The 237,309-nt window shown below is 40.7% G+C and overlaps 1 protein-coding gene across 1 annotated transcript; it reads left to right on the top strand.

Annotated features, from left to right (window-relative positions):
* Positions 1–48,745: 48,745 nt before the first annotated feature.
* Positions 48,746–193,659, top strand: SPTLC3 (serine palmitoyltransferase long chain base subunit 3). The gene is made up of 12 exons (XM_080684793.1): positions 48,746–49,112; positions 75,400–75,585; positions 103,885–104,039; positions 104,672–104,820; positions 125,885–126,009; positions 127,953–128,046; positions 138,156–138,261; positions 148,137–148,356; positions 155,881–156,007; positions 180,265–180,400; positions 188,648–188,777; positions 189,848–193,659. Exons 1-12 carry the CDS (start codon positions 48,999–49,001, stop codon positions 189,959–189,961), a joined length of 1,656 nt encoding a protein of 551 aa, XP_080540919.1. The 5' UTR covers positions 48,746–48,998; the 3' UTR covers positions 189,962–193,659.
* The last annotated feature ends 43,650 nt before the right edge of the window (positions 193,660–237,309 follow it).

The raw sequence follows: 237,309 nt of genomic DNA on the forward strand, positions 1-237,309 counted from the left end.
TTATTTTTTGTTTATTTGGGTTCTCTCAAAAAAATTTTTTTGCTATTAAAAGCAACATTTTTGTGAACACTCATTTACATCACCTTGTGGACATGTACAAGAGTTTTTCTAGGGTAATATTTAATAACTAGAGGCCCAGTGCACAAATTTGGCCACCAGTGGATTCCCTCAGCCTGGCCTGCAGGATTGGGCCGAAACTGGCTCTCTGACATCCCCTGATGGGTCCTGAATTGCAATAAGGTGCAGGCCAAGCCAAGGGACCCCACTGGTGCACAATCGGGGCCAGAAGGGACATGGGAGGTTGGCCAGCCGGGGAGGGACCACAGCATATCCCGCCCATCTAGTTCAGTCCCAATCAGCCAGACCCCAGGAGCAGCCTAACCTACCAGTCAGAGCATCTGCCCCCTGGTGGTCAGAGCACATCATAGCAAGCAGTTGAGGGGCCTTAGCATATCATTAGCATATTGTGCTTTGATTGGTTGAATGGACAACCAGACACTTAGCATATTAGCCTTTTATTATCCTACTAGTAGCCCATTGCGCGATATCACACACAGTAGTCCGGGAACCGCAGCACGCTGCTGGGAGCCGCTCTGCTTCCATGGGAGCTGCACTGCTTCTACAGGAGCCGGGAGCCGGGCGGCTTCTGCAAGAGGCAGAAGCAAGCGTGGGCACCAGGAGAGAGCCGCACTGCTTCCGTGGGAGGCGGGCCCGCCATCTCCTCTCTAAGCCTGCGCTCGGCCATGGAGGCTGCAGGCCGGACCCCCTGTCCCCCAGAGGCCCTCTGCGGCCGGGGTGTCACCTCTGTGATGAAGTAAGCATTCCACCAGGCCACTCACACTGCCCACTCTCAGTGGCAGTCCCCCCAGGACTGGGGGACTCCAGCGAGGCTGAGGGGACTGGGCGCCGCCATCTTATAGCTATGGGCACCGCCATCTTTTGTGGTGGAGTGATGGTTAATTTGTATATTGCCCTTTTATTAGATAGGATATAATAAAAGGCTAATATGCAAATTGTCCCCTCAGGAGTTCAACCAACTGGGAGTTCGACTGCTCACTATAACGTGCACTAACCACCAGGGGGCGGTGAGAAATTAAAGGAAGGCCCTGGCCGGTGGCCAGCAGCCAAGGGAAGGAAGGTCTCAGCCGGCAGCCGGAAGGCCCTGATCAGCCCTAATTGCCGGCCAGGCCTAGGGACCCAACCTATGTACAAATCTCATGCACCAGGCCTCTAGTATAGGATAATAGCATTGATAATACCACTACTAAAAATCAAATCTGCAAATTAATAAAAGCTAAAAATGTAATTTCCAAGTATTGTACATACATTAAATTATTCTATGCTCACATCAACCCTAAGAAACAGATAACTATTATTTTTCTTTTATGGATACAGAAAAAGTAAGTGAGCAGTTAATGGGTCATATGATAGGCAAATTTTCTGTCTTACCAGGTATAGCAAATTCTTGTTAAAGTGTTATACCAATTTCCATTCCTGTTAAAGGTGCACACAAATTCTTATTGGTCTATATTATTGCAGACTTAATGTCAGACTTTCAAAATTGGGTTTCAAAATCTTCATAGACATAAATATATATTCATATATTATTTGTGTCAATAACTCAGATGAGAAAGAGAGAGATCAAAGTAAATTCTGTCTTAAGAGTGGGGTGAGTAAGGAGTCACAGAGGTTGGAAGTTGAGAACACAATAAAATGTCTTTTAGAGAGCTAAATATTACTGATCATCTGGCTCAAGCCTGTTCAAAGGGTGGAGCCATACACCATGGAAGTCTTTGTTTTCCAAATGCTCATGGCTTACTGGACACTAAAGGGAAAGTCTGAATGAAACACCAGAGTGTAGAAAAGTATCATCTGTAACTTTCAATTCTTTCCCAGCTTAGGCTCTGTAACTCTATAGTGAGGAATGTGTTCTAAACACTTCCACCTCTTCTTTTTATTTGTGAATGACTTCGGAAGCACAGAGGAAATGGTACATTTTTATAAACCTAAAATGTTCACTTTCCCCAGAACTGATTAGATTTTTTTACATCTCCTACTAAATGTGTATTATGGTGTTCAATAGAGAGATATACTTAAATTATGAACACAAGAAGATTAAGGATCTTTAAACTATGGAAAAAGATAAAACTTTTCAACTCATGGCAGTTTGGGAAATGTAATTTTCAACAAATACACTTCTCTTTACTCTTTAAGCACAGAGAGACCTTAAAATCCCACCAAATAGAAAACCCCCACTATGTGGGATGGGGGCTTCTCAGGGCAGGATTGCTGATTCCCTTGGCATCAAGGGCCCAATGGTGTTCTGTGGATTTTATTCCAGAAACTCCTGCATTTTTCTAAGGGAGCTATGCAAACACACTTGACTGATTAAAAGTGTAAGACTTGTTTGGCAAAGAAACAAAATTCAGGCCATAAAAAATTAGGATATGCTCACAGAAACAAAATAAACTATATTTTATTAGTCATATATCCTATGTCTTATGGTAAACTCTTCCTCACAAAAAGAGATTATCACCTCCATAAAATTCTAGCCCTCCTTCCCCTATCCTCAAAGAGAGCATTTCAGCCCAGTTGATGTGTCTCAGTGGTTGAAGGTCAACCGATGAACCAGGAGGACTCTTGGGAGAAAGGGAGTTGGGTGGGCACCAACAGTGTGAGCTACACAGTTTATATTCAGCAGGGTTGAATATGAAGAAAGGATTATCCTTCTCCTGGTTAGTAGCATACCACACAGACTTCCATGTGGCACAAGCTATTTTATTGACACATCACTTTGTGTAGCAGATTATTATGCAGCATTAATAAGTGACCAATTTAATTTTAACATTGCCAACACTGCTTGCTTTAGACCTTCTAGAAAGATACCAAAGTGCTGGAAATATGGAAACTCCCATGGGAATTATAGAGCATGGGCGTGTTCTGCCATTTCTCGAGACTGATCTGTAATCATTAAGAGGTATCGTATTGCCAAAACCGGTTTGGCTCAGTGGATAGAGCGTCGGCCTGCAGACTGAAAGGTCCCAGGTTCGATTCCGGTCAAGGGCATGTAACTTGGTTGCGGGCACATCCCCAGTAGGAGGTGTGCAGGAGGCAGCTGATCGATGTTTCTCTCTCATCAATGTCTCTGACTATCTATCACTCTTCCTTCCTCTCTGTAAAAAATCAATAAAATATATTAAAAAAAAAAAGAGGTATCGTATCCCGTGAATGCAGTTTGCAGAGAACTTAGATGTGCAACCCCTCCAGCATTCTCACAAGGCTGTGGGTGGTCAGATGCAAGGTTATCTTGCTGGTGAGGAAGCAGCCTGAGAGATTATGTAGTTCACCTTAGGACTGCTAAGAGGTATGGACTTAATGCATGTTCTTCTTTCTCTTTTCTCTTTCTGCTGTACCTTGCTGTATTACAAGGCTGCTGCCAATTTGGGGAAGATTTTAGTTCAAATTCACTTTACACCTCCAAGGACATTGAAACATATGTGATACTTCCAAAACCATATCAAAATAACAATAAAATATAAGAAATGAGTTGCAACTACAAATGTATCTCTCCGCTAGTATGATGATAGTATGAAGATAGGATGACTAAGGTCCTCTTTAATTTCTGTCACCTGAAGTTAATTATAGATAATTTACTGCTCTGGAAAGCAGCCTGACTTCTCCCTTCTGGCACCGCTGCCACTGTATTTAGGGCATCTTCCCGGTGTGCAGATTTTTGACCCACTTTCTTTAGCAAAAGCATACGAAGTGAATTCACACTTTTGCTCACACTGCACTCAAATGTATGAAGGGTGGCATCCTTATTTCTCTAGAAGTGACTTTTGCTTCTCACAAGTGCCACCTGCTGGGTTGTATGTGCATGTCCTTAGGAATGTGCATGGACGTTTGGAGGCATTCAAAGTTTCAAGCAAACTTTTTTGTTGAATAATAACATACATAACATATGTGCAAATATTTTAAGTGTACAGTTGCATGGGTTTTCACAAAGTATGCACACCTAGCACCAGATCAAAAACTAGAACATTATCAGCACCCCAGAACCACCCACTGCCACCCCCCTGCTACTAAACCTGGAGTGTGGGTAATGGGTAAATTTCAATCTGGTAACCTCAGTCTGATTAAATATTTTAAACTGTGCATATAATTGTTCCCTATGTAAAATGTTCAGTCTGTCAGATGGCACACCTTTTGCCCTGCCCTGCCCTGAGTACAGAGGGGATGGCATAGAGGTGTTCTCATGATTTGGAGGCAGGAGGGTCTCAGATCGATGTCTAGAGTCCTCACTGGTTCCGGGACAAAAGTCTATACTCACCCTGCTGTCCGCTGCTGTCCCCTGAAACCCTCAGGTAGTGCTGGCTGAGCAGTGCCCAGTTTCTGCCCCTGGTGACAGGGCTCCCATTAGCATCTCAGTTCTGGATGCTGTTCTGAATCCCTTTCATTATACAGTCATGATCCTGGCCCATACAGTTCCAGATGGCACTTTATTCTCTGCTATAATGACCATACTTCCAATTATCTCTCTTTCTTCCCCAAAGGGGCACGAGAGAGCACCTGGTTCCATTCTTGTAGCACAGGAACTGAGGACAGCTTGGGGGCACCCACTTTTAAGGCCTCTCCTGTGTCTAAGTACATTGCACAGCCTTTATCACTGTGAAGGCTTCCTTTCCCAGAGTCATGCATGGGAACAAGGTCTTGGAAGGGATGCTGATGGCCTGTGTCCCCTGCAGGAGCACCACGGCCTCATCATGTCGAAGGTGGCCAGCTGCAGGCTCTATCCAGTGTGCCCACGGAAGCAGACCACAGCCCAGCACCCTTGGGCTACCCAAGACCTATCAGTACGAACTTGAGAAAAGGCAGTCACCTTACTAGGAATAAGAAGTGCAGCAATTGTATGTTCCTGCCCCTGTATCCTTTTCCCTCCCTCTCCTTAAAGCAAACTTTGTTTTTTAATGCAATAATCTTCAGGCTTTGCTTTCTTCAAAATTACATGCTAGGAGAGTAACCCTCCACCTGGGCTGGTCTTTTCTCCACGGTACATCCACTTACCCCTTCCCTAGTGTCACAGATGGAAGGGATATGAAAGAACATCTATGATCGAGCCTCCAGATCCCACTCCTGATCCATTCTATGGAACCTAAAGGGATTTTAGGTGGTCCTTTCTCTCTTAATTAAGCCTGGCTCTCAAAACTCTTTTTCAGAAACAGTAGCAACAATTTTCCATTTCTTTTTGAATTTCTGCTATAATAATTCTTGTCTCTCCCCACCCTTCCAATCCCCCACGGCACCCATCTGCTCAAGGCCACTGGGTCCTTTAGGTTGACGAAGGCCATATATACAGAACATAAAATTGCATTTCCCCCCAATATCCCTAAATTAACACAGAATTAATGAAAGAACTCTAATTTACTAGCTCCAGAAACATTGCATTAAAAAGACTTGAAATAACACTGGACAGACATTGGTGTTCGTGTAATTCTTTATGGTTTATAAGACGCTTCCCCGTAAATTACCTCACTATCCTCAGTCAGTGCATCATGTATTGCCGTCCTCATCTGGAGGCCTAGGGAGTTAAACGCTTTGTCATCAGCCTATCGTGATGTGGTGGAAGACAAACAAACTTATTTTAAAATACATCTTTCATGTAGCTTTGAAGGTAAAAATTGAAATTAGGGGCCAGGATAGACACTCTCTTGATTTTGAGAAGAACCATCTTTCTGAGCCACTTTTGCCAGGAAATGTATCCATGACAGGGGCCCGTTATTCTCTGGGGAGCTCTGAACATGGCAACACTATTTCAATTCAAAAGCTTCACGATGTTCTCTTTAAAATGTGACCAGCACGGGGGCGGGCTCTTCACTGCACAATTATGATGGGGATTCAGGCTTTGCCTCCTCAGACAGAGGCAGGAGGACATTGAAACTTAAACTCTTCATGGTTCAAAGCACAGGCCCCCATTACATGGCATCATGCGAGGAACCATGGCCAGCAGAGAAGTTAAAGGGAAACAGCAGCTGATAAATTCCAGAAAAATAGAGTTGGGGGTGTATTTTGTTTCTCTTTGTGCAAGGCCGTTCCCTAATGTTACTCTCAAGTGTCAGGAGAGTCTGTTTAATTCAGTGGTCGGCAAACTGCGGCTCGCGGACCACATGCAGCTCTTTAGCCCCTTGAGTTTTTAGCAAAGGCCAGCTTAGGAGTACCCTAATTAAGTTAATAACAATACCTACCTATATAGTTTAAGTTTTAAAAATTTGGCTCTCAAAAGAAATTTCAATCGTTGTACTGTTGATATTTGGCTCTGTTGACTAATGAGTTTGCCGACCACTGGTTTAATTCATAGCCTCTTTATAAGGCCTGATTGGAGGGATCATCTTTATCTACATTCTTTGGCAAAACAGACCGGAGAGCCCTGGCTGGTTTGGCTCAGTGGATAGAGCATCGGCCTGCGGACACAGGGGTCCTGAGTTCGATTCCGGTCAAGGGCATGTACCTTGGTTGTGGGCACATCCCCTGTGGGGGGTGTGCAGGAGGCATCTGATTGATGTTTATCTTTCATCAATGTTTCTGGCTCTCTATCCCTCTCCCTTCCTCTCTGTAAAAAACCAATAAAATATATTTTTTAAAAAAAAAGATCGGAGAGAATAACTACAGCATGAAAAGGGGTCAGAGACCTGCAGGAGGAGAGAGAGGGAGGAGAGGAACTGACCCTGAGCTTGGAGCAGGAAGTGCTGAGGAGCACAGATGGGCTTGAGGGACATTCTAGCACTCCTCCGGGTCTCAGCACTTGACAGTATCCACAGGGCAATCAGATTATAGTAAAGGAAAGGGAACCTCTCATGTACTGGCAATTAATTGGACACAGAATTCGTCATATTTATGGATAACATTTACCTGTGAGATTTGCATTAGTCAACAATAAATTATTATAGTTAAATATTATCTTTCTCATAAATGCCATTTAAGTGCAATAAAAGATTATTATCATACAATCAAGACAATGAATTTATCTTTATTATTTTCTATTTTCAGGGCCATCTCTTTTCCCAGCCATTCGCCAGTCTGTGGGAATCATTTCGTAAGTGAAGCACCTATTTCACATCCAACCAGAAGATGTCAGCCCAAGCTCAGTCATCTTGGCACTTTCCTGGACCACAAAGTAACTTCTTTTTTCTCTCTCATCAGTGGGAAGTTTGAGATGCTTTCAACCCTCAGGGTCAGGTACAGTGACTACAGTGGCTCTTCATGGATGACCCATGGCCTCTGTGGCTCTGAGCAGATGAATAATCTTTGGATTGTGGGCACTAAATAAATAACAATTGATTGCCTGGAGCTCTAGTAACTTCAAAAGAGCCTCTGCTAACAACAGTTTGCACAGTCTCCGGAAGAGCCACCTTTCCTGCCCACAACAGTCCCTAAGCCTGGGAGGGAGGGACACGGGCATTTCCTGTACAAGAACAGGAAACAGGTGACCTGTCCCACACGGAGAGGACACCACGTACCTACATCCCATGAGGTGCATGAAGGCAACTCCAGGTCAGGCTCAGCAGCGTGGCGATGCCTCAGAGGATGAAAATGACTTTCTCCCTTGCAAATTGTCCTCCCCAGTGTGTCAGCAGAACTTCGTGGGTGTAAGATGCCTGTGGTGGCTCTAAGAATTACATTCTTGCCATAAAACAAAGAAGGCAAATGGGGTCGTGGGTTGCCTTTCTTTCCACGTGGATTTTTGTGAAAGCTGAACTAACCTACTCCAGACGCCTCCCAGCAGGTATAGCCTGTCCCTGAAAAGGTCACCAGGAAGAGCAGTGGGCATGCCATGACAGGTACAGATTGGTTGGACCCAACCCTTGGGGCATGACACTGCCCCGCACTTGAACAAAAAACGGGGTTCCGTTATCAAGGCTATTGGGGAGGCAGCTCACAGAATCTGCTTCACAGCATTAAAAACTGATTTAAAAAGGACCTTCCAAAAATCCATATAAGAATACAACTCATTCTTAGTAAATCAACATTAAACATATATGCTGTCTAGGTAACTTATCATAGTAAAACCTTTTAAGCTTTATGTAGCTCTATTGCCTACTTGCAAATATAATTTGTGAAAATTGTATTATTTTGAATGCCTTTATGGCAGTTTATTAAGTCTCAATAAAGGTTTTCTCTTTCTCCCACTATTACTTTCCTTGGAGCTCTGCTGGGCCTCCCCATCCTGTCCCTTAGGGACCTCTTGGTCAGATTTCATAACTCTCTAGTCACTTTCAATTGACAAGGTTCTATTCATTTCAAAATTTTAATCTAAATATCTATTTCAGTCTCATCTCTCCCCTTCTCCAAGCACAGGCTCCACCTTGAGAATGTTGAGAATGGTTGAGTTTGTGATCTACTCATTCCTTTCCTCTCCTCCAGCACTTGGAGGTTGGTCAATGGGAAGACATCATTCATCTTCTAGAGGCCCTCTTGGTGCTCTTTCTTCTAGCCTCCAAGTCCTCTGCAGTTGGGTGAAAATAAAGAGACCAGAGAAAATGGTCAAAAGCCTTTTTATTGGGCAAGTTTGTCATCATTTCTCTGTTGTGGTGGTTGCTTCTAAGTTACCACAGTCCACCAACACCCTCCAAGTGAAAGAGACATTCAAATGCTGGCTCTCTCCCAAGTTGCATGCACAAAATTTTTCAAAAGGCTTACTGGTGAAGTGGCTCACTTCAAACTATTTCTACTTCTCTGATCTCCCTTTCCTACAAACTTCTTCCTGGTAGGCAATCTTTACGTCCATGTTCAGTGGAGAACTGACAAGACGACACAAAATTGGTTCTTTTCAGTAATGCTGTGTACAACTCCGCATTACAGTCATGGGTGTGCAAACATCTCCACTGCTGGTCCTTGCTCTCTCCATCCTACCTTCTTGCCTTTTCTTACTCTCCTTATTTAGCCTGCTTGCCTAGGGATGTATCCATATTGGAAAGAGACCCAGCCTTTCCCTTCTCCAGGCACCATCAGTCTCTCTGAGAGAGTCTCTTAAAGATCCCATCACCTGGCTTTGGAGATGGGAAAGCATCTTCATCATGAATACTTACTTCACCAGGCTGACACCCACACTTCCTGTGAATCCCCCAATTCCCTCAATGTTTTTTCATAGGTTGGGAAGTGACACTGGCTGAACTTCATGGATAGTAGGGACAATGTGTCTCCTCTTGGTAAGCCTGGGACAGAGCCTGATCCCCGCACTTTGCAGCTCTTTTTAAAGGTGGTCATGTAATTCAATTTACCCTTAGGTTTAGTTCATTGCATTCATGGCAAATGTCCTCTTCAAATCTTTTAAAATTAATATAGAAAATAATTATTAAAAATAATTTAAAGTTTGATACGTAGATCGTTATGCTGTATTCAAGAGAAAAAGAAAACTATCATGTTTTCAATACTTTATTTCATATAATTCAAGACAATGAAATAATATCATCCTCACTTGATAAATGACTTATTTACAATCTTATAGCTGGTAAATGGGACAGAAACACAGGTCTGTCTGATTCTGAAGCCCAAATTTTATAATTATATTGCTTTTTATACAAATAGTACCTTTTAAGTGGGTGGGTCTGACAATCTCTCTGAATAACGAGTTTTAAATTACTGACACCAAAGGAAAATCCAATTAAAAAGGATTGGCCACCACCGGGCACTCACCATTTCCACTTAAGATGCTCTCAGTGAAGAGTTATCGAGAGTCCCCTGAACAGAAAAGAAATGGAATATAACCTCACCTTCAAACTAGCTTGCAACTAAGAAGGAGCCTAAAAGCACACAGGAAATGAACTATAATAAAAGGTGAAAGTCAATCATCCTAAAACAAAGGCAAAAATCAAATTTTAAAGGGACTTTGAAGTCCAGTCTCATGTTTTGGGGAGTGGATGTCCTATAAAGTTACAGTCTGAGCTGAGTTCCGGGAATGGGCAGGCTATAGAGATGAGTAATGCCAGGGAGAGACTGGAGGGCAGGGAACAGCAGGGAGGAAAGCAAAGAGGCAAGAAATCATCTAGCAGGTTAGGTTTGGGGAAGAGTCAGCTATAGCTAGTTTAGCTGGAATGTAAGTTGGATGGAATTTATAGATTAGAGATTGGGAGATAACATTAAAATTCAAGTAAAGGTCAGGTCACAGAGAGCTTTCAGGGTCAGGTTAAGGTAGTGCCTGGAACACCATTGGAAGTATTGGAGCTGAGTATTATTTCCCTAGAGTTGAGTCTTAGGACAGTAAGTCTGGAAACCCTATGTAGGATCAATTAAATGAGGAGAAACAGACAAAGTAAAACTAAAAGAACAGCCAGGAAACTATTATAGCTGTCCTGGGATGCATTATAAGAGTAAATACTGCCAATGATGTGGAAAAGGCGGAACCCTTGTACACTGCTGTTTGCAATATAAAGTGGAACAATCACTTTGCAAAGGTTGGCAATTATTTATAAAGTTAAATTTTATCTTATGACCCAGCAATTTTATTCCTAGGCACTACCCAAGATAAATGAAAGCACACATCCACAAAAAGAGTTGTATAAGAATATTTCCAACATCCTCACACAAAATATAGAAAAACTGGAAATAACTCAAATGCCCATCTGTAAAAAATTAGATAAACAAATTCAGTATATGCATATAATGGAATGCCATTTAAAAATAAAAAAGAATGAACTATTGACAATTTATGGCAATAGAAATCAAATGCTAGGTGCTGGGGGAAGGAAGTAAAGGGAAAGTGGACTAGATAGCTGTCTGAGGGAACTTCCTGGATGGTGCAAATGTTCTGCATATTATTTTTGGTAGTTACACATATAATTATCCAAAACTCATCAATCTGAGTATATGATGCTTCTGCATTTCATTTGATGTTAATTATATTTCAGTTAAAAAATATTCTAGGGTCCTGAAAATGTACCATCCATTCAACTTTCCTGCAAACAAAACCTAACAAATTAAAACACTCGAATACATTACCTGAGGAATCAATCTAAATAAAATGGCAGAAATAGTGGTTAAAAAAAAAAAAAAAAACCTAGAGGGGGAGCAATAAAACCAATAAAAACCTATAGTAAGAGGAAATTATATGCTTAGATTTTTAATTAATTTAATCATTTTGTAAGAAATAATGAATATTATCAAACTAATGCTTTAAAAATAGCTTATATCTCAAATGCTAAATTATGGCCAAAAATTCTGAGAATTCAGTTGGAAAAGATAAAACAGTGGAGTGTTTTTAAAAATCTGTAATTAAAAGGACTAAAATCCTGTTGCACAAAAAGCCAGTATTATGCTCAAATACCATATTTATACATTTAAAGGTATTCATTGTAAACTCTTACTAAGGAATATTTTTTCAATGAAATCATGATTCATGAAATTTTCTTTAGAATTAAAACTGATTTGCTGTATTCATTTCTCACACTGAGAAGTGATATAGTGCTTACTGAAGTGTGTCTTCTCTGTTGGGTAGATAGAGCTCATGTTGAAAAGGCAGCGTGTAGCTTTCTGTACTTAGCTTAGAAAGCAAATTTAAATTACTATTCATCTCTCACCCAGATAAGCTCTAAGAAGTGTATACTTAATGTTACCTGTTTGAAGAGTCAGAAATACATTTCCTGTTTAAAAGCAAGATAGAAATCTGTAGAACTGTCATTCTGGTGACTTGCTTGGGGAGCAAAAGTAAGTTAAACTGAAAGTCCATTTAAGAAGGAAAATATAGCCTTCACCATGTGAAACTCCTGTACCTCTCTCAAGAAGAAAAGATAAGCTGTTACCTAGAGATGAATTTTACATGACAAGCAGGTGATAGTTCTGTGTAGAAATCAGATATAGTGTAGAAAGTGATAAGCTGAATGCAAACTCTTGAAATACAGTTTGGTAATTTGGGTCTCCTCTGCTCCCCACTCTGGATACCTGTTAATTCTCTGACCTTCTACTACTCTAAGAGACTAGAACTAAAGGGAATGGTTCTTAGCGAGCAAGTGGTTGAATAAATAGTGGTAAATCTCTACAAGGAAATATTAGACTGTTTATAAGCAGAGTTAGTTGGATGCTTATTGACATTGCATGGTGTTAATATGTTAAATGAGAAAAAGCAAATTTCAGAATAATGTGTATTGTAAGTATTCATCCCATATAATAAAAGTCTAATATGCAAATCGACCAAATGGTGGGACAACCAACTGACAGCAGCAGTGGGGGTGGGGCCTGCCTGCGAGTGGGTGGCAGCAGGGGGAGGGGAGGCTGGTGAGCGGGCTGGTGCCATCCCCTGATTGCCTTGCAGGTCACCTCCAAGGCAGGTGCCAGTGGGGGCCCCCTAATTGCCCCACTGGTTGCCCCGCAGAGGGAGGCGACCAGCAGCGGCGGCAGAGGACGGGGCCAGCGAGCAGGCGGCGCCAGGCTGGCCAAGGCAGGTGCCAGCAGGGACCCCCCCCTATAGCCCCGGTGGTTACCCCACAGTTGGGCCCTGATTGCCAGCCACGCCTAGGGACCCCACCTGTGCACACATTTCATGCATCGGGCCTCTAGTTTTTGTATAAACAAATCACAAGGAACAATATACCAATAAAAGATATGAAAACAAGTCATCAGATCTGATCCTCAGAAAAATAGCTTAGGGCATCCTATATAATAAAATGGTAATATGCAAATTGACCATCACTCCAACACACAAAATGGTCGCCCCCATGTGGACACAAGATGGCTGCCACAAGATGGCTGGCAGGAGAGGGCAGTTGGGAGGAACAAGGCCTGAAGGGGAGGGCAGTTGGGGGCAACCAGGCCTGCAGGGGAGGGCAGTTAATGGCAATCAGGCCGGCAGGGGAGGGCAGTTAGGGGCGACCGGGCTGGCAAGAGAGGGAAGTTAAGGGTGATCAGGCCAGCAGGGGAGGGCAGTTAGGGGTGACCAGGTCTGCAGGGGAGGGCAGTTAGGGGTGACCAGGCCTGCAGGGGAGGGCAGTTAGGGGTGACCAGGCCTGCAGGGGAGGGCAGTTAGGGATGACCAGGCCTGCAGGGGAAGGCAGTTAGGGGCAAATAGGCCAGCAGGGGAGCAGTTAGGCATCAATCAGGCTGGCAGGGGAGTGGTTAGGGGGTGATCAGGCTGGCAGGCAGAAGCGGTTAGGGGCAAGCAGGTGAGCAGTTGAGAGCCAGAAGTCCTGGATTGTGAGAGTGATGTCCGACTGCCCATTTAGGCCCGATCCCAGTGGGCAGTCGGACATCCCTCGAGAGGTCCCAGATTGGAGAGGGTGCAGGCTGGGCTGAGGGACACCCCCACTCCATACACGAATTTCATGCACTGGGCCTCTAGTGTATAATAAAATGTATAGACTATTACAGAAATTTTAGAAAAGATGAGTTAACATGGATGGATGGATGGATGGATGGATGGATGGATGGATGGAGAAGAGAGAAGAACTGTAAAAGAAATAAAGAGAAATTATTTTTCTTTAGAAATCTGGGGTCATTTTTCCATTTTTTAATTTTTTTTTTTTTGTATCAAAAGATTCCAATGATGTTATGTTACCAAAGTGTCTCTTAATCTGACATCTCATAATCTGGATCTACATGCCAGTCTTTTCTATTCTCTTTCCCTTCAGATCTGAAAAGAATATCTTCATATTGCTCCTTAGGTCATTTAGACCTCTCTATTACCTCTATTTTATCTTTCTGGTACTATTACTGGCTAGCTGTTGAACCTCCTGCATAGATACTGTGTCTGTTACTATTTCTCTAAAATGGTTCATATTCTTTTTTTATTGCTCCACATTTTAAGAATTTTTTTTTCATTTTTCCAGTTTTAAATTAACAGGTTTCTTTTATATACTTTTTTCTTTTTCATAGTGTATGCTTTATGTCTCTCTTGCTTTATGGATACAATATATTCTTAAATTGGTATGTCTTTAAGTTCTCTCTTTTTTATATAAACTAGAGACCTGATGCACGAAATTTCATGCACTGGGGCAGGGGAGGGGGGGGTCCCTCAGCCCGGCCTGTGCTCTCTCGTAGTCCGGAATCCCTTGGAGGATGTCCTCCTGCTGGCTTAGGCCTACTCCCTGCCTAAGCCGGCAGCCAGACATCCCTCTCGCAGTCTGGTGCTCTCACAGTCCACGACCCCTTGCTCCTTACTTCCCACCTGCAGCGGAGTTGGGAGAGGCTCCCACCACTGCCATTGTGCTTGCCAGCCATGAGCCTGGTTTTTAGGGTTTTATTATATAGGATTGGCTAGCTCTTTATTTTTAAGCCTCACACAAGGATATATTTTCTGTTTTGTTTGTTTGTTTTTATTGATCTTAGAAAGAGAAGAAGGGAGAAAGAGAGAGAGAGGAGAAGAGAAAGAAATATCGATATAAGAGAGACACATCAATTGGTTGCCTCCAGTATGCACCAGACCAGAGATCAAATCCACAACCTGGTTGTGCCCTGACCAGGAATTGAACCAGAAACTTTTTGGTGTATGGGATGATGCTCTAAGCAACTGAGCCACATAGGGCTTTGAGTTCCCTGATTATCTCTAGGTTTCCTAGAATGTGTGTGTGGATGTGCATGTGCATGTGTGCACGTGTGCATGTGCGTGCGTGTGTGTGTGTGTGTGTGTGTGTGTGTGTGATATTGAATTATCCTAAAACAAAAGAATAGGTAGTGAGATTATGGTTAAAGGACTTATTTCTGGAAGGCAGAGAATATATTTAGGATTACTGATGTCTGAGAAGGGGCAAGGAAGAAAAGCTGCTGCTTAGAAGGCATGCTGAGGAATGTTTGTGGAAGAAGAAGCCAATGACCTGGTGGCAATGGGCTGCGATCTAGCATGGCCTCTTATTAGCTAATAATCCGAGGAATTTTACTAAATGAACAATTTTCAATATTATTTAATAGATCAAATTTACAAAGGGATATGAATGATATTTATATACATGTGATTTCATTACCCAATTTAAGACATTGTATTCTATACAGTATTCTAGTAGCACCCTCTGTGGCTCTTCCATATCACATTGGTCTCCCATTCCTGACCTTGAATTGTGTTAATCATTCTTTCAGTTTGTTTAAGTTTCATCATCAATGTTTGTATCTTTAATATTTATATTGGATATATGTCATTGATATATAATTATATATGTTTTACGTGTATATAAATTTGTTTTGCTTGGTTTTGAACTTATATAAATAGAATTGTGTTATAAATATTCTAAGACTTGCTTCTTTCATTCAACATTATGTTTTTGTGTCTCCCCCACATTAAGGTATGTAGCTGTCGTTTATTTATTTTCACTGCTAGACTATATTATAATTTACTGGTTCTATTTTGATAAAAATTAGGATGCCTTTAGTTTTTGGCTATTATGATTCATGATTCTCTGAACATTCTTATACATATACTAAAGGCCCAGTGCAGGAAATTCATGCACTGGGGGGAGGGGGGATATCCTTCAGCCCTACCTGCACCTTCTCTCAGTCCTAGACCCCTCAGGGGATGTCCGACTGCTGGCTTAGGCCTGATCCCTGGGGCCTAAGCCAGTAGTCGGACATCCCCCGAGGGGTCCTTAGAGCTGCCGCAGAGGCAGGAGAGGCTCCCACCACTGCCACTGCACTCGCCAGGCATGAGCCCGGCTTCTGGCTGAGCAGCACTCCCACTGTGGGAGTGCACTGACCACCAGGAGGCAGCTCCTGCATTGATCATCTGCCCCCTGGTGGTCAGTGCGTATCATAGCGACCGGTTGTTCTGCCATTTGGTTGATTTGCATATTAGGGTTTTATTATATAGGACTATATGTAAATTCATGCACTGGGGGGAGGTGTCCCTCAGCCCGACCTGCACCCTCTCCAATCTGGGACCCCTCAGGGGATGTCCGACTATCAGTTTGGGCCCAAACCAGTAGTCAGACATCCCTCTCACAATCCTGGACTGCTGGCTCCTAACCGCTCGACTGCCTGCCTGCCTGATTGCCCCTAATCACTTCTGCCTGCCACCCTGATCACCCCCTAACAGCTCCCCTGCAGGCCTGATTGATGCCTAACCGCTCCCTTGCCAGTCCAATCGCCCCCAACTGCCCTCCCCTGCTGGCCTGATGGCCCACAACTACCCTCCCCTGCCACGACCCTTCTCTTCCACCAGGACCCGCCTCCTCCGCGCTGCACGGAGCCATGGGACCCCCAGGCCTCATCACGCAGAGCGGCCACTGGGCCCCGCCTCCACTGTGCGGCCGTCTTTGTGATGGCCATCTTGTGACGATGTCACACTCAAGGGCCACCTAGGATTTTATTAGTATAGATTCTGTTACATGAGTGCACAATTGCCTCTTGAAGTGACTTATTGCATTGTGAAAGTGCATAGGTTCAATACCATGTTGTTGCTAAACTGATTTCCAAAGTTGTACCATAACACCAAAGTCAGCAGTGAATGAATATTCTAGTTCCTCTTTATCTTTTTTTTTAAATAAATCTTTATTCAGATTATTACAATTGTTTCTCCTTTTTCCCCCCATAGCTCCCCTCCACCTGGTTCCCACCCCACCTTCTGCCCTTACCTCCCCCCCACTGTCCTCATCCATAGGTGTAAGATTTTTGTCCAGTTATCTTTACTTTTTTCTTCTTCCTCTTCTTTAAGAATACCTTTCAGCATTTCATATAATACTGGTTTGGCGGTGATGAACTCCTTTAGCTTTTTCTTATCTGTGAAGCTCTTTATCTGCCCTTCAATTCTGAATGATAGCTTTGCTGGGTAGAGTAATCTTGGTTGTAGGTTCTTGCTATTCATCACTTTGAACATTTCTTGCCACTCCCATCTGGCCTGCATAGTTTCTGTTGAGAAATCAGCTGACAATCGTGTGCGTGCTCCCTTGTAGGTAATTAACTGTTTTTCTCTTGCTGCTTTTAAGATTCTCTCTTTGTCTTTTGCTCTTGGCATTTTAATTATGATGTGTCTTGGTGTGGTCCTCTTTGGATTCCTTTTGTTTGGGGTTCTGTGCGCTTCCTGGACTTGTAAGTCTATTTCTTTCACCAGGTGGGGGAAGTTTTCAGTCATTATTTCTTCCAATAGGTTTTCAGTATCTTGCTCTCTCTCTTCTTCTGGCACCCCCATAATTCTGATGTTGGTATGCTTGAAGTTGTCCCAGAGGCTTCTTACACTATCTTCAACTTTTTGGATTTTTTTTTCTTTTGCTTTTTCGGTTGAGTGTTTTTTGCTTATTTGTATTTCAATTCTTTGACTTGATTCTTGTGTTCCTCTAGTCTGTTGTTGGGTCTCTGTACAATATTTTTTATTTCAGTCAGTGTATGTTTAATTTCTAGTTGGTCCTTTTTCATATCTTCGAGGGTCTCGTTATATTTATCGGCCTTTTCTAGGATATTCTTGAAAAGCCTTATAACTGTGGTTTTGAATTCTATATCCAGTCGTTTGTTTTCCTCCATTTCTTTTGTTTGTGATCTGTTTCTTTGACGCCGCATTTTCACTGCTTCCCTGAGTTGGTAGGGTAGATTTGTGTGCTAGGTTTCCTATAAGGCCCAGTGGGTCGGCCTCTCCAGTTAACCTGAGGTGGACACTCTTGGTGCACCCCTTTGTGGACTGTGTGTACAGCCTTGTTGTAGTTAAGTCTTGATTGTTGTTGGTATCACTGGGAGGAATTGACCTCCAGGCCAGTTGGCTGTAAGGATCAGCTGCGTTTACGCTGGGAGAAGTTCGGTGCTGGAGACAGCCTCATAAGATTAGACTTGCCAAATTGCAATAGCCTCTGTGCTCAGCTTGGATGGGGTGGAGTCTGAGGGCGGAGCAGACAGCCTTGGCTTCCAGTCAGTTTTGTCCTTGTGCGCACGTGCCTTCAGACCTCTGCCTTCCCCGGCTCCCGAGTCTCTGCCAGAGAGTCCAGATTCCCCCACAAGAGCGTGGGTCCCCAGGGGCTCGCCTGGAACTAGGGTTCAGTGCAGTCAGAACTGGGGCTCAGTGCAGTCAGGAGCTTCGGACTCCCTTCCACTAGGGAAAGCCTGTGGCAACGTCCGCAGCCTTTGTGCGCACTGGCATGTGCACGCCTCCAGACCTCTGCCTTCCCCGGCTCCCGAGTCTCCACCCGAGAGTCCAGATTCCCCACCATAAGAGCATGGGTCCCCAGGGGCCCGCCTGGAACTGGGGTTCAGTGCAGTCAGAACTGGGGTTCAGTGCAGTCAGGAGCTTCCTACTCCCTTCTGCTAGGGAAAGCCTGTGGCAACCTCCGCAGCCTTTGTGCACACTGGCGTGCGCGCCTCCAGACACCTGTCCGCCGGGGCTCCCTCGGGTCTCGCCCGGGTCTCTCAGTCTCCGGGTGCCTTTCTCTCTACCTGACAGTCCAGACTCCCCCTGTATGAGCCTAGGTACACGGGGTTTCTCCCAGGACTGGGGTTCAGTGCAGTCAGAACTGGGGTTCATTGCGGTCGGGGGCTTCCTTCCCCCTTCCGCCAGAGAAAGTCAGCCAGGCTTTCAGCTGCCCTTCCCTCTGCGCGCACAAAGACCCTTTGCCATACCTCCAATTCTCTGTGAGCTTTTCTCTTTCCTTCTAGTTGTAGAATTTTCACTCAGCCAGCTTTCCTGTGGTTCTGGATGGTGTCCGTTCTGTCTTTTAGTTGTAGTTTTGAAATTGTTGTGCAAGGCAGCAGTTTAGGTGCTTACCTATGCCGCCATCTTGTTTTCTCCGTTTCTCTTTATCTTAATGATCATTTGATATTATCAAATATTTAAAATATTATCAAAATGGTAGTATGCAATGGTGTCTTTTGGCTTTAATTTTGTATGTATTCTTACAATGAATTTGAACATCATTTTCTTCTGTATTGTGATTTTTTTTTTACTGTGGGTGAAATTTTATCAGTGAAAGTTTCTTAATGTGTTTGAATTTGAGGTTTTGCAGAAAGGATATGCATTTTCATCTGCCAGGTGTCTAAGAGCATTATCAAAAAGATGTCAGTTAAATGATTTAATTTAAATTCTCCAGATGATAAAGGCAGTGTGGACTACAACCCATGTGAGAGCTGGCTTATGATTACATAATTTTAGGAGGGATTATTATTTTTTATTAAGTACCAAAGCCAAAAAAAGACCTGTTCTAGCTCTGGACAGGTGGCTCAGTTTATTGGGGCATCATCTGTATACTAAATGGTTGGGGTTCAGCCCTGGCCCCTGGTGCTCAGTGGTTAGAGTGTCAGCCTTGCAAAGAAGGGACACAAGTTCAATTTCAGGTCAAGGGCATATACCTGGGTTGCAGATTTGATCTCTAGCCTAAGTGGGGGTGCCTTGGGGAGGCAACCAATTGATGTGTCTCTCTCACATTGATGTTTCTCTCTCTCTCTCTCTCTCTCTCTCTCTCTCTCTCTCTCTCTCTCTCTCTCTCTCTCCCTCTTTCTCTTCTTTCCTCCTCCCCTCCCTTCCACTCTCTCTAAAAAAAAAAGTCAATGGAGAAAATATTCACCAATGAAGATTAACAACAATAAGAAAGATGCAGGTTTGATTCCCAGTCAGGGTTGGGGCATGAATGGGAGGCAACTTATCCATGTTTCTCTCTCAATACCTCTCTCTCTCTCTCTCTCTCTCTCTCTCTCTCTCTCTCTCTCTCCAATAAAAATATATCCTCAGATAGGGATTAAAAAACAAAAGACCTGTTCCATTAATGCCCCCTTCTTCAGGGTGAGATTTTTTTCCATAGTTCATTTTTTCTTCTAGGGATATAGCCCTTAAGAATCCCAGAATTATCAGGAGAGGTCTGAACAGATTTCTACTGTGGAGAGGCCTAAGATTTTCCTCCTGTGCCCTCTCCCTCATAAAACCAAATCAGGAGTTCAAGTTCCCCAAGTTTCTTTAAAAAATCCTAAAGAAGTTCCAGCTGTGGCATTAATCTAACTCATGGAGTTCTTGCTTTTACTTCATTTGGAGGCTGCAGGTTCCCAGATTGCCTTTTTTTTTTTTTTAAATACCAGCTCACTAAGGCACTTAAATTTTTTTAAAAAAATTCATTCACGCTGAAACCGGTTTGGCTCAGTGGATGGAGCGTCGGCCTGTGGACTGAAAGGTCCTGGGTTCGATTCCGGTCAAGGGCATGTACCTTGGTTGCGGGCACATCCCCAGTGGGAGGTGTGCAGGAGGCAGCTGATTGATGTTTCTCTCTCATCGATGTTTCTAACTCTCTATCTCTCTCCCTTCCTCTCTGTAAAAAATCAATAAAATATATTTTAAAAAAAAGTTCATTCACCATTTTTATTGTTTCAGCATATCGAATATAATCTAGCAAGTTACAAATCCCACTTCTTTTTTTTAATATATTTGTATTGATTTCAGAGAAGAAGGGAAAGGAAGAGAGAGCTAGAAGCATCAATGATGAGAGAGCATCATTGATCGGCTGCCCCCTGCACTCCCCTAACTGGGGATCAAGCCTGCAATCTGGGCATGTGCCCTGACTGGGAATCGAACCTTGACCTCCAGGTTCATAGGTCAGCACTCAACCATTGAGCAATACCGGTCAGGCCTCAATTCTCTAATCTTTACCAAATAAACCAGTGCTGTCCAATAGAACTTGCTGTGATTGTGGAAATAGTCCATATTTCCACTGGCCAATTTGGAAGCCACTAATCACATGTAGCTATTGAGAACTTGAAATGTGATTCATGTGATAAAAAAAAAAGTAAGTTTTTATTTTCACTTAATTGTAATTCTTTAAATTTTAAGTTTAGATAGCCACTTGTGAGTAGCAGCTATCATATCAGACAGTAGAGAAATAGACCATTACTCGCCCATACATAAGTGCTCTTATGAGATATAAGTATTATAATTATATATGAACCAGGAGATAGAATTTTTGGCTACATGATTGAGAATGCCATAGCCAAAGAAAAAAATAATATAAAAGGAAGTTATAAGGGTCAGTGGGGAAAAATGGGGTACATCTGTATAACATTCAACAATAAGGATACATTTTTGTAAGAAAAGAAAGTTTCAAAGAGAGCCAATCTTCCTTCTCAAAGTAAATTTCTGGCCTAATTTTTTTATCTGAAATTTTATCTGTTGAAGTTTCTTAATGTATTTTAATTTGAGGTTTTACAGAAAGGATATGCATTTTCATCTGCCATTTTCAAACCTACAACCCAGGTACGTGTCCTAAACTTCTGGTAGAATTTTGGATGTGTGGCATCCACCTGACTACGTCACAACTAAGAATTAGTGTAGTTTATGGGATTGCACAATTCAAAAATATAAACAGCACAGGAAATGGCAGGAGGCACTCCCCAAAGGTTTCATTAGGACAGATCTTATCTCAGCTGCAATGACCTGGCCTACCAGACCTAATGAGCTAGCTCTGACTCACACTGGCTTCTTGAATTCATGCCAAGGCCAGGGCATGGTCACAGCCAGGAGCTCACCATGCAGCTTCTTGTTTTTGTTATTTGTGGCACTGAACCTCTCCTTTCAACTTCAGAGAATCAGCACTAGGCCCATCCTAGAGGGACCACTCCCTATTTCTACTAGACACACAAAATTTACATTGCTTTGTAAAACTGTGGTGAATGTTTAAACCATTCTTCTCTACAGAATTACAAAGGATAGCCATAGTTCTCTGAGGAGCACTGAACTTGGGGTCAGGAGAAACGGATTCCTGCCCCAGCTCTGCTCTTAGTCAGCAGTGCTATTCCTGTGCAACCACACAACTGTTCTGGGCCTCAGTTTCTCCAGATGCAAAAGGAAATGGTTTAATATATCAAAATAAACTGATTCAATTTAGAACCATAGCCCAGATAATTGTGTAAACTTTCACATCCTGGAAAACCTTGAAAACAGCCATTCCTATTTTTGCTTGTTTTTTATTAAATACTAGAGGCCCAATGCATGAAATTCATGCACGGGGCTTGGCCCCCACTGACCCAGCAGCCGCCTCTGCCTCAGCCCCTGCCACAGCTTCATCTGGAAGGTTGTCCGGAAGGATATCCAGTCTAATTAGCATATTACACTTTTATTATTATAGATTTCACACACAAAAATCCCTTATCACAGTCTAATTGAAAAGGTTCAGTTACACAGGACTGACTCATGTGAACAGCTAGAAGATGGGACAAATTGAGGGCTCTGTTTCCATTGCTGCTGGAGCCTCATAATGGGTCATCTCAGTAGAAGGAAAACCAACCTGGTAACAGGTGTCTGGATGATGTTGGAGATTTGAGGACACAGCTCTGTGTCCAGATTGTATAATTTGTCACAATAAATCTTGAGACTCCTCAATGACACATAGAGAAATCCTGTGCATCTTTAGAGTTTCTGACAAAGTAGAAGTTATAGGATAAAGTTATTTTAAAGTAGGATGTTAGTTTTATTTTTAAATAATGTGCATTAATAAGTAATAATAGATTTATTAGTTGGAAAAATACAATAAATACACCATAGTGTCCAAAAGTCTGGAAACATAGAATAAAAAGTACATTATTCTAGTACACAATACATATGGGGAAACTGAGTCTCAGAAAGGCTGAGAGCTCAGTAAGCAGCAGATTCAGATCTAGAATTCAAATCCATAGTTCCCACCTCCAAAGCTGTGTGCTTGTCTCATATTAGGTATTAGTACTTCAAATCAGAACTAGCTCCCTGACACATTTGTATATATTTTCTCTTTGAAAACTTACAAATAACAGTCCAAGACACCAGCCAACCCACCTTGAAGGTAATTGGGTGGAATGATGAAGGTACTTTTAATATATGATGGAAGACTATAAATAAGCTTTGGTTACTTCAACACACACAAAAAATATCTTTTCATTATTTTTCTTTAAAATTTTTCTGAAAATGCCTGTATATTTTTCAAATGAACACTTTTTTTAACCCTGAAGCCTATTCTGTATATAACTTGGCTTCGTTTTATGACATTGAATATATGTGCACATCAGTATCCTCAGATTAAAATAGAGAACTAATTGCAGGGTGCTGTCAAGTCTAACCTGTTTATGCAGCATAGGGCACGGTACCCTAGCAGCTATGCTGAAATAGACTTAAAGAATCTTCAAATGTTTGGAATGGATGAAAGTTTATAATAGGCTACTTTTAACCTCCTCACGTTGCAGATGAAGAAACTGAGGCTTATTCATTCATTCAACACACCTTTGTTGAAAATTTATTGTGTGTCTTCCATGGGGTTACTAAGTGAAAAAAGAATCAGCTAAAAGAAGTCAAATGATTGCTCAAGGTCACTCACAGCTCCATGCCACAGCTGGAGTAAGGATAATTGGGGCAATGGGGATCAGAGAACACTTAAGATTTAAATGAGATCACTCAAGTCTGACATTATTTTTGAAGGTGTTAATGGTAAGAAGTTCAGTGTTTGCAACCTTATTGAGTATCAAGGCAAGGAAGTCTGGGGAATGTTTTTAAACATTAAGATCAGAGGACTTCAAACAAGTATTTTGAAACTTATATAGCAATGCTGCTTATATTGGAGGAACATGGCCTCACACATATAAACGAGAAACAGGGGAGTTTAGGTGTGAAATGTCACACCCTCTTGCTCTAATTCAAGACACCACACCAAGGGAGTTCCTAAGCCACGGAGGTTCAGGACCTTAGGTAGATAGAAAAAATTAACAACAGGTTAGTGTTCAGAAGTGTCATCCCTTTTTTCGTGTGCTATTGAGTAGGGGGGATTGCTTCTGGAACCCCCAGTCACCTTCATTCACAAGGTTAGGTCTAGGACAATTAGCTTAACCTCTCTGGATGCAATTTTATATTCATAAAATAAAATAAAAAATCTGCCATCTGCCTTTCTCTCCTTCATAGAATTGTTATATCATCACATAAAGTAGAAATTATAATACAGATCTACTTCTATTTGATTGCAATTAGTCTCATTTTTTAAAAAAAGAAATTGTCACTTAAAACGTACATGGGTTCTGGAATCATCCTGGTAAGTAACATCAGTAAGATGGCAGAATAAGAAGTCCCAGGCCTGATCATCCACAGAAACAAATTTCATAGTGATAAATAGCTTTATGAGAGGTCTAGCTCACATTGAGAGGTCACAGTACTCAAGATGAGCACACCTTTAGATGGTAATTAGAAAAAAAATTAAGATAATAAATGTTGGGAATACAGAGAAATTGGAACTCTAGTACACTGTTGGTAGGAATATAAAATAGTGAAACTGCTATAGAAAACAGTATGGGGCATCCTCAAAAATTTAAAAATGGAATTTTTGTATGACCCAACAATCTCACTTCTTCATAATTATTCAAAAGACAATGTACTTAGTACCCAAAGCAATCTATAGATTCAATGCAATCCCTATTAAAATACCAACAGCATATTTCACAGATCTAGAAAAATATTCCAAAAAAGTTATATGGAAATTAAAAAGACCCCAAATAACCATAGCAATCTTGAGAAAGAATAACAAAGTTGGAGGTATCAAAATATTGGATATCAAACTATACTGCAAAGCCATTGAAATCAAAACAGCCTGATACTGGCACAAGAACAGGTATATAGATCAATAAAAGAGAACAGAGAGCCCAGAAACTGGCCCACATCTTTATGTTCAATTAATATTTAACAAAGGAAGCTGGAGCATAAAATTGAGTAAAGACCATCTCTTCAACAAATGGTATTGGGAAAATTGGATAGGTACATGCAGAAAAAAATGAAACTAGGCCACCAACTTACACCATACACAAGCATTAACTCAAAATGAATAAAAGACTTAAATGGAGTGGCAAAACCATAAAAATCCTAGAAGAAATCATAGGCAGTAAAATCTCAGACATCGCATATAGCAGAATTTTCGCTGATACATCTCCTAGGACAGTGGTCAGCAAACTCATTAGTCAACAGAGCCAAATATTAACAGTAGAACGATTGAAATTTCTTTTGAGAGCCAAATTTTTTAAACTTAAACTTCTTCTAACACCACTTCTTCAAAATAGACTCACCCAGGCCATGGTATTTTATGGAAGAGCCACACTCAAGGGGCCAAAGAGCCACATGTGGCTCACGAGCCGCAGTTTGCCAACCACAGTCCTAGGACAAGAGAAACAAAGGAAAAACTAAACAAATGGGACTATATAAAAATAAAAAGCTTCTGCACAGCAAAAGAAACCATCATCAAAATTAAAGGAGAACATATTCATCAATGATGCATCTGATATTTTGCTTAATCTCCAAAATATATAAAGAACTTGTACAATTCAACACCAGGAAGACAAACAATTAAATTAAAAATGGGCAAAGGGCCTGAATAGACCCTTCCCCAAAGAGAACATATAGATGGCCAATAGACATATGAAAAAAATGCTCTATATTCTTACTACAATATAAAAAGGTAAGTAATGGGCCCTTTTAGGATAACACCATCTTGCAACCTAAAATATTGTAGTGCTGAATTCCAAAGTAAAGTTTGGAAACTAAGCCTAATCATTAGTTAAGGACAGTCTTTGTGGGATATTTAGCGGGACAGGAGATTTAGGTAAAAAGTTTCCTGAGATCTAAGGCAGAATCTTCTCCTTTCTGTAATTCAGGCACTTCATAACTCAACCTAACACAACAGAAATTTGAGCCTGTGGTTGGAAGATAAAGAGGCAGCAATCACATGTCAGAGTTTTCTCACCTGAATAGTAAATACTGGAAAAGAAATACAGATTAAGAAAAAAAAATTAACCAAGTTTGTGCCCATAGGTAATGATTTCTCTGGAGAATCAACAGCTTGGCTGCCTGCATAAGGTTCTTGATCAGACAATATTTTGGCAAGAGGAACATGTGAATCTTGGGACCATTGCCTACAATAAGCCCTGGGAATTAGATACCCAATTTCTATGCATCCAAGAAGTGTTTCCTCTGATATCTTTATGGCTCTGTCACTACTTGCTAGATAACTAAGAGCTCTTATCCCATCTGTCACCAGGAAGCAGCTCATTCCTGGGGACAAGGCTGATTTGGAGGACATGAACAGAGTTGAGAACTGTGGAACACCAGCAACTATAACTGGAAGGCGCTCAACTTTCTGAGTTTACCCATCCTATATAATAAAAGGCTAATATGCAAATTGATGGAACAGTGGAACGACTGGTCACTATGACTCATACTGACCACCAGGGAGCAGACTCTCAATGCAGGAGCTGCACCTGGTGGTCAGTGTCCTCCCACAGGGGGAGTGCCACTCAGCCAGAAGCTGAGCGGCTGGTGAACAGGAGGAGTCTCGGACGGCAAGAAGGTGCAGGCCAGGCTGAGGAACAGCCCCCAGTGCACAAATTTTGTGCACAGGGCCTCTAGTTAAAAATAAACAAAGGAAGGGGTGACAACACTTCCCCAACTAAATGTGAGGCTCAGATATTTATAGATGTCAGAAATCAAGAGTATATTCTCACTCTTTCACTTTATCCCACAAAATGTTCTTGGGGGATAAAATATTCAATAGAGTATTTTATTCAGTGAAAATGTTAAAGATGTTATGTCATTCTACTTTATTAAAAAAAAAAAAATTGCAAGTTAGCCTGGTCAGGGGTTGGTTGGAGTGTTGTCCCATACACCAAAATTTTGCAGGTTCAATTCCCAGTCAGGGCACATACCTAGGTGCACCCAGGAGGCAACTGATGGGTGTTTCCCTCTCACATTGATGTTTCTCTCCCTCTTTTCCTTCTTCTCTCTCTAATATCAATCAACATATCCTCAGGGGAGGCTAAAACATCACAAATTACAAAATCATTCTCATAAGCACACAAAATGAGTATTCTATAAAAACAGTATTTATAATTGTTTTTACTTTTATTTTAGAAGTGTTTGAATTCTCCATGAAACTGCAGAAAAGGAATCATTGGTAGATAATTTTATGCCAATTGGTATTAGATGAAATAGCCTCATAAGCAATAATTCTACACTTTGTTATATCAGAGAAGTTATTGATCAATATTCAACTGCAAGTGCTTTGGAAAAGTCATTGACTTTTAAAATATTTTTTATTAAATTCTTTTTCAGAAATCACACAAAAGTGCCCATTCAAACTCACTGATGTAAAAATACATTTTAAGAAGTTAATATTCATCCCTTTACTTCCCCAGGTAACCAAAGAATAATTTCATATATTTTTCTATGCCCCACAACTGTATAGGATACTTTATAAAGTTTTTACAAAACAAGTTTGTATTGCTCATATTAGTCTTTCTTTTTTTCTCATTTAGCAATCTTAGAGATAGATCCAAGAAATTCCTTCTCATAGCTGCAAAATGTTTCATTTATGGACATACCACAATTTGCGCAATCACTGCACAGCTAATGGACATCAGGTTGTGCCCAGGTTTGTTTATGTTTGCCTGTTTGTTTTTCTACTAAAAACAAGGCTGTGAGCAATTTTTTTTTATATTTGTACAGGTATCTTTGTGTCCTGGTGCTTTAATTTACATAGGATAGATTCCTAGATCTACCCTATGCAAGATTTTGGGGTCAAAGGGCACATGCATTTTTATTTCAGTAGTTAATGCCTGTTTGTTTTCCAAAGGTTGGGGCAATTTTACACCCACCATCAATGTATGCAGATGCTCATTTCCTTGAATCATTGGCAATATTGGAGGTTGCTGTGCTTGAATAATTTTTTCATTCTCATAGGTGTCAGTTGACTTATAGATAATATTTTAAAAACAGTTTGTAATGTTTTATTTCTTTGTCCTCTAAAAGTTCTGACTTTTCTGTCATAAGATGTTCATCCTATATAATAAAGATGTAATATGCAAATTGACCATCACTCCAACACACAAGATGGCCACCCCCATCTAGACACAAGATGGCTGCCACAAGATAGCTGGCAGGAGACAGCAGTTAGGGGTGACCAGGTCTGCATGGGAGGACAGTTAGGGGCAACCAGGCCAGCAGGGGAGGGCAGTTAGGGGTAACCAGGTCTGCATGGGAGGACAGTTGGGGGCAACCAGGCCAGCAGGGGAGGGCAGTTAGGGCCAACCAAGCCAGCAAGGGAGGGCAGTTAGGGGCAATCAGGCCGGCAGGGGAGCAGTTAGGCATTGATCAGGCTGGCAGGGGAGTGTTTAGGGGTGATCAGGCTGGCAGGCAGAAGCAGATAGGGGCAATTAGGCAGGTGAGCAGTTGGGAGCCAGCAGTCCTGGATTGTGAGAGAGATGTCCGACTGCCCGTTTAGGCCCCATCCTGGGCCTAAATGAGCAGTCGGACATCCCTCGAGGAGTCCCAGATTGGAGAGGGTGCAGTCTGGGCTGAGGGACACACCCCCCCTGTGCATGAATTTTGTGCACCAGGCCTCTAATTTTAAATAAAAAAGCTTACATGTTCTTATTTTACCCATCAGATTTTTATTACAGTAACAATTTTACAACATAACAGATATGGAAAGCAACCAACATCCCTCCATAAATATTTTCCAGCTCTTGTCCATATACATTTGAGTTTTATAAAGATATGGTTCTAGCAGAGTGCAATTTGGCACTTTTAACTTTTACTGGACATTTCAAGATAAATATTTTCCCTGTTGTTATGGAGTCTTCCCATTTTAACAGCTGCTTAATGTTTCATGGTTAGTATAGAAACTAATTCATGATTCATCTATTGTTAAATGTCTGAGTTACTTTGTAGTTTAATAATTACAGATAACTCTAAAATTATTCATAAATACAAAATCATCATATTTTAAGCAGATTTTCCTTGAAATTACCAGGAACAGAATGGAATAAATGTGTTGATGAATACTGAGACATATTGAAAAGTTATTTTCCAAAAGTGTGGAAAATAATTTATGCAGGCACAAGCAAAGGGTAATATTTCTGAATGACATTTAAAAATCTCTAAATAAAGACCCAGCAATCTTTATTTTTAATGAGTTGTTGAGGGTTTTGTTTGTTGGTTTATTTTAACATTTTAAACACATTCTATGATATTATAAACAATGGTAATCCTTGGGGAAGGTAATGACTAGAAGAGAGAGCAAGTGGAGTTCTGTGGTCCTGTATGTTCTGTTTCTTAATTTGGGAACTAATTAGTCTGATGAGATCGGTTTGTTAAAAACTAGGAGAGCAGGACACTTAGGATTTCAGCACTTTTTTCTATATGCTATGCATCAATAAATGTTCAAGAACTACATTTTGGGGATTTCATGAGAATGTCTGTCACATTGCAGAGAGACACATGAATAAGCTGTATCTTTTGCCAAGCAGCACTCTGGATTGGAATTGGATATCTGTATATGCTCATATATTCACTACAAACCATCAAAAATGTTTCAAAAACACCAAGGCTGTGGGTATTAGAAAATCACTTCAAGTCCCAGATGACGAAACATTCTTTGTCTTCTGAACTTTAGCAGCAGTCTGACTGTGGTGTCTTAAGAGAAAATTAGATATATCAATTTGGAGCTGTTTCTCAAAATAAACTTTGAGAAACTTACATGGTGAAAAAGCTCAGGGGGATTAAATGACTGGCCCGAGGCACTCAGCTAACTAACTAGTGGCAGAACTACAACCAAACCCAGGTCTCCAGTTTACAGTAACAGGTTTTTTTTCCATGGTAGCAGTTTGCTTTCTGTGTGAAACTAGCATTGGCCAAAATAGCTGTTGATTAAAGTCCTTCAGCAGATTCCCAGAGGGACTAATTTCCATTCCCTGATCCTGTTTTTAGTCCTCTCCTGATGTGTTCCTAGCCTTGATTTTCTGTTACCGCCCCACACATACTTTCATCCTGGGAAAAATATGTACTTTTATACTTTGCACCTGTTGCCTCCTTCACCTAAAAGATCCCCCTGTGTTCCGTTTTTTTATGTATATTGTCTCATTTAAAATATTCCACACTACAATCTCATAAAGTAGGTTTTACAAGTGTGCCCAAGAACACACAGATACTAAATGTGCACCCAGTTCTGTTAATTGCAAAGCCCATATCTGAACCACTCCTCCCGGCTGCCTCTGTTCCTGCATTCACAACTACCATCAGTCTGAACAGTCACATACCAGCTCACACAAGCAGTATCTCATTTGCCCTTCCTTACAACCCTGTGAGCTCAGAATTATTATTGTCCCCATTTACAGAAGAATAAACTGAAGCTCATAAACTGTGACCTGCCCAAGGTCACACCATGACTATAGTCCATACCATCTAATTTTGTCCCTGATTCTATATTTCTTTTAGTTAACTACATGAATATTTATTGAGGATTTAATTGAAGAACATTAAACTAGATACTCTGAGAAGTAAATAGGTTGTTTATAAATTACTTCCTGTGTTAGATATATATCTTGTACCTAGTTTATAATATCCTAAATAGAACAGAGCTCATCCTACTTATCAACTTCCCACACTGCTTAGATCAGCCTGGAGTCCAGAATCAGTAAGTATGTATGCATTACTAGACTGATTATCTTACTAGTAGGACAATGATTTTCCAACCCATGTGCTGCAAGATTTTTTAAAACATGCAATACCTGACTATTGAGTCAGGGGCACTGACCTATTTTTCCTTAGAATGTCAAATAAAAAAATTACAACAGCCAACATAACAGTAGCTATCTGGTGTGAATGGCCTGTCTTGAACCATAGATATATAGGTCATATAATAAAGTTGCATCATATTGGTCAAATCACATAATAAGCTTGCATATGATTGGTACCAGAAATCCTTATATACAAGTATAGGTACCTGATTTTTTTAAAAGTCACGTTGGAGTCAAAGGGTAGGTAATCACTGTTATTTTTTTGTAAATTGACCAAAATTACACCTATATTTTGTCAAATTAGCAAAAAATATATTTGTGATGTGCTGCAGAATTTTGGTAATTAGTTTATGTGTTCCATGAGGTGAAAACGGTTGAAAATTGCTGCCTTAGGATCTTCTCATCCTCGCTGCTAAGACAACCAGATGCCAATCAGCTACCAGGCATTCTCATCCCATGGTTGATTGCAGGGACATTCATCTCCTGGTCATACATATTTCTCTTGTTAGAAAAAAAAAAAGGTCCATTTAAGATTTTTTTTATTTAAATAAGCACTAGGTAACAAGTGAGAATTCCTACCTCCCCCAAACATACAGAAAATCATTGACTTGTTTGCCATTAGAAATCCTTCCCTAAAATTATGGTAAATATATCAAGTTTCAGGGAAAGATTACAATTAATTTTTAAGAATTAACAATTCAAAAATGCTTTAAAATCTTACTTAATAATAAGTGCAATGGCACCAAAAGGACAAGTGAAAAGGAAAAATAAATCAATCAAACCATCAAAATTAAAAAAACTTTCTGCTTCAGGAGAAACCAAGATGGTGGCATAGGTAAACACCTAAACTGCTGCCTCGCACAACAATTTCAAAACTACAACTAAAAGACAAAACAGAAATCATCCAGAACCACAGGAAGGCTGGCTGAGTGGAATTTCTACAAATAGAAGGAAAGAAAAAAGCACACTGAGACTCAGAGGAGCTGCAGGAGGCAGAGGTACTGAGATTCGGGTGTGCGGAGAGGACTGGCAACTGAGTGTGCAGCTGGCTTTCTCAAGAGGGAGGGAGACAAAAGCTCCCGACTGCACTGAACTCCAGTTCCGGGTGAGACTCTGGGGTCCCAGACTCATTCGGGAAGAAACTGGACTGTCTGGCAGTGGGCAGAATTCGAGGGCGGCTTTCTCTCAGAGGTGATTGCAGCAATTACCACAGGACACTGAGACACAGGGGCCTATTAGGGCAGGGCTGATGGGAAACCAATGCTGTCTGCTCCACCCTGAGACTCCGCCCCATCCAAGCTGAGCACAGAGGCTTTTGCAAGTCCTGTCTCATAAGGGTGTCTCCAGCACAGAAGTTCTCCCAGTATAGACACAGCTGATCCTCACAGCAAATTGGCCTGGAGGTCAGTTCCTCCCAGTGATACCAACAACAATCAAGACTTAACTACAACAAGACTGTGCACACAGCCCACAAAGGGGTGCACCAAGAGTGTCCACCTCAGGTAACTGGGGAGGCTGAGCCACTGGGCCCTATAGGACACCTAGCACACAAAGCCATTCTATCAACTCAGGGAAGGAGCTAAAATGCTGAGACAAAGAAACAGATCACAAATGAAAGAAATGGAGGAAAGCAAATGACTGGATATAGAGTTCAAAACCATGGTTATAAGGTTTTTCAAGAATTTTCTAGAAAAGGCTGATAAATTTAGCGAGACCCTCAAGGATATGAAAAAGGACCAACTAGAAATTAAGCATACACTGACTGAAATAAAGAATAATATATAGAGATCTAACAACAGACTAGAGGATCGCAAGAATCAAGTCAAAGATTTGAAATATAAAGAAGCAAAAAACACTCAACCGGAAAGGAAAAAGAAAAAATAATCCAAAAATATGAAGATAGTGTAAGGAGACTCTGGGACAACTTCAAGCGTACCAACATCAGAATTATGGGGGTGCCAGAAGAAGAGAGAGAGCAAGATACTGAAAACCTATTGGAAGAAATAATGACTGAAAACTTCCCCCACCTGGTGAAAGAAATAGACTTACAAGTCCAGGAAGCACACAGAACCCCAAACAAAAGGAATCCAAAGAGGACCACACCAAGACACATCATAATTAAAATGCCAAGAGCAAAAGACAAAGAGAGAATATTAAAAGCAGCAAGAGAAAAACAGTTAATTACCTGCAAGGGAGCACCCATACGACTGTCAGCTGATTTCTCAACAGAAACTATTCAGGCCAGACAGGAGTGGCAAGAAATATTCAAGGTGATGAATAGCAAGAACTTACAACCAAGATTACTCTACCCAGCAAAGCTATCATTCAGAATTGAAGGGCAGATAAAGAGCTTCACAGATAAGAAAAAGCTAAAGGAGTTCATCACCGCCAAACCAGTATTATATAAAATGCTGAAAGGTATTCTTTAAGAAGAGGAAGAAGAAGAAAAAGGTAAAGATAAAAATTATGAAGGACAAATACATATCTATCAACAAGTGAATCTAAAAATCAAGTGAATAAAAAAATCTGATGAACAGAATAAACTGGTGACTATAATAGAATCAGGGGCATAGAAAGGGAGTGGACTGACAATTCTTGGGGGAAAAGGGGTGTGGGGGGTGCAGGAAGAGATTGGAAAAAATTCATACACCTATGGATGAGGACAGTGGGGGGGAGTAAGGGCAGAGGGTGGGTTGGGAACCGGGTGGAGGGGAGCTATGGGGGGAAAAAAGAGGAACAATTGTAATAATCTGAACAATAAAGATTTATTAAATTAAAAAAAACAAACTTTGTGCTTCAAAGAATACCTCACCAAAGTAAAAAAACAAGAATGTAAAGTACAGCATAGGGAATATAGTCAATAATATTGTAATAACTATGTATGGTGCCAGAAGGGTATTAGATTTATCAGGGTGATCACTTAATGACTTGCATGATGTCAATCACTGGGTTGTACACTGGAAAGTAATATAATACTGTAGTCAACTGTAACTAGAAAAAGAAATCGCCCCCTCCCTACACACACACAAAGAAAGTAAAAAGACAACCTACAAAATGGGAGAAAATATTTGCAAATCATATATAAGACAATTGAATCTAGAATATAGATACTTGAATAAAGAATTCCTAAAACTTAACAATAAAAACACTGTACAATTTAAAAATGGGCAAAGGTTTTAAAAAAAAAAAATTCATGGACACAGACAACAGCATGGTGATTGCCGAAGGTTCAAAGGGAGGAGGAGTAGATAGAGGAGGGTGTGGGGAGGATAAATGGTGATGGACAGAGACTTGACTTAGGGTGATGAACACACAATACAGCATACAGATGATGTGTTGTAGAACTGTGCACCTGAAACTTGTATAATTTTATTAAACAGAGTCACCCAAGAAATTCAATAAAAAAGAAAAAAATGGAAAAAGAAGACCTAGATCTAATGAATAAGCACATGAAAAGGAAAGTTGTGCATTAGCCCTGGTCGGATGGCTCAGCTGGTTTGAGCATTGTCCCATGCACCAAAAGTTGCAGGTTTGATTCCCACTCAGGGCACATATCTGGGTATCTGGTTTGATCTTCATTTCAGGAAGCGTAAGGGAGGCAACTGATTAATGTTTCTCTCCCACATCAATGTTTTTTTCTCTCTCTCTCTCTTCCTCTCTAAAATCAATGAAACATACTCTTGGGTGAGGTGGAAGGAAGGAAGGAAGGAAGGAAGGAAGGAAGGAAGGAAGGAAGGAAGGAAGGAAGGGGGGGAGAAAGAAAGAAAGAAAAAGGAAGGAAGGAAGGAAGGAAGGAAGGAAGGAAGGAAGGAAGGAAGGAAGGAAGGAAGGAAGGGAGGGAGGGAGGGAGGGAGGGAGGGAGGGAGGGAGGGAGGGAGGGAGGGAGGGAGGGAGGAAGGGAGGAAGGAACAGAAGGTGCACAATATTATTTGCCATCAGGGAAATGCAAATTGAAACCATAATAAGATACTACTTCATACCTACCACAATAGCTATAGTCAAAACCACAGATAATTGAAGTTTTAATGAGGATATGCAAAAATTGGAGGCCTCATATATTGTTGTAAAATGATGCAGCCAACTTGGAAAACAGTCTGGTCGTTCTTCAAATGTTAAACATAAAGTTAACATATAGCCCAACAATTCTTATATACATATTTAAGGAAAAGAAACATGTATTTTCACATAAAAATCTGTACACAAATGTTCATAGATGCATTAGTCATAAAACCAAGAAGTGGGAACAATCTAGATATCCATCAACTGAGGAATGGATAAACAAAAATGTGGTATATCTGTACAATAGATATATTATTCAGCCATAAAAGGAAATATAGTGAAAGAGACCATTCACAAAAAGACACAGTGTGTGATTCCACTGATATAAAATGTCCAGCCCTAACTGGTTTGGCTCAGTGGAAAGAGCATCGGCCTGCAGACTCAAGGGTCCCAGGTTCAATTCTGGTCAAGGGCATGTACCTTGGTTGCGGGCACATTCCCAGTGGGGGGTGTGCAGGAGGCAGCTGATCAATGTTCCTCTCTCATCGATGTTTCTAACTCTCTCTCCCTCTCCCTTCCTGTCTGTAAAAAATCAATAAAATATAATTAAAAAAAATAAAAATAAATAAATAAAGTAAAATAAAGTGTCCAAAAAGTGTACAACGGTAAAATTGAAGAGAAAAAAAAATAGATTAGTAGTTATCTAGCTAGGGGCAAATTGGGGGAGGACAAACGGAGAAATTGAAAGAAAATAAGGAATGATTGCTAATGGGTATGTAGTTTCCTTTTAGGGTACTGAAATTTTCTAAAATTGATTTTGGTGATGGCTACACAATTCTGTGAGTGTAGTAAAAACTATTGAATTGCATTTAAATTACATATTAATAACTTAATTAAAAATAAGGATTAGTCTTGGAAATTTCAAAAGCAGAAGGAAATATTTGATGGCATACCCCTGAATTCAAAACAAGCTTAGTTGTAACTGACATATATCTTCCTTTTGGTCTGTTTCTGTGAAATTTCCCTAAGTTATTGTATATGTGCAATTGCTTCATGCTCATCATCATGCAAACATGGCAAGAACTAAAAACCAACTAATGGAAAATGAGGTAAGGAAACGTTGGCAGGTTCCCAGAACTGGAAAAACTGGTTAAATATAGATCTGGCATATCTCCAGCTGGTTTCCTGCACTAGTTCACTCACAGAAAGAAAAAACTCAGCCATTGGGAAGAGAAGACAATGTGATTAAATGTGTCAACCAATATCTTTGGAAGATTGAACACATTCTGGGCAACAAACACCATACTCAACAGTCAAAACCCAGTTAGTATGCAACCCTCCCTTCCCCACTTCTATTCAATGTAGACTGAATTCATCACAATGTGTGTGTGTGTGTGTGTGTGTGTGTGTGTGTGTGTCTGTGTATGCATGTCATAGAAAATTTCTGGGGAAAAATGAACTTAACTATGATACCAGTACTAACAATTTGGAGATTCTATGGATTGAATGTTATCCTATACTAGAGGCCCGGTGCACAAAATTCGTGCGGGGGGGGGGGGTGTCCCTCAGCACAGGTGGCACCCTCTCCAATCTGGGACCCTTCGATGGACGTTCAACTGCCCGTTTAGGCCCGATCCTGGTAGTATCGGGCCTAAATGGTTAGTCAGACATCCCTCTCACAATCCAGGACTGCTGGATCCCAACCACTCACTGCCTGCCTGTCTGATAGCCCCTAACCACTCCTCTGCCAGACTGATTGATGACTAACTGCTCCCCTGCCGGCCTGATTGCCCCTAACTGCCCTCCTCTGCAGGCCTGGTCCCCCCCAAATTCTCTCCCGTGCAGGCCTGGTCCCCCCCAACTGCCATGCCCTGCCAGCCTGGTCACCCCCAACTGCCTCCCCTGCTGGCCCGGTCACCCCTAACTGCCCTCCCTTACCAGTCTTGTTGCCCCCAACTGCCCTCCCCTGCAGGCCTGGTCCCCCCCAACTTCCCTACTCTGCAGGCCTGGGTCCCCCACAACTGCTCTCCCCTGCAGGCCTGGGTCTCTCCCAACTGTCCTCCCCTGCAGGTCTTGGTCCCCCCCAAATGCCTTGCCCTGCTGGCCCAGTTGCCCCTAACTGCCCTCCCCTGCAGGCCTGATCACCCACAACTGCCCTCCCATGCTGGCCATCTTGTGGTGGCCATATTGTGTTCACATGGGGTGGCCATCTTTGTGTGTTGGAGTGCGGTCAATTTACATATTACTCTTTTAATATATAGAGGTAATATGCAAATTGACTGTCACTCATTCAAAACACGTGTATTTTATAGAGTTGATATGCAAATTGACCATCACTCCAACACACAAAGATGGTTGCCCCCATGTGGTCAAAGATGGTCATCCCCATGTGGACACAAGATGGTCTCCACAACATGGCCGGCAGGGGAGGGCAGTTGTGGGCAATCAGGCCAGCAGGGGAGGGCAGTTGGGGGGGACCCAGACCTGTAGGGGAGGGCAGTTGGGGGGGACCAGGCCTGCCGGGGAGGGCAGTTGGGGGGACTAGGCCTATAGGGAAGGGCAGTTGGGGGTGACCAGGCCTGCAGGGGAGGGTAGTTGGGGGTGACCAGGCTGGCAGGGGAGGGCAGTTAGGGGCGACCAGGCTGGCAGGGGAGCAGTTAGGCATTGATCAGGCTGGCAAGAGAGTGGTTAGGGGGTGATCAGGCTGGCAGGCAGAAGCGGTTAGGGGCAATCAGGCAGGCAGGCAGGTGAGTGGTTGGGAGCCAGCAGTCCTGGATTGTGAGAGGAATTTCCCAGATTGGAGAGGGGACACCGCCCCCCTTCCCCTGTGCATGAATTTTGTACACCGGGCCTATAGTCTAGAAATAATAATACACTAATTGTAAATGCAAGCAAATGGCTCACAATCATAATGTTGAGCCAAAGAAGCCAGACACACTCAAAAACTGTATTCTACATGGTTCCATTGATATAAAGTGAAAAAGAGGCCAAGCTAATCAGTACTGTTAGAAGTCAAAATAATAGTTATTCTTGGGGAAGTCCTGACTGGAGGGAGCATGAGCTAGATTCTAGGGTGCTGATAATCTTCTGCTTCTTGTTTGAACAAAAGTTCCATATTTTCATTTTGTGCTGGATCTGCAAATTAGGTAACTAGTCCTGCTGTAGTTCTATTCATTTGACATACAGGGCAGGGCAAAAATATGTTTATGATTTCAAGTACATGAAGCACCAAGTTTATTCCTGTATTATTATTTATTAATTACTAGAGGCCCAGTGCACGAAATTCCTACAAGGGGCTCGGCCCTCACAGCCGTGGCAGCTTGCCTTGGCCCTTGCAGCCCCTGCTTTGTCCAGAAGGTGGTCCGGAAGGATGTCCGGTCTAATTAGCAAATTATGCTTGTATTATTATAAATTGTATTATTTTTCTATATGAACAACTGTAAAACTATTTTTGCCCTACCCTGTATTTTCTGCCTGCAAATTAAGGAAAAAATCTTCACATCTTTTTTACAAAATATCATAAATCGTGAGTTCAAGGCAGCAAAAGAAAATTGATGAAAAGGAGCCAGTCTGAAGAAAGTAAGAATTCTTATATACATTACAAGAAATGCCCTAGTACTGGTACCATTCAACTTTTAATCGTACTGTTCTTGTCTTTTTTGTGGTTTGCATGGGGAAGAAATATAAATATATTCAAGACTAGAGGCCCGGTGCATGAAAATTGGAGGGGGCGGGTTCCTCAGCCCAGCCTGCCCCCTCTCACAGTCTGGGAGCTCTCAGGGACGGGAGGCGACCCTGCGATCAGGGAAGGTGATGCCCCATCACACCTCTGCTGCTGCCACTGCCAGCAGTGCAAGCCTCAGCTGGCCCTGGCTACCTGCGCCTGGTGACCAGGCCTGCAGGGGACATCTGAGGCTTGCCTGTGCCTCGGACTGGCCCTGGGTGGCTGGGGGACTGAGGGTACTGGAGAACTCCAGAATCAGGCACAAGGAGCAGTGTGCGCCTGCCGCCCCAGCAGGGTTGAGAGGACTGGGCATTACCATCTTGTGGCTGTGGCCACCACCATCTTTGAGGGAGTAGCAGTCAATTAGCATATTCCCTCCTTATTGGCTGTGGGTGCCACCATCTTTGCAACTGCATGAGGGTCAATTAGCATATTCCCTCTTTATTAGATAGGATGGACCTAATGAACTTGACTAACAATATAAAACATTATTTTTATGCTTTTTTCCACAAAGAAGAATAATTCTTTTGATCACTAATTACTAATTAGTTGTGATGTCTCATTTATTTTTTTCTGAAAAATGTTACTTAGATTTTTGGGGGAATTTTTATTTTTTCTTTTTTTTATTAAATTTTTGGGGTGACATTGGTTAATATGATCAAATAGGTTTCAAGTGTGGGTTTCTGTTACCAGATCTGTATATTGCACAGTGTGTCCACCACCCAAAGTCAGATCTTCTCCTGTCACCATGTATTAGGACCCCCTTCTCTCCCACTCCCTTCCCTCTGGCAACCATCACACTGCTGTTTGTGTTCACGAGTTTCAGTTTTACATCTCACATATGAGTGAAATCGTATGTTTTGTAGCTTTTTCTGACTGACATTTCACTTAGCATAATATTCTCAAGGGTCATCCATGTTGTTGCAAATGGCAGTATTTCATCCTTTCTTATGGTTGAGTAGTATTCCAAACTTAGATTTTTAGCTTTATATATTTTTAAAATTTTTACAGCCTATGCTTTGCCTTCACAACTAGATTGTTGAATGTTAGTCACTTAAACAGCATATATTCCTTGATGCAAGTGACATCTATTATCCAATGTCCCTCAGGCCACCCTCTATAATGTGGGGATTCCACAGTTATCTGGCTTTCCGGTTTCTTACCAAATGCTGTTTTGAATTGAAGTTTCGGAAGTTCACAGTTTGCTTGTTCTTTTTTTTTTTTTTTAAATATATTTTATTGATATTTTACAGAGAGGAAGGGAGAGGGATAGAGAGTTAGAAACATCGATGAGAGAGAAACATCGATCAGCTGCCTCCTGCACACCTCCTACTGGGGATGTGCCCGCAACCAAGGTACGTGTCCTTGACCGGAATCGAACCCGGGACCTTTCAGTCCGCAGGCCGACGCTCTATCCACTGAGCCAAGCCGGTTTCGGCAGTTTGCTTGTTCTTAAAAAAGCTTAAAAGGAGGACCATCAGGTCTTCTAATACTTTTAATTTTACAGGAGGAAATGCAGTTCTGAGCAACTTGGGGCTTTAAAATAGCTCAGGGTAACACAGGGTAAAGGGTTTAAAACAAACTCAAAAATTATTGAAAACTCAGCTGTATTACAGAGTACTTTCTAACTATCTGGGCCCTACAATTAAACAAGTCATTCTTTGAGCCTCAAGTTTTAAATGTGTAAAATGGAAATTTTATTACCTATTATTGTGGTGGTTTTTGTGAAGACTAAATAAAATGTGGAAAAATCCTGAGAAACTATTTAGAATATTGCTGATGAGGCAAGAAGTGGATTAGAGTGACAGTTAAAATACAAACAAAACAGGTTATTCTACAAATCACTAAAGTATGATTTAAAAAAAATAAAAACCTTACCTTTCAGACAAATATAAAATAAATGCACCAAAGTTTTTATTCAACTTATTAATTAATCATTAGTAATATATTAAGACTTGGTCAAAAGAAAACTTGAAGAACAGACAAATATAGATAGATAAGATATATAAAGAGAGAGATAAAGGAATACAGAAATGAATTTTCTAATATACATATAACTAGACAGTGTCCATTAACGCAATGCACTATAATGTTTGGGGTTATCTTTTCAAATTGACAGAAAACAATTATATTTCTATCAGTCAAAATTAATTTACATTTCTACTACAAGAATCATTAGTATTGCTATTGGTTTTCTGCACATTAACTTCTATCCCAACAGAATTCTGAAATAGTCAACAGAAAACCAATCAAAAGGCACACACTCTTATCTATAAGATTCTAATCAGATGACCTCTGGAGATTTCACTAGACTATGTGCTGCCCTCCACTCAAAGGACACTTTGCAATTTCTCTTGTCCATTTCTAATTCTTGGACAAGTATTTCTTAGAAAAAGTATCAACAGTATAACTCAGTTTGTGTTTGAATAGAAACAATTTGAAGTTCCTTAACCCAGAGGTCGGCAAACTCATTAGTCAACAGAGCCACATGTGGCTCGCGAGCCGCAGTTTGCTGACCACTGCCTTAACCCATACATATTCATTTCGAATGCTATAGTGGGCCAATACATTTTTTTCTTTCTTTGTATTATGTGTGTAAATGTTGTAAGGATGGAAGTGAATTACTGCTGTAGAATGTTATGCACGAAATTTGTGCAAGAGTAGGCCTTCCTTCCCCCGGCTGCCCAGCTGCCTGCACCGGCTTCCCTCTGGCACCCAGGACCCGGGCTTCCCTCTGGCAGCCAGGACCCGGGCTTCCCTCTGGCAGCCAGCAGGCACTTGGGTCCTGGGCTTCCCTCGCAGCCCCAGCTTTGTCCGGAAGGTCGTCTGGAAGAATGTCCGGTCTAATTAGCATATTATGCTTTTATTATTATAGATAGTAACTGATGGGCATTATTAATCTCATCTGCACTCCTTATCCTTATTCTAGCTGTTAAACTGCTCTATTCTCATTGAGCCAAGTGGGAGAATATAAGACAAATAACTTTCTCTAGACTTTTGTGTTCCACAAATGAAGACCTCAGGGGAACACAGAGGACTCACATGAGTAACAGCCACAGGTGAGTGGAGAGAGGGATGTTCTTAGAGACCAGAAGAGAGATGCTTCCAGGTCGGGATGAAGAAAATCAAAAGGGGCCCTAGCTGATTTGGCTCAGTGGATAGAGCATTGGCCTGTAGACCGAAGGGTCCTGGGTTTGATTCCAGTCAAGGGCACCTATCTGGGTTACGAGTTTGATCCCCAGTAGGGGGCATACAGAAGGCAGCCAATCAATGATTCTCTTTCATCATTGATGTTTCTATCTCTTTCTCCCTCTCTAAAATCAATAAAAATATATTTTTTTTAAAAAAGGAAGAAAATCAGAAGGGAAATCATACTAGTAAGTGCAGAGGAACCGGTGGGTGGTGGCACCCCTTAGAGGATAGAAGTGTCTGGAGAGAGAACAGCCACAGAGATAGTCTTGGTGGATGAGGCCACAGGCAGACTTGTAGGGATCTCTGATTTCTAGACTGGCAGGGAGGGAGCAGAATATCTTTTTTTCTTTCCCAAATGGCACAAAGAAAGCAGAGAGAAATCCATTAGAGTAAGAAATCTACTAGGAAAAGGCCGAAAAGTATAATGTGAAGATACTCAGTAGCATATGTCAATGACCAAAAACATTGTCATTCTCCAAGCCCATTGTCCCATTAGCATCCTAATTCCATTAAGTTACTCATTAACTAGACCACCTGATGGAATGGGGTGGGGTTTCTTCAAAATTAAAATTAAGTTCTAAGAAAAAAGTTGTTTGTTTTGTTTTGTTTTGTTTTGCACAGCTGAGTTGTAGGCTGAGATTGATGTATGCTATATTTATAATTGCTATGCTTAGGGAGATTCAGCCCTCAGCAGACCCAATGCTTGTCATCTCCTGGAATCCACAATACTTAACCTCTTATTGTTATTGTCAAAAAGACTCATCCATCAGCTCCTTGGAAGCTTAGAAAATTTCTCCATCCCAAGGCACCAGAATCACTTTAGGACTTACCTCCAGGCTTAGGCCACTCCAAGGATGGATTTACCCTACAAATGTCTGGAATCAGATGGGCTTTATAAACCATACCATGCCCACCTAGCAGGGGTATACAATGATCCAGTCACACTTAGGAGCCCAAATGAACTGCCTAGCAAAGTGAGAGACAGTCCACACAAATGAATCAGTACTTCAACCTCACCGAGAGGTGAGTTAATGTATTTTCAGTTCTGGAAATATCAATAGGATGATGACAAAGAAAATCAAGCCCAGAGGACTTCCTGTCAAGATGCTGGAGTGTGCTGGTCTCCTTCCACAACCACATCAAAATGGCAACTAAATTATAGAACAACCACATGCTTGAGAACTACATGAAGACTAACTGAACAGAACTCCTATAAATAAAGATATAAAGAAGCCACAAGGCTGTTAAAAAACAAGACAAAAAATTAAGCCCCTAGTATTAATACTTACCTATCAAGTTTAGATGTAATCTATGTGTGCAAATGAGATGAAGAATCTATAATATTTAATATACTTTCACATAGCAGTCTTGTAATTTTAAGTATATGTAAGAAAATATTAACTAGTTTATAGACAATATTGAGATATCAGAGAAAATTTGATTTATCATATACATTTATTTAAATTTATTAAATATACATGGGTCAATTTTGTGCTTGACAATGTTTTGCTTATTAGGACTAGAAGTTCCCCCAGTAGCCATTTGAAGTGATTTTAAAAAATAAAATATATTCAAATGCTTTTATGTTTTACATTTTAAAGCCATTTAATTAACTAAGTTTTAAATGTTTTAAGGCAATGCATTAACTAAGTTTATAAATGGCACTGCTTTGTTTAAGGAGAATTTAGCCTACTCCATTTATGTTAATCAATTAACAATCACAAAAGTAGTTGTTCTTAGTTCACATAGAAATTATAACAAGATTTACAGATAGTACTTAACTAGGTTGTCTATTTGTAATTTAATATGCCAAATATTAATTTAAATTCCACCTAAGTAAATCACCATTGCTTTGAACAAATAACCCCCAAGGAAACAAATAAACTATTTTTTTATTTTGCAGAAATAACAGTGTGTGTGGTTTTTTTTAATTAACAAAGTCAGTTAGCTGCCCCAAAATATAGTGGCTTTGAGAATAGTAGGGTGACTACTTCTTAGAAGTACCCAGTTCTATGCACTGAGTGGCCAGATTATTATGATCTCTGAACACATAATAATCTGGCCACTCAGTGTGTGTGTATATATATATGAGGCCTGGTGCATGAATTCATGCATGGTGGGGTCCGGCCAGCCTGGCTAGGGGGCGAGGACATGGGCGGTTGGCAGGCCTGCCTACTGGTTGAACTCCTGGTCGAGGGGACAATTTGCATATTAGCCTTTTATTATATAGGATTAGCCTTTTATTATATAGGATATACACTGAATGGCCAGATTATTATGCATTCAGAGATCATAATAATCTGGCCACTCAGTGTATTTGAGTCTTGAATCCTGGACTTTAAAAAAAAAATGATGTTAAGTTTCATAAGCAAAGAGTTACAGTTAGGACATCCATAGGGAGGATGAAACACTGTTCTTTGCTTGGGTGCATTCTGAAGATAATTGCTACTATAAGGACTTGAGTGGACACTATTCCCTGGAAGAAAAGCAGAAATGTTACACTGTTGCTGACCTTGGGGTAGTAATCATTGACAACATGTTTTTTGTTCTGAAAGAAAGAAAAAACCTTGACATCTGACATCTGTAATGTTGGTATCGGGCCTTCCATGAGAATTTTCCAGACTGATTTTTAGAAAATTTAAGTACTTCCTTGTAGAGGGATCTCAGACTATTTAATCCCAGCAGATATTGAGATGTGGCTAGATCTTTGCCTCTTATTTAATAGATGACAGGATTTTAATGAATCAGGAAGGCAAAATAACTCGTTTTTATTTGTTATTTGACCAATTCAATGAAATATCCCAAATTGTAGCAGGTTCTGTTATGTTTCTTCTTTATTATGGTCTTAGGGAAAAGGGACTTGCTTTGGACTCAGAAATCCTAGCATTCATGGCCTACTTCTATCACACATTCTTGTGGCTTTGGAAAAGTCACTTAACTTGTTGGAACTTTAGTTTTTGCGTCATTATTACCTTCCATTATGTAAGTGAAGATTGATTCACCCAATAGATTTCTAGAGACTGTATAATTTTGACCTTTGATCTTGCTTATTTCCTCCCTTTTCTGTCAACTTTCTATCTCCCAGTGGTTCTCAAAGCTTTTTCAAAACACAGTACCAAGCCTCTGAGCTTCTCTTTCTTACCTACCCCTAGAAGCTGGCATCTGGACAAAAAGGTAGTACTTTCAGGGAATACAAGGCCATCGTTAACTAATTTGGTCTTTGTCCTTAATCCACTAAGGGACAGATTTATTTTTACCTTCCATAATGAGAGATCTTGGGAAGGAGAGATGCAGGTGCTGTGAACTTCTAGTTTTGTGAGGGTGAAGACTGCCTGTGTCTTGTTCATTGTTGTAATGAAGGGCCTAGCAAATAACCTAGTATATCATAGTTATTCAAACATTTGTTGAGTTTAATGGTTGATCTGAAATACATTTAGTTATTCAGAGACACAAAATCATACTCAATGTGTAGTCTGTGTTTTACTATTGATCAATGTCTTAGCTTATTCTGGTTCTAGAACAAAGTACCATAAACAGGATAGCTCATAAAGAACAAAATTTATTCCTCATAGTTCTGAAGACTGAAAAGCCCAAAATCAAGGTGAAATGGGAATTTTTAGGAGTGAAAAACACAGGTTTTAGGAAGTTTTAGAAATTAAGGGGACCATGGAAGCACAGGGCTGCAGAGCAGCAGATGGTATATTTCCATAGAAAAAGGAAGCTGAAAATCTGCAACAGGTACATTTCCATAGAATGAGGGAGCTGTGAACAGCAAAAGGTCTATATTTACAAAATAAAGAGAAGGAAGACCTTCATCCAGAAGGAGAAGAAGAAAGCCCAAAGGGAATAGGAAAACAATAAGGAAGGATGTGGGGGGGGGGGGAGAACCTCACATGGGACATGTGAGATTTGACCTTTGAGCCCAGGAGTTACTATAGTAACTAGTCCAAGGAAATAGTGACCAATCAGAGGGGATATCAAGGCCCCAGGTTCTGCAGCCTTTATAAGCCATAGGGAAAAGGAACTCAGTGGGACCCTTTTCCCCTCCCCATGTGGGAGTCCATTCTGTGGGACTCTTTCCCCCTCCCCACGTGGGAGTCTGTACTTGTTCTTCAATAAATCTCCACCTTTGCTATACCATCTTCTGTCTGTGTATTCATTCTTCAACTCCGGCGGACAAAGAATCCAGGTTCCAATCCCAAAATTCTGTATCAAAGGCACCAGAAGACTTGATGTCTGGTGAGGACCCCCTTCCTATAGGGGCATCATTTTGCTGTTACCTCACATGGCTGAAAGGACAAGGGAGCTACTTGGACATCCTATATAATAAAAGGCTAATAGGCAAATCAACCGAACTGTGGAATGACTGGTCGCTATGACGTGCACTGACCAGCAGGGGGCAGATGCTCAACGCAGGAGCTGCTCTTTGGTGGTCAGTGCACCAGAAGCCGGGTTCATGGCTGGCAAGTGCAGCAGCAGTGGTGGGCAGCACTAAGGATGTCCTACAGTTGGACATCCCCTGAGGACTCTCGGACTGTGAGAGAGTGCAGGTCGGGCTGAGGGAACCCCCCGAGTGCATGAATTTCGTGCACTGGGGCCTCTAGTTTTTTTAGAAAAGCACTAATCCCATCATGGGCCTCCACCTTTGTGACCTAATTTCCTTGCAAAAACCCACCACCTAATAGCATTTCCTCAGGAGTTAGGATTTCAACATATGAATTTTGAGGGAGACACATACATTCAGACTATAAGCAATTAATATTCTTATACACAAAGCTGCCACTCACTGAAACAGATTTCTACACTTATTTTCACTGGAGATGATACAAAATAATAAGCCACCATTGATTATGCATATCTTCTGTATCTAAGCCAAATGATTAGGGTGTTCAGATGATTTTGTGCACACAGCAATTCAAATATCCCAATGTGGCAGGTAGAATAGTTTCAACAGTGAGAATACGTGGTATGCATTTCCTGGGGGTCTATGTGTGATGATCTTGTTGTGGCAAATGGCCCAAGAGAATGACAGCCAGCACCCAGAGGAATCAGGAAAGTAAAACCTTGATTGTGCAGCACTGCTAGTTCAGGGGACTTTGAGCCAAAGCCTGAACTGACAATGTGGGGAGGTTTCGATATATATATCTTCTTGTGGCGGGTCCCTCGGGTGGGCTTTGCAGCTCCACCCAATTCAGTTAGAATGGGGCTTGTAAGATTACTGTTTAACTAGATACTGAACTATGCTGTAAGCACCCAAAGTTGCCCCCCTATTTTCCTTCTCAATCTAACCTTGACAAATTAGGACTAGAAAAAAAGTGTTTTTTGAGATGTTTTTTCTGTGTATGTTTTTTATCTTTTTATAAAAATAAAATAAAGAAGGAAAGAACAGGAAGAGGGAAAGTAGGATAAAAAGAAATATCAGAAGAGGAAAGAGAAAAAGAAAGAAGAAAAGAAAAGGAAGGGAATAGAAATATCTAATGTTCAGTATTTAGTTTTACCTCAAAATCCTTATTTAAATTTTTTTTTTCTACAGGTCAGTAATGCTCAGTCAAAATAACAGTGTCTTCAACTTGTCTTTCTAAGTAAGCTGAGACAGCCAGGTTAACATTATCAACACCCTCTCCTACCCTTCCATCTCTCTTTTGCATAAATCTGGAAGAAAAGAAGCCAACAACACAGGTTTAGCTCCCAACTCTCAGTGTAATGGCCATGGAAGAGAGAGACTAAAAAAAGCTAGTTCTGCTCTGATGACAATGGTTAGAAGAGATGCAATAAAAATTCTGAGCTGAGACACAAAGGGAATTCACTTGGTATTAACTGCATCCCATGATTTGGCTCAAATTCTTATTCCTTCAGCTCTCTGGGGCATGGAAAACACAGCACCCCTCACTTGCAAATCATAGTTAGGAAAAGCATGATCACCACCTCCATCAGCCACCTCTTTCTGGAGGGGAAGAGAACCCTATGCAAAGCTGAGGACCAGGAAATCAGGCTTTGACAACAGGGGCCATTCCTGGCCTTTTGTTTTTATTTTCTCTGTTTTGGTTCATTGACCCAATAAATTGGTTTCTATGCTAAGTGTCTGATGGTAAAGAAACCTTGATTCAGGCCCTGGCCAGTGTGGCTTGCTTAGGTGGATGTCCTCTCATGCACCTGCACACGGAAAAGTTGCCAGTTTGATTCCTCATCAGGGCACATGCCCAGGCTGCAGACTTGATTCTTGGTAGGGGGCATGCAGGAGGCAGCCTATCTATGTGTCACTCTCTCACTTCCTCCCCCTTTCTCTTTCTAAAAAAATCAATAAACACGAAGAAGAAGGAGAAGAAGCAGCAGCAGCAGCAGCAGCAGCCGCTGCCGCCTTGATTCAAGAGAACAATGCAAGTGGGCTTGGATGGACTTACCAAGCTTTAAATGATTAACACCACTCAACACACCATATCTCTGCAATGCCACTTGATAGAAGAGCACAGAGCTCCGGTGACCACTGCATGGAGAGATTAAGAGTTAATAAGTAAACCAGAAGTGTTTGCGACTCCATCTGCCTCACAACATCCGTGTCCGTAACAAAGCCAAACCAGTGTTTTCTTTTCCTACCACCCACCAGGCATTAGCCCACAAAAAATGTTTTATCTCATTTTATAGGTGGAGAAAGTGAGGCAGAAAGAGAAAAAAATGACTTCTCTAAGGTCACATGGTAAAGGTAATGCAGCCATGACAAAAAAAAAAAAATTTTGAAAAGCAAACAAACAAAACAAAACAAAAAATACCAAACATTCTGTCCTCTGGACCTCTGTCTTACAGGAATTCTTGATGAGTTAGTACCTTTCATTATATCATTGGTTTTTAACATTAGGTGGGTTCTGAATTTTTTTTTGCCATTTTTGTATTATGATAAAATAGGCATCACATAAAATTTACCATTTTAACTATTTTAAAGTGTACAGTTCAGTGGCATTAAGTACATTCACATTGCTATGCAACCATTACCACCATCTATTGCCAAAACTCTTTCTGTCTCCAACTCAAACTCTGTGCCCAGTAACCGGTAACTTCCTATTCTGTCTTCCTCCAGCTCCTGGCAATCACTTCAATTTATTTTACAGCAAAAAAGAAATGTTGACTTGAACTTATTTACAACTAAAAAAACAAAACAAAACAAAACAAAAAATGTAATTAGATGCCAGAGGGAAAGGTGGGGGATAGATCTCCACTCAGAAGTGATTGTATGCAGGTAGAAGACTCCAGGTTGAGTGGTGTGTGTGTGTGTGTGTGTGTGTGTGTGTGTCTTTAAAAGATTTCCTCCTCTCAGCCCGCCCCCTCGCAGTTTGCCACTGGGTTTTGCAGTCTCCTGATTTCCTCAGTCCACAAGAGGAGCCAACATGAGCAATCGCCTCTGTAGTTTCAGGAGCTAGTTTGTGGCAGGGGAAGCCCCATTCTGAGTTGAGGAGTGGGAAGGTAACCCGTATATTTTTAGTTTCAAACATCTGCCCAAAGATACTATTGCTCTTCTTCTGGAAAAGCCTGATTGGTAGGATTCCTCCAAAAGCTCAGCCCGACGTGCTGTATGCCATCGCCTCCCCAACTTCAACCCTGAAGCTTGCCAAGAACCCCCAGAGGAAAACCTGCTGGCTTCCATCCTTTGCCACAAATGGCCAATTCTGGAGGAGGCACTGTCTGCAATGGGAATCTTTACAGTCACAAGAAACAGGACGGCTCACAGAATGGAAACTGCACAAAGAATGGCCTCGTGAAGGAAGTCCAGGTAAGAGGGGATCCCTGCCCAGCTGGGAATGGCCAGGACATGTGACTGTTTTTTTGTAAGGCTGTTTGAAGTGGTCCTAACTGAAAGTCCCTCTTAGGAAGTGTTAGGTGTTTTGATTCTGCCCTTCAGCTAATTTCAAATGCTTGGCTACTGAACAGCTTAGGTTTGGGATGAGGAGAGAATTTCTTCTCTAGACAAGAGAGGACATACATAGTCCCAAGAGCTTTTTAAAGCCTGAAAATACAAACATACCTACTAGACTTTTATTTTCTCTCACACATTTCAGGGGCAGACTTGTGAAGGCTCAAACTTTCAGCTAAATTTCAGTCCATCAGGAAATCATGACAGGCTACATTCACCAGGCTTCATAAAACATTTTTTTTTAAAAATTGAGGTAGTGGAAGTAAACTAAAAGTCGCCGAGATTATGTGGTATGGATGGCATTTTCCCCTGTACACCAGAAATGCTCCCAGTCCACCACTCAGTACCTTCAGACCAGCTTATTCTCCGGGTGAAAGATGAATTATTTATGGTATTTAGTGAGACATTGTCACAGCTTACAGTTTGATTTGGGGCCAGAGTCTTTCTTTGAAACTTGCCATCACAGCATTCCTTTGGAAGACACTTCAGAGACTGTGGCTTATTGTTACATGCGGCACACGCAACCAAACAGCCTTTTCTTTTCCCATTTGAAACATATTTTGGCTCTTGCTATAATACAATGTTTGATGGGGCTAAACTGAAGAGAAAGAAGAGGAGGCAGAGGAGGAGGAGGAGGAGAAGGAACTAGAGAAATATTGTCAGCTTATTCAAAGAGGGGGCTGGGCTCTGTGAGGTACTTGTAAAAAGGCAGTTCCCCACTTCCCACATGTTGCCCTGCCTCACTACTCTGAGGAGGAGCAGGGATGAGCTCACCAGCCTCAGAAGCAAAATTAGCATAGCCAGACAGGTAGCTTCACTGTTGGGAAATGAGAAGCTGGGCAGGGAACTTGTACAGTTCTTTATCACTCATCCATCCCCGGAGAACCAGCATCCACCCAGGGGAAAGGTCAGACTGTCGTAAGATTACAGGACAGGTTGGGCTTGCTGGGAGCCAGTCCACCACTCAGTACATTAAATCTGTGCGTCCAGTTGGAAGAGGTGAAGGGGTGATGGGGAGGGGGCGTACTCTGGAGCATGGCTGTATGTGAATATGCTGTGATCCCCTCTTAACCAAAGGCATCACCCTAGCCTTAGAAGTGTCTAATGAAAATCTCAGGCCTAGCCTCTCCCAGATGAGAACTAGTGCTAATCAATAGCATTGTTGGTAGCTGCTTCATGCCAGTTCTTTTTGCCTCATTTTTTCTTAACGATACTGTTAGATGAGTACTATTAGCCAAGTCTGTATAGATGAGGAAATTGAGGCTGTGAGAACATAACTTCCCAAGATCACCTATCTATAAGAAAAATGGAGCATAAACTCCAAACCATCCACCTTAGCCCAACTTCTTTTTTTAATTTAAATTATTTATTGTTTAAAGTATTACATATGTCTTTTTCTCTCCTTGGCCTCTCCCCTCCAACTTCTTTTTGGTACCAGGACTCTATGGCAGTATGCACTTCCCACTAAAGGCCTAAAAACCCCTATTTTAAAAACTGAGATTGACTAAGATACCAATAACACTTGAGAAAAGGAAAGGGATGATGCTTTCATTGTGACCACAAATATTCAAGAATACCATGCTCTGACTCCTAACACATTGGCCTTTAGTGAAAAACCTTGGGATGTAACCAAGAAAATAATAATTATGTATTGTATAATCTCTAACATGTACTGCATTCTTTCTAAGTGCCAGACATTCTAACTACTTTGCATTCATCGTCTCACACATTCCTACAGGGTAAATAGAATTACTATCAGACCCATTTTAGAAATGAGGAAACAAAGCTTTAGTAAGTTAACCAAAGTCATCAGCAGAAGCATCAAAACCAGTTTGGGAACCTGGTTTTCCCAATTCTAAAACCTAGGTTTGTATTTCTTAGTCAATGCTGCTTCTCCAAATACAAGATGTTAGTAGGAGTGAGATCCATACCTACTTCCACAGAGAAGGGGCGAACTAAACTCAGCCCTAAAGGGCAGCGAAAGTGTGAGTTAAAGGTATCGTGTTTTGCGTGCGTGCTTTACTGTTGTTAATGAAAATTTGAGCTTATTAATGCAAATTACACCAAACTGTCACATACCAGAGCCTTCAATATGCAACATTGTCCATTCACAGACACACTGCATCCATGTACAGGCCACCACTCCTTCTTTACTTTAAAAATCTCCAAGTTAAAGAAAACCAACGCCATGTAATCCTGAGTCATATGGATTTATACTGAGCCCCAGATGGAGCTCTCCAGGTAATCTGCCTTTCAGAAGCTTTCTTCCACAGTATATGGTCACCCTGAATAGGCAGTTCACTTAGCGCAGCATTTCCTGGTAACAGGAATATCTTAGATACGCAGTGCAGTAGGTAAATGATACTTGCAAATGATTTGATATATTTCCCATTGAAAGGTAAAATCTATTTTACTCCCCTTCAGTGTGGGTTGGACCTAATGTCTTACTTACTTGGCCTATAGAATGTGATAGGAGGCATTATCTGGGACTTCTGAGACTAAAGTTGAAAGAATCCTGTTAGCTTGAACCCAATCCTCCTAAAACATTCACTCTTAAAACCTAGCCACCATGTTTGAAGGAAGCCCAAGTAGCCCGGAGGAGAAGCCCAAGTAGAGAAAAACCAAGTATCCTTGCTGTGCCACCAGCTGTGATGCAGCACCAATTTGTAAACTGTATAAGTGAGCTATCTTGGAAATGGATCCTCCAGCCTGGGATCTATCAGCTCCAATTGATACCTCATGAAATATATAGATAAGTTGTCCCTGCTGAGTCCTGCTCATATTACAGATTCCTGAGCAAATAAATGATTGCTGTTTTAAGTGTGGCAGTGGTTTGTTAAGCAGCAATAAATAAATGAACATATGGATATTCTTGTTTTTAAATATCTAGAAAATTCATTCTGCAATCTCATCATATCCATTTTATCTATTTATTTATTTTCCTTTCCAATTTGTGTGCATTTTTGTTTGTTTTTTGTTATGATGAAAAACATAACATACAATTTTCCATCTTTTTCCCCATTATAGTTCACATTCAATATTATTCTGTATTAGTTTCAGATGCACAACATAGTGGTTTGACAATCATATACTTTACCAAGTGGTCCCCCCAATATTTCAAGGAACCCCCCTGGCCCATACGTAGCTATTACAATATTATTTTTTTCCCTCCATTGACCTCTCTCCAGCTACTCTCACCCCCCAGCACATGCCCTCACACCCCTAGTGACTGTGTCCATTGGTAATGCTTATATGCATGCATATAAGTCCTTTGGTTGATTTCTAACTCCCCAACCCCCTGCTTTCCCTCTGAGATTTGACAGTCAGTTTAATGATTCTCTGTCTCTGGATCTATTTTTATTCATTGGTTTATGTTGTTCATTATATTCCACAAATGAGTGAGATCATGTGGTTTTATCTTTTTCTGAATCATATCCATTTTTAGTGCTGGCATTTACAGTTTGAAGATAGAGTTTGTTGTGGCCATCTATTTGCTTTCAGTTTATTTTGTGTTTTGCCATAAGGACTGTATGCTTAAGGTGAGTGTCTGACTGGTTTAGCCAAATACAATCAACTCAAATATCACTAACACAAAAGTGCAATCATCTGAATGATGCCAAATCTGAAGTGTAATTATTCAACCTGTGGCAACCTGCAATTTATTACCTATGAATAAATAGGTAATAAATTAGCTCAGGAAAGTGTGTGTTAAGGTGAAGAAGTTTTCTTAATTAAAATACATGTGTTAATTATATTTAATATTTACCAATTATAAATTAATTTTATCTATTTACTAAAGTTTCTTTAAAAAACCTTTCTTGGAAACACTGTTAGAAGTGGATTGATGTCAACCTAAATAATTGCAAGGAATTTACTACATTTATTTTGAAATACACTGAATTTAATGTTTCTACTAAATGTTGTCACCTTTGTCCCAATTGGTCTGAACTAATATAGTTTTACTATAATTCTAAAATATCCAACCTGTAAATTAATGTGAGAAGAAGCTGCTGCCACCCTATTAGAAACCAAGATATTGGCCAGATAATTCACAATTTAGGTGAAACATTTGGGAGGGAAATAAATAAAACACTATAACATAACTCAGAGAAGTATTAAAAATAGTTCTATTTTATCCATCCGTCACAGTACCATCTGAATCCTGCTCCACTCATTAATTTTGTCACATTGAAAACCATTTGATTACAGCAGAGACTGAAGGTGGCAGGGTCTGGTATGGAACAGTAGGAAGTGGTAAGAATGTATTTACCTAACAAAGCTCTTTGTCTCCAAGAAGCAAAACAAGTCCTGTGTTGACAGATCTTAGGATTTTCAAAAGAAGTTAGAAATCCAAATGAGGTGGGAGGCAGAGAGAATCTCCTCATTTTTAAATATTGGCATCTAACCTTTAAAAATTCAAATAGTGTAGATTTCAAGGAAATACTGCTTCCAGACACAAATCTGTAATCTCTGAACTATAGGTAAATAGGGTGAGAAAAATAAGAGGTCATAAGTAGAGTGCTATTTTCTCGCACACATTTAAGAAGAATGGTTCAGGGAATTTGACTCCTCTTAATTTAGATTTACTTCATACTTTGGAGAAACAATCTATAATAATAAAAGCATAATTAATATGCAAATCGACCCAACAGCGAACAGCAGAACGACCATCCGGATGACCACGCTATGACACCCACTGGAACCAGGCCAGCCAAGGCGGGTGCAATGCGATAGGTTGGGGGCCCAGCCATCGCCCCATGATCGCCCTGCAGCAGGAGGCCCAGGCCACCTGCTGGCAGGATGCAGCGGGTGGGCAGGGCCTCCCTCTGCAGGGTGCTATTGATTGCCCCAAAGAGGGAGGCCCAGGCTACCCTGCAGCTCTCCATCCCAGAGCCCTGGTTGGGTGGGCGGGGCCTATGTCTTTGGGGTGATTGATCACACGGCTCCTGACTGTGAGAGCGCACAGGCTGGACTGAGGGACTCCCCCTTCCCCTAGTGCACAAATTTCGTGTACTGGGCCTCTAGTAGATAATATAAAAATATATGTTCCTTTCCCTGAGTTGTAATATTAACCCTTGATCTTGGAATGTGCAAGTTTGAGGAACAATTATAACTGACTTCACATACTAGATCTCCCTGACTAACCCTGATTTTAAATATTAGGTACCAAAGTGTTCAAGCCGAAACCGGTTTGGCTCAGTGGATAGAGCGTCGGCCTGCGGACTGAAGGGTCCTGGGTTCGATTCCGGTCAAGGGCATGTACCTTGGTTGCGGGCACATCCCCAGTGGGAGGTGTGCAGGAGGCAGCTGATCGATGTTTCTCTCTCATCGATGTTTTTAGCTCTCTATCCCTCTCCCTTCCTCTCTGTAAAATATCAATAAAATATATTTTAAAAAAAGTGTTCATCAAAATGTCATAGAACTGACAATATTTTATTAGTCAAACTTCATCTCTCAGACTTCACAGGAAGTGACACAGAAATCTTTTGTTAGACAATGCATCATAAAGCTTGGTCACCACTGTTCTCTAGATACAGTGTGACTGGGCCTTCAAAGTTGCCCAAGAAAAAGGCTGTGTGCAAATCATAATTATTCTGTCAAGTTATACTTGACTGTTCTTTCTCTGCCATTTGGGCCTTACCCATTTGAAGTCAAGGATCCTTTGAGAAGCTGAAGGATACTTTTTATAGAAAAAAGAATGGGTTCATAATCATAAAATTTTCCATGTAGAGAGTTCATATATTCCCTGAGTTTCTCAGATCCCCTGGTTAAGAGCCTCAACTGTGGAATGCCTTTATTAATTAGGCTACATCTGCTCTCACAACCTAACTAGAAAAACCAGCAAGTCAACCTCTCCAGAGGAGATGAGAAGATATTCATAAATTGATTTACCAAGGAGAGAAAACCACACAAAACCCAAAGTGACTCAAGTAATATGTGCAATAAGTGTCATTCATTTATTTAAAAATTTATATTAGAAGGGAAGGTAGGGTGGGGGTAAGGGGGAGAGATCAACCAAAGGACTTGTATGCATGCATATAAGCCTAACCAGTGGACACAGACAATAGGGGGGTGAAGGCATGAGTGGGGGAGGGGGTTGGGAAGGTAATGGGGGGATGAGGACAAATATGTAATACCTCAATCAATAAAGAAATTAAAATGCAAAAAAATTATATTAGAATTTTGCATTCTACTCTATAATACATTTATATTTTTTCTTATAAAATTATTTTTATGTCCTCCCTTAAACCCTTGAGTGAAAATGAACTCCCAGAAAGATATTTCTTTCCTGGTGACTTTTCACCCCAAGAACCACTCAGGATTTCCCAGGGAACCACTTAAGGAAGAATGATATTAGGAAGAACCACTCACTTTGAATTCATATAGAACTAGGTTTGAGACCCAGCTTTGCCCCTTACTAGCTGTGTCACAGTGGACAGGTAACCTTATGTCTCTGATCCATATCTAACAAGGCAATGGTGAATATGAAATGAGATAGCATATGTAAGGTTCCTAAGAACTATCAAGTATAGAGTAGATATTTAATAAATGGTAACTGTTATCTATTAAGATTATTCTGCAGCCATCTCTTTCTCCACTATTATAATAGTGTACAGTACAATGCCTGGCATATAACAGGTGCTCAATAAATTATAATCTTAAACCCTCGACTCTTCTCATTCAATGATGGCTTCTCAGTTCTCATTTTATTTGACCTGTCAGCGGAATTTGACACAGGTAATCATTCCCTTTTTCTTAAAGCACTTTCTTCTCTTGGATTTCAGAATATGACACTTCTATATCACTAGCTGTTCCTTTGCAGTTTTGATTTCTGGTACCTCCTCCTCTCCTTGACTTTTAAATAAAAGAGTGATGCAAGGCTTAGTCCTTGTACCTTTATTCTTTTTTAACTGCATATCTACCATGATCATCTGATCTTGTCTCATCTCTCTAAGTACATGTGACATCTCCAACTTTATATGTCCAAAACTAAGCTCCTGATAACTACTCCCTCTCTCTATTCCCAAATCTTACTCCCTCACAGTTTGCCCCATCTCAGTAAACGACAACTCTATTCTTTCAGTGGCTCAAACCAAAAACTTGAGCATCATTCATGACTTCTTTCTTTCATTCTACATTTAGTCTGCAAATCCATGATCCTGCCTTCACTTTGTATCCAGAATCTGACTATTACCTACCTTCCCCACAGCAACCACTCTGTCTCACCCACCATGCTCTCTCACCTGGATTGCTGCAGGAGCCTCATCTCCCCCTGCCCCAGTTATATATCACTGCATCACAAGCCATCCCAACACACAGTGGCATTGAACAACAACCATTTTGTTCTGCTCATGGATTCTGCTGGTCAGAAGTTCAGAAAGAGACACAGCGGGGACTGCTTCTCCCTATACCCATGATATATGGGCCCTGGCTAGGATGGCTCAGTGACCTGAGTCTGGAACAGCTGGGTCAGGAAGATCTGCCTCCAAGGTGGCTTCCTCACTCCCATGCCTGCCAACCAGACTGAGATGGCTAAAGAACAGAACAAGTTGGGACTGTGGACTAAATTTCCACATGAGTCCTCTCTAGCAGGGAGGACTTGAAGAGAGTTTTCTAGTAAATGAAGAAGTCCCATGGCCTTTTATAACCTGGCCTCAGAGGCTAGCTTCACTGTCACCCTACTTTATAGGTTGAAGCTGTCAAAAACAATCCCACCAGATTCAAGGGGAATAGACCAACCCACTTCTCAGTGGGAAGAGTTTCAAAGAATTTATGAACATACTAGAGACCCGGTGCATGAAATTTGTGCATGGGGTGGGGGGGCAGTCCTTCAACCCGGCTTGTCAGATCAGGCCTAAACCGGTAGTTGGACATCCCTCTCACAATGTGGGACCACTGGCTCCTAACCGCTTGCCTGCCTGCCTACCTGATCACTGCCTAACTGCTCCCCTCCTGGCCTGATTGATGCCTAACTGCTCCCCTGCCAGCCTGATTGCCCACAACTGCTCTCCCCTGCCATGACCCACCTCCTTTGCCGGGACCCACCTCCTCCTCACAAGGTGGCAGAACTACCGAGACCGGCCTCCTCCATGCTGCACAGAGCTGTGGGACCCCCAGGCCTCACCACACCATCTTTTGGTGGCCATCTTGTGATGACATTGTGTGAGGGCATCATGCGAGGGCATGACACCACCTAGGCTTTAATATATAGGATTTTAAAACCACCATATCATTTTTCTACCCCTGTCCACCCCTCTACCATCACTACCAGCAAGACTGCAAGAGTGGTCTCAACACAACAACCAAATGTTCTTGAGAAATGAAATCAAGATGTCACTCTTCCCCAATCCTTCCCCTGGTTTCCCTTTCACTCAGAGCAACTGCCAAAACCCTCACAATGGCTATAACGCCCCCTGGCTTGGTCCTCCCTGATTTATCTCTTATTCTTTTTTCCAATGCTCAGTGGATTCCAGCCACACAAATGCAAGCAACCATGCATCAGTCCACCTGGGACATTAGCACTTTCTCTCCCATTTGTGCTTCCCAGATATCCAGGTGCCTGTGCCCTTCCTTCCTTCAAGTCCTAATTCAAATGATCTTCTCTGTAAAAGGTCATCTTAAACTTATCTAACACGGCAAACCTCCTCTCTTCTTGCCTCTCTTTCATGCTCATTTTCTTTAGTACTTAACACCACACACACACACACACACACACACACACACACACACACACACACACACTTATTTCCTATCTGTTGTCTGTCTAGCATATGAGCCCCACATTGTCAGGGATTTCTATCTTATCCACTACTGAATCCCCAGCACCTAGACCAGAGCCTGTATATAGTCAGTGCTGAATACTATTTGTGGAATGAATAAAGACCATCTGTTTTTACTAATCTACTAGGGGCCCAGTACAAGAATTCGTGCACCTTGAAAGGAACTGTGGGCTGTGAGGCTGTGGTAGGCACAGGGGCAGGTCTCGGCCCATCCTCCATGCCCCTGCCCAGCCCCTCCTGCCACAGTCCCCAGTCCCCTGTCTGCCAGCAGCCGTGCCACATCCACATGCTGACAGCACCAGCCCCACTCACACCTGCTGACGGTGGCACAGAGCAATTGGGGCCAGCACCAGCAGCGGGTGCAAGCGGTGGCTCTTGTCCTGATTGCCCCTCAGGAGAAGGGGAATGTGGAGAAGCCCTCAGGGGCGATCAGGACTGGCAGCCGCCACTCACACCCACTGATGGTGCTGAGTGAGATCAGGACTGGCACCAGGTACTGGCAACAGGTGCGAATGGTGGCTCTGGCACCGGCAGCAGGTGCGAGCACCAGGCAGGACTGTGGTGCGCAGGAGGAAAGAATTTTCAGTAACCACCAGAAGCTCACCCCGATGACAGCGACCAGCACCCTGCCTTGGTCTGGTGCCCCCACTCACCTGCTCCACCATCCTGCCATGGCCAATGCCCGCCATGTTCCGCATATACCTCCTGGTGGTCAGCGCATGTCACAGCAACCGGTTGTTCGGCTGTTTGCCGTTCAGTCTATTTGCATATTAGCCTTTTATTATATAGGATTGCTTGTAAGAACTTCCATTTGTTTTGTTTTGTTTGCTATTCAAATTGCTATTTGCAATCCACAGGCCTAGTTCTTTAAAAACTAAAAAGGATAGGGGCAGAAAGGGGTCCTAATATGTGGTGACAGGAGAAGATTTAACTGGGTGGTGCAATATACAGATCTTATAACATAGAAACCCACACCTGAATTCTATATGATCATGTTGTCCAACGTCACACCAATAAATTTAATTTTGAAAAAGACTAAAAAGGCTCCACTCATGATACACAAGCTTCTTTGTACACTTCAAAGAGTATAACATTTTATAAATTAATTCACATATTTTCTTACCTTTGTTGGAGAACATTAACTGACCTCTTTTTAAAAAACATTAAAGCACTAGATTATTTTGTGTGATCAGGAAACTACATGCTTTTTTCTTTCTGACTTACTTAATTTAGCATAATGCCCTCTAGGTCTATCCATGTTTTTGCAAATGACAGAATTTAATTCTATTTTATGAACAAGTAATATTTCCTTGTATATATTACCACATCTTCTTCATTCATGCATCTATCAATAGAAACCTAATTTGCTGCCATATCTTGTCCATGGTAAATAATACTAGAATGAACATAGGAGTGCATATATATTTTTGAATTAGTGTTTTGTTTTCTTTGGATAAATACCCAGAAGTGGAATTGCTGGGTCATATGGTAGTTCTATTTTTAATTTTTGTAAAACCTCAATACTGTTTTACATAGTGGCTGCACTAATTTAAAATCCAACAAACAATGCACAATTTATATTAATACCCAAATATTATGTATACTCCAGCCTGGGGTCGGGGAACATGCTTTAAGCAAGTGAACCTTTTTGAAGGAAATAAAAATAGAAATTAAATATTATTGATTAATCCTGATGATTCTGTTGCCTCTTAGCAGGAGATAAAATATGCCTGGATTAGAGAGAAAATGACTAATACCTCAGAGTATACAAGCCTGTCATCTGGTTTTAATAAAATAATATATTCTCAGGGTTGAATGTCCAAGAAAAGTCAGTACAATCTGTTTTTCCACCAATGACTTGATGAGTTGATTTTTTTGTTGTTAATCCTCACCTGAGGATATTATTTTCATTGATTTTTAGAGAGAGGAGGAAGGGAGAGTGTGTGTGGGGAGAGAGAGAGAGAGAGAGAGAGAGAGAGAGAGAGAAATATGGATGTGAGAGAGACACACGGATTGGTTGTCTCCTGCACGTGCCCTGACTCGGGGTGGGGATCAAACCCACAACCCAGGTACTAGTACATGTCCTTGACTGGGAATTGAACCCTTCAGTGCACTGATCTATTCTCTAACCACCTGGCCACAGAGGCCAGAGCTATGAGTTGATTTTAAATTTCATTTAACAAACCTTTTCATCACACTACATATTAAGAACCTTATAAATACCAACTTTTTGATTTTTACAACATCCTTATGTGTTTGATACTGTTACTATCTCCATTTTTTTTTTACATGAGGCAACTGGTCATACAAAAGTTAGATAAATTTTTTTAAGATTTAAACTTTTAGTTAGTATAGCAGACTGGTCCCAGAGCCTGTGTCTTTATTACTAAAAAACAAACAAACAAACAAACAGAAAAACAAACAAACAAAAAAAGAAGTCTCTCCTCAAACATCTTATTGTGAATATTTGCAAACTTACAGAAGAATTAAAGGAGTTCTAAATGAGTACTCATATACTTACCACCTAAATTCTATATTTTATTATATTTGTTTTATCTCATGTCTATTCATCTATCTATTCCTTTCTCCATTTATCAATTCATATAATTTATGCATTTCAAAGAAAGTTGTAGAATCAATACACTTTACTCCTAAACTTTTCCATATGCATATCATTAACTAGACTTCAATTTTTGTTTAAAATTTCTTTTTTCTTCTTTTGAGGAAAAATTTACATCTAATGAAAGGCACAAATCTGAAGTATACCATTCAATGAATTTTTACCTACACTACCTTTTGATTGTTCTTATTAGGAAGCACTTCATAATATAGTTTTTATTGCAGAAAGATATTATAAAACTGTTCACTTAACATTGGAGAGTTTAATTTCTGGACAAAAGAAGTGAATACTATGCAAATTAACATCAAGTGAGGTAAAGGAATGACTCAAGGGAAGGCTAACTCACTAGAGTTTTCCTGTTGTACACATTTAATTCCAAAGGATCAAGAGCTATTTTCCTTTTTGGTCTTTAGTGTAATCCAACTAGCAGTAAGGGAACTTGGTTTAGAGTCCTTACAACTCCACTCTATCCCGTCTTCTTACATATGGAGAAATAAGGCTCAGCAAAGCTAAGAGACTACATTCAAAGTCACACCACTGGGATACTCCCTTAGTCTCTTGTCACCCAGGCCCTTTCTGAGAAGTTGAAGTTTTTTGGAAACCTCCAAGCACTTAAAGCAAATAGCCAGGGACCACATATTGAAGACTCAGCATGGTATCTGCTGTTGCAAATTCTTTAGTCTCAATGTCAAAATTGATATCACAAAATTGCATTTGTTTCATGTAAGATCTAAAGGCATCGTCTTTTTTATTTCCCAAAATAAAAGTCATATGTACAGAGCTTCCTTTTTTTGTATATCTTAGGACAACTTGTCAGAGAAATTAATAGGCAGTGAGACTCAAATAGGTGCCATCACTTTTCCAAGATCTCAAAATGGCCAATCCAGGGCAAGACACACCTCTGTCCACCGCCAGTTTCTAGCACCTTCACACAACACTCCCTTTCACATTATAGAACTAAAAACAAATATAGGAGCCCTTGGCACTAACATGTTTTGCCAACACTTGCAAATAACTTGGGACACCTGGGAAAAACTCACAACTGATGTACCTCATGAATTGGTTTGTTAGTTTATGCAAAAGGGACTGGCATTTTTCATAAGGGGCCATGTGTCCCATGGTCAGTTGTTAGCAAGACTACTGAATCAGGTACCTGTAGACAGAAACAGATAGAAGTACTACACATGTTGACCTGAGAAAATGATTCAAAGACTGAAATGAATAGGTCACAAACATCAGGGTTTTTTTTGTTAAATGTAGCATCAATCATTATACCAATCAAATGACTCAAGTCTTGTACTCCCATTACTTAGGGGTCAGAAACTATGATGGCTTAAAAGAATGCCTGGATCTTCTAAGCTTGTTGATTCAGAAGTATAGATAAAAACTAGTCAAGATTAGTCTTGCTCTGGGAGAAGTTACTTTTTTTTCTTCATTATGTGCCACGTGATAAGAAAAATTAATCTGCTAATTATAACTATGACTATGAATATTTTCAGATTTTTTGGAAGAAAATAAATAAATTGTTATGTGACTAGGTTGTTTGGAGACAGGATGCTTGGTTTTCCAAGGAGCAAAAGCTTCTTATAGAAAATAAAACGATGTTCTATCTTCCATGAAAACAATAGATTTCAGCAATTTGTATACATTCAGGTAAACATTATTTCTTTATGGACACATTCTGTTTTGAAAGGAAAGCAAAAGATAAACCAGGTTATAGGCTCTTTGGCTGCTCATAACATACATAAAGGTATGTGCTTTTACAGGATGGCAAGCAGGGAGGACTAGGGAGAGAAGCAAGAATAGTTATGTGCAGCGTGGCTCAGTGATTGAGCACCAACCTATGAACCAGGAGGTCATGGTTCATTCCTGGTTAGGGCATATGCCCAGATTGTGGGCTCGATCCCCAGTGTGGGGCATTCAGGAGGCAGCTGATCAACGATTCTTCCTCATCATTGATGTTTCTCTCTCTCTTTCTCTTTCTCTCTCTCTCTCTCTCTCTCTCTCTCTCTTTCTCTCTCTTCCTTCTTCTCTGAAGTCAATACAAATAGATTTAAAAAAAAAGAATAGGTATATGCAAAATCCTAATAAACACAAAGAAGGAACAACAACCAAATCCTTAGCCAGTTTCTCTCTTTCTGAGTAGAAAAACTTTCTGTTTCTTTGTGTTGTTGACTGGCAGGCACTGTTTGGTCTAGCTTCAGGGAGTAGGAAGTTTTGGGTGGGGTTCAGGATCATTGAGGTGCAAAAAGAAATAGTTTCAATTTGACTTTATGAGAAAAATGATTGTTTAAAATCCAAGTTTAATCCACTGAGTTCAGCCAAGTGACACTCAGAACCACATTTTGTGGGCTTCCAGGAACCCCACCCTTGTTATAACTCACCTATGAGTCATTAGCTGTATTGTCAAAACATGCTTCTGCTGTTGGTTCATTTTCTTGCAGTTCAGGAGGCTCTTTCCTTATGATTTTTGGTTGTAGATTCAAAATTTCAAAATCAGCTAAACACATTAGCTTCATCAAATCTTCTTCTACAATGGATATAGTAGAGACTTTAAAATCACCAACTACACAACCATGAATCACTGTAAAACATTGAATGAGGGTGTTCCTGGAAGACACAGTCTCCACACAGCCTTGCAAAAGGCCCTTTGAAAACACATATCTGATCAGAATTTTAACCACTATTGGCTTAAAACTCATCCGTGGCTTCCCTTATTAGGATCAGGTCTGCAATCCAAAACTTGGCTTATAAAATCTGTATAACCTCCTAGCCTATTCAATTATTCATCAAGAATGTACTAGTAGTAGTCGATAGCTACTTAATATCAGATGCCATTCTAGGTACTAGAGTACTAGCAAAGGACAACGTGAAGGGTCTTCCTGGAACTGATATTCAGCCATGCCTATCCCCTCACTATCCCTAACACACACATACCCCATCCCTTTCCCGCAGGTCCTCTGGCTATTTCTGCTGCTGGGAACAATGTGCCTGGTAAACTCTTAAGATTATTCCAATCTCATTTTAACCACTGTACCATCTTCTTTAGGGAGGCCTTTTGTCTTTTCCTGAACTAGATCAGATCCCTGTGCTATCACTTCATAGCACCTTTACTTGTGCATCACTTTCTTTTTTGTAAGTATTTGTTTGCATCTGTATTTCCATTTAGAACAGGGGTTGGCAAACTTTTTCTGTAAAGGACCAGATAGTAAATATTTTTAGCTCTGTGGGCTATGCAACCTCTGTCACAATTATTCAACTCTGCCATTACCGTGTGAATGCAGCCATAGACGATATGTAAACAAAAGAATGCATCTGTGTTCCAGTAAAACTTTATTTATAAAAGTAGGTGGTGAGCAAGATCTGGCCTGTGCACCACAATTTGCTGACCTAAGTCAACAGAACCTCCTATGGTGATGAAAATGCTATATATCTGTACCAGTAATATAGCCGTCAGCCTTATATGGTTATTAAACAGTTAAAATATAGCTAGTGCAATTGAGGATCTAAATCTCTACATTCATTTAATTTCAATTATTTAAGTTTAAACATAAAGGCCATGTGTGGCTGGTGATTACTGTATTGAATAATGCACATATAGCCCATGATTGTCATGAGGACAGGAGCTGTGTCCCTCTTAGTCACCACTGTGTCACCTGGACCTAGCACAGCTGCTGGCACGGAGTAAATGTTCAAGATGTGTTTGTTGAATGAATTAACAAATGCATACATATGGAATGACTTACCAAACTTCATGTTTGTTTTTTTACCACTGTGGTCCACTTGATTAGATATTGCCATCCAATACTTCTTGCTGTCTAGTCCCAAAATGTTATATTTTTGAATACACATTTTATCTCCCCATTATCCTGTGAACTCCATGAGAATGGGAGCTACAAGAGAGACTACCCAAATGTTCCTACCAGGGCCCAGCACAGGTCAATGCACATGGTAGTCAGCCTTCCCATGAAGTGTTTGCCTCCACCAATACCCACCTGGAAAGGAGAAAGATTCAGCCCCTGGCTATTTGATTTCTGAAATATGTTCCAATCTGTCGTGTTTCAGAGATCTAACTTCAAGCTTTCCGGCTTTAGCTCTGGTGCTGTGGAGTTGAGAAATTCAGCTTAGTCCTGCCTTTTCCCGCCTTATAACTTTGGGGAAGTTGCTTAATGCCCTGTGTCTCTTTTATTAAGTGAAGATAATTCTAATTCTATTACAACTATTCACCACCTACCTCATAGGAATATTACCTAAATAAATAAGATCATGGCCACAAAAGCTTTGAGCACCTCGGAGATAAGCACTGTTTTCACATGCCACATTAAAACTGAGCAGGGAGATAGTAGGTGGTAGTTATTCTCAGTGATATTAAACCCCTGGTGCATTGTTTTCTCTCATTTAATGGAATCCTCTATAATAAAAGGCTAATATGCAAATAGACCAAATGGCAGAATGACCAGTTGCTATGAGGCGCAGTGACCACCACGGGCAGACACTCAAAACAGGAGCTGCCCTCTGGTGGTCAGTGCACTCCCACAGCGGGAGTGCTGCTCAGTCAGAAGCTGGGCTCATGGCTGGCAAGCGCAGTGGCGGTGGCGGGAGCCTCTCCCACCTCCACGGCAGCGCTAAGGATGTCCGACTGACAGCTTAGGCCTACTCCCCAGGCCTAAGCTGGCAGTCGGACATCCCCCGAGGGCTCTTGGACTGCGAGAGGGTGCAGGCCAGGCTGAGAGACCCCCCCCCATGTGCACAAATTTTGTGCACTGGGCCTCTAGTAACTTAATAAAAGCTCTGTGATCCTCATGTGAGTCAGCTGATTGCAAATAAGATCAGAATAATTCAATCGCTGCAGGGTGGTGAGACAGCCACTTTGTTCCAGAGTTAAATTATGTCCAATTGACTTTAGAGCCTCCACCCTCATTCTCAACCCAGGTAGAATCCTAGGATCCTACAAATCTTTCTATTCTGCATTTCTCCAGCAGTTCTGGTAAGCGGGCATCCCAAAAAAGGCACACTGTTCTTTCACTGCTATCTGAAACAGAAAGTCTGGCTTACCCTGCCACAGAGGGCCTATTTCATTACAGTGGGCTTTATACATCTCATCTCCCAAGTAGGTAACACATGAGGTCCAGCCAGAGGTCCATGTAAGGTTCTGTTCCTCTTGTTTTATCCCACTAGCAAGTTGCCTATGTTGGTCCTCATGGCCTAGAAGGCCCTCACCTCCTCTCCCAACCTCAACCTTTCCCAACTTTGGGTTTCTCTCTCTCTCATTCATTTGTTCATTCATTCATTTCTACAGCAGATAGTCATTGGCACTCTGCTGGGGACTCTGTTTAGACCCCTTCAAGCAAATTTGCCCTTTCTGTGAATCCTTCACTTCTCAGGGTGGGTGTGTCTTGTGGAAGCCTGTGGCTCTCTTCATGGGCTGTTCTGACTTATTAGTTAATTTGTCAGGTGGTGAAGAGAAAAGCCAAGACAGTTGGAAACCAACTTAACCTCTCCAGAACTGAACTTCTTTACTGATAGAAAGAAAGAGTTGGAGTAGCTAATATATAAAGAACAAGTCCCCGTACAGTTCCATGTTTTCTCTCTCTCTCTCTCTCTCTCTCTCTCTCTCTCTCTCTCTCTCTCTTTTTCTCTCGCTTTCTTTCTTTCTCTCTGACTTATGTGGTCACTAAAACTTAAATCTTGTAATATGCTTTTTTCCCTTTGATATTGCCTAACATGAAAAGATGCTCAATAATTCAATAATTTAACCTTCAATTTAGTTATTTTTTTGGCATAAGTTTCCCCAGATATAAATTTGAATTTTGGTCAGCCCAGACATGACCTGATTCATTGCCTTGGGAAGGTAACATGGTTCCCAGATTTCTTTCAAATGCATCTAAGTGCGGGTTAGAAATAAAAGTATTTTAACAAAATCCCTACAGTATGTATTCATTAAAGTAATACTAGAGGTCATAATAAAAAAGGCACCAAATAGAAGTTTATTTCTCACTCATATTAAGTCTCATTGGCAGTGAGAGGAAGTTGAAGGGTGAGGTGCTCCACACAGTTTTCAGGGAACTAGACTAACAAAAGCTCTGCAATCCTTCATATGTGGCTTCCAATGTCACATTGGCCATGAGCATTCATATGGCAACAGGGGAAATAGAGAAAGTGATGGGTCATGAGAGAGGCTTTTATGGGCCAGGCATGGACATGGCACATTTCTCTTCTACCCCTTTCACATTGGTAGAACTCAGTAACTTGACCACATCTGTCTGCTAGGTTTATGGGAAATGTAGTCCATCTGAGAGAAAGAGGGAAGGAAAATGGGTTTGAAGAACAGCCAGTCTTTGCCACACTGGACAACAGGGTTAAAATATTTGAAATATTTGAAAGGCTTGTGTGAGAGATAATGAAAGCTATTATTTCTGCAAGTGATCCTTTATTTTCTGTCCTTTTATCAAATGACTTGTCTTTTTAAAATATCATTGTAATACAATGTGGTGAGTGTAATGACAATGTTGTGCGGTGAGAACATCTAGCCTGGATTTTTTAGAACATAAAGCCAGTGCTGGGTCTCAAACAGTGACTATTAGGCAGGCTAATAATATAAGTAACTTTATTCTGAAAACCAACACTTCCAAAATAGAGTTTAGTCATGGCATAGGTAAGTTTATATGAAAGGTGTTAGATACATTTGATACATGTTCTGGGTTCCCAAAGTTATGTGGAATTTCACTTCAGCATTTTAATAATATTCAATAAGCTGAGTCGATCACAGATATTTATTCAGAACCTACCATTGAAAGCTGTGTGTTGACAGGGAGATAAAGTGATGAACAAGAAAGGTATCTCCCCTGGCTCTTAAATTCTAGATCATGTACACTGTGAAGAACACCCAAGAGGTGCAGAACTAGGTAGCCTTTCCAAAACCCTTTTGTTAGTGTCCATCTCTAGGAAGCACTGGGAAAGCTGTTATAAATGATGCATGGATTTAGAGCTAGAGATAAAGCTATTTAGCAACTTCAGATTTGGGGAGTCAGGATGGAGTTAAAGAGACCATCCAGGAAATGATTGCATGGTCCAAGAGAAAGGTTGATGAACATCTCCTTGGATGCTCTGAGTCTATGTTGGCAATCTTTCTTTCTATGCATTCCTACTGCCCTTATTCTTCATACTTCCCACCTTTGGTCAACTGTCTTCTCATTCATGAAAGCTCCCTATGTCTTCCATCTAGTGTTAAATGTATCTTCCTCCCAGTTCCCACAGTACACTGAACGTCTCTCTGATACCATTTGTCAGCTGTAGTCTATCTCTGAGAACATCCTGTTTCCCAGCAGAGCATTTGCTAACACAGGCACTCAATAAGGCTTGGTTTAGTGTTGAAATAGGAATAACAGAACACCAAAAAAATTTTTTAGGTAGACGTGAAGCTGGACTTTTAAGGCAATATTACAAATATAAATTTTAATTGAAGTCATGTACTAGTCATCTCAGCAGTCTGAACAACTTGAGTTGACTGAGCCACTCAGTTTATTCTACTCCAGCTATCCTACTGGAATCTCCTAGGTAGAAGGTTTCCACCTGGAGTGTATCAGGTGGAACATAATATTCTGGTGTCTGCCCATAGGTTAATGATTAATTACATCAGGAGTGAAATATCTGAGTTTCATAGAGCATTATATAAGGATGGGGTTAAAACACTCATTTTTTTAAATCCCTGGACAATTTTAAGACATTAAATACCTTTTCAAATAAGGTAGAACAGTGTACTCTCATCATTCTTGTATCACTTCACTTCCATGAGCTTTGGTGTAGCACTACTTTTATGGCTTCAACCATTATCTAATGACATTCCAAAGTATTTTAGAAGGTAAATAAATGGTAACTTTAAAACCAATAAGACACTGAAACATTTTAAAGTAAAAGTGGAGGATTTTACTGAGGAAGGAGCTGTTTTAAATTTTACCTACCATTAAGGATAATTGTGTGTGTGTGTGTGTGTGTGTGTGTGTGTGTGTGTGTGTGTGTGTTCATGTGTATATCTTGGCCATTGATACATAGTTGGATTCTTTGCCTATATTTTAATTGGATTGTTTTTTATTATTGGACTGTGTGTTCTTTTTATATACTAGATACTAAACCCTTATCAGATAGATGATTTGCAAATATTTTCTCTAATACTGTCAGTTGTTTTTTCACTTTCTTAATAGTATCCTTTGAAGCACAAAAACTTCTGAATTGGATGAAGTACAACTTATCTGCTTTGTCATTTGTGCTTTTGGTATCACATCTGAGAAGGTTTTGCCTAACTTAAGGTCGGAAACATTTACTCCTATACTTTCCTCTGAGAGTTTTACAGTTTTAGCTTTCACACTGAGGTCTATGATCTATTTTGAGTTAATTTTTGTGTATGTTGTAAAGAAGGGGTTTAGCATGACTTGCTCAAGTTTTCTTGTCTGAGTCCCCATATACAATGACCTTTCTCAAGGTCAGTATCTCAACCCCACCACTCTGTCCTCTTTATTTTTTTTAAATTTCTTTATTGATTAAGGTATTACATATGTGTCCTTATTCCCCCATTACCCCGACCTCCCATTCATGCCCCCATCCCCCTGTTGTCTGTGTCCATTGATTAGGCTTACATGCATGCATATAAGTCCTTTGGTTGACTCTGTCCTTTTTAACCTCCCATTTCTCCTCATCTCTCACACTTGCTCTTTTCTATGGGACCCCCATTCTCCCATTTCTCCCTATGTGTAAGCATTGGCCAAGGCTCTATACATATTCTGTCTCTTCTTTTCCAAATACTTTTCTAAAAGTAACATCATCCATTTTAACAGTTTCATCTATCACCTCTATTCCAATTTAATGAAAATCATAACAATTAATGGTTGCTCATTGTATGCCAGGTACTTTGCATATATTATCTGAATTAATTTTCAAAATAATCCTTATTAGCTTCATTTTACTTTGAGGCATTTAAGGCCAAGGTCATAGAGTCAGCAAATGAAAGTGCCTGGATTTGAACCCAGGCAGACTCTCTCCTCTGCAAGCACTCTCCACCTTTATGCTCTTCCTCTCCATCAAGACTGGCCTCAAATTCCACTTTTTTCAGGAGGCTAGTCCTGACTATCTAATGTGATAATGGTTCCTCCATTTGTGTCATTCTGATGACTTTTACTTTTTGCCCTATGTTATGGTCATTTACACTCACTCCCCTCCTACCCTCCCCCATAGACCAATATCCTATCGATTATGGGAAACAGGGATTGGATTTATTGGTTACATATCCCCATTAATATTATCCTAGGACAGTGCAAAATAGGCAGCTGGTAAAAGACCTGCTAATTTGAATGGGAGAGTAATTTGTAAAGTGGGTCCTCCCAGCATGCCCCAATACTGTTTATTTCCACATGTGACAGGAATGCAGGAAGTAAACCAACCCCAGGGTGTCACAGTGCCCCAAATGACCTGGCTCTCTGGGCAAGGTGGCTCAGGATCTCTTCATTTTCAAGGCTGTGAGTAAAAAAGGTAGAACAAAGAAAGAAAATGCATTACACATAACCATGCTGTGTCTGCCTTAGCCAACAAACTTATTAAGCAAAATTGTATGCTTCATCTGCTGTAATAGGGCCAATTCTCATATTTCAAAATAACTATCCAACCCTAGTCTAAGAAATCCTTCCCATGAGGCATGACTGACTTCAATTTTAAGTAAAAGAATGTGGTAAATGAGTCATTTTTCATCTGGTCAGAAAGACCTGTATATTTCCAGATAACTTTATTCTCTCTAAAGGTATCTCATTTCCACCCTGCCAAATAAAATTACATTAAATTTAAAAATAAATAAAGCTATATGAGAGAGAGTAAAGTAGATATTGATTTGGGATGTTGGATAATGTTGAAAGTTTCTTCTTTGTGTTATAGCTATCTTAGAGAACAAGTCATAGGGGGGAAAAATAGCTACACAGGTCCCAGACTGAGCACTCATCTGAGGGTTTTGTTTGCATGTAGGTAGAGAGTCTGTTATGACAGTACAGGTTTGCCTCAGAGCCTTAAGTTTAAGCAGAATGTTCCCATGGATTTTGGGGAGTTGCTCTGCTTATTTTGGCCACATATGGTGTTCAGAAATGGATATGGGCCAGGAAAGGACAAAGGGGAAACCCTCTGCTGATTCTCACAGGATGGCCTTGAATGACATGCACCAATATAACTCAGCCATCCTCTCTTTTGGTGGGCAGGCTAACTCAGGTTTCTGAAGTCACATTGGGTACCGTTGACTCATGCTTTTTCCTCTATGGTGCCCTTTAAAGAAATAAGTCCCCAAATCCTGTCCCAAGCCCACTGCTCTTCTTTTTTTATAACTGGCGCTTTACCACAATCAACCATGGCTTAAACTGTGCCTCACAATGGCTGACTCGCAGACCCTCTACTTCAGCCAGAGCCTTTCTCTTCTCCTGCATCCCTGACTGCCCGGCAAACAGTCCCACTTCTGAGTGCAATCCCCACCTCCAACTTAGCATGTCCCAGACATACCCATTGTCTCACCCCCATAAGCAGCCCTCCTGATTCCTTCTTCCTATCAACAATACTTTAATGCTCCTTGCAGATACTTTTCATTTTCTTCTTCCTTGAAATCACACCTAATCAGTCACAAAAATTCATCAAATCTTTCTTCATGAAGATCTCAGTCCCTTGTGCTAGAGTCTAGACAAATCCAGGAAGGAAGGAAGCCAACTGTGTGTCCCCATGCTGTGGAAAGAACCAGGAAGTGGATCTTTGTGTATGTGTGCATTCTATTATTTATTTATTTATTTAACTTTTAAAATCATTATTGTTGGAAGTATTACATATGTCCCCTTATTTTCTCCATTGACCCCTTCTAGCCCACCCTTGCCTCCTGCCCCACACCCCCAGACCTTCACCACACTATTGTCTGTGTCCATGGGTTATGCATATATGCATACAAGTTCTTTGGTTGATCTCTTCCCACCCACCCACCCTAATGAACAAAATAATACTGAAGACAGATACAGTCCAAAGTCAAGCACAGAACAGAGCTGAGGAGAGCCAAAAGTTGGCACTGGAATAGTAAATCATCCACCAGACCTACAGAACTGATGTGAGATCATAATGAAAGGGAGGTCAAGAAGTCAGGAGCAGGAACCATGCCTGTCTTGGTTATCATTGAATCCCCAGAATCTAGCTCATTGCCGGCTCACAGTAGGCACTCAATAAATGTCCTATATTTCCAAATACAAGGCGTTTGTTATAATCTTTCATTCACCTTTTATTCAAGACCTCATATTAAGCAACACTCTCTCACTTTTGTTATTTTAAACCACCAAGTAGCATTTGGGGATGACACATCAGGCAGAAGCAATGTTATCAATGTCAGTTTGAGGTGGCTAGAGAAGAAACCTGATATACTGAATAAATAAGGAGGCAATACATTTTTTAATATATTTTTTATTGACTTTTTACAGAGAGGAAGGGAGAGGGATAGAGCGTTAGAAACATCGATGAGAGAGAAACATCGATCAGCTGCCTCCTGCACACCTCCTACTGGGGATGTGCCTGCAACCAAGGTACATGCCCTTGACCGGAATCAAACCTGGGACCTTTCAGTCCACAGGCCGACACATCCACTGAGCCAAACCAGTTAGGGCAGGAGGAAGCAATACATTTTAATAAGATTTTGTGAGGTTTTGACTTAAGAACACAAGTGTTAGCTGTTATTATAAAAATGTTTTTTTCAAACTGTTTTAAAAACAAGTAATGTAGAGATAAAAAATTGTAATCTACCAGGTAGATTTTTTTTGTTAATCCTCTCCCCCAGGGTATTTTTTTCCATTGCTTTTCTGAAAGAATGGAAGGGAGGGGGAGTGGGTGAAGGAGAAAGAAACATCAATGTCATCAAGGACTTATTGCCTTCTTCACACGCCCTGAATGGGGACATGGGAGCAAACCTGCAATCCAGATAGGTGCCCTTGACCAGGAATAGAACTTGCAACCCTTCAGTGCCTACCACTTAACCACACCGGCCAGGGCTGGATAGATTATTTTTGATTGTCATATATTTTGTGGCTTGGTAAGTAAGTCACAGAGAATAAAAAAATACTGCATCTCAAATAATAGAAAGGAAACAAAGGTAATAAGCTCTAGAAAACTGTTGGTGGAATCAAACATGCTTGTAATGGTGATAAAGAATACATGAGTAGCAAAACCAGTATTTCTAATTTACATGATTTTATATAATATATCTTTCTAAATATGCATGTATAAAATAAATTAATGCATTAAATACCAGTAGACATTTGACAGTTTCTTTAAATCACTAAAACTTATATGTTCAAGAACTCAAAACAGATTTCCCATTCTCCAATGAGATAATTCATAAGAAATGTTGTTGAATGAAGTAATGAATGAAGGTATAAATAATATTTAAAGACTTAGACTTATTTAAGTAGTAGCATTAAGAATAGCTTATTCACTAATCCATTGAATAAACATTGATTGAGCTATTTGAGTGCAAATCAATTAAGCAAGTCTCAGAATGGTTTGGTACCAAAGTCTACTTTCCACTGGAATGCTGACATCTAAAATAAAAGAGAGAAATATTTTAGCTTTGTATTATGAAAAAAAATTTAAACACATAGAAATGTAAAATATTTAACAAACATCCATACTTCCAAACGCAAGTTATTAACATTTTTCCAAAAATTGCTTCATGTATATATTTTATTTTTGATGGATCATTTGAAAGAAAATTGCAACTGTGATAACACTTTAACCACCTTTCTTAATACTTTACCATGCATCTACAAAGATGAAAACATCCTTCCACATAATTATAATACTGTCATTCCAACTAAAATTTATAACTCCTTAATAAGATATATTTCCAGTTAATTTTTGGATTTCTACAGTTGTTCAAAATATGTTTTTTATCAGTGTTTTGGTTTTTTTACAAAAACAAACAAGTGATTCAATGAAACACCACAACTGCATTTGGTTGTCTTTTTTAAGACTTCTCCGTTCTCTTTTTTTTTCTCTTTTTTCCCATTTGACTCAAGTATAATTGATAAATAAAAACTGTGTATATTTGAGGTGTACAACATGATTTTATATAAGCATATGTTGTGAAATTATCACTATCAAACTAATTAACACATCTATCACCTTAACTAGTTACCAAATTGTGTGTGTGTGGTAATAACACTTTAGATCTACTATCTTAGCAAATTTCAAATATGCTATACAGTATTATTAACTGTAGTCACCATGCTATACATACTCAAAAATTATTCCTACTATAGCTGAAGTATTGTACCTTTTGACCAACATCTCACCATTTCCTCACCACCATGCCATTCTTTGCTTCTGAGAGTTCAGCTTTTCTAGATTCCACATTGGACTGAGATCATATAGTATTTGTCTTTCTTTGTTTGGCTTATTTTACTCAGCATCATGCCCTCCAGGTTCATCATGGCAGGAGTTTCTTGTGTTTTATGGCTGCATAATATTGGTGTGTGTATGTGTGTGTGTGTGTGTGTGTGTGTGTGTGTGTGTGTGTTCATAAGGTCATTCATCCATCAATGAACACTTAGATTGTTTCTGTATCATGGCTGTTGTGAAAAATACTGCAATAAATATGGGAGTTGCAAATACCGCTTCAATATATTTATTTTCCAATGGATATATACTCAGAAGTGGGGTTTCTATTTTTTAATTTTTTGAGGCAACTTCATACTGTTTTCCCTAATGGTTACACCAATTTATATCTCCACTAATAATACACAGGGTTCCTTTTTCTCCACACCTTTGCCAACACTTGTTATCTCTTATTGTTTTTATGACAGCTATCTTAACAGGTGTGAGTTGATATCTCATTACTCACAGTTGCATTATTCAATACACTGTTAATTTGCATTATTCAATGCAGTATGATTTGCATTTCCCTCATGATTAGTTGAGCACCTTTTCATATACCTATTGGCCATTTATATGTCTTCTTTGGGAAAACATCTGTCTGTTCTGGTCCTTCATCCATTTTTAAATTGGGTTATTTAGATTTTTAAGTTGTATGTGTTTCTTATGTATTTTGGATATTAACCCCTTATCAGATATATGGTTTGCAAATATTTTCTCCCATTCAGAGTGCTTTTGTTGATTGTTTTCTTTGCTGTGCAGAAGCTCTCTAGTTTGATATAGTCCCATTTATATTTTTTGCTATTAAAGACCAAGCCAATTGTCATACAGAAAGTTCCACATTGTGATTATCTCATTGTTTCCTCATGAAGCAATTTATCATATTCCTCTAGCCTGATATTTCTTGTGAAATGGAAGTTAGATATAAGAGCTTGACTAAATTCAGCTTAAATGTTCCATTGGCATATTGAATACTACAACATAATAAGAGCACAGAGTGGCTAATTGCTCCAACATCTGTGATGTAATTTTATCACATGGTTAAAGTAGTAACCAGGTATGTCATCTTGTAACCCATGGGTGATATTTTGTCGTCTTGTAAAAACCTAGTTCCTCATTAACTGTTCACTTAATGGATTTAACATCTGTTGAGAATGTAATTTACCTTAACCAATTACTTCAGTAGGGGATTGTAGAATAAAATGTACATTTCTGATTACCTCTCCAGTGACCAATTTTCAAAAAAGTTGAAAGTCCAAAATTTTAAGTATCATACTTTATTGTAATGGGAGAGTACTAACATTCAATTTTCTTCTGTTTTCAGCAAAATGGGAAGCCACATTTTTATGAGAAGCCGGTTGTTGAATCCTTTGAGGAAGCACCTCTTCACGTTATGGTTTTCACTTATATGGGATATGGAATTGGAACCCTATTTGGCTATCTCAGAGACTTTTTGAGAAACTCGGGAATAGAAAAATGCAATGCAGCTGTAGAGCGAGAAGAACAAAAAGTATGTATGCACATCTCCCTGGATCTTTGTCAATGCTATTCTTCTCTAAAATGTTCTTACAAGTAGTGATGCATGTGCAGATACTAAAAAGAGTGAGGAGCTCAGGAACTCCTCAATGTAAATGCAATTTATTTCCACCCCTAGACCCCATCCCTGTGTGTTCATGGACTTGTTTTATGCAAATATTTATTGAGTAACTACCATTCACCAGATACTAAACTAAGAGTTTCTTCACACACTATCATATTTAACTTTTATAACAACCCCATGAGATATTAAAATACCATTTTAGAGACTTAAAAAAATAATATATAAGAGCAAGACACATGGATAGGGCTATATTCTGGTCTTCTAATTGCAAGATGAATATTACTTATGTTTAATCCTGGAATAGAAAAGTGTGTCTAAATAAAGTGTGAGATTTTTATTTCATCTAGATCAGGGCTTCTCAACATTGATACTATTGATATTTTGGACTGGATAATTCTTTCGTGTGGGAGGCTGCATGTACATCGTAGAATCTTTAATAGCATACCTAGCCTCTACCCACTAGTTGCCATTAGCACTCTCCCACACACTTGTGACAATCAAAAATGCCTCCAGACATTGCCAAATGTCTCATGGACTGAAAAATCACCTCTGATCTAAATACTTTCTATAGTTAACCTATAAAAGTCTACATCATCCTCTTTTCACATCGAGCTAACAGAACAGCCTGGAAAACATTCAAAGATATGCAAAGAGTCTGCATTTTGTTAACATGATTTCCAAACTGGTTCAAATGATTTATGATATCATGAACCTTTTTTTCCTGAAAATTGCTTTGGAATACTATGAGTGTGGTCATGAATTATTTGACATGATGGAGCTTTAAACACATCTAAACAAACAGGATAGGTGAGGCATGAATTTCAATGTAACGAGGGAACCTCAAATCCTGTCACTTAGCAACCAGTACCTATGGTAAGATAAACACTTATTACAGTAATGCTTCCATGAACAAATCTCATGGGCATTTTTTTTTTTTGGGGGGGGGGGATTGCCTTAAGTCAAGTGTATCACCTTCAACAGAAAATAAGGCCCAGGTTTATTATTATAATTCCTGCTACTTTTAGCAACTATGTGAGCAGATGCTCTATATCAGGTAATGGGTGCTAATACAGAGAGAAGAAAAGACAGTTCCTGCCATCAGATAATTTAAAGCCTGGTGTGCAAAAACAGACTCATAAGCAAAGCATATGACAAAAGTGATAATAGGGAGGAGTGTGATGTGGGAATTCAGAATCTGTGTCCTGTGATTCATTTAAGAAGTCAGGAAGCCATGATGCTGGGGCTTGAATGGTGAGCAGGAATTTGCCTAGTGATCAAGGGCACAAAGAAAGACATTCTCAGAAAAGGGCACTGCCTGTGTCAAGGTATTCATTAACTTGTTAATCAAGTCAGATTCTCTTTGAGCATGCATTTTTGCCAGCCACCATGCTACAATCAGGGATATAAGAATAACCAGGCCCATACAATTCTTTCCTTTAGAGAGCTAACCATTAAAAAATTGCAATAGAATTTGATAAGGGATACTATAGAGGTAAGTAGAGAATGTCAAGAGAGCCAAAAAGAAAAAAACATGGAACCCAAACTTGGTGGTCAGTGAAGGCTTATGGAAGGAAGAGAAAATTAAATTGAGATGTGATGACTCAAGAATAAGTAATAAAGCAAAGGATAAGGCAAGATGGAACAGAAGGAGTCTTCAGAAATTAGGTCCAGCAGTAAGAGAAAGCATTGTACATTCAAGGAACCAAGGAATTCCAATGACTGCAGTGCTGTGAGAGTGGGAGTATGTGGGGAGAAGATTGAGAGGCAAGTAGGGGCCAGACCATAATGGGTTTTTATAAGCCATGGATATTTATTATATTATAAAAACAATGGGAAGGCATTGAAGGATTTCAGGCAAAGGAATGCAGATTTGCAGATTAGAAAGATCGTGTTCACTACCCTATGAAACAGGGATTGCAGGAGGATAACATAGAGACCAAAGAAACCAGTTAAAAGGCTGATGTAGAAATCCAGGTTAAAAAAATATCTAGGTGAGAACTTGGGTTGGGATCATGGTAGTGATAACCTGGGTGGTGGTAAGAGATAAGATCAAGAGATATTTAAGAAGATAGTAGGGGATAATTGATTTGACTTGAAAAATTAGAGAGATGCACAGATCAAAGACCACACCCAGGCTTATGACTTGGGCAGCTGAGGAGACAAGAAATTGGTGTCACTCACTGAAATGAGGGATAGAGGAAAAAGATCCAGAGGAAAGGAAAAGTGATCAATTCATACTTTGACAAGTTGAGTTTGAAAAATAGGCAGCTAGAGATAGAGCGCTAGACTTCCGGAGAAAAGTCTCAGATGGATATTGTGGCATCTTCCGCATATCTTGAGCATATCAACATTAATCAAACCCAAAGAAGTAGATAAGGTCTCTATAAGTAATACTCATCTTGCAATTAGAAGACCAAGGAAAGTCTAGAGAAAAAAGAGAGAGAGAGAGAGAGAGAGAGAGAGAGAGAGAAAGGGTGAGAAGAGAACAAGAACTTCAGAGAATTTTATAGATGTCAGAGATGGAATTCCAATTCTAGACTCAAAGCAAAGTGACACTAGAAAACCCTTATAATGGTTTAGGAAAGAAATAATTTGTGTTTGAATTGAGGAAGAAAAGGGAACTAATTTGGGAGGTAGTATTAACAAGTCTTGAAATTATATAGAAAATAATATAGAGAGAGGAATGCCAAATTTCTACTTTGGTCAGACATGAGGATGATAAGTAGCATACCCATCACAACAAAATGGTCTTGTTTTTGCCAAAAAAAAAAAAAAAAAAAAGAGGTCACAGACACAGTTTTGAGGTATAAAGATTTTTGAATGGTAAAGGATATTGAAGCAGTTAAATCAAACAGGGAACAATCCATCATGCTCCCAGAGAAAGATGAGGTTTCCTAGGTCCTAGCAGAGCTGATAATGAACCTGGGAAATAGTAAGGAGGAATCAAGTTATTTTTAGCCACTCTTACAAGGATCTCCACAGCCCCTCCCTGACACCAGCTGGTCTATTCTAGAAGCTCTTATCACCAATCTGCCTGCTCCCTGGGTATAAGTAGCATGCACACTAACTCAGTACATTACAGAGTATTTGCTGAAACAAGGTGTCAGTCAAGTCTAAATTTCTCAAGGTGGCATCCCTTGGCAGGTTTGGGCTTCAGATCTGCCATCTATCTTCTAGCCTGTTCCAATAGTTTAGCTCTATCAACCCTGAGGGGCTAGTTTGGTTTTCCTAAAGCACTTCTTACTTTCAAGCAGAACACATTTATATATATGCAAGTTGGTTCTCAGCACAGACAACTCTAAGATGGTTGAGGGCAAGAAGGTTATAGGAATATACTCCTGGGATCAACAGGTGTATACTTGGGAGGGAGTGAAAGGGAAAGATGATGAAGGTGATTTGTGATGCAGTCAGGGAGCTCTTGAGGTGGGAGATCCCTTCCGAAGTGTCGAGACAGGGGGTTGAGCCTTCAATGATGATAGATGGGGACTACCTCCAGAAAGGGATTTGACCTTGAGCTGGGCAGCTCCCTTCTTTGAGCTGTCAGCCTCCAACACTCTGAGCATTGGGGAAAGAAGAGATGCTTTAGTCCTAAACAATGGGATTGGCACAGGGCACAGCAGCCTGTCTCCAACACACCTCACTATTGCTGCAAGAACTGCTTGAATCACCTCTCGGGAGGAGGCACTGCATTCAGTAAAACAGTGTGTTGTATTTCTTTACAAAATAAACAATGTCCCACCCATTTGATCTCTGTGAAGTAGAGAGCATCATCAGTCAATTGACTCTCCTTAATAGATATTCCTTTTATGTGGCACCCTTTTTATTATGTGTTCTTTCCTTTTGAGCCCTGTTAGATTTAGAGACTTTCAGATAACAGGCCCTAATTAACGGCAATGGCTGCAATCACTATGTACATTTTTATGGGACTTAGTCACTAGATACTCTATCTCCAGGCTGACCTTTATCCTTTTAATATTGCCCCTAGTCCTGTACTTCTGACAGTAACCTTGCTCTGTGAAAATAAGCGATCTAAGGCACATCTTGAAATCTCTGGCTGGAAACATGGAATGTGCTGCTTTTCAATGACCATCGGTTCTTTTAGCAGAAATGAGCATTATTTTATTCTAAAAGCTGTGTCACTAGGAGTGCAGAATAGATTGTCCCATAAGACAAACCAGCCATTCACAAAATGATATCAGGAGAGAAAGCACTTCCACGAAGTGATGGTGGACAAGAGTTATTCTGGTTTTAAAAATATAAATGGATGCTGTGACTTCTGATTATACCCTTTGACTCTTAATTTTCAAATTTTGATCTTATCATATTTAATAATAGACAAACATGTAAATTGACAGTACCTCTGCTGTGCCCACAGCCAATCAGAGTGAGTATGCAAATTAACCCAACAAAGATGGCGGTTGATTTGCAAATGTAGGTGCCCAGCAGCCGGGGTCCTAGGAACTTTCTCGACACCCAGGTCACTCCGAGGTAGGCGCCACGTGGGTCCTGAGCAACCTGGGAAGAGCCTGAGCCAGAGGGCTCCTGGGCAGGGGCAGAGCCGGGGATGGGAGGGAGCTGGGGGGCCCCTGCCCAGGCCCCAAGCTTTGGCCAGAGGCTTGGGGCCTGGGCAGGGGCAGAGCCAGCAATCGGAGGGAGCTGGGCAGGGGTGGAGCCTGAGATCTGAGGGAGCTGGGGGGCCCCTGCCCAGGCCCTGAGGCTTTAGGCCTTGGCAGGGGTGGAGCCAGCGATTGGAGGGAGCTGGGGGGCCCTGCCCAGGCCCTGAGGCTTTACGCCTTGGTCGGGGCGGAGCTGGTAATCAGAGGCGATTGGATCTGTATGAACTACAGAGGAAACACCTTTTCTGACCGCTCATTGGCTAAGCTCCCTGTATGCCACTGGTAATATTCTTAGTAACTTGGGTATAAGAATCCAAAAAGGTGATCTAGGGCTTTTCCACCACACTCCTGGAGAAAAAAATGAAGGTCTGCTGCTAGAGGGCTAAGAAATGTCATATCCTGCTCTAGCCGGTTTGACTCAGTGGATAATGCCTAGGCCTGCCAACCACAGGGTCTGGGTTGGATTCTGATCAAGGGCATGTACCTAAGTTGCAGGCTCCTCCCTGGCTGGGGCCCAGGTGAGGGCTCATGCAGGAGGCAACCAATCAAAGTGTCCCTCTCACATGATGTTTCTCTCTGTCTCTCCCTCTCTCTCTCTTCCACACTCTAAAAATCAATGGAAACATATCCTCAGGTGAGGATAAAAAAAAGAAAGAAATGTCATATCCTATGAAAGACACATCTTGAAAATGCCTAAAGAAAGTTGTCATTTTTTTCATGGTGAAGGGACTGGAGTTCGTGTTGATGAAAACACCTTGGTGGCTGCTGTGACTGACAGTGGCTGCAGCAGCGGGGTGATGGGGCTGGTGCCTTCCCCTGATCAGCCTGGTCACCTCCCACAAAGGGAGGCCACGGGCAGTGGGCCTAAGCCATCAGTAGGACATCCCCTGAGGGCTCCCAGTATGTGAGAGGGGGCAGGCTGGGCTGAGGGATCCCCTCCGCAGTGCACAAATTCTGTGCACCAGACCCCTAGTTTTTAATAAAATTGTATATGTTTGAAGTGTACAAATGGTCAAACTAATGGGCATGTCCTTTTCCTCACTTTTTGTTAATCAAATATAAGCATTTTTTAATTCAATTTCTCTATTTTCTCTCACTGGGATGACTTCTGTCATACCAAACCATCCATTCAAACTAAACTGTTGCCCAAATTTAGACTCTCTTTTTTATTTTTCTTCTTTTTGATTTCTAGCCCAAACTCTCTGAAGTTTATTCCAAAACATGAAAGCTCTGATTCATTAGTATAAACTAAGTGAAAAGAATAGAAAAATAAAAATCTCTTTTCAAGAGAGCACTAAAAATATCACAGGCCCAGGACACCTGGTACCTCCCATAGACTCCTTCAACAATCAGAAGACACTGGCAAGGAAAAGAACAATACAAACAGATATATGGTTTAAATATGTTTGCTTAAATCCTTCTTTTAACTTTTAATTTTGTAGAAACATGTGTCTATTTTTTAAATGAAAGGTAACTTTAGAGTTGAATTGTAATTTATTAAAGACCTCTAGGTTAATTACTTTCTCAATGAGGTAATGGCCCAACTTCTCAAAAACAAGAAGATGTAAGCAAATATAATCAAGTAAATGTCAAGCATCATCAGAGACTTTAATATCTTCATGCATAATCACATTTATCAATCTTTATAGTTGTTACCATGTTCATCAAGACTCCTTCTAATGACACCAGACTGTTATAAAACATTTTAATTGCAATTTTGTGTTCACATTAGATCCAGATAGTCCCCCAGTTCCCCTACAAGTAAATTCCAGACATTTGTTGCCCATCTGCAGAGACTTTTACATCCACATGGAAGAAAGAGTGCTCAGCAAGTTGTAGCTATAGGAATGTTTAAGACAAGTCTCCAAATGTTTACATGAATTAAAACTTGTTTTGCACCCTGATGCAGCAGCCTGCTTCTCCCAGAGAGACTTTCTTCTGAGTAATTTGAAGTACAGGGTCCAATAAGATCACTGAGTATGAGATATGATTTTGTCCAAAACAAACAGATGACCCAAGCACTGGTCTTCCTGTTTGGACCTGGGTGGGTTTAAACTCAGAGAGCTTTATTGGGGCTTCTCTGGGAACTTAACATGCTGGCCAGCAGCTGGTAGGATGGTAATATCAGACCAGTTCTTAGCCTTGGCTGCACATTGGAATCACTTGTGAAGCTTTAAAAAGTACTAATATGTGAGCTTTACCTCCAGATATTCATATTTAATTGTTTTGTGGTGAACCCTGGTTGATAGGGTTCATAAAAGCTTCCCAGGTGATTCTTCTGTGCAGCCTAAGTTAGAAACCAATATGTATAGTAATGCTTCTCAAACTTACCTGTGCATTCAAATGGTCTGGAGATCATGTACATTCTCCTTTAATAGCTTTGGGATGGGGCCAAGATTCTGCATCTCTAACAAGCTTCCAGGTAATGCCAGTTCTGCTGGTCCAGGGACCATAAGTTGACCCTTCTCAAAGGTATCACATGAGAGCTTATTAGAAATAGAGAATTTTAGGCCCAGTGCAGAACTTCTAAAGCAAAATTTTTATTTTACCATGATTCTCAAGTGATGTGGAACATGTTAAAATGTGACAATGTGAGAAGCATTGCTATTCTAGAGGTTCTTAATTTGAAATTTAGTTATCACCTGTGTTCAGGTATAAATAGTGTTCTAAGACTCAATATCAATATAGGAGTATTCCCCAACACCAACAAACAATTCTTGGACCAGGATGTCCAAGAATTAGGCTAAATTCTGACACTATCTACCCAGAAATAGAATGAGAAATAGAAATAGATTCTACAGGGTAAGTGTCTCTCCAACCTCTCTCCCCCCGCCCCCCTCTCTCTCTCTCTCTCACACACACACACACACACACACACACACACACTCAGATGCCTTTCACAAGTTTAACTTGTGCTTCTGACTGGCTATAGATTGAGGGTTCCAACATCCCCTCCTTGGACTTCAGACTCTAGTTGCAAGTCAATGTTGTTACCTGTATTTCTGACCAACTGCTATAAACTGGAGGTTCCTAAACCCCCTTCTCGGGTTTGATTAATTTCCTAAAGTGGCTCACAGAACACAGAGAACATTTTACCTACTAGGTCACCAGTTTATTACAAAAGGATATAACTCAGGAACAAACAAATAGAAGAGATTCATAGGTCAAGGTGTGTAAGAAAAATGTAAGAGAGCTTCCACGCCCTCTCCGGTGCATCACACTCCAAGCACCTCCATGTGTTCACCAACCCAGAAGCTTTTTGAACCCCATCCTTTTGAGATTTTATGGGGCTTCATTACATGGCTATAATTGATTAAATGATCTGCCATTGGCAAGTGATTGCACCTTCAGGCCCTCTCCCCTCCCCAAAAGTTGGGGGGCGGGACTGAAATCCTCTAATTAAGATGGTTTGGTCCCATGCTTAGATGCTTTCCAAAGGTCACTTCATTAATAATATCTCTTATTAAACCCTGTCCCTGGAGCCTAGGATCCCCTGATTTTAAGCTTTTTCCTTTTCTTCCTCCAATCCAGCTTAAATTTTATAGACCTTGATACACCCTCAATTGGATTCACTCACCATGCTGATGGATATCCCTTTAAGTTCAGGATCACAAGCTTCAACATGGGCTTCAGTGCTCCCTTCCAGTCACATTATATTACCTTCCTACATTTAGTCACTAGCTCTTCTAGATGACTATTCCATACTTTCTTCTTTCCTTCAAAACTTCCAACACTTTTATCCCTCCTGACTTTCAGTTATAATCTTGTTCCCTATTTCATGGAGGAAATAGAAGAAGGTCAGAATATGCTTCCTCAGCCACTACTTACATGTACCTGTGCTCACATATTTGACATCCCCACTACCTCTCATAACTACAAAGTAGATGTCTGGGCTTCTGTCCAGGCCAAGCCTACCTGCACACTGGAGGCCATTCATCAGCCATCACTCAGAGTTAACATGTCCAAAACTGTGTACTTGATATTCCCTTTTAGCCTTCTCCCTCTTACAGTCTTTCCCAGAGCAGTAAATGGCAACTCCATCAGTCCACATATTCTGGCTCAAAACCTCAATCATTCTTGACTCCTCTCTTTCTCTTATACCCAAAATGAAATCTGTCCACAAATACTGTTGATACTATGTTCAAAATATGTTGTTCTTCTACCATTTCTTCCAACCCCAATGCCACCAGCTTTGTCCTCACAACCACCTTCTCTTGCCTAGCTGTACCCTGCTTCCACACTCCACCCCTCAGTCTCTTCTCAATTAACAATGAACATGATTTCTTTAAAACCTCTGTAAGATCATACACCATCGTTGAGCAAAACCCTTTAATGCCTTCACTTCTCACTCAGAGTAAGAGCCAGAGCTAGCCAAGTCCCTATGGAACACAGCTCCTTCTAAGTCTTCAACCTTCATCTCGTCTACTCCTCGGGTTTTTCATTCTACCTCAAACACCACGACCTCCTCACTTTTCCTCAAGAAGAGCTTACATGTACCTACCTCAGGAAGTTTTATTGCCTCCTCTCTGCCTGGCATGATCCTCACTCAGCACAACTCATTCCCACACTTCTTTGACTTAAATATCACTAAGAAATCAACAGCTTTTAATACAATAGGAATCACTGGCCAGTGAAATCCTCAATCTCCCCAACCAAGCATGGTGACCTTTTGGCTGCTTCTAAAAAGCAAATGCACTTCACAAGGGATGAATATTTTTTCACAATTGCAACTAGCAGAAGATCATGTCCTATAGGTTAGCAAACCAACTCCAAAATCAAGGTTTTACAATATTTTGTAAAATAACATCATCAGTAAAAGTAGAATTAAATCACAGCCTCCCCACAGTGAAAACTCAGGTATGTATATATAAATATATACATAAATATGCCCATGTATACACACACACAAAGATAATTTCTAATGTGTCATTAAAATGTTAGATCATTTTTTAGTTATTTTACAATATAGAACTCTCTACTTTCCTTTGCAAGAAGGCATCTGTCATAATAGGCAGGATTGATTGAACTCAATAAGATAGAGCTTTGCTAATGTATACCAACTAGTAATAAGCCAATGTGAGGAATGGGTGGGTCATCACCGGCCCTAACAAAGAGCCCTTCCTCAAACTCATGTTTGTTTGTTTTTACTTTTATAATTATGAAAATAATGATCAAAAGCAGGCTCTTTATTCATCTTTTCTGTCTTTTTTGTGCACTTAATTATACATATATTTATTTGTACTTATGTCCTTTCCTTAATTTAAATGAGATCATATCATACATGTGTGTGATTCACTTTTCTAAATCTAACTATATGTCTGGATATCTTTACAAGCCAGTGCAGGATTTCATCATTCCTATCAATAGTTGCACAATGGTGTTCTGTAATATGAGTGTACTAGAGGCCTGATGCATGATATTCTTGCAAGAGTAGATCTTCCTCCCCCCGGCTGCCAGCACCAGTTTCCCTCTGGCACCCAGAACCCAGGCTTCCGTCAGGCTGCCGGGAGGCACTCGGGACCCAGGCTTCCCTCCAGCCACCAGCAGGCACCTGGGAACTGGGCTTCCCTTGCAGCTCCGGCTTCATCCAGAAGGTCATCTGGTCTAATTAGCATATTATGCTTTTATTATAGACTAGAGGCCCAGTGCATGAAATTCATGCATGGGGGGGTGTAGGGGGGGAGGGGGTCCCCTCAGCCCAGCGTGGACCCTCTCCAATCTGGGACTCCTCGGGGGATGTCCGACTGCCGGTTTCGGCCCGATCCCAGCCGAAACCGGCAGTCAGACATCCCTCTCACAATCCGAGACCGCTGGCTCCTAACTGCTCATCTGCCTGCCTGCCTGATAACCCCTAACTGCCCCCCTGCCAGCCTGATCACCCCTAACCACCTATGCCTGCCAGCCTGATTGCCCCTAACTGCCTCCCCCCCCCCCGCCAGCCTAGTTGCCCCTTAGTGCCCGCCTCTGCCATCCTGGTCACTCCTCACTGCCCCCCTCCACTGGTCTGTTCACCCCTCACTGCCCCCCCTGCCAGCCTGGTTGCCCCACGCAGCCTGCTGGTCAGTCGTTTGGTCGTCCCTCACTAACTCCCCTGCCGGCCTTATTGCCCCAAGCAGCCTGCTGTTCTGTTGTTACTGTGAGGGCATTGTGACCAATTTGCATTTTACCCTTTTATTAGTATAGACTAGAGGCCCAGTGCATGAAAATTCGTGTGCACTGGAGGGGTCCCTTAGCCTGGCCTGCCCCCTCTCACAGTCCAGGAGCCCTCAGGGGATGTTCTACTGACAGCTTAGGCCCGCAACCCCGGGGAGTGGGCCTAAGCTGCAGGAGACGACCAGACTGATCAGGGGAAGGCGCCAACTCCATCACCCTGCTGCTGCTGCCACTGTTGGCCATGCCGGCTGCGAGGCCTGAGCCCCAGGCCACACAGCTGCAGGGGCTCATGGCTGCCTGAGCCCACAGCTGCCTGATACCCAGGCCTCGCAGCTGCTGTGGCTTTGTTCAGATGGACATCTGGATGGACGTCCGGAAGATGTCTGCTCTAATTAGCATATTACACTTTTATTAGTATAGATGATTATTTATATTACCATATTTATATTATTATAAATAATTATTCAGTGAATAGCACATACATTTATTTGAGGATAATTCCTAGAAGTGGCTTTCTGGGTCCAAATAACGTACATTTAACTTCTGAGAGATAGGCAAATTTCCTTTCAAGAAAGTTTGCATAGCTAGATTCCAGTCAGCAGTACCTGAGAGATCTTGCTTCCTTGCCAGTACTTGATATGTTGACATCACCAGCATTTTTTTTTTAATTTTTGCCAATCAGATAGGTGTACATATTTTTGTTCTTATCTTAATTTGCATTTCCTGATTAAGAATGAGATGGAGCCTCTTTTGATATGGTTATTATACTTACTCCTCTAGATTGCCTATTCATATCCTTTGCTCATAATTTTATTAAATTATTTTTTTACTGATTTAGAGCAGTTCCTTTTAAATATCCTTATATTAATAATTTGTCTGTTAAATGTATTTTAAAGATTTATCTAATTTTACTTCTTGGCTTTTAACTTATTCTATGCTATATTTAGCCATACATAGAGTTTTAATTTTTATGTCATATGCATCAAACATTTCTTTTATGTTTTCTTTGTTATTATTATTATTTTGCTGTTATTTTTTTTTCTTTGAGGAGGGGGAGTTAACCATGTTTAGGAAAGCACTTTTTAAACTCAAAATTACAACACATTTTTCTTCATTTTATTTGGTACTTTTATGATTTGGGGTGTTAATATATTTAATCCAAAAATTCATCTAAAATTTATTTCTATGTGCTGTGTGAGGTAGGATGACTATTTTTTAAAGATATATTTTAAATCGTCTCAATTAAATGGATGGCTATTTTTTATCCACTGATTTGAAATATTAATCTGCTTATTTTTTAGATAAATATACAAGTTTTAGGTAATTCTTAAAGATTTTCTCTCTGTGTAGACTTTAGAATTAGTTTGTCAGGTACTGGATTTTAAGAAAAAAACTTGTTATTTTAATTAGCAGTACATTAAACGTATAGGTTAACTTTGAAAAATTTGACATTTTAATAATATTTAGTCTTCCCTTTCAGAACCTGATACATCTCTCCATTTATTTGGATATTTTAATGTTCTTTATTAATATTTTATAATTTTCTTTATTCTAAAGTTCTATCATTTCCCCTTTTACTATTATTTGGTTATGATTTCTTTTATGGTGGTGCTATTTGAATACTACCTTTTTTCTCTATCCTATATTCTAATTAGTTACTGATGACGTATAGGAAAGCTATCGATATTTTCATATTAATTTCAAATGTTACCACCGTAATAAGTTCTCTTCTTAGTTGTCACAGGTTCTCAGATAGTTGTATTGCAATTTCTTTTTTTTTTTCCATTTATTCACAGAGTATTCTGTGACGGTAGTAAACATTTATTCTCATTGAATTCTTAGGCACCTATGAAATAGGAATTGTTATTCCCATTTTACCCATGAGAAAACTGAGCCCATGGGGGTTTAAAAACTGGCCTCAGGTTACATAAGTAGTAAGTGGCAGAGCCAGATTCACATGCCTGTATCTTTAACCTCGCTCACTCCACCTCTGCACCAGCTACTCTGTCAGATGCTGTGCTTTGTAACATATTGCTGATCATCTTCACCACAGGTAGGCTTTATTATCTTCACTTTATGAAGAGAAAATTAATATCAGAGAAGTTAATTGACCTATTCAAGATCATATAGCAAATAAAAAATGGAGCTGGCTTCAAACTCAGGTCTGTCTGCATAGCACTTGATTTCATCATGGGTTGGCCACTCAGGGTTTATATGTATCATTTATTCCCTAATTAAATTATCAGGCCCTTGAGTACTGAAATCATGTGTCATACCTGGAACTTAGATGTTAGTGGACATATATGTTATTTGGAACTTAGATCAAATTTTTCCATTGTAACAAGTTATTTTAAAAACAACTGTTTTCCGGGCTAACCTCAAAGGCCCATTTGGTTAAAGGTCAATGTTCTAGTGGAGCCCATAGGATTTGGGAAGGACAAACAAGGTCTTCCTCTACATTCAGGGGACAGAACTAGACCTGGGTAAACTCTGAGATGGTATTGCAATTCCTTGTAAGTTTTCAATGTGTGCCATGAAAAACTATAAACTGTCTTTTAGGTCCATTACAACAAACTTGTTCATTATGTTATTTGAGTCCTTTTGACTTATTTTTTTGTCAACTCAAACTTACAATTTCTGAGAAATGTATGTTAATGGAGCTAATTTCCTGAGGGAACAGGAGAACCCTGGGGAAAGGCTTTGTGGACACCCTTCTTGTGCTACTGGTTTGACCCAGTCATCTCCTGAGTTGGTCCATTTCAGGGGGAAGCATATCTGAAGGTTTTAATGGCTGGTAACTGCACCCAAGGCACGTTCTTTTCTGTCCCTTTACCCTCTGGTCTTCAGTGACAATGGCATCACTTTTGGGGTGAAATTTTGATTATCTATAAGATAGAATGCTCATAACCACATACTGGGGCAATCTACTGCATGTGAATTTGAAGGATGGTTGGGCTCCTATACCGGTCACATTTGTAAGCTGAAAAATATCATTCCAAGTGCATTTGCTCTCAAATGGTTAACGATCCTGATGTAGGTTTTATTATGATTTAAAGCTACAAGATTATGATAATCAATTATACCTTTTTATGCTCTAACAAGGAAATGGACATATTTTTGAGAGAAAAGGGGATTGAGTAATTACAGGAAATTTTTTTCTAAACTATTTCCTCTTTGATTTAGTAACATTTTTTACAGAGTGTTTACTATCCTGCAGATTACACAGATTACACTATATCCCCAAACATTATTTGTCTTTCTATTTCTAATTTTTTAATTTCTTATTTGAAATACATAATATAAACTCATTCCATCTAGAGAAAAGAGACAACTAGGTCCTTAAGTAATATTTCTGGACTCTGAATAAAATTATAGTTTTAGATTTTATGATAAATCTTGGTTAAGGAGAGAACTGAACAGTTGATTTAGAAAAAGTTGGTTTTCGGTAGAGAATAACCAAAGTATTATGTCTTCAAAATTAAGATAAAATTAATTTCAGACATGGAACCACAAGATGCATAGACACCAGGGCAGAGGGGACATGGAAATCATAGAGTTCAAATACCCATTTGAAAAGTGAGGAAAATCAGATCCAGCAGAGGGACCTGAACTCAGGTCAACCTCCCACTTCACCCACTCTCCCAGCAGTCACTTCAGGGTGACCTCAGGCTGGTACGTGCCCCAGCTTGTCCAAGCTTCCCTCTAAAACACCAGCAATGATGGTAAACATGACCACCAATATGGAAAAGTAAGGCCAACAGATTGCCAGACCATGGAGGACTATCTACTCACCATAAGGAACTTGGCATTGACTTGAAAAAACAACTTGGGGATTCTCATCATTGATGCTTTATGAAGATATGCCATCATGGACCCTGAGGGAAGGTTAGAAAGTACCAAGCCCACTATATTTATATATATATATATATAATTTATTTCAAAGAGGATGGGAGAGGGAGAGAGAGATAGAAACATCAATGATGAGAGAGAATCATTGATAGACTACCTCCTGCAAGCCCCACACTGGGGATCAAGCCTGCAACCCAGGCTTGTGCCCTGACCCGGAATCAAACTGTGATCTCCTGGTTCATAGGCCGATGCTCAACCACTGAACCACACTGACCGAGCCTTCTTCTTTTTCACCTTTTCCTCCTCTTTCATTTCTCCTCCTTCTTTCAATCTTGCAACTCCTATTAGATCTTCTGAATTTGTTCTTCATATCTCTTGGCTTTTCCTTAATTTTGTTTCTCTCCTTTCTCATTAGGCCCTGTAAAACGTAGTCAGCTTATTATTCTAGCTTATTAATTTGCTCTTCAGCAGTGTCCATTATACTTTTAAATATTTTATTTTTTTAAAGAACACACTATTTTGTTTTGTCTCTCTAAAAATATCTTAATTATATCTTAAATATCTAAATAATTATTCTTCTGTTTGCTCTATTGCCTTTTCTCTAGATGTTAGTTCTTCTGCTTATTAAATTTTTTGCCTCTTATTGTGCTAGTTTTCCTTAAATAGTAGTGGCACTTTGCTTTATGCTCCTTTTTGTATTTAGAATCCTTATTTGCCCACATAGTCCCCTATCTTGAGTGACTGTAGAGGGAAATAGAATGAATTGCCAGGAACAGTAGCTTGTGTTGCTGTGTGGGCTTCCCACATTGGGACATTGCTCTTCTCTTCAGCCCTTGTTTCCCACCACAGTGCTTTGTCCTGTGGATAATATTCCTGCTTCTTACTTACTGACCCAATAAAAGGAGGACAAAGAGATCTAGCTTTCCAGTTATTCACCCTGAATATCACCTTCTTACAGGTATTGACTCTCAGCTTGACACTCTGCTACAGGTCACTTATGTCCACACAAGTCTTCTCTGCAAATGTTTTAGAGCTATAGTTCCCAGTGGTCTTCCTTCTCTATCGATCAGATCTTAATTCATTTTCTATCTTTTGTGATCCTTTAATATTTCTGACTTATGATACTCTTGACTGTTTTCTGGCATTTATAGATTCATTTTGTTCTGAAATTGCCATTTTTTGTCATTTCATAGGACTTTTAGATGAGTGGTAGAATATATACAAGTACTAAGTCCATTATGTCTATTCAACCTCCCTCTAATTTCTGAATAAGAAAAATTAAATTTAGTCATTTTTCCTTTGTATTTCTCATATTTCTAAGGACTGTTTGTAATACAGTTATTCTTTTCAACAAAAAAGAAAACACAAACATATTTCATTATTATTATGAGCTCAAACCTGGTAAGAGAACAGCTATTTTCCAAAAGGAAATCCTAGCTAATAAAGAGTGAATATGCTAATTGACACTCATGCCATTGCAAAGATGGTGGTGCCCACAAACAATAAGGAGGGAATATGCTAATTGACTGCCTGCCCTCAAAGATGGCGGTGCCCACAGCCACAAGATGGTGGTGCCCAGTCCCCTCAGCCCCACTGGGGCGGCAGGCACTCGGCAAGGTTGGGCCCAGCCCCAGGTGGGCCCGGCCTTGCCATGCGCCTTCCTCCAGAGTCCCCCAATTCCCTCAGCCCCCCAGTCACCCAGGGCCGGCCCGAGGCACAGGCAAGCCTCAGATGGCGGCTGCCCAGCTGCCCAGGGCCACCCGAGGCCCCGGTAACCAGGGCCGACCGAGGCTTGTACTGCCAACAGTGGCAGCAGTAGAGGTATCATGGGGGCATCACCTTCCCTTGATCGCCAGGTCACCTCTTGTGTCTGAGGACTCCCAGACTGTGAGAGGGGGCAGGCCGGGCTGAGGGACACCCACTCCAGTGCATGAATTTTCATGCACCGGGCCTCTAGTCCTATATAATAAAGAGGCAATATGCAAATTGCCCATCACTCCAACACACAAGATAGCCACCCCCATGTGGTCAAAGATGGCTACCCCCATGTGGACACAAGATGGACGCCACAAGATGGTTGGCAGGGGAGGGCAGTTGTGGGCAATCAGGCCAGCAGGGGAGGGCAGTTGGGAGGGACCAGGCCTGCAAGGGAGGGCAGTTGGGGGCAATCAGGACTGCAGGGAGGAGAGTTGGGGGGACCCAGGCCTGCAGGGGAGGACAGTTGCGGGGGACCAGGCTGGCAGGGGAGAGTAGTTAGGGGTGACTGGGCCAGCAAGGGAGGGCAGTTGGGGGTGACCAGGCCTGCAGGGGAGGATAGTTAGGGGAGACCAGGCCTGCAGGGGAGGGCAGTTGGGGACGACCAGGTCGTAACAGGAGGGCAGTTAGGGGTGACCAGGCCAGCAGGGAAGGGCAGTTAGAGGTGACCAGGCTGGCAAGAGAGGGCAGTTAGGGGTGACCGGGCCAGCAGGGTAGGGCAGTTAGGGGTGACCAGGCTGGCAGGGGTGGGCAGTTAGGGGCAATCAGACCAGCAGGGGAGCAGTTATGCATCGATCAGGATGGCAGGGGAGTGGTTCGGGGCAATCAGGCAGGCAAGCAGGTGAGCGGTTGGGAGCCAGCAGTCCTGGATTGTGAGAGGAATGTTGGACTGGTGGGATTGGGCCTAAACAGGCAGTCAGACATCCCTGGAGGGGTCCGTGATTGGAGAGGGTGCAGGCTGAGCTGAGGGACAACCCCCCCGTGCACAAATTTTGTGCACCAGGCCTCTAGTCCTATCTAATAAAAGAGTAATATGCAAATTGACCGTACCTCTGCTATACCCACAAGCCATGCCCAACAGCCAAACAGGACTGAGTATGCAAATTAACCCAACCAAGATGGCTGCAGCTACGGAGCGAGCAAGAGGCTTGGGTTTCCCCAGCAATAGAGGAAGTCAAGCTTTCTGCACACCCTGGTCGGCCTAGGCCTCCACTCAAGGCTACAAAGTTTCAATTATAGAAGATACATAAATCCTAGATACCAGGGCCTCTGCTTGAGTCAGCAGGGGGTGTGGCCGGCCTGCAAACCACCACAGGCCCCTCTCCCAGGCTGCCCCACTCCCCAAGGGAACCCCCACCCTGATCCGGGACACCCTTCAGGGCAAACCAGCTGGCCCCCACCCATGCACCAGGCTTCTATCTTATCTAATAAAAGAGTAATATGCAAATTGACCATCACTCCAACACACAAGATGGCTGCCCTCATGTGGTCAAAGATGGCTGCCCCCATATGGACACAAGATGGCCACCACAAGATGGCCAGCAGGGGAGGGCAGTTGGGAGGGACCAGGCCTGCAAGCGAGGGCAGTTGTGGGTGATCAGGCCAGCAGGGGAGGGCAGATGGGAGGGACCAGGCCTGCAAGGGAGGGCAGTTGGGGGTGATCAAGTATGCAGGGGAGGGCAGTTAGGGGTGACCAGGCCGGCAGAGGAGGGAAGTTGGGGGTGACTGGGCCTGCAGGGAAGGGCAGTTAGGGGTGACCAGGACTGTAGGGGAGGGCAGATAGGGGTGACCAGGCCTGCAGGCGAGGGCAGTTAGGGGCAAACAGGCTGGCAGGGGAGTGGTTAGGGGGTGATAAGGCTGGCAGGCAGAAGTAGTTAGGGGCAATCAGGAAGGCAGGCAGGTGAGCAGTTGGGAGCCAGCAGTCCTGGATTGGAGAGGGTGCAGGCTGGCCTGAGGGACACACACCCTCATGCATGAATTTCATGCACCGGGCCTCTAGTATTGATATAAAAGTGAATGTTAGGTGAGAACAGAAGTGTCAATGTAGGAACAAATGACTAGTGGTGCTTGATAATGATTTTTCTCTCTTGACAAATTCATGATTCTATTGGTACTGAATGGAAATGTAGTTAAATAAAATAAAAATGGATATGCTTCCAAATTTGGTGGTATTTTTTTTTTAGAATGGACACCGTCGCCCCACGTGAGACCTGGTGACCTGGGTCACAGAGGTGGCCAGGGCCCTCACCCTCCCGCCGCAGGGTGAGCATGCTTCGGCATCCCCCAGAAGACGCAGGGAGGGCGGAGGGGTCCCTAAGATGAGCCCACAGGGTGTGGAGAGATGGGAGTGTGCGGGGAGGGGCAGCGACTGCTCTTCAGTCTGGGGCTCCTGTTTGCCCTCGTTTCCAAATGCACGGGTGGCTCCTCCATTCCACACGGGAGGGGGCGGGAGCGCGGTACCCACGCGGTGGGACCCCAGCCCCTCGGGCCCTGGACACAGAGGAGCCACCACATGCGGGAAGCGGGGTGCTGCGGGGCGGGGGCTCAGACGGTGAGGGAGATGAAGCTGTTGTAACGCTGGATGCTGTGCTTGAGGATCTCTTTGATTGCTTATAAGCACCCTAGTCCTGCAGCATGATTTATCAAAAAAAAGCATTGGTTTTAGAATAAAGTTCAATTCCCAATTTTTCGACTCAAATTTTCTGCCTTTCTATTAATTTGTCTATAAAACTTAGATAGAAATATCTATAACACTTAGGAAATTATGATGCACCCTACAGGCTTAAAGATGGAAAAAGAAAGATTGTCATATTGCAGAAAAAAAATCCATATTTGTAACTGCATTTTTAGGTTTTGCTGAGTCCTCCTGTAGCCTACCCTAAAATGATTGTGTCCTTAGAGCCTGGGGTTTACTCTCACATCATTTGTGTCAGAAAAAAAATGAACAATGAGTAGGTCAAGTGACAAATTAAATCGACAGATAGATTAAGATAGTCCCATGCTATTGCAATGCTCTCTTATTGCAACACTTGTTTTTGCAATATCCAGTCAAGTTTCATTTTCTCGTATAGTTAAAATGCTGTGGGAGGCTTACCTGAGACTAGAGGACATTGACCTTTGCAAGGTATTGACTGCTCCTGAAGAAACCTCTCTGATGCTCAAAGGAATGGGGTGGGGTGACAGCACACTCATGCAGTAGTAGGAAGACTCACAGGTGAGGAGGAGAGGGAGGAGGAAGCAAAGAACAAGCAAGGTAGTTCTTTCCTGGACCATACCTTGAGTTCTAAATAGGTTTCCAAGCTCAATTGACCTTCTCAGGAACATGTAGATTGCTGAACTTGATTTTCAGATTTAGTTTTGTGCTCATATCACCCACAAAGAAATGACTCTGTGTGGGCAAAAAAAAAAAAAAAAAAAAAAAGCTGTGGGCCATCCTTTTGACCAAGAAGTTTCAGATACCTAATTAATAAAAATTTCTTTTTAATGTAAAGGTCATTTTCTAGCAGAAAATTTTCTCAACAATCCCTGTATTTTGCCTTCAGAGTATTTATCGCAATTAAGAGCTAGCTGCTGGTTTCCTTACCAGCAGAAATTTTGGATCTCTGAGCCAGAAACCGGAAAGGTTTGGCAGGATGGAGTATTTTCCCATCTTCCCTCAGGGTCCATGATGTCTTTCTAAGGCATCAATAATGAGAAGCCCCAAGTTGTTTTCTTGAGTCAATGCCAAGTTCCTCATGGTGAATGGACAGTCCTCCATGGTTTGGCAATCTGTTGGCCTTACTTTTCCATATTGGTGGTCATGTTTACCATCATTGCTGGTGTTTTAGAGGGAAGCTTGGACAAGCTGGGGCACGTGCCAGCCTGAGGTCACCCTGAAGTGACTGCTGGGAGAGTGGGTGAAGTGGAAGGTTGACCTGAGTTCAGGTCCCTTTGCTGGATCTGATTTTCCTCACTTTTCAAATGGGTATTTGAACTCTATGATTTCCATGTCCCCTCTGCCCTGGTGTCTATGCATCTTTTTTTTGTATTTTTTTTTTATTAAGGTATTATATGTGTACATATCTTACCATTGCCCCCCCCACCCCACTCCCATACATGCCCTCACCCCCCAATGTTTTGCATCCATTGGTTACTCTTTTTTTTAATTTTTTTTATTAAGGTATTATATGTGTACATATCTTACCATTGGCCCCCCCCCGCCCCACTCCCATACATGCCCTGACCCCCCAATGTTTTGCATCCATTGGTTACTCTTATATGCATGCATATAAGTCCTTCAGTTGATCTCTTATTTCCCCCACCTCTCCCTAACCTTACCACTGTAATTTGACAGTCTGTTTGATGCTTTACTGCCTCTGTATCTATCTTTTTGTTCATCAGTTTATGATGTTTTTCATTATCCCCAAATGAGTGAGATCATGTGGTATTTTTCTTTCATTGACTGGCTTATTTCACTTAGCATAATGTTCTCTAATTCCATCCAGGTGCCTACAAATGGTAGAATTCCTTCTTTTTTATGGCAGCATAGTATTCCATTGTGTAGATATACCATAGTTTTCTGATCCAGTCATCTGCTGACGGGCACTTAGGCTGTTTCCAAATCTTAGCTATTGTAAATTGTGCTGCTATGAACATAGGGGTGCATATATCCTTTCTGATTGGTGTTTCTAGTTTCTTAGGATATATTCCTAGGAGTGGGATTACTGGGCCAAATGGGATTTCCATTTTCAGTTTTTTGAGGAAACTCCATACTGTTCTCCACAGTGGCTGCACCAGTCTGCATTCCCACCAGCAGTGCACAAGGATTCCTTTTTCTCCGCATCCTCTCCAACACTTGTCGTTTGTTGATTTGTTGATGATAGCCATTCTGACAGGTGTGAGATGGTATCGCATTGTCGTTTTAATTTGCATCTCTTGGATAATTAGTGACTTTGAGCATGTTTTCATGTGTCTCTTGGCCTTCCTTCTGTCTTCTTTCGAAAAGATTCTATTTAGGTCCGTTGCCCATTTTTTTATTGGATCATTTATCTTCCTTTTATTAAGTTGTATAAGCTGCCTGTAGATGTTGGAGATTAAACCTTTATCAGTGATAACATTTGCAAATATGTTCTCCCATACAGTGGGGTTTCTTGTTGTTTTGTTGATGGTTTCTTTTGCTGTGCATAAGCTTTTTATTTTGATGTAGTCCCATTTGTTTATTTTCTCTTTGGCTTCATTGCCCTAGGGGCAGTATCAGTGAAAAAGTTCTTTTGGCATATGTCTGAGATTTTGCTGCCTGTGGATTCCTCTAGTATTTTTATGGTTTCCCGTCTTATATTTAAGTCCTGTATCCATCTTGAGTTTATTTTTGTGTATGGTGTAAGTTGGTGATCTAGTTTTATTTTTTTGCATGTATCTGTCCAATTTTCCCAACACCATTTATTGAAGAGACTGTCTTGACTCCATTGTATGCTCATGCCTCCTTTGTCAAATATTAATTGCGCATATTGGTTTGGGTCGATATCTGGATTCTTTATTCTATTCCATTGATCTATATGTCTGTTCTTGTGCCAGTACCAGGCTGTTTTGAGGACAGTGGCTTTGTAATACAGCTTGAAATCTGGTAATGAGATCCCTCCTACTTTATTCTTCTTTCTCAGGATTACTGTGGCTATTCAGGGTCTTTTTTTATTCCAGATGATTTTTGGAGAGTTCTTTCTAGGTCTGTGAAATATGCCGTTGGTATTTTAATGGGGAGTGCATTGAATCTATAGATTGCTTTGGGTAGTATGGACATATTAATGATGTTGATTCTACCAGTCCATGAACATGGTATGTTCTTCCATCTGTTTACATCTTCCTCTACCTCTTTTTTCAGTGTCCTGTAGTTTTCCACGTATAGGTCTTTTACCTCCTTGGTTAGGTTTATTCCTAAGTATCTTAATTGTTTTGGTGCGATGGAAAATGGGATTGCTTTTTTAGTCTCTCTTTCTGTAAGTTCACTGTTGGTGTATAGAAATGCCATAGATTTCTTGGCGTTGATTTTGTATCCTGCTACATTGCCGAATTCATTTATTAAGTCTGTTAGTTTTTTGATGGAGTCTTTCGGGTTTTTTATGTACAATATCATGTCATCTGCAAATAAGGACAGCTTTACTTCTTCTTTTCCAATTTGGATGCCTTTTATTTCTTCTTCATGTCTAATTGCAATGGCTAATACTTCCAGTACTATGTCAAACAGGAGTGGTGAGAGTGGGCATCCCTGTCTTGTTCCTGTTCTTAGGGGAAATGGTTTTAGTTTTAGCCCATTCAGTATGATTTTAGCTGTGGGTTTATCATATATAGCTGTTATTATGTTGAGGTATGATCCTTCTATTCCCACCTTGTTGAGAGTTTTTATCAAGAAAGGGTGTTGGATTTTGTCAAATGCTTTTTCTGCATCAATTGATATGACTATGTGATTTTTATCTCTCAATTTGTTTATGTGATGTATCACATTTATTGATTTGTGGATATTGTACCATCCTTACATTCCTGAGATAAACCCTACTTGGTCATGGTGTATGATCTTTCTGATGTACTGCTGGATCCAATTTGCTAGAATTTTGTTGAGGATTTTGGCATCTACATTCATGAGGGATATTGGCCTGTAATTCTCCTTCATTGTGTTTTCTTTATCTGGTTTTGGTATTAGGGTGATGCTGGCTTCATAGAAGGAGCTTGGAAGTGTTCCTTCTTGAATTTTTTGGAATAGTCTGAGGAGGATAGGTTTTAGTTCTTCCTTGAATGTTTGGTAAAACTCTCCTGTGAAGCCGTCTGGCCCTGGGCTTTTGTTTGCCGGAAGCTCTTTGATGACTGCTTCAATTTCTTCCATAGTTACTGGCATGTTGAGCTGTTTAGATTCTTCCTGATTGAGTTTTGGAAGGTTATATTTTTCTAGGAATATTTCCATTTCCTCCAGGTTGTCCAGTTTGTTGGAACAGAGTTGTTCGTAGTATTTTTTAACAATCCTTTGTATTTCGGCGGGATCTGTTGTTATTTCACCACTTTCATTTCTGATTTTTTTTATCTGGGTCCTCTCTCTTTTCTTCTTGGTGAGCCTGGCTAGAGGTTCATTAATCTTATTTATCCTTTCAAAGAACCAGCTCTTGGTTTTGTTGATCTTTTGTATTGTTTCTTTGGTCTCAATGTTGTTTATCTCTGCTCTGATCTTTATTATTTCCTTCTTTCTGCTTACACTGGGCTTTTCATGTTGCTCTTTTTCTAACTCTTTGAATTGTTGGGTCAGGTATTTATTACCATTGTTTCTTATTTTTTGCAGTAGGCCTGTAGACCTATGAACTTCCCTCTCAAGACTGCTTTCGCTGTGTCCTATAGATTTTGGATTGTAGTGTTTTCATTGTCATTTGTTGCCATGATGTCTTTATTTCTTCTTTGATATCTCTGGTAACCCAGTCATGGTTTAATAGCATGCTGTTTAGTATCCATGTGTTTGATTTCTTTGGGTTGTTTTTATTGTAGTTGATTTCCAGTTTTATGCCACTGTGGTCTGAGAAGATGCTTGATATGATTTCTATCTTCTTGAATTTGAAGAGACTTTGCCTATGTCCCAACATATGGTCTATCTTTGAAAATGACCCATGTGCACTTGAGAAGAATGTATATTCTGTGGCTTTGGGGTGAAATGTTCTGAAGATATCAATTAATTCCATCTGGTCTAGTGAGTCATTTAGGATTGATGTTTCTTTGCTGATTTTTTGTTTAGAGCATTTGTCCAATGGTGATAGTGGGGTATTAAAGTCTCCTACTATGATTGTATTGCTATCAATCTCTCCCTTGATATCCTCCAGGAGTTTTTTATGTATTTGGGTGCTCCTGTATTGGGTGCATATATGTTTACCAGAGTTATTTCTTCTTGTTGGATTGCTCTCTTTAGTATTATGAAGTGGCCTTCCTTATCTCTTGTTATGTCCTTCACTTTGAGATCTAATTTGTCAGACATAAGTATTGCTACCCCAACTTTTTTTTCAGTTCCATTTGCCTGGAAAACCTTTTTTCATCCCTTCAACCTCAGTCTGTGTGCGTCTTTTTTTCTGAGGTGGGTTTCTTGTAGACAGCAGATATATGGGTCATGTTTTCTTATCCAATCCGTTACCCTATGTCTTTTGATTGGGGCATTTAATCCATTTACATTTAAAGTTATTATTGATAGGTACTTATTTGTCGCCATTCCTATTCTTTACCCCTGTGTTCCTTCTTCGCTTCCTATTTCTTTCTTTCTTTCTTTCTTTTTTACAGCAGACCCTTTAGCATTTCTTGCATTGCTGGTTTGGTGGTAATAAATTCCCTTAGTCCTTTTTTGTCTCTGAAGCTCCTGATTTCACCTTCAATTTTGATTGACAGCCTTGCTGGGTACAGTATTCTTGGATTCAGACCATTCTTTTGCATGACTTTGTATATTTCATTCCATTCCCTTCTGGCCTGATGAGTTTCTGTTGAGAAATGAGTTGCTAGTCTGATGGGGGTTCCTTTGTATGTAACTTTCTGTCTCTCTCTTGCCGCTTTTAAGATTCTTACTTTGTCATTGGTGTTTGCCAATTTAATTATAATGTGCCTTGGCGTCAGTCTTTTGGGGTTCATTTTGCTTTCATTTTGCTTGGGACTCTGTGAGTTTCTTGGATTTGTGTGGGTTTTTTCTTCCCTATATCAGGGAAATTTTCTGTCATTATTTCTTCAAAGAGGTTTTCTATTCCTTGCTCAGCTTCCTTTCCTTCTGGAACCCCTATTATGTGGATGTTGTTTTGTTTCGTGTTGTCCCAAAGTTCCCTTAGGCTCTCCTCCTGCCTTTTAATTTTTTTTCTAGAAGTTGCTCTACTTGGGTATTTTTTTCCATCTTGTCTTCTAGCTCACTGATGTGGTCCTCTGCTTCTTCTAGTCTACTCTTGATGCTTTCTATTGAGTTCTTTACAGCAGCGATGTCATTTTTCATTTCTTCTTGGTTCTTCATTTCCTCTTGGTTCTTGCTCATATTGTTGAATTTGTCTTCCATTCTTTTCAGCCACCTTATGACCATTTCTCTGAATTCTTTTTCTGGAACGTTGCTTGCCTCCATTTCATTTACTTCCTTTTCTGGTGATGCCTGCTTTTCTTTCATATGCGGGCTGTTTCTTTGTCTCCCCATGGTCTCTCTTCTCTGGGTGTCTCGTTATGTAGTTCTCTCTCTCCTTATCCCAGGCGAAATCTGACCTTTCCGTGGTGGAGTGTAGAGCTCTGAACCTGTTTGTTTGCGCCAATTGGGGAGCGTTGTTCTGGGGCTCGCAGCTGTTCCGTGGGTGCCGCAGTTGTGGATTCTCAGGTTTCTGATAAGCTCCACTTTCCGGTTCAAGAGGGCGCAGACTGTTTCTATGCATCTTGTGGTTCCAAGTCTGAAATTAATTTTATCTCAATTTTGAAGACATAATATTTTGGTCATTTTTTACCTAAAACCAACTGTTTTTCTAAATCAACTATTCAGTTCTCTCCTAAACCAATGGGCAATAATTTTATCTTGAATAAGATTTATCATAAAATCTAAAACTATAATTTTATTCAGAGTCCAGAAATATTACTTAAGGACCTAGTTGACTCTTTTCTCTAGATGGAATGAGTTTATATGATGTATTTCAAATAAGAAATTAAAAAATTAGAAATAGAAAGACAAATAATGTTTGGGGATATAGTATAATCTGTGTAATCTGCAGGATAATAAACACTCTAAAAATGTTATTAAATCAAAGAGGAAATAGTTTAGAAAAAACTTTTCCTGGAATTGTACAATCCCCTTTTCTCTCAAAAATATGTCCATTTCCCTGTTAGAGCATAAAAATGTATAACTTATTATCATAACCTTGTAGCTTTACATGACAATAAAACCTACATCAGGATCGTTAACTATTTGAGAGCAAATGCACTTGGAATGATATTTTTCAACTTACAAATGTGACCAGTATAGGATCCCAACCATCCTTCAAATTCACATGCAGTAGATTGCCCCAGTATGTGGTTATGAGCATTCTATCTTATAGATAATCAAAATTTCACCCCAAAAGTGATGCCATTGTCACTGTAGACCAGAGGGTAAAGGGACAGAAAAGATTGTGGCTTGGGTGCAGTTACCAGCCATTAAAACTTTTAGATTCTATATTTTTTCCCCTGGAATGGACCAACTCAGGAGATGACTGGGTCAAACCAATAGCACAAGAAGGGTGTCCACAAAGCCTTTCCCCAGGGTTCTCCTGTTCCCTCAGCAAATTAGCTCCATTCCACCAGGGGAAAGAGAACAAATAATTCAAAGAGGATGGGTAGGAGGATGAAGAAGCCCACTCCCAATTATTCAGTTGCTCCCCATTGCCTCCAGGACAAGGTGTGAGTTCCTCATTTAGACACTTAAGGCTCCCACTTTCTCTGCCAGCTGACACTACAGCGTCAACTACACCACAGGGATAAAAGAGGATGGGATCAGAGAGGTAACAGGGACCCAGAGCAATCAAGCAAGATTCTAGCTTTGACTACCAGTGAGGTGGGCGCCATTATAGGTTCAGAGCAAAGAGTAACAAGGTCTGCCACTTCTTTTATTTAATTAACGAACAGTTGGTCTTGCCTGAAATGTCCACTGAGATATTTTGTTCGTGCCAGATGTTCTTGATATTTGGTCCTGTCCAAAATGTTCATACTTAGAAAACATCCCTCAATTTAAACAGCCCATAACATTTTCTACTTTTGGTTTACAGGATTCATACATAAAAAATACTATCATGTTTTATGGGTCCAATAATTGTGTTTGGGTGTATTGCAAATAATAACCCTTCTTACCTCAGTAGCCTAGTTGATAATGACACGTGGGATGAGGTAAATGGATCAGTGTGGGCCAAGTGTCTCCATGGGCATTTTTTATACATGACCAAATTACCTGCAAGAGTTTTATTTTCTTACTCATTCTTCTCCAATACACCCTACATTTCCAGCATATGAACCCCTTCAACCTCACGGGGTCCAAGCATCCCTGCCAATAGCAATCTCCTTCTACCTTTAGTGTCCTTCCACGAAAAGCCACCTTGATTCCTCCAGCAAGATGTCTCTCTCCCTCTAGCTCTAACCTTACAAATGCCCAATGTACTTGACTTAGGCCAAGGTTTTGCATTTTCTGACTGGTACTTACTATTAGGAATTAGATGACAATATAGATATGTCTTGCTTTGAACCTCAGCTGGATTGCAAACCCCTCAGGCACAGATTACATTTTATACAGCAAAACAGTGTTATTATTTCAACTGTGATAGAAACCAGGTACCTCCACAAACTCAACTCATTTTCTAGACCCTTGATTGTTTAATAGTCAGATACCTACCTACAGTTTGGCCAACAAGTCCAAAGTTCAAGTTCATCCATATTTCTAAATACACAAATGAGTTGGAATATTCATGTTTTTAAAAAGTTAAGATCATATTATCACCCAACCAGTTTTTTCCAACTAAACTGTTTTGGACATAAACACCTATTTATTACTCTTCAGATGAAATTCTGCAGAGATTCATTGTCTCCACACATTTTGGGACTTGTTTTATATCACTCTGTAATCTTTGTTGCCTTTATTTGCTACATTTTTTTCACCTTCCCCACTAAAGTGTAAATTCTTTTGGTGTGGAGTTCTTACAGTTATTTATGGGCTCTGCCTTTCTCCTTACCCACAAACACTTGCTCAAAAAACATTGCGAATGAAATATTTCAATGGATCTTCCAGGTCTTCTCTTAGTCTTCAATTGCAAATGAGATAGAAAAAGCAGAGGGCCAAAGATAAACTTCTGCCTCTCTTATACAGGATTTTGTGCCACTGTATCAAAACTTTGAGAATTTTTACACACGAAACATTTACATGAGAATCAGAGACAACTGGAACCGGCCCATTTGCAGTGCCCCAGGGCCTCTGTTTGATGTGATGGAGAGGGTGTCGGATGACTACAACTGGACATTTCGGTGAGGCCATCACCTGGAGGGGCTTGGTTGAAAGGAAAACCTTTCAAGGAAATCCTGTCGTGGGCACCAGATTACAGATCTAAAAAACCACAGCAAAGAAGCAACTGGTCTTCCATCATTTAGCCTTTTGCAAGCCTTCACATGCCAGTAGGGGAAGTCACGGTGATTCTGCTGCCAAGGATAGCATGTTTATATTGCAATTTAAGTAAGACCTGTGTCAGAAGGTGCAGGATACACAGAGCCAGCCAGCAAGGAAAAGCCCTTCTCAGCTGTATTGACAAATTATACCCCTCTACTTCTTGCTGAAGTGATGACCGTGGCTTTTTCTCATTTAGAAAATTTTTGCTGGAATTTAAACCAGGCACAGGTGTCATGAAAGTGAGTGCCCAAGGAAAATCAGGACTATGTAATATTGCATGGCTCGGGACACCTTTTTGTAATACTCTTCCCAGCTTCAATATGGGGATACTTTCCTCTAAGGACAACCCATTTTGTGGTGGCAACAATGCAAGTCTAAAAATATATGTATGATTTGGGCCAGAACGCAAGATCTCTTTGTGTGTCTTTTATGGGGCACCATGATGATATTAAATGACAAAGCCCTTTGTGCTCACCTGCCCTTCTCTCTGCAGCTTCACTGGAAGAATCATCAAAGATGTCATCAACATGGGCTCCTATAACTTCCTTGGCTTAGCAGTCAGGTACGATGAATCTATGAGGACAGTGAAGGATGTTTTAGAGGAGTATGGCGTAGGTGTGGCCAGTACCAGACATGAAATGGGTATGTATGTTCACCATTTTGAAATTTTGTCAAGTTGGGTCTGAGATTCCCTGTGGCTACTTCTCAAATGTAGATCTTATCTAGACTGTGTGACTCAAAAAGCTGTTATATAATGCAAGAGGTAAAAGGTGTATGAAAGTCTTCATGGAAATTTCAAACATTATGCTCTTGTCAAGTAGATTTTAGTTATTCAGAATAAAAATTTGATCTTTCCTGACCATTATTATCTAAAACAGCAACTATTGTCTCTTTTGCTTGGCCACGTTAGGGTCCTTTCTCCCACCTTTCTTTTTCTTTTTCTTTTTAATATATTTTATTGATTTTTTACAGAGAGGAAGGGAGAGGGATAGAGAGTCAGAAACATCAATGAGAGAGAAACATCAATCAGCTGCCTCCTGCACACCCCCCACTGGTGATGTGCCCATAACCAAGGTACATGCCCCTGACCGGAATCGAACCTGGGACCCTTCAGTACACAGGCTGACGCTCTATCCACTGAGCCAAACCAGTTAGGGTGTTCTTTTTCTTTTTTAAACAGCTTTATTGAGGTATAATTAATATCAAAAAATGTACTTATTTAATATATACTATTTAATGAATTCGGACATATGCATGCACCCATGAAACTATCACCACAATCAAGTAATAAATATATCCATCACCTCAGAAAGTTACTTTGTGTTCCCCCTTTTTGTGGTAAGAATACTTATCATGAGATCTACCCTTTTAATGAATTATTGGGTGTGCAATACAGTATTGTTGACAATAGGCATTATGTTATACAGAGGATATTTAGAACTTATTCACTTACCAAACTGAAACTTTATACCCATTGGAAAATAACTTCTCATTTGGATTTAGCTCTTTCTTCCAGTTTTCTGAATGATGTCCACACTGATCTTTATTTGTGTATTGCCTGTCTGCTACTACAACATAAACTTCATTAAGGAAGGAATTGGCCTGTTGACTGTTGTATTGAATGAATGAATGAATGAATGGATGAATGGGCTAGGTGGAACATACTACTTATTAATTTCATTTTAGCTAGAACATTCTCTCTTATTCAGAGGAGTGACATCAGTGAGAAGGAAACTATTACTCCACTTCAGGGAGGAAGAGTCATGCAAACTTCCTCCTGTAGAGTACTTTGCTATTCCTGGCACTTCGTTTGCTTATATACCATCTCATTTATTCTTCACAGAAAGCCTGTGCTGTGGTAGGCTGTGGTAGTTTGTGTTATTCCCATATTCTAGAGGAACAAACTAAGATCATAGGGACTAAGTGATGGGCCCCTGGTGGCTTATTAATCACCTTAACTCCCAGTGTAGCTCAGCGATTTCTACAATGGCACTTTCCCATCCAGGGTAATTATGCAGGGCCTGTCTGAGAATCAGGAGTAAATATGCTAAAAAGAGATTTACCATTCATAAATAATGAGTCACAACCTAGATAACCAGTTGGCAGAAGGGCTTTAAAAACATGTAATTAGCCCTAACCGGTTTGGCTCAGTGGATAGAGCGTCTGCCTGCGGACTGAAGGGTCACAGGTTCGATTCCAGTCAAGGGCATGTACCTTGGTTGCAGGCATGTCCCCAGTAGGGGGTGTGCAAGAGGCAGCTGATCAATATTTCTCTCTCATTGATATTTCTAACTCTCTATCCCTCTCTCTTCCACTCCGTAAAAAATCAATAAAAATAAAAAAATAAAAATGTAATTATTCAGTTCTGTGCAATAAATAACAACTCAAATTGAACAAAGTAAATTTTTTATCCAAATTACCAATAAATACTTAACTAAAGGTCCATAATTTGTAAGTGGTTGCCCAAATTTTTTAAGAAAGACATCTTACTTATCTTTATTTGAGGCTTGAGGGCTGGAGGTATGAAAAGCAGGGTATAAAAAGGTTCTGCTCCACTTAGAATGGGGTTGCCCACATGCCCTATTTGGCATGGAGCAGAGACTGGAAAAGGACCCTGGTCATAAGGGACAGGAGTCAGTAACTTTTGGGGATGTTTCTTTTGGTGCTAGTGATACTCAACACCAGGATTATTAATGAACCCAAAATAAAACCAATTCCTGAATATAATGACCCCCTTCAACTCACAGAGACAGAACATTCCCCCATCACAGCCCTCAGAAGCGGAAGGGTGGGAGCTTGATACAGGCAATGGTTTGCCTCAGGTGGAAGCCACATGTGGAATCTGGGTCCCTGATTGTGGCCTTTTAATGTTTACCTATTTCATTGAGCTCTCTAGCTCAAACTCTAGAAAGAAGATGTTAACAGTTTTCAAATCAACAGTGAGAGAGCAAAATAAAAACCATCCATAATAATTTTAGACAAATAAAAGGCCTGAAAACAAGGATATAAATAATCCTAAATAAATAAGTAAACAGGTACATTTAAAATAGTTCTGCAATATAAATAGTAATCTTAACATAACATGCAAGAAGTAGTAACATAATTTTGAATGCCATTTATTTCAAGAAATACAAGTAACTTTTGGAAACTTTATGCTATATAGTCTTAAGAAAATGTTTAATAGTGTAATGAATTAACAGTAAAAACTAGGAAATACAGAGACTTAATTTTTAGTAACCAAATAGCTTCTTAAGGAACCAAAAATAAATGTTTCAGAATGTTTAATCACTTAGGAATAGAACAGAGAACCCAAAAATCGACTCAATTAATATTTGACAAAGGAGGCAAGAACATACAATGGAGTCAAGACAGTCTCTTCAATAAATGGTGTTGGGAAAATTTGACAGATACATGTAAAAAAAAAAAAGAAACTAGACCACCAACTTACAGCATACACAAAAATAAACTCAAAATGGATCAAGGACTTAAACATAAGACGGGAAACCATAAAAACATTAGAGAAATCCACAGGCAGCAAAATCTCAGACATATGCCGAAGCAATATCTTCAGCTCCTAGAGCAATGGAAACTAAAGAAAAAATAAACAAATGGGACTACATCAAAGTAAAAAGCTTTAGCACAGCAAAAGAAACCATCAACAAAACAACAAGAAAGCCCACTGCATGGGAGAACATATTTGCCAATGTTATTACCGATAAGGGTTTAATCTCCAACATTTAGGTATACTGGTTAATAATGGTGGATTTTGTAATCAAAGAAAACACGATAATTTTAAGAGAAACATCAAAAGTCCTTTATTCAAAGTAATGTCCATCACTAGCTACACGTTTCCCTCATCTTTCAGGTGATTTGTGGATACTGTCCCAATAGAACTTTTCTTGTTTTGAGGCAAACCATTCAGAGACCCATTTTTCCACTTCTTCATACATTTTGAAGTGCTGCTCAGAAAGAGCGTGTTCCAAGATCAGAACAAGTGGAAATCTTAAGGAGCAAGGTCTGGTGAATATGGCGGGTGGGTTAATACTTTCCAGGCAAGATCTTTTAACGTGTCTTTAACTGGTTTTGAAGTGTGATGGTGCGTCATCATGAAGCAAAATTACTTTGCTGTGTCCTCTGGCACATTCTGGTCGTTTCACGATCAAAGCGTGGTTCAAATTGATTATTTGTTGTTGGTAGCGATCAGTATTAACAGTTTCACCTGGTTTTAGAAGCTCATAATACACCACACCTTCCTGATCCCACCAAACGCAGAGCATTGTCTTCTTTCTGAAGCGATTTGGCTTTGCAGTCAATGTTGATGGTTGACCTGGATCAAACCATGATTTTGTGCATTTGGGATTCTCAAAATAAATCCATTTTCATTGCCAGCCACAATTTGATGCAAAAAAAAAAAAAAAAAACCTTTCATGCCACTGAAGCAACATTTTACTGATGACTTTTCGGTTTTCCATTTGTCTTTCATTCAGTTGATGTGGCACCCATTTTCCTTCCTTTAAAATCTTTCCCATTGCTTGTAAATGATCGGAAATTGTTTGCTGAGCAACGTTCAATCATTCTGCAAGTTGTTTTTGAGTTTGACACGCATCTTCATCCAATAATACTTCTAATTGTTGGTCTTCAAACTTTTTCGGTTGACCTGGACATTCTTTGTCTTTCACATTGAAATCATCACTTTTAAAGCATTTAAACCAGCATTCACAAGTATCTTGAGATGGAGGATGTATACCATAAGCTTCCCGAAGTATTCAGCAGCACTTTTCTGAAAAATAAAGTAATGAATTAAAACTTCTGGCAAATGCTCTTTTTTTTGGCACGAAATTCGACATTTTTTAAGTGTAAAAATATCTATGATGTTAACACCGTCAGAAAATTAGACATATGAACTTTTGAAGCTTGTTGTCAATACAACAAAATAGCATACATATCAAATCACATATATATCAACATATGTATAACTCTATTTATTGAAAAAAATCTGCATTATTAACCAGTACAACCAGTACAGGGAACTTATACAACTTAACAAAAAGAAGATAAACAACCCGATCAAAAAATGGGCAACAGACCTAAATAGATACTTTTTGAAAGAGTGCATAAGGAAGGCCAAGAGTCATATGAACACATGCTCAAAGTCACTAATCATCTGAGAGATGCAAATCAAAACAACAATGAGGTACCATCTCACACCTGTCAGAATGGCTATCATCAACAAATGACAAGTGCTGAGGAAGATGAGAAAAAGGAACCCTCGTGCACTGCTGGTGGAAATGCAGACTGGTGCAGCCACTGTGGAGAACAGTATGGAGTTTCCTCAAAAAACGAAAAATGGAACTCCCATTTGACTCAGTAATCCCACTTCTAGGAATATATCCCAAGAAACTAGAAACACCAATCAGAAAGGATATATGCACCCCTATGTTCATAGCAGCACAATAGCTAAGATTTGGAAACAGCCTAAGTGCCCATCAGCAGATGAGTGGATTAAAAACCTGTGGTACATCTACACAATGGAATACTATGCTATGGTAAAAAAAAAAAGAAGGAATTCTTACCATTTGCAACAGCATGGATGGAACTGGAGAGCATTATGCTAAGCAAAATAAGCCAGTCAGAAAGATAAATATCACATGATCTCACTCATTTGTGGAATATAATGAACAACATAAACTGATGAACAAAACCAGATCTAGAGACAGAGAAGCATCAATCAGACCATCAAACCTCAGAGGGAAGGCAGGGGAGGGAAGGGGTAAGGGGAAGAGATCAACCAAAGGACTTTAATGCATGCATATAAGCCTAACCAATGGATACAGACAGACACCAGGGGGGTGAGGGCATGAGTGGGAAGGGGGGGAAATCGAGGGATAAGGACACATATGTAATACCTTAATCAATATATCCATCCTAGCCTTTTAAAAATAGTTTCCAATGTCATGGGGGGTGGGCGGAGAAAGAACCCTGAAGTTATATTACAAAATAGAAAAATTAAGCAAAATGAATATCAAGAGGAAGTATTTAAAACATAATAAAAGAATAGACCACACATATTATTTTGACCAAAAATATGTAACTAGAACATATTTGCCTACTGAAAGAAAACAACTGAGATTTGCCTAAAAACCTAAATTCAACAATGTGTTGTAATAAAAAACAAATACAATTAAAGTTATCCCAAAGGATAAAAGTAGAAAGATAGATCCCAGCCAGGTACCTGGTTCCTATCTCCCTGCTGCAACCACCACAAAAATACCTCAGGGCCCAAGAGAGAGGTCGATTTAGTTGAAGGAGCAGCAAAGAAGGAGTCCAGTGTGCAGTCCAAATCCGCATCTGCAAATGCTCAAACTAAGCCCAAAATATAGCTGGAAACAGTACATCTCCAGACAGATACTGCAGAATTGCAAATGTTGTTTTTAAGAAGCAAAATGATGTGCTGCTATTCATTTTTGTGTACAAACTAAAAAAATTGTGAAATAAAGAATTAAGGGAGGCTTTGACTCGCTTATGGATCAATTTAACAATCCACAGGCTGATGGGGTTGGGAGGGTTGTGCATTTTTAATATTCTGAACAGGAGGCAGAGTGAAATAGCAATTTAGAGTCATAATCAAGCATTTAAAATGTTTGACATTTTAAATTTACATCTTCTATACTCATGTTGTTTTCTATTAGCATGCTCCCTGGTCTAGGCCAGTGGTCGGCAAACCCATTAGTCAAGAGAGCCGCAGTTTGCCGACCACTGGTCTAGGCTATCTGCTTCAAATTGTGTGCCACATGTGACAACTTTGGTAATTACAGCATAGTTTTTCGTAATAACTTTGTTAATGTGCTGTGGAAGATTATAAATCTTTGAGGTGTGAGAGAGAGAGAGAGAGAGAGAGAGAGAGAGTCTATGTCCTAGATGGGAATGACTTGGTACTTCCCCAAATGAATATGTAAATTGAACACAATCCCAATAACATGAATGGACAAGGTGGGGGGAGTCTAAACTGAAAGTCTAGAGACATACACAATGTGGCACACTCATTTGTGTATAATAAGAAGAATATTTCAAATCAGTTAGAAAAGGATCATAATTAGTATTGTGATAACTTGACAATCATATAAGGAAATAAGTTCATATAAGGAAATAAGTTAGATTTCTACCTCACACTTTACCTCTAGGTAAATTACATTTAGGTAAATTGCAAATGTATTTGGAATTGAAATGTAAAAACAAACAAATAAACAAAGAACAGCCACCACCGCCAAAACCGGTTTGGCTCAGTGGATAGAGCGTCGGCCTGCGGACTGAGGGGCCCGGGTTCGATTCCGGTCAAGGGCATGTACCTTGGTTGCGGGCACATCCCCAGTGGGAGGTGTGCAGGAGGCAGCTGATCGATGTTTCTCTCTCATCGATATTTCTAGCTCTCTATCCCTCTCCCTTCCTCTCTGTAAAATATCAATAAAATATATTTAAAAAAAAAAAAAAAAAGAACAGCCACCACCAGAAAACACTATATAAATAAAATTGAAACTGAATGAATGAACTGACAAATTAATGAAAAATGAACAGAATAAAGCTATTCAGACAATGCAAATACAAAACGCACTTGTGTGTGTTCCTTCTGAGTACCTGGCTAGAAATGTCAGACTGTAGCCCCCTTGATGTGAGCAACGCCCTTTCTTCGCCTGTTTGAATTGCTACAACTAAATACCACAGACTGGGCTTATAAACAACAGAAGTTCACAGTCCTGGGGGCTAAAAGTTCAAGTCAAAGTTCCAGCATGGTCGGGTGAGGGCCCTCTTCTGTGCTGCAAACTTCTTGTATCCTCACGTGGCTCTCTGGGTCTTCTTTTATACAGGCACTAATTCTACTTAGAGGTCTTCATCCTCATGACCTACTCACCTCCCATAGGTTCTACTTCCTAATATTATCATTTTAGGCATTAAATGTTCAACATATGAATTTTTGAGGTGGGAAAGACAGAAACATTCAGAACATAAAAGTCTCTTCTCTAGCTTGTTACTTGTAATCACCTCCTCAGTTCTACATCCCATAATGACCTCCAATATTTTCCACAAGAGTTCACCTCACTTGGCAGAATGCCCTCTTAGGCAGAGAGACCCATTGTAAATGACCTTCAGGCCCACTTCCATACCACTCAGGCCACCCTGGATCATGAAAAACAGGCACTATTACCTTTTAGAGGAAGGCCAGCTTGCTTCCGATCAACAGCTATCCACAAGTGTTTGCCCTTCAGATTTCTCAAGCCTAATTCAGGCAGTAGTCTACTCTAGGGAACCAGAAAGAGCACTCCCAGAGAACTTAAAGGGAAAGATTCAACAAAAGGAAACATTCAACATTCTTCACATAAAAACAATAACAACTAAGTTAAAAGATACAGAACAAAATTGGATAAAGTTATTCCCAATGTATATGACAAAGTATTAAAATTCTTAATAGGTAAAAACTTAAAAATCAAAAGAAAAGATAATTCCAATTTAAGAAGTGGGCCAAGATTTTGACAAAGTTCAATACAGACAAAACTGCACAATCAGAATGGTATGATGTTTCTCAACCTTTTTTATTATCTCCTCCTTCCATGGTATTTTCATACCACAGATAAGTGTAAATCTGTTTATGTAGTACATGGATATTTGTGTTTTCTGGAGTAAGCTATCCCCCCTCCAAAAACCAATTTTCAACTCTTTGGGAACAATAACACCCCTGTTGAGAATGCATGGAATAGCCGTTACTTTGCGGGGAGGTGAATGGTAACCAGGAGGAGCACAAAGGAACTATGCAGTTTTTCATATTGTTTTTTATCTTGTTTCAGTTATATGTGAATGTTCACTTTATGGAATTTCAGAAGTTCTATACTTACCATTGATTTTTATCTTGAGACACAGTTACCACTTTTCACTTAACTGGGAAAAGTTAAATAATAATAACAATATTCTATAGTTTCAAACAAGTGAAGAAAAGTCCGTTGTTATAAACTGCTTTTGGAATAAATTGTAGAGCAATATGAAAATGTATCAACAGCAAGGTATTTAACTCAGCAGTTGCATTTTGAGAAATTTTGCCTTAAAATTTTAAATAACTAGCTAGGGAAGACATAAGGTATATGTCTTCCTGGTCCTCAATTTTCTTATCTTTAGCATGGAAAATGCATTGTTAAAAGAATAAAACAAGTTATAAAACAGTATGCAAATGATGGGCCCATTTTTAAAAATACATTTTACATGAATAGCTGCATTGATAAGGATGGTTATATTTTATTTTGTAGTATTTTCTAATTTTTCCACAATGAACTCCTATTTTGAGGGTTAATTATTGTCTTAAAAATCAACAGGAGCCTAAAATGAGGCACAGTCTTACAAAAAGAGTTCTGGCATTTCCAAAATGTTGCCACTAAATCAGACTGACCACATTTTTCAGTCTATTGGAGGGACCCTACCCCAGGCTGCGTGGATTCTTTAGCGTGTACAATGAACTCAAGAGTCTGCGGGATGTGCCTAGAAATAAATGATAAAGATTTATTCAAGAGTCTTAGGGCTTGCAAACCAGAAATGCAACTAGCCAACACTCAGTGTTCTGAAGGAGAGAAAAAAGCTAAGCATTCTTATAATAATAATAAAAAAGTACATTCTTGAGAAGCATCAATCCCACATTCTTAGCCTCTGGATTGCTTTGATATGATAATCCTGTAGATAACTAGTGGTCCATTAGGGTATCAGGTGGTCTGAATAGGTGACCATTCTTTCCTTAGTACTTCAGGGTAATCAGGGTTATCTGGAGGTTTGATGTAGATCCAGGCATTGACCCAGGACTGGAAAGGTCAAAAGTTTAAGTTTCCAGGCTCCTTAAAACAGGAATAAAATTGTATGCTCAAGCCTCAACCTACTTGATTGTAGTAATTTAGCAGTTTGGCTGTAGTGACTCCATCTGTGGTTCTCAAACTTTAACATCAGAATCCCTTGAAGGGGCACGGAAAAACACAGTTTGTTGTACCACCTACAGAGTTTCTGATTCAGTTGGTCTGGAATAGGACCTACGATTTTGTATTCCGAATGAGTTGCCAGGTGACATTGCTGCTTTGGGGAACACACTTTGGGAACCACTGAAAACTATCCAGCATGGCTTTCTTAACCAAATCAGTCTAAAAATTTTCAAAATGTGTTTTACTTTGTGTGAGGTGAACACCATATATGCTTAGGAGATTGAGTCTATCAATAAAAACTGAGAAGTAGGTAATAGAACCCCCAGAAAATCAGTGAAAACAGTTAGTTTTGATATCTGAACATAGGCCACCTGACACACATTGCTGGTCCCGATTTCCAAGACCAGGACAGGTTTAACTCAGGCAAACCAGAGAGAAGCTTTGTTTTCTTTCTTTCATCTGCTCCACTTTTATTCTCTAAGAGTATGCAGAAGATGTGTAGTAGTAGTATATTATTTGAATACAGATACTCTGTAAGCTCTTTTTGCTGTCATAGTTTGACCAGCAGCTATTAGTAAGAAGTTCACTTCTAGAAAAACAAACGCATGGAATGCCACAAGACTAACTCAGTGCCAGTGAAAGCTCATCTCTACTTGTAGATTTCTCTTCCTTGGAGAAGGAAAGCCTTGTGTTTGATTCATCTTATTAGGGAAACCTGAATAGTATGCATATCTTAAAACTGCTTATATGAGAACATTTCTTCAAATTATAATTGCAATTTCAAGAAGTAGCCTTCAAATAGTTTCACCGTAAAAACATCATAAAGGACATATTGACTTAGGAATCAATGTAACTGAATAAAATAGAAAATTATTTTTCTTTCTTGAGTTCCAGCTGTGATTTTCATGTTAAGTGTAATGTGCAAATTTGCTGAAATGTCTCCTTTTTTTTCAACATTTGAGAACATTATCCGTAATCATTAAATGGTTTGTCTGCCTCTTTATCTTCCAGACAAGTTCTCTGTTATCATTTAATGCAAACTATCAAGGCCGTTATGTGTTTTTTCTCAAATATTTGTAGCTAGATTCAAGAAATGTGCAGTCTTGCTAATCTGAACTACCGAATAAGGGGCCAGCATGAATTTGCAAAATGTTGACCTTAAAGCTATTTCAAATAAATATCATCTTATGTCCTTCAAATTCTTATGGCAATGAGCATTTTCTAAGAAACTGTTACCAAGTAACGATCTTGTGTTCTTTTAAAAAAACAAATTTAATTAACATGGTTTTATGCAAATCAATGCTGTAAACATGCTCTAAAACAGTAGGTTCAATTAAATAGGCTATAAACATCCTCAATTAGTTTTACCTTCTTAATTTACACAGCAAAATCATTCTTCATAAATAGTGCCAATTCCTCTCAGACCAAATTATTGTAAAACCCGATTAATAAGATGTTATTGCTTTTCTCTCAAGCCTTTTTATTTTCATTTGAGAGTAATTGTAAGAGGAGAGGGACTCTCAGAGGAATTATTTATGAGTAGGAAAATGAAAGTGTATCTTGGTTTCTGAAAGCCTTTTGGAAATTTCCTAATACCTGTTATAGTTCTAACAAGGAAATAGCCCTACTCTTGACAGTGACAGAAATTACAGCCCAGACAAATTTCAACTAGCAGGGATGTTTTTGCAAATGTGGGAATTGGCCCTGTAGGTTCAACAAAGCCAAGCAAGCATAACAACTCAACAAGCTATGCCAATAATTTTCACAAGTATACTTACCAGCAAGGTAATACCTGGGATAATTGAGCAAAATGAGAACTCATACAATTTTAGAATTTGTAGGTTATCTAATTTTAGAATTTATAGGTTATCTTCCCTCCACCCTCACAAATACCATATACATGAAGTCTAGAGATTTTTAATGACTTGCCAATCAGTGTTCATGCAGTCACTAGGTTGAGAAGTCAAGACTAGACACTAGTTATCCTGAGTCTCACAGAAGAGCACTATGCCATATTGTTCATAGCTATCAATAGAGACCAACTACATCAGGGCTCACCAAACTGCCCCCTGTTTTCATACTGACTGCAAGTTACAAATAATTTTTAGTGTTAAGTAGCTTAAGAATAAAAATAAGAATAATATTTTGTAACGTGAAATTTTATGGAATTCAAATGTTAGTATCCATAAATAAAGTTTTATTGGAACACAGCCACACCCATTATTTTGTGGATTATCTGTGGCTGCTTTGATTTTATTGATTTTTTTAAATACATTTTTCTTGATTTTTTTAGAGAGAGAGGAAGAGAGAAGGAGGGAGAGAAAAACATCTATTCAAAATGATGGGCTGCCTCATGCAGGCCTCCCACCAGGGGATCCAGCCCCCAACTGGGGTATGTGCCCTAACCTGGAATCGAATAGGCAACCTTTTGGTGTATGGGACAACACCCACCCAACTGAGCCACACCAGCCAGGGCTGACTGCTTTGACTTTATAATAGCAGAGTTGAATCATTGCAACAGAAACCACATGGCCCACAAAGCCCAAAATATTTTGTGTCTGGCCCTCTATAAAATGTCTGCTGATATAGACAAGTACTCGCTATCATAGCAACTTGGGAAGAAGAAACCTGTATATTTAATACCATTGTCCAGATTTCCAAATCCATTGCATATCAGCACACATCAAACTTTAGTCTCCTTTACTTTATCTAGACTGAAAATCCTGTCCTATCCAAATATACTAAGGATATAGATTAACTTTCATTGACATAGACACCAGGGTATATCCTTGAAAGCCACTGATAACAACTTGAGGAAAACCAAGGACATTGTCAATGTCTACTGCTAGCTTCACACATTCAGGTGATTAACTGTGGAAATGGAAGCATTTGGGATGGCAAAAATACTACTTGACAGAAATGTGATACCCATTTATTCCATACCTTCTTGATCAAGCCATTTTTTTAAATCATTTTGGCATTTGTGTTTCTTTTAATACGCAGGACATAACCTAGATACAACTTTTCACCTGGTGTTGACTAGCAGAATTAAGAAGATTTGAGTTGCAGAATCAAGGAATTTATCCAGGCTTCTATTTTTTTCTACCTATTTCACGTGTCTTTCCTACTCCTTCAGGGCAAAAACCTGTTTATATTTTCTTGAACACTATACCAGCTGGACACCCTATGTATTGTGAGTATATTTAATAAGCCAAGAAGGACTAGGATAAGCTCCAGAAGTAAAAAGTGAGAATTGAAAGATTACACAGGAGCCTATAAATTAATTTCCATCCATGCTACCAGGTAGAACTTACCCATTTCATCATGCACCATGTCCGGACTTAATTCTCTGCTCTTTCATGGAAGTAAAATAGAGAATGGAATCACAGCTGAGACAAGGTCCCTATTGTTTAATTGAACTTCCTTTTATAAAGGAGTAAACCAAAGTCCAAAAAATATCAATAACTTTCCCAAGGTCACATAGCTAATGAATGAAAAGGCCAGGTGGGTCACAAACTCAGGTGTGAAAGAAGTGTTCAAGTTGTTGTTGTTTTAATCAAGTTAAAGTTAACTGTAAGCCTGAATCTAGCTGTCCTATTTTTAGGCCATATTGGGGCTCCCATTCATCAAGAGAGAACAAATGTTCTAGAATATTATGCAGCTCCCAGACATCAAGGATGTCTCCCTGGTTTTTGCTCCCCTGTTGAGAGGCCCACTGTTTCAGTGAACACAATCCGTGTGATCCAGCAGTCCAGGTACTTTTATCCCATGGTGAGGGCTGAGGAGTGGCTGGTGTGGATAGAAAGTCCAATGTCCAGCATTCAAGCTACTCTAATGCACCTTGCAGCTGTCCCCAGGCAGCTACCACAAAAAATGCACATGTATCCACTGACCCCAGACTTGGTCAAATCCCCCTTACCTTCTCTGTTTCTCAGGTACTCTAATTTTTCTCCTTTGAGTAAACTTAATATAACTCCTTCAATTCATGTAAGCTTTTTCCAGAGATAGGAAAGAAACAATTTTTACTTTGGCTGCTATATCAAGGATTTCTCCAGAAACACAGGGCTAAATAGTTTCTGGCTACCAACTAAATAAACTTGGGAGGAAAAAAAATTAAGGAGAACATGCATAAGTTATTATTTCAAATTATCCTATGATGTTCCTAGCAACAAATCTTTACATCTTTAGAAGCATACAGATGCTTAGCACACTTTAGGCCAGACTTTGGAAAATGACATGGAATAGTGATGAAGAATTTATTCTCTAGAGTCAGACATGCTGAATCTGAATCTTGGCTCTAGGCTTATTAATTGTGTAACCTTGGGAAAGTGAACTCTCACTCTCTTGTCTGTACAATTGGGATACTAGCAGAACTACCCTTAAAAAGTTGTGTGGCAACTAACAAATCTTGAAATATTTCAGCATGGTAAGTTGACATATCATTAAGTAGGTGGCCTGCACTTATTATCTGTGTCCTAAAGGCAACTGACATCACTTCTGTATCTGTTTCCATATATAACATAATATACACATATATAAACATACATACATATATATGTACTTTTTCACATATATATATATATGTATATATATATATATATATATATATATATGAGTGTGTGTGTGTGTGTGTGTGAGAGAGAGAGAGAGGAGATATATTTAAGGAAATGTAGTAAAATAATAATATTTGAGAAATTTGAGTGAAAAGTATCTAGAGATTATTGATACTGTTCTTACAACTTTTTTGTATGTCTGAAATTACATCAAAATAAAACATTATAAAAAAATAGAAGAAGGATAAGAATATGAATTTATTGAGTATGGTGTCGGCGGTGAGGTAGAGGTCATCATTTGGTCTACTAAAAATTATTCTAGTATTAGAATTATTTATGATAGGAAGGGTCATAATGATTATATATCCATGCCTCAATTAAGGTTTTTGTTTGTATTAGATTCTAATGATCTATTAATGCTTTAAGCTGCCAAGGGGTGGCAAATGGTTTGTTTAAAATGAAGGCCTGGATAGGTGGGCAGATAAAAACTGTCTCTTCTATTTCAACAAGATAAAAGGGCTCTTAACTCAGCAGAAGCTGCCTATGTGCAGTATGGAAGTATGTTCTAGATCTACTGTAGACATCACATGTGGCTTTTTTCACACTTGTTCTGCATGTCTACAAGAAAACAAACCTACTAAAGAGGTAGCATAGCTCTATAACCCCCATTAGACTGGGCACAGTGGAATAAGGAGGAAAGAAAAGCATTCTAAGAGTTATTGGGTGATGAGTTGGAAGGCAGAATTTTTCAGGTAGAAGGACTGATGCTGGTTTTAATGCAGGAATCAATGGTTCAAGCAAAGTGGCTCAGAGGCGTGATCATTACAGCACAACAGGAACAGCCAGATGAGCCAGCTGGCAGGTTTCCATGATAAATAATAGCCTGCTCCTAGGTCAAATCTAAGGAACAACCTACAAACAGGATACTCTAGAGACAAAAAGTGACCACAACCACAGTGTGAAAAACAGTCCTCCCATGTGCCACTCAGGAAGAATGGTGACTGTGAAACAAGATGGTTAATAACACCCACACTCTTTATTATTGATCAGTGTCAATATGAAGGCCAGCAGTCTATATGTTATACCTGAATTGTTTTAGTCAATAAATGTCTTTAAAAATTCAGGAGCAGTGTATCATCCATAAATACAATATAGGTATTTTTCCACTGAATCTGATTTTTTATTGATTTGACTGATAGTTGCAAACCCAGTATCTGGCCCATGAAATAATGCTAAGAGAGCTGGCAAGAGGATACACCCAGCTTGTATTTATTCTTTTATTCAGTATCCCATTGGATAAATGAACGTTCAGGATGAGAATAAGTGTCCATATATGTACAACATAGCAATTGTCACTACCAATTTATGACTGTTATTGACCTTCAGGGACTAAAGACAAAAGTTAGAGAGAGAAAAGGAAATAAAAATTATTGTGAATTTATCTTTACCTTCATTTAGGACAATAGATGTGTTATCAGTGGGGATATGTCCTCACCCCCACCTGTTGCCAGTGGGAGTGGGATTCTTGCAATATCCAGAGAAAATGAATTTTCGGAGACTCACATGGGAGGATGAAATATTGTAGAAAGCTTTATTTCTGTGAAATTAAACCCCTGAGATCCCTGGTCCCATTTCCCTTTGTCCCACTACAGAAGAAGTGTAGCTATAGCTTCAATAGAGCTAGAATCAAAGCCGGTGTTCAGAAATTTCGTTCCACATTAGAGCAGTGTCCAGGCTAGCTTAGTTTGTGTTCCCAGTTGCAGTTCATCAGTCCACTGCTGTGGGATCCACGTGCCACATTGCTATGTGGCTATGGAGATAACATGGACAGGAGCAGAGCCAGAGGAGCCAAAGAGCAAGAGCCAAGAGAGCAAGCTCCTTCGTTTAGGAGATTATGTATTCCCAAATTTTCATGGGCTTGCAGTGGCCCTGTTCATTCTGGCCAATAGTTTCTGCTCCAAGGTTTGACTGACAGGCACCCTCCCTGTGTCACCCCAACTTTACTGTACATGTTTCCATCTCCCCTTTGTTGGACCCCTTCCCCCAGTGATCTGCAGGGAAGGGGCAGGTGATTACCTGCAGAGTGCAAAATTGCAGCTTCCTGGTGAAGCTGCCCAAATGGCTATGCTTATAATGTCTGGCTTTCCCCTTTGCTCCTTTCCTAATTAGCTCCTTTCCTAGCTAATTATAATGCTATCAGCTGTGTTTTCTTGGGATTAAAAAATGCTCATATTTATATACAGACGAAATGTTGAATATAATTTCTAGAAGTACTCAGGTACTCAACCATCTACTATAATTTGGCATGACCCAGACATCTCAATTCAATAAAAGTGCATGGACTGAATATGTGTGGAAAGCAAACTAGTTAAGTTTCTAGCGACTACTTTGTTTTCCTAAGGTATTCCTACATTTTTATTTATTGAATATGAAGAACGGGAGAAGGAAATCAGCAGTCAATTAATGCAAATAATCCACACTTTTTATTATTTATTAACAAATTCTACCCCACCCCAGACCAACCCAGGCTAACTTTGAAAGGCATGACTTCTTGAATAAGAAAATGGCCAAGCATTCTGGGAATCTTTCAAATCTGTTTATGAAATTTGAGCTATGAACACTAAACAAAGACATTCTATGATAATTGGGTTTGAGATTGGGGACTGTTGTTTCAACACATGAAGGTAAGCCTGTAGATACACAACCACTCATAACTCAGGTGTGAGGCATCTGGTTATAGAAATTCGTATATTTAAACATTACTTGACTAACCACGTCACCACTGGCTTGCATCTGGAGGCTGCATATAGACACTGCATTTCCTCTCATCTCCATCTTGGCAATTTCTCCGGATGTCCTTAGATACACCCATTTCTCATTAGTTGGCTGTTTGGTTGGCTGTTCGGTTGTTTACAACACATCCTACATTATTCTAAGAAGTTTAGTGAGGCAACTGTAATACATAAACCCCTGAGAAGTCAGATTTGGGAAAGAGGAAGGTGGAGTTCACAAAGATTCATCATGAATTCCTACTCACACAGTTCTGGGTGACTGGACCAGGACACTGCTGTCCCCTCATCCTCTAGGCAGGAAAATGTCTTGGGGAAAGTTTCGAAGTTCAGATAATGGGTATTTTCAAGCTGGCGCTCACTGCCCAGCCACCTTGTTGCCCTAGCATTTACATGGTTCTTGACCTTCTTCCCTGCACCATCATCTCCTTTAGGCTCAGTTCTATCTTCATTCTCCATCAAAAGACAGCATGCAATTCTACCAGTACTATGTGTCTGTGCTGCACTAGGCACCGTGGCTGCCAAGAGGAACATTTCAAACACAATATCTGTATCCTGAGGGCTCTTTCTGTAACAAAGAAGATGCCCCTGTGGACATCCTCAGTTCAATTTAAAGGCTATAAGCATTATGCTGCAAAGCTTATGCAATCTTAGAAGAGAAAATGACCAAGTTTACCTGGGGAAGCTGAGAATGGAATCCCAAAAAGAGGTCATGTTGTGTGGATCTCAAAGAGTGAGTGGGAGCTGCAAGAAAATAGATGTGGAGGAAAGAGCACTTCCCATGTCAGGAAAACCTACAATAGTGCCTCTCCCAGCCTCTCTGGAAACTGCAAGTCCACTCAGCTGTTTTGTGAAAAAGCTGGAGCCAGAACTCAAATCTTCCTGTGTCCAGGCCAATGGTCTTTTTACTACTTACTACTGGGACCATTGTTTTTGGGATGCAGTCTCTGTTAGGTAAAAACAAATCTGACAAACGATTATGTGACTGCATTTTTATCTTTAAACTAGAGGCCCGGTGCACAAAATTCATGCACAGGTGGCGGGGGGTGGGTGGAGCGGTTGTCCCTCAGCCCAGCCTGCACCCTCTCCAATCTGGGACCCCTCGAGGGATGTCCGACTGCCCGTTTAGGCACGATCCCCGGGATCGGGCCTAAACGGGCAGTCGGACATCCCTCTCACAATCCAGGACTGCTGGCTCCCAACTGTTCGCCTGCCTGCCTTCCCGATTGCCCCTAACCATTTCTGCTTGCCAGCCTGATCACCCCCTAACCCAGCCGTAGGCAAACTATGGCCCACGGGCCGGATACGGCCCGTTCAGCTGTTCTATCCGGCCCACGGAGCCGAAAGAGCAGAGGGTTCTCTTGCTCTCCCCTCCGCTCCTTTACTTTGAATTTATATTAGTTCACACAAACACTCCATCCATGCTTTTGTTCCAGCCCTCCAGTCCAGTTTAAGAACCCATTGTGGCCCTCGAGTCAAAAAGTTTGCCCACCCCTGCCCTAACCACTCCCCTGACAGCCTGATTGATGCCTAACTGCTCCCCTGCCAGCCTGTTTTCCCCTAACTGCCCTCCCCTGCAGGCCTGGGTCCCTCCCAACTGCCTTTCCCTGCAGGCCTGGTTGCCCCCAACTTCCCTCCTCTGCCAGCTTGGTCACCCCTAACTGCCCTCCCCTGCAGGCCTGGTCCCTCCCAACTACCCTCTCCTGCTGGCCTGATCGCCCACAACTGCCCTCCCTTGCAGGCCTGGTTCCTCCCAACTGCCCTCCCCTGCTGGCCATCTTGTGGTGGCCATCTTGTGGTGGCCATCTTGTGTCCACATGGGGGCAAGATCTTTGACCACATGGGGCAGCCATCTTGTGTGTTGGAGTGATGGTCAATCTGCATATTACTCTTTTATTAGATAGGATAGAGGCCTGGTCCACGGGTGGGGGCCAGCTGGTTTGCCCTGAAGGGTGTCGCGGATCAGGGTGGGGGTTCCCTTGGGGTGTGGAGCAGCCTGGGAGAGGGACCTGTGGTGGTTTGCAGGCCGGCTATGCCCCTGGCGACCCAAGCAGAGGCCCTGGTATCTGGGGTTTATTTATCTTCTACAATTGAAACTTTGTAGCCTGGAGTGGAGCCACACCTTCTGCTTGCTCCTTGGGGGCAGTCATTTCTCTTGGGATTTATGTATCTTCTATCATTGAAACTTTGTAGCCTTGAGTGGAGGCCTAGGCTGGCAAGGGCAGGCAGAAAGCTTGGCTTCCTCCATTGCCAGGGAAACCCAAGCCGCCCTCCTGCTCTCTGTGGCGGCAGCCATCTTGGTTGGGTTTATTTGCATATTTGCTCCTGATTGGCTTGTGGGAATGGCTTGTGGGCGTGGCTCGTGGGTGTAGGGGAGTGATGGTTAATTTGCATATTACTCTTTTATTAGATAGGAGGATTTTTGTTTCTCTTTTTATTTAATATATCTTTGATGATGAAAAGGTTTTAAATTACAATTTAAAGTTTTAACATTTTCCCTCAAATCTTGAGCAAAATTGACTCTGCCAAAATATGTGTTTTACTATGGTTTCTGATGATTGAAAAACAGATGAATTCTGCTTTGAAAAGAAAGACCACCAGTTATCTGTTAGATGATAGTGTGACTTCTCATAAAAGATAAAAATCGGACATCAAATGTTAGCTTCCATATTAAATGCAAATTAAAACTTTGAACCATTCAGTGCTTTCTACAGTTTAATGTTTCATCATTTTAGCACAATAATCAAGATAATTTACCAATTTAAATTAAAGTTTGATATCACATTATGTTTACTAAAATATGTTAATCATTAGGTTAAAAGAAGTATGTTTATAATAGTTCTGAATATGCTAACAATATTGCTCTAACTTAAATTTGAGTTAAATCTGGCTTCTACATCCCAAGGATGCAAATTACAGCATCTCTCCACTTGTCCATTTTTCTGTTCTGTTAAGTGTATCATCTAGTGCAGTACTGCCCAATAAAAATATAATGCAAGACACCTATAATTTAAATTTTATAGTAAAAAATTTAAAACATTAAAAAGTTTTAAAAAACAGGCAAACTCAACTTTATATTTTCCACCCAATATATCTAACATATTATGACTTAAACATGTAATCAATATAAAAATATTAATAAGCTATTTTACATTATTTTTGTTTTTGAGCTAAGCCCTAAAAATGGTGTATATTTTACCCTTATAGCACATCTCAATTCAGACACTACATTTTCATCGAGTAAAGTGAAATAAGTAGAATGTAACCCTATCAAAATATGAAGCTGTGTTGAGTAGTAAGTATTTTATAGTGCTTCAATTTAAAAATTTAAATTAAGTTAAATAAAATTTAAAACTCAGTTTCTCTATTGCACTAACTACTTGTTGCTAGAGGCCACCATATAGGATGGTGCAGATCTGGAAGTTAGAGTGGTAACAAAAAGAAAAACATGGGAGCATTGGTTTGCTCTCAGTAAGGCATGAGGGGATTATGTAGAGAAAGGGGTTTGAAAGTAAGCATATAAAAGATACCAAAATGGTAAAAATGTGAACTTTAGAGTTTGACTAGATTACCTCTGTTGCTTTTTTTCTGTGACCTCTTTACACTTTAGCTTTCTTATCTGTAAAGTAATAATACCTGGATTCCTGGCCTATTAAGATTAAATGAGATAACCTAAATAGTGGGCTTTGAAATCTAGCATGTTCCAAAGGTTCAATAAATTATAACTAGATTTATTAGTATTTATGGAATATGTTTACATGTGAGTGTGGGGAACCTTTGAGGGGTTAATATTTAATCAATTATTTGTGAGATGTAGGGTATGGAGAGAAAGAAATTGTGGAATTTTTTATGGTTTTTATTGCATCATAAGGTATTTATATAGAAAGTACACCAATCACAAGTATTTAGCTCAATGGATTTTCACAAAGCAAACATACCCATGTAACTAGCACACTGATCTAGAAATAAAACACTTAAAGAATCTCAAAGCTCTTCTCATGCTCCCAGTAAAAGAAACCACCACCCTGACTTCCAACATACTAGGTTAGTTATATCTGTTTGTAAATTTTATATAAATGTACTCATACAGCCTGTGTGAGTATATAAGTATCTGACTTATTTCACTCAATCACTAATTTGTGAGATTTTTTTTAAGTTGTTGTGTTGTACAGTAATTTGTTCTTTCTCATTTCTGTGTTGCATTTGATTATATAGATACTCCCACAATGCAATTATTCATTCTGTAGTAGATGGACATTTGGGTTGTTTCTGTATGGGAGCTATATAGTAAATATACCTGCTATGCATCACCAAAATATATAGATAAATTTTGGTGATGGGTATGTACTGGAATTTGAGTTTTAATTCTTGGACTTTCTGTGAAAGAGAAGACTCACTCATCCTATTATTCCGTGTGCAGGAACCTTGAATAAGCATAAAGAGTTGGAGGACCTTGTGGCTCAGTTCCTGAATGTAGAAGCAGCCATGGTCTTTGGGATGGGATTTGCAACTAACTCAATGAATATTCCTGCACTAGTTGGAAAGGTGAGAATTTGTTAACATAATTTCTTCTTCTGTATTTTTCCTAAGAATTATAACTGAGAAGGCCCTTTGTTAGAGATATAGCTCAGAAGTTCCTTTTCTGAGGAAAAGCCTAATGGATGTCCAGCTTTTAAACTACATGTACTAGCTTAGTCCAGCAAGTCTCTTCGTCATTATATCCTGGTTATAGAATTGCAGCCCCAGATGTGAGTCAAATTTCATCTTTCATTCAAAATGCGTTGATTTCTTAGCAAAATCAATTAAATTTGTAGGCTCCCAACTCATCATCTATAATGTAAACAACACTTATTAAGCATTTATTTGAACAAAACATTTTGCTTGTACCATTCATTCATTTATTCATTCACTCAGTAAATACCAGATTGAGAATCTACTATGTCCTGTTGTGAGGCAAGATGCAGAACATACAAAGATGAACAAGACTTGTGCCTTATAAACTTATGTAATTTACATTCTAATGGAGAAAAAAAACCACACCAAATAAAGTAGGATGACTAACACAGAGAAGGCATGTATATACATGGGGAAGGACAAAAAGTTGCCCTCGAACTCTTCTTGAGAAAGCTCATTCAAAGTGGGTGAAATGAGAATCTTTTACTTATCTGTTAAGATAGATAAGTTATTTCCTTAAGACAAGGAAGAGGAAACAGCATGGGTAAGGGCCTAGGTTGGGAAGAACTAGAGTATAGGGTAGTGGATGGAGAAGGGACCAGAGATGATGGCAGATGCCAAATTGCAAAGTCTTGCAGTGTAAATCATGTGCAAGTTTTGAAATTCTTCCTGAGAAAAAATGGGGAGTAGGTTGGTTTATTTTAAGTAAAATCAAGTGCCATAACCAGATTTACATTTTTTAAGAAATCTGACTCGTGACAACTAAATGTAATGTATAGTCTTTGGTTGGATTATGTATTTAAAAAATAGAAGGAAAAAGAATATCTGTAAAAGACATAAGCCAGTATTAGGACAGTTGGGGAAACATCATTTTGAACTGTATATTACATAATATATAAATGTTTAATTTCTTGGGTGTGATGATTACATTGTGATTTTGTAGGAGAATGTTCTTGTTCTTAATAAAAACATGCTGAAGAACTTCAGGATGAGGTATCATGAGGTTTACAAATAACTCCCAAATATTCACCAAAAAATAATAAATGCACACACATGTCTGGAGTATAGAGTATAGCAATGTTTCTGGCGCTTGCCTCAAAAACTCAAAACATGTTATGTATGAAGTTTCCAAAATATAAGGAAGAACTCACAGATTCTGGGTGGCCATGGAAGACAAATGGCCACCATAGTTTTGTCTCTGCATTTTGGGTATGGTTGAGCAATTTCAAAATTTATAATGTTTTCATTCAAAAGTAAAACTAATTTTATAAGTTGTAATTTATAAGCAGTAAATTAGATTGGGCTTTTCCACATGTCTCAGACTGAATTGCCATTCATACTTTTCCAAATGCAATGTTTTTAACTGTCAAGCAGTGATGCTCTTATTGCATGAATGTCAGTACAGTGAAGAATGAGATAGAAAAGACCCTGCCTTTCAAAAGGAAACACCAAAACTGTCCCAAATAATCCAGCATGGGATTGAAGGGCCCCAGCAAGTCCCCAACCCACCCAAAAGTATATCAGTTTTCCTGTCAAACATCAATCCTTTATACAACAGCTGTTGCTGAACCACGGTCTTAAATGACCTTTTCTGCTGAAAATTAAATGTAAGTGATTAAGGATGTAATCCCTTAAAACAACTCCCAACTCCTTCAGCTAATTGCTGAATAGTATTTTATTCATAAAGACACCAGATTAAAGTTTGGGGCTTTTAAAACTGAAGTGGGTGCACGAGTCTATGTTACTGTTCCCACATGTTGTTTTTTCTTAACTTTATTTATTGACTGTGTCATATGTGCTTTTTTTCTAAACAGGGATGCCTCATTTTAAGTGATGAGTTAAACCACGCATCTCTTGTTCTTGGGGCCCGACTCTCAGGTGCAACCATAAGGATCTTCAAACACAACAGTGAGTATCAATATATTTATCCAACATGTACCACTTGTTTCTAGAAGAATGTTAAAATGATTGATGGGGCTTTGTCCTTGCTCTTCAAACCCGGAGCTTAGCCTAAGGAAACACAATTGTGTTTATATTCACTACTGGCTTGTTAACCTCTGCTGACCCAGAACAAATGGTTGAAGTGCACTAAACACTCGGATTGTTAAGTGCAAACCAAACACATTAGTGTCACTGTTATTAGAGGCCTTGCAATATGGCCTCTGAAGACATGACTGATCTCTTAGAACTACCATTTAATTATCAGGAGTGTTATAACTCTTCCTTTTCTATTACTCTGCCTTGGGAAATTTGAAGACTTGTTTAAGTTGTATGTTATAATCAGGTAAAAAGTCATCTTCCTTAGCAAAATGCTTCTTTTCACTATCCTCATTCACTACAGACTCAGACACCCTCCCCCTGCCACACACACACACACACACACACACACACAGTCACACAGTTTATTCAACTTGATTGAAATGCTCTTTTAGGCTCTGAGTTGTGGTTGGATGAGGAGGAAGAGGCAGAGGCTATTTATTCTTACAGACTGATGGGGCAGCCTAGGAAATACTTAAAAGGAGGTAGTGGGGGACACCTGTGTTCTATTGTCCAGCTGTGATCCTGACTTGTTGCATCACCTTATGTAAATCCTTTAATTATTCATGTACTCAGTTTTCTCATCTGGAAAATAAGGGTGTTGAACTATCCAGTGTGCAAGGATCCCTCTGATTCAGTTTCTGATTCTAATTCATTACTATGATCAGAATTTTCCTTTTTTTCATTGTGTGCACATGTGCGTGCATGCGCGCGCGCACACACACACACACACACACACACACACACACTTGTTTCCTTTCTCTTCCTTTTCACCACCTTTCTCTCCTGCTTGCCCCTCCTCTCTACTGTTTCCTTTTCCTCTTCCTTGACACTACCCTCCATGCTCCAAGGAAGTAACAAAGACTAAAGTAAGGAGAAGAAAAGTGATAGAGAACTGAGGGAGAATTGTTCCAGTTGTTTTGTTCACCTCACAGAAATATCAGACCAAAGAACAATTGCCACATGCGAAGAAAAGCAAAAGAATGGAAGAGTTCTAAAGTGAATCTCCTTTATAACTTGCAGTTTTTCTAATGAAAAATCTCCTACTTTCACTGAGTAGGATGAGGTCTAGCTATGCCATTCCTGAACCACCTTCAGCAGCTGTGTGATTATGAGTCCAGTTCAGAACCAGACCCTCTGGAAGAACCAGACTTGAGGTCCCTCCAACCTAGCCCAATTATGACAGCCCAATCCATGTTAATTCAAAATATCTTGTCTCCATTTCTTTATTTTGCATCAAACAATCAAACTTGGCTAGTCGCTGATAAGCCAAGTTACATTCCTCCAGTTCTGTTTCATTTACCATTGATCGTCACATCCAGACTCAAATTATGTTGACAGTGTTGAAAATTCATGCTTTGAGTAAACATCTTTTAAAAGTTCAAGAAATAAACTTACTAAGAGACCACAGAGTCCTAGCCAGTTTGGCTCAGTGGATAGAGCGTTGAAGGGTTGCAGGTCAAGAGTACTTAACTTCAGCTGCAGACTCGATTCCTGGCCCTGTCAGGGCGTGTGTGGGAGGCAACCAGTTAATGTGTCTTACACATCATTGTTTCTCTCTCTCTTTGTGTCTCTCTCCCTCCTTTCTGCTCTCTCTAAAAATCAATGGGAAAATATCCTCGGGTGAGGATTAACAAAAGAGAGAGCGAGAGAGAGACCACAGAAAATGTCTTTGATATTAACACAATTATACCCTTTTGATTCTTTGGCATGACGGGTGGTTGGTGATCAGAGATTTTATCTACTTGGGGAAGGGTAAAGAACAGCTGGCAATTATTTGACTGTAGTTCCATCCATAGATATGGTTAAATGTAATAATCTTGTATAACCCCCTTCTGCATTGTCTCAAGATTGGTTTGTGTGCTTAAAAGAATACAGTAGAAAAAAAAACAAAAAACAAACAAACAAACAAAAAAGAATACAGTAGAAGAGATGATATGTCACTCTTAAGATTATGTTCTAAAGACATCGTAGGCTTCTGCATCTCCTTTTTTGGATCACTTATGAGGACATTCAGGCAGCCAAGAACCATGGAAGGAGGACACCTTGACTGATCTCCTGCCAATATCTTCACTGCAGCCTCACATATTTTATGGGCCAGAATACCCAGCTAAGATTCCCAAAGTCCTAATTTGCAAAATCTACCAGATAATAAGTGTTTGTTGTTTTAAGCCTCTAAGTTCTGGGATAATTTGTTACATAACAATAGATAACTTATATATCTTCTCTGGCCACCATTGCCGGGGTAGAAGCTAAACATCCAAGCATGACTTTCTACTTCCTCCTTCTTTGAATCTAGAATGAATAGCTCATTCTAAAATGAATGGCTCGGCAGAACCTGAATTCTTCAACCCAACTTTATTCACACGGTCACTGGCAAAGAAGCCAAAATAGGTTGAGTTGGAAGACAAGCAATTCTTGGTCTACATGGGGACAAGAAACCTGAGAGCCTGCAGCACATAGGTCAGGGAGGGAAATAAGATTTGTCTACAGCTTCTTGAGACACAGTTTCCCATGGCCAAAGAATGTCAGGCTTTGCCCCACCATGTTAGCAAACCCTCTTTTGTGAGGAATGGGGCAGAGGTAGCTAGAAGTGCTTCTTTTCCTATTGGCTAATGATGAAATATGGGGTAATCATCACCCACATTCCAGTTCCACAAAGAGTCATCAAAAAGTTTGCTCTTATCCTTGGATATATGGAGTGGATGCCAACAATGTGAACATGTCATTGAAGATTTTTCCGTATTTTTTTCAAACACAAATATGAAATACAAATGATTTAGCTGAAACCATATAATGGGAACATTTTTAAACAGAGCCCTACGAAACAACTTTATTTAAAATATTCAAATAAAATGATGCAGTTCAGCCACAGATGAGTCCATTCATTATGGCTACTCAGAAATTGCTCTCGTGTAGGTTCATTTCTCCCAGGAGCTGACCCTGAGACAAGGGTTTGGGTGCCAATCACTTATTCAGGAAGTGATCCCAGGAAGCACTAGCAGGTGAGCAGAGAATGGAGACAGAGAAGGAAAGGCAGCCAGTCCTGGGCATGTTGTCAAGCAAGTTACCCCAATAGACAAGTGGAGCTCAGTCCTACTAGGAAACTATGGGAGGCTGTGTAGACATACTTCAGTGTTATTCCATCTCAGGGGGGAAGGGAGCTGGGGCATTTATCCACCAATTCACACTTGAGAACTGTCCTTACTCAGCCTGAGTTTGTTCCCACAGCCTGGAAAAAAAATTCTCGTACCAAGAATGGCCTACCTTTGTAATAAGGAGCTGGGCTGAGGGATATAGGCAGGGCATGTACAGCATATGCAGATGCTCTACTCTAGCTACTGCCAGGCCATATGTGGGACCCAGAGGGCTGTGAGTCTTTGTGTAAAAATCAGTCTATGGTTTATCCTATTAGTAGCCTGAATTTCAACCCAGATTGCTGACGTTGGCTTCTGAATTCCTCTGGCTCAGTGCTAAGAATATCTCCTTGAGTTTTCTACTGTGGGCAGCTTCAGGGAAATAGCCAATCGTTAGTTTGCTTTTGTGACTCATTGGGTGGCACAAAACAGGCTCTCCAGCATTGCACACCCTAAGTGCAGGCATCAACTCCCACAACCCTAAGTGAAGGCATCAACTCCAACCAGGCACCAAGTTTGATCTCCACTAGGATTTTAGTGTATTTGAGGAAATGGGGCACTTGTTTGCCTTTGGTAAACACATCCCTTGAACTGAGTGCATTAACACCCTGAGCATGCCAGGACCTCAAACCCTTGTATAAGGTTTAACTCTCTAGAAAGATTTACATCTTCTGTTAGAAATTTAAATATATATCAAGACCGAGTGATTTTTTCCCCCTGAATCTGCTCACTTTACTGGTAATTACATATAATCTGGATTCCAGAGCATGGTTTCTCTGACTTTCCTGTACAGAGGAGTCACTCGGGGTCTTGTTAAAATACAGACTCTGTAGATCTTGGGTGGGGCCTGAGTTTCTGAATTTCTGACAAGTTTCCAGGTGACGCCAATGCTGTTGGTGCAGGACCACACAGGAAACAGCGAGGCTGTAGGCCATCTCTGTCCTCAAGTGAGCCACAAAGGGCTTTTTTAGCTAGCCTTGGAAAGGAGAAGCAGTATTTTCAGCTAAGGGAGTTGCCATGAGGTCAATGGGCTGAGCAGGCTAAGAATTTGGAATGGTTTGCAGAGGGAAAATGGAGAAGAAGAAGTGAGACTCTACCTAGAGGCATTTGATGGCCAAGAGGAGGAAGAACAAAGAGTGCAGTGTTACTGGGAAAACTCTGAGTCCTACCTCATCTGCACAAGGAAGGCTCATGAGGGCTATTTGAATTGAAGGTCAGACTTATAGAAATCACTTTGACTACTTTATAAGCCATGATCTTGAGTCAGAGCAGTTGGGTTCAAAGAATACAGCCAGCATTCATTCCAGTTGTCCTTGCTGGCACCTTGACCCAAGATTCAATATCCCAGCACTAACCTCTGAGCTTTCATGTTGTTTCCTGAGTTACATCTCACCTTCCTGTATTGACCCCATTCACTTAGAGATCCCATCTCAGTACTTTGTCTAATTCTACAGGCCCCTTCCTGAGAATCAAAGCCTTACTTACATGCTGCATTGAGCCTGAGTGCATGGGGCACACTGTGCACATGCTTCCTGCTCTGCCTATTCTTCATCCCATTTCCCCAAGTCAGAGTTGCAGATATGAACCTCCCTCCCCAAGGTACACAGACCCTGCCCTAGTACCTGTCTCACTCTCCAACCCAGTCCAGGTCCTTGCTCCCAGCTGCCTTTTTCACTCTTCTAAGAAAATTTGCTTCATTGACCTACCAAAGGCCATGCAATACCTGCCCACATATTTACAGAGCCATTATCAGGGAAACCAGAACTACACAGTATTTGCCCAACCTGCTTTGCAAAATTTAAAGCACCAAATTTTCAATGCATCAGAAATGTCCTCATTGATCTTGTGAAAAAGAGACTCTATAAATGTGACTTTGAGGAAAACATTTGCTTTGCTTGCCAAAGCTGGCCATTATTATAATGTTTTCCACCAAAGGCTAAATAAGAGGCAGTCTTAAGAGTAAAAATAATTTATTTATCATTGTTCACACTTATTTAAAGTACCTATTGCTTAATATTTCACATTTGGGTTTAATATTGAAGGATGAAACTGGATATCTCTAAAGAAATAAAAGGAATGGGAGAAAAAATGGGGACCAAAGAATTTTTAAAAATAACAGGCAGCATTTCTTCACCATCCAACCATAATTTTACTGAAGCAATAGCTGTTGAGTGCTTATCGTTTGCAGACATGAATGTATTTTTGGCGCTTGGCCCATGGTATAGAGAACCAGAGGGTTTATCTAACTGCAGCTAGGGGTAGGGTTTGTGGAGCTTTGAATGATGATGGATGGATTACCAACCACACTGGGCAGCATATGAAAAGTGGAGGCTGACATTCATCCCAACTAGGACCAGGGGTCCTGGATCCAGGTAGGAAAAAAGGGCGTCGAGGGATAGGCAGTGAAGGAAGTACTTATGTTTCAACACAAGCTCAGTTGCATAAGAGAAGAGGAAGAAGGAAGCCTTGGCAGAAGAAACAGTGCCGTCCCTGTACAGCAAAGAAAGAACAAAGCCAAATATCCAGTTCTTATCTTCTTGAAGATACTCTTCAAACTACACCCAACCTTTCTGCTTAGAAGACTGTGGCTGGCTCCCTTGTTTCCTTGCACCCTCCTTACACAGGATCTTATCTGCAGCTTTCCCAGATCCCAGAAGCTTGGAATTTGGGACAGGTCCAAGAACAAACTCTCAGAGTGTAGTTGTCACCCAAGCCTGGTTCTAGGTTTTGGCACAGAGTTGGAGTACTCCAGATATTTAGTAATTCAGTAGTCCAGTACCCATGCCTGGCTATGCACCGGATACCAGAATGTGGTCTCATGCTTTCATTTTTGATAGCTATACATTTAGCACCCACCCAGCCAGCTGGCTCCTCTCAGCCCTTCACAAACCAAGGGAAACAGCCTTGGTGAGCCAGTCTTAGTGACCAATAATGTCTAAGACATTGTTGATACTCAAGTTTGTGGTGATTACAAATCCACAGTGTGCGATTATAACTTTATAACCACGTTTCACAATAGCGCTGTGTATGAGCACCTTGATGGCATCAAATTTATTCTTTTAATTTCCATATCTCAGAGTTTTCTTTATACCCTGATAAGAAAGTGGTGGTTTCTTTGGATTTGGGATTTGTTTTTGTTTTGGAGATTTGTAGTTGTTGGTTTTATAAACCTTCTGGCATTGGTTTGCTCATCTGGAAAAACAGACACCTAATCATTCTTCCCTACTTCTCAGAGCTGCCATGAGGATTAACATAATGCAAGCATAAGTGCTCTAATAAACATCAGTGTTTAAAAGTCCCATACAGATGTTAGTATGTGGCTTGCTAAAACAGTAGAACCTCATAAGGCCTGCAGAACATAAGCTTCAATCTCCAGAACCCTCTGAGTCTGTGAGCCACAAGCTGGAGCATGATAGAGCAAGACCTTAAGAATTAGAGAAACCAGATGCTAACTTGGGTCCAGAAGCCCACGCTAAGTGAAGTCATCCCTTTCTCTGTCTTGTTTCTGTGGTTCAAAGAGGTCATTGTGTTTGTCCTCTGCAGGGGAAAAATGGCTGATTGCTTTTCCCTCTGCTCAAGGATTCCAGAGTGTGGACACCAGGGGTTCTGTGAAGTTCCACCAACAGCCTCTCCCCATGGAACTCTCCATTCACACCAAGCACAGGAGGCCCCTGCCAAGGGCCGGGACTCATCTGCCTTCCATCTGCAAAATGCATAAATTACATCCAAGCCACAAAAAGGCTTGTTTTCAGGTCCCACTTGTTCTTAAAAAAAGGAGAGAAAGTTCTCTTCTCTTTAGCAGAATTCATTTTAAATTTAATCCTGAACTAAGTTATGTCTTTTTTATTGCACAAACAATACAAAAATGTATTTATGTCCAGATTTTGAAAATCTTAGATTATCCATTTTTATTTTTTTAATATGTTTTTATCGATTTCAGAGAAGAATGGAGAGGAAGAGAGAGAAATATCAATGATGAGAGAGAATCATTGATTGGCTGCCTCCTGAATGCTGCCCACTGGGGATTGAGCCACAATTTAGGAATGTGCCCTGACCAGGAATCTAACCGTGACCTGCTGCTTCATGAGTGGATGTTCAACCATTGAGCCACACCACACGGTCTGAATATTCACTTTTAAATGACTGCTAAATTTGTTCTCTTGGGCATGTTTTTATTACTTTGGCATTGGACCCACACTCATCGTGTCATTTCTGTACAAAACTTATAAATTTCAAGTCACAGAAGAAAAAACACTAAGCAGAAGTACTCGTATTCATCATCTCTTCATTCCATTCAGAGACTAACAGGCTTGTGGTAGATTATAGAAAAGGGGACTGGTTCCCCCAGTCACCTGGGTTCCTTCAACATCATAACAGCAAAGCAAAAGTGAAAACAAGAAGTCAGTGCAGCGGAAGGTTTATTATCCCTGAAATTCTCAAAATGAGAAAGCTGCTTTTGATTTCTTTGGCTGCCATCTAGTGGTGAATGACATAGTGCCAATAAAACACTACATCTGTGAAGATAGACTCTTCAAAACAGAAGCAAAAACACAGTTAATTAAGTAAATATTATTGCAGACATGAGGCTTTTCTAATAAGTCATAGTTAGTTCTAAAATGTCATTCACTTTCCTGTTTTCTGATCTGTATTCTATTCCATGAAGAGACAAAGGATTCCATGATCATTCATTGCTTTAGCACTAATACTGTGCACCAGGACCAGGGCTATAAGAATGAATAAAATAATGTTCCTGCCTTCCATGGAGGAGAGACATGAAATCAAATAATGGGAAGCATGATGTCCAAGAGGATTTAAAAGATTAAATGAGTCATCAGGGACACCAGGAAGAAAGAAATCTGTATTATGGGCCAGAAGAAATTGAGTTGAGGCTGAGTGGTGTGAGTGGGAGTTCTCCAGACAGACAAGAGGGAAAAGCATAAAGAGGAGTTAGAGACTGTGTGTTGGGGAATGCTGAGAGACCGTGTCAGGGAGCTAGGCAGAGGCAAGGTCAGGAAGGGCCTTTGAAGCTGCATTAGGTAACTCCAGTAGACCCCCCTACCCATGGTTTCACTTCCACAGCTTCAGTTACCCTCAGTCCACCATGATCTGAAATATTAAGTGGAAAACTCCAAAAATGAACAATTCATAAGTTTTAAGTTGTATGCCATTCTGAATGCGGTTACCTCAAATGTACTTGAGCAATTAAAAAAACACTTACGTAACTACTTCCCTGCACCTCTCCACAATTTTATTTCAAAGAAATACCTTGTGGCCTCATTGCAGGTGGCCCGGTTGCCATGTGGAAAAGTAAATGCACCAGCCGATGCATTCATCCAGTTATGGGGGAAACCCGAAAGTAGAGATCCAACCACAGACTGGGGACTAAAAGACAAAATTGAGGGCTCTCCATTGAGATCAAGAATCTCAGCTAACTAGAGCCTGGACCAGTGATAAGCCTGTGAATACCTGCCTCTTGAGAGCTTGTGTGCAGTGGCTAAAACCAATGTTGACTGCTATGTTAGGTTTATCTTTGCCAGGTTTCTCTTTGTGAGCATTTTAAATGGAATCTCTAATGCCTAGTGACCATTATATAACAGTAAGGTCAGCAGTTCCATAGCATCCCTATCTTTTCCAATTAACATTGGATTCTAGGTCTGAAGTACTTCAGTCTCAGATCCTCAAAAAGGGAGAGCTTAGTGAGGGCAAAGAAATATATAGTAATATAATGAGTGTAAAAATACATGCACATAAACCTCGCCTTTTTTTCTCTCTAGGATTTGCAGGTTAAACACACACAGATACACATACACACACACACACACACACACACACACACACACACACACAGCTGGGTTGGTAGGCAAATCTTTCCCAAGGGTCTGTCAACCAAAGCCCAGTCACCTACTTCTGATTGCAGACAAATGAAAGGTCACTGCTAATTATATTTGACATCCAAAGTTAACAAGAAAAATCTAGCAGACATTCATCCTTCCTCCTTCTACGTCACTGTGGAGAGTGATAAGGAGGGATAGCAGCTCTCACAGAAAAGGTAGTGGTTACAAATGTGGGTCAGGTACAGGACTTCCTTCAGTTCAAATCCTGGCTCTGCTCTTTATGATCATAGACCTCAGGCAATTTAGCAGACCTCTCCATGCCTCAGTTTTCTTCACCACAAAATGCAGATACCTCCTCCTTAGGCTCACTGAGAGGCGTAAATGAGTTATTACCAAGAATGTGCTTTGAATGGATGCAGGTAAGGCTCAATAATTGTCAGCTATTATTAATGTGTCCAAAAGTCTCCAAATATTTTGAAAAGAAAGGATAGTTGTCCCACTACCTTCAAGTGTTGACAACTCTGAAGTTGGAGGCTCCCAAAGCATAGGAAGGAGCCAGCTGCCAGCACTGCCGCCACCCCAGGCAAACTCAGCCAAACACTAACATGCTTGTGTCTTCAACATTAGGGTTAGTTCGTTATACCTCTCACAGTTCCTTTCAACCTGGCAAGAAAACTTACACACAAAAGATGCATTTAATGTAGAATTTCCTTCTCTGTAAGGGCAGGAAAGGAGAGTCTTTTAAGAGCCTTTGAAGCCATGTGCCTCCAGCAGAGGTTTATTCTGCCTGCTATGCAAACCCAACTAGTCACCTGTCAGATTCCAACTCTACTAAAAAGAGGACCCCTCTACCCTACCCCCAGCTCCCCAGGTATTCTCTGATTTCAACTTTGTTCTCTGAAAATTGAGGTCTCAGCCTGAGCCTAAAAAATCTGCCACCTCCCCAAAAATGATGATGAGGAAGGAAAAAAATTCCTCTAGTGACTCAATTTTTTTGTATTATTTAAAGACATGCAAAGCCTAGAGAAGCTCCTGAGAGATGCTGTAATCTATGGCCAGCCTCGAACCCGCAGAGCTTGGAAAAAGATTCTCATCATGGTGGAGGGCGTCTACAGGTATGTAAATAACCGGAGACATTTCAACACTAAGAAGCCCACGGCAAGCTGACAAATGGGGAAAGGCTGACCTCTGCTAGCAAGAGGGAAAAATGAGTGAGATATAGATATGATGGAGGGGTCTGAGCTAAGCTATGAATGTGAGCTGTCAAGCCTTGGGTCACCTGTATCTTCAATGACTATACAAATGGCAGAGCACCTTGGCAGCTGGCATACTTGTGAAGGCTTCTTTAGAAATATCTTTACAGGGCATTGCTGACTTGCATTGATTCTTTCTTCTACCTGTGGTGGACCATAGTTTCAAAGGCCTTTGGGGGCTGGGTGATTCAACATCAGAATGCTCTTTGCCTTTACAACTCTAGCAAATGTTGCCCATGGGCACCTGGGTGGCCTTACCTGGACATGCAGCCAACCTCCAGTTGTTTGCTGATCTTGGCCAATAATTGGTATCAGAATCCAAAAGACCTGCTCATTTCCCTCAACCTGAACTGCAGTTCTCCATAGAGAGCCGGGGGCGGCGGGTGGGGAGGGAGAATGGTCTTGGCTCTAGCCTGAGTTTTCTGCCCGCTTTTGAGGCCCCATTAAAGCTTTCGGAGCTGCACTTCTATATTGCAGCTTGTGATTGAGTTTGCCTCATTCCCTGACTGGATTGATTATCAGTACTGAAATGGAAATTTCCTCCAAGCTCTCCTTCTGTTAGATACCCTTCAAGGAAACATTATCTCAGAGTTGCTCACTCCTAAATCAATCCTTAAACAATCTTATATTAGAGGAATGGAGGAAGATGTTTCCTATGAGATAATTATAGGAAAGTGAAAAATATAAAAAGGAAGAGAATGAGGGCTTAACTTCCCAACAAGGAGGAATATGGCCACAGAGGAGACTTGGGAACAGAAACAGCAGGTTTTTTCATCCAGCTAATCTAATTGGTCTTGGAGTGCATGCTGTTCCTCTTACATAAATAAATGACAAGCAGCAGACGAAATGTGTCTCCATCCATTTTTTGGGGGAAAAAGAAGTGCTTTCTCCAAAATTTAAAATTATCATCATCCTAGTATCATTTTTTCCCCTCTAGTATTTAATGCCCCAATAGCTGGTGTTCTGGGTGTCCCCAGTGCTACTGTGGGGTTGCAAAGTTGGCATTTCAAATTTCTAGTAGGCCACTCTCTGCATCACCTACCAGGACTCCTCAGATGTGTCCTGTTTATGAAATCTCTGGGATCACCCTAGACCAGCATTCTCAACCAGGGTGATTTCTTACCCATAACTCACCCCCACCCCAGGCACATTTGCCAATTTTCAGCCATCACAAATGCAGATCACATTGGCATCTAGTGGGCAAAAGGCCAGGGATGCTGCTGAACAGCTCACAATGCACAGAACAGTCTCCTACAACAAAGGGTTATCCAGCTTAAATGTCAACAGGGCTGAGGTTGGGACACCCTGCTCTAGAATAATTGAACTATTCACTGGCTCTGAACTTGCTACTTTCAGGAAATAAGCTCACATTGCCTTGGGTTGTCATAACTGCAAGCATAGACCTTTCTTCCTATGAGATTTGTGCCAGCTGCCAGCCTGGAGGGGAGCCCTTATCTAAACACCTGTCACAGGGCCTGGAATAGCGGGGGGACCTATCAGCTGAGGAAGAGCAGACTGGGCATCTCCATTAACCAGAGCAAACAAAATCCAACTGAAAATAAATAGACCTTGACTCCACTAAAAGAAACTTGCATTTTAAGCACTTTGATCATGGCTGAAATTAAGTGGGCCACCAGCGTTTTTACTCTCAGATATTCCCATCAGTAACAAGAGAAATCACTCCAACAGCAGGACCTGTTCATAGCTACACTGGGTCTGGGTCCTACCATGACCTCAGGAGGACAGGAGAGCTGGGTGTGGATTCCTGGCTCTAAGCCAGCCCAGCACTAGACCACAAGTTTGCAACTTCAGCTTCTCTAGTAATGATTGACCATTCTGTGATCCATTGCTGCATAACAGACCACACCAAAATGGGACGGCTTTACACGAAATGAGCAGTTATTTCCCATGCTCCCATGGACTATTTGGACCAGCTGAGCAGTTCTCCTTCTGCTCTGCATGGTGTTGGTTAGGGGCCATTCATTATGCTGGGTGGTCAGCTGGGGCTGGGATATCCAAACGACCTCACTCCCACATTTGGGCTCTTGGTATTGGCTGTTGACTGAGGTACCTGGTTCTCTGCCCTTCCCTGGGGTGCTTTTTCTATATGAAGGCTCATCTCAGGTGGAGCTTCCTCACAGCATGGCGGCTGGATTCCAGGAGAAGGAAAGCAGAAGCTGCCAGTCTTTTGAGGGCAGAGCTTGGAGCTGGCACAGTATCACTTCTGCCACACTCATTTGGTTCAAGCACATTACAAAGCCAGCCCAGATTCAAAAGGAGGGAAAATAGAGCAGCTTCTTGATGGCAGGACTGGCTTATGTGTCCAGGGATGGGAAGATGTGTAAGCAGCCATTGTTGGTGGGAATCTATCCCAAGGGCTCCATAAACCTGGCATGTGACTTGCCATCACAGAGAGATTCCTTTAATCTCGCCAGAAGTATGGTATTTAAATAAGACTATGAACTAAAAGGCTTCATTCATAGATAAGAAGTAGAGCACCTCTTAGACAGTCCTCAGTGCCTCCTGGGGCCTCAGTTTCCTCAATTGTTAAAGAAGGCTAGCCTAGAATAGAGTTCTGGAACATATGGATGTTCTCATTTGATGCGGCCACCAAAAATGAAATTATTTCCCACAGATTTTTCAAAGGGTCAGGGTTATGAATGTGCAATCAATAGTTTCCAAAATGCACTGCCACTTTTTAGAGATGTACTATGAACACATACCTTGTTGATATCTACGGGAAGTCTCCTTTGAACTTTCACTCCAAGATTTTATCTCTTGCTTGTGGCTTCTCACCACGGGCAAAGTCCTCCCACCACAGGGAGCTCACCAAAATCAATGTTTTCATAACTCTGAAAGAGAGCAGTCAGCCAAATCAGAAAGTTTCAGGCAGGTAACAGGTAGAAACGGCTAGATACCAAGGCCAAGAAGTCAGTAAGCTCAACAAAAGCAGTTGTGATCATAATAACATCAATAATAATAGTCATGTCACTACCCATCAATCATCTACATATTATTCTTTACATATGGAATATAGAAGAGTCAGGATTTGCAGGGAGGCCTGGGACCTGGATTCAAATCTTGTTGCTGCCTACAGCTGAGTTCCCTTCATAAGGTTCTTTTTTTCTTCTTTTTTATATTTTTATTGCTTTCAGAGAGGAAGGGAGAAGGAGAGAAATATAGAAACATCAATAATGAGAGAGAATAATTGATTGGCTGCCTCCTGAACACTCCCCACTGGGGATCGAACCCACAATCTAGGCATGTGCCCTTGACTGGAATCGAACCTGGGACCACTCAGCCCACAGGCCAACACTCTAGTCACTGAGCAAAACCAGCCAGGGCCATAATGTTCTTCGTTAAGTGTTAAATGAGGTCATATAAGCTAATGCTTGCCAAAGCCCAGCCCACAGTAAGCCTGCAACCAAGGGTAGCTTCTTTCATCATTAAATTTATTTTCAGTTGAGGAAATTGCGACTTGGAAAATAACCATCTGTATAGCGAAGCTGTTTGCTCTTCACCCATCTCGAGGAGGGGTGTCAGAGGAAGGAACCAACATTAATCATATTTCTACTCCTTGCTGAGCATTTCCCATATGCCATCTTGAGTAAGCCTCCCCAGGTCTCTTGAGGTTATTGTGAAGATGAAGACATCGGGGCTCTGAGGCCAGGACAACTTGCCCCAGGGCAGATAACTGAGATGAAACAGAGCTGGGATTCAAACCAGGTGGCCCTGCTGGGACAGAGGCCCAGTGTAAACAGGAGAGTCAGCTAATGTGTCCACATCTAATGAAGTAAACATGGAAATTACAAGGTCATCCATTTGACTTTCAGCATTTACCTATCAAGGGCTTAGGTTCTTTATCTGTAAAAATAGGAAAATTGAAACTTGAAGTCTAAAGTTCCATGATTCCATGATTTTTGGTTTAAAAGTACAATAGTAAGATTTTAGTATTCTGAATTGTATTTTCCTTTAAGTATTGTTTTTTTAAAATCATACTCTTTAATTTTGTGTCTCTGAGAAGTCTAGTTTTTGAATCATTGTGGCTGAGAAATCTCAAAATTATTAAAAATATATACGAAAGGAGAGAGGGGTCCTTAAATAATCTGAGATATAAACTAGCATAGCTGTAACACACACTTTCAAAATAAAATTAACCAAGAAATAATAGCCAACCCTTCACAAAAACACATATATAAAGAAATGCTGAAGTTTCAGAATGCCATTTTCTCTAAGAATTTAAGCCATTCTTCTCAAAATAATGTAGGTTTAAGGATTGAGCACTTCTGTGGTAATCTCTAACCTATGCCTCTATCATTGAAATAAATAAAGACAAAGAAAAAGAAAACAGTAGTTACTCTATTTTTAATTAGTCTTAGCTCTTTTTGCTCTCTCTTTCCACCTTCCTTTCTTCTCTTGGGTTATACTTTGGGCCCAGAAAAGAGATTTTTCCACCATGTAAGTTGGCAAACTACCAGTTTAATTCCCAATCCTGCCAGTGGATAATATGGTTTATTTGGGGAGGAGAAGGTGGTGAGAGGGAGATTTCCAAAAGGAGTCTTGTCACTTAGCTAATACACTATGTAATAGAAAGGATATAAAGAAATTATTCACTGGCTTGCTGGTTTAAGAATAATTCAAATTCCTGCACAGAACTTCAAATTAACTGGTGGAATTATCTTACCTGCAATATATTTTAGTTGATTTTCTTCTATTGAAGTCAAAAGAAAACACAACTTTCCATTCAGGAAGAAAGAATAAACACTCTTCTTGTTTTCTACTTCGTTTTGACAGCAATTCACAGGAATAGCATAGATACCTTTTATGCATGCACCAAACCCAATATCCCTCTATAGGAAATGGTTCAATTCAAATGGGGTCACAATGAGAAAATGAAAACTTAGTGCGAGTGAATATAACTCTTTATAAAGGCTTAGTTCTCCTTAGATTCAAGTGTGCCCTGCATTAACTCCAGAAATCAGCAGTATCGTAGAGTCATTAATCTTACAGGGAGAAATATAAACCAGGTGGGCAGACTCCTAACATCAGCTAGACCAGCCCCAGTGAAGGATGGCTAATTAGCTGCCCCCAGTGTCTGCAAACTGTTCAACATTAACTCTGGCTCCTGCCAAATTCAGTTCCAGAACAAAGAATGGTTATTTGTGACATGTCAAGTTTTTTAGTATATTTGTGTTACCAACTTAAAACAGTTTAAAGATGAGAAGAAAATTCTAGCATTTTGAAGGCATAGAGCCATTTATTATATATGACACCTATATGCCTCTTTCCTAGAAGATGCAACACAGAGCATTGTCAAGGGCTCCTGCTTTCTCAAGGGAGGCCTCATCACAGCCATGTTCTCCTAGGCTTCTCCTAAGAACAGAAACAACCCAGTGAGCATGCATTCATATTTTAGACACTTTACCGGCATTATTTCTCATCATTCTTATAAAGATGTTATAAGGAGGGTCCCATCATCATCCTTATTTTACATACTAGAGGCCTGGTGCATGAAATTCATGCACGGGGGAGGAGGTATGTCCCTCAACCCAGCCTGCACCCTCTCCAATCTGGGACATCACTCTCACAATCCAGGACTGCTGGCTCCCAACCACTCGCCTACCTGCCTGCCTGATTGCCCCTAACTGCTTCTGCCTGCCAGCCTGATCACCCCTTAACCACTCCCCTGCCAGCCTGATCGATGCCTAACTGCTCCCTTGCCAGCCCGATTGCCCCTAACTGCCCTCCCTTGCAGGCCTGGGTCCCTCCCAACTACCCTTCCCTGCAGGCCTGGTCCCTCCCAACTGCCCTCCCCTGCTGGCCTGGTCGCCCTTAATTGCCCTCCCCTGCAGGCCTGATCACCCCCAATTGCCCTCTTTTGCAGGCCTTGTTGCCCCCAACTGCCCTCCCCTGCAGGCCTGGTCCCCCCCAACTGTCCTCCACTGCAGGCCTGGGTCCCCCCCCCCAACTGTCCTCCCCTGCAGGCCTCGTCCCCCCAACTGCTCTCCCCTGCAGGCCTGGCCCCTCCCAACTGCCCTCCCCTGCAAGCCTGGGTCCCCCCCAACTTCCCTCCTCTGCCAGCCTGGTCACCCCTAATTGCCCTCCTCTGCTGGCCGGATCGCCCACAACTGCCCTCCCCTGCAGACCATCTTGTGGTGGCCATCTTGTGTCCACATGGGGGCAGCCATCTTTGACCACATGGGGGCAGCCATCTTGTGTGTTGGAGTGATGGTCAATTTGCATATTACTCTTTTATTAGATAGGATGAGAAAACTGAGGCACAGAACATCATATAAGTCTGCCCACATCCTCAATTCGCAAGTGGTATGGCTACAACCTAAGCTTGCGATCAGATGGCTATACCTCCTCCTCCTCAATGGAAACAACTTTAGCAAGCAATTGATCTAAGAACATATTGGAATTAACTCACAAACTTATGTAAGAGAAGATGGCTCTGTTTGGTCTTCATTTCATTCAAATCTGAAAACAGCCATTCAGAACAAAGCACAAATGAAATAAGCTGAATTTCATTAAAATTAAGAACTTCAGCTTTGCAAAAGACAGTGTTAAGAGAATTAGAAGACAAGCCATAGACTGGAGAGATAGCTGCAAAAGATATAGCTGATGAAGGACTGTTATCTAAAATTTAAACAAACTCAAAGTTCAACAGTAAAGAGACAAGCAACTTGATTAAAAAATGAGCCAACAGACACCTCACAAAAGAAGATATACAGATGCAAATACACATATGAAAAGATGCTCCACATATGTCATCAGAGAATTGCAAACTGAAACAACAATGAGATACCACTACACACTTATTAGAATAGCCAAAATCTGGAGCACTGACAACATGAAATGCAGGCAAGGATGTGTCACAATAGGAACTCTCATTCATTGCTGGTGGGACTGCAAAATGTGCAGCCACTTTGGGAAACAGACTGGTAATTTCCTACAAAACTGAACATACTCTGATCTACAATCCAACAATCATGCTCCTTTGCATTTACCCAAAAGAGTTGAAAATGTGTGTCTACACAAAACCCTGTACATAAATCTTTATAGCGTCTTTATTCATAATTGTCAAAACTTGGAAGCAACCGAAGTGCCATTCAGTCTGTCAAGGGATAAACAAACTCTGGTACATCCAGACATCGAATATTATTCAGTCTTAAAAAGAAATGAGCTATCAAGCCATGAAAAGCTGTGGGGAAAAAAACTAAATGCACATTACTAAGTGAAAGAAGCTAATCCAGAAAGGCTACATAGTGTATGATTCCAACTATATGACATTCAAGAAAAGACAAAATATGGAGACAATAGAAAGACTAGTGGTTCCATGGGTTGGTTGGGGTAGGGGTGAATAGGCAGAGCACAGTGGACTTTAGGGCAGTGAAAATAATCTGTATGATGCAATGATGACACATGTCATTATACATTTGTTCAAACCCATAGAATTTATAACACCAAGAGTGAACCCTAATGTAAACTATGGACTTTGGGTGATAATATGTCAATGTAGGCCCATCAATTAAGACAAATGTACCACTCTGGTGGGGGATGTTAATAATGGGAGTAGTTATGCCTATGTATGAGTATACACCGTGGAGTATATAGGAAATCTCTGTATCTCCCACTCAATTTTGCTGTGAACCTAAAACTGCTCTAAAAAAATGAAGTCCTTGAAACACACACACTCCCTCCAAACCAATACCATTGGCCTGTGTAATCGTACAACCAGCTGGACTATTTGATTGAATTGACCTAACACTTAAGTTTATTTTTAAAAATGTATTAACTTTAATAAATAAACTAATCAGGAAGAAAGGAAAAGTTCAACTCTCTGTTTGCGTCAGTTGATTAGCTCTTGAACAGAATTGACGGGTTGCTTGAATTGTTTGACAAACTCCTTTGTGTGGTGAGGGTGCGAGTCTGTGTGTTTTCATAGAACTCCTGTCAGTGCAGTCCAAACTGTGTGCGGTGGGGACACAGCTTACCAGTGTTCTGAGCGCTGATTCAAGTCAAAAGTTCTTTTACATCCCCTGAGTTCCAGAGGTGCCATGTAAATATAAGTTACAATTTTACTTATGTATTCACTTCATATTTTTCCCATCACTGGAGAACTTGAAGTGTTTTTGCAATTTACAATACCATGAAACCTTAAGCACATAGGGCTTAAAACAAAACAGTTTATCTACAGCAGTGGTTCTTCAAGTGTTGTCTCTGTGAGCAATATGGGCCTCTTCTGGGATCTTGGTAGAAATGCATATTCTCATCCCATCCCAGACCTATTAACTTAAAAACTCTGAGTATGGGCCCAGAGATCTGTGTTTTGATAAACCACTCAGGGGATTCTCATGCTCACTGCAGATTGAGAACCGTGGCCCTAAAGGAAAAGAAAGAGGGGACACCACCAGATGCCTCAAATGAACCCCTGACTTCCAGTGAATACAGTCTCCGGCATCCACAGTTCTGTGTTCCGCCATTTCAATTACATGTGGTAAACCACAGTCCAAAAATATTAATGGAAAATTCCAGAAATAAACAATTCATATGTTTTAAATTGCACACCATTCTGAGTAGCATGATGAAATGTCTCCATTCCACCCAGGATGTGAATTAGCCCTTTGTCCTGAGTGTCCACACTTGTGTACACTTTCCGACTATCAGCCACTTAGTAGTCGTCTCAGTCATCAGACCAGCTATCAGAGAGAGAGCCCACATTCACATAACTGTTATTACAGTATATTGTTATAATTGTTCCATTTCATTATTCATTATTATTGCTACTCTCTTACTGTGCTAATTTGTTTATTTTTTAAATATATATTTTTATTTATTTCAGAGAGGGAAGGAGAGGGAGAGAGAGAGATAGAAACATCAGTGATGAGAGAGAATCATTGATAGACTGCCTCCTGCACACCCCACACTGGGGATCGAACCAGCAACCTGGGCATGTGCCCTGATGTGGAATCGAACCGTAACCTTTTGGTTCATAGGTCGATTGATGCTCAACCACTGAGCTATGCCAGCCCGGCTTACTGTGCTAGTTTATAAATTAAACTTTATCCTAGATACGTGTATAGGAAAAATACATATTATATATTAGGTTCAGATTACCCTCTATTTCAAGCATCCACTGGGGTCTTAGAATGTAGCCCCAAGGATAAGTGGGGATGACTGTATGAATAAGAGATCCTAAGAACTTTCTATTGTGCCTTAATTAATACTATGTGCCCTAAAGTTATTTTGTGAGTTTTTATTTCTTCTTTCAATCTTTGGCAATTCAAGCACTGAGTTTAGGTCAGATGGAACTGGCCAAATAGACAGTGGCAGATTGATAAGAATGGATCACATAGAGCAATTTAATTAAAACTAGTAAAATGCCCCAAACCTATATTGGTGAGTCCAATTAAACTAGTCATCTTTACAAATAAATTGATCAACAATGCTGTGAGCTCCTTGTTGACTTGGGAATTAGCTATAAAAACTCAAAGCACTTAAACCCACTGAATGTAAATTATTTTTTCATATAAAATTCTGCCAGATTAGCCTTATAAGATTGAGAAGACTGTCTCAGCCAAATAAAATATCCCTTAAGAAGAAAGGAGTGGCATATCCCTGTCATCCCCGACTGGCATCAGGGCAGGCTGACTGAGAAATACTGAAAGGGAAACTGAGGCAGAGCTTCCCAGAAGGGTACACACTAGTGACGAGCATTTCTCCTTATGCCCTAGCATGGAAGGTTCCATTGTGAATCTGCCCCAGATTGTGGCTCTAAAGAAGAAATACAAGGCTTACCTCTACATTGATGAAGCTCACAGTATTGGGTCTGTGGGCCCGACTGGCCGGGGTGTAGTGGAATTCTTTGGAATGGATCCTCAAGATGTCGATGTGTTTATGGGCACATTCACCAAAAGCTTTGGAGCCTCGGGAGGTTACATAGCTGGAAGGAAGGTAAGAGAGGGACTTCTCATGTCTCTGTAAACCTTGAACGATCTGGGGACGCTGTCTGAGTGCTTCTCTGGGTTCCGGGAGGACGTCAGTTCAGTTCCCCACACCTCACTTGATTACGACAGGAGTTCCACAGCCAAGGAGCACCCAGAATATCAAGGAGCTCACCCCCTGACAGTGCAGAGGAGCATGTGATGAGTAATCAGATTAGAATACAACAGCCACCCTATCTGTGTACACAGGCCAAGACAGTGCCAAGCAGAGGATGGTTAACTGCAGGGAAGAAGTCTTAGAATGAATGTCAGTTTTGCAGACAAATGATGGGGGATTATGTTTCCATATACCAAACCTCAGGAATGATAAGGGGGTGCTATAAAACTGTAAGTAGTGTGGTTTTGGGGGCATGAAAATACACAAAGCAACAGTGGGCAAAGGTCAGATATTCAGAACCCTGTGCTACAGTGGTTTTAATCAAAATAAGAGTAGCAAGATCAGAAGCATCCTTTTTAGGGGTTTTCTCTGCATAATAATTACCTCACAATTTTGGAGAAGTGGTGATCAAATCTTGTCATCCTTTAATATCTATATGCCTTTAAAATTCTGATCTGATGGGATTAGACTCTATTCATTCTAATGCCAGTGTCACCAAGGGGGTTGCCAATATAAACCAGTAAATGTTTAAATGAAATTTAAAAGAAGAGGGAAGCAGAAAAAGAAAATGAAATATTCAAACCTGGGTTTGAGGGATAGAGGAGACAGTTGCCTGCTTCATTATTATGAGAGTTTTATACAAATCCTAATAGCTCTCTCATATAGGTCTATGCCTGCCCCAAAGAGACTGCATGGTAGTGGTGTTGGCTCTGCCCAAGAGGGCACAGCAGGCCCCAAACCAGTGTGTGCAAGTGACATCAACAGCTTACCTAAAATTCCTAGTTCCTTGATCATTGTGACCAGCAGGAATAAGACTCCTGGTAAAACAATTAGACAAACAGAGAGGACAGCTGAAAACAGTGTGGTCATTGAACACTGGGATTTAAAACAACAGATTTCATTGCGGTCCCGCCATGAGTTGCACAAATGCTTCAAATGTTCAGCGTTTTCAGTGGCCTTTCCCCTTCACTAAGCACTACTTTTTTTCCAAGCTCAAAGCATCGTTTTTCATCCTGCGGGAATTAGCCAGGTGATGCTAGAAACCTAGGGGGTGCCCAGGAGCCTAGCAAACTCAGCTAAATCTGGAGCAGGGTGAAATGCTCCTTCCCTGGAGCATGGAAGCTGTGGGACCAGAGGGTCTCGGATGCCCAAGCTGCCTTTTCCAGGCTCCAGGGCTTTGTGAGCTTGTGGTTTTGTGATTACTTTAGCAGCAGTTCTGAGCTACGGAAATTTTAACCATGCTTAACTCTTTTTTTCTTGACCCAAAGGCACCTGAATAAACGGACGCTAGTGTGTCCTTGAAATATTGTCAAATTTGTTAGATGTCACATTTTCCCCCTTGGAGTTCCTTCCTCTGATATCACGTTAAACAAAGGCTCATGATTACCCTGAAGTAAGGACCAGCTCACAGTTTTCTCTCACACTCTCCATCCCGAAGTCAGTAGACTATTTTAAAGGTTTATTTGCTCTTGTCTATGTAGCTTCTCTTCATTTGGGGGTACATACTGAGCAATTGTGAAAACTACTATTATTTAGTTAATCAGTATGCAGAAAATGTATGCCTATCTGTTCATTTTCTTGCTCTTTAAAATACTCATTCCATGCATACTTAGGTCCAAATGACTGCATCATTCTTCTTCCTCCTGTTCCTCCTCCTCTTCCCCTCCCTCTCTCTTCTTCTCCTTCATGATGCCCTGCAGGCTCTAAATTGACCACTAGATGGCAGCAAGAATTAGGGAGTGTTTGGCCCAAATCCATTATAGCCTAGACTCCTAGAGACCTTCTGCCTCAATGAGCAAGAGGCCAGTTTTCAAGACCTGAAGGGTGAGCAGGAGATAGAAGGCCACCTGAGAAAGTGTCTGATGATTTAAAAATCAATCAGCTACACACCTGTCTGGGATGGTTTTGGTGAGACTGTAATAAACCGAGATAAATTATGGTTTCCTTCCAGCCAAATGAGGTAATGCAGTGGTCGGCAAACTGCGGCTAGCGAGCTGCGGTTTGCCGCTCTGTTGACTAATGAGTTTGCCAACCACTGAGTTAATGAAACTTTTATATCTGCTTTTCTGTACCTTTTTAAAAAATTATGTTAATTTTAAATTCTGTATAGTTTCAATTTAAATGAAATTTTTATTCCCCTTGACTTTTAATAAATTTGTGGTGAATTTTTACTTGGTATTTGTTTTAAACTATGTTTTTTAACTAATAGGACATAGGGTTGGGCAAATGCTAATGCTTTGCTTGGAAAAAAAAAATCTTGCTACTTACCTATTTAAATAATTAGAGTACAGTTTTCAGAGTTTCACCATATAACTTTTCCTGGATAATTTTCAGTATATGTCTCAATTTGATGGGTATTACAAAATATACAGGATTCTAAGCCAATGGGTACAAAAACAACAAAATTAACCATAAAAAGTGTTCACACGCACTTTTATGAGGACTTTACATTTGTCTGAAACCTTAATAATTTCAAATTTACTATGTTCATAGGGTTCTTAGTAAAATCTTATGATTTGAAAATAATTGTTTGGATTCAAAAATCTAGAAAAAGATTGAATGCCAATGTTAGGGTTAGTCATAGAGGTATATACATTACTAGGAGGCTAGAAGTCTTGGTCAAGGTGAGAACTATGTACATTAGCAACCAGATGCATCACGTAAGAAAAAATATTTGGAAACAAAGGGGAGAAAAAATGGTTTGCTCCTAAGATAGTACCACAGAGAGTAGAGATCTTGTCTTGGTTTCAGTCTTCTTGTCACAAAGTGTCCTACAAATTCATCTCTGCTTCCTGGGGTGCACTGCTCTGACCTCAACCTTCTCTCCCGCCTCAGAGAAACTGATAAAAAAAAGTGTCTTAACGTTCAGCAAGATTTTACAATTTTGCTCACTTTGAGTTTGGAGCTGCTCTAGATGATCTGTGAACAACTCAACTTGGAGGATTCTGTCCTTTTAAGACTTTTGAGGTGAAATGTCAGGTAATTGTCTTCACCTGTCAGAGCTCCATGCCATGAATGGCTTCTTTAAAGAATGCCTGAGATGATGGGGCTAGGTTTCTTATTTTTTATTTGTATTGATCCAGTTGCTGGGGAGATGGGTCGACACTGCAAATCCAGTTTTGGGAGTTCACATTTTTCTCAGGCATGATCTTGAGTTCTCTTGCACGCCTGGTGCTGACCCCTATCTTTCATAGCCTCCGCAGACTGACCAGAGACTTACAAATGAATGAAGCAAAGGTAGCCTTCATGATTGATAGGTTGCAGGGCTGGAATTTTGGAGGAGAGCAGTGGGAACAGGCAGCCACGTATGGAGAGAGCATCAGCCCCAGAAGCCTGTGTGCCAGACGAAGGCAGGCCCCTTGCAGAAGCCAGCTCTGCCCTGTGTGCTCAGCCCTGGCTGCATTTAACAGCCCTTTGAAGTAAATGGGGGTCATGGAATGAACACCAAGATGTTTATTCTAAGAGTCTCCTGTCTGATTTTCTCAGAAAAGCCACCCTTGTCCTTGAACTCCAAGCCTATGGGTAGAGAAAATAATCAGGGTTTTGAACGTACAAATGGACATGGAAACTTCCGTCTAAGAAGACCTCTAACCCACCCTGAAGGAAGACACAACCCAGACCCGCCTTGCAAAAAAGACCAAAGCCAACTCTTAATTCATGGCTCATGGCACCCAATGGGGGAATGCTAGGAGGGAATTTAAAAAAAAAAAAAAAAAAAAAACAGAAAACAAGGCTTTCCTTGATGCTTTGCAGAAGTTACTCAAAGAACCCCACTTTCTAAACCACATAAGCAAATTAGCCCCTGTCCATACACTCAGACTCTGATAGAAAGTGGACTCCATCTAGGAGAAAGAAGATTATGGGCAAGATAGGCTTAATGTTAAAAGGATGTGATATTGCATTGAGGAGGCATTTATTCTAACAGAATGCATGTGATCTTATGACATTTCTCAATTTTCTAAGAAAAGTTGAGGGTTGGGGACGTTGAGAAGAGACCTTTAGGATCAAAGACACCTTTGTTTTGTTTCTTTGTCTGATCTTTGTCAGCAATGCCCCAAGGCTAAGAAGAGTATCACTATAGTTTTTTTTTCCCATAGAATGCCGTTTAGTTTCCCCGTATATCCTTCAGGGATCCTCACTATCCTTCCTCAATCCTTAAAGGCCCCTGCTCTCCATTAGACCATCAGTATTTACCAGACGCCTGCTAAGTAGCCACCACTATGGATTTTCAGAGAAATGTATAACTCTGTTCCCTACTCTCAAGGAAGTTTCAGTCTCTTTGGAGAAATAAGATTAATATACATGAAACATTTGATACTGATGCAATTCAATCTATAGTTCGGCTCTATAAACACTTGAATATATAAGGAATTATAACATCCTCTCAAAAAAGAGGAACAATCTCTGTGGACTAGGAAAAAGTAAAAGTGAAGGTGTTCTTCTCTGTGCCCTTCTGGTCCCTCCTCTTCTGTCTGGAGAGGTAGTACAGTGTGGTGTTAGGGGTGGGGACTCTAGAGTCAGACACTTTGGGTCTAAATACTTGTTATCCAACCACTATTTGGTTGAATTCTTTTCTGATCCTTTCTGTGACTCAGCAATCCCATCTATAAAATGGAGATGAAAATAGTATCTACCTCATAGAGCTATTATGAAGCTAAAATGCGTTAACACATGTAAAGTTTGTAAAATGGAACCTCAGCCAGCCAGTGAGTTTCAGCTATGGATATATCATAACCCTTGAACACTACTCACTACAAAATAGGGGAGCTGGAATAAAAGGACTCCAAGGAGTTTTTATATTTTGGTCCCCTCCTCCCACCCCATGCTCCCAGTTCTAAGAATCTCTAAGTTGGCAATCTATTAATACTTGCTGATAGCATCAGGTATTCACTATGTATCAGATCCTATTCTAAGCACCCTATGTATATTAACTCATTTAATCCTTATAATGACTCTGAAGTAAACATAACTATTTTCTCATTTTTCAGAGAAAAAAGTTAAGGCACAGAGAGGTTTAGTAATTTGCCCATGGTCACAAATCAGTAAGTGGCAGAGCCAGGGCTTGAACCTAAGCAATCAGATTCCAGACCCGGTGCTGTAACTCCAAGGTCACATCTTCTCTCAAGGAGACAACCCCTCATCACCTTTTTTGGAAGCACTAGCTTCTCTCTCTACTCCCAATCGACTCCTCCTATTGTTTGCTGAATAAGATGCCATCTGTATTCCTAGTTTTAGCACATGCCCATGCCTTTCTCCTCTTCTGCCTATATCCAAATCTACCCATCCTTCAAGACTGGACCACCTCCCTGAAACAGCCCTTTCCTGACTCAGGTCCACAGGAGCACCCATCATCCTGTCGCCTGCACCCTCCCAGGTCTTCTAGTTGGTTTCCTCAGCATCCTGCTGGGTGGCATCAGCTCTCAACAGAGAAAGGAAACCCCAGCTGCTGCTCAAAAAGAAGCACTGCAGCTGCTCTGGGAAATGGCTCTCTCTCTCTCTCTCTCTCTCTCTCTCTCTCTCTCTCTCTCTTTCTCTTTGAACCGCGCCTCCACCCCCACCATCCTCCAAAATGAACTTCACAAATGCCTGCGGCCAGTGCCTTAGATCAGGCCATCATTCATGTACATACTCTTCAAATAAGGTAAAAGCCAACCCAACTGTTTTTATTAGATTCACTAAACAAAAGAACAGAGTCAAATTTTAATTTTAAGATAAGTGGATAATACCTGCCAAGGACTAGTTTTTATACCTGTCTTCTGTTCTTGGACTCCCACATCCAGAACATAGCCCAGAGCAGAAAGGTGGCAGCGGGACAGAGAGAAAAAGAGAAAAAAAATGAAGGAAGGAGGAGGGAAACAGAAAAGGAGAGATAAAATTTAAGTAAAGAATTTGAAATTAAAAGAAGAGGGGCACTCAGAGTAGAAGGAAGGAGGAAGAGACAAAAAAGGAATGGGAAAAAAAAGAGTATGAAATGAAGGAGAAGAGAGAGGAATTTGGGAAGAACAATGTATGAAGAGGGGACTTAGAATGAAGGGCATATGAAGGATGCAGGAAGGACAGAATGGAGCTACCAGTTCCCCTGCCCTGGGCTGGGTAGAAGGCATCATATTACCAACCAGTTGTAATTGTGAGGCAGGCCACTCTCTTTCCTGAAGATGAGCTATGAATGTTTACAATGCCGGTGAACAACCATGGCACCAGACCCCAAGTGAGATAGAAAAGTGGAGGATAATGCGCAGTTCAAGGTTCATAGGTGGACATGGATGGGCCAATAAAGGGGAGATTAGGAAGAGATGAGCCTGCCAAAAGCACAGCTCCCCCCAGTTCACATACATGAGGGAACAATTGATAATACATCTCAGTGGGATTTTAAACTGTCTTGTTATCTTAGAAGAGAAGGTGGCTGATCCTTTACAGACCCCACTGCTAATACAGAGAGCCGTCGTCAGCCCATTAGCTTTTCTGTAGAACACCCTGAAGTCCCAGGCAAGGAGCCAGTACAGGTGGGAAGATAGATGGTCTTCCCAGCTGGAACTGAACACCTCCAGATGCCAGCTCTGTGGCCCTCCTGACTGTGACTTTAGGAGCTTCTTCAGGCTCTCAGCAGACCTACCTGGGACCTTAGGTTTGGCCTTAGGAGTCAATCATTCCTCCCACTGAGGACCAGCATTCTGTAGTGAGTCAACTCTCTAAATAGTGTTGCACTAAAGTTTCAGTAGTTTCCTACCGCCCAAGGCATAACCAGAGTTTATCTGGTTCTAATCTACACTGTAGTTTAATTTCACACTTCTCCCTTCTGCCACTCTATCCTCCACCCAAGTTTTCTTTTGTTCTATATTTGTCTTTATTCTTCAAAACATAATCAATTTCACCTTCTTGCTGGAACCTTCCCTACCTACTCCAGCTAGCAATAACTCCCTCTCTTTCCTCTGCAATCTATAGCACTGTTGCATATATTAGTTTATTGCTTTTTACTTTTCCTACCATTACTTTTCCATGGACACAATGTAATGTAGTATGCGCAATGGCAAGATCACATTCTGTATTTTTTGGACACTCCTGAATACGAAGCCAGTGCTTGTACATACTAAATACTCAACAAATGTTTGGGAAATCATTTTTCTTTTAACATCTGGTTTGGCTTTATAGACCTCAACTCCAAAGTTGCTGCCTTTATTGTATACCTTCTAAGGTTTTGAGGGAGAAACTAAGAAGAGCGATAAAAAAAGAAGTTTGGTAATGCCTATTAAAAATTGGGGCATGTTCAAGAATCAAATGTCTCATGCTATGATGAATGGGGTTGGGACAAGAAGTGACTTTCACCACCAACACTGAGACTTACTTGCCTTATTTTTTAATTTACCTCCTTTATTAAAGGACCTTGTGGATTATTTACGGGTTCACTCACATAGTGCTGTTTATGCTACCTCCATGAGCCCCCCAATAGCAGAGCAAATCATCAGATCAATGAAATTCATCATGGGACTGGATGGGACCACGCAAGGTAAGTGGGCCTACAGTGAGCATGGCTCCCATGAAATCCTTTCTAGACTTCTCCTTGTGTCCTTTTGCCCCATCAATTTTCCTCTTCTGTAATATATACCTTTGACTTAATGTAACTCAACTTATAAATCAAGCCATGTGTACATGAATAGTACCTGATACGCATTATACATAGTACACATATGTACTAGAACTGCTGTCAGCACACAAAAAAGGAATGCTTTTTTTAAAGTAATTAAAACTTTCTAATTTACTTCTTTTTTTAAAATATATTTTATTGATTTTTTTTACAGAGAGGAAGAGAGAGGGATAGAGAGTTAGAAACATCAATGAGAGAGAGACATCGATCAGCTGCCTCCTGCACGCCCCCTACTGGGGATGTGCCCGCAACCCAGGTACAAGCCCTTGACCGGAATCGAACCTGGGACCCTTCAGTCTGCAGGCCGACGCTCTATCCACTGAGCCAAACCGGTTAGGGCCTAATTTACTTCTTAATGTGATCAGCAAATTTGGATAATTTTGTGTATTAGTTGTGTTAAAAATGAAGCATACAATGCCATGTGTTTGCCTGTGCTTTCTCAGGGCTATTAGTCAATTAATATTCTTTTTTTTTTTAATCGTTCCACCCATCTTCCTTTTGTTCTTTCTTTCTGCCTTCCTTTCTTTCATGGGAAAGGAAATCCACCATTGGCCATTGAGAATATATGGACAAAACAACACACAATGAAAACTCTCCAGCCATTTTTTTGAAATTGGGTCACCATAGCCAAAATGTGCCACTTTGCTCAACTCAAATGAGCTTAATCTTCTTTTGGAAATATTGTTTCACCAAAACTTCTTGGAGATCTCCTTCTATCTTTCAGATATAATTTATAGATCTTTACTACATATCATAGTGCAAATAACAGTGGTGAATTAGTCACTTCTTGCTGCCAGACATCTGGCAAATGCATTCATGGAAGTAGCAAATTATACGGAATCAGAACTGACCACTGGGCTAAACAATCCATGTGTCCCACCCCACCTCCCAGCTGATGTGCAGTCCTATTATTTAGTTCAGCCTTACAAGCCTACTATTTCAGTGGAAGCCTACAGAAATCCATCATTCTTCAATTTTATCAAAGCAGCAGAATAGCCACATACAAATTTTACCTAGAAGCCTACTATATAAAATCAATTAGAACAGGGTTGGTCTGTTCTAATCTCCAAACTGGTGGCCCCTGAGACCTTTCTACTGAGTTCTAGTGATCCCCCCAGGTCACTGGTTTGAAAACTCCCAAGACAGACCTTTTTCACAAAACCAGGAAAATGACTCTCAAAGTGACATTGTTCCTCCTCCATGTAAAAGACAGCTATTGATTGATCTCTAGGATCCCTTCAAGTCTTGTCTTTTGGGTTTTATTATTCCATGTCTTATTGAACAGTCTGAGTGAAAAGGAAATGAAAATCCAATCTAGGGAAGCCACATGGTATGATGGTTAAGGGCATAGACTGAAAGCAACTCCTTGGCTTTGACACCTAGAATACTACTTACTCACTGTGTGGCCTTAGGCAAATGACTTAACTTTTCTGTTTAACCCTGAGCAAGTTACTTCTCTATGCTTCATTTCCTCTGGCTGTAAAATAAGGGAAATATTATTGATGCGTTACAGTTTTTGTGAGACATGTAAAATACTTAAAATTATGTCTGAAAAACCATTATATAGTAAGCATTATATAATTGCTCGCTATGTTATTCCTGAGGTGTTCAAGAATTTAGACCATATTTCAAGGGTCCTATAGGAAGGATTCTTATGATGGAAGTGGGGTAAGACCACATGTACTCCAAGGTCCTGAATTAGTCAGGATAAGTTATGCTGCCATAACAAGTAAGCCTTGAAATTCCCAGTGGCTTAACAAAAACCAAGGTTTATTTCTTGTTTGTACCACATCTATTACAAATCAGACAATTCTCTGCAAAGTTTGCCTCCATGGGGGCAGTGATTCACGCTGCTGCTAGCTTGAGGCTTGGCCATCTCAGCATATGGCCTCCTTGGACACCATGGTGAAGAGAAAGAGAGCATCAGCCTGGAAGTGACACTAATCACCTTGCTTGCAGTCCACTGGCCCAAACTATCACATGGCCACACTCACATTTGGGGAGCATAGTATATTTAGGGATTTGGATATGACATGGATAAGCAGATATATTTCAGTCTTTTAAAACTGAAGCTAGAAGTAGAGCTACACCATTCCCACATGAGTTCTCATGATGGGTACAAAACTGGCCTGGCACCACTGGTTTCTCATGATGCCAGTTAATGATCTTGAACTTCACCCACTTCTTCATGGAAAACAATGACTTGAGATTTATGCTAAAGAGCAAGTTAAGTGAACTGTCTTGCAATGAACAGAATTATCCTTTGTCTTATTTTACAGATGAATAACTAGAAAAAAACGTTATTCTAAAAATTTGCATATTTCTTAAGCCCTTTTGTGTGTATGTTGTCATGTACCCAACTTGACAGTCATTTTCTTCTTTCCTCTGGATTGCTTTACCCCTTCGTCCCAGACAGAACTCGCTGTGTGTATCTAATCATAGTTGAAGATCTGCAGAAAAATTACATTAAGGACATAACCATTTCTCCTTTGATAGTTGTCAATCAGCAATTTTTACTCCTTTGCAGTGGGAGATATTTCCTTTGTTTTTTTCTCCCTTTGCCTTAAAATTAAATAATTATTTGGTTATTATTTTTAACCTCTCAGTTCAAGTTCCTCACCTCACTCCTCTCACAAGAGAGAAATAAGTAACAGAGAAAGCTATGTGAACAGCTAGTTTTCTTAAAACTGAGATAGGAGAACCAGGGAGAAAGAGAGGACAGTTTCTTTTCAAAGGAATGAACAAAGGAAAGTAATAGGATAGAAAATTGACAGTCATCAGCTGAGTTTCAGATGGTTCTGCCTGACACTCTTTTGAAGAATTCAAAGGCACAGCTGAATGATCATGTTGGCCTCATTTACGACAATGCCTGCTTTAAATAAAATGAGTAGGACAGGTTGGGGATATTGCGTTTAACTCACCCCTTTCTGCTGTGATAGACAGACTCTCAGGGTAAAGTTGCCCAACGCTCAAAGGGAAGCACTATGTCACGCCAGAACTGCCTTACAGGATAGGATCTAAGAAAGAGGGCCCGGCTCCAAGCCTTCATCCCCAGCCCACTCCGCTGCTACTGTGATTGGAGCCTTTCAAGGCTTTGTTTCGGGTGGAGTTTGGGGAGCGTTGGCCAGATCTCTTCCTTGATGAATGTCTTCACTTTAATCTGCAATGCAAAGCCATGCGCTTCAAAGAAAGGCGAGCTACAGGAATAAGGTCAGTATTCCTTTGAAGCCAAGGTTCAAAGATGAAATAGAAGTCCCAGTGAAATGACAGTGTTTATGCACAAACAGCCACCTCCACCCTGCAGCCTGGCTGCTGGTGGAGTTAATGCACACAGGCTGGGGGGCTGCGGGCCTGTCGCTAGCGCGTGTGTCCCACATGCACCGAGACCCGTTTCAGCTCCTGGCCTGTCACTCCGAACAGCACAATGAGCCCAAAGTGAAGATCTGGTTTCTCTATCCTAATGGATGTTGGGTGGTCCACCAGCCAAACCAATGCTACAACCCTTTTAAGAGCTAGAAATGTGTCTTGAATTAATTTGGTGTTCCTCTGAGTGTCAAAGCCCGTGCTCAGCTTAATAAATATGTCGTGACTCAACTTCCATCTCGCCAGCTTACTCGATTTCAGTGCCAGTGTCTATGCTAAACAGGATCGAGGGGATGTTCACCTCAGAGGAGTAGGAGCCTGGAATCAGTGCTACATAAGTTGTGGCCACTGAGGGGACCCCTTTGTGATTGGGGACCTTCAGTGATTGGCATCACTTTTAAAGAGGTCGAGAAAGATTGCAGCTCGGTCATTTTCTTCATCTAGTCCAGTGGTTTCCAACCTTTTTTTGGCCATGCCCCACCTAAGCATCTCTAAAATCCTGATGCCCCCCCCCCCGCCCTGCCCAGTGACATATAATTCTTACTATTCAAAAAGTGAACTCCTATTCATGTGGAGGAAGCATAAAAGGCCACTAACTTGGTCTAAACAAGCTTCCAAAGAACATGGCATCCATGAAAGAGAGAAATAAAAGAACAAAAGGACAGTTGAAGTACTGAGGAAGAAACCACTAAGAAATTGTTTAAAAAATAATAATAATATGAAGCAATATGAGAAAAGTAGCAAATAAAGTTTCAAAATATTTAATGGAGAACTGAAATGCATAAATATGTCACAATATATATTTATATACTACATATGAGGCCCCTCAAACCATATGAAATGCAAAAAATTCACTGTTAATAACTCATTCTCAAATTGCCCCCTTTAAAAATCAAGTTGCTCCTCTGTGGGGCATGTGCCCCATGTTGGGAACCCCTGATCTAGACAGATATGGCCCAAGCAGCCACAGGCGGGTGAGCCCCAAACCACACCAATGGCCCCCTGAAGCAAGCAGTCAATAGTTCTCTTATTATTTATTTAGTATTTGTAGCTTTTCAATGAATCAGTCAATGTTCTTTTTGAGCTCTTAATCGTGGCCTTGCCTCCCCATACTCCCCTCCCCAGCTCTGGGCACCCTTTCGTTTCTGAGACAATGGAGGTTGTATCACAAGGAGGATTAAGGGGTGTGTTCTGCAGCCCGACTGCACTGGGCCCAGTTCCCTGCTCCACATTTGCTGCATGATTGGCAAGGTGCTTACCTTCGTTAGCCTCAGTTCCTTTATTGTAAATTGGGGTTGTCAGGTGGATTCAATGATGTCCTGTAGATAATGAACTTAGCATGATGCTTGATATACAGTTAACACTCAATAAAAGTTAACAGTTACTGTTATTTTTAACTCATCTGATTTCTTCCCTTCTCTACACTTTCCAGTCATTTTTGCCCATTCTGGAATTTTGCCTTTCTCTCAGACCTCAGACCTGCTCCAACAGCACATCCTGCAGGACTTCCTGTGACACATATCCAGAATCTGGTCACTTCTCACCACACCCACCCCTCCTTCCAGCAGCTCTCACCTGGATTACTGGAGACTACAGGAGAGTCTCCCCACTTCTGCTCTTGCTTTTTTATGACTTGTTCTGCAAACAGAAGCCAAAATTCTATTTTAAAAAATGTAACCCAGACCACATCACTCCTCCACTCAAAACTTTTCATTGCTTCCCATCTCAGTGTAAAGTCTGGACTGTGGCCTTCAAGCTTCATGATATGGTCTGTCATTTCCCACCATTCTTTCCCTTCTTGATCCATTCCAAGGAGCTGGCATCCTTTTCTTACAATGCAGGGAACAGCTTTTGCTGGCCTCTCTGGAACAGCATCTCTGAGCATCATCTGCATGACCCATACTCTTCCTTTCCTCACATCTTAGCTCAAAATCAGCCAATGAGGGGAGCAGCACTATCTTAAATTGTATACCCTCCAGGCCCTCCAATTCTCCTCACCTTGCTTAAGTCTTTATAGCATTTACAAATGCCGAAAAGATATAGATAGGTGATTGATAGATAGATAGATGATAGATAGATAGATAGATAGATAGATAGATAGATAGGCCTATCTAGATCTAGATATACTTGTCTTCTGTTTTCCCTCACTAGGATGTAAACTTCAGGAATAAAGGCATTTGTCTATTTTATTCATTACACTTAGAACAGTGCCTGGCAATTTCAGGTGCTCAAATATTTGTTGAAAGCTAGAATCATTCTGTATTTGCCTCTTAACTCAGCAAATAAACTGCCCTTATCTCTTTCATATTTGTGTTTGATTCTCTCCCTTTCCACCTTCTAAAACCACTGGGCCCTCTTCTCAACCATGAACTTATTCATTTCTTTCAACCTAAAGAGCCTTCCCTTACCCCTTCTCCCTCTTCAGACAGCCACTGAGTTGCATCCCTTCCATTGCTGGATGTAAAGCTTAAAAATATGGCCTGTTCTGCCCTCTCTCTCCTCCTCCCCGCTCAGTGTTCAGCACCCTCACCCTGTGTTCTGCCCATTTCCAGGCCTGCTTCCTCAAATGTCCCCCTTGCCCACCTACCCAACTGGCACTTCTCTAACCAGATTTGATGGACCCCTCTCCTTAGTTCTCTCTATTTGAAAACAGTCTTCTCTTTGTTGTGGAAATATTCTTTTTTTTTTCCTGTTAGGCCCCTTCCCTGCCTGCATTTGCCAGAATTTCCTCTTTTGTTCTCTTTATATTTCTTTCTGCACAACTATGCACTTATTTTCCTTTCCTTTATGTAGAAGCATGGTTCTCAAACTTGAGCATGTATCAAAGCCATCTGGAGGGATGGTGAAAACCAATTGCTGACCCTGCCCCCATAGCCTCTGATTCAGAAATTCTTGTCGCAACTCTCATGAGCTCCCAGGTGGTGCTGATCTTGCCGGTCAGGGACCCACACTTTGAGAACCACTGCCATATAATGACCTCATAATCAGTCATCCTGTCTCTCCATCAGGCACCAATGGATTGTATATTTCTTATGGCTAGAAACCATCATCATATCACCAGGGATCAGCACAGTGCTTGACACATAGTAGGCCTCCAGTACATATTTTCAAGTTGAATTAAAAAGAAATATTCTAAGGTCCAATTGTACATTGCCATGATTGGGTGCTAATAAAATATCTGTTAGGAACATCTTTTCATCAAAAGACTGCAGCAGGATCTCTAAACACTTAATATTGGCCATCTCAGCAACTGGACTTGCTCACCAAGATCAGCCTTTTCCTTGGACTTCTTGCCTATGTTCATGTCTAGTTTTGCTCCTGACATTTATATGCTAATTAAATGCCATGGATGTCAGAAAAAGTTGCTTATGTGTTCCCAGTCATCTGAAGTAATGGGACTACCTGATAGAAGAGAGAAAATGTCCACAAACTATTGTATAGCAATGGTTCTCCAAGTGTGGTCCCTGAACCAGCAGCATCAGTTCTCCTGGGAACTTAGGAGAACTGCAACAAGCATTCCTGAATCAGAAGCTCTAAGGGCAGGGCAGCAATCTGTTTTCACCTTCCCTGCAGGTGACTCTGACATGGGCTCAAGTTTTGGAAGCAATTTTCTATGTAAAGCAGGGGTAGTCAATGTCTGGCCCGCAGGCCGTATAAGGCCCTTGAAATCATTTGGTCTGGCCCTGCCAAGGCATTAGGGGTGAGTTAATTAAATGTTTGACCAAATATAGCAGGCTAATTTTTAAGTTGATAATTTTGTATGACCTATGAATGAGGTTATAAGTATCCAAATGGCCCTTGGCAGAAGAAAGGTTCCCCACCCTGGATGCAAAGGAAGAAACAGGTGAGGGTATTGTGCAGCAGGGAAGTAGAGAGAACAGAGGATGGAATTTTGACAAATCCAGACATGGATAGATGACTTAGCAGGATAGGAGGAGGAAGGACAGACAAAAATAATATAAAATCCAGAAAAAAGGCATGAGACACATTTTAATCTACATTTTTAAACCCCTGTGTTTCCTCAACCCTGTTCACTTATTTACTGCAAACCACCTCACCTGTTCCACCCATGCCTGTGACTACTCTGGTATCAGGAATAGCCAAGAGCTTTATGCCCTCAGGAAGTATATATACCTCACAACAGTCTCCCTCTTCAACCTGTGCCTTCATGTTTGCACATCACATGCTGCCTTTGGCAGGTCCAGGGAATGAAAGCTGAGTTAATGGGATTATTTTTTCCCCTCTGAGTATCTGGCTCTGGGAGGAAGACTCTCCATGCTTGAACTGGGGAAGGGATGTCCTTTAAATCAACATTATGGTGTCACTATTGTATGGTGACACTGCCTATTCTAAAATTAAAATGGAATATTTCCTCCTTTCATTGCAAAATCCCTGCAGTTTTATACAAAAAGGAACTAGCAATGGAGAGAGGGCATGTGTTCTGTTAGTTGAAGGAGTCCAGATCCGGTTCAAAAACACAGATAAGTCAAAAATTGTCACAGATAAAGTTTTTCTTAGCCCCACAAAGAAAGAGATAATTTTTCTATAAAATAGAAACAAATAACAAAAAACAATGGGGGCCTCCTCTGATTTTCCAGTGGTGTCAACCTCCCTCATATCTGACCCCTTGGCCACCACACAGACCTTCCTTGCTGCTGATACTTGAGCTCATCTCTCAGAACAGGCCCAGAGTGAAACGTGGGGCCCAGATGATATATGGACTCAGAACAACTTGGAATGGGGGTTCATGCTGGAGTGGTCCTCCTAACTCCTCTGTCACCAGCCCAGCAGGACCTTCCCTAACCACACTTTCTAAAATATCCCCACCTTCCTTGTGGGTTACTCTATCTACTCCCTTATGTCAATCATGTTTTCTTCATAGCACTTAGCACCACCTGAAATTATGTACTTATCTACTCAGTTACTGTCTGTCTCCCCAGGAGAATGCAAATGCCATGAGGGCAGGAACACTGTCCTCAACCTCAAGCAGTATCTGTTGGCTGAGTGAATGACCTCATTCAGTGTAAGTTTTGGGCATATCCCATCAACTACTCAGCAGGCATTGGTACCTCTAGTATGCAGGCTCATGGGGTTCCTCTGTCTGGAAGGCCCTCTCTCCACAACCCACTATACCTATTCTTTATTTTCTGAGCCCCTGTTTGGCCTTCTAAGCCCTGTCTCAATGGCTACAGTCAGAAAATAAACTTTGCCTTCTCAGTGTCATGCAATCTATCACTTTTATAATGGTAGTCATACACATCCCACTCTGGTCCTTCAAATAGGTAGTGATTAGTTAATTGTGCCTTAAGAATCAAATATGTGAATGAATGAATATTGAGTGACCTGATTTGGTGTTTGAAGTAGATTACTGGGCAAAGCTTAGAATCTAATCATTATCTACAAACAATTTAAATATCATTTTTTAGCAGTTACCTGTAGAATTATTTTGTTTTAAATACTTGAGTTATAATCACTTCCTCGGTGGGTACATGCATAGGCCAAAATCTAAAGTTCCTTTTCTATTCTTTTGATAACTGATATTCTTTTGGTAGCTTTGTTTAGATACCATCTAATATAGAGGTGCATAAGCTGGATAATTCAAGCCAATGATGCCCAAATAGCAGAAGCAAAAATGGAGTTTTTCCTTCATTACCCAAGCTGTTAGCCAAATCCTTCACTTACGGTTTCCTATGGAGACACCATCCAAAGCTCAAAGGTGCATTTGACTTTTTTATACACAGTAATCAGCAAATACTGGACACCAGCTAACCTTCTGTGTCCAAGTTGAAGTGCATTTCTAAAATAGAAGACAGTAAGTTCATTCTTAAGTATGCAAAAATTACATTTTCCACAGAGTATTCTGGGGGGTCTTCCTTCCATCCTCTTCTCCATGTTAATGATGATTTGCTCTTAGGATTTTTTTCAATTAAGAAGCTTCATGTTTTCATGACATTACTTGGCGACAAGTAATAAGAGGTTGAGAAACTAAAATTCACACAAAAGCCAAAACCGGTTTGGCTCAGTGGATAGAGCGTCAGCCTGCGGACTGAAAGGTCCCAGGTTCGATTCCGGTCAAGGGCATGTACCTTGGTTGCGGGCACATCCCCAGTAGGGGGTGTGCAGGAGGCAGCTGATCGATGTTTCTCTCTCATCGATGTTTCTAACTCTCTATCCCTCTCCCTTCCTCTCTGTAAAAAATCAATAAAATATATTTAAAAAAAAAAAGATTTTAAAATTCACACAAAAAATGTAGAGTTTGCCTTTACACCATATAGCCAATGAAAAGTAGAAGGCATGAAGATTTTGATTCCTTGAAAATTATATGGAACCTTTCTTTATAAGGCCATATTACTTAAGGTAAATCAGTGAATTGGTTACTATAACAGACAAACCCCAACATATCAATGACATAACACAATAAAAATTTATTTTTTGCTCATACAAATCCAAAATGGGTGTTCCTGTTGAGCAGTTTTCTCTTCCAGGAACCCAGCCTCCTTCCCTCTTGTGGCTCTTCCAGATTAAACATATGACTTCCAAGATTGCCACCAACATGGTAAGGATAATAGAGGATCATGTGTGTGATGTTTTCAGGAGCCATATCTAGAAAGGCACATTTTATTTCTGTCCACATTCTATTGGCCATAAATCAGTCACATGTCCTTGCCTAACCACAAAGAAGCCTAGGAAATGAAGTTAACTGTCTGCCTTGGCCAAGGAAATGGGTTCAGTGAATAGCTAGCCAGTCTTTGCTTCAGTACTTAACCTCAGTCCAGCACATTCTTTCCCCTGACTTTCAGATGGGTGTATACTGTAGGAAGGCATTGTATATTTTAGACAGTTTCCCAATGTTTCTCTATTGACTTAGTAAATAAACTCTTGACCTGGAATGGAATAAAAGTAGCTAAAGACAAAAGAAAAACAAAGTCCAAACGACTGATGATGAATCTCTTTCCCTTTTATAGGGACTCTCAGGGCTTCTCGTCTGGCTTTTACTACAACCACTTCTGCTTCTTTTTCACAAAACCTAGTCTCAGGCCATGGCAGGGATTGAGATCATTATCATTATGTTGCTAAATTCCCCAATGCTGTGTACTATTTGAAGGGAGAAAATGAACCCTGGGCATAATGCTGCCCCAGAAGAAATTAAAATAACATAAAATTGGAACAGTTCTGGAAGTCAGGCCAAAACAGGAGAGAATGTATATTTTGGAAATAGTAACACACTCTCAGACATTCAGGACATATTTTTGGAAGAGAGGGTGTCATGAGACAGAAAATTATAAATTGCGTCATTATCAGAAAATTGTAAATTGCACTTTAAAACATGCAATTTAAAAACATAGACATGTAGGTTATTTGAATTGGATGGGTTTATTTTGAGTCACCCCAGCTCTCCTGTTCAGCCACACTTTGCTTCAAAATTTGGGGTCCATGAACTAAAAGGAGGCTAAGAGGCTTGAACAAGGATAGAACCTCTGATGTTCATCACATCGGCACCCAGCACTTGACTTGCCAAGGTAACCAGTCACAAGAGAAGACTGAACCGTGAGCCCTCGTAGAGATAAAATTAGTGACTCTATGTCAAGATTAAATTCATATGAAAATATGACCTGATCAACATCACTTTATGTGCTTCATCTACTTTGGGAAGCACTAACACTGGGTTTCTGTTGTTATGTCCACAAGGGAAAGTTCATTCCACACAATTCATCCTGTACCATATCCAAGATTTAAAAGATTCTTTTTCAAAGGCTTAAATTTCTGTTGTTTATTGAACGACTAGAAGAAGTTGTATAAAATGGCAGTGTCTTTCAAGTAACTTTATTAATTTATGAACCTCCATCATATTTCTTGCCTTTCCCCTCTACAGAGGAAATATAAGATAAAGAGAAGGAAAGTGAGACTTAGAATACATTCGCACTGGAAAATATGGTCCTGCCTCATTTTTAAATAATCTCATGTGGATTATTTCATTCTTCCTGGTCATTTGTGAACTTTTATCATGAGATTGGCAGGTGAGGTACTGACCCTGCCTCTAACCCAACATGGACTTGAAGAAAGTGGCACCAGCGCCTTCCAGCTGTGACCTTGGACCTTTGCTCTGGTCCCTGAAACAGGGCACACATATTTTTGCACTTGAGTTGATAGGTTTAAAAAACAGAAGTGACTAACTGGGAAGATTTAGGGCTTTGAGAGAGGAAAGAAAGGAGTATACCGGGTGACAGCAATTCGGTCTCAAGAGTGGAATTTTCTCACTTTCCTACTGTTTATATTTGACACAAGATACCTTCACAGGCTTCTCTCATAAGATGTTGCTTTTCTTCAGCTGCTTGGGGGCTGCAAACTACACTTACCCATCTGCAGCATCAAACTTATCTTGCAGCTACTCTTGCTAATTACTCTTTATCTGAAATTCTGTCTCTTCCTCGAGAGAAGAAGAGACAGTGAAAACAAAAAAAGGGCTGCGATTGGGGCAATAAAACTATGATAATTAGTTTTAAAAGGCCTTCTCACATTTCTCAGCCTCTAGCTTGGTGGAGAATTCAACGAATACAAAATTGGCTTCCTACCATTTATTTTCTCCCCACAAACCCAGCAAGTATTGTTAGTTCTGTTCCTCTGAAGTCTCTCAATGAATGTGAGAGGAGTCCCCAGAGGACCGCCCCCCCCTCCACCCTGCCCGTCAATGCACTATCTGAGGTCCTGGCACTGAAGGCCCTTGGCATTGTTGAGGGAGGAACTAGCTGCTGCTTCCTAAATATATTTGCTACTTGGTTACCAGCTGGAGACGCAGAAAGAGGCAGAGAGAGAGAGAGACACAGGGCACGGAGAGCTGCATTTTCTAAATGGTTTCAGGCCACTGGCATTTCAGCAATAGCTAATACAAAACAGATGGCGGGAGCTACGCTCCACTGGCCTTCAACTCAGGGCTGCCTCCGTCCATGATTAATCACCTGTGCTGGGGGGTAAAAAAGTTCTACCTGGTCTTTGTGTGCGTGTGGACTGTGGACCTAAGGCTGCACCTAGCAAGCAAAGGACAGGCCTTGCCTCTCTGCCCTATGGCTGCTTATGTGCCTGGAGAATGACTTGGGTTTATCCCATAAACACAGAATTCGCCAGCAAACTGAACTCTGGCTAGGAAGGGGAGTTTGTGCAGAAATCGCTTGCAAAATGTTCTGCAACCTTCTGCCCCTTCGTTTACTCACCTTAACAGTTAGCCAAGGGTAGAATTTTAGGGCAGCTCAGTAAATTCTGCACTTGCTTTGAGCCCTTTAAAAAAATGTCCTTAGCAAGTGTGTGAAGAGAATCTGTTTGTCTTTTTGTCTTTTATATGACAATGGGGCAAAAGGATAGTGTGGCCACTTCCTTCCACCATCCTACAAACAAGATATCCTTTTACACCCAGGGCCCTAGGAAAGCTTCCTCTTCACTGTTGCTGCCTCTGCATAGACAGGCTCTGGGATGAGGGGCGGGGGGGTGGGGGGTGGCGATGGAGCGCACATGAAATTCCATGTTGGTTCAGAACAACTGGGGAAGGAGCGAACCTGATGCCAGCTGTAGCATCTCGAAGGGTGAAGGGGAGCCGCTGTTCCTCATTGATCTTTGTTTTCCCTACCATGGGTTCATTTTCAGCTAAGCAGCAAAAGCCCCAAGTGCAGCAGGAGCCTTACCCCAGCCCCCCTTTTGTCTGGAGAAGTTCGGGGGAAAAAACCAGCTACCCCAGCAGCCACAGCTGGGGAGGATTAAGCAGGTGGATTTGTGCCTGGAGAAGCCCAGCATGTGTTCTGGGCTGGAGTGAATGTATTTGGTTTCTATCCTGGTATAACAGAGTACCACAAACTAAGCGGCTGAAACAATGCCCATTTATTATCTCATGGTCTTGGGTCAGAGTCTAGGCACAGTTGGTTCTCTCAGCTCCTAGAGACAGCTCGAACTCCTTCCCATATGGCCCCATCCACCTTGCAGCCATCAATGGAGACCCTTCTTCAGGTTAGACACCCCTCTCTCTTCTTGAATCTCTTTCTTCAGGGAGATCCCAGCCCCTTCTAAGGGCTTGCCTGATTAGGTCTTAAGTACTGGTTAATTTGACTCAATTTTATTTTACCTTTGTAAAATAGGAGACTTTTTGTAGTTAGATTTCCAGTGATTATATGCTTCAACTTGAATACTGAGAATAAAAATTATTTGGTGAATACTTAATCCTGGGAGATAAAAATATATCTGAAGACCTGTCCCAGACACCAAAAAAGACCTAGGAGGGCACAGGGACGCCAGATGGGCTGCAGGTGCCACAGGTCACTTCAATTGATCACTGGGTCCAGCGGTAGAGGGCAAATCCAAGTCATTCAGGCTAGTCTTTTGGTTCAAATGAGTTTGGTTTTCAATATTTTTGATCCATGGCATTTTTTTTTTCAAATGAAATGTACATGGAAGTCCATTCTATAAAATATATATAGTTTTTCAATTTTATAACACATATAGAACTTAGTGTGGGGCAGACAATCTTCTAAGTACTTACTTAATACTTAATTCTCACTAACAGTATGTAATGGGCTTTATTATGATGACTAGGGGCCCAGTGCATGAATTCGTGCACCTTGAAAGGAACTGTGGGCCACGAGGCTGTGGGGAGCCCAGGGGCGGGTCTCGGCCCATCCTCTGCACTCCCACCTAGCCCCTCCTGCTGTGGCCCCTGGTCCCCTGTCTGCCAGCAGCCCTCCTCCCACTGCCACCACTCCAACATGTTGATGGTGCTGGCCTTACACCTGCTGGCAGCATGGAGCAATTGGGGCCATCGCCAGCAGTGGGTGCGAGCAGAGCCAATGTGAGCAGCGGGTGCGAGTGGGGCTGGCACTGGCAGTGGGTGCAAGTGGTGGCTGCTAGCTCCGATCGCCCCTCAGGAGCAGGGGGAGGTGGAAAAGCTTTGAGGGGCGATCAGGGCTGGCAGCCGCCGCTCGTGCGCACTGACCACGCCTAGCAATCAGGGCTGGCGCCGGGCACCAGCAGCAGGTGTGAGCAGGGCTGGTACTAGCAGCAGGTGCAAGTGCTGGGTGGGACCGCGGTGCGCAGGAGCAAAGAATTTTCAGTAACCACCAGAGGCTTACCCCAATGACAGCAACCGGCACCTTGCCTTGGTCTGGCGCCCCCACTCACCTGCTCCACCATCCCACCACAGCCAATGCCTGCCATGTTCCACGCTCTGCCACCTGCTGCCGATGTCCACCATGTTCCCCGCGCGCCCCCTGGTGGTCAGCGCACGTCATAGCGACCGGTTGTTCAGCTCTTCGGTCTATTTGCATATTAGCCTTTTATTATATAGGATGATTGGCATTTGTCCCATTGCACAGGTGAATAACCTGAGATACAGAAGGATGAAGCATCTTGTCCCAAATGGCCGAGCTGATTTTGAACCCAAGACACTGTGCTCACAGTTCCTGAGCACTTGATCTTGATGCTGCTGTTGCCATGGGGGCAGCTTGGGGAGCGGGGTGGTCTGATCTCCTATTTATTGAGCCTCTCCTTCAATTTTTGCTCCCATTCCCCTTCCTGAGGTTTCCCCAGTGCACCTCCCAGCAAACACTTTGAAAACCAGAAATTTGAATCATGTAGGCAGCTGCCTTGGATGGGGCTTCCTGGTGGCCACTTTCATTTGCATCGTTTCTCAGAGCCTTTCAGAGGCCCCTATATCCCGGTTACTCAATGCAGAGCCTGTCCATTGCTGCTTCCTTTGCCTTCTTGCCACAAATCAGAACAGTTGCTGACACACAGACTTTTGCTACCACTCTGGCTTCCTGCCTTGACTTGCCACCTTCAGGTTTTCCTCATCCGAATCCATGCTCTATACACAATGAGCTTTTTCTCTTCCTAACCCCCTCAGAACATGGCATTCCCTGCTCCTGATGCTGCCATGGCTCCCTCTGACTCACCAGAACCTTCCAGCTCTTAGGGTGGAATTCGCAGATCCCAATGGTCTGACTTCACTGATCTTTCTCATAGTTGTAATCCAAACATTCTAGGTAAGTAAGTTAGTGACACCCAACCCACCACCTCCAAAATTACCTGTACAAAATGTTAACCCATAACCTCTAGGTCTTTGCTCTAAACTCCCAGAGCATATCTTCCATGGGTCATTCAATTCTCTACCTTTCTTTATAATTACATGATTTTTTTCTAGTCTGTAGACTAGACTATATACAGTATACGCTCCTTGAAAATAGTAGATACCTTTGCCTTTTAATCCACCATTGATCACAACAGTTGCTTAATAGCATACTCCCCAAAATCTTGGGAAACAGATAGAGCAGCTATTGTGATCATCCCCATTTAACAGATTAGTAAATTGAGGCTCAGAGATAATGAGTGGCTTGTTCATCTTCATAGAAAAAAGAAAAAAATCAGTTGGAACTTGATGCACAGATCTGTTGACGGAGAGCAAAATACTGAGACTAAATTGTTCTCTAGTGTCTTCAATTAAGATCAGCCTTATTATCTTTGTAGACTCAAAAACCCACAATATAATTTGTGACTTGGAGCGGTGGTTCTTCACTGGGATGCACACTGCAGTCACCCAGAGAGTTTTTCTGAAAAATAGTAATTTAATATTATTCAATGAAATAATAGTATCATTTTTGGAGCAGAATCTCTACAGAGAGGGCCTAACTGTGTGTATTCGAGAAAAAATAAACCCGAAAGACTCTGTGTGTCCTCCTGCTTAAGAATCGCTGATTTATAAGGTTCCCGGAAAGACCCTAGCCTTCCAAATTACCCCATTCAGTGTGTAAAAATTGCACAATTAGTGACTTTTTAAGATACTGCTCTCTATTTAATGCAAGCCAACATTAAATCATTATTCTTCCTGTAAGTATACATGAAGTACTTACATGTGAAAAGCCTGTTAACTTCATCTGTATCTGTCTCATGGCTCTTGTTCTCAAGTGTGAATCATCTGATACCTGCCCTGTCTACTAGTAACTAGTGGGTCATTTTCTTTGTAAACAGTCTCGGAAGTTTTTCATCTTCTACGCCACCTTGGCAGCTGGCCGGGCTCCTGTGCATAGTGAGTGCTTTTCATTTGTGAAATGTATGAACCCATGAATCATGGAATTCACACCTCATCAGGAATGAGTTTACCAGCTTCTTCCCAAAGAGCAGGCTTTGATAGACTCAGAGGCACAGCCAGTTTCCAGGTCAGCTGGGTAACGCATTAATGATCTTCCAGCCTCAGTTTTCTTATCTGTTGTGGGGGCCCAAAAACACACTGCTTGGTTCATAAAAGGTGCACAAGAGATGTCCATTTTACCCCTCTTTGTGGATTAACCCCTGATGGTACAGGTCAGTGGTCGGCAAACTGCGGCTCGCGAGCCACATGCGGCTCTTTGGCCCCTTGACTGTGGCTCTTCCACAAAATACCACGGCCTGGGCAAGTCTATTTTGAAAAAGTGGCGTTAGAAGAAGTTTAAGTTTAAAAACGTTGGCTCTCAAAAGAAATTTCAATCGTTGTACTGTTGATATTTGGCTCTGTTGACTAATGAGTTTGCTGACCATTGGTATAGGTAAGCAGTGGGTGGGTGGGGAGTTGGCGGTGGCAGTGTCTTCACAGGGCCCTTGAAATCAGGCCATGCAGACAGCCACTGCCCTTGATGTCCGGCCTGCCTGCTCCTGCATGCATTCCACAGGGTAGGACTGAGCGGCTTGGAGAGTCCTTGGAACATGTGTATGTGACTATAAAACCTGCCATAACCTTGGAATCCGGACATCAAAAGGGAGCGCTCCAGTGCCTGATAAAAAAAAAAAAAAAAAAAAAAAAAGTGCGTTCCTCTCAGCAAACCACTCCAAATGCTGTTTTCTCCATCCTACTGCGAAGCTTGTCACTGCTAATGTGATTCTTATGATTCTTGCCGCTCTGTAGCCTCTTGATCTTTACTGAGATCTCTCTGCCCCTGAGTGTGTTGGAAACAAAATGTCCCGTCTGGTGTCCAGAGCTTAAAATAATAGACGCTGGGTTCCTGCTGCCACGTTGAAACTTTACTCCAAGGTCTCTCGCAAACTCCCCTCCGCCTCCTGCCCCCTCTCCATGTGGGGAGAAGCAAGGCTGACCGGGCAGACAAAGAAGGGGGAAGAGGCAGGGAGATCAGGCATTCTTTGAACACTGCAGGCATTCTCTGATATCAATTTGGATTTTTGGTGAGACATGTTTTATGGAAAGATTCTTCCCATCCCTGAAGAAAAGGACCACATTTTCCAAGCAATGCTGCTGAGGTGTGTGCTTGAGGCCATTGGGCCAGTGGTGGTATGCGAAGTAATGTAAGGGGAGCGAGCAGTGTGTATTTTCTGCATGTGCATTTTGAAGCTTGGAAAATAATACAGTAAGTCACCCCGTGGCATCTGGGCATATTCATGTTTCCTCTGTTCAAAAATCAGCTTGCAAAGTCTGCAGAAAATAGAGAGAGGCACTGGTGTTGGCTCACGAGCTCCGCAAATCCGCCTCTTTCGCTTAGTCTCACAGGGGGAAATGCCTGTCTCTTCTTTTTTGCATGCTGATGGTTCAACTGAAAGGAAATTTTCCTCCTTTAGCTTTTGACAGGTTTTTCTGGGAGTCGCCACTGTCCGCAATTCCTTCTGGCCCTCTGGAGACTGAGTTGTCTCAAACATATTTTTGGAAAGGCCACAGACGATTGTTTTTATTAGGGGACTGCGGGGCTTTGTAGTGGGATGCTTTGTGTTTTATTTGTTTTCCTTCCCCTGCCCCAGCTGTTTTTGTTTTAACAGCATTGGAGGGAAGGTTAAGGTATTTGTGGCCTCTGTTAACCTAGCCCATCTCTCAAGTCGACAGAGCTAGAAATCTGAATGGATGGAACGGCAACATACAGGTCATCTGCCAGGATGGGTTCATCCCTGATTTCATCCACTCTCATGAGAGGGGTGAGGTTGACACTGGGGTCGACCTCAAGTTGAGTGAGCACTTTGGAGCAGATAGCTGTCAGAGAAGCAGGTCACCTCCATGATATGTCCTATCTGAGAACCCAAGCACTCAGTAACTTCTGGGATGTCATCGTGCCAAATGAGAAATTATGACATAAGCCCATCTTTTACTTTCCATGTTCAACCAAGGACCGTGACTCAGACAGGACACAATCGGGCACCTAAAACTGCCCTGCATCATCATTGGAGTCTCCTTGGCTGTAACTTGTAAAAACCAAAACTCATGCCTAGTTTCATCCCAAAAGAACCTCATTTATATGGTGTGTGGTGCAGGCTGGGCATTGGATTTTGCCAAGCTCTCCAGATGATTCTGAGGTGGCACCCAAGCTGCTGAGAACCACTGCCCTGTGAAAAGGAAGGGAATAATGGCCTTTCAGGCACCTACCATATGCCAGGAACAATAGTAAGCACTTTTCCTGCATTAACCCCTTTATTTCTCTCAATGTTCCTGGGAGATAAGCTTATTTATCTCTATGTTACAGGTAAAACTGAGATTTTAAGGCCTTAGGTTGTCCAGGTACAGTTTGATTCTTAGACCATTTAATTTTAAAGCCTATCTTTTTCCACTCAACAGCCTCTTCAGAGAACACAGAATAAAGCAAAATAAAACACTTGGATAAACTCTCAAGAACCCTACATAAGAGATCAGCTCATTCACTTACTTATCTGCTCAGGGACCTTCCCTGTCTTCTACGGAATAGGTGGAAGAAGGATCAGAAATGAGTGATGGATTTTGCATATTGATAAGGGAATGTGGCTGCAAAGGCCAGTCTCCATGTCATCCTGGCATGGCTGTCCCTGTAGGAAAGCCCAAGTGCTAAGCATTCCTTCTACTTTTACAAAGCACTCTTCCAGCAAGGATCTCAAAGCACGATGTAATTAATAAAATCACCCACATCCTGTCTAGATGAGTAGCGTTTTATATGCACAAATTCCTCTCTGCCCCCAGGCCCTCCAGGAGTAGGAGAATGTTTCCAATTTTAAAGAGTTAGCAATAGAGTAATTGAAAGGAGCTGTATCTTGGCCAACTCAAAAGACCTCAAAGGCATTTATAGTGACCTAGATGAGAAAACATGGTGACCACAAAGTGTGTCATAATGGCTTGTAATCCATGCTGTGCTAAATGGTTCAAAGATAGGAGACAGGGCAAGAATAAAACATTCAGTTCTTAAGAATCAACTACCCCTGGGATTGATATTCTGATCTGTTTGGTCAACTCTCCAAAGGATCTAGAAGCAGTAAAGTGATGACATTAGCTGATGATTCAGTTACTTGGGTTAAGCAAGGCAGAGGGGACAGACAGGGCCAATTAAGTAGCTGGGCAGCCCAATGATAGATGAATCATTATGGGCAAGTGCAAAGATAATGCCATTGGGAAAAGCAATTTAAGTCATTCATGCACTTCCAAGCCAGGAAATCCTTCTAGTCTTTGAGGGGGATCATTTAAGAGTCATCAGACCCAGCCTGATGAAGTCATCTATTCATTGTGCAACTAACGATCAACAAAAGACCTGAATGCACCAGGGGACAGGCCATATGGAATACATTTGGGTGGCTGGGATGTATATCTGTGCCTTCATTTCAATCACCTTCTCTAAAACACGTCTTACTCCATCCCTCTTTTCTTTTTCTTTCCTGTCCACAATCTCCCCCTGCTTTTTATGTTCTAATATACAAAGTGGATGTATGGATGAATTTTTTTTTAATATAAAGACAAATATTCTCATTTCTAATTTCTTCACATAGGTTTCTCTCTGTACACATAAATAGTTTCCAAGGGATTCTCAGCATGTCACAAGTTTTTAAGTACCAAGGAGATTATGTCTATAAAATTTATACAAATTTTTCTCTACCTCTCTTAAGCCCTTGCTTGAATTAAAAGTTTCAAATCTGGAACTTTGGGAAAGAAAGCTTATCATTTGGGCGGGGGGGGGGGGTGGGGGGGGGACGGGAAGAGAAGGTGAGTGGGAAAATAGAAACATATTAAAGTAAATCATATTTGCAACTACCTGTTTTTTAAAAACCAAAGTCTCAATCAGGAACTTGAAAGTAAAGGTTATCAAATATGGCCATGTTGATAAAGCCAATGAACACTATTTTATCTCTTGATTTATCTTCTCCCTCTTCAATGGCTATTTATCTAACTTTTAAGTTCATCCTTCTCTTCCCAACCATTAAATGTTGGGTTTTTCAATCTCTGTACTTTTTTTAGATGATCTACCAGAGTTTCAGCCTTATCATGCCTTGTCCTCAACCACTCTTTTCTACAAACTGTAGGACCATTGCACCTGTTCTGTTTCCTGTGCCTAAAATGCTCTCCTATGTTTGGTGTTTTGTTGTTTGTTGTTTGTTTGTTTGTTTGTTTGTTTGTTTTTTGACAGGTTAACATTTGTTCATCCTTCAGCTCTAAGCTCACTTATTATGTATTGGCTTCCTCAGACTTGGTACAATCTAACACGGGTTCCCATAATACCAGATAGCATTCTTTGCAGGACTCATCAGAGTTGTAATTTTACATCAATTTATAATGATTTGATTGTGTGTCTCCCACTAGATTATAAGCTCTTCCCTCTTCCTATTTCTTTTTTCCTGTTTCTACTGACTAACTTTTCCCTGCCCACTTCTCTTCTTCATGGTTTACCATAGTTTTTACTTTTCAATGGCTTCTTCTGTCTTATAGATTCTGATAAGCTTTTTTCTCTCTGTCTCTCAATATCTAGTCTTACTACCAATTGTTGGTTCCCTCTAAATTTTTCACATTCACACTTTACTGAGTAAGAGGATTTTATTGGTATAATTGATATTTGTTATCTCTATGGAAAAGTTCCTGTGATAGACCAATTCATGGGTCCTTGCCCAATATCCAAATGTACTGCCCTTGGATCAAGGATGTCTTGCATCCAGTAGCCATGGCCAGCATGATGGGGGGCTAAGAGATCAGCTTTCCTGAGGAAGTACAATAAGCCAGATGCTTTTTTTTTAATCACAACATGCTTACTAAGAGCTGGCAGACTTGGGAAGGGATCTTCTTTGAGAACTGGGAGTGGGTGAAAGATAATAACAAAAAACAAGAAGGGGCAATTGGCATATTCAACATCATTCATCATTGCACTCAATTAAATCTCCATTACTCAACATATATTGTTAACTCACTTAAAATGTCACACAGGTCAAGTAGATGTGGGTCTGATGAGTAAAGAAAAATTTTGAAAAGCAAATCTGATGTATTTGGGGAATGATACAGCCTAGTTTAAAAATGTCATATGTTTGGCCGAAACCAGTTTGGCTCAGTGGTAGAGCGTCAGCCTGCGGACTGAAGGGTCCCAGGTTTGATTCCGGTCAAGGGCATGTACCTTGGTTGCGGGCATGTCCCCAGTAGGGGGTGTGCAGGAGGCAGCTGATTGATGTTTCTCTCTCATCGATGTTTCTAACTCTCTAACCCTCTCCCTTCCTCTCTGTAAAAAATCAATAAAATATATATTTTTAAAAAATGTTATATGTTTGGATAAAGAAAATGCCATTTGGGGCACTGTCTACTTTTGGTTCACCCTGACTTTTCAGGATTAGCCCTTCAGATCCCTGATCCAAAGTGAAGGGGGTCTGCCAGCCCTTCTCTGTGGTAGGGTCCAGACTTGATATCCTACCTCATCCCTCACAACATGAACCTGTCTAGAGCTTCAACCTTTCAACTGCCTCTACTGAAAAAAATGATAGAACAATGATCCTAACAGCTGGCAGAGATAAATTTTATTGAGCTTCAGGAAAAGAGATAGCTACCATTCATTATCTAGCTAGACATTATTCATTGCTGCTCTTGGGGAGAGTACCATAATACAGGGGTTAACAACACAGAATCCAGGACCTAATTACCTGGGTTTAAATTATGATGCTGCTGCCTACTAACTGTATGAACTTGGGTAAGTTACTTGGTTTCCTCATGTATAACATGAGATTATAACATCTATATCAACAGAGTGTTTAAATGACTAAATAAATTATTAAATATCAAGTGCTTATAACAGTAGAGATAATACATATTTGTGAGCTACAATTACTCTTGTTGTTGATATTATTATTGTCCTTTAGAGGTAACCTCATCCAATTAGTGGCCACCTATATTTCTCAGGACACATTTGGTTATAGGTGTTAGAAATTCAGCTTAAAGTAACTTAAGTAAGAAAAAGAAATGTATTGGTTCACACAACAGGGCCAGTCCAGGGAATGGACTCACTTAGGCATGAATAAACCCAAGAGTTTCGATGATGCTACCAGGCCTCTTACAGACTTGTGTCTTAGCTTTCTTCTGGGTCAGCATCATTTTCAAGCAGGTTTCCTCCATACGGTGACAGATGTAGCTTGAGACTGACCTAATTCTTACACTTCTTCTTTGGTAGATCTGAAAGACTCTGATAGGCCCAGGTTGTGTTTCCATCATGAACCAATAATCAGGAAAATGAAGTATTCCTATTGGCCAGGGCTTGATCACATGCTACACTTGTAGCAAATGGAAAGGCAGGGTGAACTCTACCTGAATATCATGGTCCCCTGGAGGAAGGATGCTAAGCAGATGTCCACTGCTTAACCCATTGCCAAGGCACAATCTAGGGCCATCTCTCTAAGGAGGAACTAGAGGACATGTTTACCAAATATTTTACCCATTTTACATCTGGAGAACTACAGACAACCAGGAGTGATGTTCACAATATTGAATAACTGGTAGAGCAACAGCTCTGATCAGTTTGAATGGACAGCTGAATGGAGGTCAGCAGTAGCAGCACATTCCTGCTGAATAGCAACCTTGCATCAAATGTGAACATTGGACTGATTTCTGGGGGGAGTTGAATACTCAGTCCTTTTCAACCTTCCTATTGAAGATTTACTGACTAGTTGTGATTGGTTTACTGACTTTCCTGATTAGAGGCAGGACTGGAGTAGACAAACGTCTTCAGAACTCCTTCTGCTCTTTAATTCCATGGTTGTCTCATGTGTGTAACCTCCCCACTGGACACATGCTAAGGACAGAGGATAAACTTTAGAGCAAAAGCACTAATAACCTGGAAATGGACACATGTACCTTGGCTTGACCTTCTGTTTGGAGTTAACACTGTCATTTTTTTCTGCTTGGGAAAAGCAGAGGTCTCCCTCTTCCCTTCCCTCTATTACTCTACCACCATCAAATACCTCACAAAATAGTCCTGGTTTCAGCTGGACCTGTCTTGTCCAGGAAAGTGCTACCCCTTCAAACTCAGGTTGGGTGACATGTTCTTTAATTAGAGACTTAGATGAGGGGCAATTTAATGGATCAGCTCAGCTTGGCTTAAAAGCCTCTACCAACAATTAGTGTGATAATACGTGCGTGTGTGTGTGTGTGTGTGTGTGTGTGTGTGTGTGTGTGTGTGTGTGTGAGAGAGAGAGAGAGAGAGAGAGAGAGAGAGAGACTTCTTATGTCACTCCTTTTCTTAAGTTAATGTTTTTAAAGCAGTTACTGCAGAGTTCATACACAATGGGGCCACCCCACCCCACTGTGATCCTACAGCCTAGCCTACTGGAAGCACCATTGCCCCTATATCCTGTCTTCCAGGCTCAGGGCAGTTCTCAGGCATTAGTGCCCACACCTACTTACCAGGAGATATGTTCCCACCTTATTCCACCTCCTCCCAACTAATGCTGCAGGCCTGCAGAAAGACTTAGGAATGCTTGCCAAGCCCATCTGACCTTTGTTTCCCTCTTCCTGGTGGTAATTGATGGATTTCATGCCTGTCTCCTTTCAGGGTTAAAGAGAGTACGGCAACTTGCAAAAAACACAAGATACTTCAGACAGAGACTGAACGAAATGGGATTCATTATCTATGGCAATGAGGAATCTCCCGTGGTCCCCCTGCTCCTTTACATGCCTGGTAAAGTAGCGTGAGTATCCGACAGACTCTCAGAGTAATGTATAAGCCCCAAGGTGATCTGACTAAGATGGTGCTTTTGACACTGAAGCTCTAGCAATGTAGGCTAGGCCTTGATCATGCACTTTTGACAGGTGACGAGTTCAGAATTCACTTGTGGATCTGCTCAGAAGCCACATGGCCCATCAGCAGGGTCTTTTCACAATTGCTAAGGTCCACCATTTCCACACTTTGTGAATTTAGGGGAATCACCTACCCTTCCTAAGGCTCCACAGTAAATCAAGGATGATCCTGAGCCTCCTCCTGCCCTAAGATCTTTGTCAAAGAGAAATTCTGAAGACTCTTTCTCCTAATATTTAAAAACAACATTACCAGGTTCTGTGCTTTCTCCCATTGAACACTTGTGGCCATCCTCAGAAGAAGGCAGCCTTGCTTTAAGTGTGGGGAAACTGAGGCGGAGAGCAGGTAAACAGCTTGCTCAGTGTCATACTTGTCAAGCAGTAGTAAAAACAAGAGGCCAATCCAAACCTAGGCTTGCTCCAAAGCTCATGCTCTTTTTTTTTTTAAAATAAATCTTTATTCAGATTATTACAATTATTTCTCCTTTTTCCCCCCATAGCTCCCCTCCACCCAGTTCCCACCCCACCTTCTGCCCTTACCTCCCCCCCACTGTCCTCATCCATAGATGTATGACTTTTGTCCAGTCACTTCATGAACCCCCCCATACCCCTTTCCCCCTGAGAATTATCAGTCCACTCCCTTTCTATGCCCCTGATTCTATTATATTCACCAGATTATTCTGTTCCTCAGGTTTTTAATTCACTTGATTTTTAGGTTCACTTGTTGATAGATATGTATTTGGTGTTCATAATTTTTCTCTTTACTTTTTTCTTCTTCCTCTTCTTTAAGAATACCTTTCAGCATTTCATATAATACTGGTTTGGTGGTGATGAACTCCTTCAGCTTTTTCTTATCTGTGAAGCTCTTTATCTGCCCTTCAATTCTGAATGATAGCTTTGCTGGGTAGAGTAATCTTGGTTGTAGGTTCTTGCTATTCATCACATTGAAAATTTCTTGCCACTCTCGTCTGGCCTGCATAGTTTCTGTTGAGAAATCAGCTGACAGTCGTATGGGTGCTCCCTTGTAGGTAATTAACTGTTTTTCTCTTGCTGCTTTTAAGATTCTCTCTTTGTTTTTTGCTCTTGGCATTTTAATTATGATGTGTCTTGGTGTGGTCCTCTTTGGATTCCTTTTGTTTGGGGTTCTGTGTGCTTCCTGGACTTGTAAGTCTATTTCTTTCACCAGGTGGGGGAAGTTTTCGGTCATTATTTCTTCAAATAGGTTTTCAGTATCTTGCTCTCTCTCTTCTTCTGGCACCCCCATAATTCTGATGTTGGTACACTTGAAGTTGTCCCAGAGTCTTCTTACACTATCTTCAACTTTTTGGATTTTTTTTTTTTGCTTTTTGCTTTTTCGGTTGAGTGTTTTTTGCTTCTTTGTATTTCAATTCTTTGACTTGATTTTTGTGTTCCTCTTGTCTGTTTTTGGGTCTCTGTATAATATTTTTTATTTCAGTCAGTGTATGTTTAATTTCTAGTTGGTCCTTTTTCATATCTTCGAGGGTCTCGTTATATTTATCAGCCTTTTCTAGGATACTCTTAAAAAGCCTTATAACCGTAGTTTTGAATTCTATATCCAGTCATTTGTTTTCCTCCATTTCTTTCGTTTGTGATCTGATTCTTTGACACCGCATTTTCACTGCTTCCCTGAGTTGGTAAGGTAGATTTGTGTGCTAGGTTTCCAATATGGCCCAGTGGGTCTGCCTCCCCAGTTAACCTGAGGTGGACACTCTTGGTGCACCCCTTTGTGGACTGTGTGTACAGCCTTGTTGTAATTAAGTCTTGATTGTTGTTGGTATCACTGGGAAGAATTGACCTCCGGGCCAGTTGGCTGTAAGGATCAGCTGTGTCTATGCTGGCAGAAGTTCAGTGCTGGAGACAGCCTTATAGGATTAGACTTGCCAAATTGCAATAGCCTCTGTGCTCAGCTTGGATGGGGTGGAGTCTCAGTCTTGGCTTCCTGTCAGCCTTACCCTTGCGCGCACGAGCGCGCCTTCAGACCTCCGCCTTCCCTGGCTCCTGAGTCTCCGCCCGAGAGTCCAGACTCCCCCCACAAGAGCGTGGGTCCCCAGGGGCTCGCCCGGAACTGGGGTTCAGTGCAGTCAGAACTGGGGTTCAGTGCGATCGGGGGCTTCCTTCCCCCTTCCGCCAGAGAAAGTCAGCCAGGCTCTCAGCCACCCTTCCTCTCTGCGCACACAAATACCCTTTGCCGTACCTCCAATTCTCTGTGAGCTTTTCTTTTTCCTTCTAGTTGTAGAATTTTCACTCAGCCAGCTTTCCTGTGGTTCTGGATGGTGTCCGTTCTGTCTTTTAGTTGTAGTTTTGAAATTGTTGTGTGAGGCAGCAGTTTAGGTGCTTACCTATGCCGCCATCTTGGTTTCTCTCCAAAGCTCATGCTCTTAACACCAAATTTTAATGCCTCTCTTATGAGCTTATTTGGAGTTGTTTTCCATTGATCCCTTGTGATGGGTAGGGATGAGTTAATAGATTGATTCTTCAGAGTATGCTTTTGTGTCATTTTACCACAGTAAAATCCCAAGCAGTTAAAACATATGTGTGATTTGTTTAGTGTGCCACAGATTTGCCATCACTCAGTCTTTTGTTCACAGATCTGGGTCAGGATTGCATTGCCTGGAGGGGCAAGAAGACAGTGTGCCACGGAAAGGTCACACAGAATACTGCTCTGTGCTAATGGCAGGGAGGGGTGACAATGGTGATTCAAAGTAGCAGATAATTCAAAGCCCTTTACCCTCTGATTTTAGAAGGCACAAAAGAAAACCTACCTTTATTCAGAGTAGTTGGGGAAATGGTGATTTCTGGAAAAAAGACTTTATATTGAGTTCATGTCAATCTAATATTTTATCATTAACACAAATGAAGACACCAAATATCAACTTACTTTATTTTTGAGAGTGTGATGTGCACAACACCGGCAGGTGGCAGTAGGGGGTGTGCTGGATAGTTCCGACTTTGATGATTAAAGCCATAATTAAAATCTCAACAGGTTGGGAAATGGATCAATCCAATGAGAAGAGTCCATGAAAGGTAAAAGCAAATGCGTTTAAATTCAAGAATCAACTCTACAATAACAGAAAGAGAGTGTCTGCTCTTTTATGTGCCAGGAGTCCTGACTGGACATAGTAAATGTGGAATTAAAAATAGAACTAAGAGGAAGCTTCATGTAAAAGTTATGCTTTATGGTATAGTGAGATATTTGGAATAAAAAAATTTTTTGACTCTGCCTCTTCCTAACTGGGAAAATCTTGGACAAGTTACCCAACCTTCTGAAGCCCCAGCTTTTTCATTTCTGAAATGAGATATAATAGTACCTATTTCATAAGGCCATTGTGAAGGTTAAACAAGATGAGGTCTGTCGGCATTTGGCATTGCCTCTTATCTAGAAGTTACTCAGTGTTAACTATTATTATTAACTAGTAGCCCTGTGCACAAATCCATGTGCCAGTAGCTCTCTGCCACCCTCCTGTAGCTCTCTGCCTGCTGCCCTGCCCTCCTGTAGCTCCCCCCCATCCCTCCCCCCGCCCCATAGCTTGCTGCCCTGCCCCCTCCTGTAGCTCTCTGCAGCCCGCTTGTAGTTCCACTGCCCACCCTCCTGCAGATCCGTGATCCAGTCATTCCGAGGTCAGTCATTGCGCTTCAGGGTGTAATGGATAATTAGCATATTCCTCTCTTATTATATAGGATAGTATTAATAATATGTATAAAGCACTCAATATAGTGTTTAGTGTACTGTAAGCACTCAGTCCATGGTAACCATTATTATTACTATTACTACTTCTAATTCTGCTACAATGATGATTATTACTAGTTTTAACTGAATGCAAGATTGAGTTACCATGGTTGCATGTCTCTCCAAAATAATTATTGCAATCTTTAGTTACATTAATAAAAATAGAACTTCTGGGGAAAATAGTAGGTAAAGATACTGTGATACTCTGCATCAGTTATGCTATCTTAAACACTGGAGGATATGTCAAACTCTCTAGTGTCTTCCAACTTAAGATGGTTTTTAATGAGGAGCTAATGTTGCTAAATGCCAATTATGTGCTCCTAAGGCTCTTAGACCCAGTGGTCATCCATTGAGGGGAGGACACTTAGCCCTGGTTTACAAATGAGGACACCAAGACTCACAAAAGTCAACTGCTTTCTAAGGGCCACTCGGGTTGTAGGTAGTAGAGCATAGAATTCAAAGCCGGTTCCATTGGCCTCCTACACCAGAGCTCTTTTTGGCACATAGCACAGCCTCTCAAGCTTTAGTCCACAGGGGAAAAAGCACATCTCACTAAAGCAATGCGGGGTATAAGTTCAACCCTCTTTAATGTCATCTTTGGAGAATCCAAAGGCATCAATCATTACAATGGAAACAGAAACTCAACTTGTTTGGGTTGTCTAAGGAAACTTAGAACAGGTTAGTTACAAAAGGTCATATCATCTATTGTTAGCAGGAATTGCTAGCAAGAACTTGCCCTGCTGCCTGGCCTGATTTCTATCTCTGCTATTTCTTCAATCAAAAGTTTATATGTAGATTATGAGACAGAAGTTAATTGTATGGTATAAGCCAGTGTATTATCATTTCTTTCATTGGCTCATTTTAAAATCTTTGATTTCATTTAAAAACTGAAGAATGAAAATATAATCTCCAGCCAAGAGGAACGTTTTTTTTGTTCTATATATTTTTTTTATTTCTTTATTGATTAAGGTATTACATATGTGTTTTTATTCTCCCATTACCCCTCACCTCCCATTCATGCCCCCACCCCCCTGTTGTCTGTGTCCATTGATTAGGCTTATTATGCATGCATATAAGTCCTTTGGTTGATCTATTCCCCTTACCCCCACTGTCCCCTACCTTCCCTGAGGTTTGACATTCTGATTGATGTTTCTCTGTCTCTGGATCTATTTTTGTTCATCAGTTTATGTTGTTCATTATATTCCACAATTGAGTGAGATCATGTGATATGTATCTTTCTCTGCCTGGCTTATTTCACTTAGCATCTCCATCTCCATCCATGTTGTTGCAAATGGTAAGAACTCCTTCTTTTTTACCACAGCATAGTATTCCATTGTGTAGATGTACCACAGTTTTTTAATCCATTCATCTGCTGATGGGCACTTAGGCTGTTTCCAAATCTTAGCTATGGTGAATTGTGCTGCTATGAACATAGGGGTGCATATATCCTTTCTGATTGGTGTTTCTAGTTTCTTGGAATATATTTCTAGCAGTGGGATCACTGGGTCAAATGGGAGTTCCATTTTTAGTTTTTTTGAGGAAACTCCATACTGTTCTCCACAGTGGCTGCACCAGTCTGCATTCCCACCAGCAGTGCACAAGGGTTCTTTTTTCTCCGCATCCTCGCCAGCACTTGTCATTTGTTGACTTGTTGATAATAGCCATTCTGACAGGTGTGAGATGGTACCGCATTGTTGTTTGATTTGCATCTCTCTGATGATTAGTGACTTTGAGTAGGTTTTCATATGTCTCTTGACCTTCCTTCTGTCTTCTTTTGAAAAGTGTCTATTTAGATCAGTTGCCCATTTTTTTGATTGGGTTGTTTATCTTCTTTTTGTTAAGCTGCATGAGTTCCCTGTAAATGTTGGAGATTAAACCCTTATCGTTGATATCATTGGCAAATATGTTCTCCCATGCAGTGGGCTTTCTTGTTGTTTTATTGGTGGTTTCCTTTGCTGTGCAAAAGCTTTTTATTTTGATGTAGTCCCATTTGATTATTCTCTTTAGTTTCCATTGCCCTAGGAGCAGTATCAGGGAAGAAATTGCTTTGGCATATGTCAGAGATTTTTCTGCCTATGGATTCCTCAAGTATTTTTATGGTTTTTCATTGTATGTTTAAGTCCTTGATCCATTTTGAGTTTATTTTTGTGTATGGTGTAAGTTGGTGGTCTAGTTTCATTTTTTTTGCATGTATCTGTCCAATTTTCCCAACACCATTTATTGAAGAAACTGTCTTGACTCCATTGTATGTTCATGCCTCCTTTGTCAAATATTAATTGAGCATAGTGATTTGGGTCGATTTCTGGGCCAAGAGGAACTTTTCAAAAGAGCCCACTTGCAACTCTACCACTGGAATCTTCTAAGAAGTTCAATAGACTGTGATTGCACTTATAAAACATGCACTTAAGTAATCAAGAATCTATAGTATTTACTATTTGGTACAGGGCTTACATTTTCCTTTTATGGCACTTGTCACACAGGTGGAAGATGATGGGACACAAGCTGCCTTGATGCTGCAGGCAACACATGCTAATGTTTATTATTATTATTATTATTATTATTATTATTATTATTACATAATTTTGTTTCTTTAAGCCTGCGCCAGCTCTGATTTCCTTTGGGGAGTACAAACCCAGAGGCTCATTATAGAAAATGTTCAGGGCAATTATATGCATTGCCTGAAAGAGGTGGAGTTTAGAAGTGTAAGTTTTAAGCTCAAAAGTGCTCCAGGGAGGCCTCGGATTAACCTTAATGAATCAACAGTCATAGAGTTTGCTTTATATTCTTCGGCAAAATTTGCTTCCTCTGGTACAAAGAGAAACTCAGACAGTGAAAATGCTCCTTTGGGAGTTTCGACAACTGGCCTGAGATCATGGGTCAGGTGGTTTGTACTCCAGCAATAAAAGCACTTGACTTGATTCTCAGACAATTACGAGCTCTCATCCTGTGTAGTTCCATGGGCAGCCTTCCATAGGGTGATCAAGAAGCAGAAAGAACAGCCTCTGTTTGCAAGTTTTCTCAGTTAGAAAGCTTCATCTCCTTGTAACCTTCCCAGGCCAAATCAAAGGGCGGATCTTGCCTTATCCCAGCCAGGGGGCCAGAGAGGTTGTGTGTCTGGTAGGTCTTATAATCTCCATTGCTTCGTTTGATAACGTTCATGAGGCAACCAAAAGGCAGACAGCCTAAGGGCGAGAGGAATGAATAAATGAGCAGGCTTGCTCTCAGCCTGGTTCAAAAATTCTTCCTGAGTTATGACTGGAAGGTTTCTGTGATGCTGTCACAGAATAAGACACAGCAACCTCTTAATGCTAAGAACAGAATGAGGCATTTACCTCACTCAGTAAGAGGGATAGTTTCACCTGGGGCATGTCTTTTTGTCTGACCTTGGCTCTGACACAAAAAATTTACAGACTATGACAGCCTTATATTCTAGAATTGTTACTGAAATTAGCTCTGGAAAAGAAAGAGAGGAGAAGCAGTAAAGGGGAAGGAATCATAAATTTAAGAAGTTTTGCCCTGTATCAGGAAGCTTTGCAGTTGTGAGACTATTGTCCTACAACCAGCCAGCCTCCCTGTGCATGTACAGTTCTTTCCCTGTCTCCCTCCCATCCCATTTCCCTTTTAACCAGTTAATTAATTTAGTCTCCCTGGACTCTTCATTCACACATAAAGAAATGAGGAGACCCTTGCTATTTCTTGGTTTAATTGAAAATAAAATATTTGGCTCTGGGGTGAGAATATGGCTTGGGGTTGGCTCCTGCAGACCTTCTGACTTTGGTCTTCAAATTACAGTCATTAAGTACAGGTTTCTTGAAATTTTCATACTATATCATTAGCATTATGTTTTTAAAACATATAGGTGTGCATTTAATATAGAGAGTGTCCCCAAAAATGCATACATACACTTTGAATAATTATAAAGGCAATGTTTATTAAAATACATTTTATTTTTCAAAATTGAGCTATCAGCTGTTACAGTTTGTATACATTTTTTGTTGGGGGGAACAACATCATGTATATTCTTTCTTTATGTAATTGCACTGTGTTAGCTGTTTGGTTTTTATTCCTAGAATCCTGAAGACAAAAGATTTAACATCTGTGTGTACTTGTTAAATCAAGGTCACGACCATCAGCATTTTCTGCTCAATGTCAGAGACTCAGTACTCAAGATTATTCAATGAGTGTGCCAGGATCCATAATATATACACTCTGGTGCTATCAAGTGACTGTCCCATTTCTTTGTGAATTGTGTTTGACAGATGCTTAATACCTTCAATCATCTTCTATTAATTGTTTGTTTTTTAAGAAAAAGTCAATTAGTCATATTCTCTCTTTTTTATACAGTATGATGTTGTCATCTCCCAGTAAACTTCCCTTTTTGTCTTTTCTTTAGGGCCTTTGCAAGGCACCTACTAAACAGAAAGATTGGGGTAGTGGTCGTTGGATTTCCAGCTACTCCCCTAGCAGAAGCCAGGGCACGGTTCTGTGTTTCAGCAGCACATACCCGAGAGATGTTAGACACGGTGAGTACAGCACAGGCCAAGGGATCTCCAGTACCAGTACCTTGGATTTTGAGCATATTCTTTTATTGAACCAGCTTAGGGTTCCTTGGGTTTCTCTTGGGAGATTTAGGAAAATAACACTAATAACGCTCACTGCTAAAAACAAGGGTATGCCAACACTGTCCACCAATGTGATCAACTCAGTATATAGAAAAGGAAATCAGTTTAGTGAAGACTTGAGTCAAGTCAGTGTTTTGGTTTTTATAGAAAAGACTGACTGTGTAGCCAAATGTGGTGCTATTTACTCTAATTCTAAATGCAAAAGCTAATCTAACATGCTTTTTCAGCATCATCTGCCTGCATCATGACATTTTTCATAGCCACCAAATTCATCATAATAACATATAACCCAACTAGGCAACATGTTGGAAAACTAATAACAAAGACAGCCATTTGCAGGAAGCGTTAATGACTTTAAAACCACATTTCATGGTCCTTTGATTTAAATCTTCATGTGGATGAATAATATCAGAGAACTAAGCCATCTCAGTCAGTTTGGAGTTGATGGAACATCTTATAATGTCAATGCAATTTAGCAAACTATTGAGTGTCTACTATGTGAAAAATCCTGAAATAAAAAGGCTGAGAGGAGACACTAAAAAATAAGCAACTAGTGATAATACTAGATAGAATCAGTTCATCTTGGAAAAGAAATTTAGGTGATTGCAGGAGCATGAAGGTGGAAACTTTATCTTTTTCTTCCACAAGTTTACCTATAAGTCATGAAACTTTAAAATAAAGAAAGCTAAAGGGTAGCATGGGTCAGATACTTTTATTCTTTTCTTCATACTACCAAAATAAGTGAAACATTCATCATGTGGAGTTAGACAAAGAATATGAAATAAAGTGAATTAGCACCTAACATTCCTCTAGGGATGCCTTATACACCATACCTTAATGACTTGGATTTTTCTTCTTTTCTTTAAAATCAAAGAAGCTGGGAAAATGAGAGTGTAGCTCTCTGTGAAGCACTGGAGAGCAGAGCCACTCGGAGGTTCAAAGATGACTAAAGGAAGGCGTTCTCTTTACAGGTGTTGGAAGCCCTAGATGAGATGGGTGATCTCCTGCACCTGAAATATTCCCGGAACAAGAAGTCAGCACGCCCTCAACTCTATGATGAAACAAGCTTTGAACTCGATGATTAAGTTTCCAGGTCCTGAATGGCACCTAAAGACTTTGCCAGAAAAATTCTCTCTTTGCCTCAAAAAGAATATAAGTGCATTTCTCTCCCTTTCTAAGGACAATTTGGTTTTTGAACCAGCTTAGTTGAACTGAGGGAGACGTTTTTGTGTTCGTAATGTCCCCATCTCAGGACTGTAGAAACAAAAATACGGTTTCAGATTTATGTTTCTCTTCTCCCAAGTAACCTGCTACACACACACACACACACACACACACACACACACACTTCTTATAATGTTTGTAATGGCAATAAGCCTGTATTTTAGCTGCTACTGTGCAGCCTCTTTAGTCCAGACCCTTTCAGGAATTCCAACCAAAGGAGAGGGTTTCGATTCTTAATTCCATAGATCTCACTGTGTGTTTACTTATTCCATCTCCGGATGGGCCAAGGTGGTGGTCAGTAGCGGACCTCCTTGTTCCCACGTGAAAGCACAAGCTAGAACTCATGTATCACAGGAAGTTCCAGGCAGGAAGGTAAAGAAATGTTGCTTCTACCATTTGCCACATTTGGATTTTTTCCAAGGACAAGTGTCAAAAGCCATAGTTAGTGTTTTGAGGGAGAGAGCAGAACTGGCCAGCAGCACCTAGAGATGTCTTTGAATGAAACTTTCCTTTTCCTCTTGCTGGTCTCCTACAGTTTTACAGCTGATCTTTTAAGGTTTGGAAAATTCAAGATGTGTGTTTCATAAGGAAGGGGGTAGACAGCAAGCACAAGACAATTTTAGGCCTAAACTAAAACCATGAAGTTAGAAGCGTTTGAACATTTTTGGTGCCATGTAGAGTGAATGTTTAGCATGTGTAGTCTCTATGACTTTAAGGGATGGGTTGACATTTTCCTATTGAATTTTGAGTAAATAGTAAGATTCCATTTTCTTGAGAGTTGACTCCCATGACTACGCTTGAAGAGTTGGTTTAAAAACATCTAAAACCAAATATTCAACTTTTTCAAGACTGACACACATACCCCCACATTTAGGCCTATTAACATTAAATAGTGCTGTCATCTGCCAAATGCACTTCAATTTGGTGCAAAGTGAACTTGTGCACTATTGGCAACTAACTGTAATTTACTTCAGCTCTCTCTCTCTCTCTCTCTCTCTCTCTCTCTCTCTCTCTTTCTCTCTCTTTCTCCCTCTCTCTCTCTCTCTCTCTCTCTCTCTCTCTCTCTCTCTCTCTCTCTCTCCTTCTCTCTCTGTGTGTGTCTCTGAACACAAACTCCTCTGGAATAGCACCCCTTCGCTAATTGGATCTAGTTGGTATGGAAAAAGCCAGTGGAAAACCTTATCTTTAACAAGCTCCCAGATGGTGCACAGATTTGGAAACTCTAAAGAGCAGTGGTGACCTTTTAGCAAAGCTTCTGTAATAGTTTGAATGAGTTACAGAACATTCCACTCCATCAAATGACACTATAAACAAATCACTTCAAGAGAGGTTTGACTTTGTGTGACACACATGGACCCAAGCTTTCATGCTGTGCACTGAGATAGAAACTCAACCCCAAGCACCAGTGTTGGATGGAGCAACATGACCTGATGTTCAAAACTTATTAAAGGAGAAAGGTGCTCTGCATGGAAAGTTTTAGGAAATTATAACCCCTAGTAGGTACAACAATTTAAAAGTGGATCATGAATGTTTTTAAGTAGTATAACATTCCTCGTGAACAATTTTTACGTACAATTAGGTTAGAAGGAGAGAAAGCAGGTTCTGAAATGCTGTTGCCCCATCTAATGACTGAATTTGATAACTAAATTTCAGTTCTTCTCCATGAGCCAGTAAAGCATTACTTGTGCAAGGAAAATATATGTTGAGTAAATGTACAGCAAAAAAAAAAAAGACAAATAGGTCTTTTCTTTTGAAAATGTGCATTTAAATGAAATTGATCCTAGTTAATTTTCCAAAATGCATAAATGTCCTCAGTCCTGTAAAAGAAACAGGAGACAAAGAGGGCGGCAGCATGTCTGGGCCTCTCTACGTATAGCAAGCAATAAACATCCCCTCCCATTCTGGGTGTCTGTGATCTACACACCCACCCTTTGAGTTTTAAGCCTCCAGAGGGGTGTCTCCTTGAGCAGGAATTACTCTCATAATTACTTTCATGGAGGCTCTTGAGTCAACTCATGATAGGAAACTAATTACTTAGCCAGTTGGCATGGGAGGCAAGGGGAGATTACTCTCTCTTCATCAAGATCCAAGAGTTCTGGGGCAATTTATTACTTTCTCGTGTACAAGATAAAAGGCCTATCTCTGTCAGAGTCTATGTTGAATATACACTTATAAGAGCAACTGTAAGCCAAGTGGAATGCTTCCCGAGCAGCACATTAGGAGGGATCCAGGTCCCACTGGTCTGGCAATATAAGAGTGTGCATATATATAATGAGGTTGGTTAAGAGGGTGATTGTGAATACTGAGAATTTTTCTTCTGCTGCTAGGTTAATAAGACCATGATTTTAATTCAATAGGGATTACTGAGTTTCCATAAGTATAGCAGAGCCAAAAATCTCTCTTCAGTTGATTCTGGGGGGAAAGAGAATTTCTAAAAGAACTATAATGTTATGTACCTCCAACCTTCCCATTTACACACACACATTTACTTTTCCCTTACAGAGCAAGTGAGAGTAGAGAGATGAAAATCTGATTCGTTGATAGATAGATGGAAGGTGTTGTCCTAAAAATGATCTTCAGGGAAGCAGATGATAAAGGATCCAGACTGATATTTGTAAGAAAGATTATTTGCATAATGAAATGACATGGACACATGTCTAATCTTAACATGGGATTTCAGTATCATGAATGTTTGGCTGGAATGCGTTTCAGCAAGTTTTGATCTGAGAACCACAGGCTTCAGAATTTACTTGAAAGCTTGATAAAATGCAGATCTTTGAGTCCCACACCAGCATTCTACTGAATTAGAATAGTGAGAGATAGTAATCTACATTGTCATCAGCCTTCCCAAGGGATTCTAATCCATGTCATAATTTGAGAATAATTATTGGAGCTTTTGTTTTGATAGACCAGTTGGCTCTAATAACGTAACAGAAGCTTTGTTCTGACTCTTTGTTTATAATTAAGAGTACTTATACTACTAAAGTAAAGTGAATTATTCCAACTTTTCCTACTCAATTGGATATTTTGCTCCTATTTTCCAGGTATCTTCATTTCCTACAACAAGGAATCTAATATTGAAGAATATTCACTTGAATATTCATTTGAATAAATTATTCCTTCTTGAATGCTTCTCTGTATCCTTTCCTACAAAATGTTCCTTTTCCTTCCATCACTTTGTTCCATTGAATGTGGTATCTTGTTTATTTTTCTTCTACCCCTTTAAAAAACCTTCAACCTTTGATTATTTATTTATTCCAACAACAGCTCTTGAATAGGGTGAGTCTTAACAGTTCTTCAAATATGCAATGCTCCTCTCTATTTTTTCTTCAGAGACAGCAAATATAAGTGGGTTGCTCTGACCTAAAGCTCTGATGATAAAACCTTAACTCTTAAATATATCTTTTATTTACAGCAATGATAACAATTGTATTTTGAGCTTATCTAGTGATTTCTTGGCAATTTTACTGGTCTCAGTAAGAACAACATATTTGAAGTCTGTTTTCTCAGGCCCTTTGCAGCTGTGTATTGTTTAGAAAATTAAAAGGCATCTGTATTTTAAATGTTTCTAAGCAATTTTTGTGGAATGTTGTCTTACAGTGTTGTGTGTGTGTGTGTGTGTGTGTGTGTTTCACTGAAACCTCTGAGGTGACCGACCAATTTCATTTCATTCTGTCTGTGAAATGTTAGTTTTTTTAATAAAAAAATCAAAATATCAAAATTGATGATATAAAAATAATTGGTGGTTTATGTTAATTTAGTGGGTTGTTCTAAAAAAACAGACTGAGGTAGAAATTTGCATTTAAGAATTTCATTGAGGAAAATTGGCAAGAGTGGCTGGTGCTAGCTTGCATTTTGTCACAAGAACCAATTGTACTCATCTCTTTCCAATTCTGTATTCAATGACATCACTTTTGTAGCTTAAAATTGGCCATGCTGCAAATATTTACACCATGGAAATTGGCAAACACTACTAATTAGGGATCTGAAGAGCCAGCTGTTAAACATTTACCAGCACACCACTGAGACCACATACAATGGGACAATATCTAGGTTGGAGAGAGTGAACAGGATTGGAAAAATAAGAAGTCAAATTGTGATGCTATAACAAAGGCCTTAGATAATTCCATGGGAGCTATGCAACTGACATGGTTGTTTAGAGTTATTGTGAAATTGCAAAATGAGAGAGCCAGGAGCTTTATGTGTGCCAGCCAACTGCTCTTCCCCACCATCAACTAGTAACAGGATGCAAGCTAGGTGTGGGGAAGGAAACCACACTGGGCAAGACTATTCAGCCGAAGGCAATTCTTGTAGAGGAATTCAGCTTTGAGCTCACAGCAGTCCAACTGTTTAAAAAATATTTCTAGTCTATCTACTTAAAAATAGTTTTTTAATGGAAAATTTTAAACGTACAGTAACATAGAGAATAGTATAATGAGCCAACATGCACCTATCACCAGCTTCAAATATTATAAATTCCTAGCCAGTTCTTTTTATCTACTTCCCCCACCCATTGCACTCCCATTTCCACCAAATAACTTGGAAGCAAGTAACAGATATAATAAGATTCCATCAGTAGATATTGCACTGAATCTACCTAAAAGGTAGAGATGTCTTAACTTGTTCCTTAATTGATTTTCACTTCATTACCAAATAAGTCTTTGGGATAACAAAGGCATCAAAAAGAGTCAAATGTTAATCTTTTCTTTCTCTCTCTTATACCCTGCATATAAATTTTATGGATCAAGACTAAGAATTCTTTCTAAAGTAGGTATGTAGTGTCTTTAAAAAATAACAAATAAATTATTTTTGGACACTTAATCTTGTGCCAGACACTGTACTAAGTACTCTGATACCCACTACCTTCTGGAGACTCTTGGAGCAATTAATAATGGACTCATGTTGGAAGGCAACAGTGTTGATGTTGTCATGGGATTAGCAGAGTATAAAGAGGACTTCCAAGGCTCTGACAGACTATTGCTTTTTTCTGAGAATGTCCTCTCTCTCCTTTATCAAAGCCAATTTCTTAGAAAAGTTATTTTAGCTAACTTCATACATTAGCAACGGTAATTCAAGCAGGAATAAGAGAACACGTGAAACCAGCTTACCCATTTTGAAACATTTGATGCCTGTGACAGGGTTTAAGGGAAAATGTGGGTGGGTGGGAAGAGATCAACCAAAGAATTTGTATGCATTCTCATTGCATCCCTTCAAATGAGAGGCTACAATCTGATGGTTGCCAGCCAACAGCTCTGAAAAGTTATCACAGATACAAATCAATAAAATATCCAACATCAGGAGGTCGGAGTAGAAGCAAGAGGGGATTTTTTTTTTTTTCCTGTGGCATGAAACAATGTTCCCTTTTATTCAGCCCAGATGCTAATTTTTATATCAAAAATATTGATTGAAGGAGCTAGTGATTTTGGCTCTGACCCAAGATTATTCAGGATCTTTCTTAATTAGGTTTGGGTCGGCTGCAAAGCCCACGGCCAGGGTTAGGTCTGGCTCCAGTCACCACTTCATCCCGGTCCAAGGAATAAGGCAAGGAAATCGCTGCTTCTTTGTTTCTCCAGCCCTTAAGTATTTTTTTCCCAGATTTGAAGCATGCATGGAGCAAATGTGTAAGGAAGACTGACAGAAGTGTAATGGCTTCACTGTGATGAGATCAATCCAGCCTCAACCTGGCTGATCCCCTGCATGAATCAGGCTCTGTGTGAAAAATGAATGGGTAGCAATGTGAAATCATGGAAAAAGATCTTGGCATCTTTTGAATGAAAATTTTCACCAGTCTGAGGCAGCCAATCAGTCTATGAATTTTTTAAAAGGGAAAAATAATCTCTCTTGCCAATAATACATGATTTCCCCATAATGTATCTATTTTGTAAATAATTGTAAAGTCATGCAAGTATTTTAATAATGTCCATACCAACTACATATACTTTATACCAGTCTTTGAAAAAAATCTCTGTACACATAAGGCATCAATAAGCTATAGTCACACAGTAGAGACACCTATGACAAAATAGGTTCTCTTTTATATATAAAACTAGAGGCCCAATGCATGAAATCCATGCAAGGGGCTTGGCCCCTGGCCACCCAGCAGCCGCCTCTGCCTCAGCCCCCCGTGGCTTTGTCCAGAAAGTCGTCCGGAAGGACGTCCAGTCTAATTAGCATATTATGCTTTTATTATTATAGATAGTGTCTTAACATTAAAAAATATAAGTTAGTTACCCTAAAACATTTTCAACTAAATATTTATGAAGAGTTTTTAACTAAAAAAAAAAAAAAAAACTTAGATAAAACTTCAAAATGTGTATTTCTAAGATATTTTATTAATAAGTCAACTCTGGAACAACCAAATATTAATGATTTCTATATAGGTAAGTCTGTAAGTCCTAGAGATAGTCATTATTACAGGCACATTATATTAAAAACTAAAATATTTTATTAAAGTGGGTTCATTTCTAACGAGGTTAACACTCCTTTAAAAATTAGGTTTTAACTGTGCATTTATTATTTATAATAGCCAAGTAGGGCAAAAACAAGCCAGCTATTCAAATTAATCATCATGGAGCTCTATTGTGAATAAGAATGAAAGATCAGGAATTACCAGATATTTGAGGAAAACCAGCAACACCAAAATGAGTGGCCAAGATTAAAAAATAGAAAAGCTTTCACCAACAGAAACAGATCATCATAGAAAAGAAAACTTCTTAAATATTCTAATTATTATTCTCATTGATCAACCTGATTGTATGAAGGTATGACATCTACAAAACAAGAACAAGTTGACATGAAAAGAAACCAGAGAGTTCATTAAATTTAAATACCTAATATTTAAATGTTTGATGAAAATAAATCAATATAAAGCAACAATTAAAAACATGACATAAAATTCAAGAGATATGAAAGATATAAGCAGGAGGATCATTATCCTATATAATAAAGAGGTAATATGCAAATTGACTGTCATGTCATCACAAGATGGTGACAGCCACAGCGGGGCAGGGCTGGCCGCTCCATGCGCCTGCCTCCGGAGTCCTTGGCAGGGCAGAGGTCCTCCTTCACACCCCCCACTGAGTGACACCTCACCCAGGCTCCTCCAACAAGCTGCCCATCCCTCTCTTCCTCCCTCCCCCGAAGCTGAAGCCTGACTATGGTGTCCAACAAATTGGAAGTTATAACTCATGTCATTGAGAGTATCCTCCATTCCTCAGCTGGGGCCAGATGCTCTGCACACCTGCCACCAGAGTCCCCTCAGCACCACCAAGGGACTGGGGTCCTCCTGCACCCCCCCACTGACTGAGGCTCAGGCAGCAGGGCTGGTCGAGGCATAGGCAAGCCGCTGATGGCAGCTGCCCAGCTGCCCAGGGCTGGCCTGAGGCACAGGCAAGCCTTGGATGGCAGCTGCCCAGCCGCCCAGGGCAGGCCCAAGGCTCAGGAAACCAGGGCCAGCCAAGGCTTGCACTGCTGGCAGTGGCAGCAGCAGAGGTGTGATGGGGGTGTCGACTTCCCCTGATCGCCTGAGTTGCCTCCCGCCCCTGAGGGCTCCCGGACTGTGAGAGGGGCCAGGCCGGGCTGAGAGATCCCCCCTCCAGTGCATGAATGTTCATGCACCAGGCCTCTAGTTCATCTAATGAAAATGTGAGGGGAAAAAAAGAATCAGAAAAAGTGAAGAAAGGGGGGAAAAAACAAATAAATAATAGAAGTATTATTTCCTTGAGGCTAAAACAGAACAGAAGGTGGAAATGATCCAGTAAGTGCTAATAAAAATAGATTTTCTTTAATTATTTTTCAATTACAGTTAACATTCAATATTGGTTTCAGGGGTACAGATTAGTGGTTAGAGATTTATATAACCTACTAAATGATCCCCCCATACGTCTAGTACCCATCTGACATCATACATAGTTCTTATAATATTATTGACTGTGCTGTATATATTCCCTGTGCTGTACTTTACTTCCCCATGACTATTTTGTAACTGCCTATTTGTACTTAATCCCTTCACCTAAAAATAGATTTTCCCCTAAATGCATCTTCCTGAAACTTTGTTACACCAAGGATAAAGAGAAGAACTAAAAAGTTCCCAGCTGGAAAAGAACAAAATAATCTCACCTACAAAGGTAAAAGTAACAAATTTTATTTCTTAATATTATAAACGTGTTCTCCATCAAATTCATTCCAATTTTCACACCCTTCAGCAGTGTATAAAAATATTCATTTCCCCAATCTGTGCCATTTTTATAATCTTTATCAATCTGATAGAAAAAGAAATGGGGTTTTTTAAAAAATCTTTATTGTTGAAAGTATTACATATGTCCCCCTTTTTTCTCCATTGACCCCTTCTAGCCTGCCCCCGCCCCCCACTCCAGGCCTTCACTGCACTATTATCTGTGTCCATGCGTTATGTATATATGCATACAAGTTCTTTGGTTGATCTCTTCCCACTCACCCACCCTCCCTCCTTCACTTTCCCTCTGAGATTTGACAGTCTGTTTCCTGCTTCTAGGTCTCTAGATCTACTTTGTTAATCAGATTATTTTATTCACTAGATTCCACAGATGAGTGAGATCATGTGATACTTGTCTTTCTCTGACTAGTTTATTTCACTTAGCATACTCCCAGGTCTCTCCATGTTGTCTCAAAGGGTAAGAGATTCTTCTTTTTTACCACTGCATAGTATTCCATGGTGTAATTGTACCAGAGCTTTCTTATCTACTGATGAGCACTAGGGCTGTTTCCAGATCTTAGCTATTGTAAATTATGCTGCTATGAACATAGGAGTGAATAAATCTTTCTGATTGGTGTTTCAGGTTTCTTAGGATATATTCCTAGAAGTGGGACCAAGAAAATATGTTTTAATTAATGTCTGCTTCCCATTTACTAGTGATGTATTTTTTTTTATGTGTTCATTGGCTGTTGTATTGGTCTTTTGCACATTTTTTGTTTGTATCCCCTGCCACTTCTTTTTCTATCATGAATGCCTCATGAGCATTACTGGATACTGAAAGCAATGCCTTCAAATTCAGAGAGAAAATAGTTTTGAATCTAAAAATCTTATATCCAGAAAAATTTATCTAATCAGGGGAGAGTGAAATTGGGACTTGTTTTTTACATGAAAGATTCAGAAAGCTTATTTTCTCAGTACTCTCTCTTTAAAAAAATTACTGACCTCCCTGGCCAGTGTGACTCATTTGGTTAGAGTGTCCTTTATCCCAAGCACCAGAGAGCCATGAGTTCAATTCCCCATCAGGGCACATATCTGCATTGTGGGTTCAAACCCTGGTCTCTCTCTCTCTCTCTCTCTCTCCTCTCCTCTCCTCTTCTCTCCTCTCCCCTCCCTCTCTAAAACCAATTTAAAAAAAAATATTTGACTAAGACTTCAATAAACACATCCAAGCAACAGGAAGACATGGCATCTAGGAAAGCGTAGAATTAATCCAGGAGTATAATGCAGAGAAATCTCAGTAAACTTTTATAACAAAAGGTAAAGGGCTGGGTTTTGCCCCTTAAGTGAAAATTAGTGCCTGTGGTTGGCAAGCACCTTCCTCCATGTGTTGTTTCAAGGACCTGGCCCCATTTCCCTCTGAACTTTCCCCAAGTCCTAGGACTTTCTCATTTCGTGCATAGTTGAGGCTGCAGAGTTTAACCTGTGAGAAAGGAAATGAGTGTGGAGGAGACCCACATCTTACTCCTGTCTGATGATTGACTTAACTCTGACTCTGGACACATTCTGATGAGGATGGTAGGCCCTGACTCCATGATCTAAAGGAAGTAATTAGAGATTTATAAGAAGCAGAATGGCTGCAGATTATACCCTAATGCCTCAGTTCCTAGAGATCCTCCCCAGCACTGCTCCAACCCAACCCATTTATTCCCATCAGATAGACGAGGCCTTATAAGCTCTATCCATGCTCCAGTCAGAGAGCCCAGAGTGTGACCCTACAGCCGGCTGGTCAGATAAGTTGCTTATCCCACCTCTCATTCTCATCACCTCATCACAGGAGGCATTCACCCGAATCCTCAGAAAAGGTGCATGCAAGGTGGCTGTCAGATTTGAACGCTGTCAGCTAAGGCACCTTGGAAAAGACTTGGGCTGGGCCAGACTGGAGGAGGGGGCACCACAGAGATGGGTGTCCATCTACATGAGGCTCTCTGGCAGTGGCCAATGAGAACTTTGGGCATGCTGAGTCTGGCCCATATGCTCTTCAGGATATAAAATGAGAGGTGATAGGTTTCTCGCCTCTGTGATCTTCACTCTGCCTCTCAGATTGTCACACCTCACATCAGGACCCTCCTGGGTTTCATTAGTGATGGGGAAAGCCAGCCAACTGGGGATTAGTCTAGGTTTGTTTGGGGTTGACTCTTAAAATTCCACTTTCACAGGGTAATAGCCTGGGGTCAACTCTTCAGTGAAATGCTGCAAAAGAGAAACTATGGTGCACTTTATGGCTTGTTTATCCATCTGCATCTTCCCTGGTGCACGTTCCTGGAGTCTCTCCCCTCCTGGGTTATGACCTCTTGGGGTTTTGCAGCTTGTTCAAAGCTACTCCTCAGTGACTGTGTAAGGACTAAGGGAGCAGCCACTAAAAATAACAGCATGCTCAGCACTCATTCCTGCCCCGCCCCATGTAGTAGCTTCCTTCCTTCCACTCAGTCTTAAACACGAATGTAACTGCGTGGTGTGAAAATGAAATTTATATGTAGTAGGTCCTCACTTGGCAAAAGTAAGAATGTGGGGACATGCTTATAGAAAACCCTTGTTCATCAGAATTCCATGAACATTCCTATTCAGGTCTTTCGGATTTATACTTCCAAAGGTTGTAAGGAGACAGATGTTCTATTACAAAAATAAAGCACCAGAAACTAAAATCTAACAGTGAGCATCATACTTTGAAACTTGATTTTTCTGCTTCTGGGAAAAAAAATTAAAAGTTTTAATTAAAAGATGCTTAAAATGAGATAGACAAGTTGAACACAGATTTAGTTAACCAAAGAGCTAAGAAATTATTTAAAGCTGCCTTGTGTTATTATGCTCCTGAATTAAATTCTTAAGATATTCCAATGCTTTCAACATTGTTTATTATTTACTAGTGAACTGGTGCACAAAATTTGTGCACATTAAAAGAGGATTAATTAGAGGAAATATTTTAATATTGCTATTTCCCCTTTCTCTATAATAGAAGTGTCAGAGATGAAAGAAAATTAGTAAAATGTATATGAAAATCTTCCTCCTGTCAGAGTCTGGGGCATGCCACAGGAAACAGTGTCAAGTCCCCGTCCACCCATGTGTGCCTTGAAATCGTGTGAGACCCAGACCCAGCTGGCCCCACCCCCGTCAAGCCCCGCTGGGTGCGGGGGGTGCAGCCTCAGGTCACCTGGCTCAGTGCTGGGGCAGGGGGCATGCCTTAAGGTCCTCTGGCCCAGGCCAGGTGACACAGCCTGAGGTCCCCCATCAAGCCCCGCCAGGCAGGGGGCGCAGCCTCAGGTCCCCTGGCCCAGCACCAGGGCAGGGTGTGTGGCCTGAGGTCCCCTGGCCCAGGCTGGGGCAGGGGGCATGCCTTGAGTTCCCCTTCAAGCCCCGCTGGGTGGGGGGGCGCAGCCTCAGGTGCCCTGGCCTGGTGCAGGGGCAGAGGGCATGCCTTGAGGTCCCCCATCAAGTCCCATGGGCAGGGGGCTTGGCCTCAGGTCCTCCGGCCCAGCACAGGAGCAAGGGGTGTGGCCTGAGGTCCCCAGTCAAGCCCTGCTGGGCGGGGGGCATGGACTGAGGTTCCCTGTCAAGCCCTGCCAGGTGGGGCGTGCAGCCTCAGGTTCCCTGGCCCGGTGCCGGGGTGGGGGGCATGGCCTGAGGTCCCCTGTCAAGCCCCACCAGGCAGGAGGTGCAGCCTCAGGTCCCCTCAGGTCCCGGCCCAGCGCCATGCAGCCTCAGGTCCCTGCTGATTGCTCATTAAGGCTAGTTATGGGAACTCAGCCTCTGCTGTGGGCACAGCCATCTTGTGTTACAGAATTCCTGCCTCCGCTGTGGGTGCATCCATCTTGTTATGGTATGGCAGTCAATTTGCATATTCCCTCTTTATTAGATAGGATGAGATACAGTATGTGTGAGATACATTATAACGTACATGCCTCTTAAATATGAAATGCTCCTTTGAAAATTTTCACTAAAGAAATACTTAAGGGCTTTAGTTGCTGGCAACATTATGGTCTAAATAACCAGAAAATCTCTTATAACAAAGCGAAAGTACTAGAGAAAATGCAAGATCTTTTTAAATACAGATCTGATCCTGGAAGAAAATTAGGAAAGTCCCCAGGGATAAAAAATAAAAAGGAACATGAAATTGTCAACTGCAACTGCTGAGCTGAAACTCTGGTGGGCCTATGGGTGTTTTCTGGAATCAGTAACATAGAGATTTGTGCCCATTTGGGAACATAGATGAGAACTTGGGCCAGTGAGAACAATCTACCCAAAAGCAATGAGGAGATGACAATGATATTTTCTGTCTACTAGGTGGAGAGAAAAAATGGTCTACTCTGAGAATTTATAACCATTGAATTTGGTGGCCTCATGAATTTGGCATTCACATTTACACCGAATTCTCATGTCAAGAAATAAATATGTTCTGAGCTGATAATTCCCATTGTGTGCCTGGCAGAAACAATCAGAAAATCCCTCTGAATGGGGTATATTCTTATATCAGGAGCCCCACTGAGGTCCCACAGAAGATGAGTTCACAGTTCAAAACTATAAAACTCACGGGGAAACAATCCACTCTGAACAAGAACAGAAGTCAGTATCAGAAACAATGACAATAGATGCCCTTGGATAAACACCATAAAAATCATGCTTAAATGATTAAAGGCATAAAAATGAACAGAGAATATGAGAAAGTGAGGATAGATCTGGAAAACAGAACTTTTAGAAATGTCAAAACATGATCATTGAAAATAAAAATCTCAAAAGATGGGTTAAACAGCAGCTAAGACATAGCTTACGAGAAAATTAGTGAACTTTATGAAAGAATTGTTCAGAATGCAGCTCAGAGAGATAAAGAGATATAAAATATGAAAAAGAGTTTAAGGACAAATTAAGAATACCACAAAGGTTTAGCAACAGGATCAGAGTATTGTTTGTAAAATCTAAATATTGGAATAATATAAATAGGAGATTTATTTAATTTCAGTGTCTTACTTTTTAAGATTTTTAAGATTTATTTATACTTAATTAACTCTGGTTAAATGAAACTGTAAAATTTATTTATTTATATTGGAAGTATAAATATTTTTACAAAACTAATTAAATACTTAAACACATATTTATGTAAATCTATAAAAATATCTCGAAAACTATATCCAATTTTCTCTGGGTAAGAATTATGTGTGTGTATGTGTGTGCTTGTACATATGTGCATGTGATCTTCATAATTAAATAATAATATAAATTTAATTTGGAAGAAAAATAACACATACTAGACAAACTCAGAACATTACACTTTTAAATCAACAATTCTTCCTTGGTTCTGCCTTGGTTTGAAATCCCCACTAGCTGGAAGCTGAGCCCTAAAGGTATTGATCAGTGTTGCTTACTAGGTATGGCTTTGCACTGAGAGACAAAAGAGTGGAGAGGCCTCTTGAAAAGTCTTTTGGTCAATTCCAATTAAATCTAGATCTCAGATAAGTAGTGTTTATCACTCAAGGTCAACATCTGAATTGTTCAGGGGCCCCTGGCCACCATGTCCTTTTTCCCTTATAGTTATCCACCTGGAGGAACCTGCTACAAGTTTTTTAGGACACCCAGCCAACTGCCTGACAGCAAGCATGACGGGACCTCATTCTGTCTTATAGGATGAATTTGTTGATGTCTCTAGCACCACCATACACCAAGTTCCCCCAAGCTACAGAGTTTGTGCTCTATGCCACATGACTAGCCATTCTTGGTGTTCAGGGAGAAAGCCTGACCTTCTCTGCTTAGTCATCAATCACCCAGGCTTTGGTTTGGGTTCCTCACCCCATTCTGAATCCTGATTCCAAGTGTTGACAGTCACTCATGAGAGCTAGATACTCCCAAGAGAAAAATCAGGGGAAAGTAGTGATTTCAAGGGTACATTCTACCTTGCACTGTAAGTTTACTGCTTTGGTTGTCACATCATTATAGCTGTATTGCGATAACAATTACATATTGTAAGATACAAACACTACCAATATGCTATCAGCTCAACATTTCCAAACAGAGCAATATCATGCATTAAAGCCGGATAATAAGCTCTGTGTTAGATGAAATCCCTGTCAACTGCCAAGCCCTAGTCTAGGTATGTAGTCCAGGTACCTAATAGATACCATAGCAGCACCAAAGGGGTGTTTGAGAGGGCTTCTTTAAGCTCCACCAGCCTTTCCCCAGTGGAGAATGTGTTCTCAATCTTCTGCAAATGTCTTGCTTTCCCTTCCACCCTAACTGATATCTGTTCTAAGTTCCCTCAATACGGAGATTCTAGAAGGGCCACTGAACATATGTTAACTCATTTGCTTCTTACAATAATATCTGAGTACTGTGTCACTATTTCTGTGTTAAAGATGAGGAAATAGACTAAAAGGAGCAAGTAACTTGCCAGTGGGAATACATGGCATGGATCACCAAGCCATGAGACTCGACACAGTCTACCCAGCCCCAAGGGCCAAGCTCTCCTAAATTGCGTCCCTACACCAAGATTCATTGAGTAATAGATGTGTTCAGCTCTGAACTAAATATTGAGAAAGGTAAATAAAACCACTTCTCACCTGACCTGCAAGGTGCTCACTCACAGTAACAAGCGTTTATTGAAGACCAGCTGAATCCACAGCAGTGTGCAATAAAAGGAGTCACTGCATCCTCAGGTTCACTTTAGGTCTGCAGTCTAGTACTTTTTTGTGCTCTCAGCCCTCCCTTGAGGTTACCTGCAGCTCAGTGGATGTTTTCCTGCACAGTGACAGCTGCCTCCTGCAAGCACCTGCATCCCTTTGCCTAAGGGTTTTCTCTGGACTCCATAGTCCCCAGTCCACACAAACGAAGAGTTGATACCCCAAGAGCAAAGGGAGTTGGCAGATGAGCTCTTCAACTTCTTTGCTATATGGGAGCATAATTTGAAGGTATGTGTTACACAGTCTTTCAGAGTATCCTCAGTAGTATAGAACTCCAGCTGCCCACAGTGGTAACCTGCTCATCAATAAATTATTTTCTATTATTATATTTTCTTTCTTATTGAATGTATTGGGGTGACACTGGTTAACAAAATTATACAGGTTTCAGATGCACAATTCCACAACACATCATCTGTACACTGTACTGTGTGTTCACCACCCCAACTGAAGTCTCTGTCCCTTTATCTCCCTTTTATCCTCCTCCACCTCCTACCGCCCCTCATCCCAGGCAATCACCACACTGCTGTCCTCGTCCATGCGTTTGTTTGTTTTTTCTCTCTCTTTTGTTTTCTTATCAATAAATTCTTTATTGGCTGCCTTCTCTTCCCTGTCTTTCTTCCCCATTCTCTCACCATGCTTCTAAAATCATCTCCCATATAAACTACAGGACAAATTCTTTTTCCTGAGTCTGCTGTCAGGTAAACCCAAGAAAAAGGGCACCTCTTTCCCTTTCATCACAAACATTTAATCTTACAGCCTATGTCTTACTGGAGTCACGAGAATTTGCCCAGGCAGTGATGACATTGTTATAACTTTCTCCAAGAAACCAAACATAACCTTTCCATAAGACCATCTTGCCAAATAAATCACCAACTAAGAACGTGTCACTCTAGATCAGCTGAATTGTAGCTAACCCACAAGCATGAGAAATAAATTCATATAGTTATAAACCACTGAGTTGTCACACCAACAAATGGAAAGATCTATTCATTTTAAATAATTGAATGGTAATAACTAAAAAAAAAAAGATTTGGGAATAACTTTTCCTCAAACATGAAACATGAAAGAAAAATATGAATATATATATATATATAAATATGTATATAAATAACATTGCAAGACAGCTATAAATAAACTCATTTTATAAATTAAATATATATGTATATACACAATTAATTTATTTAAAAAGTAATAATAGCACAAAGAACCAATAAGAAATGGAATAATAAATAATCTCACACAAATAAATACATTTAAATATTGAATTTGAGCAATAATGAAAAGAAACATAAAGTATATCTGTAGTAAGACACTATGTCCAACTTTCTACCTATTAAATATGTGAATGATAAAAATTCAGTTTTGAAGTAACTAGCTAACTGCTCTTAAAACAGAAGCCAAGAACTCTGCAATGATCACTATCTCCCACCTCTCACCTCCTCCAGCTCCAATGCCATATTTCTTAAATATTCGTAGCTTCTTCTTGCCGCAGGCATCAACCATATATGGTTCCATCTGCATGGAAAGTTCCCTTCCTCCTCCTCCTCTCTTCCACTCCCAGCTCTTCACTGCATCTTTCTTTTAGTTGACACAAATGCACACACTGTGGCTTGACAGGCAAACTTGTCCACATTATTTAAATGATTTTATCTCCATTTATTAATTTTTATTTGAGCACATCTAACTGATTTTATGTAACATAAATATATGCATGGTTCCACTCTCTTTGTTTCTTTATAACAATGGAATCCCCTCTAAAATTTAAGTATAGAATGCCATTTTATTGGCCACCTGCTATGAGTCTTACATTTCTTTCTTATAGATTATTAGCTCAAAAATTCATGGCAATGATTAGCAAGGTAGCTATAAATAAACTCATTTTATAAATGAAAAAAAATGATACTCAAAGGGAAAGCATGGGAGCTTAGGGTTCTTGTCTGACTTGTAAAGAACATACAAGTTGTCACTCTGATCCTTACAATAATAAATGGATGAACAAACTGAAAATTAATGACTTTTCTTGGACCTATCAGAGAACTGAGGTAAAGGACCAATGGCCCCTTTGAAATCTGGAGAGACGGGGATCCAGGAACTCATAGTTAAGACCTGCTTGCCTTGAACAGAAGCTGCTAGAGCCATAAAGGAATAAGAACATTGAAATGGTAGTTTTGATGAAGTGCTAGAGGCTGAGGGTGGACTAGCATGAGAGTAAGAAATTTTTGAGGATCCCAGGCTTGAAGGGTGGGTGCCAAACTTTCATGGGGTTTACCTCCAGGATCCCCACCAGGTTCTCACAGTGAAGATATGAGAAAGATCCCCTCCCAGCTCTGACCAGGAAGGGGAGGAATAACCCTTGTAAAAAGTATACCCAGAACATTTTCCACTGCATGAAACTATTCTCCAGGTGGTAAAAAAAAAAAAAAAAAAGGCAGATCCTATACCATCCGGGAAAGGGTCATTGCTTCCATACCAGTCCCCTCTAGCTTCCTTGTTTCACCTACTGGGACAGGGAGACACAATCAACAGGGAACTGGGTGCCAAGGAAATAGATTGTGAATGTTGCAGCCAGGGGAGGAAGTAGAGAGCAAAGCAGAAAATAGCTGTACCACTAGTACAACACTTGTGAAGGTCACAGCCCAAAGACATAGGTTCACTAACATCGAGATTTAATTGAAAGACTATAAAACACTTTCCCTCCCCAACATCTTATCACCACTCTCCAGTACAACAGTGGATTATAGCTGAGAGTCAAAATAGACTCTCCCTGAGAATAAATGCCTAGGGAAATCTAAAGTCAAGACAAAAACAAGGGCACCAGAGGAATCCTAAACTTCTTGCACCTGTAGCTACTGTAAGCCTTAAAGAAAGTCAAACTCCTAACCAGATAAGCATGCAACCTCACACTAAAGGCTTATTTACCATAGCTCTTTATTACCCAATAAAACATTCAAAATAAAAAACATAGTCTAAAGAAACAAAGTAACCATCAGAAGCAGATTCAGATGTGACACAGATGTTTTCGTTTATAAATAAAAAACACTGTAACGCAAATGAAAAATGCCTTTGATGAGTTCATCAGTAGACATGAGATGACTGAGGAAAGAATCAGTGACCTTGAAGATAGGTCAATAGAAACTTCCCAGAGAAGAACATCCAAGAACTGTAGGACAATTTTGAAAGGTAACATATAAGTAATTGAACTTTCAGAAGAAGAAAGAAATGGCAAAGCAGAAGAAATATTTGAAGTAATAATGGCTGAGAACTTTCCAAAAATATTGACAGACAATAAACACAACAGATCCAGGAAGCTTAGAGAACACTAAAATAATTTTAAAAAACAAGGAGAGAATCTTAAAAGAAGCTAGAGGGGGAAAAAACACCTTGCCAACAGAACAAGAATATGAATTCAGGTGGACTTCTCATCAGAAACCATGCAAGCAAAAGAAGGATGTAGTAAAAAATATCTGAAGAGCCAAAACGAAAAAATATGCCATCAACTTAGAATTCTATGTCCAGTGAAAGTTTCTTTCAAAGGTGAAAGATAAATAAAGAGTTTCCCTGACCAAAACAAAAACCAGAGAATTCATTGCCAGTAGACCTGCTCTATAAGAAATATTAAAAGACATTCTTCAGGCAGAAGAAAAATAATATAGGTAAGAAATCTGAATCTACATAGAGACCAGAAAAGTATCAGAAAGAATAAGTAGGGGTAAAATAAATGTTTCATAAATTAGTTTAAATAACTTTTTAAAAGAAATAGTAGTAACAATGTATTACAGTGAATATAGGATAAGTGGTATAAATGGCAGCACCTTTCACAGGGATGGGAGAGATGAATCAGTAATATTCTGCTAAAAGGTACCTGGATTTCATGTGAAGTGTTATAGTGTTATTTAAAGATGGATTTAGATTTTTTTTTCAATTTCAAAAAAATAAAATAAAAGGTATTTTACACTATAGGGAAAACACTAAAAATATTATGTATAATTGATATGCTAAAAGAGGAGTTAAAATAAAACAATCATATAAAATGCTCAGTTGAAGCCAGAGAATGAAGAAAAAGGAGAAATGAGGCAAAGAACAATACTATGAGAAGAAAGCAATTATTAACATGGCAGGCATGTATCCAATTATATAAATAATCACTTTAGGTGTGGATGATCTAAAAACGCCAATTAAGAGGCCATATATGCTCCCAAGATGATTTTTCTGCTTAACTAGAGCATCTGGATGGTTTCTAGTCTTTTTTTTTTTTTTAAAGCATTCAATCACTGACATGTTTCAGATACGAGTATCTCCTGACTTAAGTTACATCCATCAAAACATAAAAAATCACAGAGTAAAATATCTGAAATAACCCTAGTCATAGAGTTGTTAAGGTGGTATCTTATAGAAATTAGGAATGCGTTAGGCTTCAAGAAAGATTATACTCCATAAACACTTGCTTAAACAAATAGGAGTTTAGATTTCTCACCTGAGAGAAAGGCTCAAGACAGCAGTTTCTGGCATGGGTTCTGCTGCTCAACAGTGCCATCAGGGAGTAAGACAATTTCTGCCTTTTAATACCACTTCCCTTAGCTTTTGTCCTCATGTCTGTTGCCTCTTCTATAACATATGAATAGTAAAACCTGCTCAACACACTCCTTAGGGGGGCCTTGTAATGATTAAGTAAATAACATACATGAAGGTCCTTTGTTAACAGTAAAGTGCTCAACGATATAAGATACACTTAAATTACTATAAGTGCTGGAGGTAAGTTCTGGATGAATTTCCATCATACACATTGAGCAGTGATTGTCAATGACTTGCCCAGATTCACTTGGCCTTGCCCATTCTTGCTCACACCATCCAACTTCTAACTACCAACATCTATATCCCTTTGCCTGCAGTTTTTCTCTGGGCACTGGAGCCCTCTCTGACCATGTGGGAGTTAGGTCACAAGTGCTAGGGTATCAAAATCCTTCTACCCAGCCCAGGAGCAGGCTAGCCTATGTCTGACAGAGTTAAGGAATAAATTTCTTACTCCTGAAGTGGAATAATTCTGAAGCAGGGTCTACACAAATCCCAGAGTAGCATAGCTCCAGTTAGAATAGACTCCAGCTGTCCACTCTGGTGACCAGCTTGCTAAAGCATCTTGTATTGCTTTCCTCCCCTCCCAGTCCCCCCTCCCCCCATCTCCACTTCCTGGGATCACCTCCCAAATGAACTTCTTGCTCTCATATCATCGTTGGCTTTTGGAGGCATCCCAATGAAGACATACATCAAACTAGTATCATATGAATATGAGAATGCTTATTTGGCATAAAAAGTATATTCCAGACATTTTATTTTAAAATATATTTAATGATTCTTTCTAAGTGTTTTCTGTGTGAGTTTTCATTTTCTATGTATAGTATACCTTTGTTTCTAATTAATTCATTATGTTGCTAGGCTAACTAAGGGGTCAAACATGGCCTGACTCCAGACAAAGATGAAACACGAGCAATGGTACCCAGATGTATTTTTCACAAAGTCCTGTCCTGAAGATAGATAATGCTATTAGAACCTAGAATCTACAATTAGTATATTTTTTCAGTAAAATACACACCAGAATGTGATGAATTTGCATGTTTGAAGGCAAATGGGGAAAAATGTTCAAGGTGCATTCACTTAGCCATTTTTTTAAAGTTCTGCTTTGCACTGAGTTCATTTCTACTATAATCAAGCTATTAAATGAACAGATCATTTTATTTAGGCTCATAAGAAATGATGACCTGCAGTGTTACATGAGCACTTTGAAAGAATAATTTGGTTTCAAACTATTTACCAGGGCTGCATACAAATATTATAAATTGAATGTCTAGCTATATTTGTTTTCTTATTTTACAATTGAATTCAAATTTGGTTAAAAACTTTACCCTGCCTCAAGGCCTTTGCACTTGCTGATTCCTCTCTCTAGTGGGCATATGTCTGCATGGGTGTCTCTTTCTCATTTTGGGGTGGTAGATGGTCCCTCTTCATCTGCTATTTAAAGCTGTACTGTTCAGGATAGTAGCCACTAGCCATATGCAAATGTTGAGCACTTCAGAAATGCTATATATATAAAATAGACACTGAATTTTGAAGACTTAGTATGAAAAAAAGAATGTAAAACATTCCAATAATTTTATATTGACTACATGTTAAAATTTTGTATATATTGAGTTAAAATGTATATTATTAAAATTATTATTTTTTTTTACTTTAGTTTCTCTTTACTTTTCTTAATGTGACTATCAGAAAATGTAAAATGCCATACATAGCATATTTTGGCCCATGTGATATTTGTGTTGTGCAGTGCTGACCTAAAGTAATGCCTACACCAACCTCAACACCCTGCTTTTTTGTCATCATAGCACTTGATCACTCTTACACAAGTAAATTCTAAACTATGTACTTGTTTACTGGAATTATACAAGTAAATTGTAAATTGTTTTGGGTTTTTTGGGGTGTTTTTTTTTTTTTTTGTAGATTGTAAACTCCAAGGATCTTGTTGGCAAGCTTACGCTACACCAGAGTTTGGCCAATAGTAGAGATGGAAACCTGCTTTATGAAATGGACTGATGAAGGGATAAAGGAGTGAGTGGACATGCACTCTCTTTTCCTGAGAGCCCCTCCAGTCAATAGTGACTCCACCTCACTGTGTTCACCAGGTTGGTGAGCTGGACTAGAATCCTCCGGGGGAGAGAAAATACCGTCACACAAAAGAAACAGAACTTGCTCATTGGCCATTTCTTAATTATATTTTGTGGGTTTTTTTATGAAACCACAATCAGATAGAAGACTATTTGGTGCATCTGGTAAGAATGAGCAATACACCTAGCACAGACCTAACTGAGCAAAGGATTTACCTGTTATTAGGAAGCTAATGACTCAGTAACTAAAGTGATTGACTGGGATCAAAAAGACTCTCTCTGACCTTCTGCTTAGTGAACAATCATTACCACAATCAAGAGACTGGAGGCACTTCGTTGGGCTAGAAGTCACCTCTAATTGCTGGCCTCTGAGTCCCATTACTGCCATCAAATGGCTACCGGTGATTTAATTAAATGTCATAGTTGACAACCCCATTAAGATGAATGGTAAAGTTCACACTTTACTTGCTACTATTATTTTTAGATTTGCCTGTCTGAAGACTTAAAGACTTTGCCCAGACCAAGTCAAAACCTACTTACACTTTGCTCATTGAATTGACTCCATCCTATACAGAAGTCAGAGTCTGGGGTTAGGCAAACCATGGTGCTCTATACAATATGTAATAAATTGCACTTTCCACCTTATTATCCTAAAATAGAGATTTCTAAACTCAAAGAGCCCAGAAGGTATGTGGTTTTCAACTCACTTCCAGGGAACTTAGCAGTCAAATTCTATTCTAGCCAATGATTTACAGAAAGATTTTAACAAATTTGTAGTCCCTTTCTGTTCCTGTTTCCTGGTTCCAATATGGCCCCTGAAAAATACTTTAGTTGCCAAAAAAAAAAAAAAAGGTTTGATTTTCATGCACATACTAGTGATACCTTTTGTAAGACACAAATTACTTCCAAAAATTAATTAAAAATTTGTTGTCTAGCATGAATATATAAATAGCAAAACCTCTGTGGGATTTTCCACCAGTCTTTATTAGGTAAAAGTCAGCCTAATTAATATTTTGATAATTTTCTCCATATATCACAAATATTCAGTGATTTAGAAATGTATGGATTTTCATTTTTTTCCGTTTTAATTAGATTCTCATTATTATGTGAACATGACCTGATAAAGCACAATTCTATTTTTCTAGCTTTTACTTAATTGCCCCCACTCTCTGTTCATCTAATTTTTGTGCTATTAACTCCCACTTCATCCCGCAAACCTACATGTTCATTCTCATCCTTGGTCTTGTTATTTCTCTTCAGTAGAAAGTCCATCCCGCCATTGGATGCTTCTTCAATGTCTTCCTCCTCCCTGAAACCTGCCCATAGGTAATGGCTTCTATTTGAATAACAATAACATAGTTTATTTCATTTTCTTTCTTCCTTCCTTCTTCCCTCCCTCCCTTCATGCATTCAAAAAGCATGTATTGTGCTTCTCATTCAAAAAACAGGTACTGTGCTTCACCATCCACTAAGACCCAAACAGCAAGTGAAATAGACCCAGCTCCTGCCTTCATAAAGCTCCTCCAGTGGAAGAGACAAATGTGAACCTGTTTGACTCGAGTGAACTCACAAGCCCCTTGAGGGTGAGGAACCCTTTACATTCTGCAGCACAGAGGTGGTTGTCAGAAATGCCTCTTAAATTGACCAATGCCCTATAAGTGACTTCAATATTTATGATCATAATTGACTTGGTTTATTCACCTCTAGAACTCTGATTCTGACTCACTATCCCCACGGCAGGGTCCTTCACCTTTCTGGGAGATACAAAGGAAGTTAAGGGGTGAAGCTGTCCTCAAGAAGCCCAAATCTAGAGATTTAAATAAGACATTGCTTAACCTTCATTTTAGTGATTCTTCCTCTTTCAAGGGTGGCCTGTACTGTAGAGTAACTCCTTCAACTGATGGTGTTGACTTCACTCGTTCTGTCAGACCAGTCCCAAGGCCTGATTCAGGGACTCCTACACTTAGGTAGCTTTATCTACTAGTGATAATACTCAGTTAACAAACATGTGAACTGACTCTTAAAAGATCCTCTCAAACTAAAGTGTCTTTCTTCAAAATGATTCCAATAGATAAAGTAACATGTTTCTCCTTGTACACACAAAAATGAGTTGCTTTCCCAAAACTCAAATAACAGATCTTTTTAAAATAAATTCCAAAGGCACTGTGACTATGTCATTGACTTCCTGTATCTTTTCCTTCATGATCTCTGAAATCAGCTAACTAACCATCAGAGACATAAGCCATAGAAATAAATGAAGAGTAATTTAAAATTGTCAGCCCTAACCAGTTTGGCTCAGTGGATAGAGCATTGGCCTGCAGACTGAAAGGTCCCAGGTTCGATTCCGGTCAAGGGCATGTACCTTGGTTGCAGGCACATCCCCAGTAGGATGTGCAGGAGGCAGCTGATCTATGTTTTTCTCTCATCAATGTTTCTAACTCTCTATCCCTGTCCCTTCCTCTCTGTAAAAAAATCAATAAAATATATTTAAAAAATAATAAAAATAAAAATAAAATAAAATTGTCAATGCCAAATGTCATTTGCAACATAATCTGTGTTAAGGAAAGGGGTTTTCCTTTTAACACTGTCAGTTGTTGAGTTTGCCACTTGGAGATGCATCTGTTCTTTAAACTGTAATTTTCTTAGAGCAGAGAACCTATTGAGGGTGTCTTCCTATGCAATGAGCACTAAATATGTTCCTGGAAGTTGGTCAACCCCAAGACTGAATAATAAACCTCAGCATCATGAGAACCAGCACTATAAACTCTAAGTCACCTCTCTCTCTCTCTAATTTGGATCTCATTTCCCAACCAAGGAAACACTGGAAGTGCAGTGCAGTGTCTAAAGCTGGAGGAAAACTGCATTTGGAACACACTTTGCTTATTTTACCATCAACCCACTTGACTTAATTCAACTGCATCCAGCTTGTAGGGAAAAAAAAGAAAGAAAAAGAAAAAAACCTCGAAAAACCCTGAAAACCTCAATAGAGTGACCAAAGAAGGAAAATACCTTCTGAGTTAAATTTTCAATTTCTCTGGATAATGTTACCCAGGGCAGCTCTCCGCCCTTCAGTGAGGGGGAGGGGTTAAGAGCGAGCTTCATTAGCCATAATGATAATTACACTCACTTTCAAAGAGGCTTTTATCCCCAAGGCTTAAAGTGCTCTATAAACATTAATTAATTTAAGCTCTGGGTAGCCCAGTGCCATTATGTCTTTTGTAAAGAAGAGTAAACAGAAGTGCAAAGGAGTTAAGTGGTTTTACTAGGCTCATTCAGCCAGCCCAGTGCATAGCTGTGAACAAAATCCTCTCTGAGTGACAGCTTCCCACCCCAGTCACAAGCCCAGGAGGCTTCTAGGGATGGAAGGAAGGGGAGATACACCAAAGTGAGGGCAAGTGAGAAAATGGCTAAATTTTAACCAAAATAACATATAAATAGTATAGCACAGTTGATAGGATGGACCTCAGCATGCAGATAACTGGGATCCCAGCTTTTTTTAGAACAGAGCTTTTCAAATGTTAATATGCAGCCAGATAGCCTAGGGCAGTGGTCGGCAAACTCATTAGTCAACAGAGCCAAATATCAACAGTACAACGATTGAAATTTCTTTTGAGAGTCAAATTTTTTAAACTTAAACTTCTTCTAATGCCACTTCTTCAAAATAGACTCATCCAGGCTGTGGTATTTTGTGGAAGAGCCACACTCAAGGGGCCAAAGAGCCGCATGTGGCTCACGAGCCGCGGTTTGCCGACCACTGGCCTACGGCACATTGCTACACTATGGATCCTGCGTCAGCAGCTCCCTGGTGAGGCCTGAGGGTCTTCAAGGCTAAACAAGCTCTCAGATGATGCTGATGGATGCTGCTGGCCATGGACCACATTGTAATAATTGCCTGTGTATATTTTTATGGTTATATTTTTTAATCTAATTCTGTACTACTTGACTTTTTCGGTGTCTATGTGTTATCTTTTTTTTTCTTTTAAAATTGTTTTATGATATTTATAGGGGGAAACACACAGGTCTTAAGTGCTTGGTTCTATGAGTCCTTACAAATATCTGCATGTATGTCATCCAGAACTCTGTCCAGTTAGAGACCAATGGCATCACCTCAGAAAGTTTGCAGCTCCCATTTTGTGCAACCAGGTTATAGGGTATATGTGTACAAGGTCAAAATTAAAAACAGGATGTGGGTGAACTTCTAAAATGAGAGGCATATTACTTCTCTGATCCTTTTAAGTTAATAAAACGGCATCAGCACCAACCCCATTCATTTCACTGTGACCTCCTTTGGAATTTGGAGGCCGAGTAGCAAACACATTATGTTGCAAACATCAGGCTGGAATCTGGGTCACCTGCCCTTTGATCCCAGCACGGAGAGACTGCCAGTTCTTTCAGCGTGTCTGCCTTGGCTCTTCCTACAACATGCACAAAACAAATTCCACCCCATGATATTTATTATTCAATATGAATATTTTTAATGTCTCGGCCTTTCCTTAAAGGGGAAACACTACATTTTTAAAATATATTTTTAAAGAGGAAGCACTAGATGGAGGCAGATTTACACTATTTGACCAAGGGAGAGACCACGTTAAGCTAATAAGAAATGAACCAAGGGATTGTGTTTAAACAATTCTAAATCACAAAGATGAAAAGGAATACATTTGATCAGTCATTCAGGTTTTCTTTCCTTCTATATGAAGCTAAACATCTGGATGTTTGGAAACATTTGGGTAATTAACTCATTTTTTCAGTTTTTCCTCATAAGCAAATTAATTGAGCAACTTTTAGGGAGGGCAGGGTTATCAATAAAGCATGCTGCCAGGATCCTTGGGAATGGAGTGTGGTATGGGTTCTGGAAAAGTTTACAGTCTATTTTCACATCACATTAGCAAGATAAGAGCCTGTAATAAAGAACAAGAAAGGAAGAGGGAGGTTCAATAAAGGGCATATCTATCTGGGAAGACCAGAGGAAAGTTCATGGAGAGGGTAGCCTTGAGATGGGACCTCATCTACAAAGGGTGGTAGTGGAGCAACAGGTATGCTGGGATAAAAGAAACGGACAAGTAAAGACATAAAAGTGGAAAAACATACAGGAGAGTATTGGGCAATAAATTCTTGTTATCCTGTCAAAAAAAAAAAAACACAAACCTAAAATGAGTATTATTTTCATTTGCATTTCACTGAAAAATAAACCTCTGGCATGGCCACTTCCATCTTTCATTCAGTAAATATTACTGCACTCCCACCATGCACCCAGCACTGTGCTAGGCATTGGACCCACTCCCATAAGACAAGACAGATATGGCCCCGGAGCTCATGGACCATACAGTCCAGCTGGGAACTAGATAAAAACAAGTAAATAAACAAGTAATAGACATTTATATATGGCACAAAAATGCAATAAATGAAAAAAGAAATCTAGACCTGTGGTGAAGACAAATAAAAGAGGAGAGGCTTATTTTCTATAGGATGATCAAGGAAGACCTTTCTGATGAGGTGGTCCCTTAGCTAAAATCTTAAGGACAAAAAAGCAGCTAGGTTTTAGGGAATGGGGAAGTTGGACATGATCCAAACAGCAGAATTATACCAAGGCCCCGAGACAGAAAAGAATGGCTGTGATCCAGGAACTGTCAGAAGAACTATGAGCATGGTGATTAGGAAGTCAGGGGGAAAATGGCCCACAATGAAGTGGGGCAAACAGGCAATGACCAGATCTTATAGAGTCTTGTGGGTCATGGCAAGGGACTTGCATTTTATTCTAAGCACAATGCACAACCCTGCATAGCTTTAAGATGGGAGTGACATGACTTCATTTGCTGTTTAAAAAAATCATTCCTATGAATAAGTCCTAGAGATCCACTATATGTATAGTATCTATAGTTAATAATATTATATAATTTAAAATTTCTAAGATGGTAAATCTTTTAAGTGTTCTTATTAAAAGAAACAATAATAATAAATTAAAAGACTGGAAGAAAATTTTTGGAGATGATGGATATGTTCATGGCATAGATTGTGGTGATGGCTTTACAAACATACTTATCTACAAACTCATTAAGTTGTATACATTCAATACGTACAGCTTTTTGTATGTCAATCACAACTTAATAAAGTAATTGTTTAATAAGAATGGGGAAAAATAAAGTTAATGTATTCTGAAAAAAATTAGTCCTACTACTATGGGAGAGAGGGATTGGGAAAGGGCAAGAGTGAAAATGAAGCACCTTAATGAGAACTGAGGGAGGTCTGGCTGAGGGGCAGGTGCTGGGGATGAGAAGTTGGTAACTTTCAGATGTGTTTTAGAGGATGAGAATCAGTAGACTTTGTTGATGGGTAGGGTGAAGGAAAGTAGAAATTTGAGTAACTATGTGGATGGCAACACTTAATTCAATGCCATTTTGAATTTTCCATGCCATAGCTACTTCTCTTAGCACACATCTTTAAAATAAACATTGTCAATCGATTAAAAAATGAAATAAATGTAACACCCAGATCTCATAAGAATTCCTAAAATGCTACCAAGAGTAGAATATCTTCTTTTTTTAAACAAAAACTATATTTGTATTGTTTTAGAGAGGAAGGGAGAGAGAGAAAGAGATAGAAACATCAATGATGAGAGAGAATCATTGATCGGCTGCCTCCTGCACACCCCACACTGGGGATTGAGCCCATAACCCAGGAATGTGCCCTGACCAGGAATCAAACTGTGACATCCTGGTTTATAGGTTGACGCTCAACCACTGAGCCACGCCAGCCAGGCCAAGAATAGCATATCTTATTCAAAATCCAGAAAAGATCTGTCTTACCAGACAGAATACTCATCAAGAAGCAACTAGCGACATGCTCAATAACTGGATGCTAGGGCTTGGGAAATATAAGCAACATGTATTGAATGCCAGCCACTGTTTAGATTCTTTATTTACTAAATTAATACCTACAACAACCCCACAAGTAGTTACAACTATTGCAGCCACTTTATGAGGAAAACTGGAGCACAGAGAAGTTTATTATGTAGGTAATGTGACAATTTTAAACCTTTCCCTAAAGTATATAAAAATGGAGTAAAATTTTCCTTTCAACAATTCTGTGAAGATACATATGTACATGTATCTATTTCATATGCAAACACTCAGCTTAGTGCACAGATCAAACTTTTGTATCTTGTTTATATACCGAAAGGGTTTTTCGCATTTGAACTGCACTTGAAATAATGGTCTATTATAATAAAATGTGCCTTTATGGATTAAAAGAATATTAATTTAAATTATATGAAAAAGCAATTATTTGATACAGTTAACATGATCAATCCTTGCACTTTTATTAGTAGTGATTTAACCATACATTTTTATAGCCATTGACTCTTTCTCCCAATGCCACAACTTATAGAGACTGAGTTAAAAAATAGTGCATGTACCTATAAAAATTTCAAGCTCTGTTAAACAGAAAACAAAGACAGTAATTTGTACTGTCAAACCATCTTTCCAACCTTCAGTGGGGTCTGGAAGCTTCGGGCTAAGAAATGCAAAACCTACAAGGATAAGCTCACCTTTTAAAACACTTTCTGACCCAACTCATTTAAATCCATTTTGAAACTACAATAAATGTGCCTTCCAGAGGAAAACAGTGTTTATCCAAGTGCTTGTCACACTGGCTCACACCAAAACAGCTTTGCGGAATTGTTTCGCATAAAACTTTAATAACACCATAAGACTTCCCAGAATCCTTATGAATATAATACCTCAAATAATATTACTCCAGCATCTATACATTCAAAGACAGGTTTAATCAGCCTTTTGAGTACTGATTGGTTTTGGATTTCCATAGCTTTATTTTATTTTTGAGACGTCTTAGTTCCAAGTCTCAAACAGCCTAATTGCTTTCACAACAGAATCCCCCACCTTTGATGGGAAGGGGGTGACAGAGACTTTCCTCAGAGGGCTGAGCTGTTGGGCTTGTCTGGACCACTTATTGTCAATTATTTTACATCCACATCTCAGTTTCCCCCGCTGTTTCCAGGATCCCTTGTTGGAGTTTTCAAGGGCCCACTTTGTCCACCTTTGTAATAGAATTCTTCCCCTGGGCATGGAAATATTGCTGGAGCCTCTTAATAATTTTAACGGAGTGTGGTGCAAGGATATTTATTTTGTGTGGGGGGAAAGTGTATGTGTGTGTGTTGGGGGGGTTGCCTTTTTAATCATGGCTCATATTTTCTTCCCAGTGGAATTAGCTCCACTTTGGATTTGAAATCAGTCTGCTGGGAGCTTAAGGGTTTTAAGATAGAATAGGGCCCAAGGTGTCAGTTTAGAAAACAGTGGGCTGCCTTTACCCATCCAGGGCCACCTCTGTCAACACTTTCTGACTGAAAGAAGGACAGATGACCATGGTGAAAATGGAAGGCACAGGGCAGGGGGTTGGTCACCAAACGTGGAGGCACTGGACACCACCAGGCCCCTCCTCCCCTTACAGGGAGCTCAGAAGTGGACCTGTTGGGCACCAGTGCTATCTCCTGCCCACAAGGGCCAATGCCTTGGTTCGTGGCAAGGTCTGTTATTGGACTCCAGAAACATAAATCAGATTTAATGGCTCCTCTGCGTAAGAACCTTTGCTGACTTCCATTTTTCTTGGGATCAAGTCAAGCCTTTTTAGGATCTGGCCCATGCCCACCTCCCTAAGAGCTTCCCCCACCCCTCCATCCCCTTGCCGCAGCCACATGGGCCTCATTTCTAAGCCTTGGGCATGCCAAGCCCTTTCCCACCTCCAAGACTATTTTACATGATGAATCTTTTGCCTGAAACCCTCTTCTAGTCTGTCCCTTGTCCAATCCAGGTGTCTGTTCAATGTTTATCTTCCCTCAAGCTCTCTGCCTGTTATGTGGAGGAGGGAGAAGTGAGAGTGAGAGTGAGAGTGAGAGTGAGAGTGAGAGTGAGAGTGAGAGTGAGAGTGAGAGGCAAGGAGCCAAGAGAAGGGGTGTTAATGGGCAAGTTATCACTCTGAAGACCTGTTTGGAGACTATCACAAGCACTGAAGGAAGAAAATGGAGATATTTTCCCACCCACTCCTGTGTGAGCATTGGTGGAGGCAGCTCCCAAGGCATCCAACCCTGCATGTAAGCGGGAGGCACTCCTGTGACCAAAGAGCACCTGCAAGCAGAGTGCAAGTGATCCAAGTGGACAGTCCTTGTCGTCTGTCACTGATGCCAAGGCAATATGGGACACTGGCGATGTCTGTTATGATTTCGTAACCCCGAGGAGACAAAATATGTGGCCAGAGGTCCTGGAATATGGCCAGTCTGGAACGTGGGCTGTTGGATTCAAGCTTGAGTCCCTGCTCTAACTCACTGTGCATATGTGGGCATCACCTCCTTCTCTGGAACTCAATTTCTCTGACTGTACTAGTAAAATGGGAATCTTGATTGTAGCTATGTTTCCAAAGTATGGCATATGGCTCACAGGTGGTACCAAGGTAAGCTTTGGTAACAAATAGAAGGATATGTTCTAATTTTAAGGGTGGCACATTTTTATTAGACAGGTAACTCTAACGGATAAAAGAAATACCTCTGAATTCCAAGTAGCTTAACACAGTGAGCAATGATTTCTTACAGGTGGACAGATCAGTGCTGGTTGGGGAGTAGGAATCAGCTAAGTTAACAACAATCACCCTAAAACTCAGTGGCTTTGAACAATAAAATTTCCAGGAAAGGGACCTGAATTGCTTACCCACATGCAATCCACAACAGGTTCCCTCAAAGACATCCAAGGGAGAAATGAGAGACTTGGGAGAGAAAAAGACATGAGAATAAAATTCACACCCTATATACACAATCTTATTCATTACCAAAATTTACTCGGATACCAGTTTCTCTGATCAGGAAGTCTCTTCCTACAGTTAATTGAGTGATGAGCACTGAAAATATGGAGAAAAAAATAGTATTATGTGTCACCTTCCTCTGCCGTCATAAGGGACATTAGTGAATAAGTTCCTCAAAGTCTCACTGTGAGCCTGAGTAAGGTCATAAATTGACAAAAGCTATAATCTGGTGATGACAATGATTTTGAACAGCACACAGTAGGATCGCAACATAAGATAAGCAATGCAAAATAGTGTTTGCTTTTTTAACCTCTGTTAGAGAAAAGCGAAGTTGAAACTGAATTAACAAAGTTGAAATATTTTTTCTGTGTTTTTTTATATCCTTTGCTTTTTTTAAATTTAATAAATTTTTATTGTTCAAATTATTACAATTGTTCCTCTTTTTTCCCCCATAGCTCCCCTCCACCTGGTTCCCACCCCACCCTCTGCCCTTACCCCCCCCCCCACAACCGCACTGTCCTCATCCATAGGTGTACGATTTTTGTCCAGTCTCTTCCCACACCTCCCACACCCCTTCCCCCCCGAGAATTGTCAGTCCACTTCCTTTCTATGCCCCTGATTCTATTATAGTCACCAGTTTATTCTGTTCATCAGATTTTTTATTTACTTGATTTTTAGATTCACTTGTTGATAGATATGTATTTGTTGTTCATAATTTTTATCTTTACCTTTTTCTTCTTCCTCCTCTTCTTAAAGAATACCTTTCAGCATTTCATATAATACTGGTCTGGTGGTGATGAACTCCTTTAGCTTTTTCTTATCTGTGAAGCTCTTTATCTGCCCTTCAATTCTGAATGATAGCTTTGCTGGGTAGAGTAATCTTGGTTGTAGGTTCTTGCTATTCATCACTTTGAATATTTCTTGCCACTCCCGTCTGGCCTGTATAGTTTCTGTTGAGAAATCAGCTGACAGTCGTATGGGTGCTCCCTTGTAGGTAACTAACTGGTTTTCTCTTGCTGCTTTTAATATTCTCCCTTTGTCTTTTGCTCTTGGCATTTTAATTATGATGTGTCTTGGTGTGGTCCTCTTTGGATTCCTTTTGTTTGGGGTTCTGTGTGCTTCCTGGACTTGTAAGTCTATTTCTTTCACCAGGTGGGGGAAGTTTTCAGTCATTATTTTTTCAAATAGATTTTTAGTATCTTGCTCTCTCTCTTCTTCTGGCACCCCCATAATTCTGATGTTGGTACTCTTGAAGTTGTCCCAGAGGCTCCTTACACTATCTTCATATTTTTGGATTCTTTTTTCCTTTTTGCTTTTCCAGTTGAGTGTTTTTTGTTTCTTTGTATTTCACATCTTTAATTTGATTCTTGTGATCCTCTAGTCTGCTGCTAGATCTCTGTATAATATTTTTTATTTCAGTCAGTGTAGCCGAAACCGGTTTGGCTCATTGGGTAGAGCGTCAGCCTGCGGACTGAAAGGTCCCAGGTTTGATTCCGGTCAAGGGCACGTACCTGGGTTGTGGGCACATCCCCAGTAGGGGTTGTGCAGGAGGCAGCTGATCGATGTTTCTCTCTCATCGATGTTTCTAACTCTCTATCCCTCTCCCTTCCTCTCTGTAAAAATATCAATATTTCAGTCAGTGTATGCTTAATTTTTAGTTGGTCCTTTTTCATATCCTCGAGGGTCTCACTAAATTTATCAGCCTTTGAAAAACCTTATAACTGTGGTTTTGAACTCTATATCTAGTCATTTGCTTTCCTCCATTTCTTTCATTTGTGATCTGTTTCTTTATCTCCACATTTTGGCTGCTTCCCTGAGTTGATAGAGGGGCTTTGTGTGCTAGGTGTCCTATAGGGCCCCGTGGCTCAGCCTCCCCAGTTACCTGAGGTGGACACTCTTGGTGCACCCCTTTGTGGACTGTGTGCACAGTCTTGTTGTAGTTAAGCCTTGATTGTTGTTGGTCAACTGGGAGGAATTGACCTCCAGGCCAATTGGCTGTGAGGATCAGCTGTGTCTATGCTGGGATGACTTCTGTGCTGGAGACACCCTTATGGGAGGAGACTTGCAAAAGCCTCTGTGCTCAGCTTGGATGGGGTGGAGTCTCAGGGCGGAGCAGATAGCATTGTTTTCCCGTCAGCCCTGCCCTAATAGGCCCCTGTGTCTCAGTGTCCCGTGGTAATCACTGCAAGCACCTCTGAGAGAAAGCCACCCTTGAGTTCTGCCTGCTGCAAGACAGTTCAGTTTCTCCCTGAATGAGTCTGGGTCCCCAGAGTCTCACCCAGAACTGGAGTTCAGCACAGTCAGGAGCTTTTGTCTCCCTCCCGCTTGAGAAAGCCAGCCACGCACTCAGTTGCCAGTCCTCTCTGCGCGTGCGTCTCAGTACCTCTGCCTCCTGCAGCTCCTCTGAGTCTCAGTGTGCTTTTTTCTTTCCTTCTAGTTGTAGAATTTCCACTCAGCCAGCCTTCCTGTGGTTCTGGATGATGTCTGTTTTGTCTTTTAGTTGTAATTTTGAAATTGTTGTGTGAGGCAGCAGTTTAGGTGTTTACCTATGCCGCCATCTTGGTTTCTCCTTTGAGTCTTTTTTCTGTTTTTTTAAAATACAGATGTTCCTTCCCTTTTCACCCTTACACCCTGCACTGTAGTCATTATGGAAGATGGCAAAGCCACTAACAATTTCCTGCTCTTCCCTTTTTCTATACCTCCTGCCATGTGCCTTTTCAGACACTTTGCTCACATTTTGAGTTTGGACCAGTCTTGTGACACTTTAGACAACAGAATGCAGCAAAAGTGATATTGTACCTGTTCTGAGCATAAGCTCAAGAGCCTTATGGGTCTCATTCTCTTTTGGACCCAGCCACCATTATGAGAACAAGACCAAGCTATCCTGCTGGAGAATAAGACACCAGATGGAAAAGAGCGAAGGTAACACCAGTTCATCCGGTGTCCAGATACCTGCCACCTGACCACAAATGCATGAGTAAGAACAGCCAAGATGAGTAAAGCCACCCAAACCACCTCATAGACTTGTAAGAAATAATAAGTTTAAATAGTTTTATGGCAATGAGTTTTAGGGTTGTTTGTTATGCAGCAGTAGTTACTAATATAGATGGAGTGTATTCAGCCCAGTCTTCCATGTCCCCAATGCACCGATGTTGGGCTTAATTATGGTGCTTTGGCCAATGGGATGTAAGTGGATGTGACATGAGTTGAAGCTTTAAATGTGCCTGTATGTTCCTGATAGGCCAAGTTTGAGGGTTCAGTCCCCAGTCAGGGAACATATAAGAAGCAACCAATGAATACATAAATAGGTGGAACAACAAATGTGCCTGTGTGGTTGGGCAGGCCTTTTGGAGTTTCCATTCTCCACACATTGTTGTTCTGTTAGCTTCAGTCTTTGAATGCAGACATGGAAACAAACTTGAAACTGACCATAATCCATCGTGGACTAACCAAGGTCAGTCAACCCACAGCTGATTTGCACGTTTATGAGTGTGAATAAAAATCTGTTATTGTAATCCAATGACATTTTGGTGTTTTTGTTAAGCAACACTATCATAGCAGAAACATACTATGGGATGCACATTGTCTTACTTTGTAAACTAGCAACATCCTTGAATACGTAAAACAATTGTTTATTAATTGTATCATAATTGATTTGTACTAGAAACATTTAAAAGATAAATAATTCTATTGTGAACTTTTTGTAAACAACATCTTTAATTACATTGATTTTTGATTCATATTTCATATATTCAACACTGTTGAAACATAAGAAATCCAAAGAAGAGTAAAAAGTTCTAGTCCTGACTCCCCGTTGACTTATTATCTTTTGACAAATCTAAACACTATTAGCATTATGTGATAAATTCTGCTCTTTAGCTTATGGGATAACAGAAATAGAGATCTGTGACAGAAAAAGAGATCATAGACTTTTAGAAAAAAATGTTACTTAATTCAATATAGTATTTTTGGGATGTATGAAATTATACTAAGGAATTCATAAGAAATATAATCAAAATCTAAGTTCAAAGATGTATCGCAGAGTACTTTTATTCCCATTTTTTATTGAGATACACCTTACAGAAAGTACACAAGTCTTATATGAAGTGTACAGCTCAATTACTTCTTACATATATATGGACCAGCACACAGTTAAAAATATAGAAGAACCCTTCTAGTACTCTGAAGGTTTCCTTGGGCTCCATCCCAGTCTACTCCCCTCCCAATACCTTTCATCACTTTAGATTAGTTGTGCTTATTACTTTAAATGGAATGATGCAGAATGTATTCTTTTGTATCTACTTTGTTTAAAAATGTTTTTTATTGATTTCAGAGAGGAAGGGAGAGGGAGAGAAAGATAGAAACATCAATGATAAGAGAGAATCATTGGTCGGCTGCCTCCTGCACACCCCACACTGAGGATCGAGCCCATAACCCAGGCATGTGCCCTGACCAGAAATCCAACTATGACCTCCTGGTTCATAGGTCAATGTACTGAGCCATGCTGGATGGGATATATCTACTTTTTATAGTAAACATTATATCTGTGAGAATCACCCATATTATTACATGCAGCATCCAGTCATTAGTCCTTTCCCATTGAATATTAGTATTCTATTGTATGGATATATCAAAATGTGTTTATCTGTTCTAAAATTGATACACATTCAGATTGTGTCCAGCTGTAGACTATTAAGAATAAAGCTGCTATGAATATTCTTACACGTGTCTTTTTGTTGATATAAGTGCTCATTTTGTTGGGTATAACTCTGTTAATGTTATTTTAATTAAGGAAACTTTGTACAATGTAAGTGTTCAAAAATAGAGGTTAGTCTAAGAACATTATGATATATTTATACACGTTCATATGCTGTAACCATTAAAAGTTTTCTCTTAGAAGATTTTTAATCACCATATACAATATGGTTTCTATTATGTCCCCAAACTATGTAAAAACGTAGGTATGTGAACTATGTATTTGTGTGTGTGTGTGTTTGGTGTGTGCTTGTGTATATACAAACTGAAAAGACTTATACAAAAGGCTAACAGTGATCATCTTTAGGTGATAAATATGTGTATAATTTCAATTTCCTTCTTTTATAATTTTCCATGTTATCAACAGTGAAAACATAATACTTGAATCACAAAAGTGCTTGATAAAAAATATCAAAAGCCACAACAGGTATCTTCTATTCATTAGTGAAATCCTATATTATAAGCCACATTTTTGCAGTGCTTTTTTTTATTTGTAATATTTTCTTACTCTAAATGATATACAAAATCTTATGCCTCACCATACCATGGGTCAGAACTGATATGGTCAGGCCAAACAGACACCTATCTATGTGGCTCTGCATGGACCATTCCATGACTCCATTATCTGTTTAATATTATTACCCAGTGATACAATATACAGAAAAAGTAACCATTCTAAAACAAAAAGAGAATGAAGCCCTAGCCAGTTTGGCTCAGTGGATAGAGCATCAACCTGAGAATTAAAGGGCTCCAGGTTCAATTTCAGGTCAAGGGCATGTACCTCATTTGCAGCTTAATCACTGGCCCCAATTGGGCACATGCAGGAGGCAACCAATTGATGTATCTCACATTGATGTTTCTCTCTGCCGCTCCTCCTCTCCTATTCCCTTCCACTTTCTCTAAAAATCAATGGGAAAATATTCTTGTGTGAGGATTAATGGAAAAAGAGATAGAGAGAGAGAGAGAGAAAGAGAGAGAGAGAGAGAGAGAGAGAGAGAGAGAGAGAAAGAAGGAAGAGCAAAGAGAAAGGCAACATCTGAGTGTTTGAGATAACTGAAGTGCTAGATGACTCTCATTAAATAAAATTGTTACAGATAAAGTGACCTGAAAATAAAATAGCATGGTGTATCTGAGGATTATGTTGCAGAAATGAATCCTTTTATAATAACACTAGAGGCCCAGTGCACAAAAATTTGTGCACTTGGGGGGGTTCCTCAGCCGGGCCTGCACCCTCTCACAGTCCAGGACCCCTCAGGGGATGTCCACCTGCCAGCTTAGGCCCACTCCCTGGGGGCCTAAGCCATCAGTCAGACATCCTTAGAGCTGCTGAGGAGGCAGGAGAGGCTCCCGCCACTGCCGCTGTGTTCGCAGCTGTCAACCCAGTTTGTGACTGAGCAGAGCTCCCCCTGTGGGAGCGCACTGACCACCAGGAGCAGCTCCTGCATTGAGCGTCTGCCTCCTGGTGATCAGTGAGCATCATAGTGACCGGTTGTTCCCGGTCATTCTGCCATTAGGATTAATTTGCATATCACCCTTTTATTATATAGGATATAGCTTTATTATTATAAAATACTAGAGGCCCAGTGCACGAATTCGCACACAGGTGGGGTCTGGCTGGCCTGCCCCAATAGGGGCCCATAGGGCTGGGCTGGTGGGGTAGAAAGGCTGTGGGCAGTTGGCTGGCTGGCCCTGTCCCTGATCAGGGTGTTAGGGGTCAATTGGGGGCCAGGCCTGTTGGGGCAGGGGGGCCAATCGGTGCCCAGATCAGGCTGGTTGGCTGTTGCAGTGTGCGTCATAGTCACCGGTTGTTCCAGTCTTTCTGGTCGTTCCACCATTCAGGTTGCTGGGCTTTATATATATATATATATATATATATATATATATATATATATATATATACCTTCCTAATTACTGTTTAGCTTATAATAAATGTTATTTTACATGCTATGTTCTAAGAATGTTATACTTTTGTTCACATACTGATGAAAATGAGTGGTGTTTTGGCAGAGGTGATTCAATGTGCAAAAAAAAATTGAGCATTTAGCATATTCATTTTAGTTTCCTCCTAAACATATGAGAATTCCAAATTTCCTAGTCATTCCTGCAGTTGGCTGGGGCCTTATGACTGAGCTTTAGTTCATAGCATGTGGTCTGGCCTTACAGCTTCCTGAGCAAACCTCCATATACTCTTCTCCCTTCCCTTGTCTGCTGGAAGAAGGTTCTAGAAAATGCATAGCCAATAAATAAAAGAATCCTGGGTCCCTTAATCAAAGGAAGACTTCCCTTTGAAGACCAAAATATTCAAATTTTCAAGAAATAAATTTTTATTGTGTTAAGCCATTAAACTTTCCTGGACTGTTTGTTATGGCAGCCAAAATTACTTTCCCTGACTAATACATATATAAAAATATTTTTCAGTATCATTGTGCTTCATATTACCCTCACATGTTGTTTAATCATATACAACACCAAACAAAGTGTGAGAACAGTTTATCCTTCAATCTTTGTGAGTAACCAAAACATCCCATTAAAGTATTGTTTGGCATTCATATTTCCAATCAATAAAATCTTTATTCCAAAACACTGCTTTTTGTTTGCTGCTTATAGATAAAATTGAACTATGATTTCAGAACTAACTTAGACACCAGGAAATAAAGGAAAATCCCACCCTTTGTAAAATAACAACCACCCAAATTTGAGCTCCAAGGATATATAAACAGTTCTTTCATGCTTATTCCTTCACAAGGCCATTTCTCATGTAACTTTCATCATCCTGTTTAGAGTTTACCAAGTGAGAATCTTCAGATTTTAGTTTGGACACATCTGGCTCACAAATGAGGTACTCCACCCCCAATCATTGTGAAATCCTGCCACAAGCAGTGGTGACGAGATCTTGTGTTTATTAGTAAAGATGTGAGAACCAGTCAGTCACAAAACTATTCTGAGTGGAGACATCTCTGATGCCGCACTTCAAGTTGTCAGTCTGATGTTTTTCTGCTTAAGAACTGCTGTAATTAAATTCACTTCTGAATGCAAATTTACCAGTTTTTGTTTTCTTTCAGACACAACCTCACCTGGAGCTGTTAAAAAGATTATTTTAACTGCACTTTAGTTGTGAGAAAAGCGTTAATATTTCCAATCTGTTTGAGTTTTTTCTTCATTTGACTGAGCTTTTTAAATGTTCCTACATATATTTAGATTATTTGCCTTAAAAAATGCATCATAAAGCAAATGTTTTACTATGTTTAAATCACTGAAGAAAATTATGATTAATAACAAATTTGTTTCTCCTTTTTACACCAAGCCCAGCTTTCTAACAACAACAACAAAAAGAATCATTAAGAATGAATTGATAATGACTTTCTGTGAGAGCAAATAAAAAAATAACTGATTCATAAAGGAAAGTCACCCTCTAATACAGTCATAGCCCACTGTCCAGAGGGGACGGGACAAGATTGACAACTTAGAATAAAGTAGAGTAGATTCCTGGAAACCAGGTGAAGTCATGTTTCCTTTCTTTCCACAACAGAAAAATATAACACACCAACATATTTTCCATTAAGAACTCTTCTCATTTAACCTCATAAAAGTGGCTCAAGACTCTGCACCTTGGAAGAGAGTTCCCGACAACTGTGCGAAGTGGCATCGTGGACCTGTGAAGTGATGCACTGAGAACACAACATTATCCAGGTAGTATCCTGCCCAACATCAATCCTGGGAAAGCAATCATGCAAGTATAAACTGACGGCATTCTGCAAAATCAACTGGCCTAGACATTTTTTAAAAAGTTAATGACACCAGACACCGAAAGTAAAATGTGGGGAGAAGATGGAGACTGTTCAAGACAGACATAAAGAAACATGACAATGACAATTAAGTGCAATAAGTAAAGTGGTCAAAAGGTACAAACTTCCAGTTAAAAGATAAATAAGTTATGGGGACATAATATATGGCGCAGTGACTATATAATACAACCTCCCCAAAAAGGGAGGTTGTATTATTTAATTATTTTATGGTGATGGATGCTAACTAGACTTATTACGGTGATCATTTTGCAATATGTAAAAATGTTGTCTTGGCTCAGTGGATAGAGTGTTGGCCTGTGGATTGAGGGGTCCCAGGTTCGATTCTGGTCAAGGGCACATGCCTGGATTGCGGGCTCGGTCCCCAGTGGGGGGCGTGCAGGAGGCAGCCAATCAATGATTCTCTCTCATCATTGATGTTTCTATCTCTCTCTCCCTTTCCCTTCCTCTCTGAAATTAATAGGAATTTATTTTAAAAATAAATAAATAAATAAAATAAAAACGTTGAATCATTTACCTAAACTTAATACACCTAATATATCTAAAACTAATCTAATAAGTGAATTATATCTCAGTTTTTAAAATACAATAAGTAATTCTCACCTGAATCTTGGATAGAAAACCAAAAAGTTGTAAATGATATAGCAGGAATGATTAGAACATTTTGAATACGGATTGTAAATTAGATATTATTGTATCAATGTCAAATGTCCTGAGCATGATAACTAATTATATTGTGATGATGTAGAATCCCTTTATTCTTAGAAGAGATATGCTGAAGTAGTTGGGGTGAAAGGTAGAATGATCAGTTTTTACTGTATGACAAACCCCACACAACAGCAACCATTTATGTAGCTAATCATGCTGTTCAGGCTGAGCTCACCCGGATGGGTGGTTTCTGTGAGATCCCTGCTGGGCTTCTTTGTGTGACTCTGATCAGCAGCAGGTCAGCTGGCTGGATCTACTTCTAGACATAAGCTGGTTGCTGGCTACAGTTGACTGGGATCCTGTCTCTTTTCCTCCAGCAGGGTAGCCCTGGCTTATTCACGTGAAAGTGGCAAAGTTCCAAGACAGAGAGAGAAAGAGAGAGAGAGAAAGCATGCCAGGCTGCCCCACATTGTGGTGGGAGAAGCTGCAAAGTCAGGTGGCAAGGGGCCTTGGTACAATGAAGGAAAAACTGTGGCTATTTGTACAATCGCCCCCAGTGATGTATGGGTGTTCATTTGATTATACTTGCATCCTTTCTGTTACTTTGAATATTTTCAAAATAAAAGCTGTAGAGAGGGATAGAAGACAACACAAGAAGCCAGATACAAAAGAGATACGTGTACTATAAAACTCAAATTATATAGTTTTTTCTAAAGTGAAATCCAATGTATGGTGATAAAAGCCATCATATTGGTTACATTTGGATAATTAGCTTTTGGGGTGCTGGTTACATATTATTTCTTTATCTGAGTAGTAAAAATTCCTTTGAGTTATAAACTTAGGACATGTATTCTTTACCATATGTAAGTCATACTTTAATTTTTAAAGGTTTACCTTGAAAAATAGAAAGAGCATTGGTTTGGGAGCTGGGGAACCTGGTGCTGACACTAAGTCCCTCTGCAAAACTGAAAATGTCTACTTAATTCTCTGGGCCTACGTTTCCTCATCTGTAAAAGGAAGCTGGGTGAGCTCTACGGGCCCCTTCCAACTCTGAGATTCAATTCTGACTGAATAATGTGCTCTCTTCCTGCCTAGAAATTAGTTTTCAGAGTTTTAAAAGGACTTATATGATGTATATTGTATAACATATAATCTTATCATGTTGACGGATTTTCCTCCTCCAGCAATAACTGTCCCTGAGATTTTGCTTTCCAGAATTTGCACAAAAATAAGTACAGGCAGTCCTCGGGTTACGTCGGACTTGACGTAAGTCATTTCGTGGTTACGTCGCCATCTCCCATTTATTTATATATAAAAAAAGTTTCATCATTTTGACATATGTACATATGTGCTTTATGATTTTATTATTTATTTACCACAAGTAAAGGTCAGGAATTGTTATCTTTCTTTTAAATTTTTTTACTGTTTCACTTCATTACTGCTGTGTCTGTACTCCATGTGAATGACGTAGGTGCTTATGTAGGTGGATCTCCGACGTAACCTGAGGACTGCCTGTATAGCAATGCAAAAGCAAAAGAGTGGCCTCTGTGAAACAGATGAGGTCTTCAAGGGCCAGCTATCTGCAGAATAGGTCAGGTGACTAGCAGGACATCCTATTTTAATACCACACTGGAAATGCAGTAAAGGGCCCTGCCACATAAGGAAGAACTGTCACAAACCTTTTCAAAAAGCCAGTCCTATTTCCCTGCCCCTCCAGCCAGTGCCTGGGAAGGACATCCCTCACTCCAGAATAAAGGTTTTCCACCTCTTCAGGTCATATACACAGTGGTCTTTTGGGTTCTTTGTACATATAGGGGCATTTAAGGCGAAGTGAAGAGCCACAAGCATCCCCTCTATCTTCACATGTGTTGTGGGTGAGTTAGAGCACCAGGAAGCGATGGTCCAGGTGTCCCACAAGCCTCGCTGTGGCTGCAGGGGTGGGAGCCTCTGAGAGCGCCTTTGAGCCTCCCGGGTGGTGATTTTCTCACTTCTGAGCACTGTGAGCACTTCATAGTTCAAAGGACTCTAATGGAAAAACACTTCGGGCTTTTTGTTTGTATTTCCCCCTGAGGGCTTAGCGTTTACTTCTAAGACTCCTTACAGCAGTTTTCTAAAAGTTGCATCCATTGATCAAATATTTATGGAGCATCTGCTATGTGAATTCAGAAATGAATGAGACAGACACGCTCCCTGTCCTCATGTGCACAATGAGGAGTTTCTCATCCAACAGACAGAAAGAACTGGACCTACTCACCTTGTCCTACTATGGGAGTAATATTTGAACTTCACAACAACCCTAGAGTAGACATTTTTAGATCCAAGTTAGAGGTGAGGAAACAGACTCAAAGAGGTAAAATCACTCGCCCAAGAGGTTCCATGGCTAATAAGTAGTATCCATCCAACCTCATTTTGCAATAATTCCTTCATATATGGCATCTGAGATGAGGTGGTGGCTTGTGGCAGTCTGTTAGAACAGGGATTGGCAAACCGAGTCATATGGTCCAGCTGCTTCTCTGTGGACACAGTTTTATTAAAACAGCCACACCCATTTGCTGTCGTATTTTCTTTGACTGCTTTCCCACTGCAGCAGCAACAATGGGGTTGAGCAGTTGTGACAGTGACCTCAAAGCCCACAGAGACAAAAAGCTTTGCTATCAGGCACTCTAAAGAAAAGATTTGCCAACCCTCCCTCCCAGAACATTACCAGCTTATATTTGTGAGAGTAATGTAAGCTCCTGTAACAAACCTCAAAACCTTGGTGGCTTAACACAAATTTTTTTTTTTTAATTCTCAATCATGCAATAGCCCAGCCAGGGTGTTCTGGGCAGAGGCAGGGCTGGGGTAAGGGCTCTGCTCCTAGGAGCCAGGCTAATCATTGATCTAAGGCCACTTAGGGCAGAAACATCCAGCCAGCAGACAAGGTGAAAAGAGAGAGACCATGCACAGGACACTGTTATGGGCTAGATATATAAATGACAAACATCACTTCTACCCACATTCTAGTGGCCAGAACCCAGTCACATGGCTGTATCTAAATGCACAGGATATTGGCAAATATAGTTTACCAATATGTCCAGGAAGAAGAGAAAACAAGTTTTGGTGAACACATAATAGTCTCCACCATAATCCCTAACTGCTAATCATTTTACACCCAGAAAAAAAAAAAAAATAGAGTCTCTAGTTTTGACTTCTCGAATCTGTTTTAAAGCTCACATACAGTAGGCATGTGTTTAATTTAAAAACATTTTTATGTGTTTAAGTTTGTTTTCATTGAATCTGGGGAAGTTCACCTTTACCTTTTGAGATACAAGTGAAATTATATGATGTCATGGAATTGCTTCAAAATAATCTCAGAGAGAGGAAGTGTACGATAATATAGATGAGACAAGATTGGCCTTGAGTTTTGTTGAAGCTGGGTTATAGGTCTGTAATAATTCATTATATTATTCTCTTTACTTTTGTATATATTTAAAAGTATAATATATATTATAAAAAGTTGTATTTTAAAGATTGCACTAACACTACTCTTTGCTGCCCTGCAACTGATTTTAGGGAAAAATGTAAAAACAATAAAATCCTTGCTATAAGGTTCTAGTCAAATAAGCTTGTCTGCAAGATAAAGGGGCCACTGATCAATAATAAAAGACAAAATCTATGAGGGAATAGTACAGTCAAATGACAGAAGAGTTAATATTTGTAGGTCTGCCACTTATAGTAGGAACACTCTCAAGAGAATTCATTCCTCAAGTAGGGTCTAAATAAAGACCATAGTCATTACATTCGTTAAACAAACACTGATTGAGCTACTACTAGATGGAAGGCCTTGTGCTCAGGTCTAGAAATATGTTAGTGATAAGGCAGGTGTCCCTGCGTGAAGAATGTGCTACTTGTCAGGACTGGTGATACTAGCTGTTAAAGCAAACATCCCAAAATCACAGTGCCTTGAACAACAAACTTTTATTTCTCACCATGCAAGGGTAAGTGAAGGCATTCCTGGTCCAGTCATTCTCTTTTGAATCATAGCTCAGAGAATAGGGCTCCTTACACCTCAGAGTCCTTCGCCATGTAGAAAGGAAAGAGGAAGTTGTGTGTAGATGGTCACTCAGGATGTTTCATGGCCAGACAAAGAAGGACCAGAATTCTTCACCAGCCCACCTAGACTCAAGTGTTGCTGAAAAAAATGTTTCTTTAGCTGTGAACCCAGGAAGAAGAAAACTGGATACTGGAGGGGTGGAGGGTGGGGTGTGGGTGGGAGATAGGCTCTGACATGTTCCACATGTTCCCGGTTTGATGGGAAGACAGACATACAATCAGACTTTTTACTAGGCAGTAAGATCAATAATAAAGACATAAGGACAGTGCTGTTGGAATGCTGAAGGAGGTAGGATCTTTAAGACTTTCATCAGCTATTGGTAACATTTCATAAATATACTTGAAACTTAATTTGTTTAGGCTTTGAAACTTGTCATTCTTTTTCCACAAAAATTGTAACCCCGCGCTCCCCATCTTCTCAAAAGCAGAACCCTGCTGGCAGACTCTTTTGACAGCTCAGTCACAGAGCATGGGCATTTACAGATACTAGTTATGGGTGCTTACTAGAACATAAACTCACCTGGAATTTGGATCTCACAGCGTGAAAGGGTTTTAAGAGCAGTCACTCGTGCATTTGTTCAACATTTTATAAAGACTTCTGTCCCCAAAAATCAATTTACAATTTTTACAACATCTTACAAAGACTTTGATCTCCAACTCTCCCTTTACAAATTTATTAGAATTTACACTCACTGCGAGGATTTCTTTCCAGAGTTTTTTTTTTTTAAGTTAATTTTCCTTAGTATCCAAAAATGTTAACTTGAGATGAGAGGAGAGGCAGTTGAGGTTCACATGTGGGGACTGTGTGTGATGAAAAGGCAGGACACCCCAGTGCCTGGATTCTAATTTAGAACAGCCTGCCTAGGGCAATAGGAAAGTCATTTGTCCCTGTGCGCCACTTCACAATCTGGCACTCAGGGGTTAGAGCCAGCCCTAAACTCTGTCTAGTTTGTCATCTTAATTTATATATTCCATCCATGTGCTGACTCTCCTGCCCCGCCCCCTCTAAGTGATCCTAATTAAAAAACACACTGGAGGATCCTTATGGGATCTGAAAGCGGCTGGGATCCTCTCTTTGATCTCCCATCTGAACCACGGACAGTCTATTGTTTCAAATTATCCCCCAGCGCTCTAGTTGACAATTATTGGCATTTTAGAGCCTGGAGATTGCAATAAGTTGCCTCACAGGACTGGCTGCCTAAAAATCGAAAGCAAGCACTCCCTCCACACAACCCTCCTCCCCCCTCCAAAAACAAACAAACAAACAAACAAACACTGAAAAGGAAAATACATTTTGTGCTTAATAAGCAGCTGCCAATTTATTAATAAGATGCTGGAACTGGTTAGAATTTTAAAGATGATGAAGGCATCTTTAAAGTGGCAACTAGCCCTTCCTTCCCTGGACATAAATAAACCCAACCAGCACTCCATACCTTAACCATTGCTATTTAAATTCTGCAAAATACCACCGTGACTGTGGAACTTTTGTAATGATGAAGGTGTTTCTTGTCTTAATTTGGGTAAGATTTGGCTGAACTGTCTTGAGCATAAAGATGTTCATAAAATCAATTAAAGTCGTTGAAAGGTGGTTGAATTAAGAATATTTTCTTAGTTTGGAGCACAGGGAGCAAGAGGACAGAATCCGGGCGGAGGGGGAGAAAGTCAAACCGGCCAGAAAGGTTTGTTTATTTATTTAATATCTGTCACCAAGGGGGAATCGGGAGGACCCATCCCAGGGGCACTGGGTGCGAGATGGGCTTGGAAATTTGCGAAATGCTTGTGCGCGAACGCCAGGATGCAGAGCTTCGCAAGCGGAGAGGAAAGGGCTGGGCGGGCAAAGGCGCCGAGGGGAGGAGGAAACCCGGTGGGAGGCGGGGGGAGCTCAGTATAAAAGGCACAAGGCGTACAGAGCGCCTGCCACTCCGAGCCACTTCTGGAAGGCAGGAGCCATAGCAATACCGGGAGGGAGAGAAATGCGCGGTGCCACTGCAGTGATCTGAGCCCACCGAGGGAGCCAGTTTGTTCCTGCATCGGAGGAGAGGAACCCGCGCCCTCTGCCTGACCCAAGCCCCTTCACTCGCCTGCTACCCCTGCAAGGCATGAGCGGAGCGCGGGAGCCCGAGGCTGCAGAGCGGTCATGAGGCGGCGGCTCAGGAACGGCGGCTGTGCGTCTGCAGCCCCCAGGTCCCCTCCGGGCGCGGCGCCTCCGGGATGAGCCCCCGGACCCGCGACTGCCAGAGCTGAGATTTATCCGCAGTGCCCACCTTGGTTCTGAGCGCGGGAGCCGCGAGCCCGGCCCCAGCAGCTCACCGCCGCGACACCTGCGCGCTGGACCAGACCCACGCCCAGCGAAGCCAAATCGCCTCCCTTCCCAGGCTCTACAGAGAGACGCGGGTGCAGGAGCAACGGTGCACAGGAGGCGGGCGGCCCACCGTCCTGGAGCAAGTGTCAAGATCCTTCTGGAACGACTTTGTCATCCCCCCTCTTAGGCGCGCCAGCTTCAGGCGGGGCGCACAGTTGCAGACAGACACCTGGCTGGCCCTGCGCCCCCTCGGT

The sequence above is a fragment of the Plecotus auritus genome (assembly GCF_963455305.1).
Source record: "Plecotus auritus genome assembly, chromosome: 8".
NCBI lineage: Eukaryota > Metazoa > Chordata > Mammalia > Chiroptera > Vespertilionidae > Plecotus > Plecotus auritus.

Bases quoted from the DNA above. Each gene is read 5' to 3' on its own strand.
- SPTLC3 (XM_080684793.1), top strand. From the start codon at position 48,999: ATGGCCAATTCTGGAGGAGGCACTGTCTGCAATGGGAATCTTTACAGT. The intron at 104,040-104,671 runs GTGAGGCCATCA...TTCTCTCTGCAG, and splicing joins GACTACAACTGGACATTTCG to CTTCACTGGAAGAATCATCA. The intron at 188,778-189,847 runs GTGAGTACAGCA...TTCTCTTTACAG, and splicing joins CCCGAGAGATGTTAGACACG to GTGTTGGAAGCCCTAGATGA.